The sequence below is a fragment of the Mercenaria mercenaria genome, chromosome 5, assembly GCF_021730395.1.
Source record: "Mercenaria mercenaria strain notata chromosome 5, MADL_Memer_1, whole genome shotgun sequence".
Taxonomy (NCBI): domain Eukaryota; kingdom Metazoa; phylum Mollusca; class Bivalvia; order Venerida; family Veneridae; genus Mercenaria; species Mercenaria mercenaria.
Window position 1 is genome coordinate 80036351 of NC_069365.1, and position 288358 is coordinate 80324708.

At 34.6% G+C, this 288358-nt stretch overlaps 6 protein-coding genes across 18 annotated transcripts; 2 read left to right on the plus strand and 4 right to left on the minus strand.

The window, feature by feature from the left end:
- Positions 1-2691: 2691 nt before the first annotated feature.
- On the minus strand, positions 2692-72457 carry LOC123557735 (uncharacterized). Its single transcript, XM_053544715.1, has 38 exons — positions 72301-72457; positions 71501-71656; positions 68827-69045; positions 67926-68153; positions 63488-63706; positions 62505-62693; positions 61186-61320; positions 58958-59104; positions 58404-58544; positions 55073-55210; positions 52776-52913; positions 51244-51384; positions 42057-42191; positions 41543-41683; positions 41143-41286; positions 30210-30350; positions 29700-29843; positions 27815-27979; positions 27398-27541; positions 26891-27028; positions 19041-19167; positions 18326-18447; positions 17288-17436; positions 16705-16792; positions 16166-16242; positions 15701-15737; positions 15463-15560; positions 14951-15079; positions 14355-14503; positions 13673-13808; positions 13141-13290; positions 12206-12320; positions 10597-10670; positions 8652-8783; positions 7208-7330; positions 6597-6742; positions 5918-6053; positions 2692-5571 (listed from the first exon to the last, which is right to left on the minus strand). The coding sequence occupies exons 1-38, from the start codon at positions 72350-72352 to the stop codon at positions 5500-5502; spliced, it is 5115 nt and encodes a 1704-aa protein (XP_053400690.1). The 5' UTR covers positions 72353-72457; the 3' UTR covers positions 2692-5499.
- Positions 72458-102736: 30279 nt separating this feature from the next.
- On the plus strand, positions 102737-203545 carry LOC123557739 (rho GTPase-activating protein 26-like). 12 transcript variants are annotated; one of them, XM_045349390.2, is made up of 30 exons: positions 102737-102990; positions 112325-112420; positions 130584-130645; positions 134926-134997; positions 136026-136127; positions 137937-138047; positions 138579-138621; positions 139286-139347; positions 140159-140233; positions 143049-143111; positions 149925-149954; positions 152949-153021; positions 154113-154210; positions 156562-156659; positions 157731-157809; positions 158833-158866; positions 159968-160030; positions 161027-161189; positions 161738-161796; positions 162955-163060; positions 163627-163786; positions 164658-164931; positions 166916-167095; positions 168043-168078; positions 168387-168437; positions 174512-174551; positions 177473-177520; positions 189990-190106; positions 191967-192046; positions 194795-203545. In XM_045349390.2, the coding sequence occupies exons 1-30, from the start codon at positions 102837-102839 to the stop codon at positions 194884-194886; spliced, it is 2721 nt and encodes a 906-aa protein (XP_045205325.2). In that variant the 5' UTR covers positions 102737-102836; the 3' UTR covers positions 194887-203545. The 12 variants fall into 12 exon arrangements, with proteins under 12 accessions (XP_045205325.2, XP_045205328.2, XP_045205329.2 ...); XM_045349393.2 differs by lacking the exon at positions 177473-177520; XM_045349394.2 differs by lacking the exon at positions 168387-168437.
- Positions 203546-218589: 15044 nt separating this feature from the next.
- Positions 218590-224178, minus strand: LOC123557742 (trafficking regulator of GLUT4 1-like). The gene is made up of 4 exons (XM_045349405.2): positions 224001-224178; positions 223365-223504; positions 222604-222729; positions 218590-218949 (listed from the first exon to the last, which is right to left on the minus strand). Exons 1-4 carry the CDS (start codon positions 224014-224016, stop codon positions 218782-218784), a joined length of 450 nt encoding a protein of 149 aa, XP_045205340.2. The 5' UTR covers positions 224017-224178; the 3' UTR covers positions 218590-218781.
- Positions 224179-232070: 7892 nt separating this feature from the next.
- LOC123557741 (proline rich transmembrane protein 1B-like) lies at positions 232071-252012 on the minus strand. Of its 2 annotated transcripts, XM_045349403.2 has the most exons (5): positions 251760-252012; positions 251225-251364; positions 249560-249694; positions 233822-233956; positions 232071-232515 (listed from the first exon to the last, which is right to left on the minus strand). In XM_045349403.2, the coding sequence occupies exons 1-5, from the start codon at positions 251773-251775 to the stop codon at positions 232369-232371; spliced, it is 573 nt and encodes a 190-aa protein (XP_045205338.1). In that variant the 5' UTR covers positions 251776-252012; the 3' UTR covers positions 232071-232368. The 2 variants fall into 2 exon arrangements, with proteins under 2 accessions (XP_045205338.1, XP_045205339.1); XM_045349404.2 differs by lacking the exons at positions 232071-232515; positions 233822-233956 and adding an exon at positions 245644-246241 and having other exon boundaries at positions 251760-252003.
- Positions 252013-258276: 6264 nt separating this feature from the next.
- Positions 258277-261731, plus strand: LOC123559161 (trafficking regulator of GLUT4 1-like). Its single transcript, XM_045350979.2, has 4 exons — positions 258277-258329; positions 258771-258913; positions 259352-259474; positions 259798-261731. The coding sequence occupies exons 1-4, from the start codon at positions 258314-258316 to the stop codon at positions 259927-259929; spliced, it is 414 nt and encodes a 137-aa protein (XP_045206914.2). The 5' UTR covers positions 258277-258313; the 3' UTR covers positions 259930-261731.
- Positions 261732-264922: 3191 nt separating this feature from the next.
- LOC123558568 (uncharacterized) lies at positions 264923-267257 on the minus strand. Its single transcript, XM_045350440.2, has 3 exons — positions 267111-267257; positions 266592-266726; positions 264923-265391 (listed from the first exon to the last, which is right to left on the minus strand). Exons 1-3 carry the CDS (start codon positions 267255-267257, stop codon positions 265215-265217), a joined length of 459 nt encoding a protein of 152 aa, XP_045206375.1. The 3' UTR covers positions 264923-265214.
- Positions 267258-288358: the final 21101 nt, after the last annotated feature.

Genomic DNA, 288358 nt, shown 5'->3' on the forward strand with positions numbered 1-288358 from the left:
GATAATGATATCCATTTCCTCTCTTAGCACTTCGTCGGTATCTAAACGCCAAGTCGTAAGAAATTGGTTATATTTACTGGTTACCACTTTTACTTTAGTATTGGAACTATACAATGAAGATCTACAAATAAAGTTTTATTTTGGTTCCGGTTAAATAATAATAATTAGAGTTATTGCTCTCATGTTTAACTAATTTGCCTATTTCAAAATTTGAAATAATTTAGTAATCCGCAAAATATCCGCAAAATATACGTTCGTACTGAGCCAAAAAGCTAAATGTATTTTTCTATCGTATATATAACATAATTTCAATAAAATACTTTCAGCAAGTTGAGTTTGGCAAAATAACAAATGGCGGATTAACTGTTTTGTTCAGTATATATGTATGCTTTAAAGACATTACATTCATTTGTATTTCAAACACTTGCAGTGAAACAAAATGATATCAAGAATTTGTAACAGTGTTACCAACATCTTCCGCTTTTAAATGCTATTATCTGTATTTTTAAAGATTTAATATGATTTTATTTCTAAATTGGTAATAAAAACTAAATTGAACTATTTTAAGGCGAAACAGATCATGTTAACATTTAACCTTAAAGTGTGACCTTGACCTTGTAGCTAGGGGTCTGGGTCTTGTGCATAGCACGTCGTCTCATTATGGAGAAGATTTGTGCCATTTAATTTCAAAACTCCTTAATGAATGGCAGAATTATGGGCCAGTTAACATTTGACCTCCAAGTGTGACCTTGACCTTGGAGCTAGGAGTCTGGGGCTTGCGTGTTATACATTGTTAACCACCTCAATACTATACCTGTATATGGCGGTTTGAGTGTGTCCTTTGATCAGATTCATTAGGCGTTGCACAGGGTTTATATTATGTAATTAGATGCAATTGGCGGTTACATACAACATTAAACGTTATATTTTTTTAATCAAACGTACAACTGTAACTGTAACTGTATGTCATAGGATATACTTACTTCATATAAAAGTTAATGGAAACGTTGAAAACTTACAGGTGTAGAGCTAAGCAAATTAGAACATTTGTACTGTAGTTTAGAGTATGAAGGTGTGTAGGCTACTACTGTAAATTAAAAAATCCATTTAACAGTTTCACTAAGCTCAACAGACAGATATAATACATACTGCACACATTTGCAGATTTGGTAAAGTAGTCTTTAAAGAAGAGGATACTTCTTTACCCGCAACATCACCTGTCCGCACTACAAAAAGGCACCAACTACCCGCGAGGAGATCCTCATCAAGAGGTGTTAGAGAGGAGTAATATTGTAAAAGTTGAAAACATTGAAGCTATTGTACTTTGTAACATAACATCCGGCGGACCATAATGACGGACGGGCGAAAAGGCAATGCCAATTCATAATACGATCCGTTCTTTCTACAAAATACGTTGGTGTACACAACAGATATGATGTAATCTCTTGTATAAGAGATAATCTATAGACAATAGTGTATTAAACCCATTTACGCTCAATGACACATCTTGACAAGGTTAATTTAGACCCGTTGTCCGTAATGTATCGAGTGTCGTTGCTATTTATGATGTAATGGAAAAGCCAGTGCCTCTCATAAACACTAAATCTTCCAGTCAAAACAATCATACAAGGTTATCTCATTTAGCATTACAATCAAATGATTATTATTCGAACTTCATTCAAGAGTAAAATATGATTGCATTAATGCATGATGTGAAAAGGTTAATTCGTAGGGGTCCATCACTGTAAAATGATATCGCCATATGCTGTCGCAACAAGGGCCCGGGTTCGAATCCCAGCCGAAACACAGATTTATTTCTCTAGATCGGGATACAAATGGTCACTCATTGCGATGCTTATTCTGATATATGTCAAAGGTAGATATCCTTTCAGCACCTGTAACGTAATAAAATGTATTGGTGTCTGAGTTCCCTTTTCACGCTTCCGTAAGATTTATTACATGACATTCATTTTGAAAATATTTCTGAAATGTCTAGGTCTGTAGCTCTCAAATGCTAAAATATCTTACATCCGAGGCATATACTGACTTTTTCAGATTACATAAAAAAAAACCTTTTGAACGATTTGACGAAGTTCAAAAAATCTCCATATGTACTTGCTCGATTACGGACCCCTGTGGGATTTGTGTTTATTCCGAGTATAAATATTTTTTCGTAGGTGAAGAGCTCATATGTCATGCTAAGGCCCAGGTTTTATTAATAATTATAAAGTGCTGAAAATTTACTACCCATCAACAAAAAACAAAAAGAAAGAAAAGAAAAAAGCAGCCCATGCGCATACATTTAGATGGGGTGGCCCCTGCACATGACCCCTGACTATCGACCAATGCAAATGCAACTTTCGTTTTCAAATTTAGCCTGTCTACTTTTATTTTCTTTACAGCCGGAAATAGATGAAGGTCGAATGACTTGAATGACATTGTTTTCTGTGTTGTCAAAACCATACCTACGCCTTACGAGATTCCATGAAAATGTGCCCAGTGTCCTAAAGATACAAAGCAAATACCCCTTTTTTCTACCTTGAACGACATTTCTTCAGTTCAAAGATTTCCCACACTACAGCTTTAGACAGTGAATTTTGTAAAGGTTATTAAAACACAATTAAATGGTGCTTAATTAATTTGGACACTTAACATTTATTTATAATACATAAAAAGAAGCAAGACGAAATATGCCAGATAAACTTACTGTAATAAAAAGTAAGGGGAATTTAACAATTAAAGGTACAACTGTGGGCAAGCTGCTGATTACACAAATTGTACATACAAATGGTACACACTAACAACACATATAAATAAGGAGGAAAATGTGGCTTTAATGTCATTTACAATATTTGTAACTAAACTAATTCAATATACTCTAATATATTCTTAAAGGTATACAAGAATCCAATTTAAAATAGTTCATGTATAGCTAAACATAGTAAAAATGAATATACCACTGAAAAACTGGAAGCTTTTTTACAAATCAACTCTTACTGTGTGAATCTTATTTAGCTGCGCCATGAGAAAACCAACATAGTGCGTTTGCGACCAGCATGGATCCAGACCAGCCTGCGCATCCGCGCAATCTCGTCAGGATCCATGTTGTTCGCTTTCAAAGCTTATTGCAATTAGAGAAACCTTTAGCGAACAGCATGGATCCTGACCAGACTTCGCGGATGCGCAGGCTGGTCTGGATCTATGCTGGTCGCAAATGCACTATGTTGATTTTCTCATGGTGCGCTCATTTATACATTTAGTTAAGCTAATTACAGTCAAAAAAGAGTTACTGCATTTGAGGTAAATGCCTAAAGATATAATATTTAAATGAAAAGTAGGCAATGGGTATCTTTGAAGAAAACATCATGTCTTGTAACCTGATATATATGTAAAACCTAATCGCATGTCCGTAGAATTCCATTTTAAGATGTATCTTGATATTAAATAATGGGATTACCTTTTGAAAACTTTTGTGTCATTCCTTCAATAAATTATTGTTAAATTGCAACTGTCGAGAAAACTTTAAACAATTGTTACTTTAGATCTTATCAAAATTCCAGTTACTCATTTTTATTCGTTTGTAGATTTTACCAGCATGAATTGAATATCATATTTGTAACAATACTATATTTTTGATAAAGTGTTCAGCTGTTCTTTGATCACATTATCAACCAAAGATTTTTCAAAACGTTCAACCTACATCTTTCAGTTCCGGCTAAGTACATTTATTTCTTAGACGGCAATGTATGACACAGACCACATTAAGGTTTAGAAAACTGGTTAAAAAGTGTGTATAGAGATTTTTTTTTTCATTTCAGAAACAAAGATTAATATGCTCAAAAATCATAAAACGCCTCGGTGATTTCGTCTAGAAATGAATTTCTTAATACTTTTAAAAAGTTTAAAAACAATAACAAAAACATGTAGAAAACCTCTGAAAAAGTTGAAGAGCCTTGGCCTCAATAAAAAAAAAAAAAGTTTACTTTAGAGGAAATAGTGCATAATAAACAGTCTAACACAGTAGTATAAAGATTCTGTAAACTGATAACAAAAGCAGATATATAAACTGGAATAAACTTTATGCAAATAGAAAAAATACTATTTTCATATTTATGGCTGCATACTTACGAGATTTTATGACAAGCGACACCAGAGTAGTCCACATATACAAAAAGCAGGATGAATCTCTAATATTTCTATTCAATGAAACGGTGAAATGTGCGAAAAAAGTGATGTATTTACTCGGTAAAAAGTGTTCTGCATACCTGGGTGTATTATAATTCATTACAATTAGAATAACTGCACAAATTAAATGAAAGTGCAAATCAGCTTCAACCATGAGAAGAAAATGAAACTAAAATCCATAATCTAGAAATCTGCTGATGCTTTCCTATCAAATATACTAAGGGTTGGCTCTGTCGACAATTCTACTCTGATTCGAACACAAACACAATAGTTTTGTTCTAAACATACATTTGTTTGGAAAGAAACGAAATGAAATTGTATGGGCTGTAACGCGAGTACTGGGTCTGAACACTGTAGTGCAAGACTATTTGAATGACATTTGGTGTAATTTTCAGCACAATGCATACTCATTGTAAGAGTTTTGCAGTTTCATAATTTGAAAAGTTGTTTTGCATACATCTTAAACAAAATATTGAAATTGCCATGTCATCATCAAATGGACTAAAACCTTTTCTAGTTTTTTAGCGTTTTGAACATCCGTCGTCACCACTGTTTGAAGTTTCAGAACGTTTACGAGGACTAAGCTATAGAGAAAAAAAACTAAACGTTCACTTTGCTACATAATAAGGAATTAAAGTGGTTATGGGGCATAATAAGTTGTAGGTAATTTTGTCGGTTGGTAGTAAGGCCACTGTACACTTCGTGACAGAATAACATCATTTTTTCAACTTTTTAGCAATGACCGGTTTTTGTATCTTAAAGTCCATAAAAATGTCTGTTTGTTGTATTTGATAGGAGCTATGCAGTTCTATTCAGTGTCATGTAATTAATATCCTTTTCTGTCCATGCATAACATTTATAAAACAATGTATTAAAGAAGGCATATTTCCCGGGTGTATTGAAATTTTATCCCAAGAGATGGGCTTCACGTACGCCACAATACATCTTCGGATCATTTCATCTTCAGAGCTTTACAACTGTTTAAGAAGCAAATATCTACAGCGACGAAAAAGTATGTTCTATAAACTGACAAGGCGGCAATCGGAAAAGTTTTCATAATATCAAGATGCTGAATAATACCTTAAGCGCACAAAGACTTTTGAAGCATAAATACATCACTCATGTGGCGGCAACATATTTCATGTATTAAAAGAAATGCTAATGAATTTTCTGTTTTGTCGTGATGATCCTATGAATTTAAGTAGTCCAAATCATATTCTTAAAAAGCCTGTACACAGTCCAAAGCGTCCTCAATATCTTTAATAAACAATGTACATAACTGTCGCCAGTAAGCACATGTGAACATTTATGTATTCACATATTTGCATACATTGCATTGCTATCAACGTGGCACAGCAGAACATCGTGACAAAATTTGAACTGTTCCTGGAAAGAAAAAAGCAAGGAAAGGATTTTATATGTTCAGACGTACATAATTGGTGGTTTTAAATAAAGTTAGATTTGTTATTTCGAGCAAGGGCTTGAATATGTCTTTTATTTTAGAAAATCATATGAAAGAGGGCATGCCTAAAGATATATAACATATATTGGGTCATAATTAAAGTAAAGAGATTTACAGAATTGACAGAACCATTTGTTTCAACGGTTATCTTGTAATAACTTTACAAAGAAATGTCCTTTCTAGATACTTCCTGTATAATCTTTTAAAATGTGTGTATAAATCTTGACGCGTGGGCCTGTTAAAGAAACTATTCATATCTAAAGCACTCACAAAGTTTGGAATGATCTGTTGACGCCTGATTCTAAGCTGTCTGATAACTTGTGGAATCGAGACCTCATTGTCCAGTCGTGCACGTTCCAGTATGTTCATCAGAACAACAAATAAGCCGCTCTTCTCTGATCCGTCGCTTTAAAAAGATCATACTTACATATAAAATTGCTTATGAATTCAAACAAGGTTTTCAAATGTTTCAATGTGCCTACAAGTCATTATATATCTCTTCTGGCGATTATTATGTTATGACGAGAAGCAACCAAAATTATTTAAAGATGAACAGCTGTTATTAATTTAAAGAATGATACATTCAATAAACAAGACATACCTTTAAATCGGATACCATCGTTTAGCTGCCATTAAATATATTGAAAATACAATCGGCATACTACTTCAATACATGATAACACAAGCATATGAATTAGTTACTTTAAAATGGCGAGTAGGTAGAAAGCTGAGGAACTTTAAAATGTTTAACAACGAGATTAGTTTGAATACTAAAGGTAAATAATAACGCTATATGATTTTCATGCGCTAAATTCTTCAAAATAATATATTGTCTTATTGTATTCAGAAAGTATATAAACCTTTAAAGTTTCAATCTCTATACACATAAAAAATTGATCTCCGTGCTTATGTTAATTACAATAGCATTATTGACTATCAGGCAACTTACAGACACTGAACAAGCACAGGTTTGTTGTCTGCTATTCTTCTGTGAAATTCCACTTCTTGCATAAAGTTCAGCATGTTTAGAGTATCGCTCGGAGTTATACGATTAACCGGCCAGTTATTGAACATTAGCTGGGTTAGCTCGCATTCCTTAAACAGAGTAAGTACTAGTCTCACAAGTTATAAAAACACAAAGTTTTATGCCGTGCGTTTTAGTTTTGTTATAACGTATAAAGAAATTGTATGTTTTTCACTGAAATTTAGTAATTTTTGATATTAGTGAGTTAATAAGACATACTATCATAATATTGCTGTATTCGCATTTTCACTCATGGTGAATTTAATTGTATAGAAGTTATGGGAATTATTGTGGTTTTTGTTGTCAATGTGTAAAAATATGCAAATTCTCGTTCTATGACCTATATGTAGCAAAAGAATATATTAAACCACAAAATGATGCAAATGTATAAACAAAGTCAATGAAAACGAACGTTATTCAGTAAAAATGCTACTTGTTGCATAGTTTATCAATGGTAATTGCTGAAATTGCTGAAATATTTCCAATTTCCTCCATTATTTGAAATTAATTCACAATAAAGTGATATCTTTTACAACCTCTGAATCATATGCCATAACGAAAGTTTTCTTTTTGTAGAAGTGTTTGTCTTCTTCAGACGTTTTTGCCACCGTAAATGGTCCTAAATTGACAGTCCCATCTTCTGGTAAGTACGTGCCATTCTGAATTAAAGGAGAACAAAAATACTCAGTTTTTTATATTTCAGACCATTTTCAATAGAAATGCTGCAAAATAAATATTGAATTGCGACTTCGTAATTTTAGTACAATAACGGAATTTTTTCTCTTTTCAAATACATTGATCATTTTTAAGAAACAATATAGAAAGGCATTACATTAAAAGGATTGTTAAAAGGACTTTGAAACTGTCTCTAAACTTTTGAAAAATATCATACAGGAAAACTTTCGTATGAATTATGCAAAATAAATAAGGTTTTTTCTGTGCTACATGAAGCGCAACTACTGCAGCTTAGGATTCAGATACCGGTACGATTCATTTGGATACATATCGAAAATCAGTTTTGAGTCGTAACACCATTTCATTGAATATGTCAACTGAAGAAAAATATTAAGTTGGCTTTAACATTGCCAAAGTAGGTGACGCTGGCTTAGTTTAAGACGTGCGCGTGTGGTGTCAAATGTAGAACCCTAACTAAAGTCTATTCAGTGTAGTTTGGTTACACTCTCATAACGATACAACAGGATGATGTTCGATCTTGTTGCATTATAACGTTTCAATAACAAGATTTTGAAAACAAGAATAAAGGAAGATTACGATTTTTGATTTAATAAAACGTGTTGATAACTTTCAAAAATGGTTGCTTGTGTGTTTAAAATCTACTTCAACATGACATAACATTTAATTTTTGTAAATGTGCACTGTGAATTTTGTATGACAACAATCATACTTCAAGTATCACAAAAGAAACCAATTCATTGATTCAGATCTAATACATGATAAATCATGAATATTAAAATGTTTGTACACAAGTTGTAAGAATGAAATAATTGCCCTATATGGATGAGGTGTTATTAAATTCCTAGTGTATTTCTTCAGTAATGGTCAAAGAAGATTAGAATTTTAAATAGCATAAGCTAAATTTCAAAAAGTCCGGCAGTTTTCAGAATTTGACTATTGGTAAGTTGGTACTAACTTCAACATGACATTATATATTTGTAAATGAATGCTGCAAATTTTGTAAGACGTTAATTACAGCACGGACTCACCGTGCACATGTAAAAGCGACCACGCTTCAATTAGCACAAAAGAACCCACCGTTTTAGATCAGTGTAAATAACAACTTGTAAACGAGCAATAAAAATTGCAAAAATGAAATATTTTCCATATATATGGATGTTGCGTTTTTGATTCACGTCAGTAATACAAGTGTATTCTTGTATATCATACATAGAATAAGTAATTGTTTAACTCATGAATCTCTTTATGAGGTATGCTTTGGACCTAGTGGTCTTAAGTAGTTACCTGCTCTTTCACTTTGGCAGGAAATGTAACTATGACCTTGACCTCTTGCTCATATACCAGACGACAACAGTCGATTGCTGTGCTCTCCAATGGTGTTTGAGTGATAATATAGCCATGAATATCGCAGTAGCTCTGAAATATGTATTACTAGATAATTAAAGTAACATATTTTGCTCTAATTATATATAAAAATAACAGTTTTCGAGCAAACTAAAAATTGATTGCAGAACACAAAAATCTACGCATTTCCATAAATCATCTGCATATACCAAATTCTAAAGGTAAAAAACATACAACATGTATTTATAAATCATAGCGAAGTATGTTATATTTTCTGGTCCTTCGGGATCATTGATTTCAACACATTTAGATTTGAAGATTGAATACTGCTTAAGCCGGTGCTAGGGGGCGTGGGCAGTGTTGCATTTTCCATTACTGCTCATGAACAGACTCAATCAAACCGAGTCTGCAATTTTCACTGTTTGCCTTGTTCTCGGTGCTTCCGAGGGATCTACTTTCCAGATTTTATTATTAATACCTGTATTATAGCTGCATGTTTTGGATTCAGTGTTGTTATATTTTCTTGCATTTTTTGTGATCATGGAGTCCATTCAATGTACATCTATTACAGAAATCCGCTTCAGTAAGTGTTAGGATGCGTAAGAGGATGTTGCGCATTTCATTCTCTATCACCAAGGGACCCAGTCAAACAGAGTTTGATATAGTGTTGCCTGGTTGGGTTCTATGCTTCAAAAGGGTATTCTACATTTTATCGATATTTTGCGTCGTACACTACAGGAAACCAGTCCTCACTAAATGTATTGTAGAAGGCATGAGTGCATCTGACTGAAGGTTGTGAATGCCTTTACTGATAGATTTCTGACTAAGCTTTCCTGAATGTTTCAAGTACTAGAATGATGTTATGTGTTTTTATAGTGTTATGCTACAATTTGATCTAAAGTCATCTCCCTGTTAAAACTACGCTACGTATTTAGGAAGATGTAGTACTTTAATCAAACTGGCACAAACTGGCTAAATCTTTGCGGCTATTCTATATTTCATTGACAGTATAAAAGCGTTGGCAGTGTTTTCATTAGGTTCTCTTAGTGTCTGGCTTCGAGTATTCTGTTTTTTTTTATTGTTTGGAGGTCTACTATGCATAAGCGGATAATGTACCACTCTGGCAGCTGATGTTATCCCAGTTGCTACTCCACCTCAGATAAATCAGACACCGTCGTGCTTCCGTAATTACCATTTCCTTAGGAGTAACTTTCTCGGAGTACAATATAATTACACAGAAAACGCAACTTGTACCAAATTTATTTTAAGATAGGTATCAGATTTAAGGTTAATGTGAATCCCTGTCATAAACCAATCTCTATTATTTAAGATATAGAGAATCTATCATTGGTCTTCGGTTAAGATCAGAAAACCCAAAACCGAGGGCGCACTGCTCAAGTCTTAAACGAGGCTGTGCCGAGTTTAAGACTTGAGCGGTGCGCCCGAGGGTTGGGATTTCCGATCTTCACCGAACACCAGTGATGGATTCTATTTCTCACTTACCACAACAGAAACAATAAAAACAAGCATGAAAATATGGAACTGTTTAAAACGCGGGTAACTGACGTCCGTAAGCAGAAGTGACGTCATGACATTTCAGTGACGCATAATAACAAAGTTCCGCTTTAGTTTTATCGTTTGTAGCGTAACGGTACGTTCTTATCATAAAGTAACGAATTTTGAATCGAGAAATACACTATAAGGAACGGAGAGAAAAGATAAAGGTACCTGATTTTTAATTATTTTACATAAATGATATATATATTTAGTACATGAAGTAGTCCGTCACAGGAGTGTGGGATAACCCATGTGAGATAAGATTTTCCAGCATTTCTGAAAATAAAGATTTTTCTGTCCGATAAGTGAGAAAAATCATGTAACTTACCGGTATGTAGACTGCATTGATATAGTTCGTACACCCAGCAATAGCAGTGGCAAGGAAAGGTCGGAATTCGTTAGCTGAAAGAAAATAATAAAAATTAATGCTATTCTGCTGAAAATGAAACATATTTGCAATGTTCACCATAAATGGTGTATGTAAGGTAAGGGATTTACCCGTTTGGGATTGACCGGTGGCCATCATCAATTAACACTTTGACATCGTCATTGTCATTGGTATATCACATACAGAACCAATCGGGATAACGGTCCATATTGCACCAGCCAAGCCCTCGGATATAACACTAATAAATGTGCGTTATCCTATACGTAAGCATAATGTGTCGAGAATAGAATTCTAAAACGTATGATCAGAAAGTTTATTATCAACACATATCATAATAAAGATATAATATTCGAAGAATGAATTTTAAGTAAAAATATCACATACATAAGGAATATTACTTCCACAACTTTGCGATCATAAATTTTACAGTGAAATGTTTCTCTTATGTACTACGTAAAAGTAAAATATCATTCTCGCCTTCTACAAGTTTTTTTTTCATCTCTATTTGTCAAGAGACGTCACGTCAAGACAAGATATATTCGATATTCCTGTTAGTAGTTTTTCGGTATGAATTTGAATAAAACAAAATGGCTGCCACATCACAGGCGTAGTCGAATCAAGTAGCATTATTAAGGCTATAGCTATACATGTCTTTTCCGAAAATAAATTTAGTGTATGAGTGCCGTTTTTTTTATTTCACGTACATGTGTACGTGGCATTAGCCATTAAAATCGGAAAAAGAAGAACAAGAAATATGTATGGGAGGTTATGCGAAGACTTTGTTAAATTCATGATTATGAGCTAAAGCATTGTAACTAAAAGGATTATATTCTTAACTAAGCAGATTGTTGTAAGATCACTTATTCTACATACAAGACAAAGGTTTTATCAAAAAATAGGCTGAAAGCGAAAGTTTTGAAGCATGAAATTTTGAAAACATTTCGGATATCGTGAAAACCGATGATTTTCTAAACAACGGAATATGAAGTTTTCAGTGTTTTTGGATTGAACGACTTGATAACCTGTTTCAATGAGCTTTTGTGTTTTGTAATTCAGTAAAATACAACTCATTCTGCTTTTTATGGCTGGAGTTTATCAACTATTAACAAAACGTGATGTCGTAAGCCAAACGAGTTATGATTGTAAGATTCCACTGTGCACAGTAATTAGCTTACAGTTACTTACAAATATCTCAATTATACAATTGCCCACCAGTTTAAACGTATTTAACCTGTATCATTTTGTGACCACTTGCCGTTCTGTTGTCCATCTTTGTTTTATTCAGTAAATACTGAGGTATAAAAAAGGTGGCAAGATATGGATCTTTTAAAAACTGCAAAAGTAATGTTCAAATTCAAAACTTGTGGAGGTCAAGGGTAATCGGCAAGATAAAATCGTTACGAAGCTTTATGGTGATCGAGATACGGGATACGGAAATACGCTGTCTCGAAATTAATATCGAGTGAGAACGATATGAGATTTCTCCACAGCATATATGCCGTATCCAATCACCAAAAAGCTGTGTAACAAATACAAATGTAGTACTTACGTGGAAGTATACTATTGTTTCTGTTTTTAGTTCTGTTTTCTTTGAGCATTGCTGCTGAATATTTTTCTTCAGTTTCATCCTTAGTAAACATGTATGTCATGTCTTCCTTCAATGTCTTAAGAAAGGATAAACATTTATGTCAGTGAATTACAAAAAAAACCATATATCATTAGAATTTATTAGTCACTGTCGTGTAGTTTCCACAAATACAGTATAACTACCGAAAATCTGAATTGATTAATCTAAAACGGACAAAAAGCGGACAACCATAGATCGTCCAATACGACATAAACGAAAATGCTGGCTTTGAATGAGCCTTTTCATGGACGGTAGAGGAAATGCAAGCTACCGTCCAACTCTCTAGCCTAGAGTTGAGCAAAACTCAACATTTACACATGTTATATGTACCAGAATATAATTTAGAGACACCCGCAGATGTATTTATACGGCGAAATGGAACCTTCAATGATAAACAGAGTGCAACTGCATGAAAAGTGGCGTTTAGTCCCCAGTTAAAATAATGGCTTTGCCCCAAACGAGAAAACAATGGACAGAACTAAACAAACTGGAATTTAGAGTAGGGATCTGAGGTAATGGAACCTGCCTATTACAGAAACTACCAAAACAAAAGTTAAAAAGTAGGCATCATATCCAAATGATAATTAAACAATATTCTGGTTTTACCAAGACTATTGGAACCACCCAAACCATTACAGTACACTAACACAACATAAATGTCGTGCTGAACGATCTAGAGATCAAAATCTAACAGTTTTGATTGAAGGTACGTTTATACACACTAACACAATATGTTAGTATGATTAACCTTTTCATTACTTTGACATGATGCGTAGAATCATCGATTTGTTAACACCTAATGGTTAATAAGATGAACAAATACTTATCAGCTTTACATCCAGAGTTCTTTTGCTTACCTCATACTGCAAAAGGAGTTTCGTTTTCCTTGCCACCTTATCAACATCCTTCAGATCGTTTAGAACTTGGTGAAAGTGTTCCAGTGGAACAGGTTCTGATGGCAAAATGAATGCTTCAATCATCAAACCGTGAAGGAAAAGGTACTGATCCTGTGTTTAAAACAACTATTGTAAACATCTTTACAAATTGAAATTTTCGATTTGCTCTAATGACAGTTGCCATTTAACCATCTACAAAATAGTTAAGTGATCATGAATGCTATAAAGGTAACTGCTCGCCATGAAGAATTGCTTACATACCAGTACAATAACATCATCAATTGGAAGAGGTAAAGTCGTCTTGTGGGTAGGATTTCGGCCAATCAACACAAAGGTCGTTGGTTCCGGCCCAGCTGGAGTCACGACCACGTCTTCTCATATGATATTTTTCAGGAATTGAAATCGAGAGTGATTCAAATAAGCTTCAAGCCTTATTCAAAATCGAGCTAAAATAAATTAGTTTAAACAAACGGAAGTGATAAAATGCTTTAACCTTTGTCTGGACCATGTTGACTCTTTGGTCGCGCAAGTCTCTAACACACTGGTAGACATCAACATATCCTTTGTCTTTACCTTGGTCGTATAATATATCTGTGGCTATAAAGGTACCAGTCCGACCAACACCAGCACTGTGGAAAAAAATAAAGCATAATATAAAATTGCTCTGATTTCGTAAACTGTTACGTAACAAATATAACAGATGTGTTGTAAACATAAAAGAAGCAAGCTCTTTTAAACACACGCTTTTCAGTTCTCAAAGTGTTCTTTGCTCTTTTGAAACTGCATTATACATACAAACACCACCGCTTATTTTCGAAAACGTAGTGTTCATAAAAAGATATTCTTACTGTAGAAAACGCCTTTTAAGACATAATGAAAAAAAAATCTGTGAAAAAAAACACTATCGGAAGCATACAGCGCAATTTAATATGATGAATAGTAGTCTCGGTTTGATTGAGTCTGTCCATGGGATATATAATGTGCATATACAGTAATTTTATGTAACTCATATGTTTGAAGAATGAAACTTTCACGACAGTACTATAGTGAACAGTAGCTTTTTCCTCTGTTTGCATGTAAGTTTAAGTTATAAACAGGGGATGATAGAAATGTTTGTATGCAATCCATTGTACTTTATTATACGTGAGCGATTGTTTCTAAATCATGAGAGTTACCTGCAGTGTACAAGCCAAGAATGTGCTTTGATTGCGTCGTTGTTTCTCACTTTTCTCCAAAACTGAAGCAAACCTGATGTGCTTCTTGGTACACTATGGTCAGGCCATGCGGTGAAGTGAAACTGAGTGATGGTCCTTGAGGGCTTCCCCTATGATAGTACATTGATAAACTTTGTACTTAAACAGCCATGCGTTCTATAAAGCATACAGGTATATGGCTATGCATTAAGAATGACTGAACATCATTCAATTTGGTAGTTTTACATCATTATAGTGATTACGCTATGTTATGGTATTCAGTACAACCTTGTTCATCCGACGCAATTTTGTCAGAAGTAAATTTTATACCAAAAAGACACATATTCTTACGTATGTCACCAATTTATGTTTGCTTTCTACAACTCCTCTGCACAATGATATCCATTGTTTGTTAATTCATAGGTTACTAGATGCCTTATATGTATATTATTATTATTATTACTGCTGATATAAATCCTTTAATGTTTAATGCATTATAATCGTATAACTTATTTTAAGATTAACACATGTGTGTTTTGCTGAGCTTTAAAAACTACATCATCTTGCAATATGTGTACCTCCTCAAAGTCGACTTTGAGATTCCGGATTGTAAACTCAGCAAATATTGCCTCAGATTCCGTGCGAACAATGAAATCTCCATAACGTGTACTGGATTCAACCGTCGGCCAATACTGTAGACACTTCGTCTAGACAACGATTTCATAAAGCAAATTACATACAATGTTTTCATCAAATACTGTATCTGTATATTAGGACAACTTACACTAACATAATGTTAGTGAATAATTTGGACAATATTTTGTGAAAGTGTAAAATAGTGTATTCAGTGTAGACGTTGCTAAAGCTTTAATTTTGAATGTGTCAAACAAAAACTCATAGAACATTAGCTAAATTATGTTCATGATACAAGTTTTGAATGTAATTATGCTTAAATAATTATTATTTGATATTGAAATGACATTGTACATTGTATACACTCAAATGATTATTTGATTACTTTATAGGTTCACTTTATTAATATAGAATTGAAATCACATATAAAATTTAAAGTTAAAACTAGCGATAATACCTTTGTTTCTTCAACGAGGTTGGTAACCATAGCAATGGTATAAACATTCTTTTCCCAAATCATTCTCCAAAAGTCGTCGATAGTTGCCTCAGTTGGACCTTAACATAAATATAAGTATTATCTATCTTACATCATACTATTAAAATCTTTGTTTTACATTGTATTTAAGTAGAAGCCCAAACTCTAAGCTTATGTTATAATATAATACATAGTTAACAATATACAATTTTGTTATTACCTTGTGCTGCAATGTAAGCCTTCTCTTTAGCATGACCCTATCAAAAGGAACATCATATAAATCATTAATTATAACTTGTATACATAGGCATAAGGAATATTTTCTGAGCCAACAGTTACATTAATTTGTACTGTATTTTTATCTTTTGTCTCTTTAGAGTATATTATAATATTCAATTTTGTATGTCAATATACAATCGACTCCTCTTTCTCAAATTACCAAATTTAAAATGTTTTTATTTTGAGAAACATTAACAAGCCGTCATGCTATTGATGAAACAAGAGCAATATACACTGTCTAAAACCGTATCATTTGCCTACCATTTTACCATAAAACAACGTATGTATGAATGTTTGCATAACTGACATTTTACACGACACGCAGATGTGAAGAATGACATAAAGGAAACAAGAATAAAAAACCAAAGGAACACAGTGGGGCACCGCCTAAGAAGGTAAATCTTACCTTAATGAAACTTGCATTTATGTAGTCCGACCCTTGCTCTTTAGGCAATGTTTTCAACATAACGCGCGTGTGGTTGTCTATAAATACAAAAGTAAATTTCATCACAAACAACCTAACCGATATAGTTTTGAATCTCATAATATTACATTTCATGAATATACTTACTGTTTATAAAATGCATGATGTGGCTGTTTTCAATTTTATACTTCCATGTATATTATTATAGCTTTTATATACTTAGAAAAAGATAATCACAACTCAGCCCCCTAAAGCAAAACCCTGCGTGAGTGTATGTATGTTTATGTATATAGCGGATCTATAGACAAAACAAACAGACAAATTAAAACAAATAGTCAATGAAGTAAACACAAACATATATAAAGAAGCGCAGTGGGCATACGGTGCACCGAATGTCACTTGTAATCTCAATCATATTCAAAGTTACAAGACAGTGTAAATCTTGTAAATCGGTAACAGACCTTAAAAAGACAAAAGGCATTATCCATAAACGAAAAAAGATTAAAAAATTTTCTACTTACAAGCCTGCATATCCTTGTATCTGTTCTTCTTTCTGTTGTAGGGATTCGCACCAACCGTAGATGGATATTTCATTCCGTAGGGTAGCTCCTATTGCAGAAATAGTGAACAAAAATAGAATTTGCTAGAACAAATGGTTTGAAAGATTCCAGTAGAATTAATGGCCTCTGTTACCGAAACTATGAAGTGTAGACGCGAAAATTTAAACAAAAATACATAGACAAAGTAGCATATATAAACAATAAAAACTAAACAAGCATCGCTTTTTAACAGACAGTGGTAAAAACATCACTGGAAAGTTTGAATGGCTTTTATAATTGCATTTGTTGGTGGCAAAATAAAGTTAACATAAATACGGACATTTACCTAGTACTATATTTGATGATAACCATTTAGTTAATATACCTAGCTCAGCTTTAAATCCACTTATCTTTCTCTTTTTGTAAACCTATCTGTTATTTCATGCTTGTCATATAATTTAGACTGTAGAAGATGTACAGTGAATAATACATTACAAAACCCTTCCAGAATGAAAATTACCAAAATCATAGTAATTGGACGTTAATACATTTTCAAACAGTTTACCTGAAATTCTTTCGAGAAGTAATCAGAGTTTGCCAAATTTCTTTTCACATATGCAAGTAGGTTTGATAAGGGAATTGTGTGCTTAGTTTGGCTGACACTAGAATCATTATTATAAGTATTTACTCCACTTGTCGAGGATCTGTTTGTCTCTGTAAAAGTAATATCTAACGTTGTGATTACAAACATCAGTTGTTAGCTTGAAATCAGGAATTATTTACAGATGGAATAAGAAGCAAATTTCAGAATAAATCAGTTTCATCACTATTTAATACCAGACAGTTTTTCCATCGGAAGACTATATTTTTAAAAAAAAATCTAGTAATAGGCACTTCTCCATGACGATCAAATGCTTAAGAATTTAAATCCTGAATTGTCCTTGAGAAATGGCCGACAGCTTTGAACATTAAAACACAGAATATATATGCTACAGGAAAAGCCACCCAGACATCAACCCAGCACGCCTGCGTGCACCTGAGTAACACACACACTTGCATACAGCAAACACACGAGGAGAAAACGAACACATAAAGGAACACAGTGATGCACCGCCTTAGAACGGTCAGTAGCAAAAGCACCAGCTTGTACCGGTTTAACGTGCATCTGCATCTAACCTCACTCTTAACTCCACCATGTTCCAAAATCATAGGACAGTGTAATCTGCGCCAGGTGAACCAAATATAATCAATGTCAAGAGCTTGAAAATCATCGTATTGAAATTGAACACATAAAATTATCGATCATCTTATTACATTTCCCGCTAAAGTACATTTCCATAGTGCTCTTTCAACGAAGCATTGTTCAAAGAGAAAAGTAGAATATTTCTGTGTATCTTATATTAGTGTTATCGTTTGATTTAATATCAATAACACAAATGAACTATTATGTTTCCGATTCGAAAGACAAATCCGTAGAACATTTGATATGAAATATTATAAGTTTGCTCTTCATATATTTTCATAGATCAGGTACTTCATGTGTCATACAGTTTGCGCTTACATTATGATTACTTTCAAAGAAATAACGTTAAATTAACTTAACCGGCATTGGCTGCAGCCGCTGCATTCAAATGCATATTGTTACATCGTTTCTGTCTGTCCTTTTCACGTCTGCCCGAAGAAACAGCATCTGTGAATTCTATGTTTGCACTGTCATCATTCTTCCTATAAAATGCCATCATAAACAATGAAATAAACGTTTTATTCTCATACTACTTTTAACAATCATGCAGAAATTAAGCTACAGAATGTTATAATAAAGTGCCTATCGCAGTGCAAAAGCTGCCAATTTGTTAAGCTATAACTGAGATACGCTTGTTTATTGTCGCCCATTTTCAAGAAATCTCATTCATATACAGTTACATACAATACAGTTACATACAATAGTGCCGTACAAGTTAAGTTTATTATTTTAGTGTCTCCCATACTCTGTATCACATTGACACGTATTTTACCATATCCAGCTTCTATTAATATTTTAGTTTCCCCTTAACGCAGGACATTATATTAACGTACCGTTCATCATGTTTAGGTTAAGTGAAATGTTTTAGTGTTGTGTCTCATTTGCGCTGCATTAATCTATCTTACAAATATATCAAGGTAATGGATATATCAAACATTTCATCAGTACGCAAATGTTCATAGAACATCCGGTACTTAATCTGTCTTGCTTTATGTGTATAGTGTTTACAATAGTTGTGATTGACTATAATATATATCTGTAATAAACTTTTCTGTCAAAATATACTAAGTATTACCTTTGTCCTGGCTTCTTTCGTTTACGATATATAACTACAATAATAGCTGCTGCTATCACCATAAAAATGACAAGGGCTGCAACCCCGCCTGCCGTAATCGCAACCGAATAATTTGACTTTTGCATTGCTGAAAATAGTACATAGAAAAAAATGTACAGGGATCAAGGTATTAAGACCGAGTTAAGGAATTAATTTAATTTGTTAGGAGTGTATTACGTTTCTGGGACAATTCGTTTATGAATAGAAAAGAAATGGAACAACGGTCTCACCCTTGCATGATCGTAAGAGGCGACTGAACACTTGGGTTTTTCTGTATGTGTAATTCAAGCAGGTTGAAAAAGATTTCTATACCATACCTCATTTTATTTTGATGCAAATAAGATGTACAAAAATATTTAGGTCACTTTGGTACAATTGAACCTATACTGTGTTGTTGGGCTGCAAAACCCAAACCAGATAAATATAGAAATATTTGTTATATCTGGCTTTATCACAAAATCGAACAATGAAAACTTGTAAAAAACTTATGCCTTTAACCAGAATCTCAGGATTTTCTTTAATACGCAGTAAATGTAAAATAGCGAATGAGTGAAGTGAGTACATCATTTAAAGTTACGTCCAACAAAGGGCTTGTACTTTACCAATTATTTTCATATATGTGGCTGGATAACACTTACGTAGGCATTTCGTGAAGATGGAACTTTTATGTGTTATATATTAAGTACATGATATATGTGGTTCGGTGATGCCGGTAGTCACGTTCCTAAGGTCAAATTAAGGTCAAGAAATAAGGTCAAAGGTCATTGGGTGCATTTTTACCTACTTCAGTTATATGACCTTAAATATTCGTCATTCTTTTAAATAAATGATCCCAAATGGTATATAATCAAAGCTATAGTATTTGACTATGAACTGAAATCACTTTATGCAAATTAGCTAATTTGAATATTCATTAATATTAATGAAAACGTCCAAAATCATACAAAACATGATAAAAATGGACATGCAGGAACAATCATTACTTTGTATGTTCATCATGTTCATGACTTGAAACACAAAAATGGAAGACATCATATGTAGGATACTAATGAATGAACACACTTGTTTATTTCAAGATTGTATGTGTTTTCTTTTGAGGTACAGCTTAAAGTGGGTGGGGTAATTTGGCACCTGACCGAGAGTAATCAAAACCATAACTTCATTAGTTTATTTCGTCTCCCTTTTAAATCAGCATGCTTTGATATTAACTTTAGATACATTATATATTGCATACATTTATAAAATAAGAACATACTTTTAATCCCACTATTACATATGATATGTGTGCGTATGTGTTAACTACAATAACGTGGTGTGGAGCTCTTCACAAAAGAAAGTACATACATGCTTTGCTCATGCTCTTTTTAGTAATTATTGTGTATACAGTAAAACAAGTATTATGATATAACAGATGAAGACCATCTCGATGCTTAATTTGCAGCAGTATAACAGGTAAGGCGAAGAGAGTTAACCCCCTTATCAGTATTACGCCATTTGTAAAACAAATAACACAGCGAAACATAATCAAGTACATAGTGATTTTACTGTCCTTTGTTGTAAGTTTTGTGTTTTTAAATAGTTTAGATACATAATTATATCGTGCAAATATAGTAAAAGGTAACTTCTTAAAATAAATATGAGTATATTAGGGGACTCTATCGCCAATTTTTCAAAGGCTTGAATAAAACCCGTTCAGAACCCGTACTTTAACCGAAATAGTATACATAACTGTGTAACCATACTAAATGTTTATGAATAGTATGTTTAATGATATAAACAGCATAAATTATGTAGATTCTGTTCCAACGTCAAAGGAATGTGATGCGCACTTTAGTTATCTAGCAGTATTTACGGTACAGTTATACATGTTCTTCACTGGACACAACTATCAGCACGAATAAAATAGTTTTGTTTGTGTTTTTCAGCAAATGTCTAGCCATGGACGTGAAGCCAAAGCCACTTGCTGTCTTGAAAAGAAAGACAAGTTCCCTTAAGACAAATTACGAACATTGTATCTTCTGCCAAAAAGTGAGCGCTGATAAAACGAGTACCGGTTCAACAGATGGCAAGAAAAGGGTGAAGGATTGTTTAGAAATTCGAATGAAGAATAGGGATGACAATGTTGAGCTGAACGATAGGTTAGACAATATTCCTTGTGAGCACTGGAGCTCAGACTCTGTGACACTAAGATGGAACAAAGCATGTTACAGTACATATACATCTTCGCATAATGTCAAGCTTATAGAACGAAGATATATTGAAATATCCAAAGAACAGTATGAAGTAGATGCCGGTCCATCGACCGAACCCATTAGAGGACGTAGTTCTAGTGCTGTGATTGATTGGTCTAAGTGCATATACTGCCAAATAATCGACAAAAGCAAATTATTACATCAGGTAGGAACTTTTCCGAAGTCAACAAAAATACTGGACATGGCACAAAGTGAACCAGTGATGAGATTACGCTTAGCTGGGGTAAATGACCTAATGGCTGCTGAAGGGAAATATCACCAAGCATGTCTTCAGAAACGCGAACGCAATTACGGTAAACCTGGGGAGACAAAGAAAAACATTGCAGACGAAGTCCTGTGCAAACTGTGTTCACAATTGGAAGAATGTCTTGGACAAGGACATGTGTTTGATATGATGACAGTGTGGAAGTCATATGTTGAATTAGCTAGTGAACATGATGTTGAAATTCCGGAAAGATATAACTCACGAAGAAAGACGTTTTACGCTGATGTTGAAGAAAGGCTAGGAGCAAAAGCTAGTTTTGTCAGACCATTGGATATTACAACTCCGCTAATAATGTACCCAGGGGATCAGGCAGAGTACGTACTTTCACATTCATTAAGTAGAGGTCACAAGGCTGATCTGTTCTGCAACAGTTCTGAATCCGAATCATCTGAAGACTCGTCAGGAGAAGAGCCCATACCAAAGTCAACACCCGAAGTTAGTTTGCTGCAAGAAATGGTCCATGTTGCTATTTGCATTAGAGCTGATTTGGATCAAACACCAGGTCTTGATATTAATTGGCGAACTATTGTTCAACCACACATCGAAAAGATTGTACCGAATAGTTTGTATCTACTTCTGGCGTTAGTTTTTGGTGGAATGTCAGTTATTGATAAAATTACAGATTCAGAAGAGTTTATAGAAGATGAAAAAACCATGCGCCGGATTTTAAGTATTGCACAAGATATCATCTACGGAGTGTCTAAGGGTCATAAATTAACACCAAAGCACATAGGCTTAGGTTTAACATTGCACCAATCTACCCGTTCTGAAAAGTTGGTAAACCTATTTCATTCTGCAAACCATTGCATAGCAATAAACACAGTCCGTGAATTTGATAATACCATTGCCAATGAAATTTTGGAAAGATACAAACGCAACGGATACATTTACATACCCTCTAACATATCTCCGAACTAATTTGTACATTTTTTATGTGACAACATTGATGTCCTTGAATGCACTATAGATGGAAAGAATACTTTTCATAGCACCCAAATGGTGGCATGGCAACGTAAAGGATGGAATATTGTGAAATCACATGGTGATGACGGAAACAGCTTCGTCCTCAAATCAGGTATCGACAAACATGCTATGACTGTTTATCAAGAAATACACAAGGCAAAGATAGTTACAGGGAAACGTGCACAGCCTTTAGCGCATTCAGCAGCTAGTATAGACATGACGTCGTGGCTGAAGGAAGACGAAAACACGCAAGACTCGTATATTAATAATATTTCATGGACACTTGCCAGGCAAGAATCGGAAAATGAGCAACAAGTTCCATTATGGGGCGCATACAACGAGGCGTGTTGTACTGTGAAGCATGAGGTGACAAACCCGTGTATGTTGCCTATATTGCAGGCACCAGCAGATGAGTATGACACAAGCAACACGATTATTGGAAAATTTGTGTCGATAAGTGAAAATATTGGTCAGATGCATACAGTCATCACAGCAGATCAATCACTTTATAGCAAGGGAAAATAACTCGTATGGGCAAATCAGACGGATTTCAAGAATGTGATCTTCTTCATGGGTGGTCTGCATGTGTGTTTTAACTACATGCGTGCAATCGGGCAACACATGGAATGTTCTGGTTTAGGAGATATTTGGGTTGAGACTGGCATCTTTGGTGCCAACACTGTCACAACGGTATTGGATGGAAAGTCATTTTACAGAGCAGTCCGTGGACACCTACTTACTTACGAAGCCTTATGGAGACTGAAATGGCGATACTTTTTGAACTGGTTATCTTCATCAGAGAAGGAAATCCCCAAACTTGACGCGGAACTGGAGAACTTGAAGTCTGCAATTTCATCTGCACATCCTGACCGACAAGTAACACATGATGCTTCTGAACAACTAAAGAAATGTCTCAAAGAGAAAGGCGTCACTGAGTTGCTGCAGGAATTTGAAACAAAAATGAGGAGAATCAAGAACTTCGCGTATTGGCAGACGTATCTGCGTATGGTTGAAATCCTTCTTGCCTTCATCACTGCACAGAGAACAGGAAATTGGTACCTCCATGTAGAAGCATTTGCATTAATGCTGCCTTGGTTGTCTGTGTATGACCATACAAATTACACCAGATGGGGGCCCGTATATCTGTCAGATATGAAAGCATTGGAACGGGATGCACCTGATGTCTACAGAGAATGTATAGCAGGCAACTTTGTTGTCAAGAGAAGCAACCACTATTTGAATGAGGTTTCAGCCGACCAGGCAACTGAGTGGATGAATAGAGTTTGCAAGACGGCCGGTGGCATTATAGGTATTACAAGACATGATCAAGCCAGAGACCGGTTCTGTATTACATGGGCTCACCGGTCGTACATATCAAACAGAACAATGGAAATATTTGGTCTTCAAGATGACGAAGAGGAAACCTCTAGCAATAGAACGGACGCACAACCTTCTCGAATGAGGTCTGAAGAAGATAAAGTAAAAGAATTGATGCAGCAGATGGAGTCCCTGGATGTATTTGGATTGTGTGCGCATGAAGCACGCGACACAACACACGAGACAACCCTGGTTTCAATAGCTACAAAGGACGTTGCCACTGATGACATATGCGATGACTTATTGTCAGCAGAAAGCAGAGGAAGAGAACTGGTAGAGAAATTCACCAAATCTAGATTAGTGGACCGTAATACTGACTTCTTTGCATCTATAAAGAAAGTGAAGTCGAGGACGTTTGCTTACCTGTACAAGACACCTGTTTCCGAAAAGCTGAAGGCTACCAAGTTAATCAGGGCCGACCGGAAGCTTCTTCAGAGACTGTTTAATGCTGCGAATTCTGGGAGGATTGTTCAAACTGCAGAAGTGTTACAGCACGAATTGTCACCTGTACCTCTATCACTTGCAGATGCAAGTGGGAAAATGAACAGCACATCAAAATCACAGATCTTAGATGTTTTAACTACTGACAATCAGATTGCGACACCACATAAAGTACCCGATTCCAATGCTCCAACATGTGTTATCATTGATGGACATGCTCTCATTCAAGCAATGCAAAAGCCTAAAGACTGTGTAACGTTTGGAGACTATGCGGAGGTCTTTGTGAAATCCGTTTACAAACACTTTACTCAAGTTTCAACACGCGTCGATGTAACATTTGACCGTTACCTGGGTGGCAAATCAATCAAAGCTGCCACACGGATGAAAAGAATTGCAAAGCACCGTCCAATACGTAAAGAGATAACCAATCGAGACGTACCTTTGCCTCAGGTTTGGGAGTCATATATCACACATGATGGAAACAAAGCCGACCTGGCGGAGTTTCTGTCTGGAGAACTGACTAGCCACTCCGACACTTTGCCAGAAGACTCAACGATCGTTGTTGGCGGTGGAGCAAGGGGAGACGTTAATGCAATCGCAAGTACGTTTGATGCTAAACATCTTTCAGTTAACCATGAAGAGGCGGACACTAGAATGATAGTACATGGGAAAGATGCATCGGAACGAGGGTATAAGCGACTAATCGTCAACTGTCGTGACACAGACGTGCTTCTGCTTCTGATATATCACATGGGAACTTCCATCGAGACATGGATGGTATCAGGGACTTCCAAGCAACGGAAATGCTTTCCGGTGCACACAATCGCTCAATGTCTGCACCGTGCTATAAGGAACAACATATTAAGTTTCCATGCCTTAACAGGATGTGACACCACGTCATCGTTCTCTGGAATAAGCAAGAAAACCTCATGGAATATGTTCCGGCAATTTTCTGATCTTTTGACAGCTGTTGGCCATGATGGAGATATTACTGAAATCGAACACTATCTATGCAAATTATTTGGCTGTGCGCATGATTCTGATAACCCCGACATAAATGTATGTCGATACCGGCAATTCATGAAGGCAAGGAAGTGTTTGGAGTTACTTCCTCCAACAAAGGACGCACTAGAGCTGCATGTCAGGAGAGCCAATTATCAGGCTAAGATATGGATTAATGCCGACAATGTCGATTTTCGCCCTGAGCAGCCTGAAAGCACCGGTGCATGGAAATACGAGGGAGATGATCTAAAACCGATATGGATAACGAGGCCTTCTGTCCCTAGCTCGTGCATGCAACTTGTCACATGCGGATGCAAGACAAAGTGTGGTACTGCAAGGTGCACACGATACCGGTCCGGACAGGTGTGCATGTTCGAATGTGCATGCGAAGCAACCGAATGTAGAAATCCGAATGGCAATGGGGACAATTAAGCTATAAATAGCAATTAATATATGTAACTGTACTATAATGTATAGAAACAACAAGAGCTAGATTGAACTGCGGGAACTAAGTTGTTTTTTACATGAATTCCATGTATAATGTATTCAGCAAACAGTAATATGTCATAATTGAAGAAATGAATAAGTTACATATATTCATTTATACTTCTAATATTTGGGTGCATGAAACAGTTACAAGTTTAACTTTGAATTTATAAAACTGTGAAGAGTCACTTCAATGGTTAACTCGAGACATATATGTTATAAATAAATGTGTTTGAAATGCATATCTTATAATTGTTCTCATGCTAATTAATATTCATGAGTATGGAAATGAGCTGATAAACTCTTGAATAAACTCTTGAATAACATAATTCAAGAACAATAATAAAAACAAAACATCTAAATATCTCAAAATATGGTTCATATGTGAGAAATTTTAATATTGTTAGTTTTTGATTTTTGGAATTTTATTTACCCCACCCACTTTTGACAGCACTTATTATTGAAAATTAATGAATAATACTAAAAATGTACATATTTTAATATACAGTAATGTTTCAAAATGTAATTCTGTATGTTTTAGGCATTTATAAATAGAAATATTGAAGATTTGATCCTTGCATCATATGAAAATGATATTTTTTTACGAATTATTTCCCCCTTTTTATGTATTTCATGAATATTCATAAAGTGTGTTTGTGCGAAAATTTGCTTAAAGTTTTTGAAAATAAATGTACGAAGCTACAGCTTCAATTTGATACCATTGTTGTTGTTCTACACCGATAAATGACCATGATATAAGGTATTTTATGCGACATACATAAAAAATGCACCGAATGACCTTTGACCTCGTTTATTTCACTAAAATGGGCCTCTCAAGGGTGACTACCGGGCAAGTCTTTCTTGTGACATCTAGTAGATAACGTTTAACATGGTAGTCATCCATCTTCAGAGAATGCCTACGCAAGTCACAATTTTGCAAAGTCTAGGCATACTATTGACAAACATATATTTGTTCGCAAATAGCATGTGTATGTAAAATAAAAGTATATAATTTATATACATACCTTGTAAACAATTGTCACCGCTGTAATCAGACTCACATCCTTCGCTGCATGTGCCGGCGACTTTATGACAAGCCGTCCCCGACTTGCAGTTACCACACGTCATAGAACAGTTGATACCATAAAAACCACCGTCGCACTCTTTTATGGCAAACACATGAAACAAATTTCTGTGATATGATCAAGGGAAGGAAAGGAGAGAAAAAGTAAACGTACAAAACCAACGTGGAAAACATCTTTGTAAAAACGTTTGACAGGTTGTTAGACAAAAAATAAAAAAAAGTAAAATAGTTTTGTGACATTTTTGCTTTCTGTTCTTCCTTGAACATGAACAACTTTATCAATAAAATAATGCGTTGAAAAGGATGGGCATAGGTTTAGTAAATCTAATAAAAAATTTAAAAAGAAGCACTATCTTATTTAACTTATATTATGAATATACTGTTAAACAGATAGATACATTGTAGACAGTTATTAGATAGACGGACGGAAGGACGGACGTATATTTACCTGTATCACATTTTGCTCCCTTCCAGCCTGCTGCGCAGCCATCAAGACAATGTCCGTCAGTGTTAGCACACATTTTAGAACCACCTTCACAATGATCACTACAATTATGACTGCACTTGGGGCCAAAGAAACCGATCTTGCAATCTAACAATGAAAATATATGTTGCTCTGTAGCATTATTACCCGTATATTAAATTCATGATGTAGTTATGTAATCAAAAGCAACATTTTGAGTTTTGAGAAAACACCAATGAATAAATATTCTGGGGACTAATATTTAAATAGATGTCCTAACATTTTAACCTATAGTAAACCGAATACTCGTCTTCATATTAGAGCCCTCTATTTTTATATGAAAAAAACAAAAACGTTAACATCAGAAAAAATGCTTATTTACTACTGTAAAAGTAGTGTTACAATTTTTAACTAGAAAATCATTTTTGCATACTTTGCTCGCATGTATTTCCTGTAAATCCGGCCTTACAACCACGAGGACATTGCACTTTATCAAAATATCATCCTCATAACAATTCAATGAGCACGTGTTCAGACAATCTGGACCAAAGTTTCCTTTATCACATCCTGTGAAAGTAAATTACATACCTATCCATATTTTTTCTCTTGAAACAATGAGTAACTAGTAGGAAGCTGTGTTATTTTTGTACTTTTTTGTTTTAAAATTTTAGTTAAAGTAAAGTTATACAATGTTAATAAGCAATTGATAGATATATTGATTAACTTGCTTAAATCAAACAGTAACCGTCAAAATAGAAAGACGCTCTACCGCCAACAATTCTTTTTAGGACCGAGCTCGCATAGTGTGATTATGCTATGTTTGACTGACAATAATTGTTTGTACTCCCGTAGTACGTAATACTACATGATTTCATCCGTATTGCACCTAGCAACATGATGATACACGATACGTAATCATAGATATAACAAGAACCTGACCACTGCCTGTTATGATTACATTTCGTAAAGTGGCAGTTCATAACTGTGTAGGCTTAACCATTGTCGATGGAATTTTACATATTACATGACTCTTGATATAATTCACCGGTCAGTAATTTGTGCTATATTCAAGTGTTACATAGAACAGTTAATGACTATGTTTATACCATCAAGCGACTTCATATAGTTTTATATTTTAAGTTCTTATATTTTAGACAGGTTGTTATACTTTAAGATAATGCTCGTTTCGTAAGAAAGCTGTATTATTATACTTTCAGACAATGTTTATTTCGTAAAAGCGTTGGAATTATTCCAGGTCATTGACGTAAGCAATATTTACATATTATGGCTTTATCTAAACTGGCTTTATCCAAATTGGCTAAGTTTTCATGCTCCCACGCAGTTTACGTAAGATGTGCGTCAAAGTGACGTCAATCGGATTGCGAAAGCTATCCGCAAATATGAACGCCTATCACGTGGTTACCGTGATAATTATAAACGAAATTGCGTCATGCTGAGTACATTGCTTAATTAAGCAATCTGTTGTAATTGCATTGCCTAATAAGCTTGTTCTCGCCAATGTTGCTTAATTAATCTAACTGACGTATGTAGGATTGTGCCTAGTACGTCAATATTAGGAATGTGCTTACATCAATATTATTCATCGGTATTGCACAATATCTCAGACAGAGTTACGTACATTTTGTATACATACAGCCTTCTCTATGTGTGTTAGGGGCATAACTGACAGTAATGGCTGAATTGGTATAGAAAGCGGCAGAAGAGGAAGTCGTACGAAATGTAGGCTCGTAGGAAATAGGGTACCTGGTGAAACCTTCTACCCTGTGGTATGAAGCGTGCAAGAACTTACTGGAAACTTGGAAGTTATCAGAAACATTGGAAATAAATCATTTTTATTTAACATATATTTTGGATTAGAAAAAGCATACTAGAACAACTTTGTAGTGAAAATAAATAACACTAAAACTAGAAAGCAGACTTTGCTTATTTATCAAAAGAACCTGGTTGAAGTTCGTACTATTAAATTGCGGACTACCCTACAAAAACATATTAACTAGTGTAAAGTCAATCTGACAATGTAAGAATTTCGAACCTTTGACAATAATTTCAACTACTGACAGGCAAGCCATTTGAAAGGTGTATACCAGTGAATTTTGAGAGGACTTTACTTTTATGATAAACTATGTAAATTCGTCATCTCTCTAAAAAAAAAGAATCACATTATATGCAAAGTTCAGATGGCACATTTGCACTTTATTCACTAGCTTATTGGCATTATATTTAGTGTTTAGAATAAATGAAAAACACCAGGATCATTCATACTTACCTGTATCACATTTTACTCCCTTCCAGCCTGCTTCACAGCCCCCAAGACAATGTCCGTCAGTGCTACTACACATTATAGAACCACCTTCACAATGACCACTACAATTATGACTGCACTTGTCGCCATAGAAACCGGCTGTGCAATCTAAAATTGAAAATATACGTGTATTGTATTGTGATCTTTTCATATAAACTCATCATAGCTGTTTGAAACAAATGTATCTTTGTTTAGTGACATAAAAACAGATCTAAGGTTTGTTTAAGTTTCGTTGCATGTTCAAATATGTTTTCATTAAATATCATGTTGTAAATACATTGAGTCAATTCAATGTGCCTTTAGAAAGAAAGATAACTGAAAACAAGGAAAGGGTATGGGAATATGCTTATTGATTTTTTGTGTAAGCAAAATGTAAACATCCTTTTGTACTACATTTTTAAAAGGGAATGCATAATACAAGCAGGAAGTAGATGTAATATAGAGTCATTGCATTTTTGTTGTTAATATACATACTTTGTGCACATGTTTTCCCTGTATAACCTGGTTTGCAGCCACGAGGACACTCGCCATTTACTGTATCACAAATATCATCATCTTTACAATTCTCAGAGCACCTGTACTGGCATCCTTGACCAAACCATCCTCTATCACATTCTGTAAAGTAATTTACTAACCTCTAGATTTGATTGTCCTTAATTCATGAATTTATTAATAAATTTGATATAAAGTAAACTTGATTACATTGATACAGTTGCTTACTACCAAGTGTTCTCAGAGCACGTGAACTGGCATTCTTCGCAAAACCGTTCTCTTCCACATTGTGTAAAGTAATTTACAAAGCTATAGTGTATTAAAAGTTTATAATAAGCTACAGGCCAGAGTGACGAACCCCTACACGTCTTATGGAATTTTGTGCAATTTGTGTTTTTGACAGCCAAATTACTGTAAAATAATAATCCTTTTTTTTCTGATGTCTGGGTGTTGCGGAAAAAAGCTTATGTTGGAATACATTACGTATAAAAGTTTGAATTATCAGCGATATATTAGTGTCGTTTTTATTCAAGCTCATTGTCTGTTTCCTAGAAAATGTCGGTACACATTACGTTTCAGTCTGCGTCAATTGTTCATTACGTATGTGAAACAACCAAAGTATTTGAACTATAAAAGCTCATTGAAAACCTAACTGAATTAGATATCAGTTACTTTAGTATGACAGTCAATTTATATGTTACAGTACGTATTTTATATACATGTACATTGCCTTAGTTAATTATGATAATGTTGAAAAATATAGATTTGAATTGGCTTGAATCTCACTGTTTCATTACTTTATATTTGTACATCATGAGCTATTCAATTAAATATACAATCGTTCCTGCTAGGTTTTCAAATGTTCATCTAATCAACTTACGCTGTTGTGTAACTAAATTTTAACTTCGAAATAAGTTCATTAAAAGACTGCTATTGATCATAGTTAATGAAATTGAACGCCATGTAATACCTACACCCACACAAGGCAAAAAGGTCGAAAATGTCATGTATTAGGTATAAGACTATAGTTACAGAGATGTATATTGTGATGACAATGATAATTAGGGTATGCGTAATAAAAAGTTGTTTACGTTAGAATTAGGTTTGTTGCAATTCCAGCCAAATATCAACGTACATAATAATTGGCGACGAGGTAAACCAATTAGAAGATGAATTCTACGTCTATCTAACGTGTGGTAAAATATTCGAGAGAAAATTCTATCCTGAGGGACATCTTATATCCGATCAAGAAAAAGTGTAATAGTTGTCGGATAGACAATAATTTCGGACAATGGCAGTATCCATAGGGAAAATCGAGTGTTTTGATAACACAAGTGAGACTTGGCAAAATTACGAAGAACGCCTCGGGCAGTATTTCATAGCCAACGGTGTGAAGGACAAGAAAAAGGTGCCTGCGTTACTAGCACTAATTGGGCCTACCACTTATGCCGTGCTTCGTGACTTAACCTCACCAACTGTACCAAGTGAAAAGTCTTACAATGAGCTTACTACGTTATTGCAGACACATTTCAACCCAAAGCCATTGACAATTGCGGAAAGATTTCGGTTCTATAAGCGTGATCAACGTGCAGGGGAAACAGTTCAAGACTTTAACATAAGTCTACGTAAATTGTCACAACATTGTAACTTTGGCGATGGGCTAAATGAAGCGTTAAGAGACAGATTCGTTTGCGGGTTAAGAAATGAAAACATACAAAAGAAACTTCTCAGTGAGAAAGATCTAACATATGAAAAAAAAGCATTGAAATCGCAACTACAATGGAACTTGCAAGCAGAGATGTCAATGAAGTTCATGGCAAGGCTATAAGTGTAGATAAAGTATCTGCTTCTAATTAATTTCCTAAGAAAAATTTTCAGAAAGGAAATAAAGACAAACAATTCAAACCCCCCAGTCAATAAACCTAAGGTCGAATTAGGGTGTTTCAGATGTCTAAGGAAGAACCACACACCAGAACATTGTAAATTTAAAGATTCAGTGTGTTATACCTGTGGCAAAAATGGACATATAGCTCCAGCATGTAAAAGTGTAAAAGGCAAAAGCAATGTCCAGGTGCATCAAATGTCGGATAAAGAGGTCGAGGATGAAGAAGTTTCGCTTTTTAACGTTCGTTCAAATACAAACGGAAGAGATATAATTTGGGTTACACCAGTTATTGAAGGTAAACAAATCCGCATGGAGCTTGATAATGGTTCGGGCGTTTCCATTATAAATTCAGAAGATTTTGCAAAGTTATGGCCAAAGGCTTAGTTACAAAAGACAAGTTTGAAATTACAGTCTTATACAGGGGAGATAATAAGACCCCTTGGAGTGATAAGCGTTAAAGTTGAACTTAACGGACAAAGTGAGGACTTGAACCTTTACGTTGTTGAAAAAGGAAATAGACCAATTTTAGGTAGAGAATGGCTTCACTTTCTGAAGTTGAATTGGGCAGAGATCAAAGCTCTCCAGTATGTTTCGAGTAAAAGTTTGGATTCATCGGAGGTGGAAAATCTCATGAAGGCTCGTAACGGTGAAATATTTCAAGACAATTTAGGGCATGTGAAAAATGTAAAAGCAAGGCTTAGACTAAAGAAAGATGCAACGCCGCGTTTCAATAAAGCTAGGCCTGTAACACTAGCCTTGAAACCTAAAATTGAAAAAGAATTAGAAACACTGTTGAAAGCAGGTGTGCTAGAAAAGGTAGACTACAGTGAGTGGGCTACACCAATAGTTCCCGTCCCGAAAAGCAATGGTGAGATCAGAATTTGTGGGGATTTCAAAGTAACAGTAAACCCGTTATTAGAAATTGATCAGTATCCGTTACCGCGAATAGAAGATATATTTGCTTCCATAGGTGCCGGGAAGAAATTTTCGAAAATTGACCTGAGAAACGCATATCTTCAAGTCGAAGTTGATGAAGAAAGTAAAAAACTTTTTACGATTAATACACATAAGGGCTTGTTTAGGTATAATCGTTTAGTGTTTGGGGTGGCACCTGCAGCAGCAATTTCCCAACGCTTGATAGTCTAAGAGCAGATTGTTAGCGGTATACCAGGAGTGCAAGTAATATTGGACGATATGATTGTGACAGGAGCCACAGACGAGGAACATTTAGCAAACCTTGAACAAGCTCTGAAACGTTTACAGGATAATGGCTTCAGATTGAATGTAAAAAATGTGCTTTCTTCTAGGAAGAAATAGAATTCTGTGGACACAAAATAGATGGTAATGGTCTACATAAAACAGAAGATAAAATTAAAGCAATGGTAAATGCCCCAAATCCTGCAAACGTGAAAGAACTGCGCTCTTTTCTGGGTTTGATCCAATATTATGCGAAATTTCTTCCAGATCTAGCGACTATCTTACATCCCCTACATAAACTGTTAGCAAAAGATGCGAAGTGGGATTGGACATGTGAGAACGCAGTGATGCAAGTTAAAGAAATGATTGCTTCAGATTGTGTACTTATTATATAATATGAACTATAATCCTGAGTTACCAGTGCTGTTGGCATGTGATTAAAGTTCATATGGGATCGGAGCAGTTTTAAGCCACAAGTTGCCTGACGGTTCTGATAGACCTATAGCTTTCGCGTCTAGAAGCTTAAACAGTGCAGAAAAGAACTATAGCCAAATTGATAAAGAGGCAATAGCATTAGTTTGGGGTGTAAAAAAGTTCAATGTTTACCTATACGGGCAAAAATTCACATTGGTTACTGACCACCGACCTTTGACATCGATTTTTAACCCGTGTAAGGCAGTGAGTAGCACTACGGCTAGTAGATTACAGAGATACGCTATATTTTTTTGCCGGGTACCAATATGACATACAATTCAAAGCAACAAAAGCACACGGAAATTGTGACGCATTGTCAAGGTTACCATTAAGTGGAAGGGTGTCCGAAAACTCTGATCCAACGGACGTATATTTACACAGTGTAATGGATACACTTTCTGTTACAGCTATACAGATAGCCAATGCTACACGTAGGGACAAAATCCTATCACAAGTGTACGATATGGTGCAACATGGGTGGAGTAGATATAAACCTGATTCTGTTTCGCCTGAAATTGATCCATATTGGAACAGACGAAATGAATTGTCTCTACATCAGGGATGTTTAATGTGGGGCTGTAGAGTAGTGGTACCGGAGGTCCTACAACAGAATGTTCTTGAAGAAGTTCACTCCGGACATCTTGAAATCTATCGCTCGCAGCTATATTTGGTGGCCAAACATAGATCAGGACTTGGCTACCCTAGTTAAATCATGTAACGGTTGTATGCGGAACAAATCAAGTGCACCGGAAGCTCCTATTCATCCGTGGGAATTTCCAACAAGACCCTGGAGTCGCGTACATGTGGACTTTGCCGGTCCTTTTCTCGGACACGTTTTTGTTGCCGTGGACGCTTATTCTAAGTGGCCTGTCGTGAAAATTATGAATTCGACTACAGCTACTCATACAATTGAAGTCCTTCGTGCTATTTTCGCAGATTGTGGAATTTGTGACCAAATTGTCTGTGACAATGGACCTCAGTTTGTAAGCGAAGAGTTCCGTACATTTTTACAGAAGAATGGTGTCAAAGTTACGTATAGTGCACCGTACCATCCGAAGACAAACGGTTTGGCCGAGCGATTTGTACAAACAATGAAACAGGCATTGAAAGCCGCGAAACATGATCAAGGCACAGTTCAAACCAAACTCTCAAGATTCTTATTGGCTTACAGGAATGCAGAACACCAAACTACTAAAGTCAGTCCAGCCAGTCTATTCTATGGACGTAACTTACCAACTAGACTGGAGAAACTCAAACCTAGTTTGCGAAAGAGAGTAGAAGATCAGCAATCCAAAATGCATCGCAGTACTACAGACCGTAATTTCGATATTGGTGATTGTGTTACGATCAGAGATTATCGTAGTGGCCGAGATACTTGGATTCCTTGCAAAATAAACATGAAAACTGGTCCTGTTTCGTATCGTGTAGAGATTGCGCGGGTGTCAGCTGGCGTCGTCATGCAGATCAGATTCGAAGGTCAGAACTTGTACCTGAACCAGATCGTGTGGTACAAGACTCTAGCTACTTACCATTGTCAGATAGTGTAAATAGTCGTTCATCAGCTAGTAAGTCATTTTCTAGTCAGTCAACAACTAGTCAGTCAACAGCTAGTCAGTCATCAACAAATCCTGCGAAAGTTGAGCAAACAACTGGAAACCAGCAGCAACCCCCTAAAAATACAGTATCTACAGAAAAACGTTACCCAACCAGAATTCACAAGAAAGTTGAAAAGCTAAATTTGTGATTTGATCACTTGTGTACAGGGCATAATAATCCCTAAGTGATCAAAATAGGGGTTAAACTCCTATATCTATCATCAGCATGTTTTCTTATTGATAATTATTCCAGTTAAAATCTTTATAATTTTCAAAGTATACTGTAACAGTAACGAGACATTAAAAACATTGTTTCAAGTTTTTTTTTGAAATGTTGGTATAAATGTTCATTACATACATGTAACACTGTTGATACAAACTTTCAATGTATGACATTCTTGATATATACTTTGCATCTGTAACTTTTAAGAATACTTTTGTTAAACAGTTACTTTGAACTCGGATTGAAAACTGAATACACTGACTAACATTTAATTAGTATGACTATGAACATTACGGATTAGAAATCTTAATAGTGTATTTCAATTTAGTGTGAGGGTGATGTCATGTATTAGGTATAAGACTATAGTTACAGAGATGTATATTGTTATGAAAATGATAATTAGGGTAATAAAAAGTTGTTTACGTTAGAATTACGTTTGTTGCAATTCCAGCCAAAATATCAACGTACATAATAGAAAAGTCAAGAGAGTATCAGTAAACAGTCGCAAATAACCATGGACATAATAAATATATTGTGGAGCATTCTTCAGCTGTGCAACAAATTCAGTGTTAATATAATACCTCACTCACATTTCAACCAAACACAAGTATGCAAAATATGACATATTACCAATGTTTTAAATAACAAGATGAACCAGTTACTATATATATCTCTTAGAAGCAATATGCATGACAGGAGCAATATAAACAGGCATTGTGGACATATGAGTACCCAACAACCACAAGCTCAACCAGATACACAACCACACAATGTCCCTCTCGACCCAAATGAAATCCATCTATCAGTAATTAGTTTGCAGGAGCTAGAACACAGGCTAGATATGAGATTAAATAGGGTTGAGTACCAGTTGCAAAGCCGAGGGACCCCTTTTAGCAGTTAATGGTACTGTCCAAATTAAAAGATGGACAAGTTCATTATAGAAATTAAGCAGGGTAAGGGTTAATATGTTTCATCTATTTGAAAGTAGTATCACTCTTTATTTCGTTTCGTTGAAAAGCTGCTACATTTGCAGTCAAACAATTTATAGTATTCGCATATAACATACTCTTAAAATTACCAAAAAAGCATATAGCACAATATGGCATTAATTGACAACCAACACTGTATATTGCAATGGTATGTTGTATTTTGTGTTGTTACATTTTAATGTTACATTATTAAGAATCACTGAAATTATTGAAATTAACAGTATAGGAAGTTTTCCTTGTTTCATTGAATTAACGTTTAAATAACAACTATCACTTATTTTATCAAAACATTCTTGAGGCATTTTTAAATGGTCAAAACTGTTGTTTGTTGGAACAGATTTTTTTCATAACAAATGTTTCCAGTCAAAACCTGTCAAGAATTGAAAGGTTTCATGATAATGAAACTTTGTATGCAGATTATATTGACAATGTCCAAACTTAACAGGAAATTATGAAGTAACACTTGTTTACCAACATAGGAATTATTTAATTGTTATTTCTTCTGTTGGAATGTTTATGTGTGTACTTTGTGGACTTGTGAGATTTCTCACATGAAATAGTACAGAAATAGGAAATATAAAAGGGTTAGTTGAATTTCTATGCAACAGAATTTATGCCGGATCTCCGTGCATAAAACAAATCTTACTTAAATGTGAGGGCCTTTAAAAATACACATAGTCTATCAAATAAATCAAATGCAAGCGTTACAGTACAAATCTGCAGCGCCAGTGGTTACCAACTAGGTTTAACTTTTCACCCATGCCATAATATATGCTGTATATATATATATATCTTAAACATTTTAGTTTTTTTTACTTAATTGCCTAAAATACTCACAATCTAGCTGTAACAATCGTGATCTTCTTTATCGACATACACTTTACATCATTCCAAGAATAAGGAATTGTTCACAGTGTAACATTAGGGTAATATACATTAGACAGTTCAAATGACATAAATAAATAAATTAACATCCATTATTTGAAAAAAAAATCCCACATGGTCTGTTATTATACAATTTCTCTTAAATAACGCAATAAGATTATTTCGAGAATTTAATTTCCTCACGTGTAATTCCGTTATTGATAAATGTTCACACAAGCACATGTGTCCACTGACACCAGACCAGAAAGAAAATGCTTCTATACATGTTATACGCTACCCCAAGGTATATTGTAAGAACCAAGGTCAAGAACGGGAAAATATACTAACCCATTTCAACCGTGCAGTTCTCACCTAAAACGGGCAGTTTGGTTCATGCATATTGAACAAAAGATCCTACAGTGGAACACATTTGTACTGTGTATTTAATTCACATTGCACATTTATGTTGCTATACACATTCTAGCGTACAACTGTAGTTAAACGGGCGATTGATATACATTTCCATATCAGCCAGTCAGAATAATTTCATAATCTAAACCGGAACTGCATTAGGGAAGATCATCCAAGGTTTCTCTGTAACGTTGATGAAAGCATACAATATGCGGAGTGTCTCTGTGATAAAAAATTCTAAGACAATGTGACAGGTGAACTATGGAAGATAAATAACCACTTTACCGAATTCTGCGTTGTAGGTGTGATATGCGCAATTGACATGGTTTTTAGAATATTTTCCCATTCATGACCGCAGTACTAATAGTATACCTAGGGGTAGGGTAAAACATGCATAGTGGCATTTTCCTTCTGGCCTGGTGCCAGTGAATGTGTCTACTATCAACTACACTTAGCTCGACACGCTTCTAAAGACATAATCTGACATGTTTTTAGCCTTGTGTCGATACGATTATTTTAGGTTTTAGAAATATCTGTAAGTATCTTAAACCCTCTTATTTGCGTGACTATATGTAATGAATTGGTTGCCTTCCAGTATATAATATATTTCATAATAAGATTGATGCACTCCTTTTGAGATAGTGACATGTATACTTAAAATCGTCAGAACATGTTTCAAATGGTTTGATTAGTTAAAAATCTATTCAAATTAGCATATCTCAGTCTGCATATCATATGATTGAGAATACTCCAGAATCTTTCAAAATGATTATGTTCCCGTACAGACGCTATTTAGTGTGTCTCAGTAGGTGTCTGATTATATTCAGTACATATATATATTCGGAATATATATATATATCTGTTGTGTATTCGAATGAATATCATTAAGCATGAACATGCAAACTATTTCCTAATGCATTCAGTTTGTTCCAGCTTTTTAGACTGTTGCAGTTCTATTCAAAACATACTACGGATGATGTTAGTCAACTAAGAAATTTGGTATGTCTATGTTACTAAAATTGTCTTGTCAGCTGGTAGAATAAAATATTTAACATGTTTATACCAGTATAAGAAAAACTAGTACTTAGAGCTTACTTTTGAGCTAGAAACATCTGAGTGTCTGATTGGCCAAATGTAGCTGTGAGGTAAAACATTTAAACCGTTCTTAACATGTTGGTGTGCCGTCATTTTCCGTCATTCATTTGAAAAATATTTCCAGATAATATATACATTTCTTGCTAATAAGTTCAAATTTTAGACATTGTAAATGTTAATCAATATCATCAAATTTTAGTACTGTTAAAATGAACAGTCACTTCAGAATTATATAGAAGATCAACATTTTGTTGTTTTTCATTTATTTATATCTAACATTAACCCCCTTGATTATTTTTCAATGTCGTATACGGTAACCATACTTGGTGAAAATGAACTTATTCGAAAAATTTACCCTACTGTTGGCGAATAGCTTTGAAATTAAGTTTTAATCAAACACTTCTTTTAACTTCAAATTTCTGTCAGTGAGTTTCAATATCGACTAGAATATGCTCTCAATAAAATCATGATTGTTTTTTCCATATATTTCTTTCTCTCCAAAAGTATTTCAAATTATTTAGACTACAGTTGGTAATAATAACACGTATTTTTAAAAATACGATCTCTCACGTTCAGGATATCTAGCAATATTTTAGTACATGCAAATGTTTTATTTTAAAATAATATTATGTCTTCAGTGACTTAAAGTTTTTACGATATTTCAAATGGTATTGAGTATGTTTTCTATACTTCTACTGTCTTTGAATTTAGATGACATTCTTAACAATGGCTGCAGTATTATGAACTTTCAATCTAAAAAATGTATTTGTGGGAGGATGGGTGTGGGGGAAGGGCGGCTGCGTGGCCGTGTGGATAAGGTCACTGGCTTTAAATTATTTGGTCGTGATCGACTTTCTTTTGTTCGAAAACTCGTTTGGGATTCAGAATTATTCAAGCGAGAAAGTCACCAGCCGGCTTACGAAATGTCGGCGGTTATTCCCGATGCCCGCCCTGGAGGGTTAGCTGGGATCTTCCTCCATCACCAAAGCTAGAAAAGTCACCATATGACTTAGATTGTGTCGATGTGACTCTAAATCAATCAAAAATGTATGTTTAATAACATACATATCTTATTTCATTGCATCTATTCCTAATAAAAATATTTTTATATGAAATCTGTATTTCTTACATGAATATTATATAGAAATATACTTTATTTTTACAAGAAATAACAAATAGAAAGTATCAGGTGCCTTGTTAGTAATTTGTATAAAAACACTGAGTCTGATAGTTACAATAATGAAATTAAATAGTAACATTAAATTTATAATGTTCATTTCAAAATGTTTTGTTTAGTTAGCAGAAGAAGAAATTTGCTTCAACTATAAATATATTACTTTACAGTTAAACCATCACCAATATATTGAAAACAACGATTCTAATTTCTTTCTACATACTTTTTCCAAAAATATTTGGAAACGCATTGAATAGAGCTGTTGCAGAAAAAAGATATTTTTGACAAACCCGTAAATGCATTTTGTTACTACAGTTAGTAATAACTTAATAGTATTTTGTTTCTAATATATATATTTTCTAAAAATATTTATACAATTGAAAATAAAATCGTGTAATGGTAACGTTACAAATGTAATGCATGTTACTAGTTGATTTCTCCATCAATGATATGTTAATTCTACATTTTCATACAATAAAGCTTAAATGTTAATCAATCTATTAATTGAAATAGCTTTTATCCAAATATAAAAACTAAGATAAACTTGTTTGAAAGGCTTTCAAAAATAAATATGGAAACTACATAATCTGTTAAACTACAACTGAACTTCTACTTTAGAGAATACATAGTGTACATCTTAGTAACATAATGGCTGTTACGAACAAATGTCTCAGAGTCCAAAAATGATGGCAGAAAACAGAAATATGTTTTGCAGACAAAAAGCTTTCAGAAATTTGTAGTTAAGAAAACTTCCCTTGAGCAGAGATGTGGGGGTTATAAGTGGCCTATAGTGGCCTATAGTTAATAAAGTTTTATTATACATATTTAATACGTTCAACTTCTCAAATATTAATTTAAGGTGTAATACAACAATGTTACCAAATGCAAAGCAAGACAAATAATAATTTTCAGAGACGAAAATAGAACCAACTTGAGTTGGAAATAGGGCAGTTTGATATGAAAACGACACACTCAGATTAAACCGCAAATATGATAGTAAGAATTTACCTTGATCGCATTTTTCTCCGTTCCATCCTGCGTTACAACCTAATTTGCAATTTCCGTTCTCTTTGCTGCACGCTGCGTATCCACCTTTACAGTGTTCACTGCATTTGTCAGTACAGTTAATACCATAATAACTTGCACTGCACCCTGGTTAAAATGGAGCAAATATAAGCTAATTTTCATAGATTCTGTATGAATAATCAATGGTTAATTGTATTTTTATCGTAACTTCATCATTCATGAAGACAGTTGATCTCAATGAATGATCAAAAACTATCAAAAGTCGTTGTGTAATATATATTTGTTAGTAGTTCTTGTTACGTTAAAACTAAATTATACAGTGCAAGGTCTGAACATTTTCTATAACTACAAATGATCATACAATTCAATAAACATAACGTACTATGAGAACATAATTTCCCGTAGTACCCTAGTTTACAGCCATTTGGACAAGACCCGTAAACTTTCTCACATATTTCACTGTTCTTGCAATTGCCGCTACAGCGCGCCCGGCACTTGAAGCCAAAGGTACCGTCTATACACTCTATAATTATAATTATATTATTATTTTACAATACGTCATTTATACACTGACGTAGTTTTGTTATCAAAATAATAAGTATCTATAAATCAACCAATACAAATCATAATAGAATACTATACAACATATAAATAACTTACCCTACGATGTCCGTAGTATGAAAACAGTCTTTAGATTTGTAATGCATTTTTTATATTATTGCAATAAAGTGTCGTTTAGACTGCAAGCTGAAATCATCGGAGTAATAATTAAAAGACAACTGTCTTATTGAAAGGGATAATTACCTTGCAATCCTTCTACAGCAATATTTTCATTAATAGCATTTGTTTTCTAAATAAAACGTCCAATTCAGGCAGTTAAATACATTTTATGTTACCTTGCTCACACGTTTGTCCCATCCATCCTGCCTTACACCGACAATGTCCGTTTATATGATCGCATTCATTTTCATTTTCACAATTTACACTACATTTTCTCGAACAGTTTGTGCCGTACTGACCACTTCCGCAGCCTATTGTAGATGTAAACGAAATTTGTTTTTAGGATAACGTACAAATGTATTTTCTCCTTTTAATTTCAAAGTTATGAGACACCTAAATTACATATAATAATTATATTTAGGATCGTGCCGCTCGCTTTGAGAGACTGCATGTTTAGCAAATACTTTAACATGTGAGTTTTACAAAATTACAAAAGTTTTAAGGTAAAGAAGGTGTAATTCAGCGACGTCTGGCGGAACGCCAAATGTTATGACGTACCGTTTGGGTCAAAAGTCTGAAATCGCTCGAGCGATACCATAATACACGGTTAGCGTGTAAATTTACACGCTTACCGTGTATTTCAATCGGTAGATCTATAAATTTACACGCTCACCGTGTATTTAACGCGTTTACCGGGTAAAATATACGCTTAGCGTACAAGTTTATACGCTTAGCGCGTATCGCTCGCTTGAGTTACACTTGTAAATAAACTAGCCAATCAAAATACATGTTACAAAGGCAGATATTTATAAAGTTTATGATTGAATTATTACATTTAAGTAAAAAATATACATAATATTTTCATTATATTACGAATTTTTTTGCCACTGTAAAAATGATTTCAGTCAAGTAATTTATTCTACAGTATATATGCTTTCATTAAAGACCCGTATAATTTTTATCATAACTTACCTGAAAAGCCTGCTTTATTCTTATTTTCGTAAGAAAAGAAGTCTAATTCCACACATCATACACATATAAAACATGTACTTTACGTTTTAAAATGTCATTTGTTATCATGTATCTATTTTTTCTACAACTTCAAGTAATATATATCTATATATATAAATAATAATAGTATTTATTTTTCTCCGACTTGAATGACATGTACATCATGGGGGGGGGGGGGGGGGGGGGGGTAGGGAAGGTGGATCGAGCGGCTCCATGTCACTGAAGTTGTTGTTTTAAGTGATCTACCGGAAATCATTACGTAACTATTATGTAAAATGACATGATAAAACATATGTCACCTAGTTTATCAAGATCCTTTCGAGGTTCCCGAATTAGCGAATTAGAGCGGATCATAAAATTTACTGAAGCATATAAGATGGCTTTGATATGACACAATTTAATGCCTTCGGTCATCAATGCCACTATATATGAACGCACACGGATTAATATATCACGCGGCGGAGCTGTCTTGTGAAACGAAAATAAAAATTTCACAAGATATCTAGTATTCTAAAATCTGTAAGAATGTATTTGGAAATTTAATGGACATTTATTTTTAAAACGATGAAAGTGTAGTAACAAAAATGTAAATTCGTTAGATATGAATCAAGGACTTTAACTACTTACTAATTGTAAATACCTAATATCTGGAACAATTGATACGTATTAGACCTTCCTGCTAATATGAATCTATAATTCTTATTTCTCATATTTACATGCTGGATCATTTTCATATCGAAAAGTCATTATCGTGCGCAAAGTTATTATCCGTAATTTTATAGAATAATTATGATGAAGTTGAATTCCGCAAAAAATTGAACAAGATTTCAAGTCTAGAACACCCTTCCCTGCTACACCCCCTCCAACGTCGCGTCATTACATTCTATAAAGCTATCGGAAACAAAATTGCGTCGAGCGATGCAGGAGGGCGATACACCGGACGTTTTTTTTTCCATTCTTGGCTGGATAATCTTGGTGAATAAGCACTACATATGCTGTGTATGTGCAAGTCTTTTCTGTATGACAATGGGTACATTTGAGAATTATAAAAGGCATTACAAAATTAATATATAATTTTAAAGACAGATGATGTGTATAAATTTTATTTATCATTCAGACATTTTATATCATTGCTGTATTACATACAACCAGTTATCAAGCGCATTGTCGTAATAAACATGAAAAATTATGAAAAACATTTGATGTTTGTGTTCTGTTTTGCATTGCAGGTAGTAATGATATACTGACAATTTAATTGTTATTGTTTCCGAACTCCCTATCGGTATTAACTTGCTCACAACATCTCAACAAGTAACAAAAGCGGGTTCGTCCATTTGTCCGATGTTCAAAAACCGGAAACTTTAGTCTGACTGGTTGAATCTTTCTACACAACTGTCTGAGTTTGTTTAGATGCAGTAGTTCCAAAAGATAAATTATAGCAAAAACCAGTGTTTGGCGGTCGCTCAGTCCCGAATATGGTACAACTTCACATGCTGCATATTATTCCTACATGGCTTCATGTCTCTGTTGAAACTCTTGAAGCACTGAATAAGATACATACAAAACAAACTTTTTATGTATATTTTCGACTACGTCAAGGGCCATAACACTGGTCTGACTGTGTGAGATCAAATTAAAACATCATATACTCAAATGGAATCGTTGATAACAATACTGGGAGGTTTGGTGACTCTAGGTCAATACTTTCTGAGATATGCCCGACATTTATTCGGACTGACGGATGTGCGAGCAAGGGCAACACTATAATTGCCCCACTCAAACATAACGAGGAAGGCGTGGGGCACATAAAAAGAAATTATTTCATATTGTAACATTCTATAGGCAAAATAAATCATTTACCACCAGTTGCACCTTAAATTACATTTAAAAACACATCTTCTTGAAATATATCCTAACATCTCATGCGAAAAAATACGGTTTTCTTTTTACCGCAGGATTCAATGAAAATTCAGACCATTTCCGATTGAATATTTGTATATGTACATGCATACGCACTTGCTTATTTGTACTTTGTCTCGCAACTGTACAATCTTCTAAGTAGGTAACTTGAAAATTACCACCTATATTCACGTGACGAGGACAAATATGAAATATAATGATTTGAGCCGCACCATGAGAAAACCAACATAGTGCGTTTGCATCCGCGCAGTCTGGTCAGGATCCATGCTGTTCGCTAACAGTTTCTCTAATTCCAATAGGCTGGTCGCAAACGCCCTGTGTTGGTTTTCACTTGGCACGGCTCATTTGTATATACAATATTGAAAGTATGTTTCAGAAAGTATTAGAATTTTTAAAACGGAATGGCTAAATATTTATTTGCAAACAGCATACACCGTTTTAGTCATAAGGCGTTTGCTAACGTCAGAAAAAAGCGGGGAAATGCGTAACGTCAAACGCCGCCCACAGCGCCATTTGAGACTTCTTCGTTTTTGCGACTTCGTAGCTAGAAAACGAAGTCGGTAGTCAAGGACTTTTTTTTTCGTTATTTTGCTGAGAAATACCTTTAAAGTAATTGTGTAAATTTAAAAAAAATCTGTGGACCAGTAAATGCATGCTCCTAATTTATACAAGAAACGTCACTTCCGTAGAGGTCAGATTTTGGAACAACATATGCTACGATTTATGGCTACAACTTAATTATTCGGAAAGGGTCAGACTCAAACTTATCACTTAACAAACTCGTGTGCAGTCAATGTCGCTGTGGGCTAACAATTATTTGGTAGAAGTGAATTTCATTGCACGGCCAATCAAGGCCGGGCATATAGAGGTGGTTTAAGAATGTGCCATGGGTTCAGATTTGACAATTTTTTCCCTTCGAGTCATATTTCTGTTAAATTTTCGTTTAACACTCAGAAAGTGAATATTCTAACGTGTAATCGCAACAATAATGGAATTGATATTATTTAATTTTGTTCCTTCTGGTTTACATTTTGCAATATTTGCAGAATTTGCATTATATTGAATCGGATTTGATCAATTTCAGCCTTTCAAGTTATTCGCGCAGGGCCATTCGCGCATGCGCAGTGAAATTATGTCATTCTTGCTGTACATAAAGTGTAGTCAGTGTAACGTCTTTTTTTATTAAAATATTTTGAAGTGGATTTTGTCAAGAACAAGGTAACTAAATTGTTACCAACAATATTGTTTTTGATAACAATGCATTTTGAGTGCCAATTCACATTCGTTGATCTAAATTTTAGAATAAACCAAACTCAGCGAATCACCCTAAGTGATGACCTACTTACACTATCAATACGAAACATAAATAAATATTAGCATGCTTTAGAAGACTTTTTGCGTAGTTACGCATTTTAATAGGTTTATAGAGGTGAGCTGCAGTCAAAGTATCATTTTTTAATGTGTATAAATGTGAAGTTTTTGAAGACGGAATAGTGTAAACAATAGACTACGTGACTTTCGGCGCGAATTTACTACACATACATGTACATATGCTATATTTGGCAGGTGGCACTATGTAAGGTTTTTCCAATTATTAAATGAAGCTATTTATAAACATATCCCAATGTCCTGCAGTTACTGAAACATTAGGCATTTTAATTTATCAAGTTGAGACCGCGTCAGAACTTTTGACTCGGTGTCTTGGAGAGAATTTTCGCTTGTACATACTTCCTGATAACAAGAGGCGCGAGGCAGTATAAAGAGATAGATAGTCGAAATAATCCGACGTATAAGCTTGTCTAAAGAGATAACAGGTCTAGGATTTTGTATGTTCTGTAAAATTGTAGATAGAAAAATCTTTGAAATCATGGATGGTCCAAATATGTACTGTACAGTATATATTTTAAAACGAAGAAATCATAGAATAGACCATGTGACTTACGACGCGAATTTACTACACACGTACATATGTTACACTCGGCAGGTGGCGCTGTTCAAGGTTTTTCCAATTGTAAAAGCGAACTATTTTTAAACATCATCCAATGTCCTGCACAAGGGGGCATTTCGTCTTATTATAAGGCCCAATGATAATGGGCGATTTGAGACCTCGTGAAAAATTTTGACTCGCTGTCTTCTGGTACATACATGTACTTCCTGATGATAAATAACAGCCACTATTTTTCTGCTAGTTTTGATTACAAGACGAAAATTGTGTTTTGGACTTTTGTAAGTGTATGAATGTATTGAATGACAAATCAATTGTGCTTTTGACATAAAAATAAAGTGATAAAGATTTATATAAGGTGAATGCCCTACATTATGACACTAACACATTTTTCAGGTTTTTCTGCATGAGTGACAGCAGCTGTAATTGCATATTTTGTGCTAATTTATTTGATTTATTTGAAGATATCCCTAGTTTTTAACAACTGCCCTGACCTCCCAGTTATGATCAGAAATTAATTGTTGAATGTTGGGAGTATTTCCGTAAATGTAGATATGGATTTATAGGGAGATTACGCACCCACTCGATGAAAATTGGAAATGTAATGTTAGTCCCATTCAAATACACTTAGGTGCTTTCACTTTGAAAAACAGTGTATAATTTCCAATCTGCACACTTTCCCGTCTTAAAATCATATAGTATTTAAGATACCCTGTATGACTACAATTTAGGTATACATGTACTGTAAGAACAAACTTTTTTTCTAACTTAATTTGTATTTATTTGTGACAATGCTTGTTTTAAATATTAAAAGGGGATTTTAATTAATATTTTTGAGAGGATTTCAGCAGGCTCAATAGAAAAAAGGTGGTAAATCAGCTTATATACAGAGTTGACTTGGTAGAAAACTTGAACTTAGTGATTACTAATATCCCCATTACCTTTTTTTTCACATTTTCATGCTCCCTTTCAGCTTTAAAAACCGCGAATCGAACATTTATCTTTAGTGATATTGCTAGGATATTGCAGTTCCACTGGCCAGATAGCTCAATTGGCAGAGCAACCCGAAATTGAGGAAATCACGTATGGTAATTTGTGTTTTGGGGAGGTTCCAGGTTCGAATCCTGGTCTGGCTGTGCAAACTGTCGCGTTGTGAAGTTAACTTTTCCAGTTTTTTTTATATAAGATCTACAGGTAAAATATGAAAATGCATTTTATTTTCTTATATTGCTGTAATACTGTATTTACCTTGAAATATTCCCCACTATTTTGTTTACTCTTGGGGGGCATATTTGTACTATTTGTTTTTTTAGCTCAAGATTGTGATCACTCGATGTCCGGGGTCTTTCGTCTGTCAACACTTAGCTTGTGTATGCGATAGAGGCTTTATTTTTCAACTGATCTTCATTTTGTCAGAATGATTATCTTAATGAAATCTAAACCAAGTTCGAAAATGGTTTATCTGGGGTCAAAAACTAGGACACTATGTCAAATCATGAAAAGCCTTGTGTATGCGATAGAGGCTGTATTTTTCAACTGATCTTCATAAAATTATGTCAGAATGATTGCCTTGACGAAATCTATGTCGAGTTTGAATATGGGTCATCTGGGGCCAAAATGTAGGTCATAGGTCAAATCAAAGAAAAACCTTGTGTATGCGATAGAGGCCGTATTTTTCAATTGATCTTCATGAAATTTGGTCAGAATTATTGCCTTGATAAAATCTAGGTCAAGCAATTTTTTACTTGTTGATTTATCAAATGATTTTCTTATGATTATTTTATGTCAGAAAAATACACGAGAAAATGGGGGTAGGGGAAAATTTATGAAATTACTGCGAAAACGAAGTCGGTGACCCCCGATTTTTGTTTGATCATTTAACAGTAAAATAAATTTATAAGATAATATTAGATTTTTTCAAAAAAATCTATGGACCAGGTTTTGCACACTACTTAGTCATTCCGCACAAAAACAATAATTTCATAGAAAGATTTTGGCATGAGTTGTGCATCAAATAAGCATTCCTTCGGCGAATAGAGGGGGCATATATTTGAAAATTACATCACCGTTTAGGTTTCGACTGGCATATTATATAAAATGAAAAAAACAAAACTTTTTAATAAAATGAATGCCCCGAAACTAAATTACTCGCCAAAAAACGGCAACGTTACAACTATTTCCGACTAGGCTAAAACGTGAAATTTTGACGTCATTTGCGTAAAAAGTGTGCATTTGACCTTTTCAATAATTATACATCGGATAAAGATCAACCTTTGCTGTTATTTACGTAATATGTTATCAAGGGTGCAACTTGTTTTTGAAAATCCCGCTCATTACACCTTCTTCGCCTTAAAAGGATCATTACAATTGATCAAAAACATAGTTCATGTTAACCAATAGCATTGAATGCTACATTCTCTGTCTACCTAGAAGCGAATTTGAAAAAGCGAAAATGGACATTGTCAATTAAATATTAAATGGTGTGTAAAAAGTGTCTTCCAATTGAGAGAGTATATTTGTGTGGCAAAACATCAAAACTAATATATTTGTAATTTGAAACGCATGTGAAACGCATGTTAAATGATGATATGATGACATAATGCTTAATAATATACAGAAAATTAGTTAATTCTGTAATATTTGAATGGATTCAATGCAGATTATTTTGAATACATGTATTTAATTCAAAACAAGTCAACTCCCTTGATAAATATTTGTGTAAAAGATGCAACTGATGTCGAGCTATATCATAAAGATATATCATAAAGATATTACAATGTATTTGTGTTTCAAGCAGACCTATTCCTATAAAATCAAGTACAAGTTACTATGACCATTTCATATGCATTTGCAAGAAGAAGACAGTCGTTCATGTACGCTTCTGTCTTATGCAGTATTAAAATCCTCTCTTTGTATGGCTCCTCTCCCTTTTACTATGAGTGCCTACCATGTATCGGTCAAGCCGTCCCCAGGCGGTGTCAAACCTAATTTCGTTGTTTTCACTTCACTGTCTTTTAGTTTTACTTCTCGTGTCAATGTACTGCTTCGGTTCTGGAACTTGCGTGTTTCTAAACTTGACTTATTCTATTGAGTATTCATACTCGATATTTCCATGAACCCTACCCACTAAGCCCTTTTTGCCCCATCCCTATTTGTTTATATTTCATATTAATAAAATGAATATTTTGATGGATATGTAAAACAAACCTTCAGCGATATCTTTCTACAACAATATCTATCTTTGGCGCGCTTACTTTGTGCTGTTTATTTCGCTGTGTTCTGTGCTTTCAGGAAATCTACCTTACCCTTTCAACTTTTAGTGATATGCAAAGCATAGAGATTTATTGATTCAACAATAAAATTATGTCTACTTAAATATATGAAATTAAAGTCTGTTTTGACTACAGTAAGTTCTCCTATTTGATACATTCTCTGTAAAAAGCGGACATAGATGCACAGGTAAACACATGATACTGCTATAAAACTGCTACATTGCAAAGCTTAATCTGCATTTACTTACAAAACGGATAAAGGTCCTTGAAAATAAAATGATTTGTAATATTCTGTCAATTGCAAATGACTTTTAAACAAAACAGGAACTAAAACAGTCATAGTGAAGATGATTTTGGTCTCTGAAGTACAAGTTTAAACCACAAAACTGGACAGTTTTCAAAAGCTTTCAAAGCGGAAGTCTATAAAATTATAAAGCATATAATTTTCCGATAGAAGTATATATTTCTTATAAAAATATAGAATACAGGCACTTACTTATCAAAATGTAGCAGAAAAGTATAAATCTCATATGATTATTTAAAGTTTACAAGAAGAATTAGACTAAATGCAATGAACTGAAAATTCACTTGTTATTCAAAATATAAAAGACGTGTTAACAAGTGACCGAGTATTGCAGTACCAATACAGGAGGCCCCTACTGGTGGAAAACAAAAAGCCATGTTTTGACTCATTGTCTCATAATTGGGAACGTTTCTGTATAGCACTAAGATATTCCATCAATTGGAGCAGAATCAATTTTTTACTTCACATTCAATAGTGACCTTGACCTTTGACCTACACGCATAAGTCGTATACGTGCATAATTTACACATTGACCTTTATTCACATATCAAGTTTTATAAACTAGCTTAAATACTTATTGAGTAATTTCAGGACGGACGGACGGAAGATATTCCCTTAGCCCCTCCAGTTTTACCGGTAAGGGACTTACATCTGAATGTCTAATCATTTTTAATTTGTAATTACAAGATTTTAGATTTCGACAGCGGTTTAACTTAGGAGGACATAATATGTTACCCAGAAGCAAATCCAGACTTGTACTTTTAATGATTGATTTTGTATGTCTACCCTGAAGTCAAGGAAGACCCTTAAATGTATTGTAAACATAAAGTGGACAAGGTATAGAGTGGTATAGAAACAAACCAAGCTTTAACTTCAAATATAAAATATAGAAAAAATATAAATGTACTAACGCTGATCGCAGCGTTCCCCTCTAAATCCTATATTACATCCATTTGGACAAATGCCGTCATCTTTCTTACACGGAACATCATTCTTACAGTTTCCGCTGCAGTTCATTGAACAATCAGGCCCATATGTACCATCATTACATTCTGCAGAAATATTCATATGTTGTAATTTAAATATCGGTTATTTACGTGTACTTCACATCAACTGGAAAAAATGTTACAAGATTGTATGAACATGTTTTGCTTAATTATAAAATTCTTAGTACTTTGATCACACTTTTGTCTCTTCCATCCCGTATTACACCTAAACAAACAATTTCCATTCAAGTTTTTTGCATTCACTACCGTTATAACCTGAACATAATGAATGGCGTGGTGTTAAAAATGAATGTCAAGAAGTCGACTTTACCCATTCAAACAAAACACTATGTATAATTTCATGCTCAACTACGAAGAAGAGGCGTCTATCGTTTTGCTCATGGTCTGTCGATATGTTGGTCGGTCCGTGGGTCCATCCACTGACCGGTCATTTGGTCGGCATACTATTTCCTTTCCAATTAAAAACTAGATAATGCTTTGTTTAACTATGGCCAAACTTCAAAGAATTATTGCCTCTGGCTAGTAAATGACCTTAGTTGTCTTGCACTACAGTCGTCGGAAATTACTGAAAGGGCACAGAAACATCTGTCTTTTCGTAATTGAGCCGTGTTATTTGAAAGTTTCATTTGGTACAGTTTATTCTAAGTACTGAATGTTTGGTAACATCAACTGCGAGTGTTGGGTTTGTGTGCATCTATGCTTTAACTGCTGCCTATTATACTTATGTCATATATTTCATATTGAAATATATACGGTTCTGCAAATCAATGCGAAATGACATAAATCATAAAATATCGTAAAGGCTTATCAGAAATGTACTTGAAGAAATTCATGTACATGCATAAACTTTTTAATTTTATCAAGCATAAGCCTTGTGACGTCATGACGTTGTTTGTGGCTCTTTTGCTTTGCGCGTTGCGTTTCCAGCTGTGTAATATGAGAAGAACTAAGTTAAAACTATTGAAAAGATATACAATTAAATTTCAATATTTTGATTTATATGTAAGACCAAAGTATCTCTGATTTGTGAAATCTAAATGATATCTTTTTAATTTAGATTTTTCTCGGACCTACATCGCTGATCAAAATATTGTTGATGTTCAATCAATGGAGGAATGTTCAAAAGAAATAAGCTTTTTAGCTTCATTTGTCAGCATCTATTATCTTTGTATATAGAGAAAATTGAATGGAACGTGTACGTTAAAAATAAGATAGTGGTTCATAAGATAAAACCTTACATGTATTTACACCGTCTTTTCTTCTTGTGTGCATCAATAACATATAATTGTCTATAACATTATAATAACGATCTAACCTAGAATGTATGTTGATATAATTCTGTATCACATATCCTATGATTTATATCTATTTCTTTTGATTACAACATATGTAGTTAGAATTAATATTATTATTGTTATTCATTTAAGTATATTTACGTTTTTCACATCGTTTTCCTTTCCATCCCGCAGTACAGCCTTTAATGCATTTTCCATCCTTATGTCTACATGTACCTTCGACGCAATTCTCGCTACATTTATTTTTGCAATTGTTTCCATAGAAACCAACTGGACATGCTATAATATTGAATTTTACACATTTTAATCATTTCAACACAACGAATGAATAATAATTTATTACAGACGGATTTCTGAACTTGCGAGAACTCCCCCTTATCTTAAAGTGTCTAAAGATTGCAACCTTGTGGGTTCAATAGCCCACGAATTAGTAAATGTTTGCTGTTTGTTGGCTTCACTTTGTCACGGCATTTTAGCCCATAATCTTAATTTAATTGAATGAGTGCATTTACTTTTTGTCTTCAACTTGACGCATTTAACCTTTTGGTTAAAATATATTACATCTATTTCTTTTATAACCAACATATTGATCTTATTTTTCTATTGATTTTTAAAGCCATCCAGGATAGGAAGCCCTAAACATCATACATAATGTTTAATTGTAACATCGTACCACATATTTACAAATTAAATACCATATCAGTCTTTCACTATTGAAATATGTGGCTCGATGCATGTATTTAGGCCGTAACGAGGCTCTGCCAAGTAACCAAAAAATCTGTTATCAAAAAGTAAAAAAGTTAAAGCTGAAATGAAAATTAATTTTAATTTACTGTTGATAAAACAGGTATTTGTAACCTATTACGATCAATGAAATACATTTAAGACTTCATTTTTTGTGAAAATAACTTTGTCGTCATTTAAAATTCAATGGTACCCAAACCGTATTTTCAAAGAAGTTCTGATTAAAGCCACGCCCAGTCAGCTGTTCTGTTATTGATTGCCACCTGTGCTGTTTCAGAATATTAAGAATTCACAAAGTTCCTTTCAATACACATTTACAGACAAATACTTTATGAACAGAAAGTCTATGATGATGTTGGCCAAGTTTGAATTTTGGTATGTCCATCTTACAAAATCGTTCTATTATTTGGCAACCTCTGGTAGTACAAAAGATTTAAGCTTGTTTAAGCAGTATAAGAGGAATAAGAGGAACTAGAAACATCTATTCAAGCTGCTTTCGAGTAAACATGTTAGTAGAATGTAGAGCTTACTTTTGATCTAGAAACATCTGTCTGATTGGCCGAATGTAGCTTTGGGGAAAACATATAAAACATTGTCAACATTTGTTTATGATATGCAGTTATTTTTCATCTTGCAAACGTTTGAGAAATTGGTCCTTATAACGTATATATTTCATGCTAAAAATAATCAAATTTTAGATAATGTAAATGTTGCTTATTTGATTACATCTCACGAACAGACTCAGTCAGACCGAGTCTATTATTAGTGTACAAGGTTTCGCGGCATGTTTCTGCAGTGGGGTGTTTATTTATACAATTTCAGATTCCGGAAATATACTTTTTCGCATAATTGTATTCATACCTTCATTTTTCAGAATTTGTAATTCATTAAGTCGTTTTTTTTAATTCTGTATAAGCAGAGTGTTCATAAACATCAGTCATTTGTGTGCCTTGTCTTAAATAAACCAAACTTACATAGCACTAGCTTTTGTATAAATTTGAACAATAACATTTCGGTATTATATTCTTCTTGTCAGATATGTTGCATTTTCACTAAAGATCAGAATTTAAAGCACATTTAATTCATGGTAACTTAAAAATTTATGAATATATATATGCTTGGTCAAATTACAAGAAAGTGGGTTTATTATCAGAAATGTGCTTAATAAATTGTACATGCATAAAACCTTTAAGAACATAGAAGTATATTACCACATAAAGAAAATTGATTGCCAATGAGCTAATAAGTTAAGCATAAACCTTATGACGTCATGGCGTTGTTGGTGCCTTTTCGATTTGTGCGTTGCGTTTTCAGTGTTATATGAATAGAATTTGTTTAAAACTATTGAAAAGATATAATTCAAATTCAATATTTTGATTTATATGTAAGACCAAAGTATCTCTCATTTGTAAAGTCTGAATGACATATTTTAATTTAGATTTTACTCGGACCTACATAGCTGATCAAAATGTTGTTGATGTCCAATCAATGAAAGAATTTTCAATAGAAATAAGCTATTTAGTTTCATTTGTCAGCCTCTATTGTCTTTAAATACAGTGAAAATAGAATGAAAAGTGTACGTTAAGAATAAGATATTGATGCATAAGATAAAGACTGATTTACACTGACTTTTCTCTATATGTAAGTTAATAACATTCGTATAGTTGTCTATAATATCATTTAAGTATATTTACGTTTTTCACATCGTTTTCCTTTCCATCCCGCAGTACAGCCTTCAGTGCATTTTCCATCCGTATGTCTGCATGTACCTTCGACGCAATTCTCGCTACAGTTACTGTTGCAATTATTTCCATAGAAACCAGCTGGACAGGCTATAACAACAGAACTTCATACATTTTAATCATGTCAACTCAAAACAAAATAAATAATTATTTATTAAAGACGCATTTTTTAACTTGCGAGAACTCTCCCTTATCTTAAAGTGTCAAAAGATTACAATAATTGTCGGTTCGATTGTCCGCGACTTGGTAAGTTTTTGCTGTTTCTTGGCTTCACTTTGTCACGACGTTTTTGCCCATGATCTTGATTTAATTGAATATGTGCATTTACTTTGACGCATTTAACCTTTTGGTTGAAATATATTACATCTATTCCTTTTCTGACCAACATATTAATCTTACTTTTCCAGTGATTTTTTTAAAACATCCAGGATAGGAAGCCCTAAACATCATACATAATATTAAATGGTAACATTTTTCCACATATTTATTTACCAAATAAATATCATATTAGTCTTTCACTGGTAGTAGTTACGGATTGAAATATTGACTTGATGGTAAGTGTTTAGGCCGTAACGAGGCGCTTTCGAGTAACCAAAAACAATATCTGTTATCAGACAGTACACAAATTAAAGCTGAAATGAAAATTTATTTTTATTTACTGTTGATAAAACAATTATTTGTAACCTATTACGATCAATGAATTATGTTTAACACTTCTTTTACTGTGAAATTAACTGTTTAGTAATTTAGAATCCAATGGCACCCCTTACCGTATTTTCAAAGAACTACCGATTAAAGCCACGCCCACTCATCTGATAAAATATTTAGTACTTAATGATATGTAGACGACAGTAGTTGCTTTCTTTTCTCTTTCAGCCATTTTAATCATTTCAACACAACGAATGAATAATGATTTATTAAAAGTGACAATGTATGGATGTTCGTTTTATGTATAGTGTTCCGACAGGGCCATCGTACAGTCGTGCAGGCGATGCCTGCAGAGGAAAGGACAATATTACGACAACAACATGGTAACACGATGCGACAGCACGGTAGCACAATACGACAGTACAAGAACACAATAAAACAGTACGAGAAATACATGATGTGACAGCACGATAATACAATGTGAAAACATGATAACACGTGTTGTCAAGCTGTCGCGGCTGACAGAATGACGTTTGCCAGTAAGGCAGTACGACATTGATATCCAGTTACACATGCGCAGTAGGAATATCATTCTAGTTCTATTGCGTATATCTAAACTGAACGATATAATAAGATATTTATGTCATACTGTTAACTGTTAACAACACGATGCGATGGCGCGATATTGATGTCGTCTGTATACATCGCTTTTCGTGCTATCGCATCGTGTTGTCTAGCCGTAACAGAGTTTTCAAAGGAAATAATACCAATGTTTTAGAAAACATTACCTTGATTGTTTGAACTTACACCAAGTAAACTGTGTCAACTGACATAATTTTTTTCCAGTCTGTTTACTTTCATTTGTTGGATTTTACTAGCGACAACACATTTAGTAGATTATTGTTAAATTCGTACAAGACGACAACTCAAGATTACGTAATGTGCCAGCAATGCTTTTGTTTTGAAGTACATGTAGTTTCTCAGGTTTGTATTTCGTTTTGTTCATGGTGTTTTCGGCACGTTTTGTTTGTTTACGCTATACAGCTATTGGATCAATTTCCTAGCCAAATCTATGAGCTCCATGGTAAGATATAATTCTACAAATACATCTATCCCGGCAACTCAGATATCCATTTATTGTTTATGATTTTCATGTTGTTTTTTCCTTTTATTTTTTTTAAATTTAAATTGTCAAAAAGCATGCTTCTGGTAACATTTAACGAAAAGGTTATAAAAATGAGGGACGGTATCACTAAACTATTGGAATTACTTGATTTCTATAAGCCGTGAATCGTTTGTAATAAATGCATCTTTAAACAAAATTTTCTTAATTTAATTTGTAAGCATGTTACAAGCAGAAAATCTACAAATCCGTTAGCTGGCACAAATAAGCTACAAAAGTGTGTTTATTTTCAGTGATGTATCGTCTTAAGGGAGACAATTCTGATATTTTCACTTACGTTTCGTATCCGTGAAAATGCTGCATGTTCTTCCTTGACGAAGTTGATGTTGATATGATAGATCGGTAGTAAATATATTTTTATATGTTCACAATAATACAAACACTTTCCCGAGTGCTGCTACACATTGCAAGGTTAATGTTTTAACACATACTTACCTTAAGTTCATTAATGGCCTTAAATCCGCTAAAAGAGTAAGAAAAGTTGAGGCCATATATCTTCTAAAAGAGACATTTTATCTGATATGAAAACGCTATGCTGACAGCTAACTTTAAGGTATGAACACGTGTGCAATCAGGTTTGTATGCAAAAAAATCTCCTTGAAAAATCTACTAACATTTCAAGAATAAATACAATGTACAATGAAAATAAGCAGTTACTAGCCTACATAAAATGAGAATGCCAACTTAAGTGGGAAAAATGAATGTTTTTCTTTCTGCCATTATCTAACTAGCCCAGAAGTGATGTTTGATTACCTTTTCAGACCTTTAATGATCGTGCTGAGGCAAATAGATATCCTGTATGTACTATCACAATATCATGACAGTTGCCAGTCTCGTGGTCGAAATAATACCCTTTCTTTGAAATTTCGAATGACTTTGTATATTTTGTTTTGTCGCTTTCAGTTTTCATTAATCTCTTGACAGTTCTTTTTAAAATAAGCTTTAGTTCTTTTTTATTAGTATTTTACTGCCTTATGTTTTAATACGTTGAATTTTGCCGGAATAATAAAAATAATAACTCGGATTTTCAATATATTTGCATGTATTCTGTGATATTTTTTTCAGTATTGAAAAGATTCATAATATATTTATTTTGTCTGCCTCAGTATTATAAGAATGAAAATCAAAATGGTCTTAACCTGCAGAAGTTTCCAAAAATAAGATGGAGACTCTAAACGCTGTTGAGCGTTTTATGTAAGTTAATTTTTACACATTCCAAATTTCGTTTAATAACATCAAAATTAGATATGTTTTAATCTGCATCAATTGACTTGAGATCCAAGTCCAGTGTAAGATAAGTTTCCCTAGGATTTATCAATTGAGTTTGAGAGTTTCAGAAGCTTACTGACATGTTGCAGAGCAACAATAATGATATTTATTTGGATTACCACCAAAAAGAATATGCTAACTTGTTCTATATTTCCGCAGAGGAATATTAAACAATGAACTGACTTTGATTGCAGGAGTTCCCTTCATATCCTTTACTGCAACCGTTTGGACACGATCCGTTGGCTTTATCACATGGTTGATCATTCTTGCAATGTCCACTACAAGCTTGGCTACAGCCACTGCCGAAAGTTCCGTCATCACATTCTGCGTTAACAAATTCAATCGATAAGTTTTTATTTTCTGTTACATGTTTGAAAACGTTAGTTAAGCACAGGCCTGAACTTATTTCTTTATAACACAAAATTATAACTTTACATGTGGTATACATACAACCGGAAATGTTTTATTCAGTCTAGATTCATTTAGATTATAAATACAATTATCAACGACTGATTGTACTTTTAGGCCTTACACTGTACTTGTATTTTGAAATATATTTCAGTTGTTATTGCTTACCTGAAAAATCTTTAGTACAGTTTAAAACCAGCCAGATGATACGAACACTGATACATGTACGTTTTGGTACAAGCAGCAAATAAATTAATAAGTTAGAAAAACTGAATATTAGGATACCTCAGTCCTCTTAGTAATTTATCACATCTTTTCTTTTCCCTTACCTTGATCGCACTTTTGACCCTTCCATCCGTCATTACAGCCCTTTGAACAACTGCCATCCGCTTTGTTGCAAGGAATGTGTCCATCTTTACAATGTTCACTACATCCCGAGCATTTATCACCGTCAGTCTCATTCAAGCAATTTATTCCTTTCAAGACAGAATGCCGAAATATCAAATTAACAACTTGAGATAAAACATTTCATAAATGTGGACAACTTAAAAAACGTACACTCAAATGTCTATGAAATTATCAATAGATTTAAGAAATGAGTATACCATCTCCGACCAATAGACTTTTTATAAGTACAATGTAAAACGTTTTTTATGTAAATATGCATTTACTTTAAATGTGCGAGTAAAACTCAAGTATTCATATGTAAAATTGGTAATACCTTTAGAATACGCAAATCTTCTACGAAATGTTAGATATTGGCCCTACAATTCACTTGAACAAGAGAAACTTTTAAATAGCACATTTATGCAGATTACTACTTGAGCACAGGATATTGACATTAAAACATGTCTGAAGGAATGTTCGCTGATAAGTTCACTGACTATATTGTCCTGCTCACTGGCACCAGATCAGAAAGAAAATGCCTCCGTACGTGTTATACCCTACCCCTAGGTATTCTATAAGAACCATGGTCATGAACGGGAAAATATACTAACACGTTTCAATCGTACATTTCTCGACTTAAACGCGCAGTTCGGTGAATGGTTACCTAGCATATTGAACAAGCGATAATTTATCTTCCATCGTGCACCAGTCACATTGTCTCAATATTCCATATTGCTGAGATTATCAACATATTTTATGCTTTCGTCAACGTTACAGAAAAAAACTTGCTTGACCTTCCCTAATGAACATCCGGTCTAGAGGTCACGGCTGTGTGCACATGTTTGGCGAAACGTAAACAAACAAAAACAGAATTTAAAAAAAATCACAATTTTACACTAAAACTCGAAATGATGAATGAAATTCATCTTGTATACGATCTTTAATTTGAAATCGTACATTGGTCTGCATCTGTTCTGTTTATTTTATTCATTTTGCACATTAATGCTGCATTTTCACATTTTAGCGGACACGTGTAGTAAAATGACGATTGACATACATTTTCACAACAGCCAATCAGAATGGTTTTGTAATCTAGAACGGAACTTCACCATGGAAGTTCAAGCAAGTTTTTTGTGTAACGTTGAAATTACTATAAACTACGCGTTCTTTTTCTAAGATAAGATGTATTGAAAAAATGTGACCGGTACACAAAGGAAGATAAATTACCACTTGTTTGATATCCATAGTACACATTTACCGCACTGTGTGTTTTAGGTATGAAATGCGCGATTGAAACGGGTTAGTATATTTTCCCGTTCATGACCATGGTTCTTATAGAATACCTAGGGGTAGGGTATAACACGTACGGAGGCATTTTCTTTCTGATCTGGTGCCAGTGGTCCTGCTCAGACAACTGTAAATTTAACATAAAAATTATGCATATAACATTACACAAATCTCAGTAAGTACCCGTTGTATATCATTTACGTATTTTCCAAAAATTGCAATTACCTTTGAAAGAATATCAATTGTAAGAGGTGTTTCAAACTGCAAACTGTCTATGAGAGATTCTATTTTTATTTTTACTCTAATCAAACAGGAATCTGCGGAAAATGTAAAACTGCCTCCATTTCGAGCCATTAATATCTTTACTGCAACAATTGTCTAGGAATTTCTATTATGCCATTTGAGTACAACAACATCGGAATATTTTCGTTATACACAAAATTAGTCTGTAAAATACTTGTAAAAGGATTTACATGTGTTATTGTTGAATGTTAAATCAATACTGATTTCATTTTATTTTATCCACATTAAGGAAAAATGAAATACTAGTATCAAAAACAATTGTACATTAAAATCAATGTTATGTACTTCAAGTTGCTTATGAAAAAGACAAAATACAGACATTCCTCTTTACTTAACTTTAAACAACTGAATGAAGCACAGATGGCAGAATTTTATGTCCATTTATTTCCATTTTAATATTAACCAGTTGCAACGATTTTTAGATTTGTTTCTGTGATATTGTAACAGTTCTTGTTTGAAGTTATAAATAAATATTCAAAATGTATATGTAGCAGAAGCCTGAAATATTTCAGTTTTGCGGAGGATAAAACGCATATAAATATGAGTTCATGCATTCGCCTTTAAGTTTTTAACTACATACGGATATTACATCCAGAACTCATCCATCCGTCTTTGCAGCCATACGAACAACTCCTAGACATCTTATCCCAAATAGTCGCACGTTTGCAATGGCTTTCTTGCCCACATCCATATCCACATTTGTCTTCTAAGCAGTCTATAGATACGAGACGAAAACTATGACTAAATGTAACAGTTGTTTAAAAAAGAAGACGGATAGGATAATACTTTTAAACTATTCTATAACTATGTTTTCTTTTCCAGTCGGCGATTTGCATTTGTACAACGTGACCGTCCAATAAATTTCGTTATTGGCCACATTATATTCCATATTGGCCGATGCAACAAATTTGGTTCGAACCTCCATGTTAGCTAAAATATAAAAACAACGTCACTAAAGGCTGGACGCGACCGTGTCCTTCCTTTCTTGCTCTCCTTTTTTCTTGAGAAAAATAAGCATAGAATAAAAAGACTATTTTCCACAATACGTGATACATTAAGAGTCGTACCCATCCGTAAAACACACTGGACTCGGACTCACCCATCAGCTCGTCCAATATACATATATTTAAGAAATGAAATATTTTTTCGGTGTTCAGGCTAAATCAACGACAGAATAGGATCGGCAAATTTATTAATGCGTTAGCTATTCATGTTTTACTTGCCGATCCTATTCTGTCGTTCATTTCGCATGACCACCAAAAAAAAATCATTTCTTATATTTTCATTATATTTCCCTTGATTTTATTATAAATTGCACATATTTTTTGCATTTAAAATTAAAATCAGCTCCCCAGCTATTCTGTTCACCAGACGGAACAACTGCGACGTTCTTCCTGACTATACGCGGACGTCGTCAAACAGGGGCCCGTTTCACTAAGCAGCGTTGACGTAACTTTCGCGCCTTTCCTTTTGCTACTCATACGAAATGAACGTCATAAGTTTCAAAAAAAGAGGGCGAATGTAAATATATTTCTATTAGGTACACGTCCAAATTATTGTCATATTGTACAGAATTTCAGTTTAAGTTTCTTTTCAGAGATAGTACATATCTAAGTTCATTAGGTGAGACTTGTCGATATCTTAATCTTTAGCCAGTCGTATTGAAGCGAATAACGTATAACATGGTGGGCCTATCCGCCAGCTTCTGAAATAATATGATATTATAACCAAAGGCAATTGCGCTAAAGTATCAGAAATGAAGCTGTGTAAGGTAATTTTGCATTTTTGGCGATAGGATTGAAATTCTATTATTTGCTGTTGTACAGAATAAGAACACTTTTGAAAGGCTAGTTAATAAACCTATAGGAAAAGACGGTGAAAATTATGTTTAGCTCTTACCTCCATATATATAAACTTCACATATTTCTAAACGTCCTAACGTTGTTCTCTTTGTTAGTTTGACACTTTCGCCAATTGTATTCAATGTCAAGTTTATTTGTAAAGATGCTGTTGCATTAACATCATAAGTTGATTTCCCGACTTCATTTGTAGCATTTGATACCTCTAACTGATAAGTAGATGTTTCAACTGTAACGCAAAACATTTAATTTATTTAATTTATAATAGGGTGTAATATATCATCTAATGCTGCTCTGCTGCTTATGGAGGCGTAAATGCAAGATTCGCTCGTTTATCTATAAAAAGATGTTTTGATAAGATGGAACAACTAAAACTACCCTGTCTTTTAATTAGCGCAACAATTGTATACCACTTAGTAAAATATGAAAACAAAATGTGGATGGTTACAACGGTTACAATTTTAACACTTGGAACAATGTATCGCCTGCCTTGCCGAGACACAACTATATTATTATTTTGAATACGTTAGCAATGTCACAATTATCTCTTATTATCAAACAGGAAAGAAAGATTTTTGGTTTTCAACAATGTAAACAAACATGAATATTAGTTTAATATTAAAACAAACAATATGTAGCAATACTATATCCGTGATGACTGTAATTTACTAAAACACTACAATTTCTACGAACATTTGTCGTTTTTAGGGGAGGGTGCGGGGATGTGGAGGTTAAAATTACATGGACACAATTGCAGGCCATATAGTGACTGTCCAGCTTTTTATGGGGGAGCAAGTTCTCGAGAGTCCCGCGAGCATTATTTCAGGCATGTGCGGGCATCTGGGTAGAACCGTCGACTTTCCACAAGCCCTTATATGAAATGATTTGACACCCAAGTGAGGTTTCGAACCCGCAGTAGAAAGGGCAAGTTCACGATCATAACAACTCGGCCACAGAAGCTCCTTTTATCGTATTTTATATCACAAAATAGATTTTTTTCTTGTTCAATAAAGTTCATATCACCTTTCTGAAGCAATATCCTAATGTACCAAATTGTCGTTTTATGATCAAGTTCGATTTTCAACCAAGGATCTTTTTCGTCAGCTGTGAAAGTGCATTGCCTCCAATCGTAATTGCTCTCATTTCCATCTACAGCTTTGTCAGATGAGCATGTATCATCTTTTCTGCAGTCTCTATGCTTCGAAATTTGGTAGGTTGTACGTCCATAAGCTAAATTTCTACCTGAAATGAAGAAGTGAAATTGCAAAACGACATTTATTCCTTATAGAAGTCAAATGGCTAATAGTACATTTGTGTATTTTCACTGATGAAACTAAACAGTCTTTGAGTAAAATTCCAAACGCTAATATTTTTAAACAATTTTAGTCGTCAACACAATACTTACATTCGATTACAGCAAATTAATAAAACGCCTGATGAAGCACTGATGAGTTTTGCAGTTTCCGAATTAAAATCAGGTTGTTCCTGATCCCCGTACCGTACCCGTACCGTACATCCATCTTCGGAAACACTCGATTTTGTACGGAGAATGGCGGAAATGTACGGAAACCGCAGTCTATTTTTAGAGATATATTTCACGGTTGTTATTATTTATGTACATCAAAGAAGTATAAAATATTTATTTTTTATAGCTCTTTGTGTACATATACAAAGAAGTATAAATTACAATTTTATTTTTATAGCTCTTTGACATATAATAATTTAATTAAATCATGAAATATAGTTATATTAAATAATCAAACGGCAGATTTCTTAATTTGTGGATTTGAACGTGTTCTGCATGTTTTTTTTTCTTTTTTCTTTTTTTTTTCTTTTAATTTCATAGACGTAGGTATTGGTATTTATTAGAACTTTTAACATACATATGAAATTTATGGTATAAAACATACGATTGTAAGATATATCTATTTGTGTAACCTGAAAAAAATAATAAGTACATTTGTAATTTTTTTAATCAAATGATGAATGAGAGAAAAATACAAAGATTTATACTTGGGAATTTTGTTTTACTTGGACACTGCGATCCTCAAAAAGATTTTATTTTAAAATTTCTCGTTCATTTTCAGAATGTTTCTTATTTATTTCAAATTATCTTTGATTAAACACAGCTGTCGTAGTATGTGATATCTAAATCAATGCTAACCTTAGGCTCTTTTGTTACATGCATTGTCAATTTTTAGGAAGGTCGAGGAAGAACACGAGACGGTAGGGTATAGAATTGACATGTAACTTAATTGTATTCAACATGTTGGTAATAAACATTTGAAATTTCTTGAGATAAACTGTTGCTACAGATTTTTCTATTCTTTTTCTTCTTTTTCTTCTTCTTATTATAACTATTTTATAAAACCTCGGTGACATAAACAGATTGTTAAGATATTTGGAATTCATTAAGGGATTTAATAAAGATATATAATTTTATTATGTTTTGCATTCTTCAAGCCGTAATTATATAATCAGCATAATGTTCAACTAGTTTATCTAATTCATTTTGAAAATGATCCATTAAGTTTATATGCTGAAAGGAATGAAAGAGCCTTTCTCTAGTAATTTTACTTATATCTCAAGGGCGTAACCTTGGGGTGGGGGTATGGACGCTGAGCGGAGATTATACGGAAATCGTGCCATTTCTGTGCAGTTGCCGTACAGACTTCACAAGCTTTCCATAGAAATCGTCTGGACGGCAATCTAGGTGAATAAAAATTCTGGGATCAGTCTCCCACAATCTCCCGAAACATGGTTGCCTCGATTCTGAGATAAGCTTAGAAGTCCCCGTGTGATTCCCGCATCAACTTCTGCATCAGGGTGCCCCAGGGTGACCCGTCTCAGCAGCAAGGGCTTCACACACACAGTCCTCTTCTTGTGCCTCTGTCGGGCCTGCTGCTCATCAAGGACGACCAGGCTTGTAATTAACTATTCTCTTCTCCTGACCTGCCTCAACTGCAACCGTAGGTATGCCGCTCTGAGTCTTAAGTGTACTATCATTTCGAGACAAATAGTGAAAAGATGTTGGAGATGGCCAATATATATACAATGTATAACCATCTGAAAAATGTTTGTGGCCATAATGATGCGGCCGCTGTAAGGTTGCTGCGCGATGGTTGTTTAATATCCGTGCGTTTTCACGGGTACCGCACGGGCAGCAAGTGCGAGGCCCGTGCGAAGGTTCTACGAGCCTTCAATCTCCGTACCATTTCTTTTGGGCTAATGTCAACGAAAAATCATGCGTTGGCTGCACGATCAGCACAAGGCCTCCTAAAGATGCCAGTGCGGGGATAGTGTACAAGCTACGGGATTTCGATTTTTCAAATTTGTACAATTTTTCACTAAACAATTCCTTGAGGCTGCGGTGCTCGTGAATCTGTAAAAAAATCGCAATGCCGCCTCCTGCACGGAAAGGAGGATAAGGGCAGTCTACGGGCTCCGCAGATGTGAATTAGGCATTACTTGCCAAATGGCCTTAATGTGTGCATAAACATGTAAATATTCTTTGTGTCATAGAAATTTTAGAAAGCTCAGAGCACTAGTTTTATACAAAAATGATTTTGTATAGCTATATACCTTTTCACATTAGTGGAATGAAATAGAATCTATAAAAGATGAAAGTTTCAGTTCACAATGTAATCTTTGTTTTATAAACAAAAATGACCTTTTCTATGCTCAACGCATCTGTCATTTTTTTAAATAGTGTGTCTTTCTTGATATTACTTTTGTATTATTATCATTACCTTGACTTACTGAACTGAACTTAAAAGACGTTATATAGGCCTAGTATTCACAGAAAAAAGGTGATAAAATGAGTCTCATATCTACCCATAAGTAAGCTTTCAAATACACGCCAAATCGCACGAAATGACTTCCTGATCTAAAACATTTTCTGGGGGAGCCCCCCCCCCCCCCCCCCCCAATACCACCGCCTACGGAAGGGGAAACCTACTCTCACACCTACCCCCATTCGTCGTTTCAAGTAAGCAAAAAACGAAACTTGTCAAAATCTTGAACTTTTATCCAAAATGACTTATTCGCTAGACTTTAAAGGCAGCACATTTAAATTGGAAACGCGGTGACAGCCGTTCAATTAAAGTTGTAATTGTATAGCTGAATGAAAAATGGATGCCATACTTGTTTTCCCGCAGAATTTCATCCGTTTTACCGTGCATGTAGATTGAAATGAGACATAATTAATCAATTATATTTCTTTACATTGTAGAAAATAAAATTACGAATAGTGATGTTCATTTTTATACGTGTAACAAGATGTAACAATACGACTTTGTAGTATGAAATCTATTTTTAATACCCAACGTGGGACGTTACTTCGATTTATTTTCATCCTTTTTACCTATCATCGGTCCTGAAATATGGTCAAATATCAAACAAAATCTTAAAAATATAAGTGTATCAAAGATGCGGGAAAGATTAAGCAATGATGATGATTGTGTTGTGGATTTCCAGCCTTAAAACGAATTTGCTTATTTGTAAATTCAAGAAAAAAAAAAGACTGAGTTTTTTTTTTGTGACTCGATGTCGTAAAATGAATGTGTTGTGCTTGAAGATTTATTAGATGTTCTAAAGAAATACGATGTATTTACGGCGCAACTTAGCAAGAAAAAAAAAAAATGCGTCATTCTCCCTGAAAAGGGTTGTTACACGTTTAAAAAATGCGTGAAAGTTCTGTACACGCTTTATAGATCTAGCACATTCTTGTTCATGTTTAAAAACAAAACTTGTGAAAGATCAAAATAATTACTTTTCAGCTGATCGATTATCTAATGTATTTTTCAATATGCGTTTGCGAAAATGCTATTTTTTGCATCTATATAATCAAATTAATGCATATAAATCTCACTTCTATATGAAAGTTCTCTGATGTAATATTAAAGCTTAATGTGTTTATTTATTTTCATTAATTACATTTCACCATATTAAAGGCATAATTTCATAGTATGATGAAAGAATAACCGCGAAATATATTTCTAAAAATAGACTGCGGTTTCCGTACTTTTCCGCCATTCTCCGTACAAAACTGAGTGTTCCCGAATATGGATGTACGGGTACGGTCCGGGGATTAGGAACAACCTTAAAATCATACCATATTCTAACTTGATAAAATCCTTTCAAATATATAAGTTATAACAGTGATACCAGTGCAACGCTAATGCCAACGAACCATACTGCGAAGGCATAAAGATAAGCGTTTTGTCGTTTTATTCAGGGAGAAAAGAGATAAAATACTAATACAGAAGAATAACCTCGTTTTGTGTATAAACTTCGCAAAGAAACATATTTGACGCATGAAGTGTATTTAAACATACAAATTGCAATGACTAAATTGAGATTGAGATTTCGTATGCATCGACTTTTTGAACAATAAATATTAAAGCAGACATATTATATCTCAGATAAAAAGACATTAATAAGATAAATGTAAACACTATACCTCCATTTATTCTTACATCACACAGGACCAGTTGTGTCTTCAGTTCGTCTAGCACAATCCTCACTTGATTTCCAACATCGGGACTGGTACATGGCACTGTAAAGGTCGCGTTATTTGGAGCGGCATCTCCATGCTTGTAACATTCTCGGCGATATGAAGATGCATTCTGTGATTCCTTTTCTTCTGGGGAAAGATATTCTACAAATACTGTAAAACCTTTGAAGTATTCTGAAATAATATAAAATAACTTTTTCCGAGATTGGTTTTATGTTTTCGTCTTTTGGTATTGGTACACTTTAGATACGAACATCTAATTATAAAATTTCACTGCGAAAAATATGTGCATATACGGGAGTATACGGTCCCGTATATGTCTAATATATGAATATCATATAAAAGGTATCTTTCCTGAAAGTATGATCAAAACCTACGCCTTAAACATACTTTTGGACCTTGACAATCCTTAACTTTGAATACGGACATAAACTGTTGAAACTAATTTATGCTAAGTATGAACGGATCCATGTGAGAAAAACATGAATGTCCAATTAAAGAATACGGGATTCCCGTATATGGAATGTTCCATATACGGGAAAAATGTTTCCGTATACGCCCGTATATTAGGAGTATACAGAATGCGTACACTCCCGTATACGGAACCAATTTCCTGCTTTTGTGGCTTAATATGTCGAGTCATATCAATTGTGAAAGGCAATAATGTTATGGTTGACAAATAAACAAATTTTTACTTCAAAGTATCAGAAAACAGACTTTGAAAAGAATATTTTTTAAAATTGCGCTACACAAACTAGATAAAATGTGAACTTATATTTTCACGTATGGGTATGTCAACAGTTCTGACTTTAATAATACATGTATATGCCTAAATGACCCTACTTACGCAGAGTCGCATTCAGCGTGACAATCTCAAGTTCCCTAATTGTCTCATTAGTTGGAAACCAAACTCTCCAAAATGGTTTGACCTTCTTCTCAGAACTCTGAACTTCAGCTGTGTAACTACAAGTGTTTTTATCGCCATCATTTGCAAGAGCTGAATACTTATGTTTTCCATGCGGTAAATTATCAGAATGCCGTGAATACTCTCCTTCTGCTATATCCCCTATGTAAAACGGAAACATTTGTTTCTATTAAATTATACTTTCAAATATTTACAATAACAAACGAAGGGACTGCTCTTCCAGTGCAAACTGAACTGGAAAATGTGAGGGACTACATAAAGCACATTAGAGTTGTTAGCAAAAAATTGAACTCGCAACAGGACATGAAAAAGTATTAGAAAATAATCTAAAATAGCCAAATACCCTGTCCCCTTGTTTCGCTTAAAGAAAGAAAGGTATATATGTATATATCCTTATTATACCTGGTATTTTGGAACTTAATTCTATTTATTCCGTAAGTACCGTTAGATATGCCTGGTTTCTGGGACCTTTCTTTTGTTGGGATCTAGGAACGATCATAGATCATCAACAAAAGAATGTTCCCACAAACCAGGTCTCTCTCTCCTTCTCTCTCGTAGAATTTTGTATTTAGTCTTTGAGGGTCTGTGAGAAATGCGGGTTGTGTATGTGTATCCTAAAAGATACATGATGTGACTTAGAAAGTAATACTTGCAATTGCGAGTGAAATGCGAATGAATTGTTGGATTGACAGTACAATTGGGATGAGTCAAGGAGAACAATAAAAAGTGACATAAGAAAATAAAACAATATTTTTCGTTTACATAAGTTACATAAAAAAAGACAAAAGAAAGTTTTCCGATTGGGATGTTTTTTCTTTGTTGAGAACTTTGTCTTTCTTGCTGAGGAAACTAATATGGAATATGGAGTGAGTATGAATGTGAATATAATATGCACTTCTGGTGAAAATGGGTGTTTGTTGTTAATTCAGCTTGCGGGGGAGGGAAGGTGTATGAGAATACTGAAAAATAATATTAAATATATTTTGTAATTGTTTAAGGTGGGTTAAGGTGTATAGCAGAATGTACAGAAATAACAAAAGAAAAATGGCAATGTACTTATGAGGAATAACCTTATAATGAACACTACGTCGTTTTCCTGGAATAAAGACTTCAAAGACAAGAGTAACGTTCATTTAAAAAATGATGGTTATGATTCTCATCGTGATATTTACAAGCTATTCATCGCAAACAGAATTTAAGAAATATTCCTTTAGTTATTTGAAATATTAACTTCAAATGTATAGAATCCTCATCAATTATATTTACATTTACTAAATATATAAATTATTTTTGCATATAGAACTAGGATCATAATTAAATGCTATGCAGTAACATTTGATGGTTAAATGAAAACAACCAGTTTATTTTGTGGCAGATACACATTTATACTGCGTTTATCTATACATGTTTACAGTGTGTACTACTTTAAACCTTATACATAGTATTGTTAGCAAACATAAACTTGTTAATTTTATGTTTACAGAAATTATATGAAGAAATTCTTCATGGTTTTAAATATGAAATTTGGATCTAGTATACCTTTAAGATAAATAATTTCCTGATAACAACTTCTTCTTTATATAAAATGGACATCATTTCGTTAAATTGACAGCCAGAGTTACCGAAACTATGTCATAATCTTAGTATTAAACTGAAGCAGGCATTTAAAAAGATAGATTAATTAGGTAAAAGCTTACTTAGAAATGTACAAACATTCTACACTTTACACTGACGCAGACGCCAACAAGAGGGACAGAGCAATAGCTCCATGACTTTTGTCATGGTATGCTTTCAGATCAAACTTTTGACACATGGTTGTTATTAAAATCCTTAGACGCGTGCCACTAAATATATCATATTAGAAGTATGATGCGTGCATCAAATGCGAGATATCTGTGAAATATGGATTATGAACTCTTTCACAAGAAATTCTTTCTTTGTAAACTCACAGTTCAATTCAGCCTATGCCAGTAGATAAAAGTATGTCCTGCAAACTACTCGTAACTGCATAGTGCAATATATATTGTATTATTTATTAAATTGCTAACTATAATAATTTAGATGTGGATGACGTTAATGTAGTTACTTTCGTAATATATTTTCTAATTAGATATATCGCTGTAAACACTAATGTAAATATCAAAGACTGAAGGTTTTTAAGTTTAAGGCACAAACTTACTTATTTAAGGCTTATAAAATAGCATGAGCACGAGTTGCTTGTAACACAATCATTGTTCTAGCGATAGGCCTAGCTTTATCTGCATACAGACCATAAGATTCGAGAAGCAAATCGTTAATTGCAACAACCAACTCACCGCCTCAATAGCTAGTGGTAGAGCGTCAGCTTCGAGTGCGGGGGTTCTTGGGTTCAATCCCCGGTCGCGTCATACCAAAGACGGGAAAATGCTACCAGTAGCTCGACTTGCTTGGCGCTCAACATTAAAAAGGGAAACTGGTCTCTCATCCCTCATACCCTCGTGGCGATGGACTCCATCAGGAATGAGGTGTCGAGAGTGATTAATATAAAATAAATTATGTATAAACTAATTGCAACAACCACTTGTAATACATCATTCTTAATAAAAGAAACACTCACTGTACTGGCATCCTGGTCCGTACCAAAAGCTTGCACAACCGGAAGTACATTCCCCAGTAGTATCGTCACATTGTTCATTGTTTCTGCAGTGGCACATAAAGCCACATTTAGGACCAAAACGAAATATTCCGTTTGCCTGTTGGGGACATTGAGCATCTGATAAAGGCAAAAGTGTTTTCAACAGAAATGGAACAACCGTAAGCTTGATTTAAATGTTTCTAAAAGCGATAAATGCATAATCTGATAAATGCAATTTTGTGAGCACGATGTACACCCTTATATAAATTCACAAACATTACAGATGTATTTACAAACACTGTTTTGTTTGCTTTCCTATTTGTTTTGCATTTCTTGGCAAATGAAAGCATTGAGACATTTTTACGGAGGCATGGCAAATCTTAATAACTTTAAGGATGTGAAATTTAGACGAAAAACTGTCTGTCTCCAGAGTTCTGGAGTGTTCTGTATTATACATTTTAAACTATTTATCATTTGATAAAACACACAGATATAGCTATAAAATATACAGATTATATTGTTATTAGATTTGTTTGAAAATTCAGTCAAATACATGTATTTCCTACATACCTTTTATATAGTTTTATATTTTATAAATAAAGTACCATGCTTGATGACATTTGTTATATGTCTATTCTATATGATAAAAATCACCTGTTTTATGAAGAGAATTTGAAATTATGTTTAATTAGAATATTCTTGATGTATTTAAACGAAGTAAAAGTGATCACGCAAAAACTCATTTGTTCATTGACTGTTATTAAAGTTTCACTGATACTTACATGATTTTTGAAAAATGAAAATAAAAAAGAGTAAATAATAAATTCCCAACATTGTTACGGTTCAACATCAAATCCAGCGTGTTAGAAATACCACACTTTAAGTAAAACCGTTTTTAGTTTTGTTTTGTTTTTTAAATAATTGTCGTGGTTGGAAAATGAGGAAGTCTATTATTCGTGACCCAGTCTACTTAAGATCAGCTTAGAACAATGGAAAATGAACAAGTCATTAATGAGCTAAGAGAGGGCGTCTTACTCATGTTTTATTAAACAAGGAAACTTATATAAAATTGTTATTTACACATATACGCTCAAATTAAATTTAGCATATTAAAAAGCCAAAATATGTTCACCAATTAAAATTTACCCTCGATAACGAAATAAGAGGTTGTGGCTGGATGGGAGAAAGGTTATAGGAGTCATCTGACAGTCGGCCGATCGGTTGGTTATTTGGTTGTGTGGTTGGTTCACCGGTTAGTCCGTTGCAAAACGTTAGTTGCGCAAAGTAGATCTACGGTTTAAGAGATATTCAAATGAAACTTCATACACCATAAAATGTAAATGTGCATGATATATGTTTTAGGGTTGGTCCAGGAGTTTTGCATCCTTTGACAAAGACAAAATGTGTATTCTGGCATTATTGGGAGTTTCAGGTGCGAACCCCTCATATACATTTCAAATGATTAAAATGATTCTTCTTACATAAGATCATCATCATGTGCAGATGTGCTTTTGAAGCTAAATTAAAGTGTTTGAATTGTGTAGCCCCTTTGACTTAAAAAAAGTATGTACGCTTGCATTATCGGTACATGCAATTTTTTGGCTTGGTCTACTTCCACACTTTTAAAAGGATACGGATGATACTGCATACACCTGCCTACGAAAATGTAGATGCGCTGAGGGATATTTCATTCTAGGACGGACTAAAATGGGGGCGCCGATAGCCTAATCTCCTATCAACATGCGGAGCGAAATTTCCCGATGGACGGCCGATATAAGCAAACTTTTGAATTAAAATTAATTAAAGTTTTAATTACTATGTGTACCCTGATAATAAATTACTTACTAATTCAAAATAAGATCAAAGACCAAAGGGCTTTGTACATTTTATCAATAAAAATAATTTATAAACGTTTAATCATATTTACTAAATGCTTTAACAATAATTTGTTAAAATCTGGTTTTTTTAATTGGCCAGCTTTGGATTTCTAAAAAGAGGGCGGCTAATTAAAATTGAAAAAAGTGTCCCAAAAGCGGTATTTCTTATACTACTAATATTGCTGCGTTGCAGTTGCGTTCTGCATTAATGTAGTTCCAGTTCAACCTTTGTTCAAAGTTTCCAAGTGAAGTCTTCTTACGTTTACCTATCTACAAAACAAGTACAAAATGTATATTTATACATTCAAGTGCTTATCAAATGAAATGTATTTCTAACGTTATAAATTTATGGTAGCATAATTTACAAGCATCATGACGTAAAAAATCAATCTTAGAAAGTATCCTTATGTAGCAGTATTTACTATTATGCCCAAGATACTCTGTTAGATTTTTAAATTCACTAAACTACAAGGAACACAAAAGCGGTTTACCGGGTACAAGATGTATTTTATTATTTTCACATGGCTCGTTTAACATCATAGACAAAATACATCAGGACATCGGGGACAGTTTATACGTTTCAGTTCACAATATTCAAAACAACTTAGACATAATTACAACCTATAGAAATTAAAGTCCTACACCTAACGAAGCTAACGTAATTTTAAATAATTTTGTCTTTAATTTAGAGCCCGTCCAAAGGGAAAAAATGTATACCAAAGACAGTAAGGTGGTGGGGGGGGGGGGGGGCGGAAATGACTAGGCTCTTACTAAAGGTAGAAGTTACCTTTCGAGAGTCGGTGAACACTAGCACAGAGACTGCCAAAATCAGGGCTTATATACCCTCGCATTGGTAAAACGCATGAAAAACCCATGCAGAAAAATTGCAGTACACATGGAGTGATCAATAAATTCATAAAAGTGAAATTAGTGAAATTATTACCTGTAGCATTAACAATACATAAAGAATGGTCAAGCTTATGTAAACATTTCTATCAACCCTTACATGACTGTATGCTAAAGTTACACCTGAGTGATTTCAATATCATAAGTATAGCAATACATGATAGTGTAAACCTATTACCCAAAATAAGGTTGTATAAATTTAAGTAGAAAGAATACTGAAATAGCAAAATGCACTAAATATCTATAATAAAGTTATAAGCAAAATTACATTTGAAAGTGCACAAGCTTATTTAACGTAACAGTGTTTCAATAATATTAAGACTATGACAAGGTTCAGAATACCGACTGCTAGCTATACAACAAACTTTAATTGTTATTTTAAATAGTATATATTAGGATACATGTGTAAGATAAGGCTAGAAAAAGTCATTCCTGCCACACTTATAATGACGAAACATGGCAGTGGTCTTCAGTAATCTCGTCATGTGTGCCAGTGAATAGTATACATTTAGCAAACTGTTGCAATCGGGAACTTACTTTGAGATTCGACTGGAATGGGCACAAAATAATATTAGCGATTAGACTGTATTCTTTATATAGGTGCGTTGATAAGTTTTGACCTGATTTTATAATTTCATATCGCGTTTTCTTGTCGTTGAGCAAACTGTATTCAGTGTGTCTCTGTTACGGTTGCTTTCATTACCAACTTTTAGTAACATCGATCTTCCGGAAAATCGATAAATTTGCCTATATAAACAAAGAAGGAAAAAAATACTTAAACTTAAATAGAAAAAGTTCTATTCGGAAATCAAAAATTCGATACCCCACAAATTAAAGTTTAATTTATTCCGGATATTATGAATATTCTTTAAAAAAAATATTTTAATATTTGGTTGGTCCTTTTTGACTTTAAATAGACCCACTTCAGTTCATATAGACTCTGTAGGAAACGGGTAAAAGAAAACTGACTTTTTCAAATATAAAAGATAAAATGAGATATACTCCGCAAATAATCAAAAATTCGATACCCCTAAAAATGTAGAAAAATTATTCGATTTTCGTTATGTGTAATTTGTTTTAATTTTTTTAATGGTTTGTTTGGTCCTTTTTGCTTTTTTAGTGTGTACAGTGAACATTTCTTAAAAAATTCCGGCTTTTTCCACCGTTATCCGTAAGTACTGGGAAGCTGTTACGGAAAATGTTTCGTCTGCTAGTCGGTACAAATTGTTATAGCTCAAAGCCTATGATTGTAGGCAACATCACACTGACAAAAAAAACAACTGACATTGTAATTAGACATATTAAAACAAATTAATTTTTGAACTCAGAAACGCCGAAACCTAGATCCGCTGCCCGTTTAAAATAACGCTATGGAGGATTTTGTGTTCAATCCGCATTAAAAATACAAATGCTTTTAATTTTCATCGCAAAAAATACTTAAAGAAACGTATTCTCATGTGTTTTCGTAAAATATAGTCTGTCAGTAATTGAGTTTCAAAGCATTCTTAAGAAATATAGCGATGATTAATTTCCAGATACCTATATTATTTTTTGCCGAACGATTTGGAGACTTTTTATTGCCGCGGCGGTGCGGGTCCGATCTCCGACGCGGTCATCTTTTTTTTCTTCATATGGGATTTTTTAGTAATTTTGAAACAAAAAAAAAACCATTTTCTATTATTCATAATAATATTATGACCAAACTTTAATTTGAAACTGATAATTCTGCTTCTTTCCGAACCTACTTTGTATATATTATTCTGTATTTTTAAAATTTAATGCATGTTTTTGGTACATTCTTAATCATTCGTTTTTAAAAAATTGCGATATCTATTATTTGTTTTAGTCTCAAGATTGCACACAATCACATTAAGCATAAAATGATTTAATTGTAACAAATATCTTAAAATTTCCCTTTGACTTTATATGTGTATTACAATATTGCCTAGGGTAAACAATATCCGGTCAGTGTTGTTTTCAAGGGGGGTTTCATAAAGATACAAAAGATATGTTACCCCACTTACTATAAGTGATAGGTATTTTATGGTTTTATGGTTTTTGCGTTGTAATATATGTCTTTCACATTCTTCTGTCTCTACAGTCTTTTCCCTTTCTTTCAGGAATTTTGTTTTTTAAGATTTTACCCTTATTTCATGAATCGTAGACAGTAGGAAAAATCAGTAAAAATTTAGAATTCACATCGTTAATGGAGTTGTTCCGTAAATATTTACTGAGTAAAGATCCTGGCCCAAATTTCACGAAAAATCTTAAGTTATTACTTAGTTAAGTCTGCTATTCTTAAATTTAGACATTGATGAAGTTATTGTTATTCAATGTTGTTTTTTTTTCCTGTAACAATATATTTATAGTTAAAGTATACTATGGTAGTAGTATTTGTCAGCAGTACTTATTCAAGTCACGCAAATATGATTTTTCTATTTAGGCACGATATAAGAAACTTAATCCTTACCATGCTATGTAGGACCACATTCGTAACAGATCGCATTTGTAACAGGTGTTACAAATGAGATCGCATATGTAACAGAAATCAAGCTACAATGCTAAATTACAATAACTTTATGTTATGGAAATACATGAGAATTTGCTGTTTTTACTACCTTTTACGATGAAAATCGAAAAAACGTTAGTGATTCAGAATTAGAAACAAAAGCTCATATTCTAATGTTCATAATATGTAAAAGAAAACGCGTTTAGAGGAAGTATATACGCTTTCTAAATATTTTAGATAACATATTCATATTCTTGAATATTTATTTTATTTACAGACAGTTTCTTGTCCGTTAATATTTTTTTTTCTGTACATAGATATACGTTAGCATGATGCTTCATTATTAAAAAGAAAGTAAATCTGTGTTCGATATATAAAATGTAACGATTTCTAAATATTTTAGATAACATATTCATATTCTTAAATATTACTTTTATTTGACAAGTAATAAAGTATTATATAACTTTTCGACTTGTTCCGATTTTCACTTTAATATTATTAAAATTTCATTCAATTCAAGTATATCGTTTAGCAAACCGCCCGCCTGTAAATGCATCAGATAAACCAAAGCTGTTAATTATCGATTTCCCCCCGTGTTACTACAACAACAACAATTAGTACGGAAATCAACGAATCCGTCCGGTAGCGATGATATTGGATTATTGGTTTTATTGATTTTTATGATAGGTAGATCTGTCCCGTTTTATCGGTTTCGAGATGTTACTAAAAGTTGGTAATGCTCCCGTGATTGCCCCTCTGGTCTTGTACTGAATGAATTGGCGCCATGCATGAAAGCCTTCTGTGTAAATCACGTTTGACGTAGTGATCCAGTGACTACGAATCCAATGATCTTGAGTACGAGACCACGCTACAACTAAGAAATAGGCGGGTACAAATTTAATTACCGCAGTCATTTTTTTCAATTAAAACTGGATGGTTTGATTTGTAATGCATATTTTACGTTTTCATTGATAACTTGGTACTTATATATTATTAACTATGCTAAACATGTCCATATTATAGTTCTTATGTCGTGAGCTAAATTAATGTTACCATGGAAACGAACTACGTGATCTACATATCTTTAATACTAAAAGTTCTTTGGCACTGGCTTATTCAAAGGGGAAGGCAACGTTGTTATTACGTTAATTTGGCCAGTTGGGATTTCCTAAATCATTTAAAGAAGTGAAAGAATTTTCAAAATCGGAGTAAAAATGAGAAAGTTATGAGCATTTAGATATTTGGTCAATTTGGCGTCCATTTTGTTTCCATGGCAACAAAACAAAAACAAAGTGGCGTATTTATCAAATTTTCAGATACACATTTGAACTGTATTTTCTTACTTTTGTAAAATAATTTATCTACCTCTTCCAACTATAATGAAAGAAATTATCATGTTTCACACCATACACGCAAGAAACATATGAAAATTAATCTGTTTAAAAGTTTTTTTTGCTAAATAAAAATTCAACAGTGTGTAAATGACGTAATAAACACACATAAAATGGCTGCCTCCATGATCAGCCATTTGCTTAAATTTCGAACTGCCATATCTTTTTCAATAGTGGTCCGATTTTTTAAAAATTCTTTCAACGTTAAGAATGGCTCTAGGAAGGCTTTCATATAGAATTAACTGATTGTCAGGCTTTCCTTACCCTTTAAGGAATACAGTTTCAACTGTTTATCTGTATTTCAAATGCCTATGAGAATGATAATTGTAAGCGCATACGATTATTCCGTAAAAAAAGCCAGCTTAGGAATACTGCTGTAAGCATTTAGATATTTGAAACAAATATATATATATATATATATATATATATATATATATATATATATATCTATCTATATATATATATATATATATATATATGAAACGTTCTGAAGTAACATGAAACGAGGAAAATAACTTAAAGTAGTCGTATGGTCGAGAAATCGTGCTATTTGTAGGAAACGCAATAAAGTTGGTAGAAATGTGAGGATACGGTGTCTTAATAATCAAAAACAAAAGGAAGTTGGAAAAAATGAAAATGGCCAATAATATTAAAAATAGCCGCCATTCATAAAATGTTAAGAAAATTGAGAATCAGACACCTTTAGTAATTTTATTTTGGTAAACCTGTGTTTTGTTCATATTTATATGCAATATTGATTGAACATACTTATTATACCAGGAAGGTCTAATACGTATCCGTTGTTTCAGTTTATACTTAGATCTTAGCTATCTATCGTTGTTTTTGGGTCGGGGCTTTGCTCCGACTCAATGGAATAATAGACGGTAAATGAAAACCACTACACTTTTTAGTGCAAAACGGCAAATAGCAAAAATTAGTGCAGCTATAACAAAGCGCATGAATATCATCAGAACTATTTACGGCTATTTTTATATTAACGGCTATTTTTAGAATGCAGTCGCCAGTGGCGTCATCGATATATGTCGTGTATACCGCTTGATTAAGTTGATATACACAACAAACACAATTGCTTCTAAGAAACTATTCCAAATAAAAACTTGACGGAAACCGTATTCCAAGGGCGAAGTTTCGCTCAAATGATATATTAAAATGAGCATTCGGTATTTGAGCTGAAACTCTGGCTTGAATGTGGATTACCTAACCGTGGGGATAAACCGAAAGTTATGGTAGAAAAGGAACGGGTTCGCCGTTCAGGACTTGATAACACCTGAATCCGTAACTTATAATTGCAGATTCGAATGCTCGCTTTCATGTTTTAAACCTAGCTTATTTTGTTGCATGTATACATCTTAAAGGTGGCAGGGGAGTGCAGATTTGCGAATTCCACATTGACGTGTGGGTACCAGTGTTGAAATATCCATAGAAATCTCGTTTTTGCTTATTTTTCTTTGAAACTACTATGGACTATTGCAGATACTATAGACTACATAAAGACGACTCTCCGGTCCTATGCACCTGTCGCTTTCCATGCCAGATGTAGTGAAAATTGGCCAAATCACCCAATTTTTATAGACCAAAATTAGCCTAACCGGGCCTCACTTTGAACTCTGCCATTCATTCATTTTGTATTTTTAAATCCAATTTCGTAGCATATATGTATAGTGCGAACATAGATGCATACCCAGGTGGTGTGGAATGTGTCTCCCAACCACCACTTTATTTCCCTAATTTTCACTTGAAAAAAAGTGGATGGATAACAGCCGAGCGTCTGGCCGACTTTTTGTTCTGATGTTTATGTTTTAGCCTCAACCGGAAGTACGGAGCTAGAATTTTAAACACCCGCCATGTAGAATCATTAACCGTTCCTCATTCCCCAGATATATTAAAGAATTAATAATGATAAATAACCAGTAAGATAGATATGCTTTTATATCTACCCTGTCCTGTTTATACAGAAAATCGACCGGGGCCAAACTACGAAACCGCTCCCCTGCCACCTTAAGTTTTTAAGATGTTTAAATAAAATAAAATGTAACCTGTCCTGAATCCTAAGACACTTATAGTGAAATCAACTGAACAAAAAGTGTTGCCGTACCTTGCAAGATAGCCGGTGAATAAGCCAACAAAAGTGCCCACCCCTCCACGCAAAAATCAGCCAAAATTTGCATTCTGAATCAAAGTAACTCCGAAAAACTATTTACTGCCTTTAAAGTTAATTTCACATGATATTTACATTTTAAAGCCTTTCAAATGTTAAAACCATGTACTTTTAACATAATTTTGGTATACAAATGCAGATTACCGTACTTATCCTATCGGGACACCCTTTAAAGGCCACCCATCCATCCTTTGGGGCCACCCCAGCCACTATATAGCTTAATGGCATTGAGCTAGATATAGACACATGTGTTGCTTTTAAACAAAATGGCATGAATAGTCATTATTTAGGCACTAATTTCTTCTTTTGGCCGTTTTATGATACGAATCCTACTGGCTGGGGTCCTTAGCTTCATTATTATATGGCCACCTACTGCCATTTTGGGACTCGCTAGGCCGAATTTAGTACGCAGAAATGAATAAAAACCACTATAGGTTACAGTTCATTCCGTAATGGGTTTAAATACATGCAAAAATTCAATATTTGAGTGGTTTTGAAAATTTGTCTATTTCCTTAAGGGGGCAGGGGAGTGCAGATTGCGAATTCCACACTGACGTGTGGGTACCAGTGTTGAAATATCCATAGAAATCTCGTTTTTTTTTTGCTTTTTTTTCTTTGAAACTACTATGGACTATTGCAGATACTATAGACTACATAAAGACGACTCTCCGGTCCTATGCACCTGTCGCTTTCCATGCCAGATGTAGTGAAAATTGGCCAAATCACCCAATTTTTATAGACCAAAATTAGCCTAACCGGCCTCACTTTGAACTCTGCCATTCATCCATTTTGTATTTTTAAAATCCAATTTCGTAGCATATATGTATAGTGCGAACATAGATGCATACCCAGGTGGTGTGGAATGTGTCTCCCAACCACCACTTTATTTCCCTAATTTTCACTTGAAAAAAGTGGATGGATAACAGCCGAGCGTCTGGCCGACTTTTTGTTCTGATGTTTATGTTTTAGCCTCAACCGGAAGTACGGAGCTAGGAATTTTAAAACACCCGCCATGTAGAATCATTAACCGTTCCTCATTCCCCAGATATATTAAAGAATTAATAATGATAAATAACCAGTAAGATAGATATGCCTTTATATCTACCCTGTCCTGTTTATACAGAAAATCGACCGGGGCCAAACTACGAAACCGCTCCCCTGCCACCTTAAAGAGTTTTAGGCTGAACACCACTAAATCCAGCTGTTCTTTATTTCATATAAAATCTACTTACTTCATAACGGTTTTTCGACATTTTCTAGCATATCAGATTTTCAGAGACTTATATTCCCATAAAGAACTAGATCGCTACTTCAGAAAATCAAAAAGAAAAGGGGGTGTTAACTTTTATATAAGAAAACTACAGTTCGTTAAATACAACCCGCTGAATTTACTACTTTTCGCTTCTTTCAATTTCTCTTTACTGGTCATTAAATTCTTACACCGCCATTTTTACCTAGCATGCGATAGGAACATGCCGATTTCAATAGAATGTAAAGTGATACATACTGAAACGCGGTAGGGTAAAAGTAAGCACGTTGCTGCCGAGAAAATGCACTAGGAAAGGAAAAAAAGATCAGTACTATTTATATTGGACTACTTGTGACTAGACCTGCGGAGGCTTACATTCTATTTGGCAGTGATCAGCCTTTAAGATAGGAAAGTGCACAGGCTGGAAATTATACACCGTTTTTCAAAGAGCCTACTGACTATACAGTATTTGAATGGGACTAAAATTTTCATTATTTTTACTGAATGGCTGCATAATGTCTCTAAAGTAGCTACGGAAATCTTCCTTTTTTTGCAGATTAACAAGTCATATTGAATTTAAAATTAATCAAGTATATGTAGCAGAAAAAAAGTTGTGCACATGTGTTTTGTGTCAAAAGCTAGAACATGAATTTAACATCCTATAAATCTTTATCACTACATTTTATGGTCAACCGAACAATCGATTTGTCATTCATTCACATATGTATAAGTTCTATTATCGAGTGTCCTAAATAGCTCAGTTGGTAGAGCGTTAACGCATTAAGTCGTAAGTCCGAGGTTCGGGTCTAGGCTGCACAACTTTTCCTTAGACTGTTACAATGTATATGATATTTGCTGTGGAAAAGCTATGATTTATTGTCATAAAACATATTTTTTGTTAAATATTTTATGTAAACAGCTCTCACTTGGTGACATTAGTAACTGTTATAATCTACTCTGTTAGTAGGCCTGGAATAAATTAAGCAATGCAACAATTCCAAGTCTAAAATATTAAAATTAAAAGTTTAACTTTATTATTCTAATCGCAATAAAAATGCGAAATTAATGTTGTTACCGCTTTTGTTACCTGTACATATACTTTTATTTGAAACCAAAATTGAACCATTTGACCGAACATGTTATTGATGAAAAAAAATGGAGCTCAGTATCTCAGTTAAAATGTACATACTTATGCAAGATTCCAGAAACATATGTTTCAAATATTGTGACTGATTTCCTATAAGATGAAAAGTGTAACTTAATCAACTACTTTTCAAGTTTATCATTTCAGGTGTTTGGAGTGTATACTAGTAATAATGTTGGAAGTTTTAAGACAGACATTGTTATTTCTGTTGACAAGGGAAGTGGGTACGAGCAGAAAGTAAGAGAAATTAACGACATGCGAGAAAGAGTTGAACGACCATTCAAATTCTTCCAGTAACAGCCTGGATGATACAAGCGCTTTTGTTATTGATTGATATATGAAAATATTATTGAATCTGCAAAAGTGACTGTTTCTGTTAAGCTCTGACAGACTCAGTAAAATGATGAGAACCTAAACAAGGATTTCCATAAACGTTTTGTTTTTAAAATACGAAAAAAATGTATACATGTATGAATTTAATGTACTATGTAAAATAACTGCATTTAACAGCATTTTGTTTGTTTTTTATTGGCCAAGATAAAATGTTAATATTTAGAAATATAAAACAAGTACTAAACAGATGCTATGACTTAGAAAAAAAGATGTAATTTAGAAAAAAAAAGATGTTATTAATTTGCTGGAAGCCACCATATTGGAATATTGGATAAAGCTTATCTAAGTGTTGTATTGTCATACTACCGGACATAATTTGCAGTGCGGCGCTGCCGCATGTTTGGCAAAAATCTTTAAAAGATGAATTTCATTTACAAGCAGGTTCTTTGTTTTCTTCACAGAAGTGCTTATTTATTTAGCAAAGTTGGTCTATCACTTTCTATTTTCTTATGATTGCACGAGAGATCCGTAACAGCACTTTGATAAAGGATATTATAAAGGATATTACATAAGTTTCTTTTCATATTGAATTTTTAAACAAGTTGAATAATATAAAGAAATGCGAGGCTCTGCCAAGCATTAATTACGGTACATGTTAGCGTTTCCTATTGAAACAACAAAATGGCTACTTTCTTTCACTACAGAAATAAGTCCATTTGACCAATTCTCATATATATTTTAAACAATATCGACATCAAAACTTTAATACTCTAGTGTATTATCATTTTTATTCATTGGCTTTATTACACTCCCACGAAGTCAAACATGTGATCAATTAACATCTCTGAATCTGAAATGTTTTAGCTGTTATCAAAGAGAAAAAAAAAGAAATTAAATAAAAAAAAATGAAACAAAATTATCACTAGTTTAATTATCATATGTTTCGTATGAGAACGAATTTGTTTGGGTGCAAATAAAAAGTATTCAAAAGCATGTACTCTGATGACTTATATTGCTGTTGCATGAAATATGATACTGGCATTATAGGAAAAAGAGTGATTGAATTCAAGTTTTTGAACTCTGAAATGTTTTTGGGAAGTTCATGAAGTTGAATATTGGGGGAAATATTTGCATGAACCCTTTGACATTTACTATTTATGCTGCAGTAACATGTTAGGGGAGTTAGATGCACGCTGTCACTATGGTCATATTCCACACTGTTGTCCTGTTTACCCTTACCCTGCTCAATTTAAATAATCAATAGTTCCATCTTTGAATCCGGAAATACTGTCATTAATTGTAAAAATAGATGCTAACAAAAAGATACTAACTAAATGGCAAACAGTACAGATCATGATCAGGCTGTTCAGATGTACATACTGATTATGATCAGACTGCACAGTTGTGCGCGCTGATTGTGATCTACACTGATTGCAAAAGCAGAATCAAGCATGATATTCAGCATCAAATGGTTTATGATACATATTTTATTTTCACATATAAATTTGAGAAGCTTACACTTTATCTTTACCTCTCTTAATATTTAATACTTAATATTTTTGACACAGATTCAAGCTATTGTGCAATATCTTCTTCTACCACTGGAGTCATTAAACACTCCAGTGACAGCTCCAATTTCCTCAGATGTGCCCAGTTTCTCTATCCTGCATCGACATAGTCGGGGGCGCTATCTCCTGTGACAGCTCTTGTTAGCTTTGGTAATGTTCATGCAAGTGAATAGTCTTAATCTGGGACTGGGTTTTCCCAAATCAGTGTAGGTACACATATCGCAAATTTGTTTAAATTAAATATGTGAGTTTAACCTTTAATATACAAAAATTCTTTAAATTGACAATCCAAACATACTATTTACTAAAGACAGATATGTTTAAGTCATTATGTATAATAGGATTCATACAATAATGTTGAATTTGTGTTCGTTGTGTGTTTAATATTTTGACATATTTCAAAGCTACAAAGTACAATCTGTTTATAAACTGGTTTGTTCTTTATTTGTACCTACAGCGCGTGCATGAATCTTGGAAATGCCAGACATAAACCGATTTCTGGCGTAAATTTTAGGCTTTGCACAGGCCTTGGAAAGTGCTTGAAAACGAGCTGCATCTTGAAAAGTGCTTGAAATATCGAATCGAATGGTAGAAAGGTAAATCTACTGATTCCTGTTGTGATTTACTGACAATTGATTTCAAAATGGCAAGTGTCGTTTCAAACTGAGTTGGCTAAAGGATTAAAGATGGTGCAGAAAGGAAAAAGACGTCCACAAAGCGCATTGCCGAGTTTGTAATAAAAAAATGAAAAAGTGCCATGGGCGAAAGTTATTAATAATATTTATGGTTTAAATAGTTTGATAAATGTGTTTCAAAGTAACAACACCAAAGAAAAACTGTAACAGTCTCAAAAATTGGAGCGTGGTACAGGTCCTTGAAAATGCCAATTTGTCTTGGAAAGTCCTTAAATTCAGTTCCCAGATTTCTGTATGAACCCTGGAGATTATTTATTCTGCTATGTTATAAATACAGCTGAATTGCCCCGACCCATCAGTACTCTCAGTGCTTTGATTTTACTATATTATTACAGAAACAGAGTTGCTTCCCTATGTTGCAGTTTTGCTATTTGTACTTCTCACTGCATTATCTGTTTCAGTTTCTCGCAGAATGCCTTAAGAATAATAGATATGAATTAAAATGACAATGGTGATAAACATATCATCTGGCTCCGTGTTCACAAAACATTTTCAGTCTCAGCTGAGTTTGATAATGAAACTTTATTTGTCATTTATATCTAAATAGCTTGTTTAAAACTAAATTTTAAGTTAATAACTATTATCAAATTCCTATCCAGTATTGATGGTCAGTGTCAGCTGGTATTTAACCTTGAGGTTTTAGTAAAATTGATATTAAAATTTCAAACTCAAACTCAGCTGAGACCGAAAAATGTTTTGTGAACACGAGGCCTGATTATATCGTAATATTTATTATAGAGAGAACAATTTTCGCCACATAATTTTATACCATATTTTCTGGGTTATTAATAAAACCCGGCCCGACCCGGCCAAAACCACGGAAATAGCCGATTCCGATTGTACGGAAACCACCGGAAACTTACGGACGGAAGGCTAATACAATTACGAATGGTGGTACCGTCATCTTAATCAAGACAAATTTATGTGTATTTTATTTCATTATTACAAAAGTAGAAGAAAAGTATTTAATATTGGTGATACGTATGTTTGATGAAGTATTGCACTTGACATAAGCAAAGACCTAAAATAACAAGATATTTGAATCACACTCAATCAAAGAAGTAATATTTACGTTCGGCAGTCGGTGTGTCATTTTGCGTACCGGACAGACATGAGATAGCAGTTTGCAGGATACTTTCAACAGAACTTGACAGGCTAGTTAATGGTACGTCGTCATTTCCAGAAGAGGTATAACTCTATGTATTAGGTCTTTGTTCCTGAAATACAAGAAAACTGAAAAAAAAATATCATAAAATGTTGCTCAAATGATAAATCATATGATTTAGCTTTAAACAAAACCGGGTGATATGTATGGAGATGATACCCGGAGTTACACGGTAAGTTGTAGAAATGAATGAACTGGAGTATAAAATATGAAAGATCGATCGCAAAGTTTCGAACCCGGACCCGCCCCCCCCCCCCCCCCCGAAACATGCCCGCTCAGTCTGTTTCAAACAAAACAATAAAAAACGGTAAATATCTAATATGGATAAATGAGAGGGTAGTAATGGCAATGAACTTTCGTGTTTTAACAATTTACTGCTAACGTTATTTTTGTTTTTATATTATTTATTTTTTTATTTCTCTTTCTTTTATATTTGAAATAATACTAGCATATCTTTTTAACACAGAATTAAAAAAAAACCGGTCTGGTCGGACTACGAACTATTTCAGCCTATGCTTATACAACTATTCACACAATGTTAACTTTTTTTTTTAAAATGAACATTTCAAAGCATGGATTACAAATGTGTGCAATTCAGATGTTAAATATTATACCCCACACAATGTCCAATGCAATTTTCCCATTAGTTTAACTTGAATAATATATCATATTTACAAGCGTTTTTATATCTCGTGCGCACAATCGTTATTTTCAATTTCTGCGCATGTGATATTATGTATAGGTTAATAAATGGGAGAGCGGTGCCTTTGAGTGATAATGGCCCTGGCAAGGTGATAATAGCCCGAGGGCTTTAGCCCTCGGGCTATTATCTTCTTCCAGGGCCATTATCACTCAAAGGCACCGCTCTCCCATGTATTTACCTGTTTATTACATGTTTACCTATAATTTAGTAAGAAATGTTTTTTTTTTGTGTCATTTTTATGGGTACTTGCATCTTCTGGCACAATAAATTTCAGATTTTCAGTTTCTATATTATTTGTATAAGAGTCTATTTACTGTATAAAATCAAATACCTGGATAGTTGTACTTTCTTGCTTATTGCATAATTTAGGGATAAAATACGATATTTCACGAAGAATACACGATGTTACGCTCAAGATGATAAAATAAAACGTAAATATTCGCTGTTTTACCTCCACGAAACGCCATGACGTCATTTCTGTTTACAGACGTTAATTTCCCGCGCTAACGCCAGGGCCATTATTGATAATGGCCCCGGGGCTTATTATGATAATGTGATAATGCATGACGCAATGCGATAATGGGAGAATTTTCAACACAAATTTGTTACTATTTATAGGTACTCATGTAATAAACATTATTACATAACTGTATTCTATTGTTTCTCTGATTGGCTGAAAACTGTTCGAAAAGTAATGAGTACATATCATATCAACTTATCTTGGGTTGTAAATAGTACGAAAATAAAAATAGATCTAAGTAGGTGCTTGGAAAACCAATATCAACCTGATTTGGTCTAAATTTATTCCTTATTTCTTTATTATTTCATTTCATTTTATTGGCATATTCAGCCTTCGGCTCGGTGAATATAACTATTAATTCCTGATATTAACCTATGAAAAAGTCGATAATTGTATAATAATTGCCTTTTGGTGAGGTCGATATGAGCCGCGCCATGAGAAAACCAACATCCGCGCAGTCTGGTCAGGATGCTAACGGTTTCTCTAATCGCAATAGACATTGTTGGTTTTCTCATGGCGTGGCTCATATGTGGATTTATCAGCCTAATAAAAGCAATATCAACCTCGGGCGAATTTATCGACTTGATATCGCTTTAACAGGTCGAAAAAAATCCACATATCGACCACACATAAAAGGCGACAATTGTTTTTATATTAAATCCAGCCTACTCATAAGTATAAACATTAGATACAAATGTCTGCAGCCTTAGGTCATATTTCGTGATTTATTGTATACGACGTTTTAAACGTAATAACGTGTGACGTTACAGCTGGAGGTCAATACGTGTGTTTGGCTCCGCCCTTTGAGAAAATACGACTTTTTATCGTTGAACATGTGACTAAAATCTAGAACAATGGAAAGGACTATCAATATAGATTTAATGATAAAAACAATAATTTTCATATCACATGCGCAACAACGCTATTTTGTTTTTTCTGCGCATGTGATATTACATTTTCATGTCTCCCTAAGAGAGATCGATACTTTCGTAATGATTGAAAGACGATGCGCTTATTTATACATAGGATTAAATTACTTTATCTTGTGTTCATACATGTGTGAACCCGGCCTATTTTTCTTTTCTGCTTTTGAATGATTTGAAAACAATTTTTCATCAAATATTAAACTGAAACTATCACCATCAGATTGGAAATTAACTAACTACTAACTACTAAGAAAATGAATGCTCTCATTATATCTTCCGTAGTTATCGCCGTTTTTCGAATGTTACTGCTGCTGATTTTGTTGAAGTATGCCCATAAATACAGCGATATGTAACCTCAAGACTATACCTAAACTATATCAAAATGTATTTTATACAGCGAAGTCACGACAATATCTAAGTGCTTACTAGTAAAACTTCCTTAATTCAGTCTTCATTATTTGGTAAGTAATAACTTTTTTAATGTTAAATAATTATTCCATTAATTTTTCGGTATAATAAAATAAATAATGTATTCCTGAGAGGGTGATCCTCGAAATAACTCTATCCGTGACTAATTTTTTTCAATGCGAAAATTTGTAAGTTACTGTAGAGAAAAGAGTTAGTATTTAAAATGTAAATGTATAATAAAATGCTGACGAAAATGGGCTTAAAGTCCCAAAAGGCCACAACAGGAAATAATCCTTCCCGGCTAATTCTGGCTTTTAAGTTGGTCGGGACTTTGATATGCACAGTCAAAATTTTCCTAGCGCCGCAGCATGAAAATGAACCTGGTAGTCATTTTATAATTTTATTTTATTCAAAAACATTTCAGGAACATTTTCAGAAAATAAAAGATACAAACTGAGTGGCGAACGATCAGTAAAATGTTTAATGAGAAGTACTATATTATGTTTTTCATTACGCCGCTTTTGTGTGTAACATGTATTCAGGTATACACGCGTAACAATAAAGGCCGGAAAGAAATCGAAAATGGCTAACAAAATAAGAATATAATTAAAATGAAATCTATGCTGTTGTAAACTTTTTTTGGTGATTAACTTTTTTTCCCTTAGATACAAGCATTTGTATGTAAAAATTGAGTGTGCAATAGCTGCACGTGAAAATAGGGTAGGAGAAAATTAAGATAATACCGCGAAAACGAAGAAGGAGACCCCAGTTTATTTTTCGTTCATATTACAATTCAATTTGTTTTTATCACAATTGTATTTGTGAAAAAAAAAGAACACAGTACTTAGTCATTCCGTTTGAAAGTATATAGGTTTCAATGGACCTGTTATACCAAATGAAACATAATTATTTTTTGGATATAACGGACAACCCAAAAAATAAATCAATCTCCGTAAAAACAGAAACGTCACAACTATATATATTTAGGGTTGAGCTAAAATGTGATTTCTCGACGCCATTTGCGTAAGAAGTACGAATTTTACCTTTTCAATACAATGTAAATTGTAATATCGGGTGAAGATCAACTTTTACTATTATTTAAACAAGTTATGAAGGATGCAACTTGTTTTTGGAAAATCCCGCTCATTACACCTTCTTTACCGCAAAGTTGAAAAAAAAAATATGCAAGGTTAAAACTTTTCTGAGATGCTTTATGGATTTGGCCTCACATGGGCAGTTTAACAAACCGTTTTATCTGGAGATTACACTCAGATCCTTCGTAAAAACTGCAAACTATCGTGCAATTACTCTGTATATATACATTTAAAAAAGAGCAACAGTTTAATTTGCATAGTTACAACAGGTTTGGTTCTACCAGTGAAAAACACACAAAACGTAGGGTCTCAGAATGCGACAACATTAAAGCTGCTCAATATAGATCCAAGTACAGTTCACTTCCGGTGCCGTCACGTGACCATAGTAAAGTAAGCAATGTTAGAGTACACTGTGATATTGATAAATTTACAAAAAGAAAAAAAAATCTTAATGAAGAAATTTGTGAGATTTGAAGAAACAACATCCATTCAAAGTTTTATTTTGCTTTTTCCAGACTTATTTGTAAATTATGATTAGCGGGCTCAAACGATTCTTCTGTTGTTATGTATCAAAAATGCCGAGCACTAGCAAACTGACTGAAAGGGCATTCTGTATACAATAATATATCAATTCAACCTAAATAAATTGCAAAGTTTTGCAAGATATGTCTAACCATTGAAGTTTAATCTTGAAGTATCTAAATGCATAATCTGAAAGTGTAGAGCATTGGTAAATATCCAAACGAACCTTAACAAGTTTTTACTTGGTCTTTTTTCACGAAACAGTGTGAATCGTTCTATATATTGAGTGCAGTTAAATGGTAATTTTGTTCCCATTAAAAAATTTCTTTTTTTGCGTCGAGTTTTGTTCACCAACTAATGTGAAATACACTCGATGACTGCTTCCTGGAAACTAACCAGTACTCGCACCGAAAGAAGGGACTGTTAGAGTCACGGTCAAAATCCGTCGACAGGATTCGACCCCGTGACCTCCGGATTACGAGACATCTGCACAAAAATGAAAAAAGGTGAAATTTGTATCTTGATTCTACTCTATATAGTTTTGAACTAATTTGAATATAACTTAAGTAAGTCAGTTTATTCAGAGATTACTTGCAAACTTGAAAAAAAATGAATAAAAAAGATGTTAAAACATCATAGCAACCTGCCGAATATGAAATTGATTATAGAAAGTGCAAATACTATGCCACAAACTGCAATGTACCACAATATATTCAATGTGTGACTTTCATCGTACGTCAATTCAGTCGACTAAGTTCAAGAGATACTCAGAATACTGCGTGAACAAACCTATCTCAGTATTTGTTTCTATATATTTATACAGGAATAATTAAAAAATATGGGGTACCGTGTGTAAAACTTTTCAATATTCAACGCTGCATTCTTCGTGCGTAATCGGTATCCCGACCTATCCTAAATTTTTGACATGACCCCTAAATGTTTTATGGTCTTTGAGATTTTTTAAAAACTTTTTAATAAAAAGTTTTAAAAAACTGCTCATTCTATTCTTTAAAAATTGTCAGTGATATTAGAAATTATTCGTATTCATTTTTTTTTCAATAAAAATAATTTCCGGAAAGTCCCACTGAACAAAAAAGTATTAAAAAAAACCCTGCCTATGTACTACCTATTTTTTAGGCATGTTACCGGACACAAAGAATTATTTAGGCTTTGGGAATGCACAGGTGAAACAAAAACTCTTTGAGGCCCGAGAGGAATTCCTTTCTTCGAAATATAACAATTTTTTGGACTAAACGTGATTATAAAATAGTAGATAATAGTAGTATAGGGGCCTCTTTAGGGGTAAACAAACGGGCGCCATCTTGGATGACCTAGTTACTATAAATAGTAACTCATTTGCATATAAGAAATGAATTCACTGCACATGCGCGGCGGCCATTTTGAATTTTATTTTTAGAATGACATCATTTTTCTATGTTAAGAATGACCTCACTCTGATATTTATATCTCCCGGAAGTATATAGAGCTGACTTATATACCTATCTAGGGCGTGTTCGCGCACATTGAGGGTCAGGTGCTCAGCCCTAGACGGGGAGATACCATGAAAACAAACTATATATCAATAATGTTGAATTAATAATCATATAGATTTATCTATAACGTAATATACATTGTATGGTAAACAAAGAACTTATTAATGATAAGCAAAATATTTATTATATTTTTAATTAAAACCATTAAGCTTTATTTAAGATAGCTACGTTAGAAATAGCGTTAACTGAAAATTAAAGACTACATTTTGCATACGATGTTTCCTCCTTGGCGTCTACTGACAAAATGACTGCAATCATAAGTGTATTATTCTTAAATGCGCATGCTCGGACCTATTTTTCATAATGACTTCATAAGCTATATTTAGATAAGGTCATGAGTGCATCAAACGTGATCATGGTCAGAATGTCTAGCGTGTGTTGATTTAAGGCCGGATAGACGGACAATAAAAAGTAAACATGTCAAAGTTAATCCCTTTAAAGTCGTCACAATGTCTGGCGTGTATTTATTTAAGAGCGGATACATTAACAAAAGCGTATTCAACTATCAAATTTAATCCCTTTAAAGTCGTCATAATGTCTAGCGTCTGTTGACTTATGGACGGATGCATTAACAATAGCCTATTGATCTGTCAAAGTTAATCCGTGTATTGAGTACGGGAAGGGAGGCAACATCAGGCCTGGGTCACATATGGACCGAAGTGCCTCTTTCATACCATCAATGATATGATGTTAAAGAATATTTTTCTTAAACAATTGCCAACATTTTTTATGACCATCCAGAGTTTTAGAACCAGTAAAGGACTTTTTAAGAAAGTTGCTAAAATCATCAAAATAAGACGTTTTAGGGTCCATTTTTACATTTTGGGTATCTGACATTTTTGAAAAGCCCAAAGAGTGCACTTTACCATAAACTAGGTGCCAACCGGAAATGAAGTCATTAAAATTTCAAAGTCATCGTACAGACTCGGGACCGATACCGTTAGAAAGATCTTTTCGAGTAGGTTCCGAAAATATGTACAATTACGTGTCTATCTCTATCCGTTTTCCAGTTATTGAGGTTTAAACTAGAATCATTCATCCGGAAACACCCGGCTTCATGCCTTTATTATTAAAGATAACCTAGGCATGTTGGGTATCTAACCGAAGGTCTCGACTAGTACTATAAGTTGGTACACTCAAACCGGAAGTGAAATCAATCACGCGTAAAATTCACATTTTCTGCACGTCCCTAGACTCGAACCTACACAAGCACAAGCACAAGCACACGCGTACACACGAGAACACACACACACACATACACGCACATACACACACAGACACACACACACACGCACACGCGCAATCACACACACACACAAGCACACCCACACGCGCATACATGCATGCACGCACACACGTACGCGCCATTAAACAATATATGTAACATCATCAAAATATTCAAAATTATCAAAATCATTCGGGCCTATTACCCTAATACACAGATTGTGTCTGCAACTTCATTAACAGTTATCACAATAATATCTTCCTTTGTAACTTTACATTTGTCATCTTTAGTTATTACAACAACATCATAGTCTCCGAAATTGAACATGCCAGTTCCACTACGGTGTAGATACTCCAACACATCACACAATATTTCATATATGTAATTTAGAACATCCAGAATTTTGAATTAACAGAGTATACACTTCAATGTAATCGTACAAGTCTATGCATGAAATTCAACCTTCAGCGGATTTTAAGTATTAATATTTTTTGACTTGAGATCGGCTTAAGATAATGTATGAAAGAGAACTGGCCAATGTTGACACTAATACTTTGAAAACTGTAAAAGCGGATTAAATTTCGGTCAATTTTATGACTTTTAGGAGAAACTTATAGAAAAGAGTATTTTGTGTTATAAAACTTTTATAGTCCTTTAGGATACTGTCTTAAGTACAGATAGGTTCTAGAAAGCCTATTTCGACCATTCTAGGAAATCGTCAAGATTTTCAATAAACATAAATACTGTTAACATTGAACAATCAGTTTTCCCCATTTCGTGACACACTTTCTATTCATCAATTCTGAGATGTTAATTTCATGTGATAGAATTCATAAAAATCTTTCATTTACATCCCCCATTCTCGATTCGATTTTCAACCGTTATCGAGTTATGACGTAACAGCGATTTTTAAACCTTCTTTCTTACACTTTGCAATAAACTCTTGAAACAGATAGCATTGGAAAGATCTCGTCGCATAGGTTCAGAAAATGTATAGATATTTACCTCTATCTAGATCCGTTCTCAAGATATCGGCGTTTAAAGATTGAAGTGACGTCATTGCAAACGTTTTTGAGCGGTAAATTCAAATTTCGCAACCAAAATTTTCAAAATGTAATTTCTCCTCTATTTGTGGACCGATTTTAATGATCTTGGTGTCAAACCAAAACGCTTGGCGAGACCTAAGTGTTGGTAGCAAACAACCGGAAATGAAATCACTCATGCGTAATATCGATTTTCTCCTTTATTACTCAACCGACTATACCCGTGTTTGGTATCCTACGAAAGGTTTTGACTAGTACTATTCCATTGTTTGCACTAAAAGAATATGGGGTCACTCACGCGTAAAATGCGTCAAAGTAAGCTTACCTGATCCTTTCACTTTGAGATCAAAAGTGACAATGAAAGAATTCACAGTGTAAAGTAAAATGAAAAGAGCCAAAGCAACGTTCTGATTAGTCAGTATAACTTATAGCAATGCTCTGATTGGGTAATGATATGACGCATTCTGATTGATCACTCAGGGATCACACGTCATATATTAGTCGTAAAGTAAATTAAACCATGACTGAAGGTGTTGCGAGTTACTGTATATACCAACAACTCCTCCTTCACATCTCCTCCTCCTCCTCCTCCTTCTCCTCCTCCTCCTCCACCTCCTCCTCCTCCACTCCTCCTCCTCCTCCACCTCCACCTCCTCCACCTCCACCTCCACCTCCTCCACCTCCTCCTCCTCCTCCACTCCTCCTCCTCCTCCTCCTCCTCCTCCTCCTCCTCCTCCTCCTCCTCCTCCTCCTCCTCCTCCTCCACTCCTCCTCCTCCTCCTCCTCCACCTCCTCCTCCCTCATCCTCCTCCTCCTCCTCCTCCTCCTCCTCCACCTCCTCCTCCTCCTCCTTCTCCACCTCCTCCTCCTCTTCCTTCTCCTCTGCCCCACGAAAGCGTAACAATGGCAAACAGAATAAAGCAGTGTCTTTTTGATAAAAGATACTTACATCGGTTTCACAAATGCATCAGTGTCCTGTTTGCCATTCTTACGCTTTCGTGGGGCAGAGGAGAAGGAAGAGGATGAGGAGGTGGAGAAGGAGGAGGAGGAGGAGGTGGAGGAGGAGGAGGAGGAGGAGGTGGAGGAGGAGTGGAGGAGGAGGTGGAGGAGGAGGAGGAGGAGTGGAGGAGGAGGAGGAGGAGGAGTGGAGGAGGAGGAGGAGGAGGAGGAGGAGGAGGAGAGGAGGAGGAGTGGAGGAGGAGGAGGAGGTGGAGGAGGTGGAGGTGGAGGTGGAGGAGGTGGAGGTGGAGGAGGAGGAGGAGTGGAGGAGGAGGAGGTGGAGGAGGAGGAGAAGGAGGAGGAGGAGGAGGTGTGAAGGAGGAGTTGTTGGTATATACAGTAATTCGTAACACCTTCAGTCATGGTTAAATTTACTTTTCGACTTATATATGACGTGTGATCCCTGAGTGATCAATCAGAATGCGTCATATCATTACCCAATCAGAGCATTGCTATAAGTTATACTGACTAATCAGAACGTTGCTTTGGCTCTTTTTATTTCACTTTACCCTGTGAATTCGTTCATTGTCACTTTTGATCTCAAAGTGAAAGGATCAGGTAAGCTTACTTTGACGCATTTTACGCGTGAGTGACCCCATATTCTTTTAGTGCAAACAATGGAATAGTACTAGTCAAAACCTTTCGTAGGATACCAAACACGGGTATAGTCGGTTGAGTAATAAAGGAGAAAATCGATATTACGCATGAGTGATTTCATTTCCGGTTGTTTGCTACCAACACTTAGGTCTCGCCAAGCGTTTTGGTTTGACACCAAGATCATTAAAATCGGTCCACAAATAGAGGAGAAATTACATTTTGAAAATTTTGGTTGCGAAATTTGAATTTACCGCTCAAAAACGTTTGCAATGACGTCACTTCAATCTTTAAACGCCGATATCTTGAGAACGGATCTAGATAGAGGTAAATATCTATACATTTTCTGAACCTATGCGACGAGATCTTTCCAATGCTATCTGTTTCAAGAGTTTATTGCAAAGTGTAAGAAAGAAGGTTTAAAAATCGCTGTTACGTCATAACTCGATAACGGTTGAAAATCGAATCGAGAATTGGGGATGTAAATGAAAGATTTTTATGAATTCTATCACATGAAATTAACATCTCAGAATTGATGAATAGAAAGTGTGTCACGAAATGGGGAAAACTGATTGTTCGATGTTAACAGTATTTATGTTTATTGAAAATCTTGACGATTTCCTAGAATGGTCGAAATAGGCTTTCTAGAACCTATCTGTACTTAAGACAGTATCCTAAAGGACTATAAAAGTTTTATAACACAAAATACTCTTTTCTATAAGTTTCTCCTAAAAAGTCATAAAATGACCGAAATTTAATCCGCTTTTACAGTTTTCAAAGTATTAGTGTCAACATTGGCCAGTTCTCTTTCATACATTATCTTAAGCCGATCTCAAGTCAAAAAATATTAATACTTAAAATCCGCTGAAGGTTGAATTTCATGCATAGACTTGTACGATTACATTGAAGTGTATACTCTGTTAATTCAAAATTCTGGATGTTCTAAATTACATATATGAAATATTGTGTGATGTGTTGGAGTATCTACACCGTAGTGGAACTGGCATGTTCAATTTCGGAGACTATGATGTTGTTGTAATAACTAAAGATGACAAATGTAAAGTTACAAAGGAAGATATTATTGTGATAACTGTTAATGAAGTTGCAGACACAATCTGTGTATTAGGGTAATAGGCCCGAATGATTTTGATAATTTTGAATATTTTGATGATGTTACATATATTGTTTAATGGCGCGTACGTGTGTGCGTGCATGCATGTATGCGCGTGTGGGTGTGCTTGTGTGTGTGTGTGATTGCGCGTGTGCGTGTGTGTGTGTGTGTCTGTGTGTGTATGTGCGTGTATGTGTGTGTGTGTGTTCTCGTGTGTACGCGTGTGCTTGTGCTTGTGCTTGTGTAGGTTCGAGTCTAGGGACGTGCAGAAAATGTGAATTTTACGCGTGATTGATTTCACTTCCGGTTTGAGTGTACCAACTTATAGTACTAGTCGAGACCTTCGGTTAGATACCCAACATGCCTAGGTTATCTTTAATAATAAAGGCATGAAGCCGGGTGTTTCCGGATGAATGATTCTAGTTTAAACCTCAATATCTGGAAAACGGATAGAGATAGACACGTAATTGTACATATTTTCGGAACCTACTCGAAAAGATCTTTCTAACGGTACCGGTCCCGAGTCTGTACGATGACTTTGAAATTTTAATGACTTCATTTCCGGTTGGCACCTAGTTTATGGTAAAGTACACCCTTTGGGCTTTTCAAAAATGTCAGATACCCAAAATGTAAAAATGGACCCTAAAACGTCTTATTTTGATGATTTTACAACCTTCTTAAAAAAACCCTTTACTGGTCCTAAAACTCTGGATGGTCATTAAAAATGTTGGCAATTGTTTAAGAAAAATGTTCTTTAACATCATATCATTGATGGTATGAAAGAGGCACTTCGGTCCATATGCGACCCAGACCTGATGTCACCTCCCTTCCCGTACTCAATACACGGATTAACTTGGACAGATCAATAGGCCTTTGTTAATGCATCCGTCCATAAATCAACATAAGCCAGACATTGTGGCGACTTTAAAGGGATTAACTTTGACAGTTGAATAGGCTATTGTTCACGCATCCGCTCTTAAATAAATACACGCCAGACATTGTGGCGACTTTAAAGGGATTAAGTTTGACATGTTTACTTTTTATTGTCCGTCTATCCGGCCTTAAATCAACACACGCTAGACATTATGACCATGATCACGTTTGATTCACTCATGATCTTATTTAAATATAGTTTATGAAGTCATTGTGGAAAATAGGTCCGAACATGCGCATTTAGGGATAATGCGCTTATGATTGGAGTCATTTTGTCAGTAGACGCCAAGGAGGAAACATTGTCGACAAAAATGTAATACTTTATTTTCAGTTATAATGTAGTTATTTTAAAGAATGTTTTATGTTTTAGTTTAAAAGGAATAAATATTTCGTTTTAAATAATTATTTATTTGTTATTTATGTATCAATATAATTCTTTTTTATATAAAATGTATAAATTCAATTAGTTTATGGAAAAATCTATATGATATTTAAATATAATTCATATATAGTTCTTTTTAATTTCTCTGTAATTTAATTAGACATGTTAGAATTATTTTGTTTTAAAGTAGTTTATTTCTTTTTTCACACATATTGTTAAACTATTATTTATTCGTTCTTTATTTACTAATACTGTTCGTTTTATTATCAAATGTATTTATTCATTAAGGTCATGGATAAATCTATATATTTTTTCATGGTATCTCCCCGTCTAGGGCTGAGCACCTGACCCTCAATGTGCGCGAACACGCCCTAGATAGGTATATAAGTCAGCTCTATATACTTCTGGGAGATATAAATAGCAGAGTGAAGTCATCCTTAAAATAGGAAGATGATGTCATTCTAAAAATAAAATTCAAAATGGCCGCCGCGCATGACGTCATTCTCACGCATGCGCAGTCGTGAGGCCAAAGAGACCCCTATACTACTGATAATGATAACGTTACAAAATTTCGAAAACTAATTAGAAGGCTCGTCAAAACAAGCTATGTATAACGACGTCCTGGGTATAAGTTTACAAATTATATTAAGATGTTTTTGCAACCAGAAAGAACACGCAGTCTTAACCCATTCATCAAAGAAATTCCTCGCGGGCATCATAAAGTTCAGTGTTTTTTCTAAATTCTAAATATGTAAGTTGATATCAACACGATATCATTCGTAATTATATTAGCCTTCCGTCCGTATTTTTCCGGTGGTTTCCGTACAATCGGAATCGGCTATTTCCGTGGTTTGGACCGGGCCGGGCCGAGCCGGGCCGGGCCGGGTTTTATTAATAACCTATTTTCTGATATATATTTTTAGTTCGAATATACACCACTTTTTCTATCACATGGTAAGTATTTCCTCAGAGGCTACCATGTGTGTGTAATAAATGATTTCATTGAAATTTGAGTAATTTATTATTTAATTAAAAGATGTGATAAATCGAAGTAAGTGATAGATCAGGGTGGCCAACCCACGTGACTTTTGGATACGGTACACACGGAGAAAACGTCTGGGTTTTTCCTATATTTTCCTTATTTCTTGCCAGATTTTCACGAGATAAAGAGCGCAAGAGAGTAAAACCAATATAAGCTGAAAAGTGTTTGATAAAGGGTCGTGGATTTCAAATCTGTATAAAAATGTTACTTTGACGGGCTGAGGCAAACAAAAATGAGATTTACCTATCTATCTATTTATACTGCATCACTCCTCTTTACGAGTATTACGTGCAGCTGCGCGCCTGTACAAGAAATTTAAAAGTAGAAGGGACAGGAGAATGAAAGTAATACACGATGTGTATTGCGAGCATGAATACAGTAACTGTTGATAGTGTTAAAACAAGAAGGATTTACAGATAAAAGCAGTTTAAAAACAGGTCTATCATGTTAAGCATTGTGTGCAAGTTTGGTCAAACCCTGCTTAAACTTGTTCAGGGTGGGGGCTTGCACAAGTTGTACTGGAAGGGAATTCCAAAGCACTATGGTGGCTGGAAAAAAAGAGTACTTATAGTAATTACAGGGAGTGAGGATCTGGGTATAGGAGTGGGGATGCATATGTCTTGTTAGACGGGATGGTGGGCTGACATAGGGAGGAAGTGGTACAGCAACCAAACCATTCACTATTTTGTAGAACATAAGGAGGCGTGAATCAGATCTCCTATTTTCAAGGGTACGCCATCTCAGCTGACTTAGCATGTTTGTGACACTGCTGTAAGGGGAGTAGTCATGATTAACCCATCGCGCTGCCCTCCGCTGAATCATTTCGATCTGGTGGATGTTATGTTGGGTATAAGGGTTCCAGACGCAGCTAGCATATTCCAGCTGTGGCCTGACTAGAGCTTTATAAGCTACTTCCCGAACTTTTGGGTTTTTGCATGGGATATTTCGCTTAATCAAGTTAAGTGTTCGGGAAGCTTTGGACGTGACTAAATTGATGTGTTTATTCCAGTTAAGTTCTGAGAATATAGTAACCCCGAGATATTGTGCATCAGGAACTGTTTCCAAGACTTGGCCATGGAGTGTATACTTTGATTTGAAAGGGTTTTTTGACCTTGTTATGTTCATAACTGTGCATTTTGAGGGGTTAAACTCCATGTCCCACTTACTTTCCCATAACTGTAACCTATTCAAGTCTTGCTGGAGGATGTTTTCTTGGGCAGGAATATTTACAGTTAAATAGACAGCAGTATCATCGGCGAATAAACGAACCTGTGAAAGGTAGGTCATTTATGTAGAGTAAGAATAGAAGGGGGCCTAGGACGGAGCCCTGTGGGACTCCGGACGTTACTGGAACTTCATCTGATGCTTCACCATTCACAAGGACGGATTGGGGCCTGCCAATCAAGAAAGACTTGACCCATTGCAACGTGGTGCCCTGAACACCATGTTGATGACGTTTGTACAGAAGTTTCAGATGGTTAACCTTGTCGAATGCTTTAGAGAAGTCCAGAAGGATTAAGACCGTCTGGTGACCTTGAATTAAGTTACGAGATAGATCTTCTACAAGTTCGAGTAACTGAGTTTCGCATGACCTTTTCTCTCTGAATCCATGCTGTAGGTCATAGAGGATATTGCCTGGAAATGCTTGGTAATATTAGAGGCTATGGTGTGTTCCAGTAACTTACAAAGAATACAAGTTAGGGAAATTGGCCGGTAATTAGCAGGATTGCTTTTGTCGTCCTTCTTAAACAGAGGAGTGGCATTGGCCTTGGACCAGTCAGCAAGGATAGTGCCCGTGTCAAGGGACCTTTGAAAGAGCTTAGTGACTAGTGGTGAGATTTGTTCACTAAGATTTTTAAGAAGGATCGGCTTTAGACCATCGGGACCACATGCTTTGTCTATTGTAAGGTACGGGAGGAGTTTCTGAACACCATTTCTGCCGATAGTGACCGTTGGCATTAGGGGATATTTTGGCTGGTAATCAGTTGGTATAGAGAGTAGAGACTGCACTTTCATTTTACAGAGTTGGCCTAATTTGAGAGGTGACATTGGGGTGAATACAGATTGAAATTGGCGATTAGGGATATTGGCCTTCTTTTTGTCATCCGTATGAAGTTAACCTTTTTCTAGAAGGGGTGAAATGTCTTGGGAATCTTGCTTGGCATTTTTGGCAAGGGAGAAAAGTTTCTTACGAGAGAAGTTTTGACCTGTTTGGGGGTTATTCGGATCATCTTGACATTCAAGGACATAATCTATGTAGCTGTCATGAGCTTGTTTGATTTTTCCTAACAAGATTTTTAAAATTTATGTAATGTTGTTTGACCTTTGGGTTAGTCTTATTTTTGACCTTTTGGAACATCTTATTTCGTTTTCTAATCTGACGTTTAATGCTTTGGGTAATCTATGGTAGTTGGGGTCTTGAGCCTATATATTCTCTTGGTTGGAATAAGAATGTTTGGTTGCTGCTTACCAGGTTGGAAAAACATTCCGGGTCAAATGATTCACACTGGATGTGGAACCAGGAACCACAAGAGTCACAATCATTAGCTGGGTCGGTGTCCAAGACAGTAGTGCCACATGTACAAGATACAAGATACAAATTTTATTTAAAGTCGGTGTTAAATATACTGGTATGTGCCACAAGGGAAGTCAGTAGGGCCAGGATTTAACTCAATATCTGCTGAAAGTGAAAGTAACAAAATGAAAAGAAACCTTTTTGTGACTCTTGAAACGTCTACCATGTCTACATTCTTTCTTTTTAAAAATCAGGTAGCCAACCTGCAAACTTTGAATAACATAACTATTTGGTCTGTGACAGGGTCGACGGATAGAGCTATCTAACTCTAGGGAGGACTTACCATTGCCACAAATTAAGATACTCATGGCAAAACAACAAAAAACTAACAAAATACCTGCAAAAGCCATGTTGTTTAAACTTCCGGTTTAAAAAATTAGTGGCTAAAACATTTAATTACACTATATATAATGCTAGATTCACAGTTTTACTTATTTGAATTTACCGAAGGTTAACTAGATCCTTTAAACCATATTTCAAATAACAAACAACTTTGCGAAATGGACTGCTACCGTACTCATTTTAGGCTTCTGGGGGAATTTGAAAGTGTATAAAATGGATGACGCATGCGCACTGTCATAACTTAAATGAGCAGGAAGAGAGATTTGTCAATTTAATTTTTGTAAACATTTCAATTTTTCTGCAGGTTATTGCTGGATTTAGCGATGTAAAATGGGACTTGAGCCACTAGAGTTTTCGGACTGTCTTACGGACAGTCCGATTTTCAGGACGAAATTGCATGAGCACGAAAAAGAATTGGAAAGAACAAGCAAGGCTATCAAAACATTGATCACTGATGGAAAAGAATTGCTTAGTGCATCAAAACGTAAGTTAAGCATTTTAATGCAAAATGGCATTACTGATTATTTTCACAATAATTACAGTACCATTCATCTGGAGTTGTAATGCATTCTGCATTTAATATAGGCAGTGGCTAGGGCAGTAGGGGTACAGAACTGGACATTTATAATCCGGGTAGAGTAAGTGTACCCAGTTTCGCACAGTTCACGGTTTCGCACACCAAAGAATTTTCTGTTTCTTGTAATGAAATACTTGCCAAGAGAAATTTAAACTGGTGAAATCAAAGGACCAGGTCTCTTTTTAAATGTTCCTATAGTTTTCTAAACGACAAGCAGGCATTCTGATAAAAGACAAGGATATATAAAAGTGTAGTAAAAGTATCACCGAGACAGCATAAAACTAGACACCACTGAGGGTACCTCGTTTGTGCATGTTATGGCGACATCATTATGATAATGACAGCTAAAAAACAGTTTCTACAGAAGTATCAGTGTTGTGCAATTTCGATTCAACCAATATCCATATTGTACAAAGTATTAGAGAATTATTAGTCCCGGTGTGCGAAACCGGGTACAAATATGTCTAAATAATGGGTCACTTTCTGGCTATATTGGAGAGCTACCAGTGGTGAGCAGTTATCACATGAAGAATAACCTAGTGCATAAATAAAGAGCCATGTATCTATTCTTCTGTCTGATTCTGAAAATGCAAAATAATAAATTGCTTCCACATATTTCAGTTTATTTCAAGAAGTGTGTAAAAAGTGTGCGAAACCAGGTACACTGACTCTACAGACAGTAGGACTGTTCTAGAGGTCTGATAATCAATATGAATATTTAGTATCCTTGTTTTTTCGTGGTTTCAAATACACTTTTATACACCCCATTGCAAATTATAATCCTTTAATCATGAGAAAAACATGATCGCAATCTTAATTAATAATCTAGACAGCCCGTACCAGTAGGCAGTACGCTGACACTTGCATTTTCTGCAAAGTCTACGCATTGACTCTACCTTGAATGATAATAATGTCAATATTATAACATTCGCTATGTATATATACATTCCTCCGGTAATGTACACTTATAAAAACACATCTGGATTAACCGGATAAAACTATTAATAAAGGAAGTGTCTAGGGGTACGGATCTGTACCTCAAGAATCTGATTCTAGAGGTACGGATCCGTACCTCTAGACAAGCCTGTTAGGGGTTTTCTAGGGGTACGGACCTCCTTTTTCTACAGATTTAGGGTTATTTATATCTTAAATTTTGTTGAAAATGAAATAACAAATAAGTCTTAACCAGTCTACACTTAAAACTTGGATCTAATTGGTTTACAGATACCAGCGTCCACCCGATTGTTTACCTTTTCTTTCAAAACCTAAATAACCGAGGAACTCCAAATGAATACACTGTTCCATGCCGATTAGTTTGTTGTCAAATAAACTGTTGATAACAGCTAGATAAATGAATGAATCTATCCCTTAAATGAATTCTATTTGAAATATTCGATCAGCAAATAAATAAATAAATAAATTAGGCATAATAATATGCACCAATTTATTTTGTTATTTAACAAGGTATAATGATAATTGGCCTTGAACTGATTGTTTAATAATCAATTAAGCGACATTAAGTAAAAGAAACTGTTTGTGAAAACGTCCCATGTATCTCGTAACGGCTTCCAAATGTGTGAAAAACATATATACACTAAGGATTAATTATCAATTAAAAATAGTTTTCCCCAACATATTTAACATTATTTTGTTTAATCTTTATATCTTTTTTTCTGCCAGTTCGAATCCTCGTGATTTATTTAGTGTTCCTCGGTTATTTACGTTCCGAAAGAAAATGTAAAAAATCGGATGAATGTTGTTATCTGTAAACCATTTAGATCCAAGTTTAAAGTGAATTCTGATGAAATGTTATTTGTTATTTCATTTTCAACAAAATTTGAAATGTAAATGACCCTTAATCTCTAGAAAAACGGAGGTCCGTACCCCTAGAAAACCCCTAACAGGCTTGTCTAGAGGTACGGATCTGTACCTCTAGAATCAGATTGTAGAGGTACGGATCCGTACCCCTAGACACTTCCATTAATAAAGCAGACAAAATTTTTTATAAAAGCGTAAGGTTACAAAATATGAGCTTTTATGGTATACTACTTAAACTAAACTTAATAAATGTTACAATTTTTTAAATTTGTTTTCTGTTTAATTCTGGAAATAATTCGCCAAAGACATATTTAGAAAAGGAATTGTTTAATCTGACTCACCTTTTTGGAGTTTTATCGGCTGTCCACGTACTGGTAAAAATGTATGGATAATTTGGCTGTGACAGTAGCGCCTGCAAAGCAAGGCTGCACATACGCAGTACATTGTTTAAAGCAGATTTTCACCAAACTTTATGAGTAATTAGTGTGAAGCATAGTTGTGCATATTGTCATGTTCTCATCAAATGATTTGCAGCAGAGTCATTACCCTTGATTTGTCAAATTCTCTAATCTGTGCTACTTCTCCTGTACCACTGGTTGGAATTCCACCAGACGTCACAGGAGTTACCACTGCCAAGCTTAGTTGTGTTTATCTTTGGAATGTTAGGGTTCAGTGATTTCTCCCTGGAGTTATGGCCCTTAATTTGTGGAATTTCTCAGGTTAAGTGGTGGGAGACATATATGTTTTGCATGGAAAACAACCTCTAGTTTAGAAAATAATTCAAGTCTTCACATGGTTTATTGTTTGATTTAAAACAGTTCAGATGGACAGGAATTGAATCATGAGAGTATTGTCTGAATGATGGTAAGAACATGTAGATCAGACAATAGATCACAAGTAGGTCTCGGGGTTTCAGATTGATTGTTTTCATTCTAACCAGCTCAGCGGAACATGATGGGAAAATTTCTGTGGAACTTCATTCATCTAAGGGTGGTTATTATTGATCGCGGCCGATGAGACTGCGATCATATTGAATAGGACAAGTATATGCGCGCTGGGGAAAATATTTCATGATGGACCTGTGAATTCTTTACTTGTGGGTGAAACAGGTCTCATAAGCGTAAATACGACTAGCTTCTACTGATTATAAAACATACCGTACGATTTGTTGTGAATTAACTGTTGTTGTACTTTTAGTAGTTTACTTTTAGTAGTTTAACCGCCGCCCTTGTTAAAGAGCAACATTTAAAAAACATGTTTTTTTTCATCCTCAAGTAATAAGTAAGTAGACTCGCCCAGTTTAATCAATCTAGACGCATAATCTAACTCCATACATAGAGCGCTTACTTCACCCGATTTACATTCGGAACATTTTCACGCGTTTTAATATTAATTGGGTGCCATGCAGCTATTTGATGTCCTCTCACACAGCGGTAGAACTATCTGTAGCCGTTGTTTATGGCAGAATATACAGTGCTTTACTTCTTTCTTTTTTTTATCTGACAAATGAATCAAACCATGTAAGAAAAGTTCAGAAACTGAGAAAATTTGAGTCAGTGTTTACACTGGATCAAAATTTTTGAGCCACTTTTGGTGCATAAACCTATTTATTATTTTATGTAGCTAAATCTATAGTCCAATTTTAAGAGCCACATAAAAAGTTTAAGCCAGTTTGATTGGCTTGGGTGGCAATTGGCAGACTTACTTATATTTATAATTATTTGCAATGGGAATATGATGTTAATTTTTTATGTAAATGTGTAGTATTTTACTATAAAAATGTAGTTACATGTAAAAATATAGTTACATGTACATGTCTCAGTAAGATCTCAGAGAAGCGAAAAAAAATGTAACAAATTGATTTAATTCATGCTACGTACTATACAAATGTCATGAAAGTACTGTGCACTTAGGTGTACATATATTGATATCCATCGTATGAATCATTGGGAACATCAGTTTAAAATGACATCTTTTTTTTTAAATATATTGATTTGTTAGTGACATGTTACCTGTCAAATATTGCAAGTAAATTGATACTAATTATATTTAGATTAGCCTCTAACTGATTTGTTGTGACTCGTATTTCTGCATTCATGTACTTAACCTTTCCCTTGCTGCAACTTTCTACGATGAACTGGTCCATCTTTCTATTTGGGCAGTACCATTAACTGTTAAAAGAAGTGCTTACCAAAAAGATACTGACTGAATGGCAAACAGTGCAGATCATGATCAGACTGCACAGATGTGCAGGGTGATCATGATCTACACTGGTCGCAAAAGCAGAATCATTTGTGTCTAGCATGATAACATTTAACCTTTAGCCTGCTGGCGGCAATTAATTCTGCCTTTGCGACCAGTGCAGACCAAGATCAGCCTGCACATCCGTGCAGTCTGATCATGGTCTGCACTGTTCGCTATTCAGTCAGTAAATTTTCAGTGAACACCCCTTTGCATGATAAGTGGTACTGCCCTAACTGAATGATGGGCCAGTCCATTTTAGAAATTTAGCATAACATTTAAGGGTTAATAGATAAGAGTCATTTTATTTTAGAAAATATGCTGTTTTCAGTAACTGTTATTTTCTAGTGATTATGTGGTATTTTGTTTAGTTTTGTTTTTGAGTAAAATTAATCATAAAATAATTATAAAAATTCATCCTTCCCAAGAACAGTTGTTCAGTGGAACACATTACCATCACATGAAGTCAGTGTTGAAACAGTCTCCGGATTCAAATCAGCACTGGCTACATTACACCATAATTCCAGTACAAAGCTTTTTGCTTTTATCCTGTTTTTAACACTACTGACGTCTTCCTTTCTGCACAACAGTTTATTTTTTGTTATTATATTTTGCAGTTAAGGGAATTAGGGTGTTAGGTTTTTGCACCTTTTTTATCACAACTGTTAGAAAGCACTAGTCAGATTGAGTAGCCTAGGAAACCTGACAGTCTACACATGGCCATAATGTTCCTGTATTGAATTCTGAGTTTCTCAAGTTTTATTCCATGAATAGTAAGGTCACTGACACCTTGTCTTGTCTTCCCCTAATATTGACTTTGTCCAAATAACAAGGTATTCCCCCCACCCAAAATAACAATTGCAAACCCTTTTCCACTTAGCCAAAAAAATACACTAGCTGTTTTATTGCAAAACGTTCTCAGTGTTACATGTATATGAATGAACTGGACCCAGAAATAACCTTTGGAACATTTTAAAATTTGGGTAATGATTCCAGACTCGGTGCAAAAATCTACATTAATTTGATTTTTAGCTCATCTGATTTTTTGAAAAAAAATGATGAGTTATTGTCATCACTTGAGCGGTTGTCGGCGTCGGCGTCTGCGTCGGCGTTGCCTGGTTAAGTTTTATGTTTAGGTCAGCTTTTCTCCTAAACTATCAAAGCTATTGCTTTGAAACTTGGAATACTTGTTCACCATCATAAGCTGACCCTGTATAGCAAGAAACATAACTCCATCTTGCTTTTTGCAAGATTTATGGCCCCTTTTGTACTTAGAAAATGTCAGATTTCTTGGTTAAGTTTTATGTTTAGGTCAACTTTTCTCCCAAACTGTCAAAGCTATTGCTTTGAAACTTGGAATACTTGTTCACCATCATAAGCTGACCCTGTACAGCAAGAAACATAACTCCATCTTGCTTTTTGCAAGATTTATTGCCCCTTTTGGACTTAGAAAATCAGTTTTCTTGGTTAAGTTTTATGTTTAGGTCAGCTTTTATCCTAAACTACAAAGCTATTGCTTTAAAACTTGCAACACTTGTTCACCATCATAAGTTGACCCTGTACAGCAAGAAACATAACTCCATCCTGCTTTTTGCAAGATTTATGGCCCCTTTTGGACTTAGAAAATATCAGATTTCTTGGTTAAGTTTTATGTTTAGGTCAACTTTTTCTCTTAAACTATTAAAGCTATTGCTTTGAAACTTGCAACACTTGTTCACCATCATAAGCTGACCCTGTACAGCAAGCAGCGTAACTCCATCCTGATTTTTGCAATAATTATTGCCCCTTTTGGACTTAGAAAATCATTTTCTTGGTTGAGTATTATGTTTAAGTCAACTTTTCTCATAAACTATCAAAGCTATTGCTTTAAAACTTGCAACAGTTTTTCACCATCATAAGTGGACACTGTACATCAAGAAACATAACTCTATCCTGCTTTTTGCAAGAATGATAGCCCTTTTTAGACTTAGAAAATCATGGGTAGGACAATATTTCTATTACACAAAAAAAATCAGATGAGCGTCAGCACCCGCAAGGCAGTGCTCTTGTTTAATATTTCAGCCATGTACATTTCAAATGTTTCTCAAGTTTGCAATAAATTGAATAATCATTTGTTCTTGCAGCTTATTGCTGGAAATCATGTGACATTGTAACATTATGTCATGTGACAGTCAAACAGTGGGAGAGAGCTTTGTATACAGGAAGTAGTTGCATTTAAAAAGATAATTATAAGCATCATTTCTTGTAACTTAAACAATTGACTATACACATGTAGAGTGTTCAGTAGGAGATCCGCGATTGTTCAGTATGACTTCAAGGAAATGATCTATAGGACATGTTTCAGGAGATTATAACTAACAATAGTGTTTGAACATGCATATTTTTACTGTTAATTATGAATGCAACCTTGATAACAATATGTTTTTGTCTTAACACTAAGTCTTATCGGGCTTATTTATTATTCAAGTATTTGATATTTTAAATTAATGAATAAACATGATCATTTACAATATCTATGATAAGATACTTGACTGTGTTTGATAATTTGCATGTTACATGACTGTATTTCAGACAAGACTTAAATTTTTTTTTTCTATTTTATTTATTTTTACATGTTAATTTGACTGAAATTCTTTTGACCCCCTGGCCCAAAGTTTGTCCAACTCAATGTTAACATTTAAAATATATGGTCAAACTTTGTTCGCTTGAACTCGGATAATTTGTATACCTCTCTTCACTCGAACTCATCGCCAAGTTCCAGCAAAATATCTATATAATGTATGGTTTTTGATGGCTCGAACTGTGGTAACTCGGACAAATTGTGTCAGTATCAGATGATTTGTATCAGTTAGTCCAACTGACACATTGTCCTTTAGAAATGATTAGTACACCCACCTCTAAAATCAGTAAACAAGCTTGCATGCAGAAGGTGCGACTGTGGTTCTACCCATGTGCCTGCCCGTGATGAAATAATGCTTGAAGGGGAACCTGGAGTCTTCCTCCGCCACCAAAAGCTGAAAAAGTCACCATAAGATATGACCAATAGTTGTGTCAGTGTGATGACAGTAATGAAAAAACCATACATACAGACAGAACAAAACAATATATATATGAGAATGACCTTTTATATATGCCTTAAATTAAGTGCTGATGCATATAAAAAATTGATATGATATGAACCAACAGAGGAAAGTGGTTATTGAATATAATGGCTTGATATTATCCACAAAGGGGAAATTAATTAGAAGGGCTTTTGAAGGATGAAGGCGTACTAATTAATACAGGAAAGAAAGACTTACTGATATAATCAACAGGGAGGATTCAAAAGGTTATAATATATATGTTTGTGTTTATGTACATAGCTGTTGTAAATTTGTATGTATTTTGATAGGAGGCTGATAAGTTACTTTCTATTTTTCATATGTGAATAAACTTTTCACATTAGCGCAATTAATGTAATGAACATGCTTACTACTTTGTCCAAGCCATTTTAAAGCTATTAATGTACAAGCATGAATGAAATTACTATATAGATAATGCCATTACTATCCATTGTTATTAACCTAAGACATCCATTGTTATTAACCTAAGACTAGGGGGTTCCGTGGCCGTGTGGTTAAGGTCGCTTCAAATCACTTGCCCCTCATTGATGTGGGTTCGACCCTCACTCGGGCATTGAATTCTTCATGTGAGGAAGCCATCCAGCTGGCTTACGGAAGGTCGGTGGTTCTACCCAGGTGCCCGCTTGTGATGAAATAATGCACGGAGGGGCACCTGGGGTCTTCCTCCACCATTGAAGCTGGAAAGTCGCCATATGACATAATGTGTCAGTGCGATGTTAAATCCAACAAAAAAATAAAATAACCTAAGACTAATTAAGAAATTCTCCATTTTCTTTTAGGCTGTTCTATCTTTTTATTTTAAAGATGGGTAATTTATTGTTGTTTTTTTAGCTCACCTGTCACATAGTGACAAGGTGAGCTTTTGTGATCACCCGTTGGGTCCCAAAGGGACCTATTATGTTATCGCCTCGGTTTCCGTCTGTCTGTCTGTCTGTCTGTTGGTTAGCAATTTCCCTTCCGCTCTGTAACTCTTGAACCCCTTGAAGGATTTCAAAGAAATCTGACACAAATGTTCACCTCATCGAAACGATGTGCAGAGTGCATGTTTCGGATGGCTCACTTTAAGGTCAAGGTCACACTTAGGGGTCAAAGGTCATATGACTTTGTTTTGTGTGTATATTGCTCTGCATTTGCGTTGCATTGCAGTGCTCTCGTTTTTATTTGGCAGATCCTTCTTTTGTTCACTTACAATAATTTCCCTTTTATGGTACTATAAATAGCTTATTTAGTAACTTTTTTATTATTGGCTGTAGGGAAAAAAACGAGACCACTTTTCTGTGGTACAACATGGATGGTACCTCCAATTTTTAGGTGTTTTTTGACATATCTGTACCTTGTAAGAATTTTTTTTTTCTTTTTCGTTAAATTTTTTCCCTTTGTTGTTTGACCTTCTTGTCCTTAAGTGCAATGATAACAGGTGAGCGATATAGGGCTATTATGGCCCTCTTGTTTTGCTTTGATATATTGATATAAACCACATTGGGACTTGTGTTTAATCATCCAAAAATTGTGAGCACAGTTAGAGTCGTATTTAAAAGGGAGGTAAACAGAAACAATGGATTTAGTAATACTTTCGACTTTGTTACTTAATAGATAAACCTTTGAAAAAATAGGAAAAAACAATTATCAAAGATGAGATTTAACAAGAATTTGGTATATTTTATGTCCATATATATAACAAAAATGTGGCAGCCACATCATAAGCAAACTTTAAGATATTCTAAACATTATGATCCTTAATTATAACCTTTTAGCCTTCTGGCTACCTTTGGGCTCAGTGAAGGCCAAGATCAGGCTGCACGTTTGTGCAGGCTGATCATGATCTGCACTGTTGCTATTCAGTTGGTAAATTTTCAGTGAACACCCCTTTGAATAATAAATGGTATAGCCCGAAGTGAATGATAGACTAGTCCATTTTAGAAATTTACCAGGCTTAAGGTTAAAAAGAAAGCTTTAAGACTCCTGGGTATTTCTGTACATGCAAGAGAGATGCAGCAGCTCTCATTTAAGATTTCAGAATACATATTTTCTGTTAATCCAGTTATAATTTTATATTGCAGAGTTGGCAAAGGCACAGAAGCACTTTTCTAATAGTTTGATGGATTTCAATTTTGAGTGTATAGGACAGCAACAGACAGACGATGAGAGACTAATTTGTAAGTGCAATGTTCTCCCATACATCTTAATATCTTATCCGGGTAAACCTCCTCTCTATTAAATATACCAGTCCTGGGTTGCACCATTGGTTATTGTAGAGTGGATATTTTTCACCAAACTTTTATTTCAGAAAAAATATTCACATTGTTCAAGGTTTCCTTGCTGATAAAGTTTGATATGCAAGACTGAATTTTGAATTGAAAATAAAACAGTGGCAAATATATTTTATCTATGGTTACTTCAACTTCTGAATAAAAAAAATCACTCGAGTGACGGCAAAAAATTCAGATGAGTTTATGTAAGCACTCACGGTTGTTGGCCTGAGCCTTATGTACATCAGCACGGTCTTGGACCACTAAATTAATTTTACTGTAACTATATAAACATGAAAGTCTAAATACACTAAAATTAGTGAAATTTCACCAATACCTCGAACACTGATAAAGATTATAATGGTTATATGCCTCTTATAGTTCGATTATGCTGCTGAATATTTCTAGAGATCGTACTGTTGTATTCAATTTATTTGTAGTTAAGTCACTGTCGTAGGAATGCAAAGTTTCAGACTGAATAACGGAGCAAATATGAAAATTCAGCAGTATGTTTTTAATACAGGCCATCCAGAAATATTTGAGTGCATCGGCATTAGCATTTCTAAATCTGGCATCATGTTTATCTGTTTGCATTTTCTTCGATACCTGTATCTTATGCTGACTGTACTGAAATAGAAAGCACCCACAGCACACTGAAAAATACAGACAGTACCCACTGCACAATGGAACTTGAATGCACATTAAAACTGTATGAAGATAACACTTGAAAGATAATGCATGCTGGGAGACTAATCACCTATATACCCTAAGCATTGTCAGATGTTTTACCTATCAGATACAGTGGCTGGTGAAATAGATATTTCATTTTAAAGCTTCTTTGAATTAGAAAAATATCAATCAGCATTCCATAATTCATTGAGATATGAAATGAAAACTGAAAGTTAAACAGCATGATGTAATAAGAAAGGTGATAATAATGGTTTTCTTTTGTAGTTGAGATGTATATTTGTATCTGTTGAAATATGTTACTTTGAGGTGTTGAAATTATATGAGTAGTTACGTGTATACGTGAGATTTCAAGATTTTATGGATCATGCAGACATCCTTGAAAAAAAAAGCATCATGAGTATTACTGAAACCAGAATTTTGAAAAATTTGATTTTTTCTGGTTTGGTTTTGAGTTTCATGGACACAGTTTTGGTCAAATGATGAGTTTTTATACCCCCAAAGGGACATATGAAGTTATAACGGTATTATGTTATAACGCCAGTGTCTGTCAGTCATGTCTGTCCCTTCCATTCGTTAGCAATTTCATGTCTGCTCTGAACTCTTGAACCCCTTGAAGGATAACTTGATTTATATGTAGTTACTAGTTGGTTAGATGACTGGTTTTGTCAAAGGGCTTACCTTTGGGCGTATATTGCTCCGCTTTGCAATGCTCTTGTTGGCCTCTGTGGTTGGGTACGTACGCTGTGCTTAAAGGGTATTATTTTTAGCTCGACTAGTGGAAGAATAAGTAGAGCTATCCTACTCACCACGGCGTCGGCGTCACACCTTGGTTAAGTTTTTCGTACCAGTCCACATTTTGACAAAGTCTTTTGAGAGAAAGCTTTGAAACTTTCAACACTTGTTTACCATCATCATGGCCAGTTATAGGCAAGATCACATAACTCCATCAAGGATTTTGGCTGAATTATGGCCCCTTTTGACTTAAAAATCATGGTTAAGTTTTTTGTACCATTTCTTATTTTGACAAAGTCTTTTAAGATAAAGCTTTGAAACTTTCAACACTTGTTAACCATTACCATGGCCAGTTATAGGCAAGAGTACCTAACTCCATCAAGGATTTTGGCTGAATTATGGCCCCTTTTGACTTAGAAATCATGGTTAAGTTTTTCGTACCAGTTCATATTTTGACAAAGTCTTTTAAGATAAAGCTTTGAAACTTTCAACACTTGTTTACCATCATCATGGCCAGTTATGGGCAAGAGCACATAACTCCATCAAGGATTTTGGCTGAATTATGGCCCCTTTCGACTTAGAAATCATGGTTAAGTTTTTCCTACCAGTTCATATTTTGACAAAGTCTTTTAAGATAAAGCTTTGAAACTTTCAACACTTGTTTACCATCACCATGGCCAGTTATAGGCAAGAGTACATAACTCGGTCAGGGATTTTGGCCGAATTATGGCCCCTTTCGACTTAGAAATCTTGGTTAATATTTCGTACCAATTCATATTTTGACAAAGTCTTTTGAGATAAAGCTTTGAAACTTTCAACACCTGTTACCATCACCATGTGCAATTATAGGCAAGAGTACATAACTCCATCAAGGATTTTGGCTGAATTATGGCCCCTTTTGACTTAGAAATCTTGGTTAAGTTTTTCGTACCAGTTCATATTTTTTGTAAAGTGTTTGACATATGGCTTTGAAACTTTTATCACTTGTTTAGTATAATAGTCTCTATCTGTAGGAAAGAGAAAATAACTCTGTCATCTATTTTGGCTGAATTATGGTCCTTTTTGGACTTTGAAATTGGTTCTGTTTTCATACAAGTCCATGTTTTGTCAAAACTATTTGACATATGGCTTTTAAACTTTGAACACTTGTTTATCATTATGATTTCCATCTGAATTTAATATGGCCCTTTTTTGACTTTGAAATTGCCTCATATCTTGCCATTTAGTGCAAGACTTATCGAAATCAAAGTAATATAGGAACATTGTTTGTCTAATCTATTTATTTCTTTTGTCTGAATATCCGTGGAAATATTTTGACCCCATTCTTCAATCAATTCTTCGAATAGTCGAGCGCGCTGTCATCAGACAGCTCTTGTTTGCCTAAGCAGTTGGTTGGGTAGAACCACAACCTTTTGCAATACAGCATTGCATCTACAGATCTCAGAATTTCTTGCTACAATGAGACAATAAAATTCAGTTTAGATAGTTTCCCAGATATATAATACCTTGCATAATGTTTAAAGGAGTTTGAATTTATAATAAAGATAAGTGAAATGCCATGAAAATAATGATTTTAGTAGAATTTTAGAGGTGATTTAGAACAAAATTTATCTTTATGACTTCAAACTGGCATAGTACATATAGCAGGATGAAAATATTCCCGATCAAGACTGTTGTTTTGCCTGTATGGTTCAGGGAATATACTGAGGTTGTATACAGTTTTGGAGATTTTTGTTGAGTGTTTTGTTACTTAGGAGTCTTCTGCAGTGCATGCATGTAACGGTACTTGTGCTGATGGAAATTTTAGCTAACCTTATGCCCCAGATTCCAGTGGAGAAGTTGTAGTACTTATGGAGAACAATTTAGTAATGCTCTGTAATCTTTGAATACTGGGTAGGATAAAATTTCACTGCCATTACACAGCTACATGTTTATTATGTCACACAATCAAAACAAAAAGAAATTTTATTAATGTCCATCAAACACAGTTAAACCTTTATTAGGCAGCCAGCCAGGGGAGTCACATAATTTGGCTGCTAAATGCAGGAGGCTGCTTTTGCCAGGTTGAAATGGAACAAGATTTCAATTTATTATGTTGGGGAAATTGCTGACTCAGGCTGCTTAACCCTTATCATGCTGGGCACAGTTGATTCTGCCTTTGTGACCACTGCACTGAGCAGATCATAGTCAGCTTGCACATCCTTGCAGTGCAGGCTGATCATGCATGATCTGCACTGTTTGCCATTCAGTCAGTATCAGGGTAAGGGTTACGTCAAGTGTCTGCTTAATACAGGTGACCTTTAATGCAGGTTCAGATGTACTAGTGAATCATAAGCAAAGAGGAAGTATTTTACAGTTGATACAGCTGTATACCCCTGTACATTACTTCATACAACCCTATTAATCTGCCAGGTTGATATTTGACTGATATTCAGACCAAATTTTTGCAGTTAAGTCCTAATTGCCTAGCCAGGGAGGATAAAAATCTGGAGCTGTAAGCTTCTATTAACCCCAGAGGATTTCTTGATTACATCTTTGAAATCCATTTTATCAGATTATTTTATGGTTATCATAAACTTCATACAGCTTCAAATACTCAAAAAAATTCGGTCATCGACTGTTTATACAGAAGGTTAGGAACTGTTCAGATCTGCAGAATTGAGTATTAATACTCAGCGTTTTACTATATTTAATATAGGCTATAATTATTTAGTGTATTTGAAAACCTCAAATTTTCTCAGAGAATAGTTTCTGAACTTCACAACTTTGAAGAAAATTTTACATTTTGTTGAATTTTAAGGTCTTTGTTTTTCTATAAATTTTCATTTTTAGCTCATCTGATTTTTTGAAAAAAAATGATGAGTTATTGTCATCACTTGAGCGGTTGTCGGCGTCGGCGTCGGTGTCGGCGTCGGCGTCGGCGTCTGCGTCGGCGTTGCCTGGTTAAGTTTTATGTTTAGGTCAGCTTTTCTCCTAAACTATCAAAGCTATTGCTTTGAAACTTGGAATACTTGTTCACCATCATAGCTGACCCTGTATAGCAAGAAACTAACTCCATCTTGCTTTTTGCAAGATTTATGCCCTTTGTACTTAGAAAATATCAGATTTCTTGGTTAAGTTTTATGTTTAGGTCACTTTTCTCCAAACTGTCAAAGCTATTGCTTTGAAACTGGATACTTGTTCACCATCATAAGCTGACCCTGTACAGCAAGAAACATACTCCATCTTGCTTTTTGCAAGATTTAATTGCCCCTTTTGGACTTAGAAAATCAGTTTTCTTGGTTAAGTTTTATGTTTAGGTCAGCTTTTATCCTAAACTATCAAAGCTATGCTTTAAAACTTGCAACACTTGTTCACCATCATAAGTTGACCCTGTACAGCAAGAAACATAACTCCATCCTGCTTTTTGCAAGATTTAAGGCCCCTTTTGTACTTGAAAATATCAGATTTTTGGTTAAGTTTTATGTTTAGGTCAACTTTTCTCTAAACTATCAAAGCTATTGCTTTGAAACTGCAACACTTGTTCACCATCATAAGCTGACCCTGACAGCAAGAAGCGTAACTCCATCTGATTTTTGCAATAATATTGCCCTTTTGGACTTAGAAATCATTTTCTTGGTTGAGTATTATGTTAAGTCAACTTTTCTCATAAACTATCAAGCTATTGCTTTAAAACTTGCAACCGTTTTTCACCATCATAAGTGACACTGTACATCAAGAAACATAACTCTATCCTGCTTTTTGCAAGAATGATGGCCTTTTAGACTTAGAAAATCATGGGTAGACAATATTTCTATTACACAAAAAAAATCAGATGAGCGTCAGCACCCGCAAGGCGGTGCTCTTGTTGTATTGTTGTTACCCAGTGGTTTCTAATGTTTAAAACTAGGCCTAAAAAAAAATTCTTGTTTCCGGAACATGCTCAAAAATTTAGGTAGGTTAGGTCGGAATTATTTTTTTTTTTGGAAATTTTTTTATTAAGGGAGACTTTCGAATTATTTTTTGTCAAAAAATGATTACAAATAAGGGGGTTATGCCTTTAGAGCATCAGTAAGTTGATTTTTAACATCACTGGCCATGTTTAAAGCATAAAAAGTGCAGTTTTGCATCTTTTTGCTAAAAAGTTGAAAAAAATATTCTCCAAAGCCATAAAAACATTTAGGGTCAGGCCAAAAATTTAGGGTAGGTCGGGATACCAGAAACAAACAATTTTTTTTTTACGCCTAAAAATAACTTCAATCTCCCCCACTTAGCTTAATTGCTAGGTGGAACAGGGTTCTATGGTTCAAGGTCATGAGTAGACAAGCCAATAGACTGACAATGAAAACATTTTTGAGAAATATAATTTTGTAGGAGTCAAAAGCCAGTCTATTCTTGTTATATGATGATATTGGCAATAGAGTATAGACTGGTTCCATTCAGGAGAATTGAAATATAAAGGAAAATATAACTGGAAAATGTATCATGTTGAAGGAGTAGTGTAGGTCAGGAGTTTAATGGGTAGTTTAAGCTACCCGCCATAACAAAACTGAAATACTTTTGAATACTGTTAAATATGTAACTGTTGGAAAAATGGTGCTAAACCAGAAATGTTACAAATGAATGTGTCTTAAAGTTAAAGTAGGTGTTCTAATGCCAGAAACTCCAAAGAAAAACAGATTGGTGGTTGCAGGAGATGTACGTGTTACCATGCAGTTTCATGATGTTATTTTTATAAATCAAAGTTCCGAGCTCGCAGAAGTTGTGAATCACAACTACTAACGTTGTACCATGAGTTTGCCTCTGCGCTAGACAAGCGTACACAGACTGATATGATTATCCTGGACTTTAGTAAAGCGTTCGACTGAGTACCACACCAACGCTTGCTAAAGAAGGTTGAACACTATGGCATTACAGGAAACACCAAGAAGTGGATAATATCAGGCTTTCCTCACAGGGAGGACCCCACAGGTACTTGTTGAAGGACATGCATTGGACACAGTATCAGTCGTCAGTGGCGTACCTCAGGGATCTGTCTTGGGTCCGTTACTCTTCTTGATTTTTATCACCGACCTCCCTGAGTGTGTCAAATCCAGAATAAGGTTGTTTGCCGATGACTGCATCCTATATCGCTACATCAAGTCAGCAGCGGACCAAGCACAACTAAAAGAAGACCTGAATTCTTTTGCCGCATGGAAACAAAAGTGGGGTATGGAGTTCCACCCACAGAGTCCTCAGAGTCACAAGGTCAAAGACTCCCAGAACCCATACATACTACCTGAAAGGTGTAGGTCTTACTGTCGATAGCAGCATGAAATACCTTGGCTTGGATTTACAATCTAACCTAGCTTGGAAGCACACATTAATCGCATCACCAAGAAAGCCAACAACATGCTGGGCTTCCTAAGACGGAATTTACACAAAGCCACAGAAGACACAAAGACAAGTGCCTACAAGGCCATGGTCCAATCACATCTGGACTACTGCTGCTCAATCTGGAGTCCATACCAGAAAGACTTGATCCATAAGGTAGAAATGATTCAACACAGCAGCGCCATTTGTCACCAATCGCTATTGAAACACATCGCTGTGGATCAGATATGCTCCAACACTTGCAGTACGTGGAAGTCCGTCCAGACAAGGAGAGAAAAGGCACAGCTCATCATGCTCTACAAGATCGTGCATGATCTAGTGGATATTCCAGCCTCCACATATCTCACACCTGTCACCTCTAGAACAAGAGCAGCACATAACAACCAGTTCCATCAGTACTCTACATCAACCGACTACTACAAATACAGCTTCTTCCCTAGAACCATCCCGATGCGGAACAGACTTCCAGCCAGTGTCGCTGAGGCTCCCTCTTTGGCATCATTCAAGAGAGAGCTGTCATCCCAGCCATTCTAAGGGATCAGTATGCCTTTCGGATACATCTCAAATGACGAGGGAGCACTGCCGGCGGGACCTGGTGTCCTGGTAGTGCCACGCAAGCCGGACTGGTCACTCAGTTGGGATGTAGTAGAAGGCATTTCTCATGCTTTTATCTTCTTACTTTACTTTTTGCACCACATCCTTGACCATTTCTATTTTCTTACTGTATTATACTTTACTTCATGTTACTTATTTCTTAACTGTTGTCTTTTCTTGCGCACCGTCAAGTCATGGTCAAAGTTGACAGTTTGACGTACAATGTAGATGTAGATGAAATTCGGATTGAAAGTGTTCAAGGTACAATCATGTAAACCCAGTAGGAATTTTAAGTTATTCAATTGTTTTTTTTAACTGTTAAAGAATTTGGCAGTATAACTGATTATTGTTTTGATAAAAGTTTTAACAGCTGACAGTTGCAATACTTTTACCTGATGTAAATTTTGTTAAGAAAATCTGATAGGAAATTCAAATTGTTCTGAACCCTGTAGCATATTTCAGCTTCACAGAAACTGTATCTGAAACATTAAGAGCTGAGTGATGAACCCCTCTCCCCACTATTATGGGGAGAGGGGATCAGGTGAGGGGCTGAAAATAAGCAAAATCCAAAATGAATATTTTTATACAGATCATTCTAAAACATTTTAATGTTAGTATTATATATAATTATCTGAATCTGAACTACGGTGAAACCCCGCTAAACCAGAACTCCTTAATACTGGAAACACCCTCCAGACTGAACTTGAATTAATTTTACGGTCCTGAAATTTGGCTGTCTTATTTTATTAGAAAAATACTCCTGTAAACCATAACCCCACTATAATTTCGGATTCCAAACAATTTTTCTAGACCAAATGGCTATTTATACGAACAGTCTTAAAGGTACTCCTCGTTTAAATGGGTCAACAGTGTTGTTGTACTCAATATAAAATAGACTGGCCTGGTTTATATGTTGGTCAGAGCTACAGATATGGGATATGTATTGTATTTTATCATTATTTTTGAGCATGGATCTCCTTCAGTTTGGAACCGTCCATGTTTACAAACACGCTTGTGTATCTTATAATGAGTAATGTACATGCCTGTTATCATGACAACCAGAATAAAAATTACTCTATTTGGTAGATTAGGTCCATTAAAACTTTAATGGTATTGTTTAATACAGTAAGATTTAAAATGAATCATGGTGCTTGATAATTGCAAAACTATGTATAATGACTAGCTCACATATATTCCATAGAGAAAAAAACCCTTCTAAACCAAACTTAACCCGGCCCTCCACACTTAATATCTACTCTCAGGTCCAGAGGTTGTTTGCTAAGAGGGGTTCCACTGTACATTACTTTGTTTACAGTGAGCAAATCATTTAAATGTCTTTGTCCATGTTATAAAAGTTTTTACTTGAATATTATATAACTATAAATCATTAAACTTTGAAGTCATTATAATAATTTTGTGAGATTTTGAGTCTTTACAAAAATCTACTATTTCGATATCACTGGGACATGAACTCGTGAATTTCAGGTTCTGAATAAAAAAAAAAAATTATAAAATTAATGGGAATTTTTGTTAAATTTTGTCTGTTCCAAAGATTTGTTAGATTTCATTTAAACAGCCTCTTCTTTCTTCTTGTATTTATTTCACTTTAGTGAAAAGTCTCGGGTATACTAGTATAGTATTGCCCTCTTAGTAAACTGGATATGTACAGCATAAGACTTCTAAGAGAAACACTGCTCGCTCATCAATGCAGCCTCCATGCTCGCTCATCAATGCAGACTCCAGCAATTTATGTTGTTGCCAGCAAATTTCCTGAAATTTTCTGTATTTGGATGCTCAAAACCTCTTGCAACATTTTGTAGTGGTGTTATACTGTATAATAGATGGGGTTATGGTTACGATTGTTATCACAGTACAATTCAGGGTTGGTGAAATCAATTCTCTGACTTGCCCAGCTTGTTCCAGAGCCAGTTGTGGACAAATAGAATTTCACCATATTTTACTGCTTATCGATATATTCATGGTCGGGGCCTAAATTAAAATTAAGTTTGTTTGACCTTTACCGACCCAGTATTTTTACAGTGGGTAGGTAGGTAGGTAAATAATCAATCTGACTAAAGTACATCTCCTATTACGCTACGCATAGGATCTGAAAACGACCTATTCATTGCTTCGTTCTGACGGCTCTTTCGCTAGCCAATCAGAGCCTAGCTTACAACATCTTGCAAATCTACATGTAGCATTGACTTTTGATATTTACAATTCTTATGTCGTAATGTATCAGATAGCCGGTTAGCTCAGTCGGTAGACCACTTGCTTTGTAAGCGAGGGTCCGGTTCGAGTCCTGGAATAACCGCATATTTTTCTTATCCTTTGACAATCGAACAAGTCGTCTGATTGGATAACATAAAAATAGCAATAATGGAAATCCAAAATATACAGAAGACGAATGTGAATGGGTCGTTCTCAGATCTTCGTTTAGAAGATCAAGTACTTTAGTCAGATTGGTAAATAATTTTATTATATTTTAGTTTTTTTTAAATGTTTGTTGTCTCAGTAATAAAGTCTATTTATTAATACCTATTGCTTGTAGATAATCTCTGAAGATGCTCTGTTAAATGTATGCTTGTAATAAACCCCTAGCCCTATTCATGCACACACAATATGGGCACAGACTTAATTTGCACATAAGGCAAAGTTCACCAAGTCTTTGAGTATCTTTCATGTCTATACTTTTTCTTTATATATATAATCAAAAGTGTTTTCATGATTGTTTTCACTACATCTGCGCTTAAAAGTACAAAACAATATAGTCGTGAAAATACGCGATACTTGGCATCTAAACACACTATTGAATTACAGCTTATTTTCAACAAGTGTTTGATGCTTAATTCAATAGATAGTAACTTTTTATGAGTTTTAAAATATTTTTACAACGGTTATGGCATTATGCAAGCAAAAGTGATGATTTTTTAGCTTCAAGCTACTTGCACGTATTGGTCATGTTACTAAAAACAGAAACAAGATCGGTTTTCCCGACATCAGACATTTATTACGCCATTGTCCTGGCAAAAGAAGCAAAAGATTTTTGTAGCTCTTTGTTCTGGCATAACAAAATTAAAATATTAAAACTATCTAGCTTGTAATATTTCGACACATTTACGTTCTTGTCAAATTCTTGAAATTCGAAAACTGAGATTTTCTCACTTCGAACAAATGCATTTCAAAACGATCTTTGATTAAAGATATTTTGAAATCAACAATTAAGTCAGTTTATAATATATTTTCACAGATAATTAAATTTCCCACCACTCGCCTGTCAATTGCCGCAATACTGTCACTGTTATGAAAGCAGTATTATGTACAAGCAAATTTCAGATATAACACATAGTAGACAAATAATATTCTCATGTACATTACGTTTCCTTTGTAATCAATCATATTTGTTCTTCTTAATTAATTTCCTTTTCACAGCAGACATTTTTCTTTCACTGTATTTTTGTAATCACCACCACCTAGTTGCTCTCCATAATAACTGCATCGATGGTATTAATAATCACAATCTAGCCCCGACCGTATTTTCCAAAAGTGTTAGGACTAGTTATTTCACTTTCTCAAGACTTATTTCCCGAAAAACGTTTATTTTGTAAAGTGTCCCAAAAATATGGACACAATAATCATAATCCACCCAATGTTGAAAGCGAAATAAAAAGCGTAAACGATTATCGGTAATTATTCTGTTGATAAACTTAGTCATTGTCCTTGTTTTCATCATCAATTAACACCCCCCTCAAAGAGCTATAAGAAGTGTGTTGGTATCATGGCATCTGAAGTGGAGATCAAAGCGGTATAGTTGCCCGAGATTGTCATGGAATTACGTCATGTTTTCGCGCCATATGACACATCACTGTTTGATCGTACCGCCTCGGTTCTTTAAATTAATGAATAAAAAAGTTTCTTCTTTAATTTGTTAAAGCGAATTCAATATCCTGTATAAACTGACAGGTAAATGTGTCAAACGATAATTGTGGATATCCTACATCTGTGAGCTATTGTGCCGCACTAACATAAATATCTGTTTCCCAAAAATCTTTTTACGTATGTATTTAAATTGCTGACGCTTTTTCATTATTTAAGATTTTTTTATTCTGTTTTTTTTGTATTTTCTGGTCAAAAGTCTGAACTTTAAGTCCATAGAATTTATGATTTATTTACTCTTAGAAAGAAATAAGTAATTAAAATCGCACTGTTTGAAATTTTACAAAGAACTTAATTTAAATTTGACCATTTCTATAGAATTTTGCCTGCATTCCTGTAGATATCTTATTAAAATCGTTATAGAATTCAAACTATATTACTTCTTAAGCGGTGCTAAAAAATATTGATGCGATAATAACAAAAAAATGAATGCACTACGTGCGTTTTTTGTGTATGAGTAAACAAAAGTAATGTTGAGCGATGGAAATTAGATAATACGACAGGTCGCACGTGCTCCTGGAATGGAAAATTACCGGCATGACGTTTTGGTATCTTCACGTTTCGCGGGTAAATTAGATATTAGATTTGTAAAATTATGTCCTTTTGTCAGATTGCCTTCCGGTTATAAGCGGTTTGATTGTCGTCTGCATCCTATGGCCTGAGGCACGTTATCGGCATAGTTGACACGTTTTCGGAATACACAAGATAATGAACAGTCCGCTTTATCGATTTTCTACTAGCTGACCGCGGGTTACTTTCTCACTTGCCATAATTATTTACACATTTGTTAAATAAAATAATCGCCATTTTCAAGCACCAAAATAAGTTTTTCCCTCTGATAAGAAAATAAAAATAATTTTTTTCTCTGGAATGCAATAAAATTATTTGAGTCGGGGCAATTTTATCGGGTCGGTAGGTAAGGTCAAACAAACTTAATTTTATTTTAAGCCCGGACTATAGTAGAAAATAGCTATTGGCATAAGACGAGAACCAACAAGTAACTGGAAGTCAAAATCAGGCTTTGCCGGCCCTGCAGCTGGACAAGGTAAATGTTCTCCCTGATGATTTTATGGAGGAGAATATATCTTAAGGCATTTTTCTGAAGAATTTATCAGACATCATTCATTTGAACCAGGTGGAGACTCCCAAACTTAGCTCAATATGAAAAGCATACTAGATGATCACAGGGTAGTAAGTTTGATTCTTGGGCGAGACATGTGTTCTCCCTGAGAATTTGATAAAATACATTGTGTCTGAAGTAATTCCATCCTCCACATCTGACTCATGTTGAGAAGTTGGCAGTAACTTGCAGAGAACAGGTTAATACTAATTATAGAATAGAAACCAACAACACTTTTTAGGTTAACTGCACCCCCCAACCCATTCCCAACCCCTGTCCCATTATATTTCTGTGTTCAGTCAAAACAAACAGAGAATCATGTGGAACTGTTATGTACCTCCCACTTACTGCTATTTTTACAATACTGAAATGTTTGTGGAAGCTGAAGCCAAAAATGAGTATTTTTTTAAAAATAAAACAATACAGTGACTGTCTTTTAAAACTGCTATATACCCAGTAATGTTAAAAATGGTTTACAAATACTCCCATGTGTTTGGCAGGCATGAATGTTTTGTCTGGGTCAGAATGTTATGACATGGGATTGGATAGACTGTTAACAGGTTGCATGTGTGAAAGAAAAACTGATTAGTAGAAATAATTATTTGCAGACACTAATGAGTAAACCATTATATTTTGTGTAACAGGTAGATGGGGGCGTTCAGCTATTTGAAACATTTAGTGAGAAGGTGAAAATGATTGAATAAAGAGTAAAGAACATACTGTATTACCCCTGTAAGGGCCCTTCGAAGAACACACACCTCAACAAACACAGTTAGTTTCTTTCCCATTAGAAAATAAGTCATGTAAGCAAACTAGCAAATGCCTTTACTATAATTATATAATGCAGATAAATTTAGTTACCTTATCAGGACAACAACCAGGTCCTGCCTACAAGAAACTTATTATAGTGTTATCATCAGTGTTTAATGGGCGTGCATAATGTGATATTAGTGATTATGAACAAACAACAAAAGTTCCTACTATTAAAATAGAGACATTCAGTGTTACCACTACCGTCTTAAAAGCATAGAAATAAAGAAGATCTGTTAAACAATCTTTTTGATGAGATATTCATATATTTTGCCAAAACTCAGAATATAGTCCAGATTTAGCCTAATAATATGTAATGCTTTCAATTGAGTTAGTCTCAGAATTTCCAATGGCTAAGGTTTAAACATCAAATAATTTTGTAGTCAGGCTTATTTTTAAAGGGAGGTAATCAAAAATGGTCTAGATTAAAAAAATTGCATAGATTGGCTGTCAAGTGTTCATTTAATTGCTTCACTTAGAGGTCATAGCATTTAATTGTGCATCATATTTTAAACAGCAACATTATAAGCCCTTTATAGACGTAGCATGTATTTATCAGCAGCACTGACAAGACCAACAGAAGTATCAGTAATACAAACAAAAACAACACAGTCATCATTAGCAACAACTGCAGCAACAGCATTGACGAAAACTTACACTAACAACAACAACAACAACACAAATACAAACCTTGGTAACAGAAAATAAACAACAAATTTATCATCATTTAATCATCATCATCATTCAATACCATTCTCATTATCAGCAGTAGCAGCAGTAAATGATAGCAGCAACATCAGCTATAAAATTTTATACAAACAACTTAATCATTGCAGTATCATCCTACACAGTAGGAGCAGAAACAGCATAAATATAAGTAACAACAACAAAAACAGTAAAAACAACACCAGTATGAACAAGTCAAGAATAATGAAGCTATAAGATACAATGTAGAACAAACACTATAATGTGTGCTGCCAAATTACAGTGAACTGCTAGAACTTTATGACCAGTTTTCATTTGTCTGAGGAATTTGATAAGTTCACTTCAAAGGCTGCTAAATACATTGTATATTATACATTGATTGATATTAAATTATATAGAGAGACTGTTATTAACCATCAGGAGAGTTCTGTGAGAGGTTACCAGTATGTTCTAAATAGAATGTAGGTCTACATAGGCTGCTTGGTTGGAAGAGCATAAGACTGCAAGTTAAGAGGTCCTAAGTTTGATTCGGGCTCAGTGACAGAGGGGAATGTTTTCCTTGTTGATTTATGGGAAGACTGTAAGGACATGCCTGCCTGTGTAAGACATAGTAACATTCCTATCCTAATGACTGTGGGGAACTAAAAATCGAGGAAAGTTTATTGCTCATACTTTCCCAAGAGTAGGAAAAAAGTTAATAACATTATTCATAGGCAGTTATGTAAGGTCTTTTTTCTTGTCTAATAGATCATGTTAAAATATATTATAAATTTAGGTAAATCTCTGCATTATGTAGTTAGTATATGATTTCACTTATTTATCGCATAGTGCGGCAATTTTCCTTTGATCTTTGCAGCATGTTATACATAGTAACACACATTATTACTACAAAACTGTGCTGATATCTTACAAAACTGTTGCGATATATATCAACACGGAAATCTCTATGGAGTTTCATAAGAAAAAAAGTGTTCCGATATATATCAGCACAGTAAAACTGTTCCGATATATATCGGAACACTTTTTCTCTATTGAGGTCCTATCAAGGGAGTATAATTTTTTCCTTTCAAAGAAAAGATGATTTTAGCTCCAATTTACAGTTCACAGAGAAAGAATTGTCACAAACACCTACATTTATAAAGTAAAAGAATAAATAAACTAGAATATTTCAAAAACTTGATAGTTATTGCCAAATTCAGAAATACATGAAATATATGAAATTCTGAGATTTCTCAAATGTTTCTTTTTCTTTGATTTTTTTTACAAACAAAACAACAAGCTTTACAATATGTCTGGCCAATGAAATGCAAAGATTTAAAACCAATGCAGAAATTTGTTGGGTACTTTTATCTGGGGAACACATTTTCTAAAACAGAAGTTTTAGTGTTTCAGTCAGCGAGGCGCAGAAAGGGAATCAAAATAGTAAAAATAATAATAAACAAATTTAAATGAAAATGATATATAAATTTTAATGATAAACTATGCGATAAAACAGTTATAATATGTAGTGCTCGTGTGTTACCAGGATATATCAGAGCTAGGGGTACATCTCGTTATTTTTCTCTTCACATATCTGTCTCGGCCTACCGGCCTCGACGATATGTGCAGAGAAAAATACCCTCGATGTACCCCTAGCTCTGATATATCCTGGTAACACACTCTCACACATACTATAACTATTACAAAGTGCACACTGCTTTAGACATGGTATTTCCCATAGGCAAGACTGGGATATCTGTCCTTGGCAAGTGATTGAACAATTCATAACTTTTCTAGCTAATAAGGTATGCATTAAAATTATGTCCTAAGTTTTGTGTCCTCCACCTCTGATTCATGTGGGGAATGTGTCAGTTTCTTGCAGAAAACACTTATTTAATAAGTACTGTGGGAGTTAATAATTGAGAAAGTATGTAGGTTAATTGACTACCATTACATAATGACAAGATTCAATGTATATCAGATACAAAAAATAAATCAAAGGTATTTACTAGATAGAGGTACTTTCAGCAGAGATTCTTTTACGAATTGTGTCAATCCTAAAATTTAAATACACAAAGAGTTATAGTATGGAAATTTCATAAAACATGAAGTGTTTGAAGAGCTTGTTGATAGCAAGTCATTTAATTTATGAAAATGTTGATAACCTGGATCTTGTATGGTAATAAGTTGTCTTTATATTGAAAATGGTCTCTCAGCAATACTGATAAAACTAGTGTAGTTCAGTTTTATAAGGATATATTCAGATCAGGTGTTTGAGCCAGGATTCAGGAAGGGATTTTTTGTCTCTCAAGGAAACAAAATCTTTATAATTTCTTTTATCATCCATATAGAATAGTGAGTTTCTTCCTTTCCCCACTTTCGCACCTCCACCCACAACATTCCACCTCCTCAAAAATTCATACTGTGGCATACTTCTAGCGAAAATAGTTTATTCTCCACCCCCTGACATCCTCTCTCCTAGACGTCCCCACCCAGCAGATTGCTGGGGGTAAGGTTTAATTGATTTTAACTGTTCCTAAAATAGGGTCGCTCAAAACCTCTACAGAGCTTATGGTCATTGTTTCTCAAAGCTGCAGTAAATAAAATTTACCTTTACCTTTACCCACAAGCCCCATCTGCTAGAAAAAAATTCCTCCTCTCCCTCTCCCCACTCAACCCAGTGTCCACTCTCACCCACCTGGCATTCTCTTTTTGTCTGCATATTGGATCACATCTCAGATAATGTGGCAGAGCTGATGATCATCACAGTTAAATTATGACACTTGAGGCTGTATCCTGGTGAAGATCAGTTTTATCATAATCAATTCATACAAAATGTACTTTAAGTGGTTAAAAGGTGATAAATACACAGCTGATGATTTTCTTTATCATGTATGTTAGTGTTGCTCTTGACCAAGTTTTGTGGTCTAACCACTTCCTTTATCTAATATGAAAGTAGGACAGTAAAATTGTCTGTCTGTCTGTCCTGGCCTGTCCATTCCCGTCCCGACCCATTTGTCCATCTATGATTTGCTTTTCAGCATGACCAGTCAAGATGGCACTTTGATCACTGGGCAGATTACATTTTAATGTTTTCTATAAGAATCAAAAGTTATTCATTGCTCTACCTCATCATTGCTCTACCTCATATTCATGTGGGGAAGTTGTCAGTGGAGTCTTGAAAAACTGTCACAAAATGGCGCTGAACAAATATGAAACAAATCAAAACCTTTTTCCAGAGACAAAACGCAATAAGCTACGACAATATGTCTATATGAAATATGATTTTTGCTCCATTCTGGGATGGTAGATGACTGTATGATTCCAACTGGGTCATTATCAATCAATACAATCACATTTTCAGGGAAATTTGACCTATCAATGATTATCCAGAGGAAATGAAACATTGATAATGCTGATTCCATTATATTCATTTCGATTAATAATATGTTACTGCAATGATACATATTCTGAGAAGTGGCTGTGGTGCAGTTTGTGATTTCTGCAGGGGCATTAAAGCTCTCGCTCACAAAGTTACATAAGTTTGCTGTCACAATGGAGAAATAACTTATATTCGATGCAGATTGTGAATTCTGCTGGGGAATTAAAATTCTCCTTTACAAAGTTACATAAGTGTTTTGGTATCCCCAGCTATATATATCATTTCACAATAAAAAAATAACTTTTTGCAGTGTAAATAAATTATATTAGTATTTGAAAAAATTGATGTAGTTATATAATTAGACCAGGTTCATTTTGTTGGTAGAAGTAGAATTTTGGGTTATGTATGTATTTTTTCTATAATAAAAAACTGCAAGGTAAATTCCACCTCTGTTGCATGACATGAATTATCTCAACTTTTGCACAAGAATATTGTCAAACAGTCATCTCGGTCACGAGCAAATGACATGACAAGGTAAAACCCTGTGATTGTAAAAAATGGCGATATGCTTGGCAATGCCTGTTGTCATGATCTACAAGCATATTTTGTTGAAACCCATTATTAATTCATATCCCCAAAAGAAAGCCAAAACCGTGAATGTGCATGCCCACAAAATTCAGTGATTTCACAGTAGGTATATACATGTGTAATTATTTGATGATAAATAATGATATTGATTATAATCATAAAAAAACTGTTTCTTGTTTCAGCTGGGGCATTGAAAGAGTTTGGTTCATTGATGAGCAGAATAGAAGATGAAAGGGAGAGGATGGTGAGTATTTACCTTTAGCCTGCTGGCGGCAAGTGAATTTGGCTTTGCGACCAGTGCAGACCAAGATCAGTCTGCACGGATGATCAGGGCGTTCGGTTGACTCGAGGTTCTGGGTTTTGACCTGTGAAAATCAAGAAAAAGTCATATTTGACTCTCACAGAAAATGCGTGTTTGCTTGACCCGCGGAAATTTTCTTTGAAGCGTCTCGAGTTCCAAAGTTCTGCCCCTTGTCAATCAAAATCCCAGTGAATTTCATTATTGTTTGCCACCAAAAGCGGAAGTATGGCAGTAGGCGGATCATGGTCTGCTCTGTTAGCTATTCAGTCAGTAAATTTTCAGTGAACACCCCTTTGAGTAATAAATGGTATTGCCCAAATTGAATGATGGACCAGTCCATTTTAGAAATTTAGCAGGGTTTAAAGGTTAATTCTTTAGGATAATGTGTCAGTTGACATGATGATTATTTGATAGCTGTGAACCTTGCTGTCATTCTGACAATGTTCTGTCAGTAAATAAAATGTAATTATGTCTCCCACCACACAGTGGTGTGGGAGACATATTGATTTACTCCAGTGTGTCTGTGTGTGTGTGTGTCTGTCACAAAGCTTGTCCGCACTCCGATTTTCACCAAACTTAAACAAAATGTGTTTGACCATAAGACCTCGGCCAAGTTCGATAACTAGCCAAATCGGTCCAGGGGTCTTGGAGTTATGGCCCTTGAATTACCAAAAATCGGCCTTTTTACTCTTGTACGCACTCTAATTCAAACATTTCTCATCCGATCTTCACCAAACTTGAACAAAATGTGTTTAACTATAAGACCTTGGCCAGGAATGATAACTAGCCAAATCGGTCCAGGCATTTTGGAGTTACGGCCCTTGAATTATCGAAAAATCGGCCTTTTTACTCTTGTCCGCACTCTAAGTCAAACATTTCTCATCCGATCTTCACCAAACTTGAACAAAATGTGTTTGACCATGAGACCTCGGCCAAGTTCGATAACTAGCCAAATCGGTCCAGGCATTTTAGAGTTACGGCCCTGGAATTACCGAAAAAATCCGTCTGTTAACTCTTGTCCGCTCTCTAAGTCGAACATTTCTCATCTGATCTTCACCAAACCTGAACAAAATGTGTTTGGCCATAAGACCTTACCCAAGTCCGATAACTAGCCAAATCCGCCTAGGCACTTTTGATTTATGGCCCTTGAATTACTGGTTGGATCCACTCATCCAGACCATCTAATTGGATCCACTCGTCTAAAACATCTAGAGAAACTAACAATTTTCATAGGAGCAGTTATGGGAGACATGCGCTTTTCTCAAAAGCATCTCTAGTTAAATAAAGATTTTCCCATACCCGAAAAAATGGTCTTATGTTAGGAGTGTAAGATGACTCTTGCTGTAAGAGTAATTCAAATTCAAACCCGAGTACTATTTTATATCTTCTGTTCATTGAAGGATTCAGTACCCTGCAAGAAAAAATATCTGTCACTTGTATGGATGGAAATGTCTTGCTTTTGTGTAACTGATTTTGCAGTAACTTTGCAAGGGCCTTGTAACTGCTGAAACAGTTACCCTATAGCCAGATATAATACCCTCTGCATCTACAATCAGCGAAAGATTCTCATTTTATAATGTTTTAATTCTTGATAAGTGATTGCTGCACTTGTACCAAATGATGAACATAATTACATGAATTTGTTCACCTGACTTATTATCTTGAATGATTCATAAATATAGTTATTAACCTTTACCCTGGTAAATTTCTAAAACGGACTGGTCCATCATTCAATTTGGGCAGTACCACGTACTATTCAAAGGGGTGTTCACTATAAAATTACTGATTGTTTAAAGAACAGCGAGGACCATGATCAGCCTGCACATCTGATTGCAAAGTCACCAGCAGGCTAAAATTTATGTTTACAACACTTCAAAATACTATCATTGTTGAAGTGGCTAGCTGTGACGAAGCATTTACATTTTTGCATGTTAAATTGTAGTCTTAATACTACAGTCGAATTTCGATGGCTCGAACTCGAGGGTCCCGTTGAAATAAGTTCGAGTTTTCCGTTGTTCGAGCCATCCAAATGGCGGCCATTTTGAATTTGGGAATTCGAGGGCATGATGTGTTACAAACCTTACATCGTAATCGAGCGATCCGAGGTAGAACTATATAGAATAAAGAAGGAATAAATTCGGGACCGGGCGAAGAGTTCGAGCGATCCCGGGTGTTCGAAAGATCCGAGTTCGAGCCATTGAAGTTCAACTGTATCTGGTAGAGATATGTTTAATATGATAAATAGTAGTTACTCAGAGCTCAGTGTATTTCTGTTTAAAAAGTAAGTCTCTAATTACCTCCCTTTAACAGGAATACATTTAAAATCTGTATATGAGCCGTGCCATGGGAAAACCAACATAGTGGCTTTGCGACCAGCATGGATCCAGACCAGCCTGCGCATCCGCGCAGTCTGGTCAGGATCCATGCTGTTCACTTTCAAAGCCTATTGCTATTAGAGAAACTGTTAGCGAACAGCATGGATCCTGACCAGACTGGGCGGATGCGCAGGCTGGTCTGGATCCATGCTGGTCGCAAAGCCACTATGTTGGTTTTCCCATGGCATGGCTCATATATGTTTCTGTATGGTTTGTAAGGTCAATGTCTGCTTTTTACCCTGCTTGAGACTAAAGCATCAAAATTGGTGTATTTTCAATATGAGGACAAAAGGGAGATAACAATTTGACAGTAAATGTTTTATTTTTGTGAATCAGTGACACTTTCAGTTCTAAAATAAAACTGTAGATGTCTGATTCTTTTATCAGAGTATATTTTCATATTTATCAGTTTTAGCATATTGGTGGACAGAGTTACTTTCAATATTGTTTTACAGTAGCTGTTATAATTTTGGAGAATACTTGGCTTTCTTCTATGAGTATTGTTGTTCATATGATTCCGTCAAATTGTATCGAGTTTTACATTAATTTTGTCTTCAGACTTGACTAACTACATTTTCTATGAGAAGGATGCATTCCTTTTAGTAGAGTCATCATTTATTTATGAAGATTGTTGTTATTTATTCACAACTGCACAGAATGTTGTAGTTTATTTATAATGCAATCAGAATGTGCATGTTGGAGAAGGCACTCAGGCAGTTACAAGTTTTGCTAATAGTTATAGATTGTTTTAATGTGAGAATATTATATCTACACAGCATCTCTCAATTATTTAATTTTCCTACATTATGTCTACATCCACTGATGCTTGTACAATCGCTCGAAATTACCAACATTTTATATGAACCAGCAAGTAATCATTCTAAGCTACTGTGAAATCATTTATATCTGTGGGGGATTAAATTTTTCGGATTTCATGGTTTCGTTAATTCACTAAATTAAATCCAGATGAAAACATACAACTTTCATTCATTCTGTCTTCAAAAGTTGAAATCCACAAATTCATATCTTCTTAAAATAGCTGTTTCTTTACAAAACCATGCAGTTTTGTGGAAATGGAATTAAAAGATTTTAACAGTACCTCTTTGGATGCAGTATTGCAATTAAGACCATTGAAATCCCCTGTCTGTTAATGTCTTCGATAAGGAAAACTGCCACAACTTATAGAGAAAGAAACAATGAAATATGTCTGCTTAAACCGTCTGCCTCATTTTATTGACTGTCCTTCAGAAGATCATGGGTGGTTTTGCAGATTAGGTGTCAGTCAGTCCTGAAGCCTAGAGATCATGGGTCTTAACCCTCCTGGGCCACGTTCATGACTGTTCCCCAGAAATTGACTTGAGTCTAGGGTGATGCAAATGAGCGTTATTTGATAAAAAAGCTTAATAAATGAGTTCATATGACAGACAATTTCCTGGGTTCTGAGCAATATTTGCTACATTTTGCCACAGTTCACAAGAGACTGAGTGTATAAAGCCAGACATCTAGGTTCAGCCTCACTACAAAATTTTGACACAATTTTTTCCATTATTTAACCACAATCCATTGTGACCAAATGGTTGTCACTGACTTTGAATCACTCACCCCTCACTGCTATTGCTTCGAAACCTCACTTAGAGGTGTACAATTCTTTAATGTGAGGAAGCCATCCAGTTGGCTTATGGAAGGTTGGTGGTTCTACTCAGTACATGTGCCAGCACAGGTGTGAAATAATAACTGGAAGAGTACTGGGAGACTTTCTCCACCATCAAAAGCTGGATATTGTCGCCGTATGGCCTATCATTATGTAGGTAACAGCCAACATCCATACTTCCTGTTATATATTTTCAGCTGGAAAAGGCCAATGAACAGTTCATTAAACCACTGGAGTACTTCAGAAAGCAACACATAGTCCAAGCAAAGGTATTCATATTTAAACTTATCCTTTACAAATTTAATAAATTTGAAACAGTCTGTAACAATACAAAACATATGTCTGCTTGAGATGGACTCATTTACAATAAAAAGAATAATACATGTAATATGATAGGACATATTCATAAAAATGGAAAATTTCAAAATTAAACTTTGATAACTTTTAATAAATCTGAAAGAGGCATTTGTGAAGGTAACTGACCTTTTAATTAAGGTATCCGATCCACAAATAGGTAAATTTCGATGCCTGGTGACCCCATGATTTTTTGGTATCATTTGAAAGAGTTGTGTCTGCTGAACAAGAATTAATAAATATGATGACCATAAATAATATGCAAGAATAATTACAGTCCTGTTTTATGACCGCAAAATGATAAATCTTACACTGTAACAACTGGATTTCTGTTGAAGTATCATTGAAGACTACAAAGTAAAAAATATAAAAAATCTATAACATATTTTTATCGTGTAATTTATATTTTCTTTTTCAGTAGATGATATACTTTCAAATGATACCAAAATTATATGAGGTTACCAGGCATCAATATTTGATATATTTATATAGCACTGTTATATAGAACTTGCTTATTTGTGGATCGGATACCTTAAGGTGTTTGCATTATACCAAGATGTATTAAAATGTTCAGCAACAAAGCAACATTCTGCTAGGTTGCTTTGTTTAGTGAAAATATCATATGAGCCGCACATGAGAAAACCAACGTAGTGCATTTGCGACCAGCATGGATCCAGACCAGCCTGCGCATCTGCCCAGTCTGGTCAGGATCCATGCTGTTTGCTAACAGTTTCCCTACTTGCATTAGGCTTTGAAAGAGAACAACATGGATCCTGACCAGACTGCGCGGGTGCGCAAGCTGGTCTGGATCCATGCTGGTCGCAAATGTACTATGTTGGTTTTCTCATGTGCGGCTCATATATTTCCGAGTTTCGTAAGTATATCACTCACTTAAGAACAGTCACTAGATAGATATTGCATGTATTCGTTATAATTATTGCAGGAAGGAAAGAAGGCGTTTGACAAGCAGACGCAGAAGTTTTGTGCATCGTTGGATCGTTACCTGAATTTAAAAACAAAAGTTTCAGATTCACAGCTTCAGGAGGTAAGTGGTTGAAAGTGAGAAATGAGATAGTATTGTATGATGTAAAATTGAAAAGGAAAAAAAAGAAGAAAACAAACACCTACTGTTTGATCCACCTAATATGTGAGAGGTTGTTTTGGAAACTGGGGCTCTGTTTTAACACGATTTTGATAAAAGCTATACACCATTCTAAAGATCTGGTAGTAAGATCTTTTTTAAAAAAAAATTAACATATCTAAGAATGACAGTTTTAAGGCCAGACAGTTATTTTTCCCATTGTAAAAATTTGGCAAAATTATAATTTTGAAAATTATTTTTTTTTAGAAATTTTACAATTTTTTTGCATAGAAATCTTGCTTTTATGCTAATTAAGATATCCTAAAAGTTTTATCACAATCAGTCAACAAATAAACCCAAAATTTGAATTGGAAAAAAAAGGTATCTGGTTTAGCTGAAATTTACTATGGAAAATATCCCACTAAAATTGTTTTAAATTCCTTGCACCACCATTGAAGTGCATTTATTATAAATGATGTAGAGAAATCAAGAAAAAACCTTGTTATGGAAAGGAGGATCAAACTGTTTCTAATCCAGCTTGGAAGTTCTGTCTGATATTCCTCATCCCTGTTCTGTTATTTCTTCTTCGATGTATCACTGGTCCTAACTAGCTGTTAGAGTCATACCAATTCTGAAATCCTTGAGTAAATTCTCTGAAATTGAATTTGTGAGTATAGAATTCCGTTGTTTTGCTACAAATGGCTGTTTCTGTGGGATATAACTTTGTGGATTTCGTCTTATCAAGATAAAAGAATGGGAACTTTGCTTGTGTTTTTTGGGGATTTAATGCAACCACGAAAGCCTTGAAAATTACCCCCCCACCTCCCCCCTCCCCCCAGGAATATTAAAGGGAAAGGCAATGTAGTTCTTATGTTAATTCCGTTTGCTAGAAGTTCTTGAAACATTTAAATAATAGAAAATATTTTTAAAATCGTCTTAAAACTGAGAAAGTTATGAGCATTTACATATTTGATCAAAATGGTGACAATTTTGTTTCCATGTTAACAAAAAAAAATGACGGATTTATTAAATATCTAGATACGTATTTGATCTGTATTTTTTTTGTTTCTGTAAAATAACTTTTCTACTTTTTCCAGCTATAGTGAAAGAAATTACCATGTTTTACATCGTACACACAAGAAACATATAAATTTGATCTAGTTAAAAGGTCATTTGCTAAATAAAGTATTCAGCAGTGTGTAAATGATGTTATAAACACACTTAACCTTTAGCCTGCTGGCGTCAAGTGATTCTGCCATTGCGACCAGTGTAGACCAAGATCAGCCTGCATGTCCATGCAGTCTGATCATGGTCTGCACTGTTCGCTATTCAGTCAGTATATTTTCAGTGAACACCACTTTGATAAACAAGTGGTACTGCCCAACTTGAATGACGGACCAAGTCAAGGGTAAAGATTAAATGGCTGCCTCCGAGATCAGCCATTTACTTAAAATTCAAACTGCCATATCTTTTTCAATAGTGGTCGGATTTTAAAAATTATTTCAGCGTTATATAAGGCTTGAGGATGGCGTTCATATAAAATTAAGTTATTGTCAGGCATTTCTTGCCCTTTAATCATTCCACAGTATTTAGCTGGTACTTTTGAAAGTTACCGTTCTACACATTCAGTCAACACAGAAAGTCATGTTTATATTGACCTTTTGAGTCTTCTTCGGTTATGAAACTTGAAAATTGTACAAAGAACAAAACAAAAAGAAGATATTTTGCAGTGTATTGTAAATCATTGTTGATGTAAGTTTGTTTGTAAAACAGGCTGATGCTGCATTAGAGTTAGAAAGACGAGGGTTCTATGAACAGTCCATGAAATATGTGCTACAGTTACAAGAGGTGCAGGAGAGGAAAAAATTTGAATTTGTTGAAATAGTGAGTGTTAGATTTCAATTAATGGCAGTTTTATTTCTTGTCTGTACATATACATGCTTAGATTTATTTAATGATTAGCAACTTCATGCACTTTGATCTGTATGTCCACAAGGCTGTTATAATACACAGCACCATGCTTATCAGTTCAGCTAAAATGTGATAAGTCTATTTTTCCTATTATGTTAGACATAATTGGATTGGATGTCAAACTAAATATATGTGATGTAATAATTTCCAGTACACACATGGAATATGCATTGTATCATTGTACATTCTGCTATTGGAATTGTAGTTAATGCTTCATGGGTAAACAGACATATTAAATATATAACTCAAGTCTGGTAATAATGCCCATTATTCCATACAGCTTGATTGCATGAGATATAATGTTGAAATTAAGAGATTTGTGGATACAAACTTAGGATTTTTTCCTTCATAGATTCTTTGATTCTTTCAGTGTGTATATGTACAAATACCTATTATGTTTGTCATATTTATAAAACTAAGAAAATCATCTGAATATTTTTTCAGCTGCTTGTGTTCATGTACAGTTTACTCACATTTTACCATGAAGGTAAGTACATAGAACACCATCATGTTTTATATCACATTTTACCATGAAGGTAAGCCTATAGAATACCATCATGTTGAGCTGTTATATTTAGATCAGTTTAAAAACATTTATTTCCTGATTAAATGTTTTAATTCAATAACTTCCTTTGAGTTTTTTCTGTAAGACATTTTGTCCAGAGATCTTCTATCCTTGTTATTGGTTCATGTGAAAGTAACTAGTTTCTTACAAAGTTTCCTTTTTCATGTGAGAGTTACCTGCTTCATATGAAAGTTAGCAGCTTAATTTGTGCATTACCTGCTTCATGTAAAAGTTACCCATTTATGTGAGAGCTACCTGCTTCATGTGGAAGTTACCCTCATTTGAAAGTTACCATCTTCGTTTGAAGTTTTCCTCTATATGAGAGTTACCCTTTTCATGTGAAAGTTGAGTTCATTGTACAAAAGTTACCCACTTAATATGTGAAAGTTACCCTCTTCATGTTAAAGTTGATATAGATTGGCTATCCTAGACAAACAGATGCATTAAATCAAAATTGAGAAAGGAGTAATAAAATTTGTTAAATGAGACATTTTATGTACAAAGTAAAATCTTTAATTGCTTAGATGAATTATGTATTTTTTCACATTTTGATGTAGTCATGTGAAATGTTTCAATCTATTCACAGGCCACGAAACAGCTGCTGATAGTAAACCATATTTAGCCACTCTCCAACATACATTACAAAAGGTAAGTTCATTATATTACATAAATAAGACAGTAAAGTTTGTTTTTTGGATGGAGTCCATTCTGTAACTTGCTTCTGCTCCAGCTTAGACCACAGAAAATCTCATAGGAGAATTATCTACAGTTTGTAATAGGTGCATTTTTTGTTTCCTTGTTGAGCACTTTCAGTACAATATTTAATCTTAACTGTTTTAACAGTTCATATCTGATTCTGTAATTTACACTTTAATTGCTCTTTAAAATTTCACTTTGAGTACATAAAATTTTGATTAAGTGATATATTATTTTCAGGAAGATGATGAAAAAATGTAAAATGATATATGTAATAAAATGAATTGCCAGATACAAGGCTAATGTGATATCTGACAGAAATCAACTTTCTGTTTTAAAGTCTTGCCAAATTGTCACTCGGCCAATGCAGATGTATAAATTTGGTATATGTTTAGGAATAATAAATATTTTGATTACAAATGAAAAAAGAAATCTGAATATTAAGTGTTAGCCTGTTGCATCAGTGTTGTCAAACCCCAGGTTGACACAGGGAACTCGGCTATCTTATATCAGTACTCATTTGGGTTCTTAGTTTTTTAGACCAGTCTTGGAACTCTAGCATTTGATAAGTTGTTTTTTTAACAAGTTTGAAATTGACCAATAGCAAATTTTTAGACTAGCTTCGAAACAGATTTTGATAAAAGTATAGACATTTTCAGGCACAGAAATATTCCTTGTTTCTTCTTTGTTTTATGAAATTGAAGAAGAAAGTTGTAAGATACTTCTATAGAAACAGTAACGTTATTCCTTTTCCTTTTTGAAGACACGGAACAATTTTGAAACGACGAGGGAGCAGGCAGAAAGTCTCATGTTAAAGATGTTGGATGGGCGTGGCAATGTAGGTATCCAATCAGAATTACAGAACATATATCAGGCTCTTCTATCCTCTAACCTTCTCCAATTGAGTATTTTTTAACTCAGCAAAGTAGAATGCAAAAGTTCCAAATTAAAAAAAAAATTATATTTTATTTTTGTTTGGTCAGAAATACAGCTCTTTGTACTTTTTAGGTACTGTGGTAATTTTGAGGTATTTGCTTAAGACTGGTCAAGAGTTCATGGCTGAAACACATGAAAACAGGTTTAGAGAGATGAAATATCAGTTTGAGAAGGTTAACATGAAAAGTTGAGCTTGAAACTAGGTGATCATATTATACAGGATGGGTATGGTATTCATCCAAGGTTTGGGTCTGAAATTTAGACATAATTGTCGAAAATATTTGATTTGCCATTACTTCAGTCGAAAAGCATGCAGACAAAATTTCCTGTCAATGTAAAATTTAACTGTAGGTAGTGTTGTCCTTCTTAATTAGATTGAGAATATAAGAATAAAGGAAAGTAACCCTTCAGTTGATAAAGTGTAAATTCCTCTCTCAGAAAGTTGGATATATACCAACCCAGGAGTGACTTTTACTAAACTATGTACCCTTCTGAATTGCTAGTATACATACTGCTTCACTGTATTTAGAACCATTCTAAGTTAAAAAAATATATCAGATGTTTTTTTTTAATGGATATTTTTTTTGTCTAAATTTGATTGAAACAAAACAGTGTTACGATGCTCGTAATTGAATATATATTGTATTTCAATATTTTCCTTAGAAACCTGGCTTCATGCAAAATGGGTGATTTTTACAGAAAAAACTATATATAAAAGGAATTTTTTGTAATGATTGAACTCCTTTGCTAGTTTAGATATGAAGTGTTGTCTCTAACGAAATTATTCAAATATATTAATTTATTATAATAGACAACCTTCTGCAATTGCTTGATAAGCAGTTTGTTGGCATTCCAGCTAGAATAATGCATTTAAAGAAAGAAAAATGCTGTAAAAAGTTAATATTTGCAAACCAGAAATGGGAAAGTCTTGTAATGATTTGTAAAAACTTTGACCTAAAGGAAATGCAGTGGTATAGAATTATTTTGAGTCACTGAGACTGCTTGCGGAATTTGGTTGTTGAATCACCAAATTCGATTTCACAACATGCAGTGCAGATATTATTGGATATTGCAGATTTGTAGCATTTAAAGTGCATAAAGGTTGCTTGTCATAGAGTTGGTTTTTAAAGATTTTGAAAGCCACAGTGATTCACAAGTGCATGTATTTTGCCATGCTTTTTTAGTTTCTGAGTGTTTTTTTTTCTCAGTTGAACTCAAATTTTTGAAGACACCCACTAATTAGCATAGAATAATTATATTTTATTTGACTGTCATTAGTCACAGCTTGAAGTTTTTTTAATTGTGAAAAGTATGAATATTTCTTTTAAAATATTTACAAATAATGCACTAACAGATAATGATATGAACATAGGTTGCCTAAGACCATACTGTATGTAATATTTCTTTAACCAGAATTTTGTTAGAAACCAGTGTATGGGTTTAGACTATTTTCTGAAAAGAGCCTTTTCTGTCATCTCCTAAATGTATTTTTTTTTCTTCTCGTAAATATTTCTTTATAAATTTTCCTTTCCATTTTATATATACAAGTTGTACATAATTTATATGTAGTGATTTGTCATCCCAGTAAGTCTTATTCTTGTAATAGTCATTCTAAATATTTCATTAGAGATTTATTATTGATTTATTTTTCAGTTAGTTTTTATTCCTTTATTTGGAAGCACCACAAATTTTCGGAATGTTATTCTTCCCAAAGTTGTTTTTAATTGAGTTAATTTAAACAACAATTGACTTAAGACACCTGTAAATTTATTCTTTGCCATGTTTTTTGTCTGGAGTATAAAAAGGATGATTTTTATTCCATTTTAAATGTTATACATGTATGCGAAAATATAATGTTCTGCAACTTTTGCTTGGGGTAGAAGTAATGGACTGTGCTTCACACTGATAAGCAAAAGAGAAAATAGCTATGCTTTTTTTGCACCCTGGTAGTTTGCATATAGGAATTGAATGCTTGTATCATCATGGTTGCAATAAAATAAGAAAAAAAAATCTTATATACTTAAAATGTATTGTAATGGAATATTCATTTTCTTCATTTGAATTATTTGTCCCTCAGGGCTTGAAATGTTGCCTGTGTATAGAGTTCTTTCTTGAGAGGAAGCCATCCAAATGGCTGATGGAAGGTTGATGGTTCAAACTCGGTGACAGCTCGTTCCTGAAAAACTGCCTCGAGGAGCACTTGGGGTCTTCCTCAGAAAGCTAGAAAGTTGTTGTATTACCAATAATTTTGTCGGCGTCATATTACACAAAAACATTCTTTATTATGAGGAACTTGTAAAAGCTAGTTTGTGGAAGGTCGGTGGTACTATCCATGTACCCACTTATATCTGAAATGGTTCCTTGAGGATCCTCTACATTCTTCTTCTTGTCAAAGCTAGCAAGTCGTGTTATGACATAATGTTATACACCTGGAAGAATAATAGGCCATTTTCACTGAAATGAAGCTAGAAAAATTTAGTAATTGAACAAAGGCGGAAAGTTTTACTCCTTCTTACCCTTAGTTATATGTTAAATTATTGAAACGTCTATTTTATCATACCTTGTTTGCATATCTGGATATCTCATTTTATGATGAAAACAGCAGGTGAAAAATTAATTTGTGTTTAAAAAATGTATATTTCTTACATATACAAAAAAAATGTACACAATTTACCCATATATTTAAATCCATATTATTTTACTATCCCCATTGCCAGCTTATATCGAGCTCATACCAGAATTATGCATGGCCAGATTTAATCAACCAGACAGCAGAGAAGGTATCATCTAATGCTTTGCTTGATTTATTTTTATTCTAATTTTTGAGAGTGTTTGATTGGAAACAACATTGGATTTATATGTTGCTGTTTTTGTATTTTCAAGAATTCTTTTTCTTTGAATTTGAGATATTGAAGTTTTGCTTTTTTTTTTTAAAAAAGTCATAGAGTTTTGTGAATATTTTATTGCTTGCAACAATGAAAATGGACAAACTCATAACAACTTTGTTAAAATATTCACCTGGGAAATTAAAGATTTGTCAAAAGGTTGAGCTAAAATCGTTAAGTGTGTGTGTGTTATGTTAAGTAGAAGTAAGTTTCATGTAAAATATGCATATATGTTTATGTTACACAATATAAGTAAATATGCTACCTGCATAATTATGAATTACACTGAGAATTGGCTGACTGTTTAGAATGAGTCTTCATGGTTGTTAAGTGTTGAGATATGGTAAGTAAACCTTTTGTGATCGCGCGGTGTCCGTCGTCCGTCGTCCGTGGGTCCGTGCGTGCGTCCGTCAGTCCGTAAACTTTTGCTTGTGACCACTCTAGAGGTCACATTTTTCATGGGATCTTTATGAAAGTTGGTCAGAATGTTCATCTTGATGAAATCTAGGTCAAGTTCGAAACTGGGTCACGTGCCATCAAAAACTAGGTCAGTAGGTCTAAAAATAGAAAAACCTTGTGACCTCTCTAGAGGCCATATATTTCACAAGATCTTCATGAAAATTGGTCAGAATGTTCACCTTGATGATATCTAGGTCAAGTTCGAAACTGGGTCACGTGCCTTCAAAAACTAGGTCAGTAGGTCTAAAAATAGAAAAACCTTGTGACCTCTCTAGAGGCCATATATTTCACAAGATCTTCATGAAAATTGGTCAGAACGTTCACCTTGATGGTATCTAGGTCAAGTTCGAAACTGGGTCACGTGCCATCAAAAACTAGGTCAGTAGGTCAAATAATAGAAAAACCTTGTGACCTCTCTAAAGGCCATATTTTTCATGGGATCTGTATGAAAGTTGGTCTGAATGTTCATCTTGATGATATCTAGGTCAAATTCGAAAGTGGGTCACGTGCCATCAAAAACTAGGTCAGTAGGTCAAATAATAGAAAAACCTTGTGACCTCTCTAAAGGCCATATATTTCACAAGATCTTCATGAAAATTGGTCAGAACGTTCACCTTGATGAAATCTAGGTCAGGTTCGAAACTGGGTCACGTGCCATCAAAAACTAGGTCAGTAGGTCAAAAAATAGAAAAACTTTGTGACCTCTCTAAAGGCCATATTTTTCATGGGATCTGTATGAAAGTTGGTCTGAATGTTCGTCTTGATGATATCTAGGTCAAGTTCGAAACTGGGTCACGTGCGGTCAAAAACTAGGTCAGTAGGTCTAAAAATAGAAAAACCTTGTGACCTTTCTAGAGGCCATATTTTTCATGAGATCTTCATGAAAACTGGTCAGAATGTTCACCTTGATGATATCTAGGTCAAGTTGGAAAGTGGGTCACGTGCCTTCAAAAACTAGGTCAGTAGGTCAAATAATAGAAAAACCTTGTGACCTCTCTAGAGGCCATATTTTTCATAGGATCTGTATGAAAGTTGGTCTGAATGTTCATCTTGATGATATCTAGGTCAGATTCGAAAGTGGGTCACGTGCCGTCAAAAACTAGGTCAGTAGGTCAAATAATAGAAAAACCTTGTGACCTCTCTAAAGGCCATATTTTTCATGGGATCTGTATGAAAATTGGTCTGAATGTTCAGCTTGATGATATCTAGGTCAAGTTCGAAACAGGGTCATGTGCGGTCAAAAACTAGGTCAGTAGGTCTAAAAATAGAAAAACCTTGTGACCTCTCTAGAGGCCATACTTGTGAATGAATCTCCATAAAAATTGGTCAGAATGTTCACCTTGATGATATCTAGGTCAAGTTAGAAACTGGGTCACGTGCCTTAAAAAACTAGGTCAGTAGGTCAAATAATAAAAAAACCTTGTGACCTCTCTAGAGGCCATACTTTTTATGGGATCTGTATGAAAGTTGGTCTGAATGTTCATCTTGATGATATCTAGGTCAAGTTTGAAACTGGGTCAACTGTGGTCAAAAACTAGGTCAGTAGGTCTAAAATTATTAAAATCTTTTGACCTCTCTAGAGGCCATATTTTTCAATGGATCTTCATGAAAATTGATCTGAATGTTCACCTTGATGATATCTAGGTCATTTTCGAAACTGGGTCACGTGCGGTCAAAAACTAGGCCAGTAGGTATAAAAATAGAAAAACCTTGTGACCTCTCTAGAGGCCATATTTTTCAAGAGATCTTCATGAAAATTAGTGAGAATGTTCATCTTCATGATATCTAGGTAAAGTTCAAAACGGGGTCACGTATCTTCGAAAACTAGGTCAATAGGTCAAATAATAGAAAAACCTTGTGACCTCTCTAGAGACCATATTTTTCAATGGATCTTCATGAAAATTGGTCAGAATTTTTATCTTGATAATATCTAGGTCAAGTTCAAAACTGGGTCACATGAGCTCAAAAACTAGGTCACTATGTCAAATAATAGAAAAAACGAGGTCATACTCAAAACTGGGTCATGTGGGAAGAGGTGAGCGATTCAGGACCATCATGGTCCTCTTGTTTAGGATTGTTGGTGGTTTATAAAATGCTGCAAGTTATTTTACTATTATTAGCGTTCAGCAAGCAGTTAAAAACCGCACCCCCACCCCTCCAAAAAAAAAAAACGAAAAACAAAAAAACAGCAAAGTTATATAAATTCAATGTTGTTGATGTTTTTAGTTTGCCAAATATTAGGAATGTAGCATGCACAAAACTTTTATAGACTATAGTTACGTAGAGTTATATGCATGGTTGAAGTATATGCATGCTTACTACATTTGAATGCATTTTGTTCAAATATGCAATGTGTGCATGCATAGATTATGACGTAAAAATGAGTTTGATGTCTCTCTTACTTGCCTGAAAATTGCATGCTGTAACTTGTTTTGTTTTCAAATTGAAGAGTAACATCAAGGAAAGGTAACTCTAATTTGTTACTTTACCAGAGTTATTGCTTGAAACAGAAACATGTCCTCTGTGTTTGATATTTGCATTTAGATGCATTAACTTTAATGTTTAAGTTTTCAGATGGGATGTAATGTTGCTGAAATGTTTAGTATTTAAAGAAATTTTGTACTTTGCTAAAGTATGCGGTATATAATTTTACGTAAAGTCACTAGTATAAAAATTAAAATTCCATGGCATCTAAAGTATAAACATAACCAAAGTACTGCTTTAAAATATTTACAGTTGTTGACAGTTTTTCAGAGCAGTCCATTATCTGACTGACTGGCTACATCAGGTTTTAATATGTTCGTCCTTTCATGTGTATTTCCAACTTTCTTCCACTCTTCAGTCATACCTGGTATGAAAGACCCAATCTTTTACCCTTTGCTTAAGGAATGAATGGCTTTGTCCTGTATTATGTGCAGACATGTATGTTTTCTGGTTTTCTGCTCATCCAATAATGCTTGCGACAGGAGTGTTTTTCACCAGATCGGCGATATACGACCTTTCTGTGTCGATTCGCCGTAAAACCCAACTCACTTTTCACCAAAGATCTGATAAAAACTTGGATTTAAATAGCATTTTAGGGTAACCACCTCTTCAGAAGTTTTGGGCCTGTTATAAAAAACATAATTGAATTTTTTGTTTGTCTTGTTTGACTATTTGTTATTTGAATATAATATGAATTGAGCAACACAGTTGAGAAAGTCTGGTTTACTTCTTGATGTACCAAGTCATTTTATTCTTTTATCAAAATGTATTTTGGAGCTGGAAGATTAGGCTTGACAGATGCTGCATAAACAATTTTTTATATGTTTTTAGCTCACCTGTCACAAAGTGACAAGGTGAGCTTTTGTGATCGCGCGGTGTCCGTCGTCCGTCCGTGCGTGCGTGCGTGCGTCCGTCCGTAAACTTTTGCTTGTGACCACTCTAGAGGTCACATTTTTCATGGGATCTTTATGAAAGTTGGTCAGAATGTTCATCTTGATGATATCTAGGTCAAGTTCGAAACTGGGTCACGTGCCTTCAAAAACTAGGTCAGTAGGTCTAAAAATAGAAAAACCTTGTGACCTCTCTAGAGGCCATATATTTCACAAGATCTTCATGAAAATTGGTCAGATTGTTCACCTTGATGATATCTAGGTCAAGTTCGAAACTGGGTCACATGCCTTAAAAAACTAGGTCAGTATGTCTAAAAATAGAAAAACCTTGTGACCTCTCTAGAGGCAATATATTTCATGAGATCTTCATGAAAATTGGTCAGAGCGTTCACCTTGATGATATCTAGGTCAAGTTCGAAACTGGGTCACGTGCCCTCAAAAACTAGGTCAGTAGGACAAATAATAGAAAAACCTTGTGACCTCTCTTAAGGCCATATTTTTGATGGGATCTGTATGAAAGTTGGTCTGAATGTTCGTCTTGATGATATCTAGGTCAAGTTCGAAACTGGGTCACGTGCGGTCAAAAACTAGGTCAGTAGGTCTAAAAATAGAAAAACCTTGTGACATCTCTAGAGGCCATATTTTTCATGAGATCTTCATGAAAATTAGTGAGAATGTTCACCTTGATGATATCTAGGTAAAGTTCAAAACAGGGTCATGTACCTTCGAAAACTAGGTCAATAGGTCAGATAATAGAAAAACCTTGTGACCTCTCTAGAGACCATATTTTTCAATGGATCTTCATGAAAATTGGTCAGAATTTTTATCTTGATAATATCTAGGTCAAGTTCAAAACTGAGTCACATGAGCTCGAAAACAAGGTCACTATATCAAATAATAGAAAAAACGACGTCATACTCAAAACTGGGTCATGTGGGAAGAGGTGAGCGATTCAGGACCATCATGGTCCTCTTGTTATCATTTTGTGATCGCATTTTGTCTGTCGTCTGTCCGTCATCCATTCACAATTTCTTGTAAACACGATAGAGACCACATTTTGCAATCAATTTTAATCAAACTTGCACACAACTTGTATTGGCATTATATCTCGATTCCTTTCGAAAACTGGCCAGATCCCATCATGGGTTCCAGAGTTATGGCCACTTAAAGGGCCAAAATTTGCTATTTTTGGCTTGTGAACACAATTGAGACCACATTTTGCAATCAACTTTAATCAAACTTGCACACAACTTGTTTTGGCATAAAATCTCAGTTCCTTTCGAAAACTGGCCAGATCCCATCATTGGTTCCAGAGTTATGGCCCCTTAAAGGGCCAAAATTTGCTATTTTGGCTTTTGCAGCCATATAGAGACTTCATTTGTGGTTTGATTTGATACAAACTTGCAAAATATCTTCAACAACAGTAAATCTTCGATTCCATGATGAATCTGTCAGATCCAATCATAGGTTCCGGAGTTACAGCCCTTTATTGACCCCTGAAAGAGCCAAAATTTGTTATTTTACCTTGTGAACACAATAGAAGTGACATTTTATATTTGACTTTAACTACACTTACACACAACTTAAGTCACAATTAGATTTCAGTTCCTTTCAAAAACCGGCTAAATTCCATCATGGGTTCTGGAGTTACTGCCCCTGGAAGGGGGAAATTTTCGTGTTTGGCCCTTTCATCCATATAGAGGTTTCATTTATGCTATGATTTGATACAAACTTTCACAGAATGATTATCTTGATGATTTCTAGGCCTGGATCGAAACCGGGTCATGTCGGGTCAAAAACTAGGTCATCAGGTCAAATCAAAGGAAAAGCTTGTTAACAACCTAGAGGCCACATTTATGACCCTATCTTCATGAAACTTGGTCAGAATGTTTACCTTGATGATTTCTAGGCCACTTTCGAAACTGGGTCATATGGGGTCAAAAACTAGGTCCACCGGTCAAATCAAAGGAGAAGCTTGTTAACACTGTAGAGGCCACATTGATAACCCTATCTTCATGAAACTTGGTCAGAATGTTTATCTTGATGATTCCTAGGCCAAGTTCGAAATTGGGTCATATGGGGTCAAAAACTAGGTCACCCGGTCAAATCAAAGGAAAAGCTTGTTAACACTCTTGTTCATTTGATGTGCATGAAACTTGGTCAGAATGTTTGTGTGCATAAAATATCGTATGAATTTTTATCTGGGTCATGTAGGGTCAAAAACTAGGTCACCAGGTCAAACAAAAGAATAAGCTTGTTTTCACTCAAGAGGCCAAGTTTTTTTGGTCCAATCGTAATGAAAATTGGTCAGAATATTTGTCTCCATGAAATCACTAGGTAAAACATGTTAACACTGTTATTGTGTGTTACTCAGGTGAACGACTTAGGACCATCTTAGCCCTCTTGTTTTTTTTTATGGAATGGACAGGTATGCATTTATGTAGAAAACCCATCGAATCAATGATACGCTTTTAAAAAGTTTATAAATTATTTAATTACCATTGAAATTTTGTTCGGGTCATGTAAGGTAGTTGTTTGAAGTGGAAGGAGTTGGATAGGTGTGACCTTTTAAGGCATTTTGCTTGGCAGTGTTTGTATGTTATACTGTAAATTTGCTTAAAATCTTAGGCTGCATACTATATACATGTAGAAAGAGTACGGTATAGATAAAGTACGGTATAGATTGAGTTCGGTACAGATTGAGTCCGGTAAACTACAACAGCAGAAAAAATGCAGCTTTGAGCTGTTTGAAGCCACTCGTATCCATGCAGCTATTTTGATGGTGAAAATCAAACTTTAAAAAAATTTGTGTAGGTGATGGTTTTTTAGTATTTGGTGTATTTAATTAGTTACTGATTATGTTTCTTACATTTAGCCACAATCCCTGAGTTTAACATCAATGGTGGTAAGATTGTTGTAAAAGAAAGACCAAATGTCGTGTGACAGTGTTCTTTATAATTATGAAAATATGAAAGGTATTAAAAAGATAATAGGTAAGGGTAGATTTCTCGGAAGCACAGAGCATTACAAACTTACAAAAACATTACCAAAGTTTGTGTGGACTGTTGGGTGTAAATTTAGTAGTTGCCATATTCATTTTACTCTTGGACTATATTGCTAATTTTATACAGTGAAGTCATTCAATTTTGTGAGTACAGATTTCGTGCTTTCAGTCAAAACGTCAATTTCACGGGAATATGAATTTGTGGATTTCAATTTTTGAATGTAGATTGAATTGGAATTTTTCTGCTTGTCTGGGATATAATTTCATGGAATGACTAAAGTATGAAATCCACAAAAACGTAGTTCCCAATGAATATTACTGATTTGACAGTCTAGAATTTTAGTGGGAACTAATTTTTTGCATTGATTTCAAAGTGGATGCCATTCTACAAATTGCTATGTATAGGTAAAAATCAGATCTTTTTTTTTCAATGAGAAGTCAATATTGTCACATGAAATTTGGAATACACAGTTATATTTTGTTCCAGGTGTTGTACACATATTAGTCATGTAATGTTACGTGCACAACTGTACAGTTCTACATATTTCATTACCTTTCTCATTATGTTGAAAAAAAGTCTTAAAACATCATTTTACCCATACATTTATATTTGGGTAAGAAGTTCATCTAGAGCATGTATCGTCTTATATAAGACTTAGTAGCTACTTCTAGAAGGGACAGGTTTATCATATTTTTTAGAATATCACTGAAAAAAAAACAAACACCAATCTCTCTTTCGTACCATGTATTTTGAACAGATAATTATACCCTTAGTTATGTCTCCCCCAGGAGACATATTGTTTTTGCCCTGGCCGTCCGTCTGTCCTTCCATCCATCCGTTCGTCACACTTCATTTCCGAGCAATAACTGGAGAACCATTTGACCTAGAACCTTCAAACTTCATAGGGTTGTAGGGCTGCTGGAGTAGACGACCCCTATTGTTTTTGGGGTCACTCCGTCAAAGGTCAAGGTCACAGGGGCCTGAACATTGAAAACCATTTCCGATCAGTAACTAGAGAACCACTCGACCCAGAATGTTGAAACTTCATAAGGTGATTGGTCATAAAGAGTACATGACCCCTATTGATTTTGGGGTCACTCCATCAAAGGTCAAGGTCACAGGGGCCTGAACATGGAAAACCATTTCCGATCAATAACTAGAGAACCACTTGACCCAGAATGTTAAAACTTCATAAGATGATTGGTCATAAAGAGTACATGACCCCTATTGATTTTGGGGTCACTCCATCAAAGATCAAGGTCACAGGGGCCTGAACATGGAAAACCATTTCCGATCAATAACTAGAGAACCACTTGACCCAGAATGTTGAAACTTCATAGGATGATTGTACATGCAAAGTAGATGACCCCTATCGATTTTGGGGTCACTCCATTAAAGGTCAAGGTCACAGGGGCCTGAACATTGAAAACCATTTCCGGTCAGTAATTGAGAACCACTTGACCCAGAATGTTGAAACTTAATAGGATGATTGGTCATGCACAGTAGATAACCCCAAGCGATTTTGGGGTCACTCTGTGAAAGGTCAAGGTCACAGGGGCCTAAACATTGAAAACCATTTCCGGTCAGTAACTTGAGAACCACTTGACCCAGAATGATGAAACTTAATAGGATGATTGGTCATGCAGGGTAGATGACCCCTAACGATTTTAGGGTCACTCTGTTAAAGGTCAAGGCCACAGGGGCCTGAACATGGAAAACCATTTATAACTTGAGAACCTCTTGACCCAGAATATTGAAACTTAATAGGATGATTGTTCATGCAGATTAAATGACCCCTATTGTTTTTGGGGTCACTCTGTTAAAGGTCAAGGTCACAGGAGCCTGAACATTGATAACCAGTTCCAATCAATAACTTGAGAACCACTTGACCCAGACTGTTGAAACTTCATAGGATGATTGAACATGCAGAGTAGATGACCCCTATTGATTTTGGGGTCAGTCTATTAAAAGTCAAGGTCACAGTGGCCTGTTCATGTAAAATCATTTTTTGGAAATAACTTGAGAACCACTTGACCTACAATGTTGAAACTTAATAGGATGATTGGACATGCAGAGTAGATGACCCCTATTTATTTTGAGATCACTTGATCAAAGGTCAAGATCACAGGAGCCTGAACAGTGACTTGAGAACCACTAGGCCAAGAGTGTTGAAATTTAGCGGGATGACTGGACATGCCAAGTAGATGATCCCTATTGCAGCCAACCATCAGTGTCTCTTTGACTTTCGCTCCTGACCGCTATTGACTTCTTGCCTATAGGACTTTGCATTGGGGGAGACATGCGCTTTTTTACAAAAGCATTTTCTAGTTAAAATCTGTCATATATGCACCCTTTGTCTCTTAGTTGGTCTCAGTAAAATAGTACCTTAATAACTATGTTTAACTGTTTTAAAAATATCTGTTTAGTGTTGTTTTCAAATCAGCTTACCTGGTATTTCATTTTACACTGACAAATTATCATTCAAATTTTTGTTTTCTTGTTATGTATCTTTTGCATCAAACAAACCTAAAATTTAATTTGGACTTAAAGATTACAATTCCCTGGCATATGTATAATTCCATAAGGTATAAATTATGCTTGCATTAAAGACATAAAAGCAGAAACATGAAAGAATTATGTGTATTTATATCACCTTAAATCTTTATCAATGAAATAAACATTTCTCTAACATGTTTGGTAGATAAGTTCTGTCTTCAACACAGAAGTGCCTGTTTAAGACTATTATAAGGAGTTTTGACTCCATGGCATGTCACTTGGGAAGCAAAAACAGTAGGTTTATCATTACATAATAAATAAATTTTCTCCCTACAAGCATTGTTATAAAAGTGATTTAGCTGACTCAAATCAGACAGAAAGGTTATTGTATATTTCAGAGGCCGATGGACCAAACTGGGTCATTACGGGGGACATGGACACGACAGGGCTACCTCTACCTCATGGAGAAAAGTAAGTCAAAATTTAAACAAGATTATACTTGCACTGCTTGTTTTTGCATATGATAATTGTCATGTCAGGTGTTTTTTTTTGCCTTGTATATACCGGTAGTATTGTATGTCAAGGTGCCAACCTACTTAACTCAGTAGTGTGAGAGTGAATCTATGGATTATAAGTTTGATCACTTGGCAAGGCTTTTGTTCTCCATGATGCTTTGATAGCAGGTATGTCCATGTTTCGGAAACTGTTTGTCCTTAACCGCTGATTCATCTGCAGAAATTGATTGTTACTTGCTGAGAATAGGTTGATATTTGTAGAGAATCATGGAAAACTGGTCAAGTTAATTGTCTGATGTTACATACTAGAAGTTGAATAATGGTGTGTAACCCCACAAACAACAAAAACTAAAGATGTACTAGCAGAACCTGGTATGGAAGCTCAGTTGGTAGAGCACAAGATTTATTGTCAGAAAGGGGTAGTTTTGAATCCAAGATAGGATATGAATTCTCCAAATGATATACTAAAGACTATATCTTGGGTCATCTCACCTCCAGTTCATGCTGTGAAGTTGTAAGTTAATTACGAAGAACAGGACTAGTTAGTGCTGGTAAAAAATCTTGGAGCACTGGTTTGGTTAATTGACTGTCATATATATCTAAATAACTGCAGAAAAATGTCATATAAAACTGAATAACTGCAGAAAAATGTCATATAAAACTGAATTACTGCTAAAAATGTCATATATAACTTAATTACTGCTAAAAATGTCATATATAATTGAATTACTGCTAAAAATGTCATATAAAACTGAATTACTGATAAAAATGTCATACATAACTGAAGTACTGCTTAAAATAAGCTATGTCTGAAAAATAGCATTAAACTCCAAATACATATAAGCAAAATGTATCACAGCAATATTTTGGTCCTTGAAAAGTAAATTTTGCTCTCAAGGAGCTAGACTAAGTGTAAATTGAAATAAAGGTGCCATAAAGCTAAGCTTTTGTTTATTGATGTAAAGGTGGATTTGTTGTTTATCCACATGTAGGTGAAAGTATTACATAATCGATATGTTCATTCATTTGTTGATCTGTTTCTTTCAGAGGCATTAGCAAATTCCTGGACAAAATATTGGTGCTGTTACAACAAAGATAATAAGAAATTCTACATGCTGCCTTTCAACCAAGCTACTGGCAAAATGGTAGGTGCATTTTCCCAGAGTTAGTAAGAAAATGTAGGGCAGTAGTTATAACAAGCTTGAGGCAAAATGGTAAGTAATTTTAACCAAGCTATTGGCAAAATGGTGAATGCCTTTTCACCAAGTTATAGGGAAAATGTAGGGCAATTCTTACAGCAGCAAGCCTGCCTTGCTTTATAGTAAGACACAGATCTGCAGGTCACGGGGTCCAGAGTTTGAGCCCAGCAGCAAGGTGTATGTACTACTTGATGATTTGAAAAACATTTTGTCTAAAATCATTTGTTCTCCACTTCTGTTCCATTGGTTACATAACTGAAATACTGAAAAGATGGCACTAAACCAAGAACAAGTTCACCAAGTTAGAGGGAAAAGGTAGGGCAGTACTTATAAGAAGTTTCAAGCAAATGGTATAAGTACTTTTATCAAAGCTACAGACAGATTTTTAGCCCGACTATATGAAGTATGGAGAGCTGTCCTACTTGATCTGACATCGGCGTCCTTCCATGTCCACACTTAGGTTAAAGTTTTGATTCACTTTCACTTTATCTCTGTAATAACTTGATGGATTTGTTTCAAACTTAAAATAGTTATTCCTCATCATCACCCACCTCATATGGCACAAGAACCATATCTCTCACACCAATATTTCATGAATTATCCCACCTGTTTATTTAGAATTTCAGGTTAAAATTTTGATGCACTTTCACTCTATCTCAGTTATTTCTAAATGGATTTGATTCAAACTTAAAATAGTTATTCCATGTTACCACCCACATCATATGACACAAGGTCCATAGCCCTGCGACCAATATTTCATGAATTATGCCCCCCCCCCCCCCACTTGACTTTCAGGTTCATTTTGATGCATTTTCACTATCTCTCAGTTATTACTAAATGGATTTGATTCAAAATTAAAGTTGTTATTCCACATCATATGACACGAGGTGCAAAAATCACACTCTTGCACCAATATTTCATGAATTATCCCCCTTTTTGCTTAGAATTGTACTTACTTAATGTTCTTTATCTCTCTTATTACTTAATACTTTTGACACCGACTCAAGCTATTGTCCAATATATTCATTCTTATTGGAGTCATTAAACACTCTAGTGACAACTCCAGCTTCCTCAGATGTGCCCAGTTTCACTATCCAGCATCGAAATAGTCTAGCGTGCTGTCTTTTGTGACAGCTGTTTTTTTTCCATGTGGTGAAAAGCTACGAAAGCTTGAGGTAAAAGTTTCACTTTTTACTGCGTGGCTGGAAAAAATTAGTTGTTAATTAGCTGACACCTCTTTTGTCCAGTTCAATAAATATATTCCTGTCCATGGTTAAAGAATTGCAAGACTAACTGGTAATAATGACATACTCTATAGAAATCCTTGCATTGAAAAAATAAAACAGTAATAGAAATTTTCAGCATTAGGAAATGTAGAATCCAGAACATTAATTATTTGAGCCGTGCCATGAGAAAACCAACATAATGGCTTTGAGACCAACATGGATCCCAGGGATCGAATTTAACGGTCGCTAACTCGCAAAATTCCAGTAAGAATAAAAAAATGCGAGTAGAAAATCATGGCACTCGAATATTTTTGCGATCACGTTCGAAAATCGGGGAATTCGCTAAAACTGTCCTTTTCTCTTTAAAAACTCCTTTCGGGCAGTTAATTTACCGATAATCACGTGACTACTTCTAGACGCTTGTCGCTTTATACAAAAGTAATTATCGGATATGTAAGTAAGCGTCTAGGCAATATTTGTTTTCATTTTGGACGTCTGTAATTTGCAAAATTCTGTGAAAATGAAGAGGAAATAACATGTTTCTTGGTGCAAAAAAGCCCGCGGAGCTCGAAAATGCTAGCAACACTACCAACTGTGACCTGAGAAAAACTTAAAAGATCAACGTCAAGCCAAAAGTCCAAAGAATCATTGAGTACTTTGGTTTGTACCGTTCTTTCAAAACCAGAAAGTCCCAAGCCTGTCCGGACTGTGAACTTTTAAATGAAACCAAACAACAACAAAACAACTTGAATTTAGCACGTAAACAGCTTTTAAATAATTGCTAGTGGAACCCATCATTTTGCTAGTGGAAAAAAATGGCACTAGCAAAAATTTGCTAGTTGGAAAAAAAGTTAAATTCGATCCCTGGGATCCAGACCAGCCTGCGCATCCGCGCAGTCTGGTCAGGATCCATGCTGTTCACTAACAGTTTCTCTAATTGCAATAGACTTTGAAAGCGAACAGCATGGATCCTGACCAGACTACGCGGATGCGCAGGCTGGTCTGGATCCATGCTGGTGGCAAAGCCACTATGTTGGCTTTCCCATGGCATGGCTCATTTCTCTTTTTCAGATGCCTAACGGTGAAACAGTGACTCTACAGTCATGTACACGAAGGGCGTCAGATTCTATAGATAGAAGATTCTGTGTAGATCTTACAGTTATGGAAAAGTAAGTGATTAGTATTACGAATTGGTATATTAAATGAAAATCTTATGGTCATGTGAATATTTGCCATGTATCGCTGTAAATTACAAAAACAAATCTCCAGATGGGATTAAAAGTCTGAGACGCTTTTCATGATACATTAGTTAGCATGAAAGAAACAGTTCCATATAAAATTTTATAATGTTTTAAGGTTTTAATTTTTATGACCCCAGCATTTACTGATGCGGGAGGCATATAGTGATTGTCCTGTCCGTCCGTCCGTACGAGGTTAACCAAATGGGACCGTTTCGTCTAGCATCAATACCACTTACTAGAATGACTTGATACTAATGCAGATGTAACCTGTGACCATTCCTCATCTTCAGACATCACCTGACCTCAGTTTGACCTTGACCTTGATCTCATTTTGGACTTAGATTGCTTTATATGGGCCATCTCTTGGTTAACCAAATGGGACCATTTCGACTAGCATCAATACCACTTACAAGAATGAATTGATACTAATACAGATGTAAACTGTGACCATTCCTCATCTTCAAACATCACCTGACCTCAGTTTGACCTTGACTTTGACCTCTTTTGGACTTAGGTGCAAAATCTATCGACAAGGATGCCACTGGGGGCATCAAGCGTTTATTGAACGCAGCTCCTTGTTTTCCAAATAATTTTACCCAGTATTTATGCAGGGGGAAAAAAACACACATTTTTGGCCTTAAAATTTACATTATTTCAGATATCTTTAAAATTCAAAAAGATCCTACTATCACTTTCTGAAATCTTTTTAATGATGTATGGTTTATACCTGTTCTTGCAAAGTAATTTAAAGCTGAAGGCTGTTATGGATTAAATAGATGGATCAAACAGTAGCATAGAAAAGTGGTAGTATACAACATAACACAGATATGTTTATTTTGCATTTACATAGATATTGTGTAGTTACTGTAATTGTTCATATTTTTCAAATGTTATGAAATTTTGGCATAATACATCTTTAAAACACAGATTTGATTTGTGTACCTTGATCGTGACAGAAGTTGGGCTTCTTTCTGTAAATTGTACTGCATTTTATTACAGAGGTAGTGTTTTAACATTCCAAGCATTATCAGAGGAAGATAGAAAACTGTGGATGGATGTTATGGATGGCAAGGAACCAGTAAGTTTAATCTAAAATACTTTCAGTTGGTATATGGCTGGGATCCAGCAGCAAATAAACTCATTTCTTATATGGTCAAGGACAAGTAGGGAAAATTACTTGCCTTAGTATTATGTCTGGGAACCAGTAGGGAAAGTAATCTCATTTGTTATATGGCTAGGAACCAGTAAGATTTTATTTTTTTTTTTTTGTTGGATTTAACGTCGCACCGACACATGATAGGTCATATGGCGACATTCCAGCTTTAATGCTGGAGGAAGACCCCAGCTGGCCCTCTGTGCATTATTTCATCACGAGCGGGCACCTGGGTAGAACCAATGACCTTCCGTAAGCCAGCTGGATGGCAGTAAGATTTTAAGTAAAGGTGAAAATACTTTCATTGTTATATAGCAAGGAACCAGTATAAGGAACAATCTTGAGTATCTTGTATGTATTGGGCATTATCCCATTTAATAGAGAACTATTGTAGTTGGTTTGCCAGAGTTATGTTAAATAGATTGTATATTGTGATAACTTGAACACTCTTTGAAGCATTGCCAGTTACTGGTCTTGATATGAACAATAAAATTCCTTGCAATAGTATATTTATAGCTGAGATTGCATGGACACCGGAAAGTTTCCATAAGAGCTAAGCTTTTGACGTGCCTCAAATTTCAGTAAAACAAAAGAAACATCTTTAACCTGCCCACTTAGCTCAAAACAGAGAGTGCAGATCTAAGGATTGCAGGGTCATGGGTTCAATTACCCAGGTGAGGCATATGATCTCCATGACAATTTGATAAAAGATATTGTGTCTGAAAGCATTTGTCCTCCACCGCTGATTCATGTGGTGAAGTTGGCAGTTACTTGTTCAGAACAGGTTTGTACTGGTACAGAATCCAGGAACACTGGTTAGGTTAGCTTCCCCCCATTACATAAGTGAAATACTGTTGAAAACAGGCGACAACCCCCCCCCCCCCCCCCCCCCCCCCCCCCCCATCCTTGTGTTAAATAATTTATGGATTTTGTACATTTTATTTTCAGATTTATAACAAGCCACATAGTACAACAGAAGATTGTAAGTATTTCTTAAACATGTTCCCTGTAAGCAGCAGCAGCTGTTCATTTAATTATATATACCCATTCTATATTTATTTATCACCAAAATCATAAATTGAAAATGTTTATTGAAAAGCAGAAGGAAAATGTTATAATTTAAATGTATAAGCATCAAAAAAATAACAGAAAACAAAAAAAATCATTCTAACAAAATTTTGCAGAAATCAATTTGCCGCAGCTGCTTGTGTTTAATGCTTTCCAAGACACATTATCTTGTCAAAACAAGTGTGAGTACAGTAATTGAATTAGTAAACACTTAAAAGACATTAGTAGCATTAATAGGTGATTCATGCAGAGAAACACATAAAATACGAGGAATAAGTACACTTTATTATACTGCCAAGAGGAATATTTTATTTGTTATTACACTTTTCATAAGATCTTGCTTAAATTATTGATCCTAAAGCATTAAGACTGCAAATGAATTTCAGATAATTGTAACAAGTATTAATATTAGCTGTGTCATGAGAAAACCAACATAGTGGCTTTGCGACCAGCATGGACCCAGACCAGCCTGCGCATCCGCGCAGTCTGGTCAGGATCCATGCTGTTCGCTAACAGTTTCTCTAATTGCAATAGGCTTTGAATGCGAACAGCATGGATCCTGACCAGTCTGTGCCAGTCTCGTATTATTTTCTAGCTTGACTGTTCGAAATTTTTCAGAAAAGCTTTAGTTGTTACAGTTACATAGGTGCTGATGTCCTCGTCACAAATGTTCTTTATAGGGAAGTGTCTTTCTTGATAGGTAGCCTTGTAGACAGGTGTCTTTGTAGAGAATTGCTCTGTTGAGAGGTCTCTTTACATAGAGGTGTTTTTATAGAGAGGAGTTTGTACATATAGATGGGATATCTTCTGAGAGATGTTAACAGAGCTGATGTGTACTGTAATGATTTTAACAATTTTTTTTTTATCAGCAGTTCCTTTATTCTGCACATCCTGTTTCTTTGAAAAAAAAGGTATTGGTAAACAGATCACCTGTAAAGATATGTAGCATGTTGTATCTTCATTCAAGGTTTTCTTAAAGGCAGTTTTATTTTTGATTTTATCTTCTCTTTTTCAGCATCATTGGATGAAGTAGGATTCAATTTTATTAAACGATGTTTGTGTGCAATAGAAAATAGAGGCAAGTAATACATACATGTAATAAAATGTATTCATAAAAGGGAGTTTTGGAGGTTGAATTGTGGATGAAAAATCAAAAAAAAGAAGTTCTATTTTCACCTGTTAAGGACTGAATTGAATTATGTCTTACTTGGATGACTGGCTTGTGTAATTTTATGAATTTTTGACTGAAATTTCCCATGTAGGTATATTACCTGAAACTGGCTCTAGAGACATTAGCAACATTAAAGGGAAGGGCAAAGTTGTACCTGTATTAAGTCTGTCTGCTAGGGTTTCTCAGTTCATTTAAAGAAGTGAAAGATTTTTCAATTAGGAAGTTCTGAGCATTTCAATATTTTATCAAAATGGTGGCCATTTTGTTTCCATGACACAGTGGATTTCTTAAAATTTCTAGATACATATTTGAAATATATTACTTCCGTATTAAAATAATTTCTCTACCTTTTCCAGCTATAATGAAAGAAATTACCATGTTTTATATCTTACACTCAAGAAACATATGAAATTATTCTATTTTAAAGGTTAGTTACCTAATAAAGAGTTCAGCAGTGTGTAAATAATGTCATAAACACAAAAAAATGGCTGCATCAATGATCAGCCATTTTCCTAAAATGTGAACTGCTGTATCTTGTTCAATAATTGTCCAATTTTAAAAATTCCTTAAGGGTTATGAAAGGCCTGAGGGTGGTTTTCATATGAAAGTAACGTATTGTTCGACATTCCTTGCCCTTTAAAACAAATCTTTTTCTGTCAAAATTTAGAATTTTCTTCACATGAAAAGTAGCTACAGTATTTCATACAAAAAAATGTAGCAAGTAGGATACATATGTACTTCACATAAGAAACCTTTTACATGTTTTAGGAGATAAAACTTTTATTTCTTGCCTTTTCTGTTTATTAGATAATATTAGTAAATATAATATTTCAAGCCTTGAAGTTTAAATGTTACATTAATACCACATCATCTTTTTATTCTATTTATTTTTACATTTTTCAGGTCTGGATGACCAGGGTTTATACCGTGTTGTGGGTGTCAGTTCTAAAGTGAACAAACTTATAACATTAGGCCTAGATAGGAAAAAGTCTGACAAACTAGACCTGAATGACCCGACACTCTATGAAACTAAAACTATTACAAGTGCTGTAAAACATTATCTCAGGTAAGTTTTTAAAAGAATTACCATTTTAAGAGCAGACTTAGAAAGCAACTATGCCATTGGTCATTTTTAAAACAAAGCTCTCGGAAGCTGGCAGGTCTTCACACCCTTAATTTTGTTTGCATCAGATTTTGTATGCAATAATATGGTAACATGATTTCATGTTTCTCTAATGTTACAGGTAAGATAATTGGGAATTACATTTGTTGCTGGGATTTTTGGGTTTGAGTAACCAAGAAATCCAGAAAAGTTAGTTCACCATCGATACTGATGTTTTTAAGGCAAATGCATATGTGTAATGATTGAAATTATCTTTTAAGTTGATATATTTATTCTTTAAGTCTCATCTACATACATTACGTAACATAAAATATTGCATATGCATATAGCCATTCTATTAACCAAATTATAAGAGTAGTATCAACAGCAACATTACATCACTGGATAAGAGACATAGAACGTTTGCCAATCATGACACATAACACGAGGCTGGGATCCCAACCCGAAAATTACTACTCAACGTCTGTATATGATGGTTTTTGTACTTTCAGGACACTTCCAGAACCATTAATGACATTTAAACTACATGCTGACTTTATATCTGCTGCAAGTAAGTACGACATACTGTATATAGGGTATAATATGTGGCTGCTTCATTTCGTAACTTTATGGTCATCAGCTGTATTTGAGTTCTTAAGAACTTTCGCCTCGTAGCTGGTTGTATACATGTATTGGGAGATATAATGCTGTTTAATATTCCGAACTGTTTTGAAGGAGTCACACTTTCTTGAAAATGGAATATTAAGAAAAATCGAACAGCCACTTTCATTTTTAGCTCGACTATTCGAAGAATAGGGAGCTATCCTACTCGCCCCGGCGTCGGCGTGAGTGTGTGCGTTAGCGTGAGCGTCACACAAATGTTAAAGTTTGCGTACCACCCCAAATATTTTCAAAGTTCATTGAGATATTGCTTTCATATTTTGCATACTTGTTTACCATCATGACCCCAGTCTGTAAGAAGGAGGCAACTCTATCAAGCATTTTGACTAAATTATGGCCCCTTTTCGACTTAGAATAAATGTTAAAGTTTGCGTACCACCCCAAATATCTTCAAAGTCCATTGAGATATTGCTTTCATATTTTGCGTACTTGTTTACCATCATGACCTCAGTCTGTGAAAAGGAGGAGGCAACTCTATCGAGCATTTTGACTGAATTATGGCCCCTTTTCAACTTAGAATATGCTTATTTTAATGTTAAAGTTTTACTCATTGCTTATATTATACTATCAAGCACTGAGAATAGTCGAGCATGCTGTCCACTGACAGCTCTTGTTCAGTGTACAGTACTAGAATATTTTTCTCATCTAAAATCTATATCTGTCATCAATGTGTTACAATGATTGGTTTTATTGGTATTTAGCTGATTAACCAATCTTTTTTAAGCAAAATTGTAGAAGTAAATAAACAGTAGCTATTAAATTCCACACATGAATTGAGAATTAGGGGACAAATAAATTCCGTACATGAACCAGATATACAAATGAACTTCCCACAAGAATCAGAATTGTGGCACAAATTAATTGTCATTGAAAACATTCTCCTTACCTTAGGATCAAACTTTCTACCATTTAGTTCATATTGATTGAATTTCTTGCCATCTTTTTAGTGATCTGAACGGGCAGGTGTTAAGATCTGTTCGTTGGATAATTTTTATTGACCAGTAACTTTTATATGTAGTTAGAAATCATGAATATATCTTTTTTTCAGAACGCGAGTCCCAGAATTTACGTCTGCTGGACATCCACACGCTCGTGCATAAACTTCCAGAAGCTAACTTTGAAATGCTTGATCTCATTGTTGCTCATCTTAGAAGGTAAATTGACATTAGTGTCACAGATGATAGTAAACTATGTCACAGTAGTCCTATTTGAAGGTGCACTCATCCAGATTTATGTCTTAACTTTCAAACTTCAAAAGGTAGTTCCATTTGTTTGTAATTATAAAAAAAGAAGTGATTCAGAACTTCTAGGCTGTAGTAATTAAAAAAAAATGTTTGTGTAATTTGAAAAATGTAGAGACCACTTCTTTTTTGAGTAATTTAAACAATATCTTAACTGTGTTGTCATGCAGTAAAATGTGATGTATGAATAATTTCCATTCTTTCCATCTTTAAACACTGAAATCAGCAAATATGTATTTTAACAAAATTACTGTTTTTGTTCAAACAATAAAATTAAGTGATTTAAAATTTACATATTTTGATATTGGGAGCCAAACTTTTATTTACTGCGATATTTTTGCATAAAAATAATTATGTTAATATATCAAACTTGAATATTATTGAGATATTAAGGGTGTATCCAGTCAATATAATGATCCAAGACTTTTCTAGCAGTGAAACCCTAACTGCAAACCAATTAACCATATATTTATTTTCAGGGTGTCCCGTAATGCTGACAAGAATTTAATGACTGTAGCAAACCTAGGTGTATGTTTTGGTCCTACATTGATGAGACCCGAGGAGGAGACAGTAGCTGCTATTATGGACATCAAATTCTGCAATATTGTGATAGAAATTCTTGTTGAACATTATGACATGGTAATTTTTCATTTCTTTGAAAATTTTACAATATGTAATATCTCTCTCAGTCCTGCTATATATATATGACACAATATGGCTGCAGGGAGTTACTTACATTGTATTTTATGTTGGGTTTCATTGCCTTGCAGATTAAATTTCTGGGAAGTTTTATGAGCTCAACTTGAAAGTGAGTTACAAAACAGTTTCATGTCGAACTTTAATGAAAGTAATTAACTAATCTTGGTTTAATCAACTTCTGATATTCTGTATCCCTTGATGTATTTTATAATGTAGATCATCTTATGTTTAATTTGTAAATTTTTAAATAAAATGTAAGAATTGGTATTGAATTATTAAAGGGATTTTTTTCAAGATATAAATTCATTATTTATCTATTCCTGATTACCCATCGAGTTAAAGGAAACAGAAAGATGTTCGTCACTGCTGTATACCACTCTGTGTGAAGTTATGAAAATTTGAAAAAAAGTTGTCAGTAATCTGAACATGATATTCTTATGGCTTTTACCCTGTCCGTGATTCTTATTGCTTTTACCCTGTCCATGTAAAAATTAACATTTAAAAAGGAAAGTGAAATGTGATGTTTTATAGCAATTTTCATGGGTTTTCCTAACCTGGTATGATATAGGTCAAGTTAGCAAAATGATGAAAATTCCACTCATCAAGATTTGAAATCATATATCTGTTTTAATTAAGCATGTTGGTAAAAATAAGAAACTTCAATTCCACAAAATATTAAAAGGATTTCAGTTTTTTATCCACTGTTCTGCCTGTGTATCCCTTAGTTGCTTTTTTTGGTGACTTCCTACTGTATTGACACTTTCAAAAAAGCTTTATGTATTATGAAGAAACAAATATTGACATGTTGCAGATTTTTAAACAAGCACCTGAGGATGCTGAATTACGCACACATTTATCAAAGACTCAGACACAAGAACAGAATCAAGTGAACAAACGTGTGAAATCGATGGCTCCAGGCCCACCAGTTAACCATTTGAGCAAGCCCACACATGTAACAGCCACAGCACAGAGTGTTCCCCAGTCGCCACGGCAGTATGCAAATATATCGTCCGGTCTTCCATATTCACAGCAGCAACAGCCTAGGAAATACAGGCCAGTAGATGTGTACAACCCTACCACAGGAAGTAAGTCTTTTTTCGGAGGGAAGATAAGAGAAAGTAGAGAAGTGTTTGCCATTAGGTAAAGTTAAAGTGAATCATTGCCTCCTTGGCAGAGAGGTCAAGGTAGCTGAGTTCAGTTCACTTGCCCTTCACCACTGTGGGTTTGAAACCTCACCTGGGGTGTAGAATTCTTCATGTGAGGAAACCCCCCAAAAAATAAATGTGAATCTGCACCTTCAATGTGTTGTGGATAAGGAAATTTCAGCTGAGGTTGAGATTCTGTCCAAAATTAAGGTTCTACCAAGTTTTTGGGACTTTACCTGAAACTAAGGATGGGATTGTTGTATTACCACAGTTCACTTTGTGAAGTTGATACAATTCCTCAAATCCTCCAGCTACTCATACTATCACATTATTCTACTAAATACTGAAGAGACTGCATAGATGACATCATAGAACTAATGACATCATGAAGTTTTAACATAAATATGGCTGATGATTTGAAAAAAGTTTGACTATCTGCCACTGTATAAAATTCTAGTAAAAGGAGCATAAATAAGGTATTAATAATGCAGCCAAACTATATAAGACATAGTAAGTTAGAGCAATGGTCCGTAACCATTTGGCACAAGCAGTGTTGGATAAAATTATCTCACATAGATACTTCATTCCCATAGGTGAGAAACATGTTCAAATTCTAGAAGTATAGAAGAATCTTTCACTTTTTGAAGATGCGGATGGAAATATCTGGCACGAGGGTAACAGTTTAGGCGGTAATGAGGCTCAGCTGATTTACTGCAAAAAGTTACCCTCAGGCCAGATATTTACGTCCGCATCTTCAGCTAGTGACAGATTCTTTTTCTTGCATACCATATTCTTCAAGTAGTAGAAGAAATATTGTAAAACAAATATTTTTCATTTGAGCACTATTTTATTAAAGTAACTAAATATGAATTTATATACATGTGTATTCATTCATAAACTTCTGCATGTGATCTACGCTGGTCGCATATGTATTAATTCATAAACTTCTGCATGTGATCTACGCTGGTCGCATGTGTATTAATTCATAAACTTCTGCATGTGATCTACGCTGGTCGCATGTGTATTCATTCATAAACTTCTGCATGTGATCTACGCTGGTCGCATGTGTATTCATTCATAAACTTCTGCATGTGATCTACGCTGGTCGCATGTGTATTAATTCATAAACTTCTGCATGTGATCTACGCTGGTCGCATGTGTATTCATTCATAAACTTCTGCATGTGATCTACGCTGGTCGCATATGTATTAATTCATAAACTTCTGCATGTGATCTACGCTGGTCGCATGTGTATTCATTCATAAACTTCTGCATGTGATCTACGCTGGTCGCATATGTATTAATTCATAAACTTCTGCATGTGATCTACGCTGGTCGCATGTGTATTCATTCATAAACTTCTGCATGTGATCTACGCTGGTCGCATATGTATTAATTCATAAACTTCTGCATGTGATCTACGCTGGTCGCATGTGTATTCATTCATAAACTTCTGCATGTGATCTACGCTGGTTGCATGTGTATTAATTCATAAACTTCTGCATGTGATCTACACTGGTTGCATGTGTATTCATTCATAAACTTCTGCATGTGATCTACACTGGTCGCAAAGGCAGAACCAGTCGTGTCCGGCTTGGTAAAGGTTAAGTCTGTTGATTACAAATAGTTGTTCTGAGAGTTTTGTAGTTTTCACTGATAAAAGTTTAGTCAGTATATCAATTTGTTTGACAGTTTGACCAGATATATGCACTACAACTGCTTATTTCACTGAATAATAGTCTAAACAGGAATAAGCGAAACATGGTGTACCTATGGTCAAATTCACAGGCAAGGGCCCTAAACCTCAACATTGACAGACAAGGGCACTCCACTTAGGGGGCATTTTTCTTTTATTAGTAACACCTCATAGTTGTTTTCCAGGCCAGAAACCAACATAATACTCACTACATCCCTGTTCTTGCAGGTTTTGAGACACAAACAAATAACAGTGTAAGTGGGAGCTCAGAGTCTCTGAACTCCACCCAGTCCAATCACGTGAATAGTTCACCTGCCTTAAACCAGTTTGAACCCCAGCGGAGAGGCTATCAGGGGAGAGGTCCAGGCTCGGGCCCAGTGTATTCAAACATTAATGTTAATGAATTAGGTAAGTATTGTAGTTAACCATGCAATGAGAGGAATATTCAGTTAATATTTATCCATAAATTGCTAGGTTGTACTCTCTTTATGTACTTTTTCTTTGACATTATTTATTGCATTAGATATTTGAAATATAATGGACACTTTAATATTGTTTCATATAGAACTGTTGTACTATATAATATTTACTTAACATTTACAAATACAGAATTACATTACATAACAAATAATCAAGGCCTTTGAGTGGTTAATCGTCAAATTTACCTCGGTTCAGAGTTCAGATTCGTAGGATTTGAACCACGAGGGGGTTAGCCCGAGTGATTAAATACTGAAGCATCTGAATGATGAACCGTGGTAAATTAGGCGAGAAAATACAAGAAGGCCTAAATAGTTTTCACTCTGACATGCTCATTGACATATTTTAATAAATATTATGCTGGACTTCATTCACCCAAGGAGTAATGTATCGGACGTCGAATGGCAATTTAACGTCATAATTAATGTCATAATGCTCTCTTACCGGTCAGCACGTCAACCGTTGTTTATTGCAGAATATACGGAGCTTGCCTTCCTTCTTTGTTTAACTAGAAATCAAATTGAGTCATGTTAGAATGGTATAGATTACAAACAGGATCAAGTGGAAAGCTCTATGCCTTTTTTAAACTCACGCCTGTATGATTTTTTTATTATATGGTTTTCCTGAATATTACGCATTTCATTAAAATGTAAGGTAGAAGGTAGTCTGTTTGGGAAAATGTAATGCTGATTCTATTTGCAAAGTATGTTTTGACAATATTATTCTTCCAAATAAGCTTACAAGATAAATATAATACTATGCTTTTATATTGGATCTTTTTTCATACATATTATTAGTTAAATTAGCACCAGTTTATTCTTTTGATTTATACAGTTTCTTACTAATGCAAGTGTTTGTCAAAATTTGAAATCATTCAGATTTTTTAGGCCCCCTCCTCTCTGCGAATAATACATGTAAGTATGAAGAGGTTTATTTGCAGGAGTCTTGTTTTGGTTGATCATTTGATTGGTCAGTCTGTTGAAAAACATTTGTCTGGAAACCACTTCTACTCTTGTAAAGGAATTCTAATGCCTTTTGTAGCATTGCAGAAATAAGTTCTCTTTCAGGGAAACTTGTTTCCTCTATCAAAGTTGTATTGCTAGGAATTAATTCTCACTTTTCAGTGATAGCTTTGATTTTTCTTTAAATTTAATCCACTTGATTATATCATTACTGAAATTAAATACAGATTCTGAAAAAAAAGTTGTTTTGAAATGTACAGGTCACAAATGCCCTATTGAAAAAATAGAGTTTGAAAACACAAAAATAGGTGGTAAGTTGCCTTGTAAGAAAATATCTTGAAGAGTGTAATCACCCATGTATATAGAAATGATTTTTCACTGGACATTGCTCCCCCTGACCCTGACTATGTATTAGTACTAATTCATTTGATATTATATAGAAACTACCCCTTTGCATGTATTACATAATTTTAAGTTTACAGTGCTATGAAATGAATATAAAAAGCTCTAACTTTACTAAAAAAATTTTGCCTTGATACAAATTGCTGGCAGTCAGTCTGTTCTTGTATTCCTTTATTTCCTTGTAAATATTTCAGAGGTTTCCTTTATTTCTCTTGGTGGGTTTTAAAGTGCTGGCTTCGATCCTCTTGCCATTCACTGCTGCGGCTTTGAAACCTTGCTTTGGAGAGTGGAATTCTTTTGTGTGAGGAAGTCATAATGCTGGCTTATGAATGATCTTGGTTCTACTCAGGTCCCCACCTGTTCCTGAAATTTAGCTCGAAGGAGCACCTGGTTTTTTTTTTATCCACCTTGAAAGGCTGGAAAGTTGCCATAATCTATAATTGTGTTGGTATGACACATTAAACCCCAACAAAAAAACAAACTATATTTCTGAAATATTTCCGAAGTTGTTGAAGGCTGTTTGACAGCAATAAAATTACTGCTTGCTCAACTATATTTATGTGGAGAATGATTATTTACTAACTTCCAGAATTACCTTAACAGCATATTTATATCAAAAGCATCACAAACTATTTTTGATTGTCTTTTCTTATTCCATAGAACTACCCTTTAATTGTTTCTTTTAGTCCATTTTCAGCTCTTAAGTGGCCATGTTGGCTGAGTGGTTAAGGTCGTGGACTGCAAAGCACTTGCCATACAGTGCTGTTGGTTCAAAATCCACTTGGTTTATAAAACAATTCATGTGAGGTAACACCAAGCTGGGTAGCAGGTTGATAGTTCCCAGGAGACATATTGTTTTTGCCCTGTCCGTCCGTCCGTCCTTCCGTCCGTACGTCACACTTCATTTCCGAGCAATAACTGGAGAACCATTTGACCTAGAACCTTCAAACTTCATAGGGTTGTAGGGCTGCTGGAGTAGACGACCCCTATTGTTTTTGGGGTCACTCTGTCAAAGGTCAAGGTCACAGGGGCCCGAACATTGAAAACCATTTCCGATCAATAACTAGAGAACCACTTGACCCAGAATGTTGAAACTTCTTAGGATGATGGGTCATAAAGAGTAGATGACCCCTATTGATTTTGGGGTCACTCCATCAAAGATCAAGGTCACAGGGGCCTGAACATGGAAAACCATTTCCAATCAATAACTAGAGAACCAATTGACCCAGAATGTTGAAACTTCATAGGATGATTGTACATGCAAAGCAGATGACCCCTATCAATTTTGGGGTCACTCCATTAAAGGTCAAGGTCACAGGGGCCCGAACATTGAAAACCATTTCCGGTCAGTAGCTTGAGAACCACTTGACCCAGAATGTTGAAACTTCATAGGATGATTGGTCATGAAGAGTAGATGACCCCTATTGATTTTGGGGTCACTCTGTCAAAGGTCAAGGTCACAGAGGCCTGAACATGGAAAACCATTTCCGATCAATAACTAGAGAACCACTTGACCCAGAATGTTGAAACTTCATAGGATGATTGTACATGCAAAGTAGATGACCCCTATCGATTTTGGGGTCACTCCATTAAAGGTCAAGGTCACAGGGGCCTGAACATTGGAAACCATTTCCGGTCAGTAACTTGAGAACCACTTGACCCAGAATGTTGAAACTTCATAGGATGATTGGTCATGAAGAGTAGATGACCCCTATTGATTTTGGGGTCACTCTGTCAAAGGTCAAGGTCACAGGGGCCTGAACATTGAAAACCATTTCCGATCAATAACTAGAGAACCACTTGACCCAGAATGTTGAAACTTCATAGGATGATTGTACATGCAAAGTAGATGACCCCTAACGATTTTGGGGTCACTCTGTGAAAGGTCAAGGACACAGGGGCCTGAACATTGAAAACCATTTCCGGTCAGTAACTTGAGAACCACTTGACCCAGAATGATGAAACTTCATAGGATGATTGGTCATGCAAAGTAGATGACCCCTAACAATTTTAGGGTCACTCTGTTAAAGGTCAAGGCCACAGGGGCCTGAACATGGAAAACAATTTCCAGTCAATAACTTGAGAACCTCTCAACCCAGAATGTTGAAACTTCATAGGATGATTGTTCATGCAGAGTAAATGACCCCTATAGTTTTTGGGTCACTCAGTTAAAGATCAAGGTCACAGGGGCCTGAACATTGATAACCAGTTCCGATCAATAACTTGAGAACCACTTGACCCAGAATGTTGAAACTTCATAGGATGATTGAACATGCAGAGTAGATGACCCCTATTTATTTTGAGGTCACTTGATCAAAGGTCAAGGTCACAGAAGCCTGAACAGTGACTTGAGAACCACTAGGCCAAGAGTGTTGAAATTTAGCGGGATGATTGGACATGCAAAGTAGATGATCCCTATTGCAGCCAACCATCAGTGTCTCTTTGACTTACGCTCGTGACCCCTATTGACTTCTTGCCTATAGGACTTTGCATTGGGGGAGACATGCGCTTTTTTACAAACGCATTTTCTAGTTCTACCCAGGTTTCACCCAGGTGTTGCCTGACACTGCTCCAGGGGCACGTGGGGTCTTCTTCCACCATCAAAAACTGGAATAATCGATCAGTACATTTGTAATAAGCCATAACCTTTATTCTGTTGGTCTACACTAATTATAACATCATGTAAGAGTTTTAAAAAAAGTCATGACAAGTAGGTGATATGAATGATGTGTTATATATACACCATTATATACATGTATGTCTAACACATGCTAGATTGTTAAACCTTACCTGTTGGAGTGTAGAATATCGCATATTACAGTTTACAGTTAAATATGCATTATAATTTACCTGAAACATCTTATTAGAATGCAAATAGGCTAATTTATAATGAATATGACATGTATAAAGCAACCGCCTGCTTTTAGAAGGACGCTCAGCCCATCTCTTGATTGGTTTCACAGTACAGGCTTAAATATATCTAGTTTCAAAAGTTCTTGGGTATTTTTTCCCTTTTTACATTTCTGTACAACCAGTATCTTATGCTTATTGCACCAGACATCTAAGAATATACTCTCACTGAAAAAAAAGTATGTCACTGGCAATGAAAAAATCCCACAGACCCTGTAGAAAATGCTTGTGCTTGAAGTAGCTCTGTATGATGCCACAGAGGTCGAAGATTTCATACTTGTGTGTGGATATGTGTAAGCATGGGGTTTCTTTATAACAGAATTCAAAAAATGCCTTTGATGTTAATTATCAGAAATTTTACATTTTAATTCAAATCTACACTGACAATCATTTGATTAAGTCTTGAATGCAAGTAGCCATATACAAGGGTATAACTGCAGTTACCGTAAGCACAGTATGCATATGGGTATAATTTTTTCTTTCACTGACTTTTCATGTTCGACTTAGCTAAAATATAAAATCTTTGGCACTTCTTGCTTCCATTCTCAGTTTTCAGTTTTCAAAAAGTGAAATGTAATTATGCAGAACTCTTGTGATTTCATGAAAAATCATCTTCATGCAGTATCCTTTGGTTGGTACTGTAGAAGTCCAACATATCTCATGAGATTCTGCAGATGGTACCAATAACAAAAACATGCATTAATGCTATTCTAGTTTAATTAAAAAAATATAGATCTCCCTCCTGTAGCCTGCCTGCATTTGGCCACATCTTTATGATTTAGTTGAACAATTTGTTATGCTGTAATAACATGTGTTTGTTGGTCACCCACAGAAAAGTGCAAAAACAGCAATTTTATGTTAGAATGTTAATCATCAATTTTTAGCTTGACTGTTATGAAGTGTACGGAGAGCTATCTTTCTTGCCCTTGTGTCTGTGTCCACTGCTTGGCTAAATGTTTTGATGCATTTTAAACATTTTTAGCTCATCTGATTTTTTGAAAAAAAATGATGAGTTATTGTCATCACTTGAGCGGTTGTCGGCGTTGGCGTCGGCGTCGGTGTCGGCGTCGGCGTCGGCGTCTGCGTCGGCGTTGCCTGGTTAAGTTTTATGTTTAGGTCAGCTTTTCTCCTAAACTATCAAAGCTATTGCTTTGAAACTTGGAAGACTTGTTCACCATCATAAGCTGACCCTGCATAGCAAGAAACATAACTCCATCTTACTTTTTGCAAGATTTATGGCCCCTTTTGTACTTAGAAAATATCAGATTTCTTGGTTAAGTTTTATGTTTAGGTCAACTTTTCTCCTAAACTATCAAAGCTATTGCTTTGAAACTTGGAATACTTGTTCACCATCATAAGCAGACCCTGTACAGAAAGAAACATAACTCCATCTTGCTTTTTGCAAGAATTATTGCCCCTTTTGGACTTAGAAAATCAGTTTTCTTGGTTAAGTTTTATGTTTAGGTCAGCTTTTATCCTAAACTATCAAAGCTATTGCTTTAAAACTTGCAACACTTGTCCACCATCATAAGCTGACCCTGTACAGCAAGAAACATAACTCCATCTTGCTTTTTGCAAGATTTATGGCCCCTTTTGGACTTAGAAAATATCAGATTTCTTGGTTAAGTTTTATGTTTAGGTCAACTTTTTCTCTTAAACTATCAAAGCTATTGCTTTGAAACTTGCAACACTTGTTCACCATCATAAGCTGACCCTGTACAGCAAGCAACATAACTCCATCCTGCTTTTTGCAATAATTATTGCCCCTTTTGGACTTAGAAAATCATTTTCTTGGTTGAGTATTATGTTTAAGGCAACTTTTCTCATAAACTATCAAAGCTATTGCTTTAAAACTTGCAACAGTTTTTCACAATCATAAGAGGACACTGTACATCAAGAAACATAACTCTATCCTGCTTTTTGCAAGAATGATGGCCCTTTTTAGACTTAGAAAATCATGGGTAGGACAATATTTCTATTATACAAAAAAAATCAGATGAGCGTCAGCACCCGCAAGGCAGTGCTCTTGTTTATATATCTCTTAAATTACTTACTGAGTTTGCTTCGAGCCTAAGATATTTGTTCCTAATCATCACCCACCTCATATGACACAAACCCCATTAATTTGGTGCCAGTATTTCATGAATTATGTTCCTTATTACATAGAATTTCAGGTTTAAAGTTTTAATGCATTTTCACTCTGTCTCTATCTATTATTATATTTTCACATACGAGTCATTGAAAAGTGAACCTCAATGCTGAATCATGCATGAAAGGGCAATGTGTGAAAAATATGGATCAAAAATCAAAAAATGATAACAAAAAAGTTGCTGTGATAATTTCTCAGTTAAGCCAGTTGTTATAGTCAGTTATCAGTTCTGTAACTATTTCTGTATGAATATTGTTTTATAGGCAAAAATTGAAGGTCTGACCTGCACTGACTTGTAGAAGGTCAAAATCTAAATTCACTGATAATAGAAATAATTTTCTCTTTCTGTGACTGTTCCAGTGATTATTCTTATTTTTTTTGGGTCCATCCACTTAACTCAATAGGGAGAGCTTAGATCTGCCCATTGCGGGGTCATGAGTTTGATCCTTGAGCCCGCTTTGAGTACTGGGGGTCTTGGGTTTGATCCCTGGCTGTTTCATACCAAAGAAATGGTAAATAGCAGCTTCCTTGCTTGGTGCTCAGCATTAAGAGGATAGTACTAAGACTGGTCAGACCGGAGTCAGTATAATGTGCCTGGCTGGGGTATCATGTCATGTGTCTACGACGTGATATTCCAGTGAGGCAGCACTATAAAGTTGGGCATTGTGCTCACTGCTACAAGTAGACACGGTCGTTTATATGACTGAAAAATTTTTGAAAAAGACGTTAAACCGGAAGACACAGACGCCACCATTATTTAACTGAAATACTGTTAAAAATACAAAACAAACAAACAAACAAAATCAGATATTCCTTTACAAACATTTTTTTGTATATATTAATTGCCCATTAATGTATATTGTGATTAGTTCTCACTGCACTCTTTCAAGAAATAGTTCCATATATTTTCTGTTTATTTTGCAGCAAATCGACTGATTCTGACCACATCCGATGTTCCAACCTTGTAAGTATTTACTTTTTAGAAAAAAATATAAATGAAAATATTAGAACTAGTACTAATGTTTCACAACACAATTCAGAAGGTTTTCTTACCAAACAGACATGTATATCGATCATTTATGAGCAGAATTCATCCATGTTAAAAGCCTGAAAGTTTGATTTATACTTCCAAGTTGTTTGCCCTGTATTTATTGTTATCTTTGTGTTGGTCTTCATGAAATTTGCACAACTGTAGTAGATGTTACTGTAAAATTCCTGGCTAACTTTCAGCAAAATAATAAAAGTGTAGATGCACACCATTTTGATTTTTTTGGGGGCAAATTAGAGATTTCATGCTTAGTCCAGTCCGAAGCTTTTGAGCTTTCAGCAGTGATGAATTCTAGGCTTCTACCATGTAGCTTTTAATAATACTTTATTCCCAGGTAATTTCCTACTAAAGAAAGCTTCTCTTTTTTAGCTTTCATGCATTGATTTTAGGAAGAGCTTTAGTAGATTTTGTTCACTGATAGAATTTTAATTAAACACAGTAGGTTTGCTAGAAATTTTGAGCTTTTCCCCTGGGTTTTACTTTCTGGTAGTATTAACTTTTCCATAATTAAGGTATCTCAGGTATACTGGTGATTGTTTATCAAAATTTCCAATAAAACCATTAATGTAAAATGTACAGTTTATGATACCTGTATGAAAAGGTACCCCACCTGGTAGGCCCAGTAGATAGAGGATTGGGAGGTCATGAGTTTGATATTTAGGGGAAGTCGTAAGTTTGATACCTGGAGGAGGTCATGAGTTTCATAATTACGGGAGTCATGAGTTTGATACCTAGAGAAGGCCGTGAGTTTGATACCTCAAGGAGGTCATGGGTTTCATAACTAGGCGAGTCATGAGTTTGATACCTAGAGGAGGCCGTGAGTTTGATACCTGGAGGAGGTCATGGGTTTCATAACTAGGGGAGTCATGAGTTTGATACCTAGAGGAGGCCGTGAGTTTGATACCTCGAGGAGGTCATGGGTTTCATAACTAGGGGAGTCATGAGTTTGATACCTAGAGGAGGCCGTGAGTTTGATACCTGGAGGAGGTCATGGGTTTCATAACTAGGGGAGTCATGAGTTTGATACCTAGAGGAGGCCGTAAGTTTGATACCTGGGAGAGGTCAGGAGTTTAATACCAGAAGCAGGTCATGAGTTCGATACCTCTTAACCTGGAGGAGGTTATGATTTTGGCACCTGTTGGAGGTCATGAGTTTGATACCTCTTAACTAGGAGGAGGTCATGGTTTTGGTACCTTGGAGAGGTTGTGAGTTTGATACCTGGAGGAGGTCATGAATTTGATACCTGGGAGAGGTCTCAAGTTTGGTACCTAAGGGAGGTCATGATTTGATACCTGAGGGAGATAGCAAGTTTGATACCAAGAGAAGGTCATGAGTTTCATAACTTGGGGATGTCATGAGTTTGACGCTTGAGGGAGGTCATAAGTTTTGTACCTGGAGGAGGTCATGAGTTTTGTAACTTGGGGATGTCATGAGTTTGACACCTGGGAGAAGTTATGAGTTTGATACCTTGGAGAAGTCATAAGTTTGTCACCTAGTGGAAGTTATTAGTTTGATACATGGGAGAGGTCATGCGTTTTATACCTGGGGGAGTTAAAGAATTTGATACCAGGGGGAGGGGCAGGGGCAAAGTGTTTTCATAGAGGATTTGACAGATGACAATATGTATAAAGCCAATGGCCAACCACCTTTGATTTATGTGGGGAGTGTTTATTTACTTGTGAGAACAGTTTAATCAAAAAAAAAAAAAAAAGAACCCAAAAGATATGTTAACATTGATCACATTTTAAGGCCATAATTAACCTTGTTTCTTGTTCATGTTGAGTGAAAACTAATTACAAATTGTCACACATAAATGCAATTATTGAGGCTTTAACTGAATGGCTTAAATTTTAAGTTTGTTGATTGCCAGTTTTGTTAAGCTGATACAACCACCACTGGTGTAAATGTCCAAATTCTTTGTTGATAATTGTTTTGCTTTATTAACTGCTTGTATACCTTTGTTTACCAGAAATATTGATGAACTGTTACAAACTTTTCATTTCATATTTGATTCATTCCACTAATTGATTGAAGTAAAATCATTTACTTTTGTGGGCAATAAAATTGTGTGGTATCTGCAAAATTGACTATTTCTTTGGGACATAAATTCCTGGATTTGGAAATGTTAAGATTGAATTATGCAAAAATTTTCTTATTCATTCGGGGTTTAATTTTATAGATTTATGCAAGCACGATATCCACAAAATTTGTCCCCCATGAATAATAATGATTTCACAGTATTTCTGGTTTACAGTTGAGTTTTTAAGAACACGCTGTTTTAATATCCAAGTATTCATGGCTAGGTATCTAGACAGAAAATGCTTACAGGCGGTATCTTAATTCCTTGCAATTACTTTGAGGAAAAAAAAATAGTTTATGATAATTTGATATAGATAGACGGGGAGAATAAACTGGGTTACCCATTGGGGCCTCAAACGAAGATAATTAGATATCTCAAAATCTGTTTTTTTTTTAGTTTTTCTTTTGATCTTGTGCTTGGAATATCGAAATCTTTTCCAAACTAATGTTCACTCTTTTGTTAATATAATCTGTCTCACTCCACCAGGCTATTCACTGTTCTCAAAATATTTATGTACATTCATTCAAAATTAGACCTTTGTCAGAATATTCTAAGTGACTGGTAATCTGTCTTTGCAACTACCGATTTTTCAATTTTCTTTTTCCACCTTCAGTACATTTGTAATATATTACTTCATTTTATAATGGGTTTGTTTGGGGTTCTGATTCTGAAACTGTAAGCTTTCTGTCTTGTCTTTATCTTCATGAAACTTTGGATTGCCTAGTTTCATAATTATTGCCTGTTCCCTTTCTCCCAGCGGAAGCATCAAGAAAAGGACGTCTAACGATCACTCAGCAAATGTTATGTAAGAATTGTATGCATGACCTGTACTCATTCATTTCACCCTACCATTTGATTCTCTTTTGACCTTGACCTTTCCACCTACCATTCAAACACTTGTGACCTTGACCTTAGATGGCATGTTGCAGGTCAAGGCTTGCATTGTGAAACAGTTGTATCATGTGAATATGTACAAATTATAGAATACAAAGTTGTTTCACAATTAAGCATCGAAGTACATAAGGCCTAAAAATAAATTGTTTGTTTTCGGTAACATGCCCCCCAAAAATAGGGTAGGTAGGTAGGAAATTTTTTATTATTTTTTTATCTTTCTTTTACAATAAAGAAAGAGCAACACAATGCGAAAAGTATAAAAAATAGTTAAAATATCTTTATATCTTCAATATTTTTTTCCCCAATGCCATAAAAGCATTTAGGGTTGCGGCAAATTTTTAGGGTAGGTCGGTATACCGGAAACAAACAATTTTTTTTAGGCCCGAGTACAAGGACTGAGTTATTTATAATATTACCTTAAATAACATGCATTAGAGTTAGTCTTTAGACAGTGTTACAAAGAAAACTGAAATTCTAACGCTATTAACTATTTAGTTAATTGATTTTATAAATTGTTATCAAAAAACATTTTAGTGTTGTATAAGACAATATTCTGTGTCCTGCAAGAATTTCATGGTCTGAGGTCAAGGTCATTTTCACTGTGTGCACTCTTTTGCATGAATTATAATACTTTCTTTTGACATTTGAATATCGTTCAGTGAAAGGTTTATGAAATCAAAATATTGTCCATACATTGTTTTTGTAAAGTACTGTAGTTCATTTTCAGAACTAAGAATATGTACAAACTGTTAAGTGATGTTGGCCTAAACTTTGGGATTATTGTATGTTGCAGAAAAGAGGAAAAAGCAAAACTTTAAGCATTTGTATTTTCATACATGCAGATCTGAGTTTTATTGATCAAAACTAGCACATAAAGTTTGTTTTATTTCTCTATATTAACTTGTTCTCTATATCTGATGTTTAAATGTTGTGATGTTTTTCCTTCCGGACACATTGGAATGTTTTATCAGAATTTGAAAAATGATTATAATGAAAATAGGGTTGATTTTCAGTTTCATAGATTGAAGTCTTCTGTGTGGGAACAGTACCATTTGTTAAATACAAATAGAAAAAATACCTGTCTTAATTGATAGGAGATAGGATCAAATATTTATCAGTATTAAAGGGACTTAAAGGTCAAGTTTTATCAACATTATAAAATTTAGAATGATTTTTTCAATGTCAGTAAATGTTAGTGGAATTAGTTCTAGGAAATATTTCTTCTTTAAAATGCACTTATGAATCTCAGTCATGTCATTAAATGGGTAAAACTTAGATAGAAAATATTTGTAAGCTGTACTATTTGGTGTTAAACACAGTGTCAGCAAAGTTCCATCTGTTTTAAAAGTGAAGATATTTTGATGTAATCTCAAGGCGAGTCTCTTTAAAACCTTTGAGGTAATTGATCATCATTACATGTATCATCTTATATTATATATATATAATATTGTACTAGTTATTTATCCCCCCGCCAAAGGCGAAGGGGATATTAGAAAAGCTCTCCGTCCGTCCGTCTGTCCGTCAGTCCGTGCGTCCGCAACGATCTTTGTCCGGAGCATAACTCAAAAAGTACTGGAGGGATTTTCTTCAAATTTCATACACTGATAGAACACATTGGGAGGAAGTGCAGTGTGCAAGAACAATAACTCTACCTTGCCTATTTTTTGAGTAATTCCCCTTTATCATATTTTCTTAAAAAATTTTGTCCGGAGCATAACTCCAAAAGTACTGGAGGGATTTTCTTCAGACTTCATTACACTGATAGAACACATTGGGAGGAAGTGCAGTGTGCAAGAACAATAACTCTATCTTGCGTTTTTTTTTTAGTTATTCCCCTTTATCTTATTTTCTTAAAAAAATTTGTCCAGAGCATAACTCCAAAAGTACTGGAGGGATTTTCTTCAAACTTCATACACTGATAGAACTCATTGGGAGGAAGTGCAATGTGCAAGAACAATAACTCTACCCTGCCTATTTTTTGAGTTATTCCCCTTTATCATATTTTCTTTAAAAATTTTGTCCAGAGCATAACTCCAAAAGTACTGGAGGTATTTTCTTCAAACTTCATACACATATAGAACACATTAGGAGGAAGTGCAGTGTGCAAGAACAATAACTCTACCTTGCCTACTTTTTGAGTTATTCCCCTTTATCATATTTTCTTAAAAAAAATTGTCTGCAGCATATCTTTTTCATGCATGGAGGGATTTTGATATATCTTGGCACAAATGTTCACCACCACGAGATGGAGTGTCGTGCGCAAGAACCAGGTCCCTAGTTCTAAGGTCAAGGTCACACTTAGAGGTCAAAGGATAAAAGAATGAAAACCTTGTCCGGAGCACTTCTTCTTCATGCATAGAGGGATTTTGATATAACTTGGCACATTCCTTCTTTTTACAGTAGCCATATAGAAAAACATCATACAGCTATACTGTTCATGAAAATTAATAAAATTTAGCAGTAAACCACTTCACCACTGAATAATTCTTTCCTCCACATCTTTAAAACCCATGATGTGGACCACAACTAAACGTTTTTTCAAAGCTTCTCCCCAAAAAAAAATACTTTCAGACACTAACTTACCAGGAACTTTAGCCTTCAATTATAATATGCCCGGCGGGGGGATTGACCATGTCTAACATTGCTCTTGTATTGTATTAGGTGTAACTGTAATATTTATTCCTGTAAATTATATTCCTGTAGTTATGTAATCCTTAGTTAGTACTAACATTCATTTAAAAAAATGTTTAAACCTGTTTAGGTGATGCAGGTAGGGAGAAGTTTAAACCTGTAACACAAGATAATTGGAATGGTAGGTAGGGTGAGGATTAAACCTGTGATACAAAAAAATTGAAAATGTAAGTAGTGAAATATTGGTTTGGTAGTGTAGGAAGGGACACAAATTAATTGTTAATATAGGTAAGGATATGTTTTAACCTGCCACACAGATTAATGAAAATGTAAGTAGGGAGATGTTTAAACCTGTAGCACAAGATAATTGAAAATATAGGTAGAGAGAAGTTGATATAGATAGGGATATGTTTAAGCCTGTAACACAAGGTAATTGAAAATATAGATAGAGAGAAGTTGAAACTGTTACACAAGATTTGAAAATATAGGTAGGAAGATGTTTAAGTGTGTAACACAAGTAATAATTGAAAATATAGAAAAATATAGTAGAGAGAAGTTGAAACTGTTACACAAGATATTGAAAATATAGATAGGGAGATGTTTCAGCCTGTAACACAAGATAATTGAAAAATATAGGTAGAGAATGTTGATATAGATAGGGAGGTGTTTAAGCCTGTAACACAAGATAATTGAAAACATAGGTAGAGAGAAGTTGATATAGATAGGGAGATGTATATAAGCCTGTTACACAAGATAATTGAAAATATAGGTAGAGAGGAGTTAATATAGATAGGGAGATGTTTAAGCCTGTAACACAAGATAATTGAAAATATAGATAGAATGAAGTCAGTTTAGATAGGGAGATATTTAAGCCTGTAACACAAGATAATTGAAAATATAGATAAAATGAAGTCAGTATAGATAGGGAGATATTTAAGCCTGTAACACAAGATAATTGAAAATATAGATAGAAGTTGAAACTGTAACACAATATGATTGAAATCTAGGTAGGGAGAAGATTAAACCTGTAACTAAAGGTGAACCAACTACATAAGGTAATTGAAAATGAAGGTAGGGAAAAAATTAATGTTTAATTAAATATAGGTAGAATGATGTTTAAAACTGTAACACAAGATGATTAAAAATGTAGGTAGGAAGAAGTTTAAACTTGTAACACAAATAGATAGGGAGAAGGGGTATTGGTGTTTGTTATTTTTTTATGGGATTTTTATACACTGCAAAATTTTATATGCACATGTCTTTCCATTTGGTAACTGGCTAAAAACTTGTTAATACTATTAGTGGAGTAAATTACCAAGACACCCATAACTTTCTTTTGCATTTTGTAAGAATTATGGCTCTTTTTGTACTAAGAAAACTGTTAATGTTTGTGTTAAAATCTTTTTGTTTAGATCCATTTTTAGCTTATATGATTTTTTTGAAAAAAAAATGATGAGTTACTGTCATCACTTGATTGGCGTTGGCGTTGGCGTTGGCGTTGCCTGGTTAAGTTTTATGTTTAGGTCAACTTTTCTCCTAAACTATCAGAGCTATTGCTTTGAAACTTGCAACACTTGTTCACCATCAATAGCTGACACTGTACAGCAAGAAACATAACTCCATCCTGCTTTTTGCAAGAATTATGGCCCCTTTTGGACTTAGAAAATATCAGATTTCTTTGTTAAGTTTTATGTTTAGGTCAACTTTTCTCCTAAACTGTCAAAGCTATTGCTTTGAAACTTCCAACACTTGTTCACCATCATAAGCTGACCCTGTACAGCAAGACACATAACTCCATCCTGCTTTTTGCAAGAATTATTGCCCCTTTTGGACTTAGAAAATCAGATGTTTTGGTTAAAACTTGTGTTTAGGTCAGCTTTTCTCCTAAGCTATCAAAGCTGTTGCTTTGAAACTTGCAACACTTGTTCATCATCACAAGCTGACCCCATACAGCAAGAAACATTACTCCATCCTGCTTTTTGCAAGAATTATGCCCCCTTTTGGACTTAGAAAATATCAGATTTCTTGGTTAAGTTTTATGTTTAGGTAAACTTTTCTTCTAAATGAAACATGCAACAGTTGTTTACCATCATAAGCTGACACTGTATATCAAGAAACATATCTCCATCCTCCTTTTTAGCTCACCTGAGCAATGCTCAGGTAAGTTTTTCTGATCGCTCAATGTCCGGCGTCCGTCGTCTGTCGTCCGTCGTCTGTCAGCATTTAGCTTGTGTATGCAATAGAGGCTGTATTTTTAGCTCACCTGTCACAAAGTGACATGGTGAGCTTTTGTGATCGCGCAGCGTCCGTCCGTAAACTTTTGCTTGTGACCACTCTAGAGGTCACATTTTTCATAGGATCTTTATGAAAGTTAATCAGAATGTTCATCTTGATGATATCTAGGTCAAGTTCGAAACTGGGTCATGTGGGGTCAAAAACTAGGTCAGTAGATCTAAAAATAGAAAAGCCTTGTGACCTCTCTAGAGGTCATATTTTTCATGAGATCTTCATGAAAATTAGTCAGAATGTTCACCTTGATGATATCTAGGTCAAGTTCGAAACTGGGTCACGTGGGTTTAAAAACCAGGTCAGTAGGTCTAAAAATAGAAAAACCTTGTGACCTCTCTAGAGGCCATATTTCTCAATGGATCTTCATGAAAATTGGTCAGAATGTTCACCTTGATGATATCTAGGTCAAGTTCGAAACTGGGTCACGTGCGGTCAAAAACTAGGTCAGTAGATCTAAAAATAGAAAAGTCTTGTGACCTCTCTAGAGCCCGTATTTTTCATGAGATCTTCATAAAAATTAGTCAGAATGTTCACCTTGATGATATCTAGGTCAAGTTCGAAACTGGGTCACGTGGGTTCAAAAACTAGGTCAGTAGGTCTAAAAGTAGAAAAACCTTGTGACCTCTCTAGAGGCCATATTTCTCGATGGATCTTCATGAAAATTGGTCAGAATGTTCACCTTGATGATATCTAGGCCAAGTTCGAAACTGGGTCATGTGGGGTCAAAAACTAGGTCAGTAGGTCTAAAAATAGAAAAACCTTGTGACCTCTCTAGAAGCTATAGTTTTCAAGTGATCTTCATGAATATTGGTCAGAATGTTTACCTTGATGATATCTAGGTCAGGTTCGAAACTGGATCACGTAGGATCAAAAACTAGGTCAGTAGGTCTAAAAATAGAAAAACCTTGTGACCTTTCTAGAGGCCATATTTCTCAATGGATCTTCATGAAAATTGGTCAGAATGTTCATCTTGATAATATCTAGGTCAAATTCGAAACTGGGTCATGTGGGGTCAAAAACTAGGTCAGTAGATCTAAAAATAGAAAAACCTTGTGACCTCTCTAGAGGCTATAGTTTTCAAGAGATCTTCGTGAATATTTGTCAGAATGTTCATCTTGATGATATCTAGGTCAAGTTCGAAACTGGGTCACATGGGGTCAAAAACTAGGTCAGTAGGTCAAAAAATAGAAAACCTTGTGACCTCTCTAGAGGCCATATTTCTCGATGGATCTTCATGAAAATTGGTCAGAATGTCCATCTTGATAATATCTAGGTCAAGTTCGAAACTAGGTCACGTGGGGTCAAAAACTAGGTCAGTAGATCTAAAAATAGAAAAACCTTGTGACCTCTCTAGAGGCCATATTTATCAAGAGATCTTCATGAATATTGGTCAGAATGTTCACCTTGATGATATCTAGGTGAAGTTCGAAAATGGGTCACGGGGGTCAAAAACTAGGTCAGTAGGTCTGAAAATAGATAAACCTTGTGACCTCTCTAGAGGCCATATTTCTCAATGGATCTTCATGAAAATTGGTCAGAATGTTCACCTTGATGATATCTAGGTCAAGTTCGAAACTGGGTGACGTGGGATCAAAAACTAGGTCAGTAGATCTAAAAATAGAAAATCCTTGTGACCTCTCTAGAGGCTATATTTTTCAAGAGATCTTCATGAGTATTGGTCAGAATGTACACCTTGATGATATCTAGGTCAAGTTCGAAACTGGGTCACGTGGGTTCAAAACTAGTCGTAGGTCTAAAAGAGAAAACCTGTGACCTTTGGAGGCATATTTCCATGGATCTTCATGAAATTGGTAGAGTCACTTGATGATATCTAGTCAAGTTCGAAACTGGTCAGTGGGCCAATATAGTCATAGATCTACAAAATGAAAACCTTGTGACCTCTCTAAGGCATTTTTATGGTCTTCTAAAATTATCAAATGTTCACTTGATGATATCTAGGTCAAGTTCGAAACTGGGTCACGTAGGGTCAAAAACTAGGTCAGTAGGTCTAAAAATGGAAAAGCCTTGTGACCTCTCTAGAGCCATATTTTTCATGAGATCTTCATGAAAATTAGTCAAAATGTTCACCTTGATGATATCTAGGTCAAGTTCGAAACTGGGTCACGTGGGTTAAAAACTAGGTCAGTAGTCTAAAAATAGAAAAATCCTTGTGACCTCTCTAGAAGCCATATTTTCAATGGATCTTCATGAAAATTGGTCAAATGTTCACCTTGATGATATCTAGGTCAAGTTCGAAACTGGGTCACGTGCGGTCAAAAACTAGGTCAGTAGTCTAAAAATAGAAAAACTTGTGACCTCTCTAGAGGCCATATTTTCATGGATCTTCATGAAAATTAGGTCAGAATGTTCACCTTGATGATATCTAGGTCAAGTTCGAAACTGGGTCACGTGGGGTTCAAAAACTAGGTCAGTAGGTCTAAAAATAGAAAAACCTTGTGACCTCTCTAGAGGCCTATATTTCTCAAGGATCTTCATGAAATTTGGTCAGAATGTTCACCTTGATGATATCTAGGTCAGGTTCGAAACTGGTCACGTGGGGTCAAAAACTAGGTCAGTAGGTCTAAAAAAATTTTGTGACCTCTCTAGAGGCCATATTTTTCATGGGATCTTTATGAAAATTGGTCAGAATGTTCACCTTGATGATATCTAGATAAGGTTCAAAACTGGGTCATGTGTGGTCAATAACTAGGTCAGTAGATCTAAAAATAGAAAAACCTTGTGACCTCTTTAGAGGCCATATTTTTCAAGAGATCTTCATGAAAATTGGTCAGAATGTTCACCTTGATGATATCTAGGTGAAATTTGAAACTGGGTCACATGCGGTCAAAAACTAGGTCAGTAGGTCTAAAAATAGAAAAACCTTGTGATGTCTCTAGAGGCCATATTTCTCAATGGATCTTCATGAAAATTAATGAGAATGTTCAGCTTGACGATATCCAGGTCAAGAACATAACTGGGTCATGTGCTGTCAAAAACTAGGTCAGTAGGTTGAAAAATAGAAAAACCTTGTGACCTCTCTAGAGGCCATATTTTTCACGAGATCTTCATGAAAATTGGTGAGATTGTTCACCTTGATGATATCTAGGTCAAGTTTAAAAGTGGGTCACGTGGCTTCAAAAACTAGGTCATTAGGTCAAGTAATAGAAAAACCTTGTGACCTCTCTAGAGGTCATATTTTTCAATGGATCTTCATGAAAATTGGTCAGAATTTTTTATCTTGATGATATCTAGGTCACATATGCTCAAAAACTAGGTCACTGTGTCAAATAATAGAAATAACGACGTCATACTCAGTTCAACACTGGGTCATGTGGGGATAGGTGAGCGATTCAGGACCATCATGGTCCTCTTGTTTAATTAATCTTCATGAATATTGGTCAGAATGATAACCTTGATGAAATCTAGGCCGAGTTCGAAAATGGGTCATCTCGGGTCAAAAACTAGGTCACTAGGTCAAATCAAAGAAAAACCTTGTGTATGGGATAGAGGCTGTATTTTTCATTTAATCTTCATGAATATTGGTCAGAATGATAACTTTGATGAAATCTAGGCCGAGTTCGAAAATGGGTCATCTCGGGTCAAAAACTAGGTCACTAGGTCAGATCAAAGAAAAACCTTGTGTATGCGATAGAGGCGGTATTTTTCAATTAATCTTCATGATTATTGGTCAGAATGATAACCTTGATGAAATCTAGGCCGAGTTCGAAAATGGGTCATCTCGGGTCAAAAACTAGGTCACTAGGTCAAATCAAAGAAAAACCTTGTGTATGCGATAGAGGCGGTATTTTTCAATTAATGTTCATGATTATTGGTCAGAATGATAACCTTGATGAAATCTAAGCCGAATTCGAAAATGGGTCATCTCGGGTCAAAAACTAGGTCACTAGGTCAAATCAAAGAGAAACCTTGTGTATGCGATAGAGGCTGTATTATTCAATTCTTCTTCATGAATATTGGTCAGAATGATAACCTTGATGAAATCTAGGCCGGGTTCGAAAATGGGTCATCTCGGGTCAAAAACTAGGTCACTAGGTAAAATCAAAGAAAAACCTTGTGTATGCGATAGAGGCTGTATTTTTCAATTGATCTTCAAGAAATTTGGTCAGAATGATTGCCTTGATGAAATCTAGGCCGAGTTCGAAAATGGGTCATCTCGGGTCAAAAACTAAGTCACTAGGTCAAATCAGAGAAAAACCTTGTGTATGCGATAGAGGCGGTATTTTTCAATTGATCTTCATGAATTTTGGTCAGAATGATTACCTTGATGAAATTTAGACCAAGTTCGAAAATGGGTCATCTCGGGTCAAAAACTAGGTCACTAGGTCAAATCAAAGAAAAACCTTGTGTATGCAATAGAGGCTGTATTTTTCAACTGATCTTCATGAAATTTAGCCAGAATGATTACCTTGATAAAATCTAGGCCGAGTTCGAAAATGGGTCATCTGGGATCAAAAACTAGGTCACTAGGTCAAATCGAAGAAAAACATTGTGTATGCAATAGAGGATGTATTTTTCAATTGATCTTCATGAAATTTGGTCAGAGTGATTGCCTTGATGAAATCTAGGTCAATTTTGAATATGGGTTATCTGAGGTCAAAAACTAGGTCACTAGGTCAGATCAAAGAAAAATCTTGTGTATGCGATAGAGACTGTTTTTTTTCAGTTGATTTTTATGAAATTTGGTCAGGTTGATTGCCTTAATAAAATCTAGGTCGAATTCGAATATGGGTCATCTGAGGTCAAAAACTAGGTCACTTGGTCAAATCAAAGAAAAAACTTCTGTAGGTGATAGAGGCTGTATTTTTCAGTTAATCTTCATGAATTTTAGTCAGAATGATTGCCTTGATAAAATCTAGGTCGAGTTTGAACATGGGTCATCTTGGGTCAAAAACTAGGTCATATCTAAGAAAATGCTTGTTTTATCGCAAGAGATCAATTTTTTATTCCAATCTTAATGAAAATTGGTCAGAATATTTGTTTCCATGAAATCTCTAGGTCAAACATGTTTCACACTGTTATGGAGTGTTTCTTAGGTGAGCGACCTAGGGCCATCTTGGCCCCCTTGTTTTTTTATACGCCCGAAGGGACGTATTATGTTATGACGCTGGTGTCCGTCTGTCCGTCCGTCTGTCCGTCTGTCTGTTAGCAATTTCGTGTCCGCTCTGTAACTCTTGAACCCCTTGAAGGATTTCCAGGAAACTTGACACAAATGTTCACCACACCCAGACGACGTGCAGAGCGCATGTTCCGGATGTCTCACTTCAAGGTCAAGGTCACACTTAGGGGTCAAAGGTCATATCAGTTTGTTTCGTGTCCACTCTGTAACTTGAACCCCTTGAAGGATTTCAAAGAAACTTGACACAAATGTTCACCACACCAAGATGACGTGCAGAGCGCATGTTCCGGATGACTTGCTTCAAGGTCAAGGTCACACTTAGGGGTCAAAAGTCATATCAGTTTGTTTCGTGTCCGCTCTGTAACTCTTGAACTGCTGGAAGGATTTCAAAGAAACTTGGCAGAAATGTTCACCACATTGCAACAATGTGCAGAGCGCATGTTCTGGATGACTCGCTTCAAGGTCAAGGTCACACTTAAGGGTCAAAGGTCATATATGACTTTGCTTTGTGTATATTGCTCTGCATTGCAGTGCTCTTGTTTTTATTTGGCAGATCTCTTTTTTTGTACTAACAATAATTTTTTTTGAATTACTTCCCTTTTATGTTACTATAAATAGCTTATTTTGAAACTTTTTTATTATTGGCCGTAGGGAAAAACCGAGACCACTTTTCTGTGGTACAACATGGATGGTACCTCCAATTTTAAGGTGTATTTTTACATACCTGTACCTGATAAGGATTTTTTTGTAGACTTTGAATTTTTTTTTTGTGGACTTAGATTTTTTTTTTGAAGTTTTCTTTTTGTTGTTCCAGTCCTTTGGGGCTTCAACAGTCAAGTTCTCCCATCCTATGATGTAAGCCTTCGGGCGTATATTGCCCCGCTTGGCGGCGCTCTTGTTTAAGAATTATGGCCCTTTTTGGACTTAGAAAATCATGGGTAGGACAATATTTCTATTATACAGAGACAAAAAAATCAGATGAGCGTCTGCACCCACAAGGCGGTGCTCTTGTTCTATAATTATAATGGCTTTGAAACTGTATAAATAAGTCAAGCACCATTACTCTCCTGCATATTGACTGAGGTCTGGCCCTTGTCAGAGGATCCATCGCATGTGCAGCCATTGGTCTTGTTTCTAAAACTATAAAGTCTGTTAAATGTCAGGTTCAAAATGAAATTCTGTGTGACATTGTATGTACTAATGCTTTTTGTATAGTTTGTTACAAATTGTTTTGTAATGGAAATTTAGAGGGATGTAAAGAAAGGGTTGGGCCATATTTAAATTAAAACACTGATTGATGTTGTATTCGTGGTAATAAGATTTTTGTCTTTGCATGGGCTTGTATAATCACATAAAATTTTCTTTATATTTGATTTTTCCTACTATACATATAAAGAAATGTAACCCGTTATACTGTTTGTCTGTTTAAATCATAAAGTAAACACCAGACATAACATGTAATAAAGTCACAGTCTCTGGTCATGTTGGTATTAGATGTCTTAAAGGTAATATGTTTGAATGGTATAGATAATCCGATCATCTAACCAATGAACAAAAAGGTATATACCATCAGTGCTGATGATGTGTTATGTATCTCTTTATTTTTTAGAAAAATGTTACCTGTATGACACATAGGTACAATATATATATAACCATAAACTGGTACCTATTATGCATCAAGGTCCAAATGTCTTTACAGCCGCCATAATGCTTTTAAGAAGTGTTCACATTTAATGTCACATTAATCATTATCTCATCTCATATTGTTTGCTGTCAACTAAAAATAAAATTTGGGTGTTGAAACAAAAGTATTGAATTTGCACACCTCGGGGTTACCTCCAGGATTTATGTCAAATTTTTGAAATATAGAATTTTTTTTATAGAATTGCAATAAAAATAGAAGGAAATTTTAAAATGGTTCCATTTCTTTTAGGAACTTTTTATCTTAAAAACACTATTTTAGTAAAAAAAACATTGTAGTAAATTCGCAAAAGCGCTTGGCATGCTATTGAAATTTTATATGAAAGGGAAGAAATTTAGCAAACATTAAAATATCTATGAAACAATACTGGTTTTCATTTTCGATATCTTGTATCTTTTACTGTTTTGTTTCAAAAATTTTGAAATGCTGATGTTGATCTGGAAGCATGTCCCTTTAAGGTAACAATCTAAAGGGCGCTAACATTTCATCCTGTTCATAACTGCATGTTGATAGATAATCTGTAGCAGATGGTTAAAACATGGTTACAGATAGTTAAAACATGGTTACATATGCCTTGCAAGAAATTGTTTGTACTTAGATTATGTGTATTCATGTCTTTAGGTCAACATCTATGCAAGGTACTCCAACATCAGGAAGAACTTCAGTGAACTTGACAGGAAGTGTTTCTGGAAGTCTGGGAAGTTCTTTAAATAGCAACAATGCCCAGCAGAAAAGAAGGTTTGTTTTATATTTTATCAGCACTTCTGTTTAGATGTTTCCTTAGATGTGAAACATTTTGTAGTTGCTGTATATACCACGAAAATTATTTTTAATAAAGTGTTCATTGTGTAGTAAAAAAAAAAAAAAACAATGAAAATGTCAAATACAGTGAATTACCGCTGGCTGATGAGCATTTTAGACTGTCCCTGGCCATTTTCCTTTCCTTTAGTCAGATATCTAGAGCACCTCTTTTGACTTCTAGCAGTCTGTTTTACTGTTATTAGATTTTGTGTACTGACTTGCCATTTTATGGATACAGTGAGCAAATATAATTATTTTAAAAGTTTTTGTAACACCCATTGAATTTGATACTTTTAAAAGAAATCTTTACACAGGCTTCAAAAAATTATGCATCTACAAAGTCATAAAATGAGTTCAGGTGTATTTATTTTGATTTTAAATCTATATTTAACAATTGTATTATTGTGTTTTATAAATAATTTTTAGCTCAACTATCTGAAAATAGGTAGAGCTATTGCACTCACTCATTCATCTGTGCCTACGTACATAATAATTATTTGGTTAAGTATTTGCATGCAAGTCTGTATCACAGTAAGCAATTGTTAGAATGGATTGAAACTTCATTCACTTGTTCATTATAATGATTTGACATGTAATGCACACATTTCAGAATTCTGTTTTGCTGTTTTACAAAGTTCTATTCCTTTTTATATGCCTGTCTCTGAATGAGTGGGACGTATTATGTAAACACCCGTGGTGGCAGATGGCGTCCAAAGCATGTCCGCTCTCTAAGTCCAACAGTTTTCATTCGATCTTCACCAAACTTGCTGACAATGTTTGTGGGCATAATATCTCGGCCAAGTTATAACCAGCCAAATTGCCCCAGGCATTCTTGGGATTATGGCCTTTGAATTACTCAAAAAAGTGCTGATTAAGCCTTCCCTTGAACCTTTAACACGTCTCCTTAGAGACTAAACAAAAATTAATGAACAACATACTCATTTCAAAAATTCATATTTCAATATGTAAATTGCGGTAAGCACTTGGGTCGCTTCGCTGACAAACACATACACAATACATAATAACAAACTATGAAACTTCAATTGCTTATGTAACATCAGAATTTAAATTTAACAGTCACTATGAAAACACACATTATATATATGTACAAAATAATTAACATGTAATTCAATTAAAGTTTGTTTCGGTAAATCTTTAATCGAAATGTTCCAACACCAATAAAATGTCTTTGATAGGGAACTACTTCGTTACAAACTTGTACATATACAATCAAACTTAAATACAAAACACATGACCTAATGACTGAAAACTATATTCTAGATCAACAAACATGACCATATTTTATTTTGCCAATTTTGTTTCCACCTGAACAGTAGATGTTTTTTTGTTTGTTTTTTTTTAAATAAAATTTTTCTCGTGTAGTGTAATGTCAGAAACCCAAAGCTGAACTAACTAACAATCAGTTTTTGATACGCACAAAAACTTCGTGCGCAACATATATAGTGACCCCTAGCGGAGACTTTAATCGCTTTAAGGGGAAATAATTTCTTTCTAATTCGTCTGCTCAAACGAAAGAAATTATATTTGTCCGCACTCTTAAGTCGAACAGTTTTCATCCAAACTTCACCAAAATTGCTGACAATATTTGTGGGCATAATATCTCGGCCAAGTATGTAACTCTTGGATTATGCCCCTTGATGATAGGCATATTTTGTGACAGTCTGGCACTCTTGTTTGACTTTGTATTTATTTGTTAGTGGTAAGGCTTTTGAATAGTTGAGCAGTGCAGTCCTATGGCAGCTTTTATTTCTTTACTGATCTTTCTCAATATTTCAGAACTGTTCGGACACTGTACCACTGTGAAGCAGAAAATTCATCAGAACTGTCCTTTGAGCCAAATGAGATTTTAAAAAATGGTTAGTAGGAATTATGTGGATTTATTAATCCAAATGTGTAAAACTACCAAAAGTAGTTCCATGTTTTTCATAAATAATTACTTTTACTGGACTGCTGAGTGATTTAGTGAGAGCTGTTGCACATAAAATCATTCGGTGCTTTAATCAATTATGTTCAAATCATGTAATACGGAATTGATCCTACATATATATAGATATAAACTATCCAATTAAAAAATGTATACTTCTGGCACGTGCACAGAGTGTCTGACTTCGGATTTTTTAGCTCACCTGAGTCAAAGGCTCAGGGTGAGCTATTGTGGTCACTCACCATCCGGCGTCCGTTGTCCGTCCGTAAACTTCTACTTTAAATGACATCTCCTCATAAACCGCTAGGCCAATTTCATCCAAACTTCACATGAATGTTCCTTGGGTGAAGCTCTACACAAATTGTTCAAAGAATTGAATTCCATGCAGAACTCTGGTTGCCATGGCAACCAAAAGGAAAAACTTTAAAAATCTTCTTCTTAAAAACCAGAAGCCTAGAGCTTAGATAATTGGTGTGAAGCATTCCCTAATGGACCTCTACATGACCCCGGGGTCAAAATTGACCCCGCCCGAGGGGTCATATGATATTACATAGGAAAATCTTAAAAAATCTACTTCTCAAAAGCCAGAAGCCCTAGAGCTTAGATATTTGACATGTAGCATTGCCTAGTGGACCTCTACTAAAATTGTTCAAATCATGACCCCGGGGTCAAAATTTGGGGCGAGGTCAATTGATTTTACATATATTTCTATAGGAAAATCTTCAAAAAAATAAACCAGAGGGCCTAGAGCTTAGATATTTGACATGTAGCATTGCCTAGTGGACCTCTACAAAATTTGTTCAAATCATGACCTGCCCCAGGGGTCACTTGATTTACATAGGAAAATCTTCAAAAAATTTCTAAAAATAAACCAGAAGGCATAGAGCTTAGATATTTAACATTTAGCACTGCCTAGTGAACCTCTACAAAAATTTGTTCAAATCATGACCCCTGGGGTCAAAATTGACCCCGCCCCAGGGGTCTCTTGATTTTTCATAGGAAAAATTTCAAAATTTTTCTAAAAATAAACCAGAAGGCCTAGATCTTAGATATTTGACATGTAGCATTGCCTAGTAGACTTCTACAAAATTTGTTCAAATCATGATCCCCGGGTCAAATTGACCCCACCCCATTGGGTTACTTGATTGTACATAGAAAAATCTTCAGAATTTTCTGAAAATAAACCAGAAGGCCTAGAGCTTAGATATTTGACATGTAGCATTGCCTAGTGGACCTCTACAAAAATTGTTTAAATCTTGACCCCCCCAGGGTCAAATTGACCCAGCCCCAGGGGTGATTTGATTGTATATAGGGAAATCTTCATAAATTTGCTAAAAATAAACCAGAAGGCCTAGATCTTAGATATTTGATATGTAACATTGCCTAGTAGACTTCTACAAACTTTGTTCAAATCATGACCCCTGGGGTAAAATTGACCCCGCCCCAGCAGTAACTTAATTGTACATCGGAAAATCTTCAAAAAAAATCTAAAAATAAACCAGAAGGCCTAGAGCTTAGATATTTGACATGTAGCATTGCCTAGAGGACCTCTACAAAATTGTTCAAACCATGACCCCCGGCATCACATTGGCCCCGCCCTAGGGGTTACTTGGTTGTACATAGGAAAATCTTCCAAAAAATGTCTAGAAATAAACTAGAAGGCCTAGAGCTTAGATATTTGGTGTGTAGCATTGCATAGTGGATCTCTTCCAAGTTTGGTCAAATCATGACCCCGGGGTCAAGCTTAAATGCAAATCTTCATAGCAACCATTTAACCAGGTGAGCATTATAGGGTCATCATGGCCCTCTTGTTGGAAGAATACGCTTTTTCCTTGTGCCTAATAAGTGTCCACATAACCTGTCCGAACCACAACGTCTTGCACATCAGTACAAATATAGATAAATGGTATATTTGAACATAGTGTGCACTTGTAAATAAAAGCACCTAATGAGCATAGTTCATATAAATAAATATACCTCTCCGGAGGGTGTGCCTATCCAAGAGGGGAAAATTACATGTTATACAATACAATATGGGCAGTGTGTTTTTATTCCAAAATCTACCTTTAAATTGATAGGGAATCGATCCTACGCGTAGCAATGAAAATCTGAAAATCTGGATCAGTCCCTCTATAGTAACATGTGTTTTACCGAATGAGATATTTACTACTGAATTAAAATATATGTCATTCTGTGCTGTCATTAGACAGTTCTTTTCAAATCTTCTGGGATGAGTTTAAGTCGGATCGATTCCTGATTGAGGCAGTGCCTTATTTCATATTATGCAGATGCGATATTTCGTCAAAAATCTTGACATTAGCCTGTTGCAGTGATATGAAGTGAGTGTAAGGAACAGTAACTCTGCAAAGAAGAGTTTTGGAGAATATAGTACCTTTGTACTGTATTTTATCCCACTAGAAGACATGATCATTTATTTATTAATTGATTTTGTCATGGAAAAAAGTTATGGAAATGTTCTTTTTTCTGGAAAACTGCATATCTTATCATGGAAAAGTCAAGGAAATTCTCAAAAGTAGCCTTAAATTTTGAAATACCTCCTTGAAAAAAAAGTAAAAGATGGCAGTATTATAAATAAGCACTACTTTAAAATATATTTTATTCAAAAAGAAAATCAATAATATTTTGATGAAGCAAAGTTATATATGATTTTGTTTTGCAGTGAGACCTTCCAAAGAGCCTGGTTGGTTAGAGGGGTCTTTGAATGGTAAAGTTGGACTGATACCCGAGAATTACGTAGAATATATAGACTGACACACGTCAGCTTGGGACTGTTTAGAAGATACATTAGCCTGACAGTAAATATGAAATATACAGTGGTGTATAGAGCTACAGGGAGGAAGATCAAGATGACCACCTTGGTGCTTTTTGTTTGAGAGAAACAATATTAAAAACAAAACCAAATTGAATAGGGGAGCATACCCCTCAACTGTCACAGAAGGTTCTACCTAGGTTTTAAATTCTGTGTTGTATCCCTGAAAAATTATGGAAAATTCACAACATGATTTTTATGTAGCTTTACCAGAGATTGAGAATAAAAGCTATAGATTTCACAGCTGCATAGGGATGCATTTGTAACAAAACTTCATAGAAAATGACATCGCTTAATACTTTTATTTAAGTTATGATTCACAGGTGCTTGATTCCATTTATAAACATGAAGAAATATCAAAGGCAGAAAGTAATTTGGGAATATTGCTTTTAAAGAATTGCATTTTAAGATGATTTATTTATTTCATGAAACACAATTCCAGAAAATAATTTAGCCAAAATTATTTCATTGTGCAAAAGAGATCCTGGTCTAAATATTACACACTACCTGTCACATAAATTCCATACTTGAAGCTATCCAGTGCTCATCTTTCGCTTAAAATATTTATAGGAGTCCATACTTAAAGATATCCAATGCTTTCTTTCACTAAAATATTATAGGAGTTCATACTTAAAGATATCCAGTGCTCTTCTTTCACTAAAATATTATAGGAGTCCATACTTAAAGATATCCAGTGCTTTCTTTCACTAAAATATTATAGGAGTCAATACTTAAACTATCCAGTGCTCATCTTTCGCTAAAATATTAAATGAGTCCATACTTAAAGATATCCAGTGCTCTTCTTTCACTAAAATATTATAGGAGTCCATACTTAAAGATATCCAGTGCTCTTCTTTCACTAAAATATTATAGGAGTCCATACTTAAAGATATCCAGTGCCCTTCTTTCACTAAAATATTATATGAGTCCATACTTAAAGATATCCAGTGCTCTTCTTCCACTAAAATATTAAATGAGTCCATACTTAAAGCTATCCAGTGTTCATCTTCCACTAAAATATTATATGAGTCCATACTTAAAGATATCCAGTGCTCTTCTTCCACTAAAATATTATAGGAGTCCATACTTAAAGATATCCAGTGCTCTTTTTTCACTAAAATATTATGAGTCCATACTTAAAGATATCCAGTGTTCATCTTTCACTTTAGATAATTTCTTAAAATGTAAATTTTACTCTACTTCATGTGTAAACTAATTGTGTATGTAGAGCTACAGTCATTATTAACAGTAGATTGTTAAAATAACTTCCAGTTTTTTAGCAATAGTATACATTAATAAGGTGTTTACCTATACATGTGTTAAGCATTTACCATTTTAAACCTGATGCATAGTATTGTTAATACACATAAACATGTTTATTTTAAATGTTCACATAAAACTGTAATAATAATATTATGTAGACATTTTTCATATTTTTAAATATGAATTTAGGGTCTAGTATACCTTTAACATATTTGGTAAAAAGCATCATTGAGAAGGAATTTCATTTGTTGTTACCATGGATGTTGCCATCAAAGACCTCATGTTGGTTATTTATCCTTTTATACAGAAATTTTCCTGCCGATAAGCAACTGCATGATTTATTATATAGCCCTCATTCTTGTAATATATACATACTGCTTGTGCAATTCAGTACTTGGATTTTATAACATATGTTTTAAATGTTATATAGTTTTTAGATCAAACAGAATAAAAGATATCATTTAATGTCCATGGTATTTTCTTTAAGATATTTTCTCTTTCTGCAGTCTAACAGTGAAAATGCAGATGAATATTAAAATGTACTAGTATTTCATCAGAAGTTTAAGTTGGACTTTCTTAGTTTAGTTTATACTTATACTTATTTAATTTAGCTTGATTGTGATGAAAACTTCAAGCTTATTTGAACCACTCTTGAGTTATCTTCCTTGAAAAACTTATACTGGTGTTCTGTGAGAAGGTGGGGTAGTGACTCAGCGGGGCTCTATAGCATGACTGCCACCTTGAGCGACTAGCACCTTAACCATTAGAGCACTGCTTCTGTTGGCTGTTTGGTTAAAATTTGTTTCTGAAAAGTAATTATAACCTATTCTGTGCTATTGTAATACATTTTCTGTGATGCCAGGCAAGCCCATATTTTGCTTACTTGAGTAAGGGAAAGTCCTTTGGTTTCAGATTTACTGACACCTGGACATATATCGAATATATATGTATATAGTAAATGTAAGTAATTAAAACTGTCTCTTGGATCTTTTGGGGTAAAATGAAAAGGATATATACTGTTTAATAGATAAAAGGAAATTTGTTTACACACTATCTCAAGTATTTTGGCTAAAACTGGAATGTTTATATGATTTTGGATATATTTTCTTACTGTATTTTATAAACATCTCATTGGAAGATGGTATTTAGCTTAAATATTGTGGAAGAGAATGAAGTTTAATGTATCAAAGCATATACACTGAATGTATACCTTAAAATATTTACTTGACAATGGATTGTTATTGATAGTGATGATGGGGACATATTTTGGTAAAAAGCATAATTGTTCTTGATTTGGATAAAAGTGATATTTCATGTTTTAAAATATATTTGATGTATTGTGATAGGAATTTGAGATTTCAAAAGAAATGACATTGTTTTTAAGATCTGTTTGTTGTAAGAAAAAAAAAACACTTGAAAAGTTGCAAGTCCTGAGGTTAAAGCATTGTATGTTAAAATTGAAGCAAAACATCTTGTTTGAACTAATGGGTATGTCTTGATATTGAATTTTAATGTAATAAAATAACATGTTATAACATAATCTTATGGAAACAAACGCTGCACAGTTAGATTACTTGGGATGAGTAGCTAATGAATAATTAATATTAACCAATATTTTTTTCTGTCTCCAGTTTCATTTGTCTGATAAAAAAGGAATTTCTTGACAAATAGAAGATTGCCAAAGAAAAAATAAGCCATAATACTTAAAGAGTTTCTTATTATGTTCTATGCCTTTTTCCTTCTCAGTTTCTTTTTAATATGTAGAATTAAATTTAATATGTTAAATTAATGTGTTAGAATTTATATGTTAAAATCAGTTGGATTGTTTAATGTATTCTAAGTTATAGGAATTGAGAGGCCAGTTAATGAAATACGTGTAGAAATGTTTAGTTATATTGAAGTGCTCTCTGTGTTCTTTTTGTCAATTTCAAGCCTGTCAGTGTTTTTGTTTAGAAAAATGTACTTCTTGCTTGCCAGGCAGGATTTTCCTGTATTTTTGCTGGTGCTGGAAAAAATTCTACTCCCTAGAGTGTAGGATACCCCTTGTGCTTTAATTTTTGAATGAATGCATTAATACTTATGCAACTATGATAAAACAGTGCTTCGAAAATATTTTGTTTAATTTCATTTCTTCTGTTATATGAAGAATACAGTATGCAAGGAAAACAATCTGTCACTGGTTGTAGGTGTGGATGGACAAGTCTGGCTCTTGGGGGGTGGGCGGGGGGAGTGAATTACAGTTTTTGGAATAACTTGGATGAGCCTCGTTACTGCCAGATATTTCTGTCCACATCTTCCACCACTGTGAAAGATTCTTATATTCATAATTATTTTTTCACCTGTATTTTCATGATTCTTGTATTTATTTAGATGAATAAGCAATATACCGTAGTGTTTATTTTGTGAGCTGTCAATGACAAGTAATCTCAAGAAATATGCAAGTTTGCTTGTTATATATCTGTCTGAGCATAGAATATCATGGTTACGGCTGAGCTAAAACAGTTACATTTGAACCTGCCTTAATGGTCACCTGTGTTAAGCAGTCACTTGCGTTAAGCAGACATGGCATAAATTTCTTGGCTTGCTGTTTAATGCAGGTTTAACTATCTGTATTTTGCTGGGGCATAGAGTGGTTTTCCATTGAAGGCCCATAAGGCTTTTAATTTTATGTTAACCCTCATCATGCTGGACACGACTGATTCAGCATTTTATGTTTGTAATAAAAAATGTAGCAGCCACCTCATAAACAAAATCATTATGAGGCTTTTAATAAGGTTAAAGTAATTTTACATTTGCTTTGAAAATTATGGACTGAAAATCTGTCTTCTTTGCATTTTCACCTGTTGAACAAAACGTCAAATTATTAAAACTTTTATCAGGGGAAAATTGACTAGTAGTAAATGTATCTAACGTTACCTTGTTTAAAGAGTGCAATAAAAAATATAAGAATAAAGAAAAAGAGTTATATAGATTCTCCACAAATATTTTTTGTAACCCTACTTTTATTGATGATTTTAAGATATTGTTTTCTTAGAACAAATTTGAGTTAAAGTTATACCTTAGGAAGATATTTCACAGAAATGTGTTAAATTAAGTACATCATGAATATTTTTCATATATGTGTTTAATGTTTGGTTTCTAGATTGTTACATTAGCTCCTGGTGTATTGAATACTTCACAAACTTGTCAGTTTTTGTTTAATCTACTGTGGACCATAAAATTAACAGGATGGTAAAACTGATAAATATTGATGTTTTGACCCATTTTCTTAATTTCTCTCATAAGACTAATTTCTCTGTTCATGCTTTATAAGTAGTTGACAAACTGTCTCGTTTTGAATTCTTCATAAATTCTTTTACATAGCGCCACAATCAAAAGCGGAGAAGTCAAATGATGTAAAATTATGTCAGTGTGAAATTAAAACAACAAATAATTTACAAGGGAAACAATATTTTGTATGTGTTGAAAATATTTTCACTTTTCTTAAATTTTTTTTCGGAAAATTGTGAAATATTTACAATAATTATTGTTCTATTTATTTATGTCATAAAGAATGCATGGAGACTAACAGTTGTAAAGGCCTAAAGAAATTGCATCTGCTGATTATTATTATTACCTGATTGGGACATTTCAACCAAACTATCTTAGACTCTCTTATATGTGTTACAGTTTCATTTGAATCTTGGGAAGATATATGGAAGATCATACCTTCATTTGTAACTAGTGTTAACATTATGTTTTAAAACTTTTTAAAATTTTCTTCTGATTTTTAGCTGTCTGAGCATGAAGTGCTCATTGCGAGCTTTTAAAATCTTTGGATGTCTGTCGTCCATTTGTCTGTCTGTCATCTACAGTTCTATAAAGGACATCTTTTCCTTAACCACAAAGCCAATTTCAACTAAAATTCACATGAGCTGCGCCATGAGAAAACCAACAAAGTGACTTTGTGACCAGCATGGATCCAGGCCAGCCTGCGCATCCGCGCAGTGTGGTCAGGATCCATGCTGTTCGCTTTCAGAGCCTATTGAAATTAGAGAAACTTTTAGCAAACAGCATCGATCCTGACCAGACTGCACGGATGCGCAGGCTGGTCTGGATCCATGCTGGTTGCAAAGCCACGATGTTGGTTTTCCCATGGCACGGCTCACATAATGTTTCTTTGATGGTGGTCTTTCAAATTTTTTCAGATCCAGGCCAGCCATGCTTATAAACATGGTCACTTAAGAGGACTGGGCTAGTTTTCTTCATATGGCTATGTGGAAGACTTGTAGTCCTCCTCTGGAACCACTAGAACAATTTCGAAATGACTTTTGTGAAATGTCCCTTGTGTGACCTTCTACTAAATATTTTCAAGCCATGTCAGCAGGGAGCAGTGCAAGTTTTCCTTTGTATTGCTATATTGAAAACTTTCTCCTAAGAAACCACAGATTAGTTTTAGGAACTAATTTTCCTGATTTGGCTGTATGGAAATTTTTTTTTAAGATCCTATTAAAGAAACCACTGGCATGATTTAAAAATAATTTTACACAAAATTTAATATTTCCGTGGGACCTTCTTCCAGTGTTCACATCATTCCATTACTTAAAATAAAAATGGTCAGGGTGGGCAGGGCACATTTTCCTTATATGGCTTTAGTTATAATTTATGAGAATCTTGCTTGATTTCAAATTAATTTTACACAAATGTGATATGAGGAATCAAGGTTTGTTAAAACCTTTTGGAGTGACATTTGTCAAAAAAGACTTCAACATCAAAGTGGAAACTTTTAATTTCATTTTTAGGAATAGTGTAAAAAAAGCATTTTAAGTACTTAAATTTGTTCTGTAGGAGACTGATATGTCAAAACTGTTTGATTTTTTTGTCATAATTCTCTGTTTAATGCTGTTAAATATATATTTGACTTAAAATGCTAAACTGAATTTTATCGCTTGTAACAATTAATGATTTATTGCAAAAAAATCTTTGCATTAAATTTTTTATACCTCTGACACTATATAGTTTTTGAGGAAATGGATAATCTCCCCTCTGTGAGGACAATTTAGCTAATATACAATGCATATATTAATCATAGATATAAGTGATCTTGTAAATATTTGGAAAGATGATATGCTAAAATTTTGCCTTAATTTTATAAGGCCTACTGCAATCTAACATTTAAATGTTTAACTTTTGGTGTGTCAAAAACAAGACAGATAGGTACCATAAATATGATGTACCCTATGTTTTAGCTTGTAATAAAAGATGTCTTGTTTTGACACCTTTAACTTGTTTTGAGAGGTACCTCTTCAAAAGCAGTTTTAAAAAATGCGGCAATGTCTGCTTTTAGTCAAAGATTTTTGTGCTTGTATTATGGTAGTGAATAAGATAAAAGTGCTTCAACTTTGATATGGCTAGAATAATTACAGATATACTTGATTGAAATGCATTAAAGAAAGGTGTTACTGTAGACTTGGTCATTTTTATTTGGGCTTTATTAAGTGATTTCATGGTTGGGGGTATCATTCCTGGTGTTGAGAATTTTTGAAACGTGAATGTTCGTGTTTTTGGATATGACAAACATTAATATTCATGGATATTTTGAAACGGCAAGTTAAATTGTTTGTTAATAAGTAGAGGAAAAACAAACGTTGCAGATATTACCAAATATGCAGTACAGTCAAACTTCTTTTGTTCTAACTGGGATAATTTGAAAGCGATCCTTCGCTCGAATTCATAGTCAGGTCCCAGCAAAATCCCTATATAATGTCTTTTTGTTCAATGGCTCGAACTACTGATAACTCAGAAATTTTGCTGGTCCCGTTGAGTTTGAGCAAACAAAGTTCGACTGTAGTTCCATTGTTTCATTAGCTGTTATGTAAATATTTGAGGGTTTAGTAATCTCCCAGTTATAGTAAGGGTTTGATATTTACTCATGGTTTGAAATATTTTTCAATTTTGTTACTTTTGGAAGTTACTGAGGATTTCAGAATCTTAAATCAACAGTACAAGAAATTTTATAAGTGCTCTGACCAACTCATTGGATATGAAAATGATTTAGATGCCCTTAGTAAGTCTTCAGCATCGAATGTTTTGAACTAATTTTATTAGGCTAAAGTTCCATTTTGAAGTTTAGAATGTTGTGTATTTTGAAAATAACATGATACTTGATTATGTTTCCTTAAAAGTGAGAATAATTCCGATTTAAATTCTTGTCTCTTTTAACACATTCTGTTACTGTCGATATTTTCAGTTTTATGATTCTACATTAGAGGAATTTACTTAAGGGTCATAGATTAAAGTCTGCCATGACATGATGATTGGAAATTATCTGTGATATATCAGGCCAGAAAAAATGTATTTGATTTTAAGATATTATATTCTGCTGATATTTATACTCCTGTCAGCTGCTCTGTTGCACTGCTGATTGAAATTAATTAAATTGATCAGTTTTGATAAGAATTAAAAGTTTAAGCAATATTATACAATGTATATTTCCATACTAGGGAAAGTAGCTCTCATATTTTCAGTGCCGTGCATTTTTATATGTATGAGTAAAACTTAAATTTCCAATCATACCATTCCTGTGTTTCCGATCCATTCACCAACTAAGAAAAAATGCAAGTGCTCTGTTTAAACTGAGTTTCAAAATGATACCTGGTATTTTCTTATATTTGTCTATTGTTTTGCTGAATACAGCTATCCCTGCTAAAATACAGTTTAATTCTTAAACACAGTGAAGTTTAGACCCAGATTTTTAACCTTTAGCCTGCTGGTGGCAAGTGTTTCTGCCTTTGCGACCAATGCAGACCAAGATCAGCCTGCACATCCATGCAGTCTAATCATGGTCTGCACTGTTCGCTATTCAGTCAGTAGATTTTCAGTAAACACCCCTTCAAATGATGAACGGTTCTGCCAAAATTGAATGATGGACCAGTCCATTATAGTAATTTAGCAGGGTAAGGGTTAATAAACCTCAAGCAGTTAATTAGCATAATTTTAACAATATTTACAGGAACAAACTTTTCACATACTTCGGAACACGTCTTGCCAATATGTTAAACAAATAATTGAAAAGGTAACAGTTTGGTCTTAAAAAAAAGGTAAACCTATGATTGTTATGGAAATATCTTGGAATCAAGTAATCATTTTTTCTGGTCTCATGTTAGCTATTGTTAATGTATTCTGTTGTCATAATAGGTTTTTAATTGTCACATGTGGTTTCATGTTTTTTTTTATTCTTAATCATAGATGTTAAATATAAGTTCATGTGTTTTGTATATGTAGAATATTTAAACTGTATAGTAGAACTGTGTTTTGTAAATCTAAAATGATACAAATAAAAACAAATTCTTACCAGTACCCTGCTAGTTGTGTTGTTTGAAGAGTGTATTGCAAAGCAGCATGTCTGATCAGGCTGTCGCTCACAATTTACCATCGATTGGTTGACTCTTGTTTCGGGTCAGTACCTGGGGAATGCTTTGGCCCATGCTGGTCAAACATTTTGTTTCGTTGATAAGTAGGTCAAAGGTGAAGGTTTCTGTAACCTTGAAGATGAAAAACTGTTAAATGTCAATAACAAGAGATCACTTTGGCCTACACCTATTAAACGTCATTATATTATTGCCTTTGAACAGTAAATGACCACGGAAGTTGTTAGGGTTAGAAGGCGAAAGGTGAAGTCAAGGTAACATTGACCTTTAGACTGAAAACAACTGCAGACTGTTTGACTTGTAAAATGAAATAAAACTATGATTACAAGTGACATATAGCGTTCTTTAGCGGAATAGTAGTGTGCAATAGGCATATTTCTGCTGCAGAACTTGTGCATACTTTTTGATACATGAATCAAAGGTTAAGGACGAATGTTTTCAGACCGTATCTTTTGCCAAATTATCACAGAGAGCAAACACAACTTGTTTATCGTACTAACAGCAACCTGTCAAATCAAAGTCTTGTATTTCCTACCTGGCTACACGGATGGACTTGACTGAAGTCTGTACATCTGAAGTTGCTCGTCATCTCCGCCTGATTCATGTGAAGGAAACTGTGGATGATCCGTCACCCATCATCCTTTATTCCTTATAATTTTATTACTTTCTATTATGGAACTTCTGGTCAGAGTTGCATCAAACTTGGTATTTGTTTAAATGCTTCAGCTTGACTACGATAAGGGACCACAAAAGCGATAAATATTTATAAAAATACCTTTTCAGCAACTTTTTATACCATTTTTAACACGTGATGGATTATCACAAAACTTGTTTCGTACAGTCCTTGGGTGGATCTTAAAAAAGTTTGTTCAATGGTTCCACCTAATTTTGATTACACCAAACTCGGTAAGAATCATCCTTGCATAGACTTTTCTGATGTCTTTTACAAACAGCTTGGGACAAGCAGAGGTATAAAATAGAAAACAAATCCTTTATTTGGATTATTGTCATGAACCTTTAGTAAAGATCATCAGAAATATCTTTTGATGGATTTTTTTTCAAGTTTTCCCAAGTTGTTTCACCTCGGGGTCACCAGAGGTAACCTTTAAAAGATTATTTCTGATAAAATAAATGACATATGTTCAAATTATTGATAAAACGTGGTTGGAAGATACCTTAGATGTATATTGTTCCATTCTGCATATATGAGCCGCACCATGAGAAAACCAACATGCGTTTGCGACCAGCATGGATCCAGACCAGCCTGCGCATCCGCATCAGGATCAATGCTGTTCGCTTTCAAAGCCTATTGCAATTATAGAAACCGTTAGCGAACAGCATGGATCCTGACCAGACTGCGCGGATGAGCAGGCTGGTCTGGATCCATGCTCGTCGCAAACGCACTATGTTGGTTTTCTCATTGTGCGGCTCATATATATTTCTGCTTCACATCCTCTTTATTGTCTGGGCCATTTAAAATGTCATATTTCAAAATGAAAGCACAATCATTACCTTTCACGATAGAGTGTGTCATGAAGAATATCCGCGACCAAATGGTAAAGATTAGGTGAATGACTTAGGACCATCATGGGACCAATGGTTCAGGTTGAACTGGTAGTAAATACAGATAGTCGAGCAACGTTTTCTGTTTTTAATCTTCCTTCATCCGCAGTTTTTATTACTTAACTGCTGGTCAGAATTACACCAAATGTGATCGGTAGCACCCTGGCATTTTGTAGGGGCGTCTAGAGCTACATTAGAAAACTTTTAATATGTTACTTCTCCTGAATCGCTGGATGAACCTTCAAACTGGGTCTGTGCATGCTTTGATGGGCCTGTCTCAAGTTTGTTCAAATAGTTCTATGGACTGCGGATTTAAAAATAAACTTTTTACTGCTAAGAAGGTATAGTTATTCTTCCTATAAGTATGAAGTGAAAACATATAAAATTATTCTCATTCTCATTATTCTCAAACAATCTCACATCAGGCCAGTATATAAAAAAACTTTGTTCTCTGAATATGCTGTCAAGATTTCAAAGACACTCGAAAGAAATGTTCATTGGATGACATTTGACATTTATTACCTGTTATAGCTATGATATTCCCGTCAGGGATGTCTTGTTATACCTGAATTGGGATAATACAATATTAAACCTAGAAATGGTTGAGGACGTTATAAACCTGTGCTTTTGCTTCAGCTATTGAACGTACTGCAAGCTTTGATATTTAACTGAGTATCCAGTTTGAGCTCGTCAAGCTGAACCTGAAAATTGCACCATCTAAGCCTAAGGCGGTTTTTGACATATATTTCTTAAGAGTATTATATCAATTTAAATATTAGGTCTAGTGGGTAATATCATACTTTATACAAAATATTGCTTTTTTAACTTTTAATATACGCTTATATCAGGTGGCTTCAAGTTCAATCTTGTATGCTTTTTATGAAATACTATAGTTTTCGTCGGCAAAAGACTGCTTTTCTGTATGCAGTAATGCTCATATTATTACATACTTAGAAATTTAATTTTTTGATCCAACAAAATTTAGTCGTTTGTCTTTTTCTTTACCTTTTTATAGGGGTACACTTACATTTGCCCTTGCCTGTCCGAATTCGTGTCGTGTATATCTCAAAATGTATTTGACATAGAATCATCAAACCTCAAAGGATTGTTGACAAGCACGTGAAGTTGTGCGTCTGGAATTTTGTTTTGGATATCAACCAGATAAGGGTTATGGCCATTGACTTAATAAAACATGCATAAAAGAACATATGTTTAGTTCCCTCATATCTTAATTAAAAATGTACTTGACCTAGTGTCATGAAGCGTCACAGGAATATCATTGAGCATGTGAAGTTGCACACATTAGGTTTTGTTTGGGATTCAGACAAACCAGAGTTATGGCCCTTGACCAAAGAAGTATAAAATACACAGAAAGGAAACTGGCTGTAATCTCGCGTGAGCTCGTGTCAGGGCGTGATTCGGCGTTATCTTACTAAAAACAAACATCGGCGAGCATGGAGTTACAATTTGTACCTTTAAAACTACACTTAAAATACATGTTAGCTTCTAAAACAAAATTAGTTTAATATGAAATGGTCTTAAGACACGAAGTACACGTTTTTTTTGCCATCGAAAGAAGCATGGTCATACGGTGATAATTATTTTACCGATGAATAATTGCTTTCGCATACAAAATGGCGCGTGGAGAAAGCGCCACTTCCGGTAAACGAGATCTCGTTTTTTTTGTCACGGGAGGTTGGCGAGATTTGCTCTATATGCCTTTCAAGTTGCCAATCTATTTATTTTTATAGCTCTTTGCCTTGACTAAGTCAAAATATGCTTAAAAGACCCAAAACATTCTGTCGCATGTATCTAGTCAAAGCCTTGAAATGTCTGATGGTTGCGGGTTTTTGGTAGATTTATTTTCTGTTTAAATGCCAGTCTACGAATATACATGAATGAGAAACAAATACAAATTTAATGTGCCTCTTATCTAAGATGAACTCTGCCTGACCCAGCTTGTGATATAACCATGGGCTGGAATACCTTATCATTGACAGACCTTATATAATCTAAATGGTCAGTGCAGTGGATACAGGTTGAATAAGAACTGCTTGTTCATTGATAATTCATCCGCATTGTTCATGAATGGGATTATTTTGTGTAGCACATGAATATCCTTTGGGTGTGATTTGGAATCAAATAAAGATGCTATGATTGTCAGAAATACACTTTAACTTGGATAAACCCGCAACCAAAAAGTATTTCATATAGAGTCACGAAACATTAGGACTGTTATATTGCATAATTGAGCCGCACCATGAGAAAACCAACACAGTGCGTTTGCGACCAGCATGGATCCAGACCAGCCTGCACATCTGCGCAGTCCGGTCAGGATCTATGCTGTTCGCTAATGGTTTCTTTAATTGCAGTAGGCTTTGAAAGCGATCAGCATGGATTCTGACCAGACTGCGCAGACTAGTCTGGGTCCATGCTGTTGTTCCGCTCGTTTTCTGTTTGGCTTTTCACTCAGTCAGAGTTACGGTCATTGATTTAGTGAAAAATACACCGAGTGCTGAAACAGTTTCATCTCGATTCTACGAAAGACCCGTGGTGACATTTCAACTTCATTATTTCACGATTTCTGCTTCATGATTTCACGATTTCCACTTCATGAATTCACGATTTCACGATTTCCGCTTCATGAATTCACGATTTCCACTTCACGAATTCACGATTTCACGATGGTGAAATCGTGAATTCATGAAGTTGAAATCGTGAAATCGTGAATTCGTGAAGTGGAAATAGTGAATTCGTGAAGTTGAAATCGTGAAATCGTGAATTCGTGAAGTTGAAATCGTGAAATCGTGAATTCGTGAAGTGGAAATCGGGAAATCGTGAATTCATGAAGTTGAAATCGTGAATTCGTGAAGTGGAAATCGTGAATTCATGAAGTTGAAATCGTGAAATCGTGAATTCGTGAAGTGGAAATCGTGAAATCGTGAAATCGTGAAGTGGAAATCGTGAATTCATGAAGTTGAAATCGTGAAATCGTGAATTCGTGAAGTGGAAATCGTGAATTCATGAAGTTGAAATCGTGAAATCGTGAATTCGTGAAGTGGAAATCGTGAAATCGTGAATTCATGAAGTGGAAATCGTGAATTCGTGAAGTTGAAATCGTGAAATCGTGAATTCGTGAAGTGGAAATCGTGAATTCATGAAGTTGAAATCGTGAAATCGTGAATTCATGAAGTGGAAATCGTGAATTCGTGAAGTGGAAATCGTGAATTCATGAAGTGGAAATCGTGAAATCGTGAATTCATGAAGTGGAAATCGTGAATTCGTGAAGTGGAAATCGTGAATTCGTGAAGTGGAAATCGTGAATTCATGAAGTTGAAATCGTGAATTCGTGAAGTGGAAATCGTGAATTCGTGAAGTTGAAATCGTGAAATCGTGAAGTGGAAATCGTGAATTCATGAAGTGGAAATCGTGAAATCGTGAATTCAAGAAGTGGAAATCGTGAATTCAGGAAGCAGAAATCGTGAAATCGTGAATTCATGAAGTGGAAATCGTGAAATCAAGAAATCGTGAAATCATGAAATCGTGAAATCAAGAAATCGTGAAGTTTTTTCGTGAAATCGTGAATTCATGAAGTGGAAATCGTGAAATCGTGAATTCATGAAGTGGAAATCGTGAAATCAGGAAGCAGAAATCGTGAAATAATGAAGTTGAAATGTCACCACGGGTCTTCCGCTCTATATGTAATGGTTCAAGAAGTACGTGAATATACAGTTGAACTAGCCGTGTAATTTTACCATCGTCACCAACCTATTCCACTTCCACTATTTTGTGTGGTGAAATTTATGAATGCCATGTACTCTTTTATAACTACGTCGATCTTTTGTATTATTACTATAATACCCTGTTAACGTATTACTAGGCATATGAAATGACCAATATGATGGGATTATGTTTTATTGAAATATGCCAAATTAAATTCTATTGGTGTACAAACTTAAGCTGTAAACATTAACTGTAAATATCAATGCATAATGTACTCGGAACAGAAATAAATTTTAACTTTCCAGAAGAATAGTGTAAGATACCTGTCCATTTGCGAAATATATTTAACATTTAACTGGAACTATAATCAACTTATTTATATATACTTAGATATGTTACACATAACAGCCACAATCAAAGTCTACGCAGAACAATATCTTCACGAGATCACACTGGTAGAACTAACGATAATCTTGTGAACGGCAAAATGATCTGTTAATAACCAGAACCGTTTTTCTGGAGAAAATATATAATTATTCCAGTAGAGATCGAAATAATTACCCATAAAACAACACTGGTTACCAGCATGTTCCTGGCTTTGCTTGCCATCTTTTCGGCCCCGTGGAAATCACCAGCAGCTGCCATATCTTTAGCCTGTGAAATGGAAAATATTCTGAATGTTTAAATCGGTCAATTCTTAAATTTAAAGTAAGTTAAGGTGAAATAACGTGTCCATCGTCAATCTTCGCCCAGGAATATTGCCAAACACTAAGTACTATCGATAAGGGGAAGTAACACTGTGTCAGAGTTTGGTCCATCGTATGCGATTTAATCAGAAAATGCCGAAATCACAATACGATAATGAACGGAAATTGCCGATTGTCGTAATGGGTCCACTACCTTAAGGTATACGATCCACAAATAAATAACATTTCTTTGCCTGGCGACCCCATGTTTTTTTATTGGTATCATTTGAAAGAGTTGTGTCTACTGAACAAAAATTAGTAAATAAGATGACCATAAATAATATGCATGAATCACTACAGTCATGTTTTTTTTTGACTGCGAAATAATGAATCCTAAACTATAATTGAATTTCTTTGAAAACTAGAGCTACACAGTTTAAAAAAAACATAACATGTTTTGTCATGTAGATCTAATTTACATTTTCTATTTTCAGTAGACAATTCACTTTCAAACGATACCAAAATTATATGAGCTTACTAGGCATCAATATCTGACATATTTTAATAGCACTGTGAATCTTTTTACAGATGTTGCTATAAATACGGTAAGACGCTCGAATGTCAATCTGTGGTTCCATCACCTACAGTGATTTTGACATCACGTCCAACGTCATTCAGTCTTTTGTATAGATAAATGAAGTCCTTATGGAACATTTTTAATAAAATTATATTATGCAGGTGACTTTGATATTTTTCATATTAAGGTAATTGACCCTGATAAACTAAAGCTATTTGCGTTGTTATACGCCCGAAGGGACATATTATGTCGTCTATCCGTCTGTCCGTTAGCAATTTCGTGTCCCCTTTGTAACTTTTGAACCCCTTGAAGGATTTCAAAGGAACTTGACACAAATGTTTACCACACCGAGACGACGTGTGGAGCGCATGTATTGGATGTCCCGCTTCAAGGTCAAGGTCGCAGTTAGGGGTCAAAGGTCATATCAGTTTGTTTCGTGTCCGCTCTGTAACTCTTGAACTGCTTGAAGGATTTCAAAGAAACTTGGCACAAATGTTCATCACACCGAGACGACGTGCAGAGCGCATTTTTTGGATGACTCGCTTCATGGTCAAGGTCAAACTTAGGGGTTAAAGGTCATATGACTTTGCTTTGTGAATATTGCTCTGCATTGCAGTGCTCTTGCTTTTATTTGGCAGATCCCTTTTTGTTCACTTACCTTTTGTGTTAATTACTTCCCCTTTATGTTACTATAGATAGCTTATTTTGAAACTTTTTTATTACTGGCCGTAGGGAAAAATCGAGTTCCTGTCCTTTGGGCTTCAACAGTCAAGTTCTTTAAATTTTGCTCCCATCCTCTGATGTAACCCTTCGGGCATATATTGCCCTGCTTGGCGGAGCTCTTGTTGATGATACATTCACGGCAGCACATCATTGTCGTGCATAATCAATTTGCGGAGTCACGTGCATTTCTGTGTAAGTATCAATATACGGTTGCTGTTTCATATATGTACGGGTTTGTAAGTGAAGGATATTATTCCCTATTTCAAATATCATGTAAGATGTCCAAATTTAGACCTTTAAAATTTTCAAACAATTTATACGTGAGATATGTCGTAAAACACCAATAGATTTACGTGTTTGGAACCAACTGATTATATATTTTCGGACAAAGTTTAGCAGACACTTATATATACGTATGGATCTTAATGTACGTACATGTACACATACTAGTATGAAATCTCAACATTTTTTTTTTGAAATGCTTGAAATTCTACAAGAAAAAACTGACTTTTAAAAACAAGAAAGATGCACTTTTTACATTTAATTTACCGAGCATTTCACACGATTATTTGAATGTTTGCTTTGATAAGTATACCGCCAGATATGGAGGCATTTTTTTATTAAATCAAAAATTAAAAAATATAATTACGTAATTAATTTTGTGGAAATCTCCTTAGAAAACTCGGTCAGCTCTTTGAGGTACCCAGTTAACACTTACCCTGCTAAATTTCTATTAAGAACTTTCATTCTGGACAATACCATAAACTGTTAAAAGGGGAGCTTAACAAAAATATACTGACTGAATGGTGAACAGTGCAGATCTTGATCAGACTACATTCGTGCAGGCTGATCATAATCTAAACTAGATGCAAAGGCAGAATAAGTCGTGTCCAGCATGATAAAGGCAAAGAAATATGTATTTCAATATTTTAGAAATACTTTTTATGAATATGTGTCGGATATAAAATCTAGTTTCGTATTATTTAACAAATGCATTGTCAGTAAAGCTTGTCTGCTTAAAATGCATAAGTTAAATAATATCTTAAATCATAAGCAAGAGATAAAGCTTAATTGTTTAAAGGTTCAGACAAGGCTGATTTGAGGACAGATCCTCCCAAAATACTCGTTACTTGTTTATATCAAAATATAACATTTTTTTCCGAATTATTTTTAGGCCATTTTATATAGGAAAGCGTACCAAGTGATGATGTCATAAGTAGTAATTCATGTATATCTGCTCTCATGTATATTAAAAATAGTCTTCAAGTGCTATCATATTGAATTTTGTGCTATTTATAACTCTATTTATCTACTTACAACAGAACTGTCAGGAAGTACCAGTGTGCGCATATGTTGTATGAAGAGATACAACATTCATGCACAATGAAAATAATATGAGCTGAGATACAACTTTTGTGCATTTTCTGAATTTTGCTAGTTATTTTGAGAATATATTTATGATATTTTGTCATATAGTGAACATATCTAAAATAATACATTTAATGCAAAAACAAAATGATTTTCACAAAAGATCATAGTTACATCATTCATGCACTAAGCCCACGATTTACCTGTTTGTGACCTGTCGCATAAGAGCAGTAAATTTACTCTAAGATCTATCCAAAATAACATGACTTACCCATTTCGAAAAAAGTGCAAAATACTCCCCTGTTCTGCGTAAACGGCAGCACAAAGCCCTGTAGGCCAGAAGCAACACAGACAGGCAAGAATTGAAGGTATCAGGTAGTCAGGAGGCTCCTTACAGCGGTTACCTTCTCTTGCGTTCATTATAACCGCTGCATTCACAAGATACCACGTGACGATGAGAAAGTCACATGACACTGCAAAATGGCGTAGGTTTCTCTTAGGTAGCAGATGGCGGGTTTTTCTAGTACTTCGGACTTCCGAGCGATGTGGCCAAGTCAGACGGCTTCCGATATCTTACGAGATGCAGACCTGAAAATAAAAAGATACCGGTTTACATCTTACTTGAAGAAGAAATAAAATACATAGTAAACTTCATACAAAGCATAGATTTTTAAATCCATAAGCCACCTGAAAGATAATTTCAGCCCGCGAAAAAACATGACATTTCAGCCCAAATTAGCCATATCTCCAACTGGCCTTAAAATGTTAGGGGAAATGATAGAGCCAAATGGCCACTTGCATTCTGTACTCAGTTTCAAGTATTACTTGCAGAGCTGGACAAAAATACCTGTCAACCGATTACTTTTTTCACTATTTTCAACTGTGTGAGGCCTATATGACATTTGACAGTTCACGAGGCGCTCAATGCTGATAGTGGTATATATGCATTTCAAGCAGTTATATGAAAATGATGCCATCAAGCTTACATTCGCATCTGCCAGAATTTCTGCAACATACCATTCTTAAACTTGTTAATCACAAACTCACATCAACAAATATTTCAAACATCAAAACAACCTTCACTTCAAGGTTTTATCTCTAATGACAGATTTTGACCCTGGCCAATTCGAATCTGTGGCTGGAAACTACCAACTGCTACCTTAAGGACTAAGACATGCATCTCCATGGACTGTCTGGCACCTGATTCTAAGAAAATGATCTATGACAAATAAAATCTTACCAATATTTAAACAATGCTTTGTTCTTCTTGCAAATTGCACATGTCCAAACAATGTCTACAATAGTGTGGATTTGGCCCCATTTTACACACATATTTCTTACTGCATCTATCTTTCTGACATTAAAAAAAGACTTACCTACTATTACATGATGGCCATAAATGTACTGTATTAGCATTGTGCACAGCCCTGCATACTTGAGGAACAGAATTAAAAGCAGCACAGCTTACTTACCCAAGACTAACTGTACTTCAAGTCCGCAAGCTCAGGAAAAGCCGCCCCTGTTTACAAGTACTTTTTCATATTACCTTACATACAGTAAGTATAAAATAGCTTTAAATAAATATTGTACAATGCACTTTTGTTGTTGCTGTTGCCAAACTTACCTATTTTAACGAATTCGAGCAATCTCCCAGTACATCTCCGAGAAACCATATCTTCTCTTAATTAAAAACAAATATCTGCAAATGTTACCTCACTCCAGGACCTTAAATGCACCCAAGATGTATCCACTCTCTACACTTTTCTTCTGTCGTCATGTCCTGACACCGATAAAGCCACAATAGAAATTTGTAAGAACTAAAATCATACCTGCCACTCGAGAAATATCTTCGAAAGAAATATCACCACAGAATCCAGTTCCGAGCCTTGTGAAACAGCCATGTATTTACAAAATGCCAAAAAGTTGCACCTATATTTCCTTTAAATAGTCCTTCTTCCTTTAAATTTGATATAAACTACAAAAGAAATGTGTTTCCCGCTAGAAATTTTAAGAAAACCCTACACTACAAACAAAAATAAGATTTACTTACCCGGTAAAATCAGAGTTACCTCCCCTTAACTTCTACCATATCAAACAACATCTGTCTATGTTATGAATCCATTCAGCTCGGATTTTTAAATAACACATACTGGAGAGCTTGAACAACACAAAAGAAAGCATGAAATAGTACTTTTTAAATCCACAAGCCACCTGAAAGATAATTTCAGCCCGCGAAAATACATGACATTTCAGCCCAAATTAGCCATATCTCCAACTGGCCTTAAAATGTTAGGGGAAATGATAGAGCCAAATGGCCACTTGCATTCTGTACTCAGTTTCAAGTATTACTTGCAGAGCTGGACAAAAATACCTGTCAACCGATTACTTTTTTCACTATTTTCAACTGTGTGAGGCCTATATGACATTTGACAGTTCACGAGACGCTCAATGCTGATAGTGGCATATATGCATTTCAAGCAGTTATATGAAAATGATGCCATCAAGCTTACATTCGCATCTGCCAGAATTTCTGCAACATACCATTCTTAAACTTGTTAATCACAAACTCACATCAACAAATATTTCAAACATCAAAACAGCCTTCACTTCAAGGTTTTATCTCTAATGACAGATTTTGACCCTGGCCAATTCGAATCTGTGGCTGGAAACTACCAACTGCTACCTTACCAGCACATTATTTATTTAAGGTAGTTCTGCACGTTTGGATCATTTTTTTTCTACAATGTAGAATTTGATTAAACTCCGATTTTTAGCTCACCTGTCACAAAGTGACAAGGTCAGCTTTTGTGATCGCACGGCGTCCGTCGTCCGTGCGTGCGTGCGTGCGTAAAATTTTGCTTAAGACCACTCTAGAGGTCGCATTTTTCATGAAATCTTTATGAAAATTAGTCAGAATATTCATCTTGATGATATCTAGGTCAAGTTCGAAACTGGGTTACGTGCCTTCAAAAACTAGGATACTAGGTCTAAAAATAGAAAAACCTTGTGACCTTTCTAGAGGCCAAATTTTTTAACGGATCTTCATAAAAATTGGTCAGAATATTTACATTAATAATATCTAAATCAAGTTTGAAACTAGGTCACGTGCAATTAAAAACTAGGTCAGTAGGTCTAAAAATAGAAAAACCTTGTGACCTTTCTAGAGGCCATATTTTTCAAGAGATCTTCATGAAAATTAATGAGAATGTTTACCTTAATAATATCTAGGTCAAGTTCAAAACTGGATTACGTACCATCAAAAACTAGGTCATAAGGTCAAATAATAGAAATACCTTGTGAACTCTCTAGAGGCCATACTTTTTTGGGGATCTGTATGAAAGTTGGTTTGAATGTTTATCTTAATGATATCTATGTTGAATTTGAAACTGGGTCAACTGTGGTCAAGAACTAGGTCAGGAGGTCTAAAAATACAAAAACCTTGTGACCTCTCTAGAGGCTACATTTTTCAATGGATCTTCATGAAAATTGGTCAGAATGTTTGTCTTGATAAAATCTAGGTCAAGTTTGAAACTGAGTTAAGTGCGGTCAAAAACTAGGTCAGTAGGTCTAAAAATAGAAAAACCATGACCTCTCTAGAGGCCATATTTTTCAAGAGATCTTCATGAAAGTTGGTGAAAATGTTCATCTTGTTGGTGTCTAGGTCAAGTTCAAAAATGGGTTACGTGCCCTTAAAAACTAGGTCATTAGGTCAAATAATAGAAAAACCTTGTGACCTCTCTAGAGGTCATATTTTTCAATGAATCTTCATGAAAATTGGTCAGAATATTTATCTTGATGATATCTAAGTCAAGTTCAAAACTGGGTCACATGAGCTCAAAAACTAGTTCACTATGTCAAATGATAGAAAAACGACGTCATACTCAGTTCAAAACGGGTCATGTGGGGACAGGTGAGCGATTCAGGACCATCATGGTCCTCTTGTTTAAAACTTCAAAATATACCCAGAAAATTCAGCAAATAAAAAAGATAGGGTCGTGTGCTTGACTTTTTGTTAGACTGATTTGAAAAAATAGGACTTCGCACAATTTTTCATAATAGAAGTCAATGGGAAAATCATAACTTTCATAACATTTTTGTGAATAGAAATTTTTCTACAATGTAGATTTTGATGAAACACAGTTGTAACTAAATTTATGGTCTATCTTGTGGTAAATAAAATGTATAGGTCCTTGTGCTTATTTTTGAGATATTTGACTATGATTAAAGTGAACCGAATATTTCACGCTAAATTTTAGACATTTTTTTAATTATTCAACGTGTCATATGTTTTAATATCATATTTTGACTTTAGAAATATAGTAACAGTGCTATTTTAATAAATTTACTCGCATGTTGTCATTAAGTCATAAAATTATTTTCATATCCGTACGCCGAATCCAGGCTTTATTCTTCGTTTTTCGGATAAATTATGTTACGCCATCACTTCCGGTTTATCAAACGTGCAGAACTACCTTAACTAATCTTTTTTGACAAAAATCACTTCAATCTGTTATTTGAACAATTTTATTTGCGCGAATACCACCATCTATATACGAAATTCGTCGAATAATGCAATGAAAAAGAAGATAAAACAAACTTTCTGTTCTGACTTGTGATTGCAGTGATTTAATGTACCACAAGGAGAAGTAATCGCTGCGAGGAGTTTGGTAAAATAGGTAATCAAGCAGCACTTTCGGCTCGGAAATAGTTAAACAGTTATTTGCAATAAGGAAGTAGTTACGCAGAAAATAGTTCCTCTGTTTGATAGTGAATATTGATGATTTTTTTTTAGTGAAAGACCTGCAATAAATGGCATAATGAACAGAGGAGATGTGAAATAATAGGTACATGTACAATTTGACAGAATGAGAATGTCAGAATATGCATAACATGACTGTTTGATGGTGGAAAAAGAGGCGGTCAACCCCATGTTTATTGTGGCTGGAATTTTTTCTCTTGAATAGTTGTTGAGGTATTTTTAGGGGGCTTGGAATGCATGTAAAATTGCAATAGTGTCCAGAGTCTATATAACATAAAGTAGAAATAACTGTGATCTTAGGCCAAAGTGGCGGAAAGAAAAAAATCCTCAATTTTTTCCTGTTCAAGTGGCATTTTCATGTTTTATGTCAGCCAGTTCAAGATTTTATTTCACTGTGGATATATACCCGCGTTACTGAAAATGCCATTTATCTTGAAAAAATATTTTATCAAGCTGAAACTTGGTATTTTTCATGCAAATAAGCTACTGTTGCTATATAAATGAAACTTGCATTATTAAAGAAAGCCACAGTTTCTTATAGGTACAGTAGTATTAAATAGGTAATCGGATAATGGCGGAAAGAAAAAGTCCTCAATATTTTCCAAGTTATAGAGGCATTTTCATGTTTTATGTAAGCCAGTTCCTGTTTTTATTTCATTGTGGACCTATACTTGACATTTTGGTAGCATTATCATGGAGATTTTTAGCATATTATTGAAATGTAAACAAACCGTATCTCTCATGTGTTCACTGTCAGTCTGGAAGATATTCCATAATGACGACCTGTCAGACAAAAAATCTCTCTTAGATGATACATGAACCCTACTTTTCTTGGTGGTTTATAGGTCATTTAAGAACAAGGCTAGTATTTTTGATAGACCTGTCTATATGTTACAGCCCTCAGAAGATTGTTAATTTTATAAAGAACATACAGCAAATGTGTTTACTACTGTATAGCCATGGGTCTCTGGTATCAAATCAGAGAGATAAAGTACATGTCAATAACTATCCACAATACTATTCAAATCGCACATTTCGATAAATGAGTACAAATGCATATTGAGCAAGTGGTAATTTATCTCCCACCGTGCAATCAGTCGCATTGTGTCAATATTTCTTATCACAGAGACACTCTTTGTAGTTTATGTTCTCGTCGGCGTTACAGAAAAAAAAGCGCATGAATTTCTGTATGGAACGTATGTGGCATGCAACAGCTGGTAGAGTTTATAAACGTTGTTGTTATTACAATTATCATAAATTAAGGCCGAATTTTATGATACTCAAAAGATTAACACCAACACGAAATCAACAAAAATTTTACAGTTTATTTTATCGACGTTTCGGCGCTATGCCTTTTTTCCAAGATAAAGAAGTAACACGAAAGTTACGTACCGTCGAAAAGACATAACGTTAAACGGCAGATTCATACAGTCATGTGATCAATACATTGCGTACTAATAGCTTATAAATGATGGAAACCAAACTGACCACGTAAGTTGCTGACTGGTAGGATGACGGCTGCCAAGAACCAGATTGTGTTTGTGTTCCTAAAGATTGGTAAGAGGGTAATTCATATATTAGTATATATACTTAGATATGTTACATATAACCGCCAAAAAAACAAAGTCTATGCAGAACATTATTTTTATTTATGACTAATAGAAATTAGAAAATATTGTCATGGCTATCTTCACGAGATCACACAGATACTGGTAGTAATTCTTGTTTCAGATAACGAGATTTCTTGTCAACGGCAAAATAACCTGTTAATAACCAGAACCGTTTTTCTCGCTGTTGTGAATGAGAAAACCTGTAATTACTCCAATATTCAAAATGATTGCTCCTATAACAACACTGGTTACCAGCATGTTCCTGGCTTTACTTGCCATCTTTTCGGCTCCATGGAAATCACCAGCAACTGCCATATCATTAGCCTGTGAAATAGAAAATTTTCTGAATGTGTAAATCTGTTTAATTTATAAATTTTAGGTAAATTAAGGTGAGATAATATTGTCAAACAGTACTACCGATAAGGAGAAGTAACACTGTGTCGGAGTTTAGTCCATCGTATGCGATTAAATCAGAAAATGTCGAAATCACAATACGTTAATGAACGGAAATTGCCGAAATCGCAATACGTTAACTAACAGAAATTGTCGATTGTTGTAATGGGTCCACTACCTTAAGGTATACGATCCACAAATAAATAACATTTCTTTGCCTGGTGACCCCATGCTCTTTTATTGGTACCATTTAAAAGAGTTGTGTCTACTAAACCAAAAATAGTAAATAAGCTGACCATAAATAATATGCATGAATCATGTTTTTAACTGCGAAATGATAATTCTTAAACTATAATGACTGAATAACTGAATTTCTTTGAAAACTAGAGCTACACAGTAAAAAAATTATATAACATATTTTGTAATGTAATTTACATGTTTTTTTTTCAGTAGACAATTCACTTTCAAACGATACTAAAATTATATGAGCATACTAGGCATCAATATCTGATATATTTTAATAGCACTGTGGATCTTTTTACAGATTTTATTATAAATACGGGCCCGATGGTCTAGTGGTAACACGTTTGAAAGTCAATCTGTAGTTCCATCAACTTACTAAGAGATCAGTACTGGTTCTTCATAGGTAAGATCGTTTCGCGTGTAGCGGTGATTTACAGCAGACACATTAAAGAACCAGACCATTTATTCGCAGAGCAAGGCTAACTTAGCCGAACAAGCCTGCATCATGTTGATTTCTCTCGCTATGTCCCTCTGGTCAGATAATAGAGTGTCTATACTAGTAGAGGTTGAATTTGGCGTCGGGGTGATTGCCTTTAAATCTAAAATGCCTTTGAACGCGTTTATCATAACATAACATAACACAACATGCACAACACAACATATTCTTGCATAAAACCTTTGTTTTTTGCCGATTTTGGGCATGCACAAACAGGGAAAAAACGTGTACAAACAAGGAGATTCTCGTGAGCACGCGCTGTTGGTGAACGTTTTGAATATGCTGTTGTGGGTCCAACGTAAGCAAATTATGGATCCCGAATCAATTTTGGCCGAAGTCGAAAGGTCCGAGATTTATGAAATCTTTTCATCTGCATATTTATTAAAAATATCATTTTTCAACCTAACTTTACTTTAACTTGTAATAAGCGCTACCTCTCTTGATACGCGACTGAATTGACGTTCCTTATTATTGTATTATTACGCGTATTAGACTGAAAGTAAGTTTACACGCCGCGATTTAATCCCTGAAAATGATAGGCAAACAACAATTTACAAAAATACAATTTCGTTTTCCAAATTAATTTGAGTCGAGAAAGTTGACATGCTAACTTTAAATCTTACACTAAAACTTTTTAAAAATGTTTGTGTCTACTTTACACATCTATGCAGTCTACTGATGCAGTGATGGTGTGTAATGTAAAGCATAAACATGACGAAGCGTAAAGTTTGAAGGATTTTTCCACAGTTAATGAACATTTGATGAACAGAAGGTATTTATTATGTATTTTTCAATTTATTTGTAGATCTCACCAACCATGTTTGAGTTTATAAATCCAATCTAAGTTGATTATATCGATGTTGGAAAAATTCAAATTTTTGTGTTTATGAAACTTTATCAAACTTTGATCGCGATGGGGTGGGGTGCAAAGCAAAATTTTCTAGATGCCGTGTAGGGTTATGAATATGCCCTTTTCTCATAATTCCGAGCCTCTAAAGCTAAAGTTCCTACCGATATATCGAAAAAAGGGGAAGTCATGCTTATTTTACATATATTTAATATTAAAGAAATTACCACAACAAGAATGTCCGTTCGACATGTATAAAATACGCACTGTTTCTGTATGCCCTGGAAATGCATAAATAAAACATGTGTCCATAACAATCTGAAACGGCCGACTTCGATCGGCTAATGTCAGCTGGATAGTCTTGTTTTTTCGATATTTCCAGCACTTAAGATGTGTTTTATGCAAGAATAGCGATAACACACGTTTGTTTCGTGAAACAACATCTGCAGAATCCCTCGGGCTATGTTGGTGCACTCGCCCTACGGGCTCGTGCACCAACCAATCCCTTGGGATTCTGCAGATGTTGTTACACAAAAAAACGTGCGTTAACCCTACAACATAGGCTAATCTACAAGTATTTGCAAAAAAGCATCACAAAATTTCAACACACCACTTGATGTTGTCAGGCCTTCCCGAAACTTCTAAAGGATTTATCAATTTGCATAAAGTTGGGAAAAGTCATTTTTAAGGATGTAGTATGAGAAAATTCTTTTAGGCTTGTTTCTGTTAATACACGCTTACGTTAAAATGACGTCACGTTAACGTGCGATGACGTCAATGTTTTTGTTGGCACTTCTAAAAGGGTCTTTTGTCTGCCTGTGTAAGACGTAGTTTTTCCTACGCCCTGGTGAAATTATTCCACGGACGTATAACCTCTTTCCGTGTATTAATAACGTTAAAACACGGTTTTTCTATATATTATTTTTCAAATGAAATAATTAACACTAAAATGTCATTCTTGCGGAGAAAAAATGACAAAAGGAACCGTTTGCATAAAATATGTATAATTACTATGATAATTATTTTTAAAAAGTCAAATTAAAGAATTTAAGGTATCGATTCTTTTGAAATGCAGTGACTAGAAATAAAGCAGACGACTATATATGTACACCCGGAAGTACTGTCTTAAGTGAAACTTTATCAATGTCGGATGCAGTCGTTCCGTGCATATCAAAAAATCATTCCCATCGAAGCGCACTCAAAAATACACAGATTCTGCATGTCCGCGCGCATGCAGTGTATATGTAGGCCTGTAATAATATTAACTAAAAGTTTGGGATAGAATTACCATGGTTTGAAAAGATATACATTTAAGATGCTAGGCATTCAAATCGTTTGCATTCGGCATATAAAGGAGTCTGTAAAATATTACAGGCGCACCATCTGTTTATAGTCACAGTCAAACTCTGTTGCATTATGGGGGCAAGGGAGAGTAGATTTGAAATTTCCACAAATCTGTGCTGATACTAGTGCGAAAAAAAATCATGAAAAATCAATTTTGAGAAATTCTAGGAAAGTGTTAAGCGGATATATTGCAAATACTTAGCACTTCCTTATGTGACATTTTCAGCCTGCCGATTCTGTTATTTCTGTGATAAAAACGAGTAAACTCCGGTTTCGGGACACTAAATTTTGAGGCTAAAATAGGCCCGAAAAGCACACATTGCGCGCGTGTTACCTGCAAATGACTGACCTCAAACACATGTATATTTTTAAAGCGCCATGTGACCAAACGAAAATAATGGTGAGAAAAAGTGTCTCAAAACCGTTTACTTTTTTCGCAAATTTGAGCTGAATCTGGATTGATGGATGACCGTTTCCATTTCGTCTGACTTCCGTTACCTCAGGTAAGATTTTAGACCCGGCCGTCTACACGGAGCTAGGAAAATCGATTCAAGTACATATTTATTTTACAATTTTACCCCTGCAGTAAATGAACTCTAAAATCCAAAACAACATGACTTACCCATTTCCCAAAAAAAAAGAGCAAATTACTCACCTGTGATGCGTAGATGACAGCACATAGCTCTGTAGGCCAGAAACAACACAGACAGGCGAGAATTGAAGGTATCAGGTAGTCAGGAGGCCGAATCACTGTTCCTCCTGGTTGAGGTTGACGAGAAACCTTATGATAAGAATATTATTTGATTAGGTGAAGACAAAAAAAGAAGCTTTTTTTCGCCCCGTGCAATATCTTATGGGTTTGATCACTGATATCAGACCACATGTCAATTCCCACCCACACTACTATGTTTGTGATTTAAATCTCACATTTCTCTCCTAAAACGCACATTCGATAAATAAGTAGTATGCATATTGAACAAGTGGTAATTTATCTTCCAGCATGCACTTAAATATTTCTTATCACAAACACACTCTTTGTAGTTGATGTTCCCGTCGGCGTTACAGAAAATAAAACGCATGCATTTCTTTAATGAACTTATATGGAATGCAATAGTTGGTATAGCTTTTAAAAGGTTTTGTTGTTGTTTTTATAATTTCAGGTTGAATGATATGATACTAAACAGATTATCACCAACACGATATCAACAATATTTTATAGTTTATTTTATCGACGATTCGGCGCTATGCCATTTTTCAAGATGAACAGGTAACACGAAAGAACATTACCTTATTCCCAGTAAATTCCTTGTACTTTTTTGAATTGGTGGTCTCTGACCTGAACGGCGGATTCATAAATACATGTGATAAAATACATTGAATAGTAAATAGCTTATAAATGATGGAAACCAAACTGACCACGTAAGTTGTTGACTGGTAGGATGGCGGCTGCCCAGAACCAGATTGTTGCTGTGTTCCTATAGACTGGTAAGAGGGTACTTCATCCTTTCCGAAATTGGGATACTTCCTCAGGTTTCTATTCTCCGGTTGGTCGTAACCTACGTAGAGTTAAATAAAATAACTAGATACCGGCGAATAAAATTAAAGAAAAATCTTAGCCGGTAACTTATAGCTATGTGTTCGAGATCAAAATTTGTTTGAAAAACTCAACATAACACCGTTTTTTTTTTGTTTTTTTTTTAAATAATGTACCTCATGCCGAGGAAAAGTACCACTGTTAAAATCTAAACGGCTTTTTCTTTAAAAATTAATGCTTTACACGGAACATCAAAGATATAAGAAAAGTTATCTTACACTAAACAAGCATAACATATTAAGGGATTAAAGTTGAAATGGGCATTTAATTTGATTAAAAATCAAACATAACATCGTTTTCTTACTTTTATAATGTACCTCATGCCGAGGAAAAACTAATACGGTTAATATTTAAACGCCTTTAAAAACAATAATGCTTGAGCGGAACATCAAAGGTATCAGAAAAGTTATCTTACGCCAATCAAGCATAAAATATGAAAAGATTAAAATAATTCATACCTGCTTGATGCGCCATTTTGCCTAAAGTACATAAATGTATTTTGTACACTATCCTTTATACTAAAAGAACTTATAACAATGTACAAGGAAGATATATTCCAGAATAAAACAATCTCTATAAGAATTTTAAGTATATTGGTATATTTAAGTCCCTCACATTCCACTGTAGTGATGATCAAAACAAAAGCTCCTTATCCTAAAATCGATCATGTTGTTTATCTTAAACAGTTATTGTGGTTGAAAATCATTTAAGTTATGATCTCTTCCTTTTCTTATGTACAGAAACACAATATTGACCTCCCTCATATTTAAAACACATATTTAAGTAAGTCAGTTTCAATGATTTATCTATTTACTGTTTAACATAATCTTGAATAAAAAAATGATTTATATCATGATGGCACATAATGCAAATTGGCAATTCAAATGATATAAACATTGAGAGTATAGTTTTTGGTGAAAACGTGACTTATAGTTTGAATTTATAATTTGGGAATTTTCCTTCAAATATAAAAATTTTGGCGAGGAAATGCACAAAAGCTCCACGTTTAATCATTTTATACAGATTTGCTTAAGAAATTGGAGAATTATTTATTTTAGAAAATCTCATGGAACAGAGATGTCATATTATATAAATGAGCCCCGCCCTCTGTCCTCCTTCACTCCTCACCCCCACTACGACCACGAATGAGAGCACAATTTGTGTTGCAAATAGGAATATAAGGGGTAAAATGATATCCTACACATCTGAGATATTTTATTAAGTTTGTGACTAGAGTTACAGTAACCGTTTTTTTTTTTGGGACCCGTTCTCCCTCCAAAAGTGTATGCTAAAATGAATTACCCTTCCAACATTTTTTTTCTGCTAGGGGACATGAGAGATGTTTCCATCCTAAATTATTACACATAATTATGTTAACCTTACACTGGAAAAAAGGTGTGTAAACATTATTGATACTAACAAGTATTTTGTGACAAACAGAAATATTCAAAAAAGAATTCCTCTTTCACACAAAAATGACTTGAGAATTCCCCATCAGAGACAGAGGATCTGGCCATATAACCCAAAATTGAAGAGAGGGTCCTGGGTATGACTATGACCCTTTTTTTGCAGGCAGGGACCTGGATCTCTAAACACATATGAAGTTTCAAGTGTCAGTCACTTAGAACGTTCACCGTCAATAAATCTGTGGCCGATTTGACTAAGGCGTTAAGTTAGGATTGGTGTATTAAGAATAATTACTCTATTTCCTAGTACAAAAAGCGTCTTTTCTCTTTGCAGTAAAAAGCCTTTGGAAGTACTAAACAAGCTTTGTACATGCTGAAATAGGCTAAATATGTTTTAGAACGATATCATAAATTTTGATTCCATTGCTCTTTAAGCAAATATATGCAAGGGAATTACACAGTTTAATCCAATGACAGCTTATGACAGCTTATTTCTATTTCTTTATTGTGCAACCCTATCTCCCCATCAAGCGCTATTGCGTCAGATTTTTTTTTTTCATTGTAAAATCATATATTTCTATATCAGATCACAAAAGTCTATAATTAGTCTAAATAAAGACTCCACTAGGTGGAACTCTACTGGTACATGAAAAGCTGTACATTATCTATACAATAATATATATATATATAATATAAAATAATTTGCTTTTAAAACGTTTCGAATGTTATTTCTACCAGTTTAAATTCAAACAGTTTATACACGATTTACAACGTAAAGAGAACTTAATGTCTGTCAGAATAATTTGTATATCTCATATATTGGTAACAAAACACATAAGCAAAGATAGTGTTTGACTCTCTTCTCATGCTATCATTGCCATTAAGTTTAATTTAAAGATGTGTTTTTCACAATTATTTCTAGCGGACAGATTTTTCTATAACTTTGCATATTTATAGATTGATGTATCACAAGCTAAGATAAAAATAAAAACACTAGGTACCCGTGCGTCTTTTTTAATATTTAAAGTTTATTACGAACACCAAATTGGTATTTTGTTCTGAAGAAACAATACATACACATCATAATAAAACAAGTGCAAACAGCTATTGACTTGAAAAATCACTCTGATATTACTGTTTTTGCATCACAATTAATGAAACCACTATAACTATGCATAAAATATCAACGTATAGATATATTAACACAGAAAAAATACTCTTAAAAGGGATATCGAAAGTATCTGAAACTGAGAAAAACACAAGGTATTTCTTAAAGATATGAAAAATCTAGCTGACAGAATTTTACCAAATTTTGGATTATGTAAGCTAGAACTAGGACAAAAAATACTAAACCAAAACATTAATATCAACCCGTGCTTGCTTTAAAGCAAACTAAAAAAAGTTCACCCCACACAAAAAAGTATTATTTCATTACCCCACCCACCTAAAAATTATAAACCACCTTTTTTCTTACACAGCAAATTGCACAAAGTTATAAACAGTTTCATAATTAATTTTCTTACTCATATACTGATTAATACTCCTTTAAGGTTTCATGCCTCTAGGTCAAATACTTTTGAGATACGTGCTACACAACCTCTCATGCCGTTTACGTATATATTTCATATATATAAGTCAATGGACATAAATCTGGTATTACTGAATGAAACCTCAAATAAAACTCGTAGTGCACAACCTCGCATGCTGAATTGAATTATTTGGTTTCATGACTCTAGGCTATATACGTTTTGAGGTACATGCGACAAAAATTATTAGGCATATTTTGACTGCCAAGGGGCATTACTCTGGTCTTACTACGTGAAATCCGGGATGGGGCACAAAAAGTATAACGACATTTATGAAAGAGATAGATCTACGTTAAGATTTTCTCGAATTTAATATGACTTCGAGTTGGCTGAATCATTACTCGACGAAATAGTTTTACTCGGCTGTCAACAATGTTTTCGATTCGAGCAAGATAATTTCTTTGGAAAGAAATTCCTACGACTACTCCTCCAACAAAAACACCATCACTTTTAAAGGCAAAATATGCAAGACCTATATCGACAATATGTATGGTATTTTTTGCGCAAATGCACTGCATATCCAGGAACCATATGCACTTTCAGCGGCGAATCTTGAAATTTGCTTACAGCGGCTATCGCTTGCTGCGCGATTGAGTTTCGCACAAAATATTGTGATGAACTCCTTTAATAGCTATATGTTTCAAATGTCAAACTGATGCTAAAATGCTAAGAAGTAGGTTAATAAGTCACATTCATGGTCACTGAAAGTCAGTTTTAAGATCGGTGCGCATAACTGTATATGTCATGTAAATTTCAAGGCTGTATCTTAAAAATCAGGAAAGCAGGTCAATAGGTCAAGGTCACAATCAAGTAACTCCTACTTGGGGTCATCAGGTGATTATAATGAAACATTCTAGGAAATACGAGGGGCGTTCAATATGTAATGTTACTCCGTACGTAGTTCCGTAACCGCTGGTTATTTTTAGATGCGGTTTTCGGCACATTATATAGAGCAATTTATTGGAAATACAATGTTATATAAATTATAAAAATCGGCAGGTTCAAAGTAAAAATATAATCATTTTAGTAAGGTGTACTCAGAAATACTGGAACATAATTATAATTTAGGTTTGTCCTGGGCATCCAGAGTCTCAGAAAATAAAATGACTTAAAATTACAAAATTCTATCATTTTTCTACGAGGCACAGCCATTTGTGATGCATTTGCGTTTGTTTTCAACTATTGCATTTTTAATTTTACAACTCAACTAAAAAAAATCTAAACTCGTTGTTGATTCTGTCTAGAATGGGTGTTGAGAACGATTAAAACGTTGTAAGAAGTAGTTTCGCAATCGAGAATTAAGATACCAGTATCAACTTAAAATACAAGAATTTTTTAAACGATGATTATCGCCATTGACAAAATTGCAGAGGCTTATTGTACTCACCTTATCATTTTTCGAGTAAAATATACACACTTCATTTAAAACTGTTATAAATGTTTTTATTTAAGTTTTCATATATTTTTGCGAAGATCATGCTTTGTTTTATCTGTTTAAACTGAAAATTGAACTATAGTTCTAGTTGTTGAATAGTAGAATCAAGGAATTGCAAATTACAATCTCAATATTTTGGACATAAAATTGCCCAGTATACCCGAGTACACCTCACTCAAATGATTATATTTTTACTTTGAATCTACGAATTTTTATACATTATACCACATGTGTTGCCAATAAATTGCTCTATAATGTGCCGAAAATCGCATCTAAGAATAACAAGCGGTTACGGAACTACGTACGGAGTAACATTACATATTGAAAGCCCCTCGTATTTATTTTAAGTATTTTTGTCCTATATAACTCATATAACAAGTTAATAAGCGGGCCTCTTTTCACCCAAGGCATAATTGTAACAATCTTGTTAGATAACCACTAGGCAATGATATATACTAAATATCAAAGGCCTAGGTTTGAACTTTCAGACAAGAAGACTTTTAAAGTTGTTTCCTATATAAGTCTATGTAAAACTTGGGATCCAACGGCAGTGCCTCTTTTCACCCCAGGGGCACAATTTGAACAATTTTGGTGGAGGACCATTAGGCAATGCAACATACCAAATATCAAAAGCCTAGGCCTTGCAGTTTCCAACAAGAAGATTTTAAAGATATTTCCTATATAAGTCCATGTAGAACTTGGGACCACCGGGAATGATTTGAACAATCGTGGTAAAAGACCGCAAGGCAATGCTACAGGCCAAATATCAAAGGCCTAGGTCTAGTGATTTCAGACAAAAAGATTTTTTTTTTCTTATATGTCTATGTAAAATTTTGAACCCCCGGGGCTGGGCCTCTGTTCACTCTAGGGATATAATTTGAACAAATTTCATAGCGGACTATTAGATGATGTCACATACCAATTATCAAGCCTCTATGCCTTGCGGTGTTGGACAAGAAGAATTTTTAAACTTTTCCTTTCGGTTACCATAGCAACGAAAGTTCTAAATGGAATTAAATTCTTTGCAAAATTTTGAAAGATAATTCCTGTGAAGTTTGGTTTAAATCTGCCCAGTGAGTTTAAAGCAGATCTTTTTAGAAATTGTTGACGGACGGAACCCGAACCGCGGACGACGGACATTAAGCGGTCACAAAAGCTCACAATGAGGCTTGGTAAATATAGCTGGCGAGGACAGCGAGCCATCTGTGGCCCATGGCATCAAGCTTTGCTGTAGTGGTCACATAAGTGAGGGGGTTATTATCAGTCACAACCTCAAATTTCGCGCAAAAGAAGTAGTTGTGAACCAAACAAATTGAGGGCGAGAAATTCGAGTTTATGAGTTGGATAATTCCCCTCACTTTGCTTCAGGCTCCGGCTTGCATAGGCAATGATTCGATTCTTGTCTCCCTGCTTTTGGTACATAACACCTTCAAGTCCTAATGAAGAAGCATCCATATGGACAGTAAACGGCGTTGAGTATTCAAGAACATGTGGATTTGTTAACTGTTACTTAATACTTTCGAAAGTCCGTTGCTGCGGCTTCTCCCATCGAAATACAGAGCGTTTGACCTTCTTTAGAAGGTTCTTTTCCTGTTTCTTGGTTGGATGACCTATCAGGTATTCAGAGGTCTGGCCAAGGCAGCAAATCCTCTGATAAACCGTCTGTAAACATGCCCTCCAAATTACACACATACTGCATTGAAACAGGTCTTTAAAATCCCAAATATAATAAAATAAAAGCGGAAAAAACAAAGGCTTACCTTATGTTTTGTACCCGACTTCTATGTTCTGCTGAACATGAATAAATAATTATAATTTGCTTCCAAGTGAAGTTTTATCCGAAGTTTAGCTGCAAGTTGGATCTGAAAGACTGATACCTGTTGTTGCGGGATAAAGATGTTAATGACATGTGGAATGTGTTTAAGATAGGTCTGGAAGAAAGTGTGTCCAAGTTTATGCCTACTAAGAAATACAATTGAAAGCGACCAAACACACCATTGTGGATGGACAAGAATGTTAGAATAGTACTTAATGATAAGAAGAAATTTTGGAAAAAGTATAAATATTCAATGTCAGAGATAACTATACAAAATATGTATAAAGTCAACAAGAGTGTACTAATGACGTGGAAGAATCAAAGAAAAGTTATGAAAAGAAAACTGCTAGTGAATTAAAAATAACAATAAGTCTTTTTGGAGGTATGTCAACTCAAACAGGAAAACAAGAGAATCGATCTGAGTTTTAACTAGATCTGATAACTCCGAAACTAAAACGGATTTTTAAAAGGCGGAAGTGTTAAATTAGTTCTTTAACAGTGTTTTCGTGAGAACTGATCCATATCACTCTGATATAGCAGAGGATGCTAATGATGTTTTTCTAGTGGATATAACAGTCACACACGAAATATATGTTGAAAGTCATGAACTCGTTAATCCTCAAAAATCTCTGTTATATGAAGCCAGGAACGAGCTTACAGATCCGCTTACAGTTTTATTTAATAAATCATTGAGTGAGGAAGAAATTCCAGATGATTGAAAGGAAGGCTATAGTATCACCTATTTTTTAAAAAAGGAAAAAAAAAAAGATTCATCGAACTATCGTCCAGTAAGTTTGACATCAGTTGTTTGTAAGTTGTGTGAAAAATTGTTAGAGATAAACTTGTGAGACATTTAGATAGTAACCAGTTTTTTTTTAGAAGATCAATATGGATTTAGATCTGGTAGATCCAGTGTGATCCAGCTTCTAGAAATTGGTCGTGTGTCACATGACCGTTTGTTGTACAAACTCTTCAAGTGAGCATAAAAGCAACAGTTTTATAATGGATTAAAGGATTTCTTTCTGATAGATCACAGTGAGTACGGACTCGATCATCATTATCATCATGATCTAAAGTAGCAAGTGGTTTGCCTCAGAGCAGCGTCATTGGCCCTGTTTTATTTCTATGTTTTATCAATGACTTACCAGATGTTGTATCCGGAATTTTAGTGAAAATGTTTGCAGACGATACAAAACTTTTTCTAAAGTGGCAACCGTCGAGGCCTGTAAACAATTACAATCAGATTTAGATGGACTGTGTGATTTGAGGTAAGAATGGAAATTAACGTTTAATGGAAAGAAGTGTAAAGTTTTACATATAGGATCAAACAATGAAAGAATCTGATGGAAAATATGTAAGAGTAGAGCAAGTGCCTTTCGAGAAAGAATTAGGAGTTGCATTTGATGAACGTTAAACTTTTGATGAACACATAACCAATATTACAAATAATGCTCAAAGAACACTGGGATTAATCTACATGTCATTTGAATACTTGGATGAAGAAATGTTATTATCTCTGTATACATTCTTGATAAGCCCAATTCTGAAATATGGATCATGCGTTTAGTTTCCATTCTTGAAGAAAAATATAAAGAAATTGGAAGATATTTAGAGAAGGGCAACTAAATTGTAGGATCAATACGAAATTTATCATACGAACAGAGATTGATAAAACTTGGTCTTGTGACCCTAGAATATCAAAGGGATCGTGCCGATATGATCCAGATTTATACGTCAGTTAATGATCTTGATGATATAAAGTGGGACAATTTGTTTTCATTGGCTCAGGACGATTTGCATGGACACTATCTGAAATTCAAAAGCAAAAAGTGTAAACATAATGCGAGACAAAATTTCTTCAGTCAGAGATCAATTGCTTTTTGGAATAATTTAACGGAAGAGACAATTTCTGCAACTAATCATAATCAGTTTAAAAGACATTGAGCTTTTTTTAGTATGGATCAGAATTTCGTTCTGAAGACGTATCTAACTGGTAGTCAACTGAAGCTCATTTAATACTGGGGTTATATGACCAAGGGTTGTTCTATCTATAATTTTAACAACGTGTCACAATAGTCTAATCAGATGGTTAACCTAATAATTCACAAGGGATTTGGTGGCATCACTGGTCGGGTACTGTCTTAAGTGACTTGCCCAGGATACGGTATCGGTAAGGCAACAATGCCTCACTCCCACGACAAGTTGATGTTCAGCATTACAACCGTCAACAATGAATGACAGGTACAACTTAAAATTATATTTACTGTAAATATGAAAGCATTATGTACTCCGGATTGAAACGAATCTTAACTTTCCAGGAAATATTGTGTGAGATATCCGCTCATTTGCGAAATACCTGTCATTATGACCAACTTAATTACATAATTATACATCTAGATGTAATTAGCCGCCTCGATTAAAGTCTGTGTCAGAACAATATATTATTTTTTTACTTAGAAACATTTGTGGATAAAGACAAGATCTTATTGTGAAAATATTGTCATTGCTATCTTCACGAGATCGCGCTGGTACTTACGATTATTATGTAAACTGCAAAATTCTAATAACCAGAACCGTTTTTTGTCACTTGTAAACGAGAAAAAATGTGATTATTCCACAAGCGATCCAAATGAATACTCCTGACACGACACTGGTTACCAGCATGTACCCGGCTTTACTTGCCATCTTTTCGGCCCCGTGGAAATCACCAGCAACTGCCATATCGTTAGCCTGTGAAAAAGAAAATATTCTGAATGTGTAAATCTGTTCAATTCATATTTAAGGTTTAGCAGTATATCACAAAACAACAGATTTTTTAACGAATGAGCAGCATCTTGACACACAACTTATCTGTCCAATACATGTTTTACTGTTCTGTCCCACAGAGTTGGATACTTAAAATGTTCTTAATGAGTTATCCCCCTTTAAATAAGAATGCCATTTGTAAAGAAATAAATGTAAACAATTGTCAAAAACGATGTTTTACCTAGTAATATAAAGTTTAAACACTCGCACGATGTTGCAAATGCATCAAAACGAAGACGTGAAACAGCTTTTAAAAAATGGTGAGTTTTTAAAGGCGCTGAACTGTCCAGAAGTGTGGCCCCTTCATGCAGTCCCTTTCCGGAATTCAATACATATATCAGTAAATTGACAATGGTTTTTAGAATAATATAAATGTTTTATACGCTGTTAAATTTTCAAGTAAAACAATGCTTTCTTTCTATGATTTGATGACGTTCGAACTTTTTTCTCTGAAACATGGACCTATACCTTAAGGTCATGGACGTGAGATTACGTGACCGCCCTATGCGATTTCGCAATCAGAGAATGTCGAAATCACATATGATAATCGATGTTGCTCATTGTAAAGCTGGAGCAGTCTTCTGCGCATTTCGGGAAGTGATCATCAGTTGGAGCACACGGCAAAAATAGGCAAATTATAGCATGTCCGCACGGATTTAGTGTATAATAATTATGTTTAATTTACTGATAAAAAGTTAGGGTTAGTATTACCAAGATTACAACATATACATATTAATGATACTTTTCATTCAAATTGCGGTATATACCAGAGTCTGCAATTGATACAGGCGCTCTCCTCTAATAATACGTTAACGAACGGAAATTGTCGATTGTCATTATGGGTCCTCTACCTTAAGGTATACGATCCACAAATAGATAACATTTCGATGCCTGGTGACCCCATATTTTGTTTGGTATCATTTGAAAGAGTTTTGTCAACTGAACAAAAATTGATAAATAAGATGACCATAAATATCATGCATGAATCACTACTACGAAATGATAAATTTTACGCTATAACTGAAAGTATAATTGAAAACTACATAGTAGAAAAAAATCTATAACCTGTTTTTGCCATGTAATTTACATTTTCTTTTTCAGTAGACAATACACTTTCAAATGATACCAACATATGAGCTTATATGAGAGCAGTCAATGAATTCCAAGATACAAAACAACATGAGTTACCCATTTAGCAAAAAAAGAAAAAGAACAAACAAAAAATACTCACGTCTTTTGCATAGACGGCAGCACATAGCCCTATAGGCCAGAAGCAAAACAGACAGGCAAGAATTGAAGGTACCAGGTAGTCAGGAGGCAGAGTCTGATAAATCACTGTTCCACCTTGTTGTGGTTGACGAGAAACCTTATGATAAGAAAATTATATGATTAGGTAAAGTAAATGAATATTTGGTCTTTAAAGAAACTGTCTTCGTCTCGTGCCAAATTTTATTGAGGTACGATAGAACTAAATTAAGATCTTTACAGCGGTTACTGTCTCTTGCGTTCATTATAACCGCTGCATTCGCAAGAAACCACGTGATGAGAAAGTCACATTACACCTCAAAATGGCGTAGCTTTCTCTTACCAGCATATTATTTATTTAACTAATCTTTTTGACAAAAATCACTTCAATTTGTTATTTGAACAATTTTATGTGCGCGAATATTACCACCAAGATGCGAATAATGCAATTAAAAAAAACAAAACAAGCTGTTCTGTTCTGACTTGTGATTTCAGTGATTTAATGTGCCGCAAGGAGAAGTAATCGCTGCGAGGAGTTTGGTAAAAATAGGTAATCAAGCAGCTCTTCCGGGCTCGGAAATAGGCTCAAGATCACAGTTATCTGCCCTTGGTTGACCAAGATCACAGTTATTTGCTCTTGGTTGACCACAATAAGGAAGTGGTACGCGGAAAATTCTATCTCTGTTTGATAGTAAATAATAGACCTGCAATAAATGGCATAATTGAATAGAGGAGATGTGAAATAGTAGGTACATGTACAATTTGACAGAATGAGAATGTCAGAATATGCATAACATGACTTTTTAATAAGGCCAGTTTTGCCTGTTTGCGGCCATCTAGAGAGTAATTTCCATAAACATGTGATTTGGCAACGGTTCAAAATGGTGGAGAAAAGACCGGGTTAACCCCATGGTTATTGTGCTTGGAATTTTTTCTCTTGAATAGTTCTGTTAATTTTAGGTAGTTTTAGGGGGTTTGGAATGCATGCAAAATTACAATAGTTTCCAGTGTCTATATAGAACGTAAAGTACAAATAACTCTGGTCTTAGGCCATAATGGCGGAATGAAAAAAACCTCATTTTTTTCCAGTTGAATGTTTAAAGTAAGCCAATTCAAGATTTTATTTCATTGTGGATCTATACCCGCGTTACTGAAAATTCCATTTATCTTGAAAAATATTACATCAACTTGAAATTTGGTATTTATCATGCAAATAGGCTACTGCTGCTATATAAATGAAACTGGCACTATTACAGAAAGCCACCTTTTCTAATAGGTACAAGAGTACTAAATAGGTAATCGGATAATGGCGGAAAGAAAGAATCCTCAATCTTTTCCCAGTTAAAGTGGCATTTTCATGTTTTATGTAAGCCAGTTCCTGTTTTTATTTCATTGTGGTCCTATACTTGACATTTTGGTAGCATTATCGTGGAGATTTTTAGCATTTATAACCTTATCACTCATGTATTCATACCCACATTTAAGCTCAGTTTGGAAGATATTCAATAGTGCTGACCTGTCAAACAAAAATCTCTCTTAGATGATACATGATCCCTACTTTTCTTGGTGGTTTATAGGTCATTTAAGAACAAGGTGAGTATGTTTTAATGTACCGTGCTGTATGTTGCAGCTCTCAGAAGATTGTTAATTTTATAAAGAACATATAGCAGATTTATTTACTACTGTTCAGCCTGGGATGGGTTACTGTTATCAGACCAGAAAGATAAAGTAAATGTCAATAACTATCCACAATTCCATTTAATTCTAAAAGGTAAATGAGTACAATGCATATTGAACAAATGGTAACTTATCTCCCATCGTGCACGCTGTCGCATTGTGTCAATATTTCTTATCACAGAGACACTTTTCTCGTCGGCGCTACAGAAAAAAAACGCATGAATTTCTGTATTGAACGTATATGGCATGCAACAGCTGGTACAGTTTATAAACGTTGTTGTTATTATTATCATAAATTAAGGCCGAATTTTATGATACTAAAATACTAAAAAGATAAACCCCAACACGAAAATAACAATAATTTTACAGTTTATGTTATCGACGTTTCGGCGCTATGCCTTTTTTTCAAGATAAAGAAGTAACACGAAAGTAACGTACCGTCGTAAAGACATAACGTTAAACGGCAGATTCATACAGTCATGTGATCAGTACATTGCATACTAATAGCTTATAAATGATGGAAACCAAACTGACCACGTAAGTTGTTGACTGGTAGGATGGCGGCTGCCCAGAACCAGACTGTGTTTGTGTCCCTATAGACTGGTAGGAGGGTAATTTAGCCTTTCCGAAATTAGGATACTTCCTCATGTATCTATTCTCCGGTTGGTCGTAACCTATGTAGAGTTAAATAAAGTAACTAGATACGGGCGAATAAAATTAAAGAAAAATCTTAGCCGGTAACTTATTGCTATGGGTTCGAGATCTAAAACTGTTTGAAAAACTCAACATAACACCGTTTTTTTTTTTAATAATGTACCTCATGCCGAGGAAAAAAACACTGTTAATATCTTAACCTTCTTTTTCTTTAAAAAAATGCTTTAAACGGAACATCAAAGATATCAGAAAAGTTATCTTACACTAAACAAGCATAACATATGAAGGGATTTAAAGTTGAAATAGGCATTTAATTTGATTAAAATGTGAAACAATTATTTTAAATATCAAAATCATTTTATTTAAAGTACCTGAAAATATTTTGCACACTTTTCCTTATATTAAAAGAACTTATAACAATGTACAAGGAAGATAAATTCAAGAATAGAAAAAATATCCCTACAAGCATATCCCTATTAAAATCTCCAGCTTTGATGTGTTTTGATCAAAATAAAAACTCCTTATCGTAATATCGATTGTTGTTTATCATGGTAAGATAGTTATGTGGTTGCACATTATCTGAAGTATGATCTTCCCATTCTTACGATAAAATTTATTTCATTTATCTAATTTATTTTTCCAGATTCGTTAAGATATATTAAATTTTATAACTGATTCCAACTTACTTTGACCAATTTAACTATAGGAAAATATTGTATTTCTGATCTTTGCGTAGGCAGTACAAGACCATCTCTAGTTCATTAAAATTGCTGAAAAACACATATTAATAGTGAAGAATTTGAGGAAATGCAATCTGAGCATATGTAAACGTCAAATGATTTAGATAAAAATGTTTCCTATCTTCTTTGCTTTTCAATAAATACCAACAAACGCGTGTTGAAGCTCAGAGGGGTGATGTGAGGTTTTTTAAATATTATCTCGTGGCCCGGTGATATAAAAAAAGAAAAATGTTAACTCGTGGCCACAATATATATATATTTAAAAAACCTGTCTCGTGTCCACGAGATATAAAAAAAAAACAAAAAATCAAACAACAACAAAAAGTTATCTCGTGGCCAATAAACAACAAAATCTATCTCTTAGCCACCAGATATAAAAAAGAAGAAAACAAAACAAAAACAAAAACAAACAAAAAACCCAGAAAATTATGCAGTAGTAGTAGTGGTTGTGGTGGTATTGGTGGTGGTCGTATTAGTGGTGGTAATGGTTGTAGTGGTAGTGGTAGAGGTAATGGTGGCGGTCGTCGTAGTATTGGCAGTTGTAGTAGTGGTGGTAGTAATGGTAGCAGTGGCAGTGGTGGTGGTAGTAATAGAAGTGGTGGTGGTATTGACAATAGTAGTGGTGGTCGTAGTATTGGTAGTGGTAGTAGTAGTGGTAGTAGAGGTCGTGGTGGTAGACGTAGTATTGGTGATTGTAGTGGTAGTATCGGTGGTGATAATGGTAGTGGTGATCGTAGTATTGGTACTGGTAGTAGTGGTCGAGGTAGTGGTAGTAGTGGCAGTCTTGGTGGTAGTAATAGTGGTGGTGGTGGTAGTGGTAGTGGTGGTAGTGGTAGTAGTGATGGTGGTAGTGGTAGTAGTGATGATGGTCGTAGTATTGGTAGTGGCAGTAGTAGTGGTCGTAGTGATGGTAATAGTAGTGGTGGTTTTAGTGGTAGTGGTAGGAGTGGTAGTAGTGGTGATGGTCATAGTATTGGTAGTGGTAGTAGTGTTTATAGTAGTAGTAGTGGTGGTTGTAGTGGTAGTAGTGGAGGTGGTAGTCATAGGCGTAACCAGAATTTCTCGGAGGGGGCTGCGAGTACGAATCGTGAAAACGACGAGTGGGGGCAGGTGTGGGAGGGTGTTGGCCCCTCCCGCAGGTGGGGGTATGGGGGGTCTTCCCTCAGAAATTTTTTTAAATCAAGAAGCCATTTTGTGCGATTTGGCGTGTATTTCAAAACTTACTGATGGGTAGATATATAAGTCATTTTTTCGCTTTTTTCTGTGAATAGTACATAATGTCTCTTAAGTTCAATTAATTTATTTGTAATCAATAAGTTAAGATAATGATAATAATACAAAAGTAATATCAAGAAAGACACCATTTATCAGAAAACTAATGTACACTTAAACTGTTATTTTTATATCATTCAGTTTACTATTGTGAAAAGGTATATATAGCTATACATAATCATTTTCGCATAAAAATAATGCTCTGGGTTTTCTAAAAATCATATTCTAGGATACAAAGAATAATTACATGTATATGTACACAGCTGAGAATATTTGGCAAGTAATGCCTAGTTCACATTTGGCCTGCGATGCTTATTCGGAGCCCGTAGACTGCCCGTATCCTCCTTTTCGTGCAGATGGCGGCAGTGCGATTTTCGTACGGATTCATGGGCTCCGCAGCTTCTACGATTATGTTCAGTGAAAAGTTATACAAATTAGAAAAATCGAAAGCCCGTAGCCAGTAGACGTGTCGCAGATGGCATAGCAAAGCCCTGAACGAGCATCTTTAGGAGGCCTTGCGCTGATCGTGCAGCCAACGCACGATTTTTCGTGGACATGTTGCCCAAAAGAAATCGTACGGAGCTTGCAGAATCGCGGGACCTTCGCTTTCTGCCCGTGCGGTACCTATGAAAACGCACGAATATTAAGCAATCATCGCGCGTCAACCCTACAGCGGCCGCATCCCTGCCGTAAACATTTTTCAGATGGTTATATATATTGGCCATCTCCAACATGTTTTAATTGTTTGTTTCTTCGGAGAAATGATAGTACCACTAAGACTTAGAGCGGCATACCTGCAGTTGGAGTTGAGGCAGGTCAAGAGAAGAGAACAGATGATTACAAGCCTGGTCGTCCTTGATGAGCAGGTCCGACAGAGGCACAGGAAGAGAACTGTGTGCGTGAAGCCCTTGCTGCTGTGACGGGCCACCATGGGACACCCTGATGCAGGAGTTGATGCGGGAATCCAATGGGGACTTCTAAGCTTACCTCAGAATCGAGCCAACTATGTTTTCGGGAGATGGTAGACAGACTGACCCCAAGAATTTCTAAGCACCTAGACTGCCGTCCAGGCTTGTACCGTCACCGTATCTTCTCCTCGCAGCCTCTGCATGCACGGAAGCAGTACGGGCGTCGTACGATTTCCGTGGGAAGCATGCGGAGACAATATATACATATATTTATAATATACTTGATCCGGTACAAACTTTTGCTATATATATATATATAAACCACACACGACAAAATAAATTTTCTGTTTTAGCAGCAGTAGCTGTAGCTGTATTTTTCTTACAATATATCTATAAATATAAATATACTGAAAGGAAAAGGCACAGCGATAAAATCTGATTTCATATGAAGTTCATGTAAAAAATACGGAATAACTTATGTTAGATTTATTTCTCATCAGGCTAGATAAACAATGGATGATAACTGGAGAACGTTTGGGCCTAGGATCATGAGATCGGGAGATTTGTCAAGACCAGCAAATGACCCCTATTGATTTTGAGTTCAGTAGGTCAAAGGTCAATATCACATTGACAATAGAACGTTTTTGTCAGAAAACTAGATTATGCTTTGGTCTAAGATCATATTTGATACGGAGGTCATTTAAACTGGTAAATGACCCATGATTACTGATTAAAGTCAATTCGTTAAATGTCCAGTGGGCAGTGGCCAAAGAATGTCTGTTCCTTGTCAGTTACTTCATGCAAGTGTTCTACAAAATTTTGTTATAACTAGAAGCTCCAAATATCGCATAATTATCAATTAGTCCATGACCTTTGCTCACATTTACTGTTAGTCCTCTTGTTCCAGTAAAAGCAGACTGTTCCCCATTGAGTTGTTAAAAAATGATTATAATTCAAAAAAGATTTTGACCAAATTAACCAAACCTCACAAAATTTTCAATAAGCACATGAGCTTTGCTCATATATTATTTTATCCCCTTTGACAAAGTAAAAGCAGTTTTACCCCTTGATTTGGTAAAAGATAGGTTATTAATCAAAAGTATGTTTAACTAGAATCACCAAACTTAAGCTAACTGTTCATGCCCATTACCAGAAGCTGTTAACCGCTGCCCACATCAGTCCTCTCAGTGCTTTGATTTTGTTGAGGAGGCTGATATAAACTGAATGGTTTGTATGAAAGGCAAATTGACAGCAAGTTCAGTACTGGTGACATCTTTAGACCAGTCATGTAGTTGTAATTGATCAGTAACAGACTGACTTCTGGTATGCACTGCTATTTCAGCCAGTGGTGATCAGAATAAGGACAGTCCTTTTATGTAGTATTTATCACTATCGGTGGAAATCAGTTCGCAAGTACGTTATCGAGTTCACGGAGATAGCCGAGCTCACCGCGACCGTCAACTACACAGTGCATAAATAGTTACTCAAATTTGGAGTTCCAAGATTCGTGAGCTAAAAACCAATTGTTATTCCTGTCAGACGCCAATTTCACGTGTATAAATACCTCCTTCGCCGATAAACGTCATTAGCGACAGTATCTACTGTACCGATGTAACACACGAAACTAATGTTATATGAACTATGAACTTGTGGTCCTTTTACCTTTCTTAGATTGTTTTGTATTATTTCTGTATATAAACATTGAATATGTTGTCATAAAAATGGAAGGATTAAACTATGTTTAAATCAAATCAATACACGAAACTTTTTGTGGAATAGTGTATTAATTTCAGCCAATTGTCCAGTCCCGCAGTTTTGACTGGTTGAAGAATTGTCAATTTACAATTTTTATTGGTTCTTTAAGTAGGTCAAATGTTTGGCTTAACCAGCTACTCCGAAAAAAAATATATCCTCGATATAAAGTTATTGCTTTTGTAATGTATGTTTTTCACTTATGTTTACATTTATTTCATTTATATGCATTAAATCATTTGTTAAAGGTTCATAATGCTTTGAATCTTTATCTCAAAAACAGATAAAACAGCTTTCCATATAGATGTTTGTTTGTTAGAAAATCACTACTTTTAATAGTGCATGCGTATGTGAATATGTGCGGCGTGTACGTACATATACGTGTATGTACTGTAGTTGCGTGCATACGTGTGTTTACACGCTGAAAGATGCTTAACAGTAGACATTTAAAAGGATACAAGCTAATAAAAAATCTAGAATTATAGACATTAACCGTACAAGTTAGACAAAATAAGATTTAAAACATTTATAGACAAAATTAACCGGTTAGTTTGCAGAATGTTGTAAAAACAGAAATGGGGTTTTCACCAAACATTTAAAATCAGATAGTTTATCTTTTCGGAGAGAGTTACATATATAGTCTAGAAACAGAGAACGCAAAGCTCGGGTTGCCATATATCACGGTTCGAGTTAACACAACACGTTTCTGGCCGCTTTTTCAAGTCCTTTATGTAGGTTGAGAAATGACCGTGTAGAACTTTATAAATCAGAACTTTGTACTGTAGACTGTATCTAGATTAGCCGCTAGACTGATAATAAATATAGGCCTATTTCTACATTTTCACCTTTTTTGTCGAAATCAATTTCATAGAGACAAAAGCCAGTCTATTTTAGAGATTTTCAGAGAGGAATGATGTTAATTAAAATTATCATATAATATTGAACATAGGATATAGACTGGCTCAGTTCACAACATTCAATCATAAAAATATAAAAAGATATATCATAGTCTAGGAGCTAGTCTAGACTGTATCTAACTGGTAGCCGATTGAAGCTCATTTAATACTGAGGTTATATGACCATAGGTCGTTTTATTTATAATTCAAGCTGCTGTTTCTGTACAGGTTTTAGTTTGACTAATAAAATGTTATGAATACGAATTTAAAACGTGTTGCAATAGTCATATCAGATGGTGAACCTAATAATTCACAAAGGGATTTGGTGGCATCACAGGTCGGGTATTGTCTCTTGTGTCCTGTTTTAACGATCTGCCCATATCCAGACTTGCCCTCGAAACGTTTACGGCATTACCACGGTACAATAGTATTTCTATTACACTGAATGACAAGTTCAACTGAGTCAGCGTAGATATGATACAGACAGCAATCTGTGACGTCTGTATAATCCGCCCACAGGTTAAGTGTTCATTATATAACTCTTAGAGTCCAGGATCTGTCCCTGATGGTAAACGCATTTCATCTAGCTAAGCATCAACACCCACCGTTTGGTAGCGGTCACTGTATCAATGTATGTTTTCTGTAGCTCTAAAATGGTGTTCAAGACGAGGTTACATTATTTGGTGGTCACTGGTGTCAAAAACTGTAACACATATTTGGTAACGAGACTAGGGGATGTTATTCTGGACTTTCATCAAAACAGGCTCAATTTTGTAAAACATTTTGTATGTAGATTGTAGTCCCTCATGCAGGCTGTTTTCATCTCGATACCGCTCTATATGTAATGGTTAAAGAAGTATGTGAATATACAATTGAACTAGCCGAGTATTTTTACCATCGCCATCAACCTATTCTGCTTCAACAAAGATCAATTCACTTCAATACAGCATGTGGAAGTGAATTGATCTTTGATAATGCTGTATACAGAGATCAAAAGCAGATAAATGAACAATGGGGCAATTATTTTGAAACTTTGTACAAGCCATCAGAATGTGACAATTTTGTACAATCTTATCATGACTCAATTATGTCTGACATAAGCTTGATAGAGAATACAGTAATTAACACGGATAATGACCTGTCGGCGATGGTTCCCATTACACAGGACGAAGTTATAGCTGCATGTATTAAAAGTAAACCAAATAAAGCTTGCGGGCATGATCAGTGCTATTATGAAAATTTTAAGTATGGTGGTGAGATAATCCATAGGGTACTAACTATTCTATTTAATGGTATGATGCGATTTTCGTATGCACCAAGTGAAATGAAAAAAAGGTATCATTATCGTATTACACAAAGGGGGCAATAAAACGAAAAACAACCCAAACAATTACAGGGCCATTACTCTTTCCTCAGTCATTCTTAAACTGTACGGATCGGTACTGTTATCCCACATCGGACAAGATAATAAGTACAATCTTATTAATGATTTACAATGTGGCTTTAGGAAAAATATAGGGTGTTTAAAAACCTCTTTCCTGTTTCGTGAATGTGTGAGTTTCTTTCATGAAAACAAGAACTCCCCTTTCTCTTGCTTTTTGGACGCTAAGCAGGCCTTTGACCGTGTCTCACATAAAATATTGATGGTCAGACTATTCAAATTTGGTTTAAGCCGCGAAATATATAAGGCAATATATAACCTATACCAGGGTATGACTAGTTGCGTGCGCAGTAATGGCCAATATTCTCGCTGGTTCCCAGTTCTCCAAGGAACCAGACAGGGTGGGGTCCTGAGCGCTTTCCTTTATCTGGTGTTTATCAATGACCTTCTAAATGAATTGCAACACAATCCATACGGTATGGCTATGTATAACATAAAATGTTCATGTTCCACGTCAGCAGATGATATGGTACTGTTTTCGTTTTCTCAACGTGGCTTAGACCAACTAATGGAATTATGCTATCAATATAGTATAAATTGTAGATATTTTTATAATGCTAGCAAATCTGCAGTTATAGTTACTAAACAGAAACATCTAAGTGACAGAAACTGGAGATTAGGGCCAAATATAGTCACTCAACAAACACAGTATGTCCATCTATGAGTATTATTTGATAATTTTCTAAATATAAGTAAAAATGTCACAGAAAGTTGTCAGAAAATTAAAGGTACATTCATGAGTATTCTAACCTGTGGGATATACGAAGGTGGAATACATCCTATATCAGCAAAACGTATATACAATAGTGTTGTACTTCCAAAAGCTTTGTATGGATCTGAGCTTTGGTCTTGTCTCACCAAAAATGATTTGTATAAACTAGAAATTTCTCACAGGTTCTGTATAAAATTTATGCAAGAGCTTTCTAGATCAACAAACAATGATGTATCTCTATACCTACTTGGGTTTTTACCAATCGAGGCTGAGATAGATAAAAGAAAATGAACATTTTTATGTCAATTGTGTATGTTACACTCACAGTCAATTATAAAAATTGTGTTTGTAAACCGCCTTATAGCATATTTAAACAAACCTAGCATGGCTAAGGGATTCATACCAGATATTTTTACGTTTGTGTAAGAAATATAATCTGATGTCAGTTTTAAATACGTTTGTTACAACGGGTATTTTTCCATCGAAATATACATGGAAGAGAATGGTCAAAAGTAATATACAAATCGTTTTTCAGCATGAATTTTTTAAGCATGTTGTGTGTGTGTGTGTGTGTTCGGGTTTAACGTCTTTTTCAACAATTTTTCAGTCATATAAACGACGGTGTCTACTTGTAGCAGTGAGCACAATGCCCAACTTTATAGTGCTGCCTCACTGGAATATCACGCCGTAGACACGTGGCATGATACTCCACCCAGTCACATTATACTGACACCGGGCTGACCAGTCCTAGCACTATCCCCTTAATGCTGAGCGCCAAGCGAGGAAGCTGCTAGTACCATTTTTTACGTCTTTGGTATGACGCGGCCGGGGATCGAACCCACTTTAAGCATGTTGAGTCGAGTAATAGTCTACAAAACTTTTTAATAATTCACGACATATCTCGTCGTAATATTTGTATACAATGGTATTTATCTGCTACTGATAGAATTTTATTGAAGTATATGCAAGTTTCTGTAAAAATAATTGGCGCACTTTTGTCCAAGCCTTACAATGCCATTTGCTACAAATGTTATAAATCGACGGACAATCTAGTGAAACATCTTTTGTTTTTTTATTCAGTGAACAGCGCCAGCAGAGAGCAACTTTGGTCAACACTTCTCAATAAATTTGGCTTAAAGCTATATACTGACCTAATACAGATGCAGCCAGATAAAGAATTGTTTCACATGTTATCTGGCATGTCTAGCTTTTTGCCCAACACAGAATCAATAAAATATTTACAAATAGTCAGTAAAGCATTCTGGTTTATGTACATGTAATGGTTTGATCACCTCCTTTAGTTATATTAAACAAAAGTACATTCAAGTACATTGATAGTAACTGTCTCCAACAGTGTGAATAATCAACATTAGTGTTGTACGTGAATCTCATAAACATTGAGAATTTTCTGCCATTTCCTTTGTCATTCCCTATCAAACTTGTGTTTCGTTTCGGCAAGTTGTAGGACACGTGACATCTCAATAGTCCTTTGAAAACTATAATAGCTTGTTGTTTTCTTTGTTTCTTTTTAATAATTTGTCTAATATAATAGAAATTGACGTTATGTATGTGATGTAATGTATTTGCTTGCTATATACTGTGTCAATATGTGTTCTGTTTTTGTATATAATGCTATGTATATTGTATATATTTATGAGGAGGCAATAAAGATATCTACCTATTATTACGTCGATCTTTTGTATTATTACTATAATACCCTGTTAACGCATTACTGGGGCATATGAAATGGACAATATGATGGGATTATGTTTTATTGAAATATTCTGTTGGTGTAAAACTTCAGCTGTAAACATTAACTTTAAATATCAATGCATAATGTACTCCGAACTGAAATGAATTTTAACTTTCCAGAAGAATAGTGTAAGATACCCGTCCATTTGCGAAATATATTGAACATTTAGCTGGTACTATAATCAACTTATATATATATATATATATATATATATATATATATATATATATATATATATATATATATATATATATATATATATATACTTAGATATGTTACATATCACCGCCTCAATCAAAGTCTACACAGAACAATATTTTATTTATGACTTAGAAATTTGTAAATATTATCATGGCTATATTCACAAGACCAAGCTAGTAGTAATTCTTGTTTCAGAAAACGATAATCTTGTGAACGACAAAATGACCTGTTAAAAACCAGAACCGTTTTTCTCGATGTTGTAAATGAGAAAATATGTAATTATTCCAGACGAAATCCAAATGATTGCTCCTATAACAACACTGGATACCAGCATGTTCCTGGCTTTGGTGGCCATCCTTTCGGCCCCACGGAAATCACCAGCAACTGCCTTATCGTTAGCCTGTGAAAAAGAAAATATTCTGAATGTGTAAATCGGTTCAATTCATAAATTTAAGGTAAGTTGAGGTGAGATAACGTGTCCATCGTCAACCTCCGCGCAGGAATTACTGGAATATTGTCAAAACACTACTACGATAAGGGGAAGTAACACTGTGTTGGAGTTTGGTCCATCGTATGCGATTAAATCAGAAAATGCCGAAATCGCAATATGTTAATGGACGGAAATTGCCAAAATCGCAATATGTTAATGAACGGAAATTGCCGATTGTCGCAATGGGCCCACTACCTTAAGGTATACGATCCACAAATAGATGACATTTCTTTGCCTGGTGACCCCATGTTTTTTTAATGGTATCATTTGAAATAGTTGTGTCTACCGAACAATAATTAGTAAATAAAATGACCATAAATAATATGTATGAATCGGTACAGTCATGTTTTTGACTGCGAAATGATAAATCTTAACCTGTAACTGAATTTCTGTTGAAAACTACATTGTAAGCCAGGGCAAGAATGTGGAACGGACGGACGTTCACACAGACATAATATGTTTCCTTTTCAAGGAGCGTAATAACTGCAGTTGTCTGTACAGTATGGTATTGGGTTACATGTCAACAACATTCCTACTTTCGTTTTCGTAATCAGATAGAAGTCTTAGTCCGAGGTACTTTTGGAAATTATATAATTGTTTTCATTTATAATTTGAAATATATTATCTGGCTCTACTATCCGTTTATCAACTGATGTAGATCTAGGCCTACATAATAACTAAAACCAACTTGAGCAGTGTCTGAGTTTTGAGCGGCTAATGTGATTACCGACAGTCGTCAGATTCCCAAAATTAATATTAATACTAACCAATTAACTACTCTGTTGTATTCAGGGAAAGGCCTGGGCATACGCCTGTGCGTAAAATTCAAATTCGGCACCGTGAAAATGAAAAGGCTTAAGATGCTAAAAATGCAATAAAATGTAAAGCCTAAAGAGGTTAGGTGGCTATTTAAAATTCTTTCATTTGAACAATATCATCTTAATGAGATAATCAAATTCGTTTTTGAAACATTAGACTGATTTGTGCTATTTTATAATCGTGCATATAGAAAAAAAGGTAAGTGTTAATTTCATGGAATCATAGAGCACAGCAAACACAGCAAGAGATACAGACCGCCAAATAGGCCTGCCACAAATAGAAACACTTACGCACACACGCACGCACGAGCACACAAACTGACAGCGAGGACAAAACAAACGAATATGTGTATATTGGGCATCCCTTGGTTAAAGTTTTCTATAGAAGAAATTACGCATAGAAATGTCTCACAAGAACCAAAATGCCAAGGTGGCAAACTTAAGCAGAAACTTTTGAACAATGCAAGTGAAGCAAGTGTATTAATGCCATGGAAAATATACAGGTAAACCCTGAAATGTTAAGAAAGTTTAATAAAAGATGATCAATTAGAGTACATTTACAATACTTTACATGTTGGTGTTTGTGTCTCAAAAGAACTATTCAGCTTTTAACGGTGTTTAATGTTGGGAGGAAGACCACGGGTGCCTCCTTTGGACATAAATTTAGCCATGGACTAGTATTTGGATATAGCCATGAATTGTTCACAAAGACAGCTTGATGGCTTACTCGTATTAAAAAATAGACACCTCATGCGGGATTTCAAACATACAAAGATACGAGCTACAGACCATATCTCAAAGGTGCACTATATATAGATCCGAATTTTACATTTAGAAATTTGGACAATTACTACATTAACATTTAGTTTATGTAAACGTGCAATTACTATGCAACAGGTTTAAAATAAGACAAAATGCATGTTTAGCTAAACAAGGTATAAATATTTATTACTTGTACAAAAAGTCTAGCCAATGATTTATATTTAATATACATGTAAACTAATTGGATCTTTTACGTAGATAGGGGAATCATTTTGCGATACTCTGTCAAAAAAGATATTCTATTGTGCATATCATGTGAGGAAGCCATCCAGCTGGCTTATGGAAGGTCGATTGTTCTACCTAGGTGGTCGCCCGTGATGAAATAATGCACGGAAAGGCACCTGGGGTTTTCCTCCACCATCAAAGCAACAAATCTATAGTGCATGCAAGTTTCTACGGCAACGACCGAGCGCTCGTTTCTACAAACATACCAACATATTACTATGTATGTCCATTAAACCTCGATGTACTCAATTTGGGCATATCGAAAAATTTGTTAGCACAAAAACAGGACAACCGTCTTACTCTGCTGTTCAAATTTCAAATGACATGTGTTTTATTGGTAAACCAGAACAAAAATTATCAGCCGACGTCTCGAGAAAGAAGAAAGTTACGCTAAATATAACACTCTTGGCGTGATATTGAAGATTTTTTCATGGTTGCAATTACATTTATCAATCTATATCCAAATCTAGATACCGAAATACCATTTAGCAATTTACGCAGTTTGAATTTGGAATTGCAAATATTAGATGTTGTTTACAATAACTAGAAAAAAGTTACGTTTCGCGTGAGAAAACTTGAAATATTTGCAATGTGTGGGTAGATACATTTATCAGAAACCTTTCGAAATCCGGATGAAGAAATCATGCATTAAAATAAACATTGACGAAGATTTCAAAACCGATAACAACAAACAAACTAGTACATCCTTAATGTGTGCGTTAACGTTCTATTCATTGCCTAATAGATATGCAGTCTTTACATTGTAGAGGATATTAAATAATAAATAATGATAATAACAGCTTTGCGCGCGGTTTGAATATGCGATTTGTTCACATGTGTAGCAGTTGGGATTAGATAAGTGTTAAGATGCAGTTACCCTAACAGACACATTGTTAGGTCCATTTGGCGATACACAATATGCATGCGCGGGTCTTGTCAGTTGCACAATAAAATATATCATAGAATGACACAGTGTTTCAGTGACGCAAATATGTTGATTTTAAGTTGTTTTGCCCTGGAGTGTATTATATAGAGCAATTCACATAATTCTGACTTCTCAACATATTAGGTCTGACTATATAGTAATATATTTCCCTATTTAAAAGGATGACAAAATCAGCAATATCTGGTCTTACATATTTCACGGCCATGCACAACATTGATGAAAACATCCTGTGCGCATGCGCAGAACAGAGAGTCTTTATGTATTTCACGGGTCTTAGGTTTCTCATGTCACACCGGCATATACCGGAGTCTGTAATATATAATATATCACAAACTCTGTTGCATAAGAGCAGTAAATGAACTCTAAGATCCAAAACAACATGATTTACCCATTTCGCAAAAAGTGTAAAATACTCACCTCTTTTGCGTAGACGACAGCACATAGCCCTGTAGGCCAGAAGCAAAACAAACAGGCAATAATTGAAGGTATCAGGTAGTCAGGAGGCCGACTTCGATAAATCACTGTTCCACCTTGTTGTGGTTGACGAGAAACCTTATGATAAGAATATTATCTGATTAGGTAAAGTAAAAGAATATTTGGTCTTTAAAGAAGCTGTTTTCGCCCCGTGCAATATTTATGGGTTTGATCACTGATATCAGACCAGAGAGATAAAAAACATGTCAATTCCTACCCACACGTGTACTATGATTGTGATTTAAATCGCACATTTCTCAGCTAAAACGCACAGTTCGATAAATAAATACTTTGCATATTAAACAAGTGGTAATTTATCTTCCATGCACTTAAATACTTCTTATCGCAAAGACACTCTTTGTAGTTTATGTTCTTGTCGGCGTTACAGAAAAAAGCATGCATTTCTTTTATGAACTTATATGGAATGCAACAGTTGGCATAGCTTATAAAAGTTGTTGTTGTTGTTTTTGTTACTTTCAGTCTGAATGATATGATACTAAACAGATTAACACCAACACGATATTAACAATATTTAACAGTTTATTTTATCAACGATACGGCGCTATGCCATTTCTCAAGATGAACAGGTAACACGAAAGTTACGTACCGTCGAAAAGACGTAACGTTGAAAGTTAAAGACCACCAGTTGCTTTCCCGTAGACTTCCAACATAACATTATGACGTGTACGGCCTTCCATAGATCAAAACATGTAATCACATGTTTTTCAAGCCATCAAAATATCGGACGAAAAACATATAAATAGTGATACGTTATTTAAGTAATTTCATGTGAATGAGATGACCCCATGTTTACATTGTTGTCCTGGCGGGACTGAAAATCGTTTGATAAAAGTTTTTTTAATACACATAAAATGTAGCAAATTTTGTCAAGTACAAAATTTCAATTTTGAAATGAAATCACTTTTTGAGTATGTTTACATGGCTGACAAATCAGAACGGACGAATATAACCTTATTCTACGGTGCCCCTAAAGTGACATGTTACACACTTTTTTTCCATTTAGGTAATGTGAGACTTTTTTTATTTCGTTTAAACGAAATCATTTCGTTTTAACGAAATAAGTTTAAACGAAATCATTTCATTTGAACGGAATAACTATTTCGTTTAAACGAAATCATTTCGTTTGAACGAAATAACTGTTTCGTTTTAACGAAATAACATTTCGTAAAAACGAAATCATTTCGTAAAAACGAAATAACTATTTCGTTTAAACGAAATGATTTCGTTTTAACAAAATAACTATTTCGTTTAAACGAAATGTAACTTATTTCGTTTAAACGAAATCATTTCGTTTTAACGAAATAGTTATTTCTTTTTAACGAAATGATTTCATTTAAACGAAATAGTTATTTCGTTAAAACGAAATCATTTCGTTTAAACGAAATAAAAAAAAGTCTCTCATTACCTAAGTGGAAACAAAGTGTGTAACATGTCACTTTAGGGGCACCGTATTATTCCCAGGTATACACTTAACCTTATTTCCAGTATGTTACTTGTACTTTTTTGAACTGGTGGTCTCTGACCTGAAATACATGTGATCAATACATTGCATACTAATAGCATATAAATGATGAAAACCAAACTGACCACGTAAGTTGCTGACTCGTAGGATGGCGGCTGCCCAGAACCAGACTGTTGCTGTGTTCCTAAAGATTGGTAAGAGGGTAATTCATCCTTACCGAAATTAGGATACTTTCTCAGGTATCTATTCTCCGGTTGGTCGTAACCTATGTAGAGTTAAATAAAATAACTGGATAACGGCGAATAAATTTAAAGAAAAATCTTAGCTGGTTACTTATTGGTATGGGTTCGACATCTTAAACTTTTTGGAAAACTCATAACACCGTTTTCTTTAATAATGTACATCATGCCGAAGAAAAACAAATACTGTTAATATTTAAACGTTTTTTTAAAAAATTAATGCTTTATGCGGAACATCAATTATATCAGAAAATTTATTTTACCATAATCGTGCATAAAATATGAAGAGAGTAAAAGGTGAAATATGCATTTAATTTGATTGAAATGTGAAACAATTATGTGAAATATCAAAATCATTACCATCTTCACGGAAATTAAAAACACATTTTGCTTTGTATCAAGTAAAATAGATAATTCATACCTGCTTGATACGCCATTTTATTTCAAGTACCTGAATGTATGTTGCACACTATCCTTTATACTAAAAGAACTTATAACAATGTACAAGGAAGATATATTCCAGAATAAAACAATCTCTATAAGACTTTTAAGTATATTCGTACATTTAAGTCCCTCACATTCCACTGTAGTGATGACCAAAACAAAAACTCCTTATCCTAAAATCGATCATGTTGTTTATCATGTTTACGCAAGATACCTGTTGCAAATCATTTAAAGTATGATCTTCCTGTTCTTATGTACGGAAACGCATACTGACCTCCCTTATATATAAAACACATATTTAAGTAAGTCAGTTTCAATGCTTTATCTAATACTGTTTGACACAACCTAGTATAACAAAATCATAACATGATGGCACATAATGCAAATTGGCAATTCAAATGATATAAACATTGCGAGTATAGTTATTGGTGAAAACGTGACATTTATATTTTGAATTTATAATTTGGGAATTTCATTCAAAGAAATATATAAATATATAATTTTTGCACAAAAACTTCACGTTTAATAATTTCATACTGTTCTGCTTAAGAAATTTAAGAAATTTGACAACTATTCATTTTAGAAAAACTCATGGAACAGAGAGTTCAGATGCAAAGCATCTAAATGAGCCCCCCCCCCCCCCCCCCACTCCCCACGCGCCCCCAGCACTTCTTCTCCCCCCTCCCCACCACCACCGCGAGTGAGTCCACAGTTTGTGTTGCAAATAGAAGTATGACGGGTAAAATGGAAAAGTGTCTTACTGCATCCTACACATCTGAGAATGTTCTATTATATTAAGCTTGTGACTAGAGTTGCAGTAACCGTCATTTGGGACCCGTTCTTCCAAAAAAGTATGCTAAAAATAATTACTCATCCAACAATTTTTTTCTGCTTGGGGACATGAGAGATATTTCCATCCTAAATTATTATACATAATTATGTTAACCTTACACTGGAAAAAAGGTGTGTAAACATTATTTATACTAACCTGTATTTTGTGACAAACAGAAATATTCAAAAAAGAATTCCTCTTTCACACAAAAATGACTTGAGAATTCCCCACCAGAGACAGAGGATCTGGCCCTATAACCCAAAATTGAAGAGAGGAACCCGGGCATGACTATGACCCCTTTTTGCAGGTAGGAACCTGGATCTGTAAACATCGTGAAGTTTCAAGAATCAGTCACCTAGAATGTTCACCGTCAATAAATTTGTGGCCGATTTGACTAAGCGTTAGGTCAGGATTGGTGTATTAAGAATAATTCTTCTATTTCCTAGTACATCAAAAAGCGTCTTTTCTCTTTGCAGTAAAAAGCCCTTGGAAGTTCTGAACAAGTTTTGTACATGCGAGTTTTTCAGTGTAATGTTTACATATGCACAATAATTTAGAACGTGAGGCACATAAAACAATCGTGTCTGTATAAAAAAATCTACAATTTAGACAGTTTTACAAAATGAATTATGTATTTACAAAAAATATATAAAACCAAATATTAAATTGCATAAACATGTAAATTGAGGAAACAACGTTGACTACATTTGAGCCGCGCCATGAGAAAACCAACATAGTGCGTTTGCGACCAGCATGGATCCAGACCAGCCTGCGCATCCGCGCAAAGCCTATTGTAATTAGAGAAACTGTTAGCGGATGCGCAGGCTGGTCTGGATCCATGCTGGTCGCAAACGCACTATGTTGGTTTTCTCATGCTGCGGTTCATTTATTGCTCGTATATAATAACTGATAATTTGGTAAAGATGAATAATAAGCATGGACTGCATCGATAAGGTTTAATTGTAAATATATATCTAAAAGGAAGTACGGTTACTTAGATATATATTTAGTCTTTATTATAGTCTCATCTATGTACATACAATACAGATACATAAAATAATTAACATATTTAAAACATCAGTGCACAGTTATTCAATACATTAGAATTATAAGAAACTTTTGTTTACTACACTATGTCTACCACTCACATGTACATGTAATTTCAACGTTGAAAGTAACAGAGATATTTGACTTTATCAAAAACACTAACCAAAAGATTCTAAGTTAAAAAGGGGCATAACTCTGTCAAAATAGATAGATATGATGAATATAATCACGCAAAACATGTATGTTTGTAATATTAATATTTAACTCCTGATAGTACCTTATAGTTTGTGTAACTTTGATAGATATAAGGGGGTCAATATGCGTTTCCGTACTTATGATAACATTATTTCACTTATTTAATTAATTCGTTAAGATATATTGTACGTTTTATATCTGATCAAACTTATTCTGACGAATTTTATTATTTGAAAATATTCTAAATTTCTGATCTTTTCGTAGGCAGTACAAGATCATCTTTAGTTCATTGAAGATGTTGCTTAATATACATTGCATATTTGACTTAATACGAGTGTGGTTATATAGCCGGTGAATGTTTTTATTATTACCGGAACGCCATATTCATTATAATCATCCTTCTCTCCGTCGGGGCCTCCATGGCCGAGTGGTCAAGGTCGCTGACTTCAAATCACTTGCCCTCACTGATGTGGGTTCGAGCCTCACTCGATGCGTTCAATTCTTCATAAGAGGAAGCTATCCAGCTACTTACGGAAGGTCGGTGGTTCTACCCAGGTGTCCGCTTGTGATGCAATAATTCACAGAGGGCCACCTTGGGTCTTTCTCCACCATCAAAGCTGGAAGTCGCCATATGACTTATAACTGTGTCGGTGCGACGTTCAACCAAACAAAAGAAAACAAACCTTCTCTGAGTCAGTGAAAGGTCTTTGGGAGATACTGTAGGTTTAATGGACATTCGTTTTAACTAGTCATTTTTTCTGTTAACATTTCGTGATTTATGTGGTGACATTTGTGGATGTAACGTCTTCTCTATAACTTTGAATATGATATTTTCTATCATAAGTAAAAACGTAGATTTTATGGTCTATTATGGGGTATATAAAATGAAAAAAATATAGGCCTACGGAAGGATTATTTTAATAAAATAAAAAACAAGAAATCAGATTACACACGCAAAGTATACACATAACACTGAAGAGATAATGAAACGCAAGATCTCTAGACGAAATCATTGAAGAGTTTGACCTGATCTCGTGGATTTCTGTACACACACTTACGATGACGTCATAGAGCCTTGGTCATCATTGAAACATACGTAATCTTTCTTCGAAAATAAAAGAGAAAAAAAAAACAACTTCACATTGATTTTCCTTTCTAGCTACTCTAGTTTATTAGAAATCCATAACTACCTCTGTAAAACGGAGACGTTTCAGTTTTGTAAGTGTTGTTTGAACTACAGGTGTTTACTGTATATTCTGTGCAAGTGGTAGGTAAATATATTCAATCTTTGTTAGATCTCCAAATTAAAATATAAAAGCACATCATTTCAATTTATGAAAATATATTGGATAATGGTATTTTGTAATGTCTTGATAAGACTTGTTGTTCGACATTGTGTATTTGCTTTTAGAAACTGGCCAATTTATGCAACTTTTTTTTTAAATCTGAACGTAACAATTATGAAACGCACATGCATGCCTAGCCTCCGCGCAGGAATATTGTCAATCATTTTTTGCACTGAAAAGAAGAAACAACTCCGCAATGGATGAAGTTCGATGCATGTCATGTCCACTCTTTTAGAATTATTACTGCTTCGTTTAGATCTATCAATCAGAATCCCAAAATAGTCAAAGAAATACACACAGCTGATATACATTAATCGGCTTTATAAAATTAACACATTTATGAAAGAGTAACTGTAAAGTCATTAACCCTTATCATGCTGAACACGATTGATTCTGCCTTTGCGACCAGTGTGCGATCCGAGCAGTCTGATCATGATCTGCACTGTCCGCCATTGAGTCAGTATACTTTTGGTAAGCACCCCTTTTAACAGTTAATGGTACTGTCCAAATTGAAAGATGGACAAGTTTATCATAGAAATTAACCCTCTGCTACTAAGGACTTAGTATCTCCTACGTAGGACATACTATCTCCTACGTAGGACTTAGTATCTCCTACGTAGTTCTTAGTATCACCTAGGTAGGACATAGTGATACTAACTCCTACGTAGGAGATACTATGCCCTACGTAGGAGATACTAAGTCTTACGGAGATAGTAAGTCATACGTAAGACAAATTTAAATCTCTCTGCTGGCACCAGGACGCTTTCAGGTATATTAGATCCAAATTTCATATTTAAAAACATGAACAATTACTTCATGTAGTTTATGTTAACATAAAATTAACATTATGAGTATTTATAGTACTATGGATTGTTTTTGATGTCATTGCAACAAAGTAATTTACATGAAAATAATGTTTAGTTTTATTACTTCTGTACAAAGTAGTGTATGTAAACATTTCTCATTGAAAGAGGCAGCTTATAATTATTTCACATTATCTAATTTAAACTTATCAATTTCCCATCATCCTAACATGCTAAATCGGAACAGAAAATAATAAAAATGTTAACACCTGTAAGAACAGGTAGGATGTCGCGGGAACATCTGCGTTGTTTTTTTTTTCACGTTGACGTCATTTACTTTTGAATTAGATTATCCGTTTTTTGGCCGTAATGCGTTTACGCTTAGCCATGGAACGCGCATATTTAAAAAGGTGTTTTAACAGCACGTAAGCGCGAGAATCTCTCTGTTAACACACGTTTTCTGTCCTGTTAAAACACACCCGAAAAGTGTCAAGAACATCAGTTTTATGCTAGAATGTTTGTTTTTTCTGAAAGAAGCCAGGGCGTGCTTTCAATCTCAGGGAAATGATTTTATTTGTTTGTTTTTGTTTTTCTGAAAAACGCTAGAGCGCGCTTGCAATCCTAGGGAAAAGATTATTTGTTTTTGTTTTTCTGAACCAAAGCGCACTTGCAATCTAAAGGAAAAGATTTTTGTTTCTGCTTTACTGAAAGACACCAGAGTATATGTGCAATCCAAGGGAAAATATTGTTTTTGATATTATTGAAACAATCTTGTTTATATGAAAAAAAAAAAACAACATTTTTTTTCTATACAAAATACATACTTGTTTTGTATACATTGTATAAAGAATTCTTTTTAAAAGAAGCAATTAATGATTATTTCACATTATCCAATTTAAACTCATCAATTTTCCATCAACCTAACATGTTAAATCTGAGCAGAAAATTGAAAAAAAAAATAACACCTGTAAGAGAAGGCAGGACGTCTTATGTCCTATACCAATTTTCTCGTCTATATTCATTTTATATTCTAAACAATATTGTTATTAAGGAATATTATCCACTCTATCTTTCAGCTGATTTGTTAGCCCATGTGTTTGATGTATTGAAAGCAGATCTGAAATTCAGTTGTAGAAAAGAAATTACTCCTGCATTGCCGAGGCACGACAGTTGTGCTACAGTTCCTAATTATACGGATTCATAATGTACTTTACGCTCCACGAAAAAACTAGGTTGGGTTTGGGGGAGGTGGATTAAATATAGTTGCTGCCTTGTCCGTCCAATCTTTGTCTAGATAACTCATACAGTTTTCAAACGGCGATTTGACACAAACATAAATGTATCAATATGAAGTGAACTTGCGCATACTGGCAGTATATTAATGTACCATGCTTGATTTAGGAGTTGTGGCCCCTTGGATCAATATAAAATGAACGTGCACATATTGTCAAGTAATGAATGCACTATGCCAGGTTTAAGAGTTACTGCCTTTTAAAATTTATGCTATTTATTAGCCAATACTGATATAACGTTTGTCTTTTTTACTGCGAAATCTGGGGTTTTGGTGATGAGAACGTCCCGTGGCTAGTATATCTATATATACTGTTATTGCCTTCGAAGAGTACGGGACGTAGGAACCTCTTTGCTCCATGGCTAATATAGTCAAAAGTACCTTTTACTGTTTGAGAAAGGAGCAGGCATTTGTGGTCTCGGTGATGAAAACGCCACAGAGCTATTATATTCATAAATGCATTTCATTACCCGAAGGAAGAACAGGACTTTGGAGCCTTGGCGATAACAACGTTATCTGTACTTCATGGCTAGTAACTGTCTTTTGCACCGATGTAAGGATTGAGATATATCATATCAAAATCTTTTGCGAATAACTTCGAATATATATGTCTTTTTGATTCATTTGCAAATGTGCATTCCTGTATATCGTTATAGTTAAATATATTAGTTGTATTTCCAAATAAGGCTTTATCGAAAACGTTTGTAATGATCAAATCTAATTTGTTATTTTTCTTATTCAAAAAATCTTACATGCTGCTGAATTGATAGACTCGCACCGGTTTCAAATCATACCAAAACAAGACTTGTATAGATTTCCGACCGATAATTGACTTGTCTGCCCACCATTTCTCGTAATAACTATTACAGCCCTTGTATTTAATTTTCTGATTCATAAGCAAAGTTGACCGAAGTCATATCACGTAGTTAAACTGTATGTATGTATTTTCTCTTCCCTGTACATAACTAGTTGAGCGTATCCGCAGTTGTATAAAATGTATTCAGTTTACCTGACAAAATGGCGGAGAGAGCAGGTACATATATCTAATTTCATATTACATAATTATGTACTAGATTTTGGTACGTAATTTGGCACTGCATATAATCTTATTTAAATGTTTAAAGACTTTGATGCTTACTTCGGACTTTTTAATTCTGAACAGTTAGAGAAAGGCAACTTCCCTGCTATATTTTATCCCGCTTTAATTACTTTAGTTGAAACAATGTTCACTCAAGCATTGACGCCTCGGGCACTCGTGTTTATTTGAGCATTGATGCTGTCCCATCCTGTTTTCTTTTTAATTTCTATACTTGTGTATTCGGGTCACTCGAAATCCATCCTTGATAGCTCGAGTAATTTTTCTCCTAAGAAAACTGTTTTGTTGAACTATTGTTTAAGGATTCTAGCCAAAGTAACCGGTTTACACTTTCATTCGAATGTCTAATGTCCAGATATGTTATTAAAATCTCTACAGGTTATGACCAACTAGAGAATAAATACATAAGCAGCTACACCGCGTCCAGAGAAGGTATTTTGCCCTCATACCAGGCTGTAACACAATATCAACAGACAGGTTTTGACCAGTCTTCAGTACTGTATCAGTCGACTACACATATGGTCAGTTTAATTCATGAATTTAAACACATTTGTGAATTAATGCTAGGCATTTGTTTCATCACGAAATCTCTTTTCCAGGCTAAAATTTTATGAACATGACACAGTAACGCACATTGGTAACCGATACACATTCGTTAGGTCAATTAGACTTTAAAAAGCTGATTAGCAAAACAGCGGATATTGGAATGAATTAGATCGGAGGCCAGTAATGTCTACTAAACATCCATCCACTAGGCAATTGTTTATCGGTATAAAATTTGTTTACTGGTCCAAACTGTGTGAAAATAAAGAAAAATGTTCCCATGAATAAAACTGTGTAGGATTGCACTGTATCACTGGTAGCCCTTCTTTTGTTATAAATGATCACATTATAGAAGATAATCCGTCATATATTGATCTATTTAACAGATTTTATCTTCTCTTTTTCTCATCAATCAGACACAACCAGTTGGGACTGTGATCATACAGACTCGGCCTCCAGACTTACTCCTACCTTCAATATTTGCATGTTTTTGTTGCTTTTGGCCTTCTGGTCTGTTTGCAGTCTTCTACGCTATAAAGGTATGTGCTTTTTACTCTTCAACCTTCTCTACTACTTAAATTTTTTACATGTCTTTGTTGTTCCTGATCTACAGGTTTGTGTGCAATCTACTACACAAGTAAGGTGCGAATCCTTTACTCTTCGTTCTAAATAAAAGACGTACACCACTAAAGCAACATGTATACCTCGTTGGAATCAGTAAAACACAAGATGTATCAGTATTAATTAAGGTGATTCAGATGATTTATGAAAAATTTATTAATACAGATCTCAGTTGTCAGAAATAATGTTAGAATTCTTATTTGGGTCAATTTGCAAATTTCCGTTTTGTTAATTTTCTCAGGCCAACACTCTGGCAGGTGAAGGAAAATACGAAGAAGCTAGAAGGATGTCAGACATCGCTGGGATCCTTGTGATTATCAGTGTTGTCCTTGGAATCTCTTGCATCACTGTTGCGGCAGTTATTACAACTTAACGACAGCAATATCAGAAGTGGCCTTATTGTAACGGACACACTTCTGTTAAGACTTTTATGAACAAGCTCAATCAAACCGAGCCTGCATTATTTTAGTTTTTGTTGTGTTGAGCGGCCTGTGGATTTTTTTTCTATTTTATTTAATGATGTTAAACTGTGTTGATTTTTTTTGTTCAATACTCATGTATTATTAATACAAAAAAAATAACCCGGGTTGCTCACATTAGCGTTTCCAGAAAGAAAAATCAACAAGAGGAGATTGATAAAAGTGATACATGGTGATTTCGAACGCATGGTAACGTGCATGGAAGTCAAACACCTTACCACATCACCACCGTGTCATTGGTTAACTGTATATGTTATTTTAGTAATAAAGATATTTACAGAATACAAATATTGCGTAAATAAACGAAAACGTCCGAAAATATTGGCAAAAATAAATAAAAACAAAAAACACACGTAATAGACTTTGGGTGAGATTAAACCTTATGGGGCAACCTCAAAACGAGCAAGGGGCTCTCATAAGGTATTTTGAACCACCAGCTCTTGTCAGACATCCACAACCCCTTCCCCTTACTTTGTTTTGTCTGTGTATACACGTGTTCATATCCAGTTCTTATTAAAAATTTGGTTGTAAATTTTGACAGATGTTTTGTTGACATTGTATTTATATTTTGTGAAGGACGCCAGTGTGCGCTTGCTATCACAGAGACAAGATTATTTGTTTTTGTTTTCCATGCAATTTCAGAGAAAAGATTATTTTATTTTTTCATTTTTTGGTGAAAACACCAGAGTACGTATGCAATCCAAGTGAAATGATGTTTTTTGATATCATTGCAACAATATTGTAGATAATAATTATGAAAGCAATATTTCTAATAGTATGCAAAATACACATTTGTAGTGTATGTAAACATTTCTCATTGAAAGAGGCAGTTGATTAGATTATAATGTCACATTATCAAATTTAAACTCATTAATTTCCCATCAACATAACATGTTAAATCTGAACAGAAAATTAAGAAAAGGTTAACACCTGTAACAAAAATTGTAGGATGTCTTATGTCTTATACCAATTTTCTTGGGTTTACACATAACGTTACATTCATTTTATATTTTAAACAATATTGTTATTAAGAAATATACATGTATTACACATTTTATTTTTCAGTTAATTTGTTAGTCCAATGTGTTTGATGTATTGAAATAAGATCTGAAATCAGACGTAGAAAAGGAATTACATCTGCATTGCCAAGGCACGACAGTTGCGTAACAGTTCTTAATAGAAAATAGTCCATTATGTAAATATTGTAATGTGTTTGAAGACTTTGATCACTTTTTCCTTGGTTGTAAATATTTAGATACCTTCTGGTCAAAAACTGAAGTTACATTTAATAGATGTGGTTTTAATAAATCATTTAGGAATCTGAAATGTTTGATTATTGGATACAAGATAGAACTCCGTGAATATGACAATATAAATTTATTGCTAAATTGTATTTCATATTGCTTATACAAAACTTATTTTATGAGCGGAAGACGAACAAAAGCTTTAAACATTTGGAACATTCTATATTATGATATTCTAGTTTTCATCAACTATTATGAAAATAGGAATATTAATCCGTATACTTTGAAAGCTTTTTTAAAGAATATGTGATTGTGTATTCAAGTTACTATGTATCAAGAAAGTATTGCTCAGATGTATATCTCATATATTGTCTCATACTCAAATATCAATGTATGTTATTACTAATGTATATGTTGAAATGAAAGAATAAACGGGTTGTTCCACGTTTGTGAAACAATTCCAAAAAGAAAAAAAAACAGTTCCTAATTGTATTGTACTTTACGCTCCCCGAAAAAATTGGATTGGGTTTGGGGGATTAAATATAGTTGCTGCCTTGTCCGTCCAATCTTTGTCTAGATAACTTATACAGTTTTCAAACGGCAATTTGACCCAAACAGGAGTGCATCATTATGAAGTGAACTTGCGCATATTGTCAGGATATTAATGTACCATGCTTGATTTAGGAGAAGTGGCCTTTTGAAGTATTAAAGAATGCCGTATATTGGCTCAATACTGCTGACAACTCCTACAGTTCCCAAGGGATCTGACCCAAACGTACAGAAATACATCAGTATAAAATGAACTTGCACATATTGTCAAGAAATGAATGCGCTATGCCAGGTTTAGGAGTTACTGCCCTTCAAAATTTTATGCTATTTATTGGCTGCTATTGATATAAGTTTTGTCTAGATAACTTCTTCAACAGTTTTCAAAGGATCAGACCAAAACTTAGTTATAGCCCTTTGGAATTTTAGAATAAAGATACTATTGAAAGACTTTTCCAGGTAACCATGCTCATTTCAAGTTAATATTTTACAAAACGCTATATTTTGCTATACAGATAACAATTTCCAGGGGGCCTGGCCAAGACAAAAAGTTTGACCTAGCGTTTGGGAAAGTGTACCTGTATAAGATACAAGATCTCATCCTTCAATATACCCTTCGGATTTATTTGTCTTCTGCAAAATGTGAAATCAGTTGATTTCATTGTCATAAATTTCATTGTTTTAGGCAAAATTGCTTTTCAGAGAAAACAAATACATCGCTTCTCTTGTCCGTTAAAATCAGTTAAAAAAGAATAAAATGTCACTGCTGCTTTGTGTGAAATTATAGCAGAGATTTAAATATATATGCAAATGTTGAACAAGTGCCAGTGTAAAGTACAATCCGGGCGTGAATCGAAACTAATCTAATTTGGGATAGTGGATTTGTTGTGGAACATGCACGTCCGTTTGTATTGCTTGACTCTTATGGCCGTAATTGGTGTATTGTGGTAGCGAATGGTTCGTATAAATTCTCTCTACTTATATATATTTTTGATACATTGCATGCGTATTTGAAATCTTAATTATTGTACGGCTTAGAGTCTAACTGTAATTGTATAAATACACAGGCACCACTCTGTTATACTCATATGTTTCATGAATATGTCTGTAAAATATGCTCTTCAGTTTTGAAGAAATTAAGCTATATACAATATTTCAATTACAATATTATCATACATTGTAAATGCCTCTTCTACATTTTTTTAAAACAATCACCAATACAAAAATGTCTAAATTAAGTATCATAGGCTCGAGATTCTGGTTCGCCTCTTTGCTAAGGCATTTTTTTCATCATCCAATTAATATATGAAATTTGCATCGAAAGTCGCATTTTGTTCTCCTCCCTGACTATTGCTAACACGACTGACGATATTTGCGATATAAGTTGTATTATTCTGTGTGTTTTTGATGGATTTATGTTGTTTGTTCGTGTTGAAATTCATTGCGTTTCTTTCTGGTGATTCTACCATGGTAGGAGTCCCAGGAATGTATCTTAGATAGTTTCGTTATTTTCAAATAAGTTGTTTTAACGTACACGTGAATACTGAAACTTTGATATCATGTTTGTTTTTATCGTCTGTTTCGAGTACGTTTGCTGAGTTCTATGCTATGTTTTCAACAGCGATATGATCAACATGTCCATCATTTTCGTGGTAGCCTTTCGTCTGCTCGTTTCAAAATCAGACGGTTAAAATAGCAATCCACAATTCATTCAATACGTCAAACCTGTTACATTTTGGAAACATATCGTTGTCAGGCGATGATTGGCATACAGTTTAGCCGAATATTTCACTATAATCTTTTGAAGGGGCCCCGTGGCCAAGTGATTAAGGTCTCTGACTTCAAATCACTTTCCCCGCACCTAGGTGGCTTCGAACCTCCATCGGGGCGTTGAATTCTTCATGGGAGGAAGACATCAAGCTTGCATACTAAAGGTCGGTAGTTCAGCCCGTCTGTGATGAAATGATGCACGGAAGGGCGCAGGGGGAGGGGGCACCTGGGGTCTTCCTGCTTCAAAGCTGGAAAGTCACCATACGACTTACAAATGTGTCGATGCGTCGTTAGACCTAACAAAAAAGCAGCTTTTTGTCGTTTCATGCCGGCTGTGAATTCATGATCTCACGGTAGTAGTCTGTAGTCTCTGCCATGCTGAAAAAGGTTCCTTTGAACTTGTATGCGTGATCACATATGCCATATGTATCAGTGTAGTCCTGGACTTTTACAATATGAGGTCGCTTCGGATCATCTATGTCACTATAGTTATGGCTACGAAGCGATTCTAAGCGATTGGCCATTTCTACGGCTATGTTTGTGTGTTTGTTTGTTTTGGGTTTAACGCCGTTTTTCAACAGTATTTCAGTCAAGTAACGGCGGGCAGTTAACCTAAACAGTGTTCCTGGATTCTGTACCAGTACAGACCTTTTCTCCGCAAGTAACTGCCAACTTCCCCACATGAATCAGAGGTGGAGGACTAATGATTTCAGACACAATGTCGTTTATCAAATAGTCTACGGCTATGTTACCTTACCTTGGTGTTGGACCGCTTGGGCGAGGGATTTTTTAAAGACATTTGTTATGGACTGGATAGGTAAAAGAAAACATTTTCAGTATTTTGCTGTGTTTATCAAACCACCTCTCTACCCAGGTCACACGTTCTTATGTAATTGTTGTGTTTCTTCTGACATTTCTGATCTCGCCGATGTATTGTGACTGTTTTGCAGCTAGCGATTCTATCTTTTCAATATTTCTATTCATACCCTTAAATAGACTGGCTCCCGTCCCTATGTTTTTTTATAATTTAAAGAGGAAGTAACTCCCACAGGCTGTTTCTATATGGACATTTTTATTGCCCGTGACTCCGAAGATAGATTTGGCCATCGGGTAAATATGTTCTATTTTAAAGGCTTAACATTTACTAAAAATGTTGCAGTATTTAAAAAAATAACCATGCAGGCGGAGAGCCAGGCTAACCCTTGAACAAAATTGTTTCTTGTCTGTTGAAACTTTAAAGAAATCGCTACTGTCAGCACTACTATTCTTTGTATCAGATAGTACATGTATGATGTGAAGTATTTTCAAGAAAGAAATAATCAAAATGCGAACTTCACTTTTATTTACATAAATTTGCAAGGTTAAAGCAAAAGAAATATATGCTCTGATCTAAAAAAAAACACAACTCATTTTGAAATAAATGCACTGAAGAATATGAATCAGAAAAATAAAATGCAACACTACCAACTTTCTTTTATGATACAACACAGTATAACATATATAATGTAACTATATACAAAAATTCTTTTCATTGTTTTATCGTTATGAAAACTTGTGTGCAGCGTATCACCAGTAGGAGTTTAGAAAATCTTAATTATATCTCTTATCATATAACACATTTATTTCTGTAACTGCTGTAATTTCTGTTGTGCAGCGTTAAATTGTGCAACATATATAATGATATAAAATGCTGTGACAACGATACCGACGATAATGCTGGTTATCAATAGGTTCCTAGCCTGAATTGCCGACCTTTCAGCTCTCTCGTAGTCACCCACTGCCGCACGTTCATTTGCCTACGAAATATATAATTACTCAGTAAGTTGGTTTTAGTCTGTCTGATATCTCAGTATTTGAACATTTTCTGATCTGAAGAAAACACAGGGATACTTAAATCTTACCTATCAATAATGGACATGGGTAAATGATATACGAAGTTTCATTCATTTAATGTACAAAAGGCAAATGATTTCTCCGTTTTGACTAACTTCAGCTTCATGTTTTTGGGACCATAAAGTCAATTTAATGTTGACTTTCGCCTAAGCTCGTGCAAAGATGCGGTGCACTTTCCATTACCTCTCGAGGACAGCCTGAACGAAACGGAGTCTGGGTCTGGTTATGTATTGGCAACCAACATTGCAAAAGACCGAATACGTAGGCTATGGCAATATGGCATACATCAGTACACAAGGTATTTCATGCAGGAAGAATTGCAAATATTTTATGAATGCATGGATACTGATAAAATATGTAGACGTACAAAATCGTTTGTTATAGCTGGGTTGTTAAATGTAATTTAAGGTAGTGGATCCGAAATGACACTCGGCAATTTCCGTTTGGATCCGAACTGACACTCGGCAATTTCCGTAGCGGATCCGAAATGACACTCGGCAATTTCCGTTTGGATCCGAAATGACACTCAGTAATTTCCCTTTGGATTCGAAATGACACTCGGCAATACCCGTAGCGGATCCGAAATGACACTCGGCAATTTCCGTAGCGGATCCGAAATGACATTCGGCAATTTCCGTAGTGGATCCTAAATGACACTCGGCAATTTCCGTAGTGGATCCGAAATGGCACTCGGCAATTACCGAAGTGGATCATAAATGACACTCGGCAATTCCCGTAGTGGATCCGAAATGACACTCAGCAATTTCCGTAGTGGATCCGAAATGACACTCACCAATTTCCGTAGTGGATCCGAAATGACACTCGGCAATTTCCTTAGTGGATCCTAAATGACACTCGGCAATTTCCGTGCGATTACGTATTCACGATAACCAGTTCGGCATTATTTGGCCGTAATCGTACCTCAATGCGCGGACAGCTTTACGAAAAAAAAAGACAAAAAAAACAAAACAAAAAAAAACAACAACAAAAAACAACAGAAGAATGACGAAATCGCGTGCGGAGCATACGTAATTCGTCGATTGTCATTACGGGTCCACTACCTTGAAAGATAAATATTTCGTTGTTGAAAATAATAATCCTACCTTATTTGCATGAATGACAGCAGCCAAACCTAAAGGCCAACAGCAAAACAGACATGCAAGTATAGACGGTATCGTGTAATTAGTATGTCGCCTTGGATATATCATTGCAACAGTTCTTTGTGGTTGATTTACAACCTGAAGAAAAGACTTAAATTTTCATTTTTATATCATTTACAGAATCCCGTGGGGCTTGTTGGTGCTCGAGTGAGGTAGGGATCAAAGTAGCCCAAGGGATTCTGCAGATGCTGTAATACGAAAAAGTAAAACATACGTTAACAATTACTAGCATGAAACGTGTGAAAAGCTAAATTTCATTTCCGTTTAGACTCGTTTTAATTTTGCATTATAGAGCCGTTATACATTTAAGTTTCGTGGAACGCACATATATATAAATGTGTGTTCAGAGCACGTGATCTCCTTGTTGTTAACAAACGCTAAAACACCCTTTAAAATGGCAATGATGCAGTTTTGTGCTAGAATTTAATTTACAAAATATAAAAGAGACTGAATAACACTGACTACATATGCAGCTGACTCTCTGGGGACGGAGTTCTGTTGCTGTATCACTAAAGGCTGGTGTGGTGGTGTCGCATCATTGTTGTAACTAGCTTCTGTTCCAATGAAACCATCCTCTGACTGACAGTGTCCTAAGAACATTGAATTCATTAATAAATTGTAAAAACGAAACTCCAAAAGGCATTAACGAAGTCAACCTTCACCGAAATCCACATCTCCAACCAAAAAAAATCACTTTCAATTATATTTACAATCAGTCATAACTGATACAAAAATATTGCTAGGTAATAATTGTTAAGATATTTAAAACGAAAAATAAGCGATATTTTATCACTGTTTAGTTTCTTAATTTATTCATTATCCTAGTGATCTTGCTTTAAACGTTGCAGTGTAGCGAAAAATCTTAATATTTAAATAAAAAAGGGAATATATCACGATTTTCTTAATTAATTGATATCAATCAAGAACCAGACCAAATAATCATGTTAGGAAAGGTTTCGGATCTAGTCTTTCAGTTTTAAGGGAAGTCATTTCATTTTGTTTAAATTGTTCATATATTTCTCAGATTATTTTGATTTGCTACTAGCTGTCTGGTTAAGTGACGTTAAAGACTCGTCGAATAGAGGAGGTTCGTCTCCATTCTGTTATTCGTACCAGTGTAACCGTCGGTTGGTTGGTTATTTTCTAGAAAAAAAATAAATAAAGAAAAATATGTTTGAGATTCCATAAACTTTGAAAGTCCAATTCCATAACTATAAAAACTTCAAACCTAAAGTAGCATTTTACATTTTTAAGGAGGGTAGGCTTGAGTGCGATGTAATACATCTAAAAGTCAATCATTTCCAACTGATTTACTCATAGCAAAATTTAGAATTAATTGATAACTTATCAATAATAGAAACCTTAAATTGATACACTGTGAAATCAATTAAGTTCGTGAGCATGGAATTTCGTGCTCTTGACCGAAACAGCTATTTTGCTAGGGTATGAATTCGTAGATTTCATCTTTATTTGTTCATTTGGATATTTATCGTGGATCAAAGGAACAACGAAGTCCACGCATTTGATCCCCCACAAACATTAACAATTTAAAATTCACAGCCATGTTATAAGACGACAAAAGCAGAAACATCGAATCGACACGTGCATTGCTGATCCACCTTTACCGTAACAAGGGTTTTCCCCTGATTTCTGTTTAGATAATTTATAAGACAATACCATATTATGCTAACAAATATTTTCAAAATTTTGATTTTTACAAATTTCAACAATGGAAAAATATATTTTTGGCCATAAAACGGATGCTGGAACAGATATTTTGTTAAAAAAGATCCTACTACCATTCTCAGAGATGTTTTAAATGATGTACTATTTATATCGAGAACTTGCAAAATAAATCTGCAATTCACGAAAAATCTTGTTGAGAATTAGGTGAATAAAAAAGTAATGGAAGTTTGACTTTAAAAAAATGTATATTTCATAGATGTATTGCTAGAGATCAATACATTACACCAATACCTACTGTCATACCTGTACTTACATGACACTCATTGAAAGGAATAACGAACTAGCTATATGATTTTATACTGTGTGATAAAACACTTTCTTCAAGATTCGATTTACTTAGAAAATATTAAATAGTTTTGTTGTGTTTAATATAATTGAGCCGCACCATGGGAAAACCAACATAGTGGCTTTGTGACAAGCATGGATCCAGACCAGCCTGCGCATCCGCGCAGTCTGGTTAGGATCCATGCTGTTCGCTAATGGTTTCTCTTATTGTAATAGGCTTTGAAAGCGAACAGCATGGATCCTGACCGGTCTGCGCGGATGCGTAGGCTGGTCAAGATCCATGCTGGTCGCAAACCCACTATGTTGTTTTTCTCATGGCGCGGTTCATATTATGTGTCCTATGTTGCACATAATAATACATCCAAATTTCAGCTTAACCCTTACCATGCTGAATTTCTATAATGAACCTGTCCATCTTTCAATTTGGACATTACCATTAACTGTTCAAAAGGGGTGCTTACCAAAATGATACTGACTGAATGTCGAACAGTGTAGATCTTGATCACACTGCACGGATGTGGAGGCTGATCATGACTCTACACTAGTAGTAAAGGCAGAATCAGTCGTGCCCAGCATGATAAGGGTTAAGAAAAAGATCTGAATTGATTTTATTGGACTTGACACATTTTCCGAAGTCTTATAGTATGTATGTATTTGAAAACCACAGTTATTCATTTATAACTTGGTATTATATATCCTTTATTGGCTCGGTAGTGAGGACTACCTTTAAAGGCAACTATACGGAAATTAAGTAAGAAGTTTCAGAAAGGTTTAAATAACATGCTTACAAATGATCAAATCTATATTACAATGCTCAAGTTTAAAAATGTCTGACTTACAGTAATGTGTCTATATATCGTGGATACTTCAGAAGCAAATGATAAATGATAAAATGCGCATATGTCTTGACATTTATGAAGTTAATGCAGCTATCAATCTAAGATCTAACCTCATGGTTAACTATCCTAATTGTCAAAACTCCAATTTGTATGAAACGGGTGTATAATTAAGGTTTTGTCATATTGCAATTGACTAAAGTTTCCAACCAACTTACGACACATATCATCCCAGCTGTACCTTTTGTTTCATAGTAAGTATCTCTATAAACTCTACTCTTTAATTTTTAAAAAAATGAAGTAACTAAAACTGGCTTCTTTCCTAAATGGAAATCCGTCTGAGATCTATAGTATTATGTCTCCCAAAGACAAAGAAACGGATGGAATTTTTTTATATCTTTTGATCAATCATAACAAAAAATATTTTGGGTTTTGCAACCTTTCTGGGTTTTGTCAGGAAAAGATCAGTCAGGAAACTGTTCAAGTGTATACTGTGACGTTTGAGGTCACATGACTCACATCACGGAAACGGAAATCTCATCATCACGGAGATCACATCATGGAGATCTTAAGAGAAAATAAGAGACGAACAATTCTTGAATTTCACCTGTTTGGTAATTACAGCTTTTCCAACCGTTTAGATAAAGGAAGCCGTTATTTAGTTATTTCCGTGTAATCTCGAAATATAAATTCATCCGGGAACATCAAATTCAATATGGTAGTGTGCTGCATACTCACATATGTGAATATGTAAAACCTATTCTTCGAGAACCAAAATATAGTTTGATCTCGCATGGAAACAAACAAATGATCCACGCCATGAGGGAACCAATATAGTACGTTTGCGACCATCGTGGATCCAGACCAGCCTGCGCATCCGCGCAGTCTTGTCAGAAACCATGCTGTTCGCTTTCAAAGCCTATTGCAATGTAGGGATAACGCATGTTATTTCGTGTTATAACATCTGCAGAATCCCAAGGGACTGGTTGGTACCCGATCCCAGTAGGGCGAGGGTACCAACAATTCCCGAGGAATTCTGAAGATGTTATCACATGAAAAGAACATGCGCCAACGCTATTCTAGCATAAAACGCGTAAAACCAAGTAAATGAATGCATTGTCGTTCAACGCCAGTAAATTTCCATGAAACGCGCGGGAATGTCTGCGTTGTTTTTCAAGTTGACGTCATTTCCTTTTGAATTATCCGTTTTCGGGCCGTTATACGTTTACGCTTTGCCACGGAACGCGCATATATATCAAGGTCTTATAACAGCACTCGAGCGCGAGAATCTCTCTGTTAAAACACGTTTTCTCTTCTTTTAAACCCCCCCACCCCCCTCCCCCCCCCCCCCTCACAAAAAAGAAGGCAATAACAGCAGTTTTATGCTAAATTAGAGAAACTGTTAGCGAATAGCATGGATCCTGATCAGATTGCGCAGATGCGCTTTGTGCACAGTTACAATCTAAACCTATTCATTTTGCAATTGTATCATCACGTGCAAAATCCATTTATGTTAAAAATGAATAGACAAATGAATTATTTTGATAATGTTATAAAAATGGGCATATATCTTATGTTCTTCTTTTTCAAGTTTATTCTCGATCATAGTTTTCTAATTAAAGTATATTCTGCGTTTGCTATAATAGGAAAAAGGATAAATTCATTGAGCCGTTTTCTTCAACAGTATTTCAGTTATTCAACGGCGGGCAGATAATCTAACCAGTGTTCCTGGATTCTGTACAAGTGTACAAACCTGTTCTCCGCAAGAAACTGCTGACTTTATTTATTTATTAAATCATCGTGGAGAACTTGCGCCTCACCCAAGGATCGAACTAAAGACTTACCAATCCATAGATAATTAAGCCGCGTCAAGCATAAACAGCCGTTATCGTAATTTTTTCACTTTTTCAGTTTATTTCATCATATGTTAGTACGTTTTTTAAAACTTTCTTGCAACGTATATATTTCTATAGGTTGAAATGAACTATACCTGCATAAAAATACAAAATCGTAACCCACTCTACCAGACGAACGTCAAGTAACGTCAAAAACGTCGACGTTAGTAACGTCAACGTACAAAAAACATGATGACACAAAATAAAGCAATCCTTCAATTTACTTATCTTAGCAGCATCGATGTACACATATAATAATATTAGTTACACATACTGCAGTGCGCTGATATGGAGTATACACTACCAGTAAATTCTATGTGGGGCTTGCGCGAAAGTAAACTACACATTTTGTAACGAAATTATTTCATTGATTAGTCACTTCAATTCATGTTAATAAATAAGTAATAACATATTTCCTGTTTTCTAATGTCATTTAACTTTAAGTGGTATTTCAGGATAAATTTGTAATATCTACATGTTACACTACACATGTGATTATCAATCGTCCGACGCAGGGGGCGGACAAAGAACGTCCTGAAACGGACGTCTCACCAGCGGCCTGACGTGGCGGTATAGATACGTCTGACGTTCCTTGCTGAGTCCTGCTGGCCTAATAACTGACGGAAGATCATAGGTGTCCATTCGTAAATTATAGTTCGTCTTGCAAATGACAAATCGGATTTAAAGCAATATACATTCTAGTTGTTACTATACTCAACTATGCATTGTCGTTTTTTTTTTTTTTTTTGTTTTGTTTTTTTAAACATTCCACAGCGTGCATTTGCTGGTATGGATCGAAATCTTTAATCTTTTAGTCTTTAACTGAAAACTGGATTTAGTTCAAATGATTCCCAAATACAAATAGAAGTGTTTAACGATTTGGAACTGTTGCACTGAATAATTAATTATGACAACCTTGTGTGTCCTGGTAACTGCATCATATATCTGATTGGAATTATTGGCCTAAACCAGTTCACATCGTAACTGAAGTAATACACTTTGTATTCAACTATTCATTCATCCTTTGTTTCACATTCAACTTCCTTGACTTAAATTTGAGTTTACAAATAATTCCATATAAATGAAATGCACTATTGTTAAGATTCAATGACTTCGTATAGGAGATTGAGCAGTTTCAGTCTCGATTGTATTAGTATGTGAAGAAATTCGAATTTTTTGCTGGTTAATTGGAACGACAAAACAAAATATTCTCAAAGGTCCCGTTTACAGTCGTGTTTCACACAAAAGTGATAGATGCAGAACTTCCAAGTATTGTTTTTTTTTGTTGGATTTAACGTCGCACCGACACATGATAGGTCGTATGGCGACTTTCCAGCTTTAGTGGTGGAGATATAAACAATGCAATATGCAGAGGCGCAAACAGATCGTACGTACACAAATGGAATATGCAGAAAAAGAAACAAAACAGAAAAGGAAACAGTTAAAATAGAAAGCGAAGATAGCATCGACAGCAGCGGAAAGATAAAAGGTTGATTTTTGGCTGAATTAAATGTTCTGCCACAGAAAACTTTAGCTGTAACTACATGCATCTGAAGTAGATGCTCTAGAAAATTTATCATGCAACTACTATGCAAAGTGCCTGATATCACTTGTCTGATATTTTATTTTGTTATCAGGTCATTGACCTGATATCAAAATTAAGCTCCTCCCATATTGACGAACTAGTTTTTACATCAGTTTCCTTCCAGATTGAATTTTATTACAGAGTCCAGTTTCGATGTTGCACAACATTTTTTCTAAATAGATTCTGTAATCTCAACAAATTTCCTTGAATATGGTTGTCTCTAAATTTAATACACAGACAATAGCACTGAATGACGTCATTGTGAAACGTTCATCATGACATCACAATGTTTACATGGATCAATTCTTGGAAAGGTTTACAATACACTTGACAATGATATACTCATTCTTGATTTATGCCTTAGTTAAGGCATGCACATTTTATTAAGTATTAGCAAAAGTGTTTGTGTTAATTATTATTCTTGAATCAGTTAATTATAATTCTTGGATCAGTGTCAGTGGCGTAGCTTCTATAAGGCACTGCAGGCCCGGGCCTGCAGATTATCCGAGAAAGTGAAAAAAAAGCCAAATATGCAATAAAAATCGAAGGGTAAAGGGGTTAGGCTGTAGGAGGTAATGAATCAGTCACTAACGGGAGCGTACCTGGATGGTTTTGAACTGTACGCTAGATATGAGCAGCATAGTTACGGACGAAGCAGCGATGCTGCGAGTATGATGTAGGTCAGGGAGGGGGTTTCCATCTCCCAGAAAATTGAGATTTAGTGAATGTTTTAGGCAAGAGATGCGTTCTCTTGCTATATTCCAGCGTTAATCTATTTTGTTTATCACATTTGTACTACATATTACGGAGGTAATCATTTAAAATCAAAGACTAGCACACCGCTCATGCTTAATGGCAGGGATCGTGACATTGTCTAAAAGCAAAAACTGCAACTCGAGCAGCCCAGGATATTTTGAGGAATACAACCATTTTTCGTATACTTTATTTACAATGAAGAGTTCTAATTAACTTGACCATGAAATTGTGTATCACTCTAGCACGGCTGAGGCTTAGAACGTTGAAGAATCAGAGTTCTGTGAATTGCTCTGCACAATATACTCCCTGTTTTCGTACATTAGACATCAATAGTAACAGTAGATATATGGTTATGTTTCAAAATATTTGTGTTACTGAAACACTGTGTCATTCTATGATATATTTTATTGTACAACTGCCAAGACCCGCTCACGCCAAAGGGGCCTAACACTATGGCAGTTTGGGTAACTGCATCTAACTGCTACACACTTGAAAGCATTGAATATTCGAACCGTGTGCAAAGCTGTCACTATGATTATTTATTTATTTATTTATTATTCATTTAATATCCCCCACAATGTCAAGATTACATAGGCAATGAATGGAACGTTACCTAGCACATTAAAGGTATACTAGGTTTTTTTTGTTTTTATCGTAATTGAAATCTTCGTCATGAATTAATGCATTGCGTCTGCATCCGCATTTTGGTAAGTTTTTGATACCTCGCACTTTAAAGGTATACTAGGTGTTTTTTTTTTTACTTTTGTTGTAATCGTATTTGAAATCTTCGTCAGTGTTTAATTTAATGCATTGCGTCTGCATCAACATTTTGGCAAGTTTTTGATTAATATATCTATGCACACATTGCAAACGTTTCAAGTTTTCTCACGGGGAACTTAACATTTTTTTAGTCATTAAACATCTAATTTTGGCAAATGCAAATTTAAACTGCGCAAATTGCTAAAAGTACTTCTGCATTCAGATCTGGATATAGATTGATAGATGTTATTGCAACCATTAATAAAGTCTTCGATATCACGTAAGCAGTTACGTTTTTCTTACTCGAGATAACAGAAGACTATCATTTTTATTCTCCCACTGCTCTGTTTTATTGCATCTTATTGATACTTGAATAGCAGTCAGGCGGGTGATCCTTTGTGCAAACAGATTCCGATATGCCCAAATTGAGTATACCGATGTTTAATGGGCAAAGTGATATGTAGGTATGTTTGTAGAGAAACGAGCGCTCGGTAGTTGCCGTAGAAACTTGCATGCACAACAGAATCTCGCTTTTGACTGAGTATCGCAACTAGGGGTTTGTGGCAAAATGTTTCGCCTGAAGTGGTGGTCTAAATCTAAAACATCCAAACATCCAGTTAATATACATGTACCGGTATGCTGAGATTTAGTGTCAATTAAATATAAATCATTGGCTAAACTTTTTGTAATAGCAGCAAATATTTATACTGTGTTTAGCTATACATGCATTACGTGTTATTTTAAACCTAGGGCATATAGTACTGTTAATACAGATAAACCTGTTACTTTATGTTTACCTCAACTATATGTAGTAACTGTTCATATTTTCAAATATGAAAGTCTTTAGCTTGTATCCGCTTGTATCTTTGTATGTTCGAAACCTCGCACGAGGTGTCTATTTTTTTCATATTACATTGTGAGGAAACCATCAGGTTGGCTTTCTGAACAATTTATGGCTTTATCCAGGTATCAGTTCATACATCAGGTTGGCTTTCTGAACAGTTTACGGCTTTATCCAGGCATCAGTTCATGGCCTAAAGTTATGTCCGAAGGAGACATCCGGGGTCTTCCTCCCAACATTAAACACTGTTAAAAGCTGGACAGTTCTTTTGAGACATAAACACGTACTTGTAAAAATTACAGTTGATGATTTTATATTAAACCTCTGAAACTGTTTAGAGTTTACCTACATAATTGTTTTCCATGGCACTTGCTTTACTTTCATTTTTTGCTTGTTTCTACTTAAGTTTGTCACTTAGGCAGACAGAATTTTTAGTTCTTGTGAGACATATCTATGCGAAATGTCTTCTACATATATAGAAAACTTCAACTAAACGGATGCACAATATACACATATGTAATTAAGATCATATGACATTACGAATTCATTTAAAATATACGAAACTTAAAACGATTCACAATATATGTTCGACATCAAATGATATGTCCGTACTCCCTATATAAGGTTTGTTCACTTTTACGCTATAGATCACAATAATCCAGATGCCACTGATCATATGAACTGCAAACTGCAAAGAAGATAAGTATGATATACAGAAATGAAGCAGTATCAGTATACCCAGCTTTATAAGCAATGTGTAATTTAGAAAGGAGAAAAATACACATTTATCGTTCGAAGGTGTTGCCACCGGCCGTTCCTGTGCCGTTCCCACTGTGTTCCTTTATATGTTCGTTATGTTCTCGCTGACAGTTTGTGTCGAATTTCAATTGTACGCACAGGCGTATAGGCGTATGCCCAGATACGCGCCTGACCAATATTGAACATGTAATTAGAGCGTATTTATTAGATATTTCCATGATTAAAAAGATAAAACAGATACCAGTAGTTTTAATTATATTCTTGCTCGTATACCACCGCCCCGCCAATTATCGCCCCACAACTTTATATATGTTGGCAAATAGACAGTACTTGCGCCGAAAAAAGGGGTTGCGAATGTCATGATCAAATTACGCGGACGGGATTCGAACCCGCGACCTCCGGGTTGGGAGTCCGACGGTACTTACAGGGTTTTTTTACCAAGAGGGGAAGGGGCCAAGGCCTGTTATTTGAGGGGTGGGGGGAGGTGGAATAGCTAGGTATTTGAGCAAAGGGGAATAAAAACCTGATGCAAAGTCAATTTTTGTGGAAAACTGCATGATTTAAAAGAAATTTACTGAGGGGAAGGGGCCTATCAGCGGCCCCTATTATGAAGGGGAAAAAATCCTGATTTAATTCTACCCCTACACCTCGGTGCCTCTCAATAATCCGTGAATCTAATGCATTTTGAAAACATAAACTGTTTCAAGTTTATTAAAGTTTGAAAGTATTGTTTTTGATTAAAGAAGTCTAGACTGTGCTGTAAAATCTGTTTCATAGTACAAAATGCATATCTTGAAGTGCGTATACAGCTTATTTTTCAGTTGAATAATTATTGAAATGTGCATCTGTTTAATAAATAATGATTTACTACATTTTATCGGTGAATAAATATAATCAGAACTTCGGATGCTTTGTAATTAAATCAGGAGTGTGTAACATGAGTGATTTAATTATTCGCATCATTTTATCCATCAACAAAATACAGGAACATATTTTTTATCAGTCACACTGTGAGTGATATAGGTTTGCTATTTCTTTTATTAGCATTCAGCAAAAAATAAACAGAATTTGTTTGCTGTGAATGGATATGGAATATCACATCGAGAACTGATACAATAACTCGCGCTACCTGCTCATGAAAATATTTAATTGCATCAACTGTCAATGTGATATATTCCATATCCACTCAAAACAAACAAATTCTGTTTATTTTGTTTTGCTGAATGCTAATAAAAGAAATAGAAAACCTATATCACTCACAGTGTGACTGATATGGAACTGATAATACTGATGTTGGGGGTCAGTTATACTTGGTTATGATAACTTAGTCATAAACTGAACTTTGATCGTTTTTTGTGTGTTTTTATTGAATTAAACTCTCCCGCTTAGCATTGGTTTTATTCCTCCAGAATGGCTCAGAATGCGCCATAGACACTCTTAGTTTTTCCAAATTTTCGTGGGGAGGATACCCCAATACCCCACTACCAAAGTCGCTTCTTCGGCGCATCGGGCTTGCAATTTATAAAATGCCAACTACGCCCCTGAGTGTAAATTTAGTGATTTTAAAAACTTTAAAGTCTGGAACTGGAAGTGAAATTTTCAGCGCTTTGGACATGTAGTTGTCTGAGTCAAATGTTGTATACTGTAATATGGAAATAAAGCATGTTCTGGTTTATTCAAGAGGATGATTTTTGATTTTTACGCAGGTAAGAAATTATTTCATTGTTATTTTTTACAAGAATATCAGAAAGTCAAAAACATTGTCGGAGTTGAATTCAATATGGCTGCCGTATTGTTTCGTTCAGATGTTTCAGGGGCTGATGAATTTTCAAATCCGTAAAATATAAATTTAATTTTTTGCTTCAGAAGACATTTTTTACGAAATAAGAGATGAAGACATATGTTTTTCTAGGCAGTTTGTATGAGTTTCATGATAAATAGACGGTTCCCTCACCCCTTCCAGCCCATATCAGCCTCGACCTGATAACATTGATATCAAAAGACAGTAGCCTGTTATTCTCTATAATTCTGACAGGGACAGTATTTCTAGCCGCAGAACTAAAGCAGTAGAACTGCGAAATATTCCCGTCGCTGATCCCCATTGAGAACTTACGGAATTAGTGGAACAACACAAACGTTCTGATCAGAATCAAACATCAGTAAGCATAAACTTGCCTAACATTGAAGCAAAGCAAATGGATGTTGCCAATTATTTGAGTATGTTTTTATTAGAAAAATAATGACATTATCCTGAATACAAAATGTATCGCCTTCAACAACAGACCCAAGGGTTATCACTCAATGGAATCTAGCCTTAGGTAAATAAATGAAAACAAAAGATAAATAAAGAATGTTACCAAGCAAGGTCTGTTGAATCTAAGCAGGCAGTGGAGTGCTTCATTTTGCAAGAAATACATGATGAACTTGTCAAAAGAGGCTAACATGTCAATGAAGGCATTGAAATATAAATAAGAGTATCACCATCTTGTCCTTGATCTATTCCAAGACAATGATTGGTTGCTGAGAGTAGGTGGTCGTCTCAGTAAGAGAAGTTTGTCACCAACACCGAAACATCCAATGATATTGCCTGTGAGACATTATTTGTCAAAACATGTAGCCTGTCATCATCATAAGCTGTACAAAATCAGGGACGCCATTTTACACAGGGAACAATAAGGACATCAATGGTAGTAAACGTTTTGTTTCATACATCATATTTAACTGCGTGAAGTAAAAGCAGCTTCGAAGCCAGTTTAAGATTCAGAAGATGTCTGATAGAGTGGCACGAGCGACTCCATTTTCTTACTTCTGTATGGATATCTTTGGTCCTTGGTCAGTTCTTTTCCGTCGAACCTTGGGGTTGAGGGTGGCGCAGGTTTGTTTATGCTTCCAAATGATCTTCTTATATATCTTATTTACTAATCAAGTGTTATAATACCCTTACTTCATGAGATTTGTTTACCACACAAATACATATGTATTGTCAATAAAGAATAAATATAGAACGAAACCGTTTGTTGATTCGGTTAGCTGGCTGTCACATGACGTGTAAACAGCACAAAAATGTATGTGGTATTTTCATAGCACAATTAGAACACAGGTATTTTTCTATTAATTGTTCTTTCCCATGAGGGCTTCCGTGGCCGAATGGTTAAGGTCAGTGACTTAGGATCACTCGCCCCTTATCGATGTGGGTTCGAGCCTCCCTCGGGGCGTTGAAATCTTCAATTGGTAAGTGGTCGGAATATCGGCAGATAACTTCGACAACGGCCCCATGTCTGTTCGATATGAAAAATATGAACCACACCATTTTTTTTGTAATGACTAGTGTTATGAATGTAAAATAGGAATGTTTACAATGCCTTCTATTATTACCTTAGCATTTATGAATAATTTAAAAACATCAAAAACAACACAGGTCCAATATTGACCAGATGTCGTAAGAAATGCTGTGAACAGAAATGTGTCGTCATACCCTTGCTACAATATTATGATATCGCAGAGAACAATATCTTACCCCCGAATGATTTTATAATTGTATACTTATAATTATCAACATATCGCTTCTTGCTGTATACTTTTATGCATGAAAAATCGTAACTACTCAGGAATTTGTCAACTAATTCCCGAAATAGTATGAACAATAAAGAATATAAAAAGTAGTATAGTAATTGTTTGTGCGAAGTCAATCTGACCCCCCTGACCCCTTGACCCTATTCTATAAGTGGACTTTAATCTTACCCTAAACTTAAAATACTAACTTGGTACCCTTGATACCCTGAAAATCTTTTAAATCTTTAGTTAAACCGAATGAAAACCTTTGGTTTAACCAAAAAAAAGATTTAGTCTTTGGTCCGGACTGACCCCTTGACCCTATTCTAAAAAATCCAATGCCGGACAATTTAAAACCAAAAAATAAACAACTTTTCATAGTACTTTATGAAAACCTATAGTAAAATATGATTAAAGATAATTTTAAACACTTCCACCAAATATTTGCCAAAATCCTGCCAAGTGGCAGCAATGTGGCAGTCGCTGCCAACTTGACAAACTTTTGGCAGAACGTTGGCAAACACAAATTCAACCAATCAAAAGCCTGCCATTTTTCTGCCAAGTGGCAGCAATGTGACAATGTCTGCCAACTTGGCAAACTTTTGGCAAACTTTTGGCAGATTATATTTATTAATAAAATGTAAGGTATTTGATCTTATTTTCAATTAGTAAGTATATTATTAGGGTACACATAGTAATTAAAACTAGGGATTAATCCAAAAGTTTACTTTCTTTATAATTTATATATTCCTCCAATATGTGGAATCTGACATAACTATCCGACAAAAGTATAAATGATACTTTTGTATATGTTGAATCGTCATAAGGATGAATATCAAACATTGTCCTTTCTGTTAAATAAATTTTAATTTTTTTCTGATATAAACATATACTATCCGTTTCAGGCCCAAATTCACCGACTATGGGTGTTATATTTACACTCCCGTGGGGAAATGTACCTGTAAAACCATCTTGCCACCACCTAAAAGAAAAAGTGATACTTTACATTTTTCCTTCTGTGCGGTCGCTGTTAAATAAAATCTGATATCTATTATATAAATTCGGTTTTTTTGACTGAAAACACATTTTTTAATAGTACATCCGTACAACTAGTTTATATTCTTGGTTTGTGTTTATAAAATCTTTATAATCTACGACATTACCAGATTCCAAATTAATCATATCAAAATAGACCACATCATTACCAACTATATTATTATATGTTGAATATATCCAGACACCTTGACTATCGAAATATTTTTTATTGTTATTATATTATGTTGATTAAAGTTTGTTGGCTCTGGTTTTGATTCATCATAATAACCGCTGTTATATTCAAAAAGAAACACTTCACGTGGTCTTAATTTTTCTATTTCTTTTTCCAATTCTTCTTTTATTTTTTTGTCTTTCTTTTTAAGTTTAAGAATTATTTCAGCTAAATCATCAACTCGTTTTGTTGTAGCAACTTCAGAAGCAGATAAATTGTCAACAGTAGCCTTTGTTCTAGCTAATTGTGTTTCTTGTTTTAAGAAAACATTTTTTACTTTTGTAATTTCTTGGGTATTAGTGGTAATTTCTTCGACATTAGCGGTTATTGCTTTAGTATTGGCAGTAATTACTTGGGTATTAGCAGTGATTGATTCTCCTTGTTTAGCTGATATTTCAACTACAGAGTCCAAATCATTTGTTATTTTTTTAATTTGATCATTAATTATCTTAATTGCTTCTCCTTGTTTAGCTGATATTTCAACTACAGAGTCCAGATCATTTATTATTTTTTTAATTTTATTATTAAATTCATTAATATCTTCTTGTAATTTTTTTGTAATATTACTTAATTCTGCATATTTTAAATTGTGACGGTTGTCAACAATACTAATCCAATTTCGAATTTGTTTTTTAAAGTCATCTAATGCTGTGTCATGATCATCACCTCTTTGTGAAGCTGCCTTTTCCAATTCAGATTTATATTCTGCAAATTTATTTGAAAATGTATCGAGTAAATATTGATTCCCTTTTGTTATTTCAGTATTTAGTTTATTTATTTCTGTTCTCATTTCTAACTGATACATATTTTGTAACCTTTTAATTAATGTATTTGTTTTTCCGGATCCAGAAGATCCACATATTAACATTCTAAAACATGAATCTGGCATAAAATGATAAAATTGTTTAAAGTTATTGGATTTATCATTTTTTGTATCATAATTTGGAATTTCCATTTATATAATATTACATTATTTTACATTATCTTACATTATCTTACATTATTTTACATTATTTTATATTATCTTACATTATTATATAAATGCAATCAAAACTTAATGAAATGATAATAAGAAAAAAATTAGTTGGGCAAAAGATGAGAAATCTTAGAGAAGAAATAATGAGAGAAAAAATAAGAAAAGCTACAAATCGGGATATGTATACTGAAATTTATAAACCAATTACTGAAAAAATAGAAAGTCAAAAAGAACAATTATCAAGTCAGTTAAAAGCATTACCTGGAATTAAGGAGCAATTAGCGTTACTTCCAAAAAGTTTTGTTGATAAAATAAAAGAAGTAGAACAACAACAAAAATTGGCAGAGATAACGGAAGAACAACCACCTCCGGGACTACAACAACCATTACAACCATTACCGCCGGAAGATACTATGGGTTTGGAAGAGCTATTCCGAGAACCTCCCGAAGAATTAACAGAAGAATTTATAGCAAATTTAGATGTAAATATCGATAAAGATATAATATCAGAATATGAATTGCCTACATTAACAGAGTTAGTAATAAAAAAAAATAGAGATGATTGGATAAAAACAAGAAAAGAGGTTACCGAAAAATTAAAGACCATTACTCGTAGAATAAATGAATACAGTAAAAAAAATCCAAATAAAAAAATTAAATTTACAGATGCAGAACCTATGACTGCAGGTGAGTATGTTTCGGAGTTAGAATTATATAGAGAAAATTTTAAAAGATACAATGAACGCTTATTAAAAATTATTAAAGACCCAAAGGTATTTGGACAAGATGGACAAGGAATAAGATATCATAACCCATATAAAGTTTTACCAAATGGACAATATGGTAATTTAATTATTAACTTAAATAAACTTTATGGTCAAAACAAATTAATTGCTAAGGATAGAATAACTGGAAAAGAAGTAATTAACACTAAAGTTGATGATGATTTAATTGATTTGATTAATAAAAGATATAACAATAAGAAAAAGCATTCAAATCATTCAATAAAAATATTTAAAGAATTAACAGAAAAGTCAGGATTACCTATCAATAAAAGATCTATGAAATTTAAAAAAAGTAATTAGGGGACAAGGTTATGACGTTTGTCCATGTAATCCAGAAGAATTGGTTAATGAGTTGGAGTTAATTTGTGGTTCAATTGATGCTGGAAATAATAATGAAGAACTAAAAAATGAAGGTATTAGAATAATTGATGAACTATTAAAAATGAATTCACTATTACCAGAACAACATGAAATGTTTTATAAAAAATATTTTTCTTGAATTTAAACTTTAATTTAAACTTTAATTATATAAATGGAACAAAAAATAGTATTAAGTTCTGAAACAGTTAAAGATAATAACAAAAATACTCCGAGTGATTTTACAATCAGATTTAGTCGTTCTTTAATTTTAGATAAAAATAAAACTTATGTTGTTGGTTTGGATAGTATTAACACTATGACCTATTCTTGGCATAATATTAGTGATGAATATGACAATAAAAGAATTCGTTATCATAATGGTAAGGATTGGAAAGTTATTATATTTACAAATGGTTCTTACAGTTACACAGATATTAATAATTATATTAGGGAAACATTAATAAGTAATGATGATTATGAATTTGATAAATCAGAAATTGCTCCAATAAGTTTGGAATTTGATTTAAGTAGTTTTAAGATTTTGATTTCAATTACAGATAATTTTAAGTTGGATTTGGAAATATCAAATTTTCATACATTGCTTGGATTTGAGAAAAAAAAATTAGACAAAACTGAATGGGGAACTAAAACACCAAATATAACTAACTCTGTGGATACAATTTATATTCATTGTGATCTTATTGATAATTCACTTGTTGATGGTAATTTCAGTGATATTATTTATGCTTTAAGTACTGCAGATTTAACAAGAGCTTATCCATTTACAAAAGAACCAAAATTGCTTTAATTAATAATGCAGCTTCATTAATTGATCAGTTAGTGGTTAAACAAAATGGAAAAATTGTATATGATTGTAATAATTTATACAAAGTAATAAATGTAAAAAATTTAGTTGAACTATCTAATGATTATGCAGAATCAACTGGAACAAATGAATTTATCTCTTTAGATACTACTGCTACTGCTGAAAGTAGGAAGGATCAAGCCGGATATAATAGTGGTTTCGCTATTAGAAAGGCATTAATCCAAGGTGGTAAAGAAGTAAATGCTAAAATTCCATTAAATAATTATTCATTTTTTCAGGGTTTAGAAACTAATATTTTACCTCCAAGTCAAATTCAAATAACACTGCAGTTGACAGATGATGATGAATTAATTTTTAGAGCTGGCGGAGACCCAGGTAGGGTAATTGTAACAAAATTAATTCTATGGGTTCCACGTTTGGTTTTTAATGAATTTGGGTTTGATCTAATTGCTACTGAAAGATTTACAAAAGCAAGATGGTCATACCTTAGGGAAATGGTGACACAATCAACTGATACACAACAAACTAATATAACCTTTAGAATAACGGCTGGTGTAATAAAACCACAACATGTATTTGTTTATTTACAACGACCTGATAAAAGTAATTCACAAGAACATAACCCACATTTATTAGATACATTTCAAATTAATCCAGATAATGAAAATTGCACTTTGAGCTCTTGTCGTCTTGAAGTTGGTAATGGTGTTTTTTTTATCCAGAAACAGAATACACAAGTATATCAAGAATATATGATGATGTAATTAATTATTATTATAAACAAAATAACAAAACTACTGGAAGTCTTTTAAATAGATCAAATTTTAAAAAATTGTTTGGATTTATTCATTTTAACTTGGAATATAAAAAGGAAGTAATAACAGAAGATCCTAAGCATATTACATTAACAGCTAAATTAAATATTCCACCAGCAGCCAATATTCGTGTTTATGCAATTGTATTGTATGAGGAAACAGTTGAAATAAATACTATTGGAAATGAACTTGTTATTGTTTAAATAAAATAAATATAAATTAAAATAAATATAAATATAAATTATATATAATGTCATCAAATTATATTGAATATAAAATTAACCTTACAGATGGACAAAAGAAAAATTTAGCCCGAGCCTACAACAACAAAATTCCACATACTTTTAGATTAAAACATGAACAATTACATGGAAACTTCCCTTTACTTTTAACAAAAACACAAATTAATCAAATTAAAAAAGCTGTTGCAAATAAGAAGGGATTAGAAATTACAATTTCAAAAAAACAGATGTCCAGTCAAGGTCAAAATGGTGGATTTTTAGGAGCTTTGGCTGGTTTGTTAGGAAAAACAATTCTTCCAATGGCAGCAAAAATAGCTCCAAAAATATTAGCCCCTCTAGGCATTGGAGCCCTTTCTGGACTAGCCAGTACTGGTGTTAGTAAAATACTTGGAAATGGTATTATTTCAGTAGCTAATGATAAAAGAAATATAATATCACCGTATCTTACACTAATCAAAGAAAAGCAATTAGTAGGATCTGGAGTGATTAAATTAACACAAAAACAAAAACAAGACGGTGGGTTTTTAGGTATGTTGGCTGCTAGTCTAGGAATACCTTTGATTACATCTTTGTTAAGTGGGAAAGGATTACAGATTGATTCACAACGGAGACCTTACAGACGAATTCCTATAGTAAAAAAAAAATAAAATTTATAAATAAACCAATTTCTAACTTTGAAATTGAACAATGGGTAAAACAATTAAAAATTAAAAACTTTAGGGGTGTATTTAGTAGAAATAATTTATTAAAATTAAAAGAAAAGGTTGAATGTGGAATTATAAATTTGGATGACTCTGTTGGTCCTGGAACACATTGGGTTTGTTATATTGGTAAAATATACTTCGATCCATTTGGACTTCCTCCACCAAAAGAAGTAATTAATTATATACCAAATGTAAAATACAACAATGTTCAATATCAAGACAAAACAAGTATGCTTTGTGGATATTATTGTTTATTTTTCATTAAAATGTTACAAGATAAAGTACCGTTGTATGATTTATTGTATAAAATACTAAAAATTAATAATCAAAGAGTAAATGAACAAACTATTATAAATTATTTTAATAAAAAAGGACATTTATTTTAATAAAAAAGGACATTTATTTAACTGAAATAATTAATATAATGGGAATATTCAATAATATAAATGAAAAAGTAAATAAAATAGAAAAACAAATAGAAAGACAATTAATAAGAAAACCTCCATTGTTTTTAACAAGTTATACCCAAGATACTGATAGTGGATTATTTCAATGGAAAACTGTAAATGCTAGTTCTGGTTTAGTTCAAAAAGGTAATAATGTAACAATTAATTTTAATTGCATTTTAATTATTCTTGTTGATGCAATTAAATTAGATAAAGGAGAAGCTAAATTACAATTAAAAAATAAAGAAAATGTAATTCTTCAAAGTTATAATGTAAAAAATAACAGAAAAAATGAATCTATTTCTATTAATTATGCTAATAAATTTAAAATAAATGATGTTATTTATATTAATTCTTTAAACGTTATGAATATTCAGTTAACAATTTATGGTTCTATAATTTAATAAAAACTTTAATAAAAACTTAATAAAAACTTTAATTAATTTAAGAATAAGCTAATGTATCAATACCATTATCAAGAATATACTTTTTATCGTCATAACATGATAAAGATGTTTTATTTATAACATAACTGGAAAGATTGTGTTTATTAGAACGAATAACTTTAAAGGGTGTGATTACTTTGGTTAAATTTAAACAAAGTATCTTTATATTTTTATGAACTATTGTTTTCTTAACAACAAGTTTTTTAATTCCTTTACATTTTTTAACATTAACTTCGTTTTCTAATAAATATGAATACATTTTACTTCTTAATCCGACAAATTCAACAATTACTACACCGGCAGCTTCATCTTTAAATTTTCCAATTACTTTTTTATTATTATCGAAATAAAATTTTGAATTACTATCATAATCACTATTATCAAATAAATCTTTGTCCTTATAAAAGTCTTTATACGCATCTTTGGTTTTTATTTCATAACATAATGAATCAGTGTCAGTAAACAATAATTTACAATTACTCTTGTACTTTTCCATAATATAATTATAATGAAAATCATACATTAAATATTTTGATAAATCTAGAATGCACATTCCAACATAACAAGGTCTGTTTAATAACAAACTTTCTTTTATTCTATGAATACCAAAAAGGTTAGAGTTAAACATCGTTGAACTAACAAATGAAGGTTTGGCTATGTATTTTAATAAAATATTTTCATCATGTGTTAATTTAATATTAACCCTCTTGCGTAAATTCTCCATCGTCTTACCGAATATAGAGTTGTTCATTAACTTAAAAAGTCCTTTTAAAAATAAAATTTTTGCTTTAGATCTTTTTGAGTATTAAAATCAATATACTTTTTTAACCAAGGAGATAATCAAAAGTTAATACTTTATGTATTTTGTTACTTTAACCCTAATTGTGTAAAATAGTTCAAGATTTTTATAATGAACTACATAATTTGTTTTTTCATTAAAGTTGGAACTAACTTCTTTACATTACTTTTTCCTATTTCAAATTCTGTTTTAATATTTTTACTATAATTGGAAAGCCATTGATCTGGTATTTTAATTTTTTCGGGAGCTAAAGGATAATCATTGTGGTTTTATGTAATTCTTTTGGATATTCAAGATCACATTCAACTATAAAGTTAGTTTTACCTTTTGCAATTAATTTCTTAAATTGTTTTTCGGATATAAATTTAAAGTTTCCAGAGGCAAAGGTTGACACATAGCCCAACCGTAAAGGTTATTGGCGTCGAGGTACATAATGTATTTGCTGTCAAGTTTAGGATCATAATCTTTCATATATTTATTGTTTGCTTTACTGTATCTGTTTGAAATAATAACTTATTCCTCCTCTCAGTCCCTTTTCAATAAAAAGATACATATCAATATCAGTTATTAAATCTAACTTAATTCCAGTCATTTTTAACATTGCATCCCAAGCTAAACCAGGACTACTAAAATAATGACAAGGATCTAATTTGTAGTACTCCAAACATAGTTTTCTAAAATTTTCAAATACATCAGCTAAAAGTAATACGTCAGTTTTTAAATATAGATCATGATATTCTCCCATTGTTTTAATTTTAAATTTTTTCCAGATATTTTTAGCATGTTCATATTCGTTGTCAGAAATATTAGTTTCATTTAAAATTGAATAAAACTCTTCTTTAGAAGGTAATTCTGTTTCTTTGAATTTTTTAAATGAATCCATGTAATCATATGGATAAACACCTTTTGTTTTTAATAATTCTATGTAATCAAATTCTTGAGATAAATATTTAAATTCTGGAATATTTTTTACTAGGTTATCCAATGATTGAGACATAAATTGGAATGAATCAATAAAAGACCAAGTCGG

Coding starts and splice junctions, on each gene's coding strand:
- LOC123557735 (XM_053544715.1), bottom strand. CDS start 72,352: ATGTTGGGAATTTATTATTTACTCTTTTTTATTTTCATTTTTCAAAAA. Junction 52,914..55,072: donor AGGAAAACGATGTGAAAAAC/GTAAATATACTT, acceptor TCAATATTATAG/CATGTCCAGTTGGTTTCTAT. Junction 51,385..52,775: donor AGGAAAACGATGTGAAAAAC/GTAAATATACTT, acceptor ATATTTCTGCAG/AATGTAATGATGGTACATAT.
- LOC123557739 (XM_045349390.2), top strand. CDS start 102,837: ATGGGACTTGAGCCACTAGAGTTTTCGGACTGTCTTACGGACAGTCCG. Junction 102,991..112,324: donor ATTGCTTAGTGCATCAAAAC/GTAAGTTAAGCA, acceptor TTTATATTGCAG/AGTTGGCAAAGGCACAGAAG. Junction 136,128..137,936: donor CAGATTCACAGCTTCAGGAG/GTAAGTGGTTGA, acceptor TTTGTAAAACAG/GCTGATGCTGCATTAGAGTT.
- LOC123557742 (XM_045349405.2), bottom strand. Junction 222,730..223,364: donor ACCAGTCAACAACTTACGTG/GTCAGTTTGGTT, acceptor TCTTATCATAAG/GTTTCTCGTCAACCTCAACC. Junction 218,950..222,603: donor CTGTCATCTACGCATCACAG/GTGAGTAATTTG, acceptor TCTATTTCACAG/GCTAATGATATGGCAGTTGC.
- LOC123557741 (XM_045349403.2), bottom strand. Junction 249,695..251,224: donor ACGAGTCAGCAACTTACGTG/GTCAGTTTGGTT, acceptor TCTTATCATAAG/GTTTCTCGTCAACCACAACA. Junction 232,516..233,821: donor CTGCCGTCTATGCAAAAGAC/GTGAGTATTTTT, acceptor TCTTTTTCACAG/GCTAACGATATGGCAGTTGC.
- LOC123559161 (XM_045350979.2), top strand. Junction 258,914..259,351: donor ATCAGTCGACTACACATATG/GTCAGTTTAATT, acceptor CTCATCAATCAG/ACACAACCAGTTGGGACTGT. Junction 259,475..259,797: donor CAGTCTTCTACGCTATAAAG/GTATGTGCTTTT, acceptor TAATTTTCTCAG/GCCAACACTCTGGCAGGTGA.
- LOC123558568 (XM_045350440.2), bottom strand. CDS start 267,257: ATGAATTCAATGTTCTTAGGACACTGTCAGTCAGAGGATGGTTTCATT. Junction 266,727..267,110: donor GAGAGTCAGCTGCATATGTA/GTCAGTGTTATT, acceptor TCTTTTCTTCAG/GTTGTAAATCAACCACAAAG. Junction 265,392..266,591: donor CTGTCATTCATGCAAATAAG/GTAGGATTATTA, acceptor TATATTTCGTAG/GCAAATGAACGTGCGGCAGT.